Raw genomic sequence first — 257,977 nt, forward strand, 5'->3', positions numbered from 1 at the left:
GAAGGACACCTTGGGATGGAATGGAGGGCGAGACCACAGCGCCGGGGAAAGGGGAAGGGAGACAGCTCAAGCGCGACGTGAGTTTGGAATAGGTACCTTCCAGAACCCAAGACCTCGTTCACACCTTCATCGCTAAACTGTCCCAGGCCGGGTATATACCAGGAGAAAGCAGACATGAGCTTGGCAGTGGCTGTGATGGAGTGGCTGCGGAAAGCAGGGTGAAGGGTAATGTCTGGGCTGGTCTCTGAGGATGAGAAGGGTTGGCTGCACACAGAGAGGGGGAAGGGAATGGTTTTTTGGCAGAGGGAACCGCGGGGGCATCAGGCCTGGAGGTGAGAAGGAGGGAGACCCTCTGGGGAAGTGAAGTGGTCCCGGGAGTCTGTGTGTAGGGAAAGCGGGCTGGGGTGAGGCTGAGGGAGCCACAGGGTCCAGATCACCCAGGGGCTTCTGAGTTTGAGTGTTTTGACCCAAAGCTTTACCCATGACGGAGCTGGAGCAGCTGGCAAGTACAGCGGAGCTGCTGTATGGTTTAGAGATGGGGTAGGGGTGGCGGGAGGAGAGAGGTCCAGGCTGGGAGACAGGGCATTCTGCCGCTGACCAGCTCTGGGACCTGGCAACCTTCTTCCTCTCCCTCAGCCGCAGCTGCCTCCACAGAAAGGAGTTGACTAATGGTGTCCTTCACCTCTGGCTTAACCAGTCTGAGTCCCCAAGCACAGGAAGGGAGTGAGGAGTGGAGACAGCCATGCTCTGGGGAATAGCCCCTGCCCAGGGTGTGGCTGGGGCTCGGCAGCCCTTCTGCAGTTTTGTGCAGATGCTGAATGAAGCCCACCGAGTCTTGAGTTCCTCAGCAAGGGAGCTGGGGGAGACAGGCCCTCAGGGAGGGTCAGGCTCATGGCTGAGCCTCAGAGGCTTATAGGGGAGGGGTCTCTTGTTCAGAGTTCAGCCTCACAGTTTCTCCATCATCTCCACAAAGGGGGTCCTTCTGTCAAGGTGCTGGAGGAAGTCTGGGGCTCTGTCTAGCGACAAAAACCTGAGGAGCCCACAGCAGATTTCTTTCTTTGTGTGTGTGTGTGTGTGTGTGTGTTTGGCATGTGAAATCTTAGTTCCCTGATTAGGGATCAAACCTGTGCCCCCTGCATTGGAAGGTGAAGTCTTAACCCCTGGACGACCAGGGAAGTCTCTACTGCAGGTTTCTTCCCAAGAGATTCCTGAGCCCAGGACGCCGTCAGATGAGCCCTGGGAGTCCTTCTCAGGGGGCTACAGAGTCAGCAGCATCCTTCGTGCTGGAGCCTTTGGGTGGAGTCAGGACGGCAATCCTTAGGAAGCTGAGATGGGGAGACAGGGCCACCAGTCAACAGACATGACTCTCTCACTGGAAAGCATAGCCGAGCCTCTTACCTGAGGGAGGCAGGGCAGGCAGGTCAGGGTTAGGGTTAGGGTCAGGCTTCATTTTATGACAGCAACACTTCCCTCAGGGAAGAGCGTCAGAGGTCAGCAGTCCAGCCTAGTATTTCATAGGAAAGGACATCAAGCCCCGCATTAGGGAGTGACATGTGCTGGGCTAAAGGGCACATTGGAGACTGAGTGACAGAGAAGTAGCTCCTTGGGGGGAGCCCTGAAAGTTCTGGCAACCTCTTTTTTTGTTTTCTTTTTATTTTTTTTTATTGAAGGATAATTGCTTTACAGAATTTCGTTGTTTTCTGTCAAGCCCCAACATGAGTCAGCCACAGGGATACATGCATCCCCTCCCTTTTGAACCTCCCTCCCGTCTCCCTCCCCATCCTGCCCCTCTCGGTTGATACACAGCCCCTGTTTGAGTTTCCCCAGCCACACAGCAAATTCCCGTTGGCTATCTATTTTACATTTGGTAACATAAATTTCCACGTTACTCCTTCCCTACATCTCACCCTCTCGTCCCCTCTCCCTATGTCCATAAGTCTATTCTCTATGTCTGTTTCTCCATTGCTGCCCTGTAAATAAACTCTCCAGTACCATTCTTCTAGATCCCGTATATATGTGCTAGAACACAATTATTTATCTTTCTCTTTCTGACTCACTTCACTCTGTATAACAGGTTCTAGGTTCATCCACCTCATTGGAACTGACTCAAATGCATTCCTTTTTATGGCTGAGTAATATTCCATTGTGTATATGTATATGTACCACAACTTCTTTATCCATTCATCTGTCGATGGACATCTAGGTTGCTTCCATGTTCTAGCTTTTGTAAATAGTGCTTCTTGCAGCCTCTTAATACTGGAGGGCAGAGAGAGTTGTGCTGCAAGTATGAAATACAGACAGAATTGTAGTGCAGGGAAAAAAGGGATATGAAATATATCATTACTGATTATTATTTTAATTACATGTTGACATGACAAGATACCGGAATAAATAAAATATATTATTAAAAAGTAATTTCACCTTTTTTCCCCTTCTTTTCATGTAGTTACAAAAAATTTTTTTTAAATAAATAAGCAGTTGGCATCTGTGGCTCATGTTATATTTGTTACAGACAGCGCTGTACCAGGCTGTGAGTTCTCACACTGCCTGTGCTGGTATCACTGCTGTCACCCTTAGGTCTAGTCCACAGAATGGACTAGGGTAGAGACAGACAAGGGACAGGAATTTTCATGTGCCAAGCACTGGACTAAACTCTTAAATCTTGTTTATCTCCCCAGCAGGGAGAGAGGGGCAGAGCAAGAGGGCTCATTCAGGGTCCGGAGCTAGGGTCAGAGTGAGGTCAAGGTGATGGATACAGTCCTCTCTTCCTTGCATTAATCTTGAGTTTCTTTCTGGACAGGGGGTTGCCACCTCCTACCCTCCCTCTATGTACTTCCTGGTGGACCATCTTCCCAACTTGGCCTCAGCCCTGTCAGCTGTCCCATAGCCTCTCAGGCTTTACCCTTAGCTTCCTGATCCAGACACTCTCCCACCAACAACAGGGTACTTCTCCCCAGAAATTGCACATCTGCCCCATGACCTTCAGAGGCCTCAGCAGTGTGGCAGCTTCCAGAGAAGGACTTCGGAGTCACTCCCCTGGGCCTGATGCCTGAACTGGACCTGGGCTCGACCCAGGCTGTGGTCCCAGAAAGACCCTTACCAGCAAATTCAAAATCCCCAGTTCCAGGAGTGCATTTCTCCAGGATCCAGGCTTTCAGTTCAGTTCAGTCACTCAGTCGTGTCCGTCTCTTCGCGATCCCATGGACTACAGCACGCCAGGCCTTCCTGTCCATCACCAACTCCCAGAGTTTACTCAAACTCATGCCCATTGAGTCAGTAATGCCATACAACCACCTCATCCTCTGTCATCCCCTTCTCCTCCCATCTTCAATCTTTCCTAGCATCAGGGTCTTTTCAAATGAGTCAGCTCTTTGCATCAGGTGGCCAAAGTATTGGAGTTTCAGCTTTAGCATCAGTCCTTCCAATGAATATTCATGACTGATTTCCTTTAGGATGGACTGATTGGATCTCCATGCAGTCCAAGGGACTCTCAAGAGTCTTCTCCAACACCACAGTTCAAAAGCGTCATTCTTCCATGCTCAGCTTTCTTTATAGTCCAACTCTCCCATCCAGGCTTTAGCAGCAACCAGTCCTTGCTCTGGAAAATGACCATAGGAACCACAAGGTGGCGCTGTCCCCATAAACTCCCCAGCAACCCCGGCATCTGCAACTAAAACACATTCCAGCATTTGGAAAAAGAAGTTTTCTCCTGGACCAGTTGTTGAATTTCTTTCTCGGCCTTTAGCTGCCAAAGGTTATTCAGACTCAGGAATGCTGCTATGGAAAATGGTCATCTCTGAGTGGAGTGCAGACCGCCGATCAATGCCAGTTCTCCTCTACAAAGGAATTCAGTACCCAGAGGCCCGGTGCACACTAACACACGCAAGAGGCATGCACGCATGCTGAGCAGTAGCTCATGGGTCCACGTGTGTGTGTGAAGGATGGCCGGAGCCAGAGGATATTCTTTGCAGATTAGTTAGCAGTAGGGTTTATTTTCCTTTTTGTTTTAGCTCCAGGATTTGTATATATATATATACATTTATTTATAATTTATATAATTTAATAAGTTTATAACTTATTTACATATATATAAAAGAACAGAAAACCTACATAAAAGCCAAATATGTAAAATGAAGGGGAACTTTTTTTAAATTATGCCTGCAGTTGTGGGGATAGATGAGTCTCTTCCCAGTGAGTGTTTTTCTGGAGACTTGTTTGAAACCTGTCCATCTAGTCCCACAGCCTTACTTCATAGATGAGAAAACTGAGACTCAGGAAGGAGAGATGACTTACGATCATGCAGCTGTTTTTAAAATCCATGTGCCAAAAGGCAGGTGTTTCCACTGAGAAATAAAAAGTTTCTCTTTTCTCTGACTTCTGCCCAGATTCTCTTCAAACTGTGATGATGACTCAGGCAGGGCAGAATGAGTGTTATGCATGACACCCCCATCCATCTCTGCTTGCTGCAAGCCCTTTCAGCATCCAGGGTTCAACACAGCCCTCACACTATCCCTGAGAGCTGGGGAACATTAAGAGGCTACCCCACGGATCTGGAAACTGGCTAAGGTCCAGAAAGGCCACCTGGCTTGCCCTTAAGTACAGAATGAGTGTGTGTCAAATAAAAAAACAATAAGTAAAAACTAGCCCTCAGGACTCCTGCCACAAGTCTACAAAATAGTCTACAGCTGAGTCTATTCTAGGCTAGGTGGGAAACATTTTTTAAAAAAATAATAAAGGGAAAATGCTAAAAAAAAAAAAAAAGAGAGAGAGAGAAGCTGTTAGATATTGGTTCTCAACTGACGAAAAGAAAAGGTGAAAACAAGTCTCTGTTCCTTAGACACAGGAACTTAAAAACACAGGAACATAGACTTCTTCACTTTTATGTATTCAGAGCCAGGCATCATAACTGGTAAGTCTCTAACTAGTCACTGAATGAATAAATAAATGTGACATAGGTACATAAATAGACCCACTCGGCTCCTGAGACAAGTAATTCAGTTCAGTTCAGTCGCTCAGTTGTGTCCGACTCTTTGCAACCCCATGAATCGCAGCACGCCAGGCCTCCCTGTCCATCACCAACTCCCGGAGTTTACCCAAACCCATGTCCATGTCAAGTAATTAAGATTCTGCAAATGTTAATATCATTTCCCAAATCCACACAGACAGAAACCCTGTCTTGAGAGGAGGAAAGGTCACAGCACACAAGGATTTGTGGTCTTTTTCTCCTGTCACTCTGAACAGTAACCCCCTGGGGAAAGGCAGGCTTCAAACAGTGCTGGGCTCCTGCAGCATTTCTATTGTCCAAATCATACATTCAGCTAATGTCTTCCACCCACCTGCTAAGGATAACAGTGAATTAGGTCCCAAGGTGTATGAAAGTCAGGTAGCATACTTAATCGTCTAATATATCAGGACTTAGATTCAGAGTGGAAACATGTAAAGGAAACTAGCTTTGTGATCTTGAACAAGTGCTGACTCATAGTAAAGGTGTGAACAGGGGAAGCAATACTAGTAATTCAATCTAGTAACCATTTCCTAAACCCTAATCTGCCCACGAACAAGTGCTCAGTAAGTAGAGAAACAGAAAAGAGGAAGGCAAATCATTGGAGCGCTTCCTTCAGATAGATGGGATAAGACAAGCATGGAATAATCACTTACTGTCATGTTTACCCATGTTGTAACACGTGTCAAGACTCTATTTCTTTTCATCGCCAAACAGCATTCCATTGTATGGATATACTGGGGCTTCCCAGGTGGCACAGTGGTCAAGAATCCACCTGCCAATGTAGGAGATGTAGGGTTCAACTTCTGGGTGGGGAAGATACACTGGAGGCAGAAATGGCAACCCACTCCAGTATTCTTGGTGGCAAAATACAAAATCCCCATAGACAGAGGAGCCTGGCAGGCTACAGTCCACGGGATTGAAAAGAGTCACCCACGACTGAGCACATATACCTATGGATACGCTACACTTTGTTTCTCCACTCATCGGTTGATGTGCATTTGGGTTGTTTCTACATTTGTCCTGCTGTGACTAATACTACCACGAACATTCACGTACAAGCTTTTGTGGGGACACATGTTTTCATGTCTCTTGGGTGCGTACATACCTAGGAGTGGAATTGCTGGACAATACGCTAACACTATGTTGAACCACTTGAGAAACTGGGACACTGAAGTGCCGGCACCATGTTATACTCCCACTAGCAGTATGTGAGAGCTCCAATCTCTCCCCATCCTCTCCAACACTTATTATCTGTCTTTTTGATCACAGGAGCCCTGCCTTCTGTGGAACTGGACAAAGAAGAGGGATGGCCAGCCAGCGGGGGGAGACCGCAAAGGGACTGCTCTGTGTCCATGGAGTCAGTGGTGGAGAGGGGCCCAGGGCTGCACTTCTTAGCTCGGCATGGACCTGCCTCACCTGTGTATTGCAGGGGCCTGCTAAGCTCAAGTGACAAGCATCTTCACCTGTGCCTGCAGCAGCCAGTAGGCAGGTGCACAGGGAGGCAGCTGATAGAGGCAGCCAGAGAGACTGTGAAAGACCAGGTTCTGGGAGACTGGAGCTCTCAGGCAGCCGCCAGAGTGGAGCAGATCTTACGTGCGTTGTGTGTCTGCTGTGTGCCGCACCTCCCATTACTGCATTTAATCCTCACAACAGGACAAGGGAAAGGACTTAAGAACTCCATCTTAAGAAGTGGACATTCTGACTTCTTGCTTTAGGGACTCTCAGACTTTTTTTTTTTTAACTTTTTATTTTGTATTAGGGTATAGCCAATTAACAAGATTATAATAGCTTCAGGTGACCAGCGAAGGGACTCAGCCATACATACACATGTCTCTCCCTTACAAGCCTTCTTAGGCAATGTTTTCTAACTGACTCCACCCATCAAACTGTAGTACCACACACACTATATCTCTGTTTACATACTGTATATACTTCTGTGCTTTATATATAAGCATAAAAATTTTTTCTCCCCCCAAGAACCAGTTCTCGCCCTGCAGAGATGACTCTGCCTATGGGGAAGCCTTGCTCTCCTGTACAATGGACTGAATGATGATAAAGAGAGGCACTGCCCCCAAGATGCTCATTGTCCAGTGAGAATGATAAAATTTCAAGTGTTAAGTCACTCCGTCATGTCCGACTCTTTGTGACCATATAGACTGTAGCCTCCAGGCTCCTCTCTCCATGGAATTCTCCAGGCAAGAATTCTGGAGTGGGAGGCCATTCCCTTCTCTAGGGGATCTTCCCAACTCAGGGATCGAACCCAGGTCTCCTGCATTGCAGGCAGATTCTTTACCATCCGAGCCACCAGGAAAGCCACCAAGGGACAAAAACCAAGCATCGCAATAGGAATTTATAATGGAACAGCCGTTTGTATTTGAATTAAGAGCCTGACAGACCAGTGGGTGAGGAGGAGCTATGCACCTGCTCTGGGCCTGCTCTCTCAGGAGCCCCCGAGGGGCCCAAGGCTGCCCTGAGTGCACCCTCCCTGGCCCTCACCACTCCTCTCCCGAGCTGCTGGGTAAGCACAACTTTCTTCCAGGTGACTCCTGGGAAACCGATTCAGCAACCCAGGGGAAAGTCCAGGTGGCCGGGGAAGCATCTCACTCTGGGCGCCGGCCTACTGGGGGCAGGAGGCCGAGGATGGATCTGTGCTCAGAAGCCGCAGGCTGCACGTCGAGGGGGGCCCGTTCACCCACCTTGGGCTTCAGAAGTATAGCCAGGTTGGGCCACAAAGAGGTGGACTTTAGAGCAATGCCATCTGGCCTTCTCGATTCCTCCCTGAAGTAATTTTGTGTCCGCATGGCCGCGGTTTGCTCTTACTCCGATGTGCAGTAGCACCTCAGGACAGCAACTGTGGCCACCTTGCCCAGCCTCAGAGCGCATCACGGCAGTGTGTCTGACGCATGACCTTCCCTCCTCGGCACGTAAAACTTCTTGGGCTCTTCCACCAGAGCACATAGCCAAACTGAGAAAGCACGCTTAGATTTGGGGAGTAGGATCTAAATAGTGTTTTTCTTGCTCTTTCTCTTTCTTTCTTCTGTAAGGATCTGCTTAATTTCCTGTGGGAGAAATATGTTTGGTCTTTGCCGCCAGTGCCTGACGTACAGCTCCAAAAATCTCTCAGAATCTCTGGAGCGCTGGGAGTGTCTTTTGTATGCTACTGAGGTGACTGGAGGCTGAAGGACCCTAGATAGCTTCAGGATGAGAGAAGTCACCAGAAAAACTGGCTTGAGTAGAGGGTTGGAACTTTCACCTGGACTTCCTGATCTTCGGGGAAGGGAGTAGTTCAGATTGAGTTAATCGCCAGTGACCATTGATTCAATCAATCATGCCTCCATAATGCAGCCTCCAGTAAAACCCTTGAAGGACAAAGTTCAGAGAGCTTGCATATAGGTGAGTACCTCAAGGTGGTGGGAGTGAGGCGTGCCTAGATGGAGCAAAGCTGCTTCACACACCTTCCTACATTCCTTGCCATATGCATCTCTCCCATTTGGCTGTTCCTGTGTTGTATCCTTTATAATAAACCAGGAATAGCCAGGAAAACTCTTTTCTGAGATCTATGAGCATTTCTGGCAAATTACCAAATCTGAAGGAGGGAGGCATGGGAACCTCCAATTTACAGCTAGTCAGTCAGAAGTACAGGTGGGACTGGTATCAGAAGTGAGGACAGTCTTGTGGGACTGAGCTTTTAACCTGAGAGTCTGCACTAACCTTGAATGAATAGCATCAGGATTGAACTGAGCTTTAAGAAACCCAGTCAATGTCTAAGAGTTGTGCAACTGGTGGTTGGCATGGGAAAAGCCCACATAGTCAATATCAGAAGTGCTCTGAGTAGGAAACACTCCCACCATTCATTCAGCATTCACGGCATCCTGAGCACTGGGTCCTTTACCTGCACCATCTCGTTAATGTACCTGACAACCCTCCAGATTGTAGGTACAGGTATTGTGCCTCCAAAACAGAAGCGAAAACTGGGACTGAGAGTAACACAAAGTTATCAGTTGATGCCTGTTCGAGTTGAGATTTCAAACCTGGTCTGACTCTGAGGTTAGCACTGTGTTTAAAAGCAGTTCATTAATTCACTTTTCATTTTTTGCATGAGTAGTATATGGACAATTTGCAAATTGTACAGAAATTGTACAGAAACCTTTCAGATACAGAAAGGTTAATAGGGGATATTTCATGCTGATAGATAGACAAGATCATACACATACTGTTTTGTACTTTCCTCTTTTGACCTAGCAGTTTATCTGGGGGATCATGCTAGTCTATACTTTTTTCCCCTTAATAATGGATTGAAGTGAAATTGCAGATGGTGACTGAAGCCATGAAATTAAAAAATGTTTTCTCCTTGAAAGAAAAGTTATGACCAACCTAGACAGCATATTAAAAAGCAGAGACATTACTTTGCCAACAAAGGTCCGTCTAGTCAAAGCTATGGTTTTTCCAGTAGTCGTGTATGGATGTGAGAGTTGGACTATAAAGAAAGCTGAGCGCCAAAGAATTGATGCTTTTGAACTGTGGTGTTGGAGAAGACTCTTGAGAGTCCCTTGGACTGCAAGGAGATCCAACCAGTCCATCCTAAAGGAAATTGGTCCTGAATATTCATTGGAAGGACTGACACTAAAGCTGAAACTCCAATACTTTGGCCACCTGATGCAAAGAACCAACTCATTGGAAAAGACCCTGACGCTAGGAAAGATTGAAGGCAGGAAGAGAAGGGGATGACAGAGGATGAGATGGTTGGATGGCATCACCAACTCAATGGACATGAGTTTGAGTAAACTATGGGAGTTGGTGATGGACAGGGAGGCCTGATGTGCTGCAGTCCATGGGGTTGCAAAGAGTCGGACACAACTGAGTGACTGAAATGAACTGAGGTGAAATTCACAAGATGTTAAGTCAACCACTTTATTTTATTTTAAATTGTCATTTTATTAAAATAACCCATCTCCCTTCACCCAGTCATACACTTTTTAAAAAATTTATTTCATTTATTTTTGATTGCTCTGGGTCTTCGTTTCTGTGTGAGGGCTTTCTCTAGCTGCAGAGAGGGGAGGCCACTCTTTGTTGCAGTGCACGCGTTTCTCACTGAGGTGGCTTCTCTTGTCATGGAGCACAGGCTCTAGGCCCAAGGGCTTCAGTAGTTGTAGCACGTGGGCTCAGTAGCTGTGGCTCTTGGGCTCTAGGGCACAGGCTCTATGGTTGTGGCACACGGACGTAGTTGCTTCACAGCATGTGGGATCTTCCTGAATCAGGTATCAAACCCATGTCCCCTGCATTGTTAGGCAGAGTCTTATCCACTATATCACCAGGAAAAGTCCAAGTCAACCATTTTCAAGTGAACAATTCTGTGGCATTTAGTGCACTCAATGCTGCGCAACCACAGCTTCTATCTAGTTCCAAAGAATTCCCATCACTCCAAAGGTAAACCCCTTACCCATCAAGTAGTTTATGCCTATTCACCTCTTGTTCCAGCCCCTGGTAACCAGAGCCTGTATTCTGTCTTGAACAGATTTGTGGATGGATTTATCTATTCTGGATATTCATATAAGTAGAATCATATAATATGTGAGCTTTGGTGTTTAACTTCTTTCACTTAGCATAATGTTTTGCAGGTTCACCTATGTTGTAGCATGCATCAGTATTTCACCCCTTTTTCAGGCTGATACTATTCCATTGTGTAAATACACCACAATTTGTTTATCCATTCATCCACGGATGACTTTGGGCTGCTTCTGCCTTTCTGCTATGAACATATATGTGCTGAGGCCCTGTTTTCAATTCTAAGATTGGAGTTGCTGGGTCATATGATAATTCTATATTTAACCCTTTGAGAAGCCACCAAACTGTTTTCCACAGTGGCTAAGCCATTTTACAGACTTATCAGCAATTCTTGAGAGCTCCAATCTCTCCACCAATACTTGTTATTTCTTATTCTTTTATTATAGCCATTCTGATGAGTATGAAGTCACTTTGATTTGCATTTCTCCGGGGACTAATGATTCTAGGTGTAAGGTGTAAGCTGTTGAGTGTCTTTTCATGTGTTTGTTAACTGTTTATCTTTTTTGGAGAAATGTCTCTTCAAGTCCTTTGTCCATTAATAAGTGGGGTTGTCTTTTTGCTTTCAAGTTTTAAGAGTTCTTTACCTATTCTACAAGCTAGACCTTTATCAGATACCATTCCTCACTTTCTTTGTGTCTGCTCAAATATTACCTTATCAGAGGTTTCTCCATAGCACATCTAAAATAGCAACTCTCCTTCTTCTTCTTGGTTCTTGGCTTTATTTTATCACCTCCTAAAATAAAAAATATTCTGTGTGTGTGTGTGTGTGTGTGTAGGTTTGAAGGTCTCTCTCTGTCATCTGGGATGAAAACTCAACAAAGACAGATACTTTGCTGTGTTGTCTATCTCTATTCCCAGTTCCTTTTGTTGTTATTCAGTTGCTAAGTCATGTCCAACTCTTTGCGATCCCATGGACTGCAGCCTCCCCTGTCCTTCACTGTCTCCTGGAGTTCGCTCAAACTCATGTCCATTGAGTCAGTGATGCTATCTAACCATCTCATCCTCTGCCACTCCCTTCTCCTTTTGTCTTCAATCTTTCCCAGCCTCAGGGTCTTCTCCAGCTCCTAGAGCAGAGGTTAGCATGTGGAAGCACCCAAGAAATAAAATGGATGAATGAATGAGAAAAGATAGAGCTACCTCATTCTTTTGATAGGTAAAAACAGTATCTCATTGTAGTTTTACCAAATATGATTCTTAAAACATAAGATTTCTGGCCATCTAGCAGTTAAGTTTTAAGAGAATTGTTCAGTCCTGTCTGGCCCCATAAACAATCAGCTGTCTACACCAGGATTTATATAGCCATCAGTTCATGAATTACTCATCAGCAGACTACTGGCAGACTACTCACCAGCCCCCATGTACCCTTACAGACTTGAACCTGCACTGCTTGCCATAACCTGTGGCAAGTACTATATCCTATTCTGTTTCTAATTTGCACACATTTTGTTGTCTACCTGTTTCTGACCTCACCTTACCTCGGCTGTGACATTCAACACTCTTCTTTTCAGCTTGGCTCTTAAATTATCAGTTGTGTTCTGTAAACATCATTCTTTGCCCTTCTGGGTTTCAATGGTCCATTTCCTTGAGCAAATCTTTCATCAATTTCTCCTTTCTTGGTTCTTAATTTGAACCCCATTAAGAATGTTTGCTGATAGCTGTTGGCAGGAAAGAGAATGAAAAATTTGGAAAGCACTTCAGTTTCCCTTTTGACTTTATCTACAGTTATGCTCTCTCTTCTACCTGGGCTGGAGTGCTACCAGCAACACTGCCACCATCTTCTGATCTCTGGTGAAGCTTAGTATCTCCTCCAACAATTATGAATAGACATTCTAAAGGTTTGTTCCCTGGACAGATAGTATTAAGATCACCTAGAAAATTGTTAGAGATGCAAGCCCAGGGCCTCATCCGGGAGTCTAAGACCTACTGCCACTGCCTCCAGGCAATTCTGATGCTTGCTAAGGTTTAAGGACACCAGCCAAAAAGATGATAGGTGCTGCCCAGCAGCAATGGTCAGCCTCGGGGCCAGTAGGGTGAATTTCCAAAATAGTCCAATCATACTGGCATGGGGCTATTGCCTTGCAGAGACATTAAGCAAATAGACCCACTCCAAGTGTTTGCTTTAGATCAAGAAGGAGTCAAGAGTGACCACGACAGAGGGATAAAAGTGAAAAGACAATTTTGCTCCAATCATAGAAAGTCTTTCCCTTGTTAACAATGGGACTTTGAACTTTGATTCTTGCTCACATATCATCAGGGGACTGGATGAAAATCATATTGCAGGAAGGGGTATGCAGACCATGAGCGAGAAAAGAAAAAGTTTAAACTGTAGGCGCCTCAGCTGCAGGACCTAAGCATGGATGGGAGCGTGTTCTGAGTACAGAGCGTGTTTATTATGTGAACTTCTTCTGACCCAGCCATGCTGGCGGCACTGTGCACTGAGGCAGACAAAAGGTTTGCCTGCATAAACAGAGAAGAGCTGTCTGCACAAGACCCTCCACAACCCTTCGCAGTCTGAGCAAAATTGCCATGGACACTCCCCTCACTCAGGCTTCCCCAGAGCCCCGCCTGAAGGCACACAAAGGGAGCTCTGTTCCCAGCTCGCTTTGTAAGAGCTTTGTTGGCTGGACCTGGCAATGACGTGGAAGTGATCATATCTTCATAGTTCATACTCACTGATGCCTGCTAAGTCCTGGGTGCTTCACTGAGTGCCTTAAGGAGCTGTTTCTTGTAAGGCTCTCATCAGTCCCACAGGTCGATGCAGTGCCTGGCCTTTTATAGATGCAAAAAGTGGGGCTCAGAGTCTCCAAGAGGCTTGTCCCAGTCACCTGGCTGGAAAGGATTGCAGAGTTGGGGTTGCTCCTGGGCTCCTCCTCTTTTACAATGACACAGCAGTGCCTCTAGCAAAGGAGAAAGTAGTTTAAAGATGAGAAAACTAGGGTTTAGAAAGAAAAATTAGCTTATCCAAGATTATAAATCTACAAGGGGACTTCCCTGGGGGTCCAGTGACTAAGAATCTGCCTGCCAATGCAAGGGACAAGGGTTTGATCCCTGGTCCGGGAAGATTCCACTTGCCTTGGGGCAACTAAACCTACACTCCACAACTACTGAAGCCTGCGTGCCTAGAGCCGATGCTCCATAACAAGAGGAACCACCGCGATGAGAAGCCCTCACACCACAGCTAGAGAGTAGCTCCCACTTGCCGCAACTAGAGAAAGCCTGCATTCAGCAACAGACACAGCACAGCCTAAATAAATAATTATTTTAAAAAAGAATTAGTATCGAAAATAATAATAATAAATCTAGAAGGTAGCAAATCATGACTGGAACACAGTTCTTTTCCCCACACCACGGTGCCCCCACCTGGAACTTCTTTGTTTGATATTCCTGACCAGGGACAGAGTGTTTCCTGAGAGGTGTGCCTCCCCCTCGAGCTGCCCAAGGTTCCTGACCACACGCTGCCGAGTGGTTCAAAGTCTGGATCCAGGGGTTCCACACATCTGTTTGAATCCCTGGCTTGGACCTTGGGTAAGTTAATTGTATATTTCCACCACCCCCCCATTTTCTTTTAGCTTAGGAATAATTGGCATATATTAAATTCAGAGATTTTAGTGGACAGTTCTACGAGTTTTGACAAAAGGATACTAACTTTGTGTGTCTGCTACCATCACCATCAAAGTATAGAATCCCCTGAAGTTCCCTGTGATCCTTTACAGTCAACACCTCCCTCCACCCCAGCCTTGTTTGCAGGCCCTGTAGCTTTGCTTTTGCTAGAACATCACATAAATGGAATCAGTGTATATAGCCTTTTGAGTCTGGCTTCTTTTTCACTTAGCATAATACATTCGAGATGCATTTGTGTTGTTGTGTATAGAAGTAGTACATTCCTTTTTACTGCTAACCAGCAAATATCTTAATGTAGCAAAAACCAACAGCAGCCACCCACTGGAAACACCATGCTACATTGTTGAGCTCTTTACCTATTAAGTTTTGACTCATTATCTTCAAGGTGGCACAACAATTTTGAAGATGGTGATAGTGGAGGCGACTGGAAACCAGAACTGAATCACAGACACACAAACACATCTCTTGGGGACTTCCCAGATTATCTCAGTGACAGCAGGTGAGGGCTAAAAGTCCTGTGGTTTGGGCATAATGTGCCCATAAGCTAGAGAATCCTGGGATATTCACATCACGGCAGTTAGGGTAACAGCCCAAACCTAAATTCAGCACTATCCAGCTCCAAGCCCAGCCATCTTTCCAGCAGCTTCCAGTCACATCCAGGAGGAAGCAAGTGCTGCTGGCTATTGCACAGGTCAGGGGACAGGCTGATGGCATGAGAGGAGAGATTTTTGGTGAGACTTAACGAAAAATGAATTCTCAGTGAGGACCATTCCAGAAGGTACCCTGAAAGACCCTCTATCTTAAGTACTGAATCAGTATCTCCAAAGGACACTCAGGCATCTGTATTGTTTAGCAAACTTCCTAGGCAATTCTACTATGGAGCCAGCACTGAAAACTGCTCCAGGGAAGAAAAAAGCACACCAATCTGACCCAAAGCAATGCAAAGAACTGGGTAGAAACACATCTATATTCTTCCTGTATGTTTACCTGATAACATCAATTCTTTGCTCTTTCTCTTTTGACACTGGCTCCACCAAAATTCTCTTGGTCTTTTGTCATCCTCCTCTTCAGATACACATGTAAGAATATACAGAGCACATGAATCCACCTGCTAAATAGCAAAGCAAGACAACCAGGCTTAGGGTTCATCCTTCCAGTATCTCAGTCTGAGGGTGACAGCCAGGAATATTGCCCTCTGGGTCTCTTTTGTTCACTGACCCACGGAAACTTGGCACAGTAAATATATGTTTTGGATATTCAGTAGCTGTTACTCATGGAAACCTTGAATCCACATGAACACTCTTTCCAAAGCCAGATGGAGTTTCCATTCAGAAAAATCTTGGCACCAGTCTCTTCATAACAATCATAACTTACAGACAGGAACTGGGAAGCCTCGATGAAATTGGTGACTGGCACTGTGGGTCAGAGTGGCTAGCAAAGAGGAGGATACCCCTGGCTGACCATTCCCTGTTCTGCTGAACCTGGTGGCCCTCTATATCTTAGTCATGGCTCTCCTCTAACGCAAACCTCCTTGATGAAGATTGTCTTGTTGAAATACAAGCAGCCCCACCCTAGACATTTAAGGCAGCTTGGTAGCCGGTAAAAGAAAGTTATGAAACCTAGCTAGAACAAAAAGGGAAATATATGAGAATACCCAAACATCTCAGAGTCTAAGGGCAGCTGGGTTTCAAACTCATGAAAAATTAGAGCCAAGAACCAGAATGATATCGTGGGGTGAGGTTGCCCCTCTCTCCCCATTACCCCCTTTCTCACACTCATAGAATGTCATTTCTCTAAATATGTCTCTCCTTCAATCTCTCTCTCTGGATTTTTTACTGCGTTGGCTTTTATCCTCAAGCAGCTGAACAATGGTGTCTTCAGCCTTAAAATTCAGGTAGAAAACAGATGGGTTTCAGACAGGTGTCCATCATGATACAATCAAAGGGGTGAGAGAGGTGGGTCATCCATACGGATACCACTGGATCGCCCACTTCCCTAGAGATAATTGGACCGTGGTGGACTCCTCTCACCTCCTATGGATGTTCTGAAAAGAATCAAGTTCTCTTTTCTTTTCCTCTGTCTTACTGCCCTGATATTATCTGCTTACTTCTCTGTTTCTTTATATACTATAGACTCCTTGTGGGTGGGGACCCCAGTCCCTAACAGGCCCACAGTCATTGAGGATTTCCTTATTGAGTGCAAATTCACTACATACTGCCTGCTGGACAAGACAGGAGGTGGTTGCAGAGGCCGGTATCCCGGACAATCTCACGGGGACTGCATTCCAGCAAACAGCTACTAAATGCTAAATAAATACTAAATAGTCATGCACATACCTGATCTCTGAGCCAACCCTTCACATTTGTTTCCAAATTATGTTCAGTGTAGTTTATCTATTAATAAGACGGAAGGGAAAGAAAAAGGGAAATGTGGAATAAATCCTTCCTTGGTCTAATTACTTATTCTAAATGGTTGAAGTTTTAAAAATCAGGGTACGATAGTTACCTATCCACACTGTGTGCCTCTAAGTTGTGGAAGTCTGAGGTTTCCTTGTTTGCAAACTCTACCCTGTCTTGATGGTGGCGGTGAGTTGGGGGAGGGTTTGACAGATAAGCCCCATCCAGTCCCCAGGGTCATTACTTGAGTCCAGCTCCCCTTACCCTTGTATCCACTCCAGGAGGAAAGCTTCCAACCATTGGATCAGACAGAAGGGCCTTTTATGAAGAGAAAGGCCTCTCCTACTGGGCCTGGTGTGCACCCTCCCCTCCTCCCATCTCACTTCATAGCAGTAGGGGCCACTGCTGGGCCTTGAGGAAGAGAGCATTCCTGCCAGGAACAGATCTAAGAAGTCTGTTTGGCTCTAAGAGGTTGTATTGCTTTGTTTTGTTTTGGAGGGGTGCAGGATAGGGGTGTGGGGCTGGGGTAGGAGTGCTTGCCTTTGAAGTTTTTGCTCATTTCAGTTTATTCACATGCTAAGTCACTTCAGTTGTGTTCAACTCTTTATGACCCTCATGGACTGTAGCCAGCCAGGCTCCTCTGTCGATGGGATTCTCCAGGCAAGAATACTGGAGTGGGCTGCCATGCCCTCCTCCAGGGGATCTTCTTGACTCAGGGATCGAACTCACATCTCTTATGTCTTCTGCATTGGCAGATGGGCTCTTTACCACTGAGGCACCAATTTATTCACAAACTATTCTAAATATAGTTTGTATATTAAATATTCTGTATATTTTAAATATACAGAAAATAATACAACAGACACACCCATATACCCACATGTTGTTCATCAACCATCTTCATTTGTGTTTGGACACTTCTGCTTCAGAGCTCCGGGTTGCTACATTCTCTTTCTTAAAGAAATAAAATGTTACAAATGTGACTCAAGATGTTCCTCACCTCTTCCCCTACCTTCCATCTCAGAGGCAGCCTGCCCATTTCTGTTATTTTTCCCTTATTTGTAGACTTCATAAACAGTAGATAATTGCTTTGAGATTTTAAAATAAGCACAAAAAGCATTCTGGGCATCTCATTTTGAAAAATGCCACATTTGTCTTTCAAAATGTAACCACATTGTTGCCTAGAAATATTAGTCCATACCTTTAACTGTTGTTTAGCAGCTAAGTCCTGCCTGACTCTTTTGTGACTCCATGGACTGTAGCCCACCAGGCTCCTCTGTCCATGGGATTCTCCAGGCAAGAATACTGCCGTGGGCTGCCATTTTCTTCTCCGTTTTTGTAGAAACCTGTTCACCCATCCTTCTGCTAAAGACACTAAGAAGTGTTTTCAAGCACATGGCTGTGAGCAGACATCTGTGGGGTAGATAGCTACACTTGAAATTGTTGTGTGGGTGCTGACTTTGTATGTAATTTCCAGCAGGTGACAACCTCTCTGCTTCTACTTCTTCAACCACGAAATGAGACCCCAGGAGAGAAAATGTGAGGACTTAGAAAAATTTTGAATGATAATTCAGAAATGCTTCCAACACCCTAAAAGAAAGAAAATAATGTCCTTGATGGATATAGAGCTTAGACCAGGGATATAAAAGAAATTTTGGTGTTTTAGCAAGTTCATTACCCTAAAGAGGATCAATCTGGACAGCTCTGCCTGTTCTGTGTGCCCCTGGGCCTGTCTGTTCACAATGAACATCCAGACTGTGACCCTTTCTCAAGTCAGACCCCAAACCCAGAGGGCTCCCCCCACTCCTGTCCCTAAGCTTCTTGGAGCCCAGAATATGTGCAGGTCTGGTTGGGGCCCGTCTCTGTGGCCACCCACCTGCTCTGCCCCTCCACTCCCCCACCCCCCACCTCCCACTCCACACACACACACCCCCACCTCCCGTGCCCACTAGTTTTCTTGCCTCAGGCTGGTGATAAGATTAGATCACCAGGCTGAGCCCGGGGAGCACTTACCTCTGAGGACTGTAGATTTTCTTACCTTTCCTTTCTTTTTCCCCTTTTATCTCTTTCTTTTTTGCTGCTTTCACTTAATAATGGCACTATTGATACATTCCTACATTTCAGGGTACAAAATTTAGACCTCATATGAGGGGATGCGTAGTCTTTCACCTGTCACTTGGGGGCAGCTCAAATTTTTCTTTTTCTTTTTTTAAAAGTTGAGTCTAAAAGTCAAGAACTCTAGAATTCAGGGCAAAAGACATAAGGTAGAAGACAAGCCTTACTTGGGGAAAATTCTAGTCTCTTAAGTCAGCAACGTGGAGGAATGGAAGACCATGATTTGTGTCGAGGCAGTTCTAGCGAGGTTTGGAAAAGAATTTCCAAACACAGAGTATTGCAGAAAGAAGTGAGTTTATTAAGAACAAAGAGCAGAGATAATGTGGGCACCAGAAGCACAGCAGGCCAGCACCTCTTGACAGGCCAGGGGGCCAGGGAGAGTTCACGGGGCACAGCAGGCCGGCCCAAGGGAGAGCCGACACTTTTCACGGGCAAGCAGCCAACCTTGATAGCCTCAAGACAAAGAAAATTCCTGCTGGACAGTTGGCATTAGGTGATTGGTTAGGGTGCTATAGGTTGGGTACTGGGATGGGCACTTTTTGCCTAATGTGGGGTCAGGAAGCTTGTTGGTGATGATCAAAGAGGGCTTTTGGCAATGGTTACAAAGGGTCTCAGTCAGTTCTGGAGGTGACCTTGGTTCTGGGCTCCACTGCAGTGGCCTCAGAATAGGACTCCACAGTTTGCTCTGTAAATCTGCACCACAACAAGACACCCCAAAGTGTCTCCATTCTGCTTTAGTTTCTTCCTAGTGTATGTGTCTGGAGTGGCAAGGTGGGGCAGATTGTGTTCCAGGCTCTTTGCACAGGATGAGCCACCCTGAGAAAGCTGATGAATAGCTGAGCCAGGGCCGCAGAGCAAGGGATACTGGGGGTGAATGGGCTTTCCCTGGATTTTTAGCAGGGCTTGATCCAAAGGCTCAGAAATTGAAGAGAACATGGCTAGAAGCCACATCTTGGTGATATATAGTGATTTGAAGACACATGCAAAGAAAGACAATCATGAGAAGGAAAGTTAAGAGTGACAGCTTTACAGTCAGTCACATGCGGAGTCTAGTTCCAGACCGACCTCTCACTTGCTGTCTGACTCTGGGAAGAGGGTCTGACTTCTCTGAGTCCCATCCCGGTCTACAGATTTGGGGTGTGCACCATATCTGATGCCAAGAAGGCCCCCATATGCTTTCTTCTTGATTGATGCTCTGCTGTGGACTCAGCTGGATGAACATGCCAAAGAGGCCATGGTCCTTGTAGGGAGGGAAAAATTTCTCCCCTACACTCTTAGAGTCCCCAGATGGGCCTAAGAATTAAACAGACAAAACAGAGTAACAGGAGAAAAACATCCACATTTTATTAAAATTTTACATGTAGAGATTTCCCTGGGGGTCCAGTGGTTAGGACTTGGTGCTTCCATTCCTGGCTGGTGAACTAAGACCCCATAGGCTGCGTGCCCCACCCCAGAAGTATTTTACATGTACCTGGGAAACTTCACGGGAAAATGAAGACCTGAGAAGGTACATAGAACAGAAAGCTTACACACCTTTTAGACAAAGAAATGATAGATTTGTGAAGAAGTGACAAGGCCAAGGGCGCTGGGTTAGGGACAGTGAATTGTGGGGAAGTGACTGGGAGTGATATGGGGCAAATCTAAGATAAGGGTTATTTTAGTAAGTGTGTCTGTACAGATCCATTTTGGCATTGACTTCCTCTCTGGTGATAAGGATGTTCTCTCCCTGGTACATGGAGGGCATCTCTCTCCCAAGAAATTTTATCGCCTATTTTTAGGTAGAAAAGGGCGGGTGCATCTGCTGTTTCTCAAGCATCTTCCATTCAAAATAGTCAATGTGCCAAAGTGGCATATTTTGGGGTGGCATGTCCTGAATTCTCTCCTCTAAACATGTTTTCTAAGTGGTCACCTGCAGAAATGACTTATCTCATGCTCCCAAGTCCTCTCATACTTCCTGACCAAGTTTATAGGAGAGGAGTTTGGCAATGAAGGGTGAAGGCTCTGGAGCCAGATTCTTGTGTTCAAATCCCAGTTCAACCAATTACACATGAGCTACATGACCTTAAGAAAATTTCCTTATTTGCAAGATGGAATAAAAGTAGTAGTGTCAACTTCAGAAATTGTTTGAGAATTAAATGAGTTGATACTTGTTGCTGGCACATAGCAAGTTCTCAGTAGTGTTACTGCTTATATTGATATATCAATAGTAGCTGATAAAATGACAAGTCGATCCATTTCTTGACGACCGAGAATGGAATATAACTGAAGCCCCAGAGACACAAAGGTGAGCAAAGTGGTCCCTGCCTCCTAGGAGCTCCTGGGCCAGTGACCAGACGTATAGACCATGGCAAGTCAGGGCTTCCATGGGGAAGGACTTGGGTGGCGGGGAGAGGAGGGTCCTAGAGGAGAAAAGAGATGGAGTCAGGCCAGGTAACAAGAGGCTCTGAGTCTTGAAATATGGGATGGAGTTAGCCTGGCTGAGGGGAGAAGGGAAAGCTGTCCAGACAGAAAGGGTAACAGGAAGAAACAGGAGGCAGTTTGACAAATAAGATACAGGTAGTTTTCAAAAATTATGTGAGTGCTCTATGTTCTGGGCACTAAGGAGCCTACTGTGAATAGACCAAGTTCTGTTCTCATTACAATAGCTGACCTTTATATCCCACTTCCCTGCTTTATTCTTGTTGCCATCAAGGTACCCTTACTACTTGTCACCTGAATTCAGAATAACAACAGGAGAGCTGTGAGTTTCCGTTTCCCTTGGGGACTTACTGAAGATGACAGCCCATGAGACAGCCCCTCAGAAAGCTCTGTGGAACTGCTCCAAGGGGTCAGGTGGAGGGGGGGGAAGTCAGCATATCCATGGTTCTGGCAAAGGAGATAAGTGCAACCAAGCCCATGTCTCAATAAAACGCAGCTGCTAGTCATGAGGAACACATGTGTTACTTAGTAGTTTTAGTATTTTTCTAAGAATGGGATGATGCAAGAGTTCAGGTTCATAAATCTCCCTCCTGAAAATATCTTAACTATCTGAAAGCCTGTTCTGCCATTTTCCCAGAGCACAGAATGCCTCAGCCGTCATCGCTGCCCTGAACTCCTTTCAGGGTGTGCTGAAGGTCAGCAACTTCAGGGGCTGGTGACTTCATTTCTATAGAACCAGATGGCAAGCAACATTTTTTTTTTTTAATTGTCATACTCCAACCTCCATTTTACATTTGGGCTAACTAGGGAGAAACAAATCTGATAACTTGGCCAGATACTTAAAGTCCTAAGGAGCAGAGCTGGGGTTGACACCAGGGAGCCTGACTGCAGAGTCTGGTCTTAACCACTCTGCCACCCTTAACGAACTTGCTGCCGTTCTCAGGACCTAGGACCCACTGCAGGAGCTACAGGTGGGTCTTCTTGGCTGGAGTAGGAGTCAACCATGGCAGAGAGACTATGACCAGTAGTTTGTGATGGGCCTTGAGTGCCAGCCTGCCAGGTACGGAATAACCTGGAAAAGGCAAGGTGGGGAGGGTTGGACACAGAAAGAACACCTCATGGAAAGTGTGGCAAGAATCTAGGCCAGAGATGACAATGCCGCCCTGGGAGGCCGGGCGGCAAAGGGATGCAGAGAAGGGGTCAGCTTCCGGCAGGGCCGGGCGCGGTGGCCGAGGAGGCCAGCCTGGGGTGGGAGGTCGCCGGCGCCCGAACCGACCAATGGCGGCGGGCTGGGCCGCAGCCCCTCCCTAGGGGCGGGGGCGGGCGGGGCGAGCGCTGCGGGCTCGCCGGGGTACCAGCGCTGCCGCATCCCTGCCGAGCTCCTGGCGCCCGCGTTCCGCCCGCCAAACAGCTCCCGCTCCGCAGCCTCGAGGCAGACCCCGGCGAGGCCTGGCAGGTCCAAACCGGAGCGCAGCTCGGTCCAGTTGGGGTGGGTGAAGGGCGGCGGCGGGGAAGGAGGTGGCTCAGCTCGGTCCCTCCGGGGTGGGTGGAGGAGGACGGGGAGTCGGATTTGGTTCCAGCCCCGGGGGTGGGGGTGTTGACCAGTTCTCTGACCACTCAAGATGGGGGATCGAATGGCGGGGGCAGCAGGACTGCGCTCTGACCTGGTAGAGAACGAAACAGGGCTCAAACCCGGGACCCAGGCGGGGTGAGGCAGCGGGGAGGGCGGGGGTAGGGCCCTGGGGGGAGATGGGTGTAAGCGTAGGGGCGCCTGGGTTCTGTTGCTCGCAGGAGGGAGCAATCCCTGGGGGCCGTAGCAGAGCACGACTTGTGCTGGAGTATGGGGGTGGGGGTACGGATAGGATCCGGGAGCGGGGCTGGAGTGGGGGTGAGGGTGGGCTTCCCGGTTTGGGGATGCTGCGTCCTCCGGAGACTCGGTTTCCTCCTTTCTGGGGGTGGGTGCGGGGAAGCGGGGCACCGGGGGTGGGCCAGGCTGTGAGAGCCGGAGGCGGCGGGGCGGGGCGGGGCGGGGCGGGGCGGGGCGGGGCGGGGCGGGGCGGGGCGGCGGCGCGGGCAGACGGGTGGTCGGCGCGCCTCTGACCGCATTCTGGGACGCGCAGGCGGCGGCGGCGGAGATGCGGCGGCTCGGGGGCACCCTGCTCTGCCTGCTGCTGGCGGCGGCGGTCCCCACGGCCCCCGCGCCGGCTCCGACGGTGACCTCGGCCCCGTTCGAGCCCGGCCCGGCTCTCAACTACCCGCAGGAGGAGGCCACTCTCAACGAGATGTTCCGCGAGGTTGAGGAACTGATGGAGGACACGCAGTACAAACTGCGCAGCGCGGTGGAGGAGGTGGGTGCGCCCGAGGGGCCTGCGCTCCGGGAAGCGCGAGGCGGGTGACAGTGGGGGCTGGCGAAGCAGTGCCCCAACCGCTGGCCAGGGTCCTCGGGTCCTCTAAGGGGCTGGGCACAGCCGGCAGCAGATTTCGAGTTATCTGGAGGCAGTGAGGGGGTGATCCCAAATCCCACCTTGTTCCTGCCAAAAGCTCTGGGTCTGAGGCTGTCCACCCAGAGACACCGGCTGGACCCACTCATGGACAGCTGGGGTCACCACCTGCTTGCAGGCTGCCGGCCATCACCTTACAGTTAACTTCAGGTGTGCAGTTGGCCTCATCCTGTTTTAAGCGGATGCTTGCAAGGCCCCTGACATTCCAGCACTGTGATTTTGCAGAGGAAGCTCCAGGTATCTCAAGTCCTAGCTTGTCTGTTGGGCTTTGAGCTTGTGCCATCTTCCCAAGAGACAATTAGGGTGCCATTCAGTTCAGTCGCTCAGTCATGTCCAACTCTTTATGACCCCATAGACTGCAGCACGCCAGGCTCCCCTGCCCGTCACAATCTCTTGGAGCTTGTTCAAACTCACGTCCATCAGGGGGGTGATACCATCCAGCCATCTCATCCTCTGTCATCCCCTTCTCCATATGGGAACATAAAGCCCTGAGCTGTGCTGGTAATCTGTCTGGGCTTCCCCAAATGCCATGTGGGGCAAAGAAGGAACCTGGGAGTCCCCAGCAGTGTCAGTGGGTGGTGGATGAGAGGAGCAGGGGCAAAGTGAAAGGCCACCCCCCACCGCCTTTCCAAGGGTCCTTTGGAGTCAATCGTGGGCTCAGGGCCCTCCTCTGCCATTCACCGTAGGGTGGCACTGGCCAAATCCCTTAAGATCCTTTACCTCAGTTTTCCATGAGAATTAACTCTGTGATATATGTGGCACCTGGAGTATAATAGATGTGCATATATAGCAGCTGCTAGTTGTCAGATACCAGACATCTTGGGAAAACTTTGCCTGTTTCTTGCTTCTGTTGCCTCCCAGATCCAAAAACTGTGGATGGCATCCTCTGTGATCAGCACGCAAGCATTGCCAGGGTTGCCTGGAGAGAAGGTGCAGGTGGTCCAGCTCTCCCAGCCAGGTGGCCCTGCTGCCTGGGGTGTGTGGGCGTGGCCCCTGTTGGGCCTGACTGTGGCTGCAGCCTGTCTTTGGAGAGAAGCCAGCCATCCCAGGGAAGGAGTCAGTGAGAGATGAGATGTCTAGGCTGGCAGGTCAGGTGCCTCCACGTCCCTGTTTCTCCACACTGCATTTGGGAAAAGCCTCCAAAGATGGCTCTGGTCTACTAGGCGAGGTGGCTTTTTCCTCCCACACCTGCTTAGTCTGGGGATCGTTCCCCTTCCTTCCCACAACAGTCAACCTGGTGGACCCTGGACACTGGTGAAGGACACACTGGGTTGGAAGGTGGTTGCCTGGGTAGCTGTACCTGAACATCTACTGGATAGGCCAGATTCCAAATGTGGACTTTGTTTCCTGTGAAAGCAAGAGAATCCTGACATGGAACAATAAACGGAGCAGGGGTGTCAGACAGGCCCCAGTGAATCTTAACTCTGCACCTTCATTGATTAAACTGAACACACGATCCTTGGTTCCAGAGCAGGTCATCTCCTTCACTGGGTTCTAGGAATTTCCCTCCTGCCCACGGCTTCCCATTGAGACTGATCAGGTCACTCCCTGTTTTTATTCAAGTGTGAACTTGACCACACAGCGTGGTCCTCTGCTGGTAGCTCCTGGTGAGGGGGCCGAGGGAGCAGCAGGGCCTGTTCAGTCTTTTCATTGATCAGAGCAGTTCGGGGCCCAGCAGTCCAGGGTACTGGTGCTCACTCCATGGGAGCTGGCCACGTTGCCTTTGCTTGGGCCCCAACCTTCCTGCTCCAGACGTGGCTCTGCCTGAGTTCTGCAGTCTGCCACCCAGGGAGACATTGGCTGCCACGTCCACCCGACTCAGTGGAGCCAACCTTTCTTATCTCATCCCAGCTCTTCCACGTGTGAGTGATGGGATCCAGGCTCCAAAGGGGAGGAAGTGTCCACCTCTGGGGTAAAGGGGAGAATTAAATGAAAGGATGTGAGTAAAGCATGCGATCTGGTTGTCAAAAATGGGGTTAAGTAGGGACTTCTCTGGTGGTCTAGTGGTTAGGACTCAGCACTTTCACTGCTGTGACCCTGGGTTCAATCCCTGATTGGGGAACTAATATCCCACAAGGCACGCAGTATAGCCAAAAAATAAAATGGGATTAAGTAAAATTGGTGCAATATAAGTTGTCCCCTCATGTTGCTGTTGTAAGGACTATAAGAAATTGTTGGTTCTCAATAAATAATGGCTCTCACTGGCACTAATGGAAAAGAACCTGCTTGCCAGTGGAGGAGACATGAGACCCATGTTCGATCCCTAGGTCAGGAAGATCCCCTGGAGAAGGGTATGGCAACCCACTCCAGTACTCTTGCCTGGAGTATCCCATGGACAGAGGAGCCTGGTGTGGGCTACAGCACATAGGGTGGCAGAGTTGGACGTGACTGAAGTGACTTAACACACAAACACACCCATTATCATCATATTAATAGCACTAGTATGAATAATAACAAAAGAACTACCAGTGTCTGATATATAATAGAATCACAATGAATTATGGCTGTTAGTATTAATTTTTTAAGAGATTGCCAGAAAGCCCCTTAAATCTCATAAACACAAGATAATTGCTATTTACTTACTGTCCCAGTGAAGAACAGAAAAGGATCTGCAGCCAGATGCATTAATTGTTTACATAGTTGCATCATGAATCTGCTTTCAAGTAACTTCCTAACATTTAAAATATTCCAGCTGACTCAAGCTGCTGATTTCTCTTAAGGGAAAAAAGTTAACTCTGGTTGTAGAATCATTATTGAGAGGAAGCAAATCTTCAAATGGCTCAGTCTGGGCTGTTTGTTACTGATAAACATTTTGAGGATAAAGCCACTCCCCACCCCTCCATTACCACTTCTGTAATTGGCATATTTTACAATAGAATGTTCTTATCAACTCGTTATTCCTGGGAAGAATGCCAACACCAAGCCTGAATTTCTCTCTCCAGTTTTTCTTACTCTGTTCCTTTAACAAACACAGAGTTAACAAGTATTTCTCTGATGATGTCTCATTTTGTCTTAACTTTCTCTGTGTAGACTCTGTCCCTCAGGCTGCAGGATTGTAATTTTCTTGGTTCTGATGTCTGCCTCCTGGTGGGTGAAGTTTATATTGGTGCTTGTGCAGGCTTCCTGGTGGGAGGGACTGGTTGTGGGTGCCGTGTTAAATAATATTCACATTCCTCCTCTATGAAACAAGTCCTGTTGCTTCAGGCTTAAGTTTCTCTTGCTAGCAGCAGTAATAGTTGTGGTTGAAATTTCTATTGTAAGCTGTACTTTTAGTTTGTGGTGCCATGAAAGAGCTTTAGCTCATTCTGTTGGAATAACCACTGGTTGAGGGAGAAATGGCTTTATATAAAGACTATCTGCTCAGCCCAGAGCAAATTCTAAATTTGGTACCTTGTCAATTATACGTAAGCCAAACCGGAGGAGTCTGATTCCTATAGGAATTGTAAAAGCACTAATGTTCTATTCTCCTTCTGGAATTAGTCCTCTAGCATCCCCAGACTCCTATTCTTTCCCAGCTGTACCTTTTCTATCACTAAACACCCCAGGATCTCTCCCTTAAAACAAATTTAAAAAGCCTTTTTCTTCGTCTTAAGTCTGCTCTCTTAACTTCATCCGTTTCTCTATTTTATTAGCAAACCCTTCGAACATATGTTATCTACTTTTGCCTTTTCCACCCCTACCCAGACATCCCCTGGCTAACTAGCTTCTTCTAAAACTGCTTTCTTTATTATACCTTTGCAGGGTGGCATATACTGGACCAAGTTCTCGGATTTCATGAGCTTTAATTCTTACATCTGTCCAATAAAGTAGAATCATCACCATTTTACAACAGGAAAGCTGAGGTTTAGAGATGTTGGGTTGACCAAAAAGATCGTTTGGGTCTTTCTGTAAGGTATTACATATTAGCCACCCCAGTATTTGGTAGCTTGCCGAAGGTCACGTGGCTGCTTTGTGGCTGAGCTGGGACTTAGCCCCATGTTCCCTGACTCCAGAACCTGGGTACTTTCTACTTTGCTGCCTTAGGACACTGCTGGGGGCAACTTCTTGCCAAATCTAGTGGCAAGCTCTCAGACGCCTGAGTTTTTCTAGGTTTATTTGGAGGCCCCTCCAAATAGAAGCGGAGAAGGCAGTGGCACCCCACTCCAGTACTCTTGCCTGGAAAATCCCATGGAAGGAGAAGCCTGGCAAGCTGTAGTCCATGGGGTCACTGAGTCGGACACAACTGAGTGACTTCACTTTCACTTTTCACTTTCATGCACTGGAGAAGGAAATGGCAACCCACTCCAATATTCTTGCCTGGAGAATCTCAGGGACGGGGAAGCCTGGTGGGCTGCCGTCTATGGGGTCGCACAGAGTTGGACACGACTGAAGTGACTTAGCAGCAGCAGCAGCCAAATAGAAGGCCCCTCCCCAGATATAACTTCTGACTCTTAGCCTGCTTCTAGCTAGTTCTCTGACTCCATTTTTTTCCTTCTCTCGATTCTGTATTATGTTCCAGTTAGTCTTCAGAACTTGCTGCAGCTCCCCATTGCTTGGTGCAGAGGTTCTTACCTGGGGATGGGTACAGGGGAGGGAATATCTCAGAATCATCTGGAAAACTCATTGTTTTGTGGGGTGCTTCCTCCAGAAATTTTAAGTTGAAGCTACAGATATGTAGATATTTTTTAAAGCATTGGGCATGACTTCTGGTTGAGAACTAGGCTAACACCATCCGCTTTAGAACTTACTCTGGATCCATCTGTCAGTCTGTCTCTACTTCATCATCCATCATTTTATCCATTTGGGGTCCAGCATGGACCCCTAGCCCTAGCCCTATCCCATGACACTCCATTCTCATCCAGGCTGCCACAGTTGTGCCTCCTCTATGCTCCTCTCTATCCGGCTCATATCTGTCCTTTGAGACCAGCCCATTCATGGCTCCCCTCCACCTGGAAGCCTTTTTCCTCTCTTCTTTGAACCTGACTGACTTCTAGAGACCTTTGTAATCATCCTCAAACTAGCTTGTGTGAGGATGCCCTATCTCCCCAGTAAAAGCACAAGCAGGGTCTTATACTAGGAGAAACCACATAATTTGGGGTCAGACCGACCTGAGTTCTAATCTAAGTTTTGCCACTTACTAAGAATATGATGACCTTAGACATTCCTCCACTTTCGTCAACCTCATTTCCTTCATCTGCAAATGAGGCTAATAATACTTCCTCATAGAGTTGCTGTGAATACGCAAGGAAATATGGAAGGGACTGGTGCAATGGCTCAGACATAGCTGATGCCCAAGCATGGAGGCAGTGATCAGGTTTCAGATGTGTCAGGAGTTGTCTCAGGGTCAAACACAGTGCACGGTGGCTGCTGACCAAGTCCTTGTTTGGTTTTCTGGGCCTTTATGGTGACTAGATGTTCTTCACACTTCCAGTTCTAGTACAGTGTCTCTGTGTTCCATTGAGACATGGGAATTCTTTCCCCGTGTATACCCAGCTCAGCAAACGTGGTTGGGAAAGATTGGAAAAGATGGGCCTCTTGTAGTATATAAGGGAATAGAGAACAGTGATTTTTTAAAAATAGTAAAATCCTTTTTGAGGATTCATTTAAAGGAATAAACATAGCTGAGAGTCAAGACTGCACTGTTGGAAAATTGCCAACCACCAGTTACAGCTTCTCTTTGTGTCTCTCATTTTAAATTCCTAGAGAGAGTGTCTGGTTGGCTCAGCTAGTCCATGATGTGGCTTCTGTTTGAGTCCAATCAGCTGTGACTGGTCCAGTTGTCACCTGCCCACTCATCAAGTCTGGGTCTGGAAGTGGGTACAGATTCAATTTGGCTGATGTGTGGCTGATGTCATGGAGGCTCATGATTTGAGGACTGTGGCCTCAGAAACCTGATACCAGCAAAGAACACTTGTGTAAGAAGTGCCAGAAGAAGGGTGTAACACGGAATGAGTCATCTGAACTCCTACAGGGGTCTCTCTTGTACTCAGAGGGTGGATGGGGAAGGACTCATAACTGTGACCCTACCAGTCATGGGGAAGGGGCTGTCCTAGGTTGGTCCCCACCCCCACTTAGCCCTGCAACAAGGATTTGGGAGCAAATAATTTATTTGTGGGGCTTCTCTGGTGGCTCAGCTGTAAAGAATCTGCCTGCAGTACAGGAGCCACAGGAGACACGGATTTGATCCCTGGGTCAGGAAGATCCTCTGAAGGAGGGCATGGCAACCCACTCCAGTATTCTTGCTTGGAGACTCCCCATGAACAGAAGAGCCTGACGGACTACAGTTCGTAGGGTTGCAAAGAGACACACACAACTGAAGCGAATTAGCATGCATGTAATGTATTTGTGATGTGATCCCAGAAACACAGGGAGGAAGTAGGAGAGTGAGATGGAAAAAGAAAAAAGCAGTAAAGGCTGTGCTGATGAGCAGGTGGCTTCTAGGGACAACTAGGGTTCCATCTCTCTGAGGTCCTCGGAGAGAGAGAGACTGTCCCACTGAGCGGAGAGGGCACTGGGGTACTTCCCCTCATCGGCTGTTCTTCACTGATTGAGAGTTGTCCCCCGGGTGTTCACTACCTGACAGTTGGTGCCTGTGCAGGCTGAACACACTTCTGTAGTCAGAGTATGCTCTCAGAGAAGTAGAGTTGGTTGCTGGCATGTAAGGGAATTGGATGTGAGTGACCTCCTGATCAGGACATGGGGAGATGGGAGCAGTGCCAAGAGCATCTCTCAGGGGTCAAGATTGCTCAGTGGGGGCATTCTCAAATCCCAACTCTGCCCTTCCCTGGGAATCTTGGGGAGTTACCTAGTCTTCCTGAGCCTCAGTTGCCCCACTTGTGAAATGGGGACATTAACTCCCACCTCATAGGGAGATTGTGAGATGTAAGATGATAATATATGAAAACATTTAGAACAACGTCTTGTTCTACTCAGTTCTCAGTGGTGCTTATCAGCAGCACCATTGTTATTGCAGAAGAAGAAAAGAGAAATAGTTCTTTTTTCTGCTGGACTCTGATATGTATCAGGAGAAAACAGTATTGCTCATTAAATTCATTGATTTAATTAGATGGAAGCTGAAGAGGCTGCTGCTAAAACGTCATCAGAAGTGAACCTAGCACACTTACCTCCCAGCTACCACAACGAGACCAACACAGAAACCAAGGTGGGAAATAATACCATCCATGTCCACCGAGAAATTCACAAGGTAAGTTGTGGCAGCACTTCCTCCTTTCTTCAGTGCCCAGTCCCATCAGAGGATTAAGGTGTGGCCTGTACTCTCTTAAAGAGAGTCTGGTGTGCAGATGTTCGGGTCATTGTTAGAGGCTATAGAGTTGACCTCTGATCACATCGCAAGGCCTACACACAAGGCCATGAAGATTCTCACAAAAGAGCCTTGCTTTTGTTCAAGTGTCCAGGTAATGACTGAGCTGACACAATAGTGTTTCTGTACCATAGCGGATTAAAGGGTCAATTCTCATGGACCATTGCCTTGACTATAAAGTAGCCTTTGTGTGGCTCTAGTCCCACTGCATACTCACAGCCCCAGTTCCAGAGCACACCCCCCACATAAATGAATGAGCCACCTGCCAAACAGAATCCTTTAGCATTGCTCATCTGAAGACTGGAGAATTCCGGTCTTTGTCTCCAAAAGTGATTATTGTATTCCTGTCAAAACCAATATTCAGTCATCCTTTCTGACAATAATTAGCCAGTAGGTTTGGCTGCTTCTTAAATTTGCTTCTTGTAAATATCAGAATACCCAAGTATGTGTCCTGCCAGTAACGAGTATGATTTTCAACTTTGTGACCTGCACTAACCATGTTTATGAAATAGGGAAAATCAGCATCTATAATATCTTACGGTGTCTTGGGGGCCAAATGACTTAAAGTGTGTGAGAGTTGTTGTAAACTGTAAAGCACTATGCAGCAGCAAATTGTTCTTACTGTTAATATTACTGTTGTTCTTATGGTGAAGTTATGGCATCTGCATGGTATAGTAGTTCTTGAGTGGGTTCCATGGAACTCCTGTCGTGCATGATGCTTTATAAAAGAAGAGCTCAGTGGTGAAACACGTTTGGAAAACATTGTACGTGCTTCTCTTCCTAGGGATACAAAAATGCACCTTTAGTGTATTAAAACCTCAGAGAAGTCCCTGGATCTTTACATACAGGACTGTATAATTTTACAAATATATAGCATTGATTAATCTTGTGAAAATCTGGTATAAAAGGAAGAAGACATCATTTCTTTGCTGGAGAGAGGAATTATTTACATAAAAAATTTTAAAGTATGTTGGTGAAGACATGATCCTTATCCCCTAGAACTGGAGTTAGAACTGGAATTTGATCCACTGTTGCACATTAGGCTAAGAGTTTCCACTTTGTTTTGGCTGCAGACGCCTGTGATATTAGAGCTGGCAGGAACTTTAAAGATGACCTAGAAATGAGAAAACTGTGAATCAGAGAACAGAAATGATTTGTTCCAGATTACATACTAGACGGTCGTTGATGTCTGAGCAAGGGATCAAAGAACACCGATCCCCTAGCTCCTGAGGGTCTCTCTGTTCTTTTATCACCAAAATGAGGGTGAGATGTGGCCTTGGATGGGGTGAGAGTGGCCTGAGTTTCAATCAGGCTTCCAGTCAGGCTTCTAAGGCTCAGCTTTGAGGTGCCCACTCCTGGTTATAGAAGCCAAGCAGACAATAGCTAAAGGAATACAGGGCCAGGCCTCCTGTCAGCATGCTTAAGCACTTCCTTTTTTTTTTTTCTTTCTAACTTTTTATTTGTACTGGAGGATAGCCAGTTAACAATGTTCTGATGGTTTTAGGTGGACAGCAGAGGGACTCATGTATACACATGTATCCATTCCCCCCCAAGTTCCCCTCCCATCAAGGCTGCTGCATAATTAAGCACTTTCTTGAGGAAACAAAACAGTTCCCCAGAATCAGGAAGGGGCTGCTCTAGCTAAAACCTGCTTCCTTCACTACCCAGACCTGTAGTTGTTGAAAAGAAAGTTGACTTGGAGCTTCAAATGAATAAGCCCCAAGAATGATAAAAATAGCTAGTGTTAAGTATTTGCGAGGTGACAGGCTGTGTGCTGCGTGCTTTACACAGACTTCCTCGGTCCTCCCCTTGGCAGCCTCATGCTGTAGACTCTGCTCTGTCTCTTAATCACTCTCTGATGCTGCTGGTGGAGCTCACAGACATAGGGAGGAGTGGGCATTCTTTGCCAGATGCTCCTGCTTCAGAAAATAGAAAACAACAAAACAAAAAACGAACAACTTGTGGGATTTGTCCAGAATCCCTTCTATTTCGCACTCACTGTTCCTGTTCTCCTGTAGATCACAAACAACCGGACTGGACAGATGGTCTTTTCAGAGACAGTCATCACGTCGATGGGAGATGAAGAAGGCAAAAGGAGCCACGTGAGTTCTCGTCTTCCTTGCACTCACATCCCGATGCACACATTCCCTTGCTAAGCCTGCCAAAGGTGACCCAGACTTCAGACCGTGGGCAGAAAGGAGGGAGCTCCCGTGTGCCTCTCCTGCTTTGTATCTGCCTAGATTCCCCAATTCCTGCGTTTCTGGCCAGACAGATACAGTCCAGTAACAGGCTCTGCTTCCGTGCACTTTGCATCAGAAATGGCAGGACATGGCAAATTCAGTTGTCATTTAAACGGCTGCTCTCAGCCTTGAAAGGGGAACACTGAAGTATTGGGTGTATTGGTTGGGGGTTTCTGGTAACAAGACCTGGTGCCTCTAACCTGAAAATCCCCTAAAGCCGCTGGCCAGACCCACACCCTTTCTGTTCCCAGGCCTGGTCTGGCAGTTTGAGAGCAAGATAACGTCAAGTGAAACCCAGTGGCCCAAGAGAAAGGTGTCCTTCTGCTCCAGGCTTCACGCTTGGGCCCCTTATGCTTGCACTTGCTACTTAGTAGCCTGTTGCTTAGTCCAGAGGTGGGCTGCTCTTTAGAGAATTATAGATTCTGAATGCCGAGAGGGGCGTCATTTCACAGAAGGAAGGCCTGGCACAGGTTGGAGGGTGACCGAGGATGTCACTGGTCTCCAGACTTCCAGACCAGAGGTGACTCCACTGCACCTTATCTTCACAAAGAGGTGGCTGGTTTAGAGGCCTGGTGAGGAGCAGACAGGGTGGCTGCCATGTGATACAGTCCGTTGTATGAAGTGCCTCCTCTATGGGGCTGGAGATGGCCAGCCTCTCTGTGCCCAGGAGCCTTATGCAAACTTCCCGCCACATGTTCCTCCCTCTGGGAATGCATCCCCAGCCTTCCGAGGGGATTAGGGATATACCCTTTGTGGCCTTATCATAAGAGAAACAGTGTACCCATAACCACTAGGGAGGTGGTGTTACTGTGGTTGGTAGTCAATAGGTTCTTTTTTTTTTTAATTTATTTACTTATTTTTACTGAAGTATAGTTGATTTTCAATATTGTGTTAGTTTCTGGTATATAGCTAAGTGATTCAGTTATACACACATATATATGTATTCTTTTTCATATTATCTTCCATTAAGGGGTATTATAGGATATTGAATATAGTTCCTTGTATTATACAGTAGGACCTTGTCGTTTGTCTTTTTATATAATAGTTTGTATCTGCTGACCCAAGACTCCTAATTTATCCCTCCCCACCCCCTTTCTCCTTTCTATGACTGTGAATCACTTTCTGTTTTATAAATAAGTTCATTTGTATCATATTTTAGATTCCACATATAAGTGGTAGCATACAGTATTTGTCTTTCTCTTCCTGACTTCCCTTAGTATGAGAATCTCTAGTTGCCTCCATGTTACTGCAAATGGCATTATTTTGTTCTTGTTTTTGGCTGAGGGTGGTATCTTGTAACTTTGATTTGCATTTCTCGAAGAATTAGTGATGTTGAACATGTGCCTCTTGGCCATCTGTATATCTTCTTTGGAGAAATGTCTAGTTAGGTCTTCTGCCATTTTTTGATTGAGTTATTTTTTATTATTATGTGAACTTTTTGTTAATTTTAAAAAGTAAGCTTTTGTTGATCACATCATTTGCAAATATTTTCTTCTAGTCCGTAGGTTGTCTTTTCATTTTATTTATGGTTTCCTGTACTTTGGGCACCTCATGCGAAGCGTTGACTCATTGGAAAAGACCCTAATGCTGGGTAGGATTGGGGGCGGGAGGAGAAGAGGACGACGGAGGATGAGATGGTTGGATGGCATCACCAACTCGATGAACACGGGTTTGGGTAGACTCCGGGAGTTGGTGATGGACAGGGAGGCCTGGCGTGCTGCGGTTCATGGGGTCGCAGAGAGTCGGACACGACTGAGCGACTGAACTGAACTGAACTGAACTTGCTGTGCAAAAGCTTGTAAGTTTAAATCCCATTTATTCATTTTTGCTTTTATTTCTATTACCTTGGGAGACTGAGCTAAGAAAACATTGGTACAGTTTATGTCAGAGACTGTTTTGCCTATATTCATTTGTAGAAATTTAATGGTCATGTCTTATATCTAAGTCTTTAAGCCATCTTGAGTTTATTTTTATGTATGGTGTGAGAGTGTGCTCTGACTTCACTGATTTACATGCAATTGTCCAGCTGCCCAACACCACTTGCTGAAGAGACTGTCTTTCCCCTATTGTTCCCCATTGTATAGTCTTGTCTCCTTTGTTGAAGATTAATTTCAGTAGGTATGCTTTCATTATATTGAGATATGTTCCTTCTATACCACTTTGGTAAGAGTTTTTTATTATGAATGGATGTTGAATTTTATCAAATACTTTTTTGCATCTGTTGAGATGATCATGAGGTTTTTGTCTTTTCTTTTGTTGATATGGTATATCACATAGATTGATTTGTGATGTTGAGCCATCCTTATGACTCTAGGATGAATCCAACTTGATCATGATATAAGATCTTTATATGTGTTTTTGGATTTGGTCTGGTAATATTTTGTTGAGAAGTTTTGCATCATATTCATCAAAGATATTGGCCTGTAATTTTCTTTTTTGGTATTGTCTTTGTCTGATTTTGGTATCAGGGTGTTGGTAGCTTCATAAAATGACTTTAGGGCTGTTCTCTTCTCTTCAGTCTTTTGAAAGAGTTTGAGAAGGATCGGTGTAAGTTCTCTGTATGCTTGATAGAATTCCCCAGTGAAGCCATCTGGTCCTGCACTTCTGTTTGCAGGAAGGTAGTTTTTGGTGTTTTTTTTTTTTTTAATACAGATTCTATTTCACTTCTAGTGCTCAGTCTGCTCAAATTATCTATTTCTTTTCAATTCTGTTCTGTTGGCTATATGTTTCTCGAAACTTGTCTATTTCTTCTAAGTTGTCCAATTTGTTGGCATATAATTGTTCATAGTATTCTCTTATGGTCTTTGTATTTCTGCAATATCAATTGTGATTTCTCATCTTTCACTTCTTATTTTGTTTATTTGGGTTCTTTCTCTTTTCATCTTGGCAGGTCTGGCCAGAGTTGTGTTGATTTTGTTTACCCTTTCAAAGAACTAGCTCTTGGTTTTATTGATTTTTTTTCTATTTTTTAAAAATTTCTCTTTGATTTCCTCTCTATAGTCTTTATTATTTTCTTCCTTCTGCTGACTTGATGGGTTCTTTTTGCTTGTTTTTGACACGGTGCTCAGACATTTACTGCAGGCAGGGGGAGTCCAGTCAGCTTTGTATGATAGTACTGACCCCCCATTCAAGGGACCTGGGAGCTGATGGCAGGGCAAGCCATGTGGTGAAATGAAGAGAGACCTAGTGTCACAGGCTGGAAGCATGAGTTTGTCACTTAATAACTAGGTCACCTCACTTCCCCCCATCTTTTAATGAGGCAGTGATTTTCACCATCTCTCCCAACTCTGAAAGTACAAAAGCCTGTGAAGCAAAGATAGGATTAACTAAGGTCAGGAGAGAGGAGAGGCCAGCTTTTGAATGTGGGAGAAGAGAGAGAAAGAAAATAGAAAAAAAAACAGACAAAGGGATGGTACCAAGAGGGAAAAGCTTTAGAGTATTCCAGATTTAAGTCTCTGTGAGAGAACAGGGGAAACACAACTCTCAGGGATGTGGGTTACAAAAAAAGCTTTTGTGTTCAAGAGAAAAAGGTGTATGATTGTATGATTGCATAGTTTTGTTCTGGGAAGCCTCCCAGAGCCCAGAGGGCAGCAGCACTGCTGTGAGCATCTTTGTAGCTGCTGGAGGCCCTGATGCACATCCCAAGCTCCCTGCTCTGCCTTCCAAGTAAGGCAGTTGTGTCAGGCTTGGAGCATTATGGCAGGGGGAACCAAGCTCTGAGAATGGCAGGTTAGTGAGAGACAAGATCTCAAAGATGCCAAGAGTGTACATGAGTCAGGGAGCAGCTGCCTGCACTTGTGTGCTGCAGCCTCCAGGTTTGTGCCAGTTTTCCAGAGTCTGCACAGCCTGTGTGTCCCTGCTCTGGGCTCAGCTAGGGGGGCCCAGAATTCCCAGGGCTGCTTTTGCAGGTGCACATGTTGATTGTGAGATGGTGGACCTGCAGGTGCTCCCCTGTGCGGTGCATAACTTGAACCCCTGTGTATGATGGTCCTGAGAATTCAGGAGGGTGACAGGAGGAGACACATCCAAGAAACCCAGAAGGTGGAGACTCACTGAGTTTTTCCAGATTCCTGCACAGGCCTTGGGATCTTAACTCAGCAAGTTTTTCTATGATAATAAACTCCAATTTGTTTGACTAGGAGAGTGACCCGGGGCATCTGATGCTTGACTGACTGGTGCCTGCTGAATTGCATGGGGTCTTGAGAGAACAGACTAGAGACTTTACAAGACGCCTGTGAAAGGGAGGTCACGTGGCAAGAACATGGAGAAGGCAATGGCAACCCACTCCAGTACTCTTGCCTGGAGAATCCCAGGGGCGGGGGAGCCTGGCGGGCTGCCGTTTATGGGGTCACACAGAGTCGGACACGATGGAAGCGACTTAGCAGCAGTAGCAGCAGTGGCAAGAACAATGGTGTGTTACCGCAGAGCCTTGCTTGCTGTGAAGTGTCTTGCCAAGAGTCAGAAACAAGGTCTGGTTTCAGATGTCCACGGAATTCTTGCATTCGAATCCTCTTTGTGTCTGAGTGCGAAGCCATAAAGACTAGATTGCCTTCAGAGTCATGCGAACGGCCAAACATCGTCACCACTGTCCCATTCCATAGCTTGGCAATTTAATGGTTTTTACGGTTGACTCTGGAAAACGCGTTATGTGCCGATGAAGCACTGTCTGGGATGGAAGAGGGAGGCTTGCCTCTCAAAAGGACAAAAAATCATAAGTTGTTCAAACCTTAAACTACTATAAATAGGGGCTGAATTCTCAGGATTTAAAACTCCCAGATGAATGCAATTAAACATAACCACCAAACACCCCATATTTTCCTTTCTTCAGATGCTGGGATGTGTATTCATACATATGGTAACCCGAGCAGGCCCATGGAAAGTCACAGACAGTAACACTATATGCCCGTCTAGAAAACCTAGCATAGTACATGCAAGGCATTGGTCTGTTTTTGCTTTCACACTCAAAAGGGGAAAAGGACATGGCAGCTTGTTATTTCACCTGAGTGCACAGGTGACTGTGATATGATCTGATGTCTTTCTGTGAAGCTTTTGTGTGGAGCCCTCCGCCTGTCTCCCTTGATGGGCCACTGGGTGGGCTGACCACGGCTGTGCTACTTTCATGCAATGGGTTAGGAGGGAAGTGGCATGTTGGAAGCCAGAGAGCAGATAAGCCATTATGCACACATACAAGGCTTTTGTTTATAACCGTGTCCTCAAATACGAAGCATCTGGCCCAATTACCCAAGGCACCATTTTGAAGGGACGTGTACTCTCATTAAAATATAGCTCAGAACTACAGAGCTCAGCAGATTGTGCATCTGTTGTCTTTTCCGTTTTCACATTAGAGTATGATATAAAATATCATACATAATACAGTATTTTCTCCAGCTAAACATACCTTATTTGAACCCACTGTTTCAATCACATACAACCAGCTCCAAGATATTTCTTGAAACCTCTGAGGGCCTAGGTAGACAAATTTCACTACCAGATTTGTCCAGATAGTAATGATTTGCGTAATCCCATGATTTCCTTGTCCAAGAGAACGATCAGGATAGACAGCAGACTGTGGAAAATGGCGATGGACTTCTCCACCAGTGTGAACTCAAGTGTCGTCTTCTCTGCTGTGAAGATGCTTTGTTTGTTATTTGTGTTCAAGTCTGGGGGAAGACAGATGGTCAGTGTGGCTGGACTTCAAGATTTGTTTGTTTCCCTTTGAATAGTAAACAGCCTGTTAGTTCAAAGCCCAGAGGGTCTCAGCAGGAGTGTGGGCAGAGAAAGCCCGTTGAATGGCCTCTTTCCCCAGGAGGCCTTGGGTTCTTCCTTGCCCCCAGCTCATTCATTTATCACAGACTAACTGCAGGCGAGGTGTTGGCTTTGTCTGGTCCCTCTGCCATGATTTCTGAGGCTGAAGTTGCCTTTATAGATTTTATGGAATTACAGAAGGTACCATGCCGACCAGTCATTGGGGTTTATTTTAACAGAAATGCATTAGCGGAATGCACAGGTTCCTTTCAGTAGTCCCCAACCTTTTTGACACTAGGGACCTGTTTCATGGAAGACAATGTTTTCCTCGGTCCAGGGTGGGGGAGGATGGTTTTGGAATGATTAAATGCATTGCATTTATTGTGCACTTTATTTCTATTATTATGACATCAGTGTCACCTCAGATCTTCAGGCATTAAATCCCAGAGGTTAGGGATCCCTGCCTTGGAGAACTTTGGTCAATACTCAGAAGTTCAGGAGAGTTCTTTTGGGTGTATGTTGGGGGGCTGGGTGCATTGCCAAGTCCCGGGAGATGTTGCCCTTCTCTGTCTGTCAGTCTGGGGGCAGAGTGAAGTCTGAACAAGGTGTGAAGCTCACCTAGGTTCAAACCTATCCTAACCCTCACACGCTCTGTCCTCTGTGGTTCTGTTTCTTTCTTGATCCAGTGAAGCTAACCATCCTCGGTTCACAACACTGGGTGAGAGTCTTTAAGGAGAGGTTTATAAAGCTCTTTGTGTGAGGCTCATTATTACCGAAAAGTAATTAACACTGGGTTCTAACTGGCTTCTCCCCTGGGTCCCAGGAACCTACTGCAAAAGTGGAATTCCCCTGGAAGCTGAGGATGTGTTTCAGGACTCCATGGGCCTCTTCCCACTGATGTTTGTGGCCTGGGGCTAAGTTCTCTAGAGCCCTGCCTCACTCTCTGAGTCATGCATTTTGCTAGAAGCTTGTGCTCCCTGCTTTGAGCCTGACTCACCCTGCACTTCTTGTTCTCATGAGTCATAAATGACTGGTTTGGGTATTGGAGATACAAACAGAAGGAAAGATGGACCTAATGAATGAGAAGAAGCATAAGTGATGTTCAGGTGCTAACAAGTTCCCGGATGGGGCCAGGTTGGCAGGATGCATCTTGGTTTCTATAGAAAACAACATGCTTGTGGTTCTAAGAGTGATGGCGTAGTCTCTTGTGAATGTGCAGTTCCAGAGTCCCGTAACCAGACACTTGAGTCCTTTTGTGTGTCTAGGTTTCTAATTTGCATTGACTTAGTGATTTCTGGCCAAGCATAAGGCCCTTATGCCTTCATCTAGTAGGAAAAAATTAGAGGGAAAATTGAAGAGCTCTGAATCATTCTGAAAAGTGGATAAGCAGTCCCCAAATAAATAAAGTTGATCCAAGTGAGCAATGTGTAAGGAGTTGCCATTTCTTTTTGAGCTATAACCTGGCTATATTAAATTGTGCTCTCCTCAACCTAAATATCCTTCAAGAAGGAATTTGTGATTCCACATGCAAAAATCAAAATAATGTGAAGTTGATAAACCAGTTTCACATTGGTTTCATATATGTTGGTATAAAAGGATGTCTTCAATGAAATATTAAGTGAAGAAAAAGCGATTGTAAAGCAATATGTTGCTTTACATATATGATTGTATATTTAAGATATACTTGATATACATGCATGCACTCTCAGTGGCTAAGTCATGTCTGACTCTTTGCGACCCCCTGGACTGTAGCCCGCAGGCTCCTCTGTCCATGGAAATGATTTCCCAGGCAGGAATACTGGAGGGGGTTGCCATTTCCTTCTCCAGGGGATCTTCCTGACCAGGGATTGAACCCACATCTCCTTCATTGGCAGGTGGATTCTTTACCTCTGAGCCACCAGAGGAGCTCATATTTTATACATACAGTTTATCTCATTTTTTAGAAAAAAAAGTATACATTAAAACACTTGGCAAAATGTACACAAAATCATTACTAGTAGTTACCTCTGGGAGAAATTAACTTTGCAGAGACTTTTCCTCTATAGAATTCTGTATGTTTTGAATGTTTTAAAAAGAGTTTGTGAACTAGTTACAATTTTGCTGTAGACATCTATCAATATTTTTGAACAATATTGCAAGTTTTTCTTTGTGTAAATCCTAGAAATTAAATTGCTGTGTCAAAGTGTGTACAGTGTAAGATTTTGAGAGGTGTTACCAGATTTTCCTCCAGACGGTTGTATTGTTTTTGCTCTCAGCAGCAATTTCTGAAATAACTTCACCAGTTCTCCCGCACCTGCAGTGGGTGTTATCGTGGGTGACCACCTGTGTCTTCTCTTTGTTTCCATTTCTTTGATTATTAGTAAGGTCAAGGGGAATCGCTACTTGAGAATTGTAAGTTGTAGGCAACATAGAGTCCTCTGCAAATTTATCTCATCCCTTCTCTTTCTCAGGAAGAAGGGTCAGCTTTGCATGGCAGGCTGCTTCTAAGACCAGACACCATCTGGCCCAGTGTGGGATAGATTAGGAAGGTGTGACGTTCTAGCGGGGACTATCTGCGTGTTCCATGTCCATGGGCATGGCTGCCGGGCTGTGAGGCACACCAGGGAGTAGGTGGTGATGATGTGCAGCCTACCGCCGCCACCCCCGTAAACACAAAAAGACAGGCACTCCCTCCTTTCTTCTCTGGCCAGTTCCACAAACACCCCAAACCAAAGCTTAGGTGCCCTCTGAGAGGAGGAGCACTTCAGGGGGTTGGGTAAGACTTGGGCCCAGGAAGAGCCAGCGCAGAGTACAGCTCCACTGCTGTTAGCTGTGTGACTGGTGAGACCCCTTAACTGCTGCAAACCTTAGTTTCCCCATATGTAAAGTGAGTTCATCAAAGTACCTTGTGTATAGTGCTTCATGAGGATAAAATAAAACAGTCCAGATAACAAAACCATACAGCACCTAGAATGTGCAAAAAAGCAGTCAGTAAATGTCAATTCTTTGTGTTTATCATTATTTGATCACCTCCAAACAGTAGCTGTCAGAATTCTGAGTATTAGTTATTCACCTCATCCATTTATTTGCACGTTCACTGAGCACTTCATGTGTGTCTGGCAAATAAATGTAAAAGATGATCCCTGACAGCAGAGAGGACCCAGGAGAGCAGTGGAGCAAAGAAGTAAATGGGTCATTACAACATGGATTCATATGTATTTCCTAAGGCAGAGGTGGACAGAGCATGGTGGGAGCATTGTGTATGTCAGATGAGGTAGATTTTGTTAGGAAACAATCCTTCCTGGTCTCTGGAGTTTCTGCACGTTTTATGAGCAGAAGTACTAGTTGCCTTTTGGTTTCAGACTATCTTTTCAAGGATGTTTGTACAGCAAGTGGTCTCCTTCCCGGCAGAGGGCAGGTTTGCTTGCAGTCCATTACGTAAGATTTGGTGCTCTAAGTTTGACATTTCTCAGCTGTGATGCACACCTACTACACACACTACATCCACCTGGGCCCCTCTATGTTGCCTCCTGGGACTAGGGGCCAAGGGGGAACTGTCACAGACATGAAGCTCATGCTGTTTCTGGGCTGTCAGCAGTAAAGTCCTTTGTCCCTCACCCAGGAATCTCATGTCTCTGCCAGTAGCCATGGTGACCGGCTCACCTACCACCTTGTAAATAAAGTCTCAGCCACTTTACACATCTTGGCAGGCTTCCTGAAAGAGGTGGCAGTTCAGCTGTATTTTGAATGGTGTCTAGGAGTTTTCAGTTGTGGGGAGGAAGGACATTTTTTGCAGAAGCATTCTTTGTTCACGATCAGGGAAGCATGCGGAAACAGAACATGTCTGAGGCACAATGCATAGTTTAGAATGCCAGAGCTGGAGGTGTACTTGCGGGAGCCACAGATGAGGCTGCAGGGAGGCAGGAATTAGATCAGAAAGGGCTTCGAGAGCCCAGCCAAGGAGTTGGAAATTCACGCTGTTAGGAACATACCGGGCGTCTGTATAGGGTATGGAGGTTCTGCGCGATCCCCAGACGAAAGCAAGACGATCCCCAGACGATCCCCAGACGATCCCCGGAAGCAAGCCATGGTTTGGGTGGCATAGGCGTTGGTGGGGACAGGATTTTGCTTAATCCTGCTGAAACTCGAGGGCCAGTCATCTATGCCCTGCAAAAAGTCTGGCTTCAGGGCTTGGAATCTGGAAACTTTTACTTAGAAATAGAATACACTGCTTTTGCTTTGTGCCAGTAGGCACGCCAAATAAATGACAGTGATTGAACTTGAAATCTCATTAGGCTGACGGCTGCAGAACAAGATGATTTCTGTGGCTTCTGAGTAGCCTGGGCATGTCAGGGGTGGAAGAGGTCCTTGGGCAGGTAGCTGACTGGCCCTGGCTCTTAGGGCCTGGAGATCCTTCCAGACCAGCCTGGGGCCTTCTCAGTCTGACTGTAAGATCTGTGGCTCTACCCTTTCTTGATCTTTGGCATAGTTCTGAAAAACTCACAGAGCTTGTGAGTCCATTTTGTTTTATTTTTAAAATAACATCAAAGACCACATTGCCTCATACGGTCAGTGTGACTCAGAAAGTGACCAGATTAACCATCCCCTCTCCAAAGCCACCTATTTCTCTTTTCCCAGGTAAATCCTGGTAACAATTCAGATCAACCGGTCAGTGCTATGATGTGATTGAGTGCTCAGTGACTCAATCAAAATGACAGTAATGGATGATGATGAACATAAGACCTGCTGCTTATGGGACTCTTGCTTAAGATCTCTTGCTTGAGATCTGACCAGCTTCCCTTCGCATAATCCTCATGACAACTTGCAGGGCACATACCTCTTGACCCCATTGAATAGATGAAGTAACTGAGGCTCAGCAAAGATAAATAGCAGAGCTAAGTAGAGAGCCAGTACTAAGAGGGAAAAAAAAACCTACTTAATTGCCAAACCTCTAAACCCATGTTCTTAATAAAATATTTTTTTAATTGTGGTAAAATATATATAGGGGCTTCCCAGATGGTGCAGTGATTAAGAACCAACCTGCCACTGCAGGAGATACAAGAGATGTGGGTTTGATCCCTGGGTCAGAAAGATCCCTGCGAGCAGGAAATGGCAACCTACTCCAGTATGCTTGCCTGAGAAACCCTACGGACAGAGGAGCCTGGCAGGCTACGATCTATGGGGTTGCAAAGAGTCAGATGCGACTGAGCACACATGCACACAGAATATATATAACATAAGATCTACCATCCCAACCATTTTTAAGCATAGTTCAGCAATAAGACGGAGAAGGCAATGGCAACCCACTCCAGTATTCTTGCCTGGAGAATCTCATGGATGGAGGAGCCTGGTAGGCTGTAGTCCATGGGGTCTCTAAGAGTCAGACACGACTGAGAAACTTCACTTTCACTTTTCACTTTCACGCATTGGAGAAGGAAATGGCAACCCACTCCAGTGTTCTTGCCTGGAGAATCCCAGGGATAGGTGGGCTGCCATCTATGGGGTCGCACAGAATCGGACATGACTGAAGTGACTTAGCAACAGCAGCAGCAGTAATAAGAACATGTACATTGCCATGCAGCCTATCTCCAGAACTCATTTCATCTTGCAGAACTAAAACACTGTGCCCAATAAACAATAACTCTGCTTTCTCCCTCCCCCTGGCAACTACTCTTCTATTTTCTGTCTCTATGAATCTGACTATTCTAGATACTTCATATGAATGAAATCATTCTCTATTTGTCCTCTTGTGATTGGCTTATTTCACCTAACATTATGTCCTCAAGGTTCATTCATATTGTAGCATGTGTCAGAATTTCCTTCCTTTTTAAGGCCGAACAGTATTTCACTGTGTGTGTATTTTCATTTATCTGTCAGTGGACACTTGAGTTTCTTCTATTTCTTGGCTGTTGTGAATCATGTGATGAGTGTGGGTATACAAATTTCTCTCTGAGTCCCTGATTTCAATTCTTTTGTGTGTCTCCCCAGAGTGGAATTGCTGGATAACATTATAATTCTATTTTTAGTTTTTTGAGGCACTGTCATACTATTTTCCATAGCAGCTACGCCAGTGTACATTGCCACCAGTGGAGCCTGAGATAGGATGTTGTGTTACCTCTTGGTTTCCATGACTGTAGACACTAGAGAACTCATGGGCCCAGCGTAAGCTGAAGGGCTTACAGAAACCCCTGGGCTCTGTTGTCCTAGGTCAAGACAGTGCTTTCCCAACACTGGTCCCACTAGCAGCCTCTGCAGTATGGCAGCCATAGTCTCAGCGGTGTCTTTGAGGTGTAACTGATACCACTAAGCAAAGATATAACTAAGCACTAACTCACAGCCCCAGCCTGTCACCTACATGCTGAAAACCATTTCCACCTCCGTTCACTCACCAGCTAGGTGTAGCAGGCCCAGGCTGCCTCCTTGGAGATTCATCTCCAGGATCCAAAGATGTGGTTTTCCTGATGGTTAGGAATCTACGCCCCGTCCACACCCTCTTTTGTGAGATCCCCCAGCATGTCTCCTACAAGAATCCCAGAGGCTTTGGGGAACTCCCGCTTTCCTGTCAGGGCACTGCAGACTCCTGGGAGCTCAGGTAGGGGCTCAGGCCTCCATGGAGAGGGTTTTGTGGTGGTGCACAGTTTTTTAAAACTCCCACTGGTGGTTAGGAGGGCTTTCTGGGAGGAGGGCCAGAGGACAGGGCATCTGGAATCAGAGGCAGAGCCTGTGGAAGGGAACTGACTCGGGATGCAGGTTTAGGATGCAGAGGTAGGTATTTAATGCTCTCAGGGAATTCACAGTCATGCCCCAAACCTGATGAGCTAAGCTGGTCTCCCAAATCAGGCATGAATATCTTCTCTTGGTCCCATCCCCAGCAGACTGTAGGAAAAATGATGGATGAGGATTGAGTCATCTAGATGTTTGCCCAGATCTCATCGCTCTGTCTAGACACACTGTCAGTTTCATTTGTCACCTCCATCTCCTGGAAGAGAAAGAATAAACAAGACATTTGGGTATGTTTTATGGGAGCACAGAACAGTGGCATTTGGAGTCTGAAGTGTCATGGGTTGGAATCTCTGCTTATTGGGTAATCTCCCCCACTGCTCTGAGCACTGGTTCCTGCTCCCTGAAAGGAGGAGTTAGTGACTTCCCCAAGGGTGTTTAGAAGGAGAGATAAGGCATGGAAAGAATCTGGCACTCAATAGAAGCCCAATAATGCAAAGTCAAGTGGGCCTTAGGAAGCATCACTATGAACAAAGCTAGTGGAGGTGATGGAATTCCTGCTGAGCTATTTCAAATCCTAAAAGATGATGCTGTGAAAGTGCTGCATTCAATATGCCAGAAAATTTGGAAAACTCAGCAGTGGCCACTGGACTAGAAATGGTCAGTTTTCATTCCAATCCCAAAGAAAGGCAATGCTAAAGAATGTTCAAACTACTGCACGATTGCACTCATCTCACACGCTAGCAAAGTAATGCTCAAAATTCTTCAAGCCAGGCTTCAACAGTGTGTGAACCATGAACTTCCAGATGTTTAAGCTGGATTTAGAAAAGGTAGAGGAACCAGAGATCAAATTGCCAGCATCTGTTGGATCATTGAAAAAGCAAGAGAGTTCCAGAAAAACATCTACTTCTGCTTTATTGTACACCAAAGCCTTTGACTGTGTGGATCACAATAAACTGTGGAAAATTCTGAAAGAGACGGGAATACCAGACCACCTGACCTGCCTCCTGAGAAATCTGTATGCAGGTCAAGAAGCAACAGTTAGAATTGGACATGGAACAACAGACTGGTTCCAAATCGGGAAAGGAGTACGTCAAGGCTATATATTGTCACCCTGCTTATTTAACTTATATGCAGAGTACATCATGCAAAATTCCAGCACAAGCTGGAATCAAGATTGCCGGGAGAAATATCAATAACCTCAGATATGCAGATGACACCACCCTTATGGCAGAAAGTGAAGAAGAACTAAAGAGCCTCTTGATGAAAGTGAGAGAGGAGAGTGAAAAAGTTGGCTTAAAACTCAACATTCAGAAAACTAAGATCATGGCATCTGGTCCCATCACTTCATGTCAAGTAGTAGGGGAAACAATGGAAACAGTGAGAGACTTTATTTTTGGGGCTCCAAAATCACTGCAGATGGTGACTGCAGCCATGAAATTAAAAGACGCTTGTTCCTTGGAAGAAAAGCTATGACCAACCTAGACAGCATATTAACAGGCGGAGACATTACTTTGCCAACAAAGGTCCATCTAGTCAAAGCTATGGTTTTTCCAGTAGTCAAGTATGGACATGACAGTTGGACTATAAAGAAAGTTCAGTGTTGAATAATTGATGCTTTTGAACTGTGTTGTTGGAGAAGACTCTTGAGAGTTCCTTGCACAGTAAGGAGATCCAACCTGTCAATCCTAAAGGAAATCAGTCCTGAATATTCATTGGAAGGACTGATGTTGAAGCTGAAACTCCAATACTTTGGCCACCTGATGCGAAGAACTGACTCATTTGAAAAGACCCTGATGCTGGGAAGGATTGAAGGCAGGAGGGGAAGGGGATGACAGAGGATGAGATGGTTGGATGGCATCACCAACTTGTTGGACATGAGTTTGAGTAAGCTCGAGAAGTTGGTGATGGACAGGGAAGCCTGGCGTGCTGCAGTCCATGGGGTCACAAACAGTCACACACAACTGAGCGACTGAACTGAACTGAATAAATGTAGATTCTCTTTTCTGACCTAATTTCCTGGGCCTCTGTGGTCCAGAAGCAGTGATTTACCGAATATGATGGTGATAAATTAGTACATGTGTTTATTTTGTTGCAAGATTTCTGTGCCTTGAAACCCAGTAACTGAGAAACTTTCTCAGGGACTAGACCAAACAGATGAAAAAGTGATGGTGCATGAAGAAAGACCTTGTGTCAAAGATAAAGTAAAGCAAGATTTCACTGAGTTTCAGAAGTATAAAAGGCAGAATTTACAGGGTCCTTTGAGCTCCTGTAGACCAGAGTTGAAAACATGGGCACATACACTGCCATCCTCCCCACTGCCACACCCATGACAGACATCACTAGTCAATTGTGGTTATTTCCTAATGAGCCCAGAGTTTCAGAACCTGAGATAGCACAGCACTTCAAGTAGCTATTAGCCAACTGGAAAAGCACTCTCCTTGAAATCCATTTCCCTTTCCTTCTGTGAACTAAATCTGTCACTGTACAGATGGGAAAGCAGAGATGGGGTTAGAAGGGGGCACATAATTTTCTTCAAATCATGCAACTGGTGGGGTTGGGACCTCATATCCAGTTGTCTGTGACAAACCTAGACAGCATATTAAAAAGCAGAGACATTACTTTGCCAACAAAGGTCTGTCTAGTCAAAGCTATGGTTTTTCCAGTAGTAGTGTATGGATGTGAGAGTTGGACCATAAAGAAGGCAGAGCACTGAAGAACTGATGCTTTTGAATTGTGGTGTTGGAGAAGACTCTTGAGAGTCCCTTGGACTGCAAGGAGATCAAACCAGTCAATCCTAAAGGAGATCAGTCCTGAATATTCATTGGAAGGACTAATGTTGAAGCTGAAACTCCAATACTTTGGCTACCTGATGCGAACAGCTGACTCATTGGAAAAGACCCTGATGCTGGGAAGGATTGAGGGCAGGAGGAGAAGGGGACGACAGAGGATGAGATGGTTGGATGGCATCACCAACTCAATGGACATGAGTTTGAGCAAGCTCCGGGAGTTGGTGATGGACAGGGAAGCCAGGCGTGCTCCAGTCCATGGGGTCACAGTCAGACACAACTGAGTGACTGAACTGAATGGACCCAGTTTAGTTGGGTTTTTAATACATTGTGGACCTGGAGTTTCCTGTTCAGGAAGCAGGGCCTTTGTGTCATCGTTTTTGTGACATCTGAGATTAGTAACCAGGGAGATGGTCTGCCTAATGCTGAGAAGATGGTGATGACCAATGGGGAGGGGTCTTCTTAGGTTTAGGGAGCAATGTCAGAAGTTGATGAAGTGGTAGCCAGGAGAAGCATCTAGAAGACTGAAACCTGAGAGGGCCTTGTCTGTCGTGTTTACCTCTGTATCAACATGGGGTCAGCGCTTAGTAGTTGAGTGAATACATTTAACAGATGAAAGTTATATGACCAAGGAGTAAGCTGGGCACTGTGAACAGAAGTAGCCATCCGTGAAGATAAGATTCAGCAAAGAGCTACAAATGTGTAGATGAGTTTTTATTTGCTTGAAAAAAAAATGATCCTCTCTGTTTTTCTTGCCTTTGTGCATTCACCTATATTATTGAGCACCTACTATTTTCTGGGCTGGATACCAGGGGTTTTTACATCATTCGTTAATCTTTATAATACCAAGAAATGGGTGTTATTTTACAGATGAGGAAACTGGAGTTAGAGAAATTAAATTCCCTGTAGCCATGGTAGATGGTTGAACAGTAGAATGGGTTTCTATTCCTCTGAAACATTGGCCTTCTCAATAAAAAGATATATTTCTGATAGGGAAAGTCATGGAAGTTTGCAACCATAATTTGGGGTGGTGTTGAAGAGGTTATCATGACGCTTTAAGCATCTAGTTGCATTCCTGTCATTTATATCCAGAGTGATGGAACACCCCACTTCTCCCAAAATGTTCAAAGTGAAAAACCAAAATCGTGAAAGGACTGCTGCATGGCAGTAAACCCAGGGGGTCTTTCCCTTGGGGTCACCAGGAGAGGCTGTCAGGCTAGGGCACCGTGGAATCTCTTAACCACTTCCTTTAGCTCTTGCCATCGGTCGACTGTGAGATTCATGCACCTGAAGGGAAACGTTCTGAACCACTAAGGAGGAGCATTGTAAGTGGGTGGCAGATGCCCGTATCTGAAGTCTGGCCATTGACACGTTTCAGTGATGTGATGTGGAAAATACAGCCACAGTCTGAATTTTCCATGGTCTCATTATTCATGGCCTCCCAGAAAAGGAAGCAGGTACAAAAGGCAGAGAGAGCCCACTGCCTGGTGATTAGTGGTCAGGATGGAAAAACATCTTGCCTCACAGACTGGGGAGGCCTGCTCCCCAGGCCGGTGGGGCCCCGGTGGCTCCAGGTGGCTGGGGCCCGGCAGACTCCATCCCTCTCAGGCCCTGCAAGCAGCAGGCCTTTGGGACAGCTCCTCCAAGTCCGGTAGACTTTCGCTTCTCGCGTTGTTCTGGGATCCTGTTTCTTCCTCATCATGTCTGCTAGACCTTGTTCCCCAGAAAGAATCCACACCCCACAGCAGAAAGGCTGGATCAAAGGCCGGTAGGCATGGTTGGTGCTTGCCTGAGCAGAGCTGCTCCCCTCCCCCGATAGCTCTGCTGGGATTCGGAGGGCGGGAGAAAGGAAGAGAACGAATATTCACTGAGCACAGTACTGTGGACCATTTCCTAGAAGTGATTTTCCTTCACTCTTACCAAACCCACCTTAGACAGTGGGTAGCAGTCCTGCTTGAAAGATAAGGAAGCACAGAACAAATTGCCAAGGTTGTACAGCCAGTAAGTGGCAGAGTTAGGATCTGGAAATAGGTCTGTCTTATTGCAAAGCCTAGCCTGCTTCTAAGTATACTACTTTACAGAAGGGAGGTCACTAATAGTTACTGAAAGTCTGGTCCAGGCCATGTGTGGACATGCTTATCGCTCAAACTTCATAGCAACATAATCGATTTGGTTTTGTCATCATTTTACAAATGAGGTAACTGTAGTCCAGTGACACTGAATGATTTACCCAGCAAGGAGAATTGAGAGGGAAGCTGTAGGACCCACCACTGTAGGCGTATGTATGCATGCTTAGTTGCTCAGTCATGGCTGACTCTTTGTGACCCCATGGACTGTAGCCCGCCAGGCTCCTCTCTCCATGGAATACTCCAGGCAAGAATACTGGAGTGGGTAGCCATTCCCTTCTCCAGGGGATCTTCCTGACCCAGGGATTGAACCCGGGTCTCCTGCATTGCAGGCGGATTCTTCACTGCCTGAACCACCAGGGAAGCCCACTATAGTGGGTCCTTTTTATAGCCTGTGGCTGGGTCTCAGCTTGGAGAGCTGGAGCAGAACTGGTGATGGGGCTGGACTGCTCGGCATGGGCACCCCGGTGGGCAGCCTGGGGCCATCGTGATGATGTCAACCTGTCTAGGTGTGCCTCAACCATTCTCCCTAGACTGTGGCCCACATCGTCCGCTTTGGAGCTGTAGCTTTCTGTGCCCCCTGCCATCGCACGAAGATGAAGCAAAATAAAACATGGCTACTTGTGAACAGAACCAGAGCATATGTTTTTCCATGACTGAAACATAGTAAAGCTTTTTCCAAGCTCGTTAGCACAAATGGTTCGACTTGGAAGGTTTAACAATTCCACAAGTCCCCTTTTAATTCCTCACTGTGGTGAACTTTGTGGGGAGTGTTGGGGGGAGGGAAAGCATAATTGCTGATGGCAGGAAAGAGGCCAAGACCGAGGGATTTGGAAACCCATTCAAGGCCCGGGGTGGATGCCAGTCTGCTTCCCCACCCAGCGGCCTGGCAGTCGGCTGGGAAAGTGGCTTTTTCAGCATGGAGTGGGGGAACCAACTTTGTTTTTGCTTCCTGTTGATTTACATTTTCTTCATCTTTCCCCTTTTTTTTTTCCCTAAAGAAAGTTGAAGGAATTCTTTGAGTCTTTTTTTTGGCCATACCATATGGTATCCTACTCATTAGAAAAGACCCCAATGCTGGGAAAGATTGAAGGCAGGAGGAGACGACAGAGGACAAGATGATTGGATGGCATCTCCGACTCAATGGACATGAGTTTGCGCAAACTCCAGGAGATGGTGAAGGACAGAAAAGCCTGGTGTGCTGCAGTCCATGGGGTCGCAAAGAGTCAGACACAACTGAGCAACTGAACAACAGCAACGCATGGCATGTAGAGTCTAGTTCCTCGACTGAGGACTAAACCCATACTCCCTGCAGTGGAAGCCCGGAGTTTTAACCACTGGACCATCAGGGAAGTCCTGAGATGTATTTTTTTAAAAAGGTGCTAGATGAGACTCTAAAGCAGCAGTTCTTAACCTTGAATATGCATTAGAATCACCTGCTTAATCTGGACAGAACTCATGGAAAAGAAATGCACTTTGATTTTCACCAGCTTTAATAGTCAAGTGGCACTTCCTTCAGTCTTGAAAGTAGACAGCCAACCACAGTATCATTAGCGGTACCCTTGTTCCCAGAAGCAGTCAGGTGTATTTTTGTGCTCTCTTGCCTCTGTTGAAGATGACTTGAAACAATATTTACGCTCATTGTTGCTTAGAAATTAAGGTTATTGTCAGACTGGCCAGTAAATCTTACTGCTCAGTGTGTTAGTAAAGAAGTCCATAAAACACTGTATCTCAAAATATTTTGGTAATGGCATTTCAGTGCAGTCATTTTCCTTTGTCATCTTGTGTGTTTTCCTTTATTCACCTAGTGCATAATTCCGAGAATCTATAGACTTTGTTAAGCTGCCATAAGAGTCCATGGCATGAAAAATGTTAAGTTCCCTCCCTGTTTTTACAGTGACCAGTGCCTGTACTGGGGCCTCTTAGTCGTTCAGATTTAGATGTGGCCTCCCCAGTGGAGAGGAGGTTACTGAAGGAGATCTGTCTGTTGCATTCCCTGGAGTGGGATTCACTCCCACTGTAGATGGGACTTGACCCCCAGACCCCAGCAATGCCAGCCTCCATTCAGGTGATTTGAAGCCTAAAGACTCTATAGACCCATTCACTGGAAACTGATGTTTGAAAAAATTTGGATCACCGGCTTTGCAAGTGCAGGGTTGAAAGTGCAGAGTTCAGGCTAACCTCAGGGTCGGAATGTGCCATGGTACCAGATCTGCCATTTGACACCAGGCGGCCCAGGGGGTAAGCCTGCAGACCCCCATGGCTTAGGACTCCTGGGAGGCGAGTCTTCCTCTGGGAAGGCCCTGGCTGGGGCTTGGTGGCCTGAGTCACCTCCTGATGTGTCTCCTGAGCTCTGTCTCCCTCTGAGTCCTGTTTCACCAGCAGCTCATCTTAAGGACACAGGACATGTCCCATTGGAGATTTTTAACATGTTGAGAGGGCTCCCTCTGCCTCCTGGAGTCTGTTCCTCCCTGGAGAAGACTTGACCTGCTGCCCTGCAGACTCAGCCCTGAGCCGCTGAGATGATCAAAGAAGAGAAGGAAGATGGGCTAGTTTCCAGCACCTCACTTCTCTCCAGCACGTGTGCCTCAGGACCGAACCTCAGAATGCTCTCCTCTGAGAAAATAGATCTTTTTTTTTATCGTGTATGTTATTTTATTATGGAGTCGAGTGACTCAAAGTACTGTCATATTCTTCACTAAAATATAATTTTCCAAAAATGATTATCCAAGCGTCAAGTATTTGCTAATGGATATCAGTGTCCTCTTAAAATATATAGAAACTTCTTGAATTTGGTTAGCAAGCCATAAAGTGGACTAAAGACTACAGTTCTATCAAGGTGAGGTCTTGAGAAACTAGATCTTATGTAGACACCACCCTCTCCATGGCTAAGGGTGTGTCAGGACATGACACTTCCATGACTTTCTTCCTGAGGCAAAGGAAAAACAATTTGAAGGGGCTGGGTTGGGGCAAGTCAGCACATGGACTCATGTGAAAAGAGTAAAAAGAAACCAGTTGAGTAAATACGGAGAAACTCCATCCGTCCCTAGTGAGAGAGGGAGGATCTTAAGTAGAATCCAGTGTGGTGGTGGTGTTCAGTCGCCTAGCTGTGTCTGACCCCTTGTGACTCCATGGACTGCAGCGTGGCAGGTCTCCCTGTATCTCACCATCTTCTGTGACTTGCTCAAACTCATGTCCATTGCATCAGTCCAGCCATCTCATCCTCTGATGCCCTCTTCTCCTTCTGCCCTCAATCTTTCCCAGCATCAGGGACTTTTCCAGTGAGTCAGCTGTTCACATCAGGTGACCAAAATACTGGAGCTTCAGCTTCAGCATCAGTCTTCCCAGTGAGTATTCAGGGTTGATTTCCTTTAAGATTGACTGGTTTCATCTCCTCACCAAAGAATTGATGTCTTTGAACTATGGTGCTGGAGAGGACTCCTGAGAGTCCCTTGGACAGCAAGGAGAATCCAGTGTAGCTTAGCAGTAAAAACATTCTCAAAACCTACTTAGCTTACCTCTTGGAAAGCCTGAGCAGACACTGGTACACTGTCCCTGAAACCCACTCTATTCCTGGTTCATCTCCCACATTATTCTTTCCCCTGAATGAATGAAGGAGGAATCACACAGCCAGTCGTGTGAGCTGTACCAGGCTTAGCTGGGGGCAGGTGAATGTAGATGTCATTTAAGTTTCATCCTAGGAATTGCTTTGTTTGACAGTGAGCTTCCCAGGTGGTGCTAGTGGTAAAGAAACAAAAAATCCCACCTCTTAGTGCCGGAGATGCAGGTTCAATCACTAGGTCAGAAAGATCCCCTGGAGGACGGAATGGCAACCCACTCCAGTATTCTTGCTGGAGAATCCCATGGACAGAGGAGCCTGGTGGGCTACAATCCATGGGGTCAAAAAGAGTTCAACACAACTAAAGCGACTTAGCACACACGCATGCATGAGGTGATTTCCTTAGGGCCTATATGAGGAATTGTGTGAGGTTGGGGACACAGATCTGTGGCCCCCACTGGACCTGACTGGACACCCCACCCCTGCTGCAGCCACATGGGAGCTTCCTCCTTGCCTGTGACTGTGAGGGGCCACGGCCTCTGCTAGTTGCAGACATGTGAAGGCCCAGAACACCTCTGCCTCTGCCCCAGCAGTGATTCTGCTGCCCTCCACGGCTGAACGTTATTGTCTAGGGAAGCTGCCAGCACAGAGGGGACCTCTGATTCTGGTCGCAAGTATCGCAAAAAGTGGCTGAGGCTCAGCAGGACTGGAGGGAAGGAGATGTAGAATCGGCATGAAAATGTGAGCCACACAAGCTATTAGTATTTCAGCCCTGAACCAGGAGAGGAGGACGAGGAAGGTGACGAGATTTCCCCGAGGTGGCTGAGAGGACCACAGAGGCAGCTCTGAGGACCAGTGCTGAGAACCTTGTGGAGGGACTTCCCTTGTGGTCCAGTAGTTAAGAATCCACCTTCCAATGCAGGTTCCATCCCTGGGCAAGGAACTAAGATCCCACTTGTCTCATAGCAACTAAGCTCGAGTACCCCAACTACTGACCCCTCACACCTCAACTTCAGAAGCCTGCGTGCCGCAATGAAGAGTCCATGCAAAGACCACAGCAAAGACCCAGTACAGCAAAAAAAAGATTATGGAAACAAGAACCAAGACGTGTCTTCCCATAAACAGTCTTGTCATGACTCCCTGAAGCTGGCTCCTGGGAGATCTGCCATGATACCAGATCCCTCTGGCTAGGAGGGCCCATCCTCTCCCCCAGGCGGGTTGGTCATGGTTCCCTAAAGGCATCTCTCCCTATGTGTCCTTCCAGGCCCCTGATGAAAGTGGAGTCCAGGAGCGCTTCTGTCTCCTCAGACACAGGCACTGCCCAAGCCTGGAGGACCCGCCATCATGCCCCAGACGTTACTCAGATCCTTTATGTTAAAAGAGAAAAAGCCTAAAACCCTCGCCATGGACTTCCCTGCCTGCACTGCGGGGTCCATGCTGGGATTGGGGGTAGGGGTAGCCTCTACCTCAGAGACCAGCCAGGACCACAGGGAGCACTGTCAGCTGCTCTGGAAACTCATCATCAACATGGACTGATATTTTATGAAAAATCACTTGGATTCATAGTAATCCTACCTCTGCCAGACTCTTGAACAGTGAGAGGAGATATCCAGCCAAGGAAAATGATATCAAACCTATTTGGCCTGGAGACCAAGGAGACCATAGCCTGTCCAAAGCCAGAGAGGGTCAGAGGGGAGATGAAAGAGTTCACGGAATCACAGAGTTTCACGAAATCAGCCATTGAGCGGCAGCAAAGCAGAGGGCTGTGCCCAAGACACTGGGGACACAGCCCACCATGCTTCCTGTCTGCTTCCCAGCAGGGGTGTGAGCCTCATATAGACACCTGCAGTACCCATTGAGCCACAGGATCACCTCCAGGGTGTCAGGAGGGAAAATTGGCAAGGCAGAGGGCAAGTTTGGGATGCGCTGTGCTTGGGTGATCTGTTACCCCAGCCTCAGTGGTGTCAGACAACCATGCCTGTGGAATGCTTGTGGATTAGGGGCTAGGAATTTGGACAGGTACGGTGAGATGGTTCATCTGTGCTCCATAGTCTGAGAGCTCTAACTTGAAGCCAGAGTGAGTTAGTGGCTAAGGCCGGAATCTTCTAGAAGCTCTTCACAGACATGCTTCTGGCTGTTGCCTGGGACATTCGTGGTGCTGCAGCTTCTCCACGTACGTAGCCAGGGCTTCCCCCCAGCATAGAGCATTGGTTCAAAGGGCAAGCATCTGAAGAGGGAACAAGCCCAGAAAAGGCTGTATTGCCTATGACCTAACCATGAAAGTCACACATCGCTGCACCCGATTCGTTAAAAGTGAGCCTAGGTGCTCTTCTAGGGTGGACAGAATGGTTGAGGGGACTGCCTTTCTGTTGTTCCAACTACCTATTTCAAGAAACAGTCCAAAGATGCTTGTAAGTGCTCCGGCGAGTCGAGGCCAGTGACTCAAGAAAGGTCTAAGAGAGCTTTGGAAATTGAGTCATGATGACCCACCTTGGGTTGCCTAGAAACACCAAAGACCAGCCAGCCACCGGTCACCTTGGCTGATGCTGGACGGGGTCATCCTTCAGAGAGCAAAGCCAATTACAGAACCAACCCCCCACCCCAGCTTGAGTCTTGAATCTTGGCTTTTCCACTGTCAGGCTCAGCAAGTCTTATAAATGCTTGCTGGTCTTTGGAACCTGAACGTCTTCCTCTTTCCACCCAGCTTTTGCTGGGGTGGATGCTGAGGGCCAGGGGCACCCAGGAGACAGGCCCTCACTAGCCGCTGGGAAGGGTCAGGAAGGTCTCTGAGGAGGCACATTGTGCTGCTTCTTGAAGATGAATTGGCAGAGTGGGGAGGTGAGGGCATTCTAGAAGCAGGGACCAAAGTTGGGCCTTGAGGAGATAAGGAACCTGGACTGGAAAGCATGTTGGGAACTATGTGCCTTGCAGAGATTGGACTCGGGTCATGGTTGGCAGGGAAGGTGAGAGACTGTGAGTTACAAGATAGAGTGTCCTCAGGGACATGTTCTGGTGGGAACTCACAGCCTGGGTGAATAATCCAGAGTCCAAGACCCTTGAGCCCTGCAGATCCAGACACTGGACATCCTTGGCCCTCTTGCTAACTGAGCTCAGACCTCACTGATGTGTAGTTTTTAGTTTGCAGGGGTGAGGAGCATCTCTTTCCGGTGGCAGGAATGTTGAGGACCCATCCGGTTCCTCCCATCTGGTGTCAGGGTCTTGGGGAGCCAGGTGGGTTGTCTGAGGGTTGCTGGGTGAGTGGAAATTTCAGCCGAGGGGGCAGTCTGCCTTTCCAGGTCTGCCTGGTGCAGACAGGGCAGAGACCTCCCCGTGACGGGACCCTAGGCCCTCCTGTCTCAGGTCACAGGGGGACACACGTATTTTTTATCCCCCTCTGCCCTTGTCACACTTAGTCATCATGTCATCGTCACAGAGGCAGTCTGGCTGCTCCCCGGGCCTGGAGGGCCGCCCGTCTCCTCCGACTTGACATTGATTGAATTAGTCCAGCCTCAGCCTCTCCAGGTCCGTCTGCTGGAGAAGCTTTCAGAACAATTATGAGTAGGCTTCTGATGTTTCTTCTGCACTAACTGTGTCCCGTGTGCCTTGGGTGAAGGTCAGGCCTGATTCAGAGTCTGTTTGTTGTTTTTTTTTTCAGGCCATGCAAACTCAAAGCCTCAGAAACGTGGATAGGGAGAGGGTGAGGGGCTCACTCCACTGCTTCTAACTGTGGCAGGTGACAGCACTCCATTGGTTAAACACAACTCAGGTGAATCAGAAGCTTTTTTGGAATTAGATATGGTTGTAAGTTCTCCAGAGGAAACATGGCTCAGGCTGAAAGAATGTGTTGGGAAATTCCCGGAGTGTGAGCTTGGCTGATTCTGTGGCCTGTCCTGGCTGTAGTTTGGGACACTTGCTCTCCATCCCTGAAGACCTGTGGGTGTGAAGATCTCCCCTGAGATCTTCAGGTCCTGAGTGATACGGGCACCGGGGGCCTCAGCACGCGGCTCTCGGCACCTGGCCTGCTCAGCCCAGCGGGGCCGCATTTTCCTCTTTCACGGGCTGTGTGGTTGGGGAAGAGAGGTTGGCGGAGCAGCCCCAGGAGCCCCAAGGCCTTTGCAGACGCCGGGGCTTAGGATAATGCCAGCTGGCGTTGGCTCCTGGCTCGGGCCTGTGTGTTTCAGCAGGGCGGTCTCTGTTGTGGGCCAGGCCAGAGCCCTGGGTGAGGTCTGCGGCCCCTGCCTGCCCTGAGTCGGCTGAAAGTCTCCAAGGCAGCATCCAGGAGAGGCTGGGGGCTCCGTTGTGCTGGAGACAAATGGCACAGGAGTCTGAGAGGCTCCTGCAGTTGGCCTGGGTCACAGAAGGACGCTGAGGAACGGGGAAATCTGACTCAGAAACCCTGCAGAATGAAGAAGAGACTGCCTGCTGCGCGCTCTCAGCATCACTTCTCACACTACAGGCACCTGCACCAGGCCCAGACTTGGGGAACCTTCCCTCCCTTGGAGGCAGAGCTGGCGGCTCCCTGCCTCCCCCAGAGGCCTCCTGCCCCACACATCTCCCTTCTGCCTCTCTGCCTGGGCCCCTGGGTCTGCTCTTATCTCCCTAGAGCACTGGTTTTGGGTCAGTGGAACTCCTGGGCTTGAGTGCCCCACCCTACCACTTCTTACCCATGAACTCGGCAAGTGACTTCACTGCCTTGGTTTCCTCGTCTGTAAAACTGAGCTTCTCTTGCTCACTTTGGAAGACAGTGCCTGGCACCCAGGGTGAAATTGAATCATGTATTTCCCAGCCCCTTGCATGCCCGCTTGTATCCCTGGTCCCCTTGTAGGTCTGTACACCTGTCCTCACCTATAGCTCCTCCATAGCCCAGGGCTCCAGGTGAAGTGGAAGGTTGTCTCGCGCTGATGGGTTGAGAGCCCTGGCTGCACCTGACATCCTGGATCTTTTCAGTAGGAAGGTATTCACGTAGAATGAGATCCCCTGGCCTGAACTTAAGCTCAAAGCTCACTTAAGCCTTCCCACGGTCACCTTTTGAGCTCCTGCAATGAGTTAAGCTGTGCAAACAGAGCTGAGCCCAGAGGATTGAGTCTTGAGGACTAGACGCTGTTCCAAGTGCGTGCCCATCTTATCTCTTTTCATCTGTCCAGCAACCTCTTGAGGGTCTCCATTTTCCAGATAAGGAAACCAAGGCTCAGTAATTTGCCCAGGATTCACCTGGCTTGTAAGTGAACCTGTATTCAAATCCAGACTTGAGCCCCAAAGCCTGCGTCTCCTGCCTCATGCCGCCCCAGGTACACAGGTGCCACATGGCCTTGAGGGGGTGGAGAACACAGAGTAACCAGCAGTGTGGTGAGTGCAACGACAGGAGAGAGAGGTCTGGGGGTGTGCTCCCAGAGCGCGCAGGGCTTTCTCAGTGTTGGCACTGCAGGGCCTATGTCCTGAGAAGCCCCCCCCCATCCTGGGCACAACAGGACAGTTTGTGCCCACAGTCTGCTTTTCTTTGTGGGACTGTCTGTCTGCTCAGGAGGGCTGGGGGTCAGAGAACAGCCCTGCGACTGGAGGGGACGTTCGTTTATCTCATACTGTGCTGTGTTCACATCCCAGGAGCATTCAGGGCTCGGCATCAGCATCCCACACCCCGAGCCAGGAGAAGAGCATCCATCCAAACCAGCCAGGACTTCCTGGCTGATGGGGGCTCAGCCAGGAGGCCTTGTTCTGGTCGCTGTGGTCAAAATCCTTCAGAACAAGCAGTGTCTCCCCCTGACCCCATCCCCTCTGTCACCTCGCCCAGGGAGATTGGAAGCTAAGCAACAGAGGCTGGATGTGTTTGGAAAGTCTGGAAGAGAGGAGATTTGGCCATAGGCTTGTTGGGGGCCATGGGTGTCAGATTCCTAGGGCTGCCAGAATAAAGAACCACAAGCTGGGTGACCAAGTGACTCAACAGAAATGTGTGGTCTCCCAGCTCAGGAGGCTGGAGGCCTGAAGTCGAGGTGTTGGCCGAGGTGGGTCCTCTGAGGGCCGGGAGGGAGCAGTTTGTCGATGGCCATCTTCTCTTCATTTTTCACAATGTCTTCCTTCCTCCAGTGTCTATCTCTGTGCCAGAATTTCCCCCTTTCATTAAGATACTGAGTATATTGGTCTAGGGCCCACCCTAGTCACCTCATCTTAAGTAATTATATCTGCACTGACCCTGTTTCTAAATACGGTCACATTCTGAGATGTGTCGGCTGAAAAAAAGCACAACCTGCAGGGTGCGAGTTTCGTGTTATTCTGTGAGCATTCTGAGGACGTCAGGCCTGGGAGATGGGACCCTGACGTGACTCTGAGGGACTGTTCTGAAGAGGCCATGGTGGGGCGGGGGGAGCCAGGGTGCATAGGAGTTTTTGTAACAAAGACCAGGTAGTCAGAACATCAAAAGATGACTATTCATGAAAGAAAACCAGACATCTCACGTTAAGGAACTTAGTGCTTTTCTGTGTATGAGAAGATGAACGAGTCTGGGTTCACTGAAGTCATTCCTTTGATGCGCACCTTAGCTACCTGCAGCTAACGTCCTGCTTTTCTCCATCCGGAGTTCCCTCGGGGAGCACAGCTGGGTGTGAAGCTGAGGGCTTGGCACTGGGCAGTCCCTTTGGATTGTCTCCATCCTGAGTTCCCTCAGGGCTCACGGTTTGGGGCCGCTGTCATGTGATGGCCTGACAGCTGAAGCATCCTTTGTTTACTGACAGGACAGGCAGTATCCCAAGTCCAGATACTTGGGATCAGGACTTCAGCATGTGAATTTGGGGGGAATATAGTTCAGTCCATACCTGTGCATTTAGAGGCAACAGGGTGCGATGGAAGGAGCGAGTCTCAGCTTGAGTGTCTGATGGACTTGAGTTTAAATCTTAGCGTGTCCAGTTGCATTGATGACCTTGGGCTCTGAGCCTCAGTTTCCTTCCCTGCGAAGTGGAGTCTGCCCTTTGGTTTATCTGTGTATTTTCAACTGAAGGACAACTCCACTCCTCCGTGCTGGGGGACATGAAGTGACCTCACGGGGCCGTGGGGACAGAGAGAGCCATGGAAGCCCCAGCAGGTGCTGACACGCAGCAGATGCTCTCTGAAAGTTCCCTGCTGCTTTGGGAGACACTCTGAGGGCCAGAGAGTTTCAGCTGGTGGAGGTCCCCCAGGCCCTCATTTCATGTGCCCTGGCTTGTTCCCCTGAAGATGGGCTGCTTCTCAGAGCCTTGGGCTTGAGAGGAGGCTGTGCACAGCCCCTGCAGGGTCCCCAGTGGCCTCCTCCTTCAGGCCTCATGATGCAGGAGAGTCTGGATTCCTGGGGACTGACTGCAGGCAGCATGCCCTGGCCAGCATGAGAAGCGAAGTGCAGCAGCATGAGGGTCAGAGATGCTATGCCCCCTTTGTTCGCCCACACAGAAGCTGAGGAAAGCCTCGCAGGGTTCCTGTGCTATTTTCCTCCTTTGCCTCCCCTGGTAAACTCCGAAATGGAAACTCAAAAGAGGCAGAATGGCTCCTCCGCCATTTTCCACTATTTCATGATAGTGTTGAAGCACCAGGGCCATTTCCTGGCCCAGCATCCTGCCAAATCTCCGGCATGTTCCCCGCCTCCCCGCCGGCATCTGAGCCGAGTGCTGTGAGGCCTCTGGCCAGAGCCTTCTAAATATAGCTCTGTCCTCAGAACAACAAAGCCCTGATCCCCTGAGTGGCATCCGCCCTGACGGCAGGCCTTTGGGCTGTTTGTCAGTCTTCTCCACCAGGATGGGAGGGAGGAATGGGGATAGACAGGGAGTGGCCAGGACCAGAGGAGCCTCCAAAGAAGCTGGTTCTGTGACATGTGAGGCCCAGACTCCTGTGGCCTTGGCCCTGAGTTCCTGCTTCCTGTCTCTGGCGATGTGTGGGGCCCAGGCCTTGTCCCAGGCAGGCTCTGCTAAGCCGGGACTGAGGGACAGGAGACTGGTCAGTGCTGAAGGGAGAGAAGAAGGGTGATCCTCTCAGGAGGAGACAGAAAGATCCTGTCTTTAGGGTCAGGCCCACTGACTTGGACTCACAATGCCACGTCTAGGCTGGGTGACCCTGGGCAGATTCTTCACCTTAAATCTCAGTTTCTACATCTGGGAAGCGTGGATTCTAAGGCCCATGTTGGGGGGATTCAGGAGAAGTGTGCAGGGTGGTGGCAGCAATGGCCCCACGGTGCCTGGGCCTGGTGCTTGGATGCTGTGGGTGGCTGGTGTGGGCTCAGCTTGTCCTCTTGGCCCAGCACCTCATCCCACCTGCTCTGCAGTACTTGGATGACCCTTCATTCTGCATCTTTAATTTCACCTTGTGAGTGTAGCATAGAGCCTCTCTTGCAGACCCAGTGACCTGAGAGGTACCCTGAACCCAGAGCATCCACCACCTGTTAGGTCACAGCCAAGCCGCTCTCCATACTCACGGGCCTCTCACTGCAGAACTCACCTCTTCAGCCATGCTATGTCCAGCTGGGTACTGAGACTCCTTTAAAACCTCTGCTCAAATATTAAGGTACCCATTGAGCACTGGTAAAAGAAGCTAGAATTATTAAAAATAATAAAATCCTGGATTTCTCAACATCAGGCCTGGCTCTGGGAGCACCAACCCATGTCTTCCCCTCCCATCCACTCAATTCTGTTTTAGGCAGGGGGACCTGACCTGTTCCCAGGTCTCTAACACCAAGGAAGGTGGGACCCTGCCCCCTACCACTAAGGGGTCCTCAGGAGAGACCCCCAACTTACAGCCTTATCATATGGAGAGCCTGGTCTTCATACAAAAAGAGGCCACTCTGCCTGAGACGCTTCACTGCTACAAGTGGTCCAGGCAGCTGCCTATTCTTAGTGACACTCTGTGGATAGAGACTGGTCGGGATTAGGTGTGAAATGCCCAAGTGCTGGCAGGGGTCAAGATAGGGAGTTGTTGGTGGAGGCATCAGCCCCTGTTGTTTAGACCTGCCTTTCTGCTGACAGCGAGTCCCCTGGCAAGGGTGCTCCCTGGGGAAATCAGGCACTGGGGGATTAGGATCCCCAGTTTTCTGTTGCTATGGCTACGATGGGGTTAGGATGCCCTGTCTTTTGTTGCTATGGCTACATTCACAGAGCACAAACTCAGCACCACAGTGCTGTGAGATAGGTCACATCTATGAAGTGGCAAAACCAGAATTCTATTTCTGCTTTTGTGGCCTTTAGGGGTTCTTCACAGTTTGAAGTTCAAGGTTTCCAGTATGATCACAATTCTCAAAGAACATTTCTAGAGGCTGCTGGAAATACACACCTACAAGTGAGCTGGCAGATGGTTAACAGAGCACCGAGCTTTCTTGAGGGGCAGTAATGCTGAACTAACCTGCCAGAGCCCCTGGAGGTAGCAGAAACATGTCAGCAAAGGAAATCATCTCTTTCGCGTATTTGGATTTTTCAGAAGTGTTTGGCAAAGTTCCATGCTGAAAAATTTTCCATATGTAGAAAAAAAAATTAATTGCTTCGCTGTGACTTTGCAGGGATTGCTTTGTTCTGCATAGAAGTCAGTTCAGGGAAAGGAAGATATTCCTGAGGATGAACCTGTTCTTTTCTTGATGGAGAGCTGTGAACAGGAAAGGGTCTTAGCTTGTTTTTTTGGGTTTTTTTGCCATGCTGCAAGGGATTGAAAGCACCAAGTCCTAACCACTCTACCACCAGGAAATTCCCAGCTCATTATCTTTTTAATTAAAGATCTGGAAGAGAAAGTATATAGTGAAAATTCCATATAGGATTCTTGGAGAATGAGAAATCAAATTAATGGAATGTGCATATTTTCTTGCTTCGGTTCCCAAATCATTGCTAACAGTCAGCATTTTGTAGACTGGTTTGCTCTGGTAATGTACGAGCGGTTCCATCCACTTGACATACATCCATTGGATGCCCCCACGTGCTGGGCGCTGTGCTGGGTCCAGACACATGTCCTACGTATTGTTATTCTGCTTTACAGAAGTGGGATTACATGCTTCTTCCACTTGCTTGTTTATTTACTGATGGATTGTAAACATCACAGTGCAAAGAACTACCTCATCCCTTTTTCGTGTCTGCCTGGTGCAATTTTCCCACAAAATGGTTGTACAATAATTTAATTAATTCCCTCATATGGGGCATTTCCATTATTTCTGGATTGCAAATATTATACCAATGGAGCCTGAAACATCCCTGTAACTTGGATATTGCACATATGGATGAGTGTTTCTGAGGATAGCCATCCGAGTGGACATACTCAGTCAAAAGATCTATATGCGTTTACATTTTTGATAGATGCTGATGAATTTGCCTGCAAAGAATATCTACTTCAATTTTAATAACCCCCAAATTACCATCTGGCAATGCTCAGTTTCTCAAATCCCTACCCACATTGGGTATTATATTAGTTTCCTATTGCTTGTATCACAACTTATTGTATATTTGTTGTTATTGTTCAATCGTTTTTGTTGTTGTTCAATCGCTCAGTCCTGTCCGACTCTTTGCAACCCCATGGACTACAGCACGCTAGGTTTGCCTATCCTTCACCGTCTCCTGGAGTTTTCTCAAACTCATGTCCATTGAGTTGGTGGTGCCATCCAACCATCTCATCCTCTGTCATCCCCTTCTCCTGCTGCCTTCAGTCTTTCCCAGCACCAGAGTCTTTTCCAATGAATCAGCTCACCTGAGGTGACCAAAGTATTGGAGCTTCAGCATCAGTCCTTCCAATGAATATTCATGATTTCCTTTAGGATTGACTGGTTTGAGCTCTTGCTATCATATCCACTATCGTAAGCTATCATATATCTAGTGGTTTAAAAGCAGCAGGAATTTATTATCTTACAGTTCTGTAAGTCAGAAGTCCCAATGCTGGTCTGAAATCAAAATGTTGGCCAGGTTGTGGTCCTTCTGGAAGGTCGAGAGAGATAACTAATCCACGGTCCGTGGAGCATCCATATTCAAAGCCAGTGAGGTCTGGATGACTGGGTGGGTGGGGTCTTTGCACATGGCTTTGCTCTGACACTGACTCTGCTGCTCCTTGCCATGCAGAAAGCCCCTTACCAATACACTGGATGCCCCTGCATAACCTGGGCTTCTTTCCTTAGGTCAGCTGATTAGCATGCTTCATTCCACCCATGACTTTATCCCCTTGCCATGTAACATGACATGTCCACATCTCCCAGGGAGGAGGGTGTGGGCATTGTGCAGGGGGGCCAGTATTCTGCCTTCTGCAAATGGGATCGGCCTTTCTGTTTCTGTTCTAAGTGAAAACATGGTACCCTGCGCTTTTAAGTCGTGTCTTCCTGGTTATTGGCGAGGTCAAATATCTTTTCTGTGTGAGGAAAACAAACTAGTTTCTCTGGCAGGAAGTTGTCTGTTCTTACCCTTCCTTCCTTTTCTGCTGGGTTGCCTTTTTAAAATTGAATGATAAATCTTTGAGGGCAAGGGCCTTCTCATATTCACATTTGCATCTCAGTGCTTCAAAATGTTGCCTGGTTCAGAGAACAGCCTTGGTGCCTGTGGGCCCTCTACTTTACTCCCCCTCACTCCCACAGCAAGCTCTTGCTATTCTGTTTTGGAAAGTATGTTAGGATGCCTCTGGTTGAACTGGCTGAGTTGGGTCTGTGTCCAGGAAGGCACGGTGGCTGAGTGCTTTACTTATGGACTCTGGGGTCCCACAGACTGAGAGCCCTGCCCCTGGCTCAGCGCCTGATTCAGGAGGCTCTCCACCCTCTCTGAGACTCAGTTTTCTCACCAGTAAGAACAGCAGTGGTGGCATGTGGACCTTTTCGGGTTGCTGCGTTGGGAGCCAGGGACAAGACCGACTCCTTCTGAGAGGCAGACCCTGCTTGCTGGGCTGCTGCGCTTGCCATGGTGATGGAAGCCACGGGCGGAGCTGTGGGTGGGGGGTGGAGGGGTGGGCTGCTGGGCCAAAATGAGGGGGATGCTGGGGAGACACAGAGAAGAGCAGTTTTAGGTCATTCTGCAGGGTGAGGGGCAGTGTGTGCTCTTTCTGTTACTGAACCAAACTTGGGCCTGCTTGTCCACATGCAGTAAAGCCAATCTGCTGACACCAGGTCGTGGTGAAGGAAAGTGCAGCGTTTTGTTGTAAGGCCAAGCAGGGAGTGCCTGTGGCTAGAGCACAAAAGATCCAAACTCCCTGATGGATTTCAGAGAAGGGTTTTTGCTTTTAATTTTTATTGGAGTATAGTTGATTTATGATGTTGTGTTAGTTTCAGGTGTAGGGCAAAGTGAATCTGTTATATATTTACATTCAGCCACTCTTTTTTTTTCCCCCATATAGGCCATTACAGAGTATTGAGTGGAGTTGCCTGTACTCTATAGCAGGTTCTTATTAGTTTGGAATTAACAAATACACATTACTATATATAAAATAGATAACTAATAAGAACCCGCTATAGAGCACAGGAAAGTGTTTTTCAAGACAGGGAGAGGGAGAGAGTTGCACCTGTGTGTGATCAGCTCGTGGACAGTCTTCTGATTGGCTGGTGGCGAGGTAATCAGGAGTCACCATCATCAACCTTCTCGTCCCAGCTCTTCTGGGGTCTGTGTGTTTGTGGTCGGCATACGGGTAACTTCTTCCACCTGGTGGGGTTTTACTGTCTGTCAAACAGCTGAAGGCTATGGCTCTGAATATTGTCTGTAGTCCTGGAGGAGGAGCTAAAGGTCCTAAACATTGTTTAATGGCTAAACTATTATTATTTTGTGTTGCTTGACTGTTTTCCTATGGTTCTGCATTTTCTCACTTCTCTGATTAAATTTGTTCTTTGGAACTCAGGGAAGGCTTTATGAGGCTAAAGTTTTTCTACCAACAAGAGGCAAACAGGAAAGGGGATGGGGGTCTGTCCCAGGGAGGCCCCAGAGGGTCCTGCTCGGTTACACTTCGACAGTTTCTTGAGAAGTGACAGAAGAGATTCAAATCACTTTGCACTTATTCAGAGGTGTCAGAGCCCTGGTCCCTGCTGGAGCCCCTGGTGAGTAGAGCCAGGCACATGCGGATGACTTGTACCATGTCCCCAGGCTGGCCTTCCTCCTCGTCATCCCTCAGAGGGGGTGTGGGGAGGTGGTGTCCAGTGGGACTGATGGTCCTCTTTGCTGGGCAAGCCTTGCTTGGTGAACAAAAGCATGACCTGTGCTCTGGGGTGTGCCAGGCTGGGGATCAGTGCCAGGCCAGGGCTACAGCTGTCCTGTGCAGGAGCCAAACCTACAATTGCCCTGAACTGAATGCCCACCTTCTCAGCCCTGCATTGTTGACTAGGGGACACACCTGTCACTCCCAGGAACAGAGCTTCATCCCCTTAGCTGCCTGGCCAGAGCTTCCCTGCTGATCCCTAGGCTTGCACTCATGCTTTCGTCCTGGGGGTGTCCTTAGAAGACCCTGTTTACAGTCTCCTGTCCATACCCATTAGCCCTAGGTAACTCAGCTCAAAAACACTCAGGCCAGGGCCTGCTCATCTGGGCCTCCCTGGGTCTGGCTCCATGCTTGCTTTCAGCATGGCGCATGCCCAGGCAGAAGGAGAAGGCAGGTCCCTCCCTCCCCTCAACCCTTCCATAAGGCTTGCTGGGGCCCCAGAACACCTGCCTCAGGAGAGTTTCTCTCTGTGGGTCTCAGACGGCTGCATCTGGAGCCCTAAACCCCCTCACAGCCAAGGGCTGGTGGTGGAGGGGAGCCCCCTACCCTGAATACTGTACTATCCTGGGGGGCCCCTTGGCCTCCGAGCCTCAGTTTCCAGCTTGGCAGCGTGGGGCAAGTAACCCCTCCCTGCTGCCTGGTGGTGGAGCCATGAAGGGAGGTCAGGGACATGGAGCCCGCCAGGGCTGGTACCACGAGGGGTTGTCAGTGGTTGATCTGATGCCTCTCACCTCCTCTGCCCTTCTTTCCCTCAGAAGCTGCCACTCCCCAGACCTGAGCCTGACAGCAGGTCTGGAGCTAAAGCAGCCATGCTCCTGCAGTGATGGGTGACTGGCCGGGCCACAGCGGCCTCTGCCGTGGCCTCCTCCCTCTTCTGGGCCTCAGGGTGGAGAGATGCCTTCTCTCCCTTTCTTCACTGTCTCTCCTGCCGAGCAGGGCTGGCACCCTTGAGAAGGCACCTGGGCTGGAGGGCTTGGTGCCAGCCACACCCTCCTCCTTCAACACTGGCAGCTCCTTGCTGGGCAGCCCTGGACCCCAGACCAGGACCCCCAGGAGGGGCCCTGCAGCCGCCCCGCCGCACAGCCTCTGCAGCCCTTTCCTTCACTGTCAGCAGGGGTCTGCTGGGCCTGGACCCCAGCCCCTCCTGTGCAGCCGCCTGAGCCTGGAGCTCATTAGCTCTTCTTATTAAATCCATCTGCTCTGCCTTGAAGAATGGCCCAGAGTCTCCGTGCTCCAGCCCCGGGTGTGTGAGGGGGAGGGCTGGACACAGACTCCGCTGTGTGCGCTGGCCGCAGCACCCTGGAGGGCAGCAGCCTGGGCGTGCTGGGTGGGCAAGGGCCCGTCGGCCTGAGACTGTGGGATAAAGTGGGGCTTGGCCCTTCCAGGGCGAGGGGTCAGCTGGTCTGCCTGTCACTGACGAAGCTGCTCCCGCCCCCCACCCCCCGCCCCCTAGGAGTGCATCATTGACGAGGACTGCGGGCCCAGCAGGTACTGCCAGTTTTCCAGCTTCGAGTACTCTTGCCAGCCGTGCCGGGACCAGCAGACTGTGAGTATGCCCAGAGACCCCGGGGCAGCAGCACCTGAGCCGTGGGGGCCAGGAAAGGGCACCTGGGGGAGGAGGCCAGCAGCCCACGGTTCTCAGCTGGGCTTCCTGAAAGCCTCCTAAAGGGCCCCACCATGTCCACACTTGAAAGAGCCAGTCCATGTGTCCAGTGGGGCTGAATCCTGGGGTGATCAGGAAGCTGTCTGCAGGCATGCTGCCACCCTAGCCACCTAGTGATCTCTAGCCCCATTGCCTGCCTCATAGATACCAGAGATGGGGAGAGAGGTCTGAGGAGGAGGCCCCACCTCGTCCCTTTCCTGGGGAAGACCCATCCCAGTAGACACAGCCAGCAACAGCAGGGCAGCCCTTGGGCAGGGAAGGGGCACCCCCCCCCCCCACATCTTCCTCCCAGTCTGCTCCAAGAGGGTAGAAGGGGGCCCAGGAAGAAGCAAAAGCATGTTCCAGATGGAGGTTCCACCAAGGAGCAGGAAGCCAGAGAAGAGAGACTTTCCCTCTGCCCAACAGATGCTTTGGACCAGGCCATATATAGGCTTTCTTGTCCTTTCTGTTATTAAGGCAATCACACAGTCTGATAGGGCTTCCCAGGTGCCTAGTGGTAAAGAACTCCGCCTGCCAACGCAGGAGACACAGGAGATGTGGGTTCAGTCCCTGGGTCAGGAAGATCCCCTGGAGGAGGACATGGCAACCCACTCCAGTATTCTTGCCTGGAGAATCCCATGGACAGAGGAGCCTGGTGAGCTGCAGTCCATGGGGTCCCAAAGAGTCAGACATGACTGAGCAACTAACACTCCCTCCATGCTTCCCTCATAACAACTTTAGAAAGTCAAGGGCTTGTTGCTGCCCTGCCTGGCCCTACCTGTGCTTGGGCGGCTGCTGGGTGCCACGCTCTCTGGAGCCAAGGCACCCAGGGCCCGCCCATCCAAGGGGCTGCCCAGGCTTGGGCCTTAGTTTAAGCAGGCAGATTCTCGCTGCTGCCTGTGTCTGTGGGCCATAAGCCAAAAAGGAGGCGAGGTCCAAGTCTGTGGGGGAACCCAGACAATGCGACCATCCTTTGTAAAATCTCGAGCTGCGTAGAACTCCTGCAGATGCCCTGTTTCCCTCTACCTACCCAGCTCTCATCTCCATCCCCTTGGCGTCCCTAAAAGGCCCCCAGATCTAGGAGCTTGGTTTCCTCCTGTCTGTAGTGGGAGGAGGATGGGGTTAGCTGACCTGTGCTATCTCCAGGATTGGGAGTAGGGACAGGCTGGGCTCCCCCAGGTCTGTAAGCAGCTGGATCGTATATCTTCCCTCCTCCTGCAGCTCTGCACCCGAGACAGAGAGTGCTGCGGAGACCAGCTGTGTGTGTGGGGTCACTGCAGCAAAGCTTCTACTGCAGGCGGCAACGGGACCATCTGTGACAACCAGAGGGACTGCCAGCCGGGGCTGTGCTGTGCCTTCCAGAGAGGTGCGCGGGCTCCCCTCTGGGCGCTGGACAAGCCCTGTCCCAAGCGCCAACACACTTGGGCTCCTGGGGTCCCATCCATGCTATCACACCTTTTCAGGGACCCCCTCCTGGGCAGGGTCCCCGGTCCTCATTGGTATGTGTCCCAGCCCTACGAGCTCTGCCTGGGGCCAAAGGCCAGCTCTCTGTGTCCCTGTCTCTTTTTTTTGGGGGGGGAGGGGTCTGTGATGCCTAGAAACTGAATTCTTTCAGGATGCATGCGCCTGAGGGAGGGACACCCCCAGATGTGTGAATGAGGGCAGACCCTCACCCTACTCCTCTCACTCCAGGCCTCGCCCACTTGCTCGCCCGTGCCCCCTTTCCCACTGCCCCCCCGCTCCGTGAGGCTGGCTCTGTGCTCCCCCAGCCCCTCCCCCAGCCCAGTCCACCGGTGCCTGCTGCCCCAGCAGTTTTCCTCAGGGACATGACTCGCTGGTAGCATTCCTCTGGGGGCAGTGGTTGCTCCTGTCCTGTCACTTCAATGAGACCCTTCCTTCGCTGGGTCCAGCTTACTTGTCCTACTTTTCTCTCCACTCACTCCTTGGCTCTTTTGGGAATCTCACTGCCTCAACCTTTCTCACCAGCCCAACCTCAGGCCTTTGTTGGTTTTGTACCCACCCCCCCTTTTTTTTATATTTTTCTGTTTCTTTATATATATATATACACACACACACATATACTTTTCATATTTTAATTATACAAATGTATTTTCAATGTAGGAAAACTAGAAGGTACAGGTAACAGTCCTATCTGTATCCTTCCAGATTGTTTTTCTTTGAACACATATATGTGTATTTTGTTGCAGTAATTCCTGCCTGTCCAAAAATACTTCAATGCCCTTTTCTAGTCTTAATTTCTTCAGACCTCTGGCCTCAAATCCCAGCACAAGCCCATCTCTTCCAGGCAGTCCTAACTGCTCAAGCCTTTTCAGCTTGTTCCCCCTGCTGAGCCCATGCGGTTATTCTTGTTTCCTACCATTCCACACCTTCAATCCTAACCTCTCCTTTGGGGGTCACAGTGGAAGGTGGGGGCTGCACCCCATTTCTCTGATCCTTCTCTTGGTGCCTGCCTGCCTGGTGCTGGGCACGCAGACGTGACTCTCGGCCGGTTCTAGGTCTGTTGTTTCCTGTGTGCACGCCCCTGCCCGTGGAGGGTGAACTCTGCCACGACCCTGCCAGCCGGCTTCTGGACCTCATCACCTGGGAGCTGGAGCCCGATGGAGCTTTGGACCGATGCCCATGTGCCAGTGGCCTCCTCTGCCAGCCCCATAGGTGAGGTCCCACCTGCCCTTCCTGTCGGGGGCCGAGAGCAGAGGAGGTGCCACCCAGTGGGGACCCAGGAGCAGAAGTTGGAGGGAGATGTGGATTTAATTTAAGACAGGTTTAGTCTGAGGTGTCCTTGGGTCTCCCAGATGGAGGGCCCAATAGCGATCTCTAGAATGAGGGCTCAAGGTGTGGCCAGGGTACAGATTTGGGCTCATCCAGGAAGGGAGTTGAAGCCTCCTGGGTAGATGCCCTTAAAAAAAGACTGGGTGGGGAGGGCTCCCAGGCCCATCATGATGACGACCAGAGAAGAAGAGGGCAGAGGAGACAGAAGGTGCAGCCAGAGAGGCACTAGGGAACCCGGGACAGCGGCCAGCAGAGTTAGAGGCCGCAGAGGGATGTGAGGCATCAGGCCTGCTGGAGGCTGGTTTCTCAGTGTGCGTCTCACTCAGTGGCCACTGCTCTGCCTTCTTTCCCAGCAGAATCCAGGGTGGCTGGGCAGGCAGATAGAGCTCTAGACCCAGCCCATGAGGCCCAGGGCTCCCCACGGGCACAGCGGGTGAGCTCTCAGGGGCTGCTACTGCCTGGGGGCCTGGGCAGGCAGGGGTCTGTAAGCTGTCAGACCTCAGAGTCCTCAGGGTTGCCCCAGTGGGTCAGTCACAGGAGGACAGACCTGCGCTAGACACGGGAGAGCTGCCGTTTGAGGACACCTGCTCACGGGTGTCCCTCCATCAGCGTGTTCGAAGGCAGGAGGTTAGGGGAAGTTGAGCTGGCGTCGCGCAGAGGGCGGAGCCTTAGTCTGAGGGCTCCCCATCCCTCCCTCCACAGCCACAGCCTGGTGTACGTGTGCAAGCCCACCTTCGTCGGGGGCCGTGACGAGGACGGGGAGAGCCTGGTGCCCAGAGAGGCCCCCGAGGAGTATGAAGATGGAGGCTTTATGGAGGAGGTGCGCCGGGAGCTGGAGAACCTGGAGAGGAGCCTGTCAGTGGAGATGGCTCTTGGGGAGCCCGGGGCTGCCTCTGAGCTGCTGGAGGGAGAAGAGATTTAGACCCAGGCCTGTTGTGTGGGTAGACGTGCAATAGAAGTAGCTAATTTATTTCCCCAGCTGTGTCCCTAGGTGTGGGCTCACCAGGCTTTTTTCCGTGGCCTCTTCTCAGTACATTTTCCTTCTGGCTTGAAACAACCTGAGGGGCTGCACCCTTGTCCAGCACCCCCCGCCCCACTGTGCATCATCACAGCTCTGGTGCCTGGGGAAGACTGGGGTGTGGGAGGCTGAAGCAGAACAGGGCTGCTAAACTGGTCCAAAGTATTGGTGGCTCTGCCTCTGCTGGTTGGCAGATGGCACATTTCATTTTGTATGACATTGCCTTGAGCATTGTTGGGTGGGGGGAGGGGATGGAAGGGGATGCGGAATTTCCCCATGATGGATTTTAGGGGAATGTTGACTCTCAGACACGTGGAGAAGAATGCCCTGCTTTGCAAACGTAAACCTGTGAAAATGCAACCGGTGGATTTGTCATGCTGTTCCCGCCGTGGGCACAGGCACGCGCTGCCCTGAGCTGCTGCAGGTGAGATGTCTTCCGCATTGCCTGCATTCATCCTCTCAGCAGTGTTACTCAGCTCCTACCTCTGTGCCAGGGCAGCAGTCCACGTCCTCTCACCACAGCCTGCTGAAGGGGGGTGTTGGTCTCCCCGTTGGTCAGGATCTCGGAGGCTCAGAGACGTCATCTTGCTTGCCCAAGTCACACAGCTAGTGAAGACCACAGCAGATTGCCCAGGTGTGACTCCACGTCCAGTGCTCTCCCTACTGCTCCCCATCAGCGTCTGTGTGCCAAAAGTCCCCCTATGAGGAGGATGAGATTTTTCTTTTTTTTTTTTTTGAGGCACATCTGGAACTAAAGTCAAACTAGTTCACATATCCCTGTAAGGTTAAACTTCTACTGTTAGAAATACAGCGTTCCCCTCGCTGTGGGAGTGGCTGTCATTCTAGTGGAGACAGACAGGACTAACACTGCCTCCTGTGGCAGTCAGTTACATAAGGAGCTTTGAAGGTACACATGACTGGAGCATAATATATGTTAACTTGCCAGAAACAGTACTTAGGTAATCGTAGGGCTAGGATTATAAAATTTGTAAAATCACTTACCAACAACCGAAGACCATTATCAGCCACATGGAGAAAATCAAACCAAGCAAGGCTCTATGAAATATGGTTGTAATGTCCAAGCTGAGAGCACTGAATTGTATGCTGTTCCATAAATGATATTTTCAGGTGTCAAGGACTGTTTCCATCATGTATGCATACAGAGTTATTAAATGTTAAAGTCACAATTGTATAAGCATGCTTTCTTTGAGTTTTAAATTAATTATGTATAAACACATATGTTGCATTTAGAAACCAAGTATAAATCACTTAAACTACTCTTTTGTAACTCTTGGACTTCTTTTTTCCTTTTGACTTTAAATAAATAGAAAACCCATTCAGCCAGAAAAAATAAAAATGAACTGCATTGTCCAAAAAGGAAAAAAACTCCTCCATAATGCAAAATTTCCAGGCAACTGAAGCATCAAAATATTTTAGAAATGTTAACCATTTTTGGATGGGAATTAGTCTTCAAGAGTGTCAGTGCTTCACTGTCTCTGGAAGAGTAAATGGAATGTGTAAGCTCCTTTTGGGGCTTCCCTGGAAGCTCAGCTGGTAAAGAATCTGCCTGCAATTCAGGAGACCTCGGTTCAATTCCTAGGTCAGGAAGATCCCCTGGAGAAGGGATAGGCTACCCAGTCCAGTATTCTTGGGCTTCCCTGGTGGCTCAGATGCTAAAGAATCTGCCTGCAGTGCAGGAGACCTGGGTTGGATCTCTGGATTGGGAAGATCGCCTGGAGGAGGGCACAGCAACCACTCCAGTATTCTTGCCTGGAGAATCCCCATGGACTGTAGCCCACCAGGCTCCTCTGTCCATTGGGTCACAAAGAGTTGGACAAGGCTGAATGACTAAGCACACAACACAGCACATGCCCCTTTTGAGGGGAGGCTGCTATAATCAGTTGCAGTTCTGGACTGAACACAGATCTTCAAGGACCATAATTCATAATAATAAAGCTACTATATATGAAGGTCAGGGTGATATATGGGTGATAGACACCAGATTAGACAGTATACTCATATTAACTGTCTTCATTAAACCCATGAGTATTTTCTTCATTTAGCAGATGAAATGGAGACTCAAAAAGCTGAAGTGAAAGAGACGTCAAACAATTATCTAGTACAGTATGCCCAGGATATACTGATAATTTAAAGATGCAGTATACAGCCATTCTCTCTTTAGTGTCCAACAATCATCAGGACCACTCTGCATCCTTATTACTCACCAGATACTCAGGCCCAGATGCTGTGATATGCCCTAGGGGTACCAAGTTGATCCAGAGAGGGTCCCTTCCCTGAAGGTATCCCAGCCTAGTGAGGGAGATACACTGAATGCAGCATTGACAGAAAGCAAGCCATCAACCCAACATCTGCAGTGTTACAGGAGCCTGAAGGAGCACATGGCTTGGGAGAAGCAGGGTTGGAACTGGCTTTTGAAGATGATAGTTGCTCAGGAGCGCAGAAGGAATAGGAAAGGGCATTTTTGGGCCACAGGTGGAGGGAGGCAAGGAGGAGGAATAGTATAGAAGGGTAACTGCAAGTAATGCACAGTGGCTGGGAGGTGAGATAAACTGAGCATTTGGAGAAGAGGCTGAAAATTACTTCATCCAAAAATTTATTGAGTACCTACTAAATGTCAGGCCCTATGTAAGGTGTCAGGGAGACAGTGGTACATGAGATAAAACCAGGCTCCTGTCTCCTGGAGCTTATATGCAGGTATATTATCTTGTTCTACTTTGTCATCATAGCCACAAAAATGTAACAACATGAGAGGCTTGACTCAAGTAGCTGGTATATCTCTACTCAAGATTCTAAGTGGAATGTGTAAAGGGTAGGTGGAGTTTGGTACTGGCATCGTCCTGCCTACCCTTCCGGGAAGGGAAGCAGCGTGGAACTAGGGTTTCAAACATGATAGTTTCTCAGGAGGGCAGAAGGAATAGGAAGGGTTAGGCAGGAAGATGTGAGTACCAAACTATCACGTAAGGTAAAGTATTCACAGGGTCTGGGGTTTAGGATACAGATATCTTTTGGGGGCTGTTATTCTACTTACCACTGAATGATAAATGTCTGGGTCCTTGAATTTGTTGAGAAGGAAAGCAGTCCTGCTGTCTGCTATTTCTGACTCCTAAAGTCAACCAACCACGAACAAGACAGATAAAGTGCTGTTAGTCTATGTTGTTTGAAATAAAAAACAAGCAAAAGGCGAACGAAATACAGCTTTATGAATTCCAACCCACCTGCTTTCCAACCTACAGTGGGAAAGCAAGTTTAGAAAATGAAGTGTTTGGTACAAGCTCTGAGTCTGAGCCCCATTTTCTGCACAGGTGAGTGGCTGGCTTGTCCATCCACCCACCCAGTCTTAGACTGAGCTGGAAGAGGAATATAATGGAACAAAAATGATTGCTGCTGATTCTTCCCAGCTTCCTCTTCATATTGTCTTCCTGCTCCCTTTCTTTACTCCTCCAAGTCTTTTCCAGCCTCCCTACCCTGTTTCTTTGTGCTTTTGATGCAGGACAAAGGGGTGTAAAGCTGAAGGATGAGAGCTGAAAAGAGAAACAAGGGGTGTGCTGTGGTGGAAGGGAACAGTGGAATAAAGGGCAGGAAGTACTCCTGGGGTTTGTGCATCCTCACCAGAATCAAGAAAGCCGAATAGATTAGAGATTATGTTTTGATAGCCAGACCGGGTTTCTAAAGGCAGAGAGCTGAGAGCCGAGCTGTGGAGCTAGGCATCTCCTCGTAGGGCTTGCTGAGAGGTGTCGCTGCAGCAGCTCAATCGCCCCACCTAAGATGACAAAGGAGCCATAAGAAATCCTCTTTTGGAAGATCAGTGTTTAGAAAACAGGTTATTTCTCTCTCTGACTTGCTATGAGGCAGCGGCAATAAAACTAACATGGATGCAACTAGAAATAATTGTATTTAAGTGAATGAGTCAGAAAGACAAATACCATATCACTTAGATGTGGGATCTAAAATATGACATAAATGAACCTATCTATGAAACAGAATCATGGACATAGAGAACAGACTGGTGATTGCCAAGGAGGAGGTGAGTAGGGCAGGGATTGGGAGTTTAGGATTAGCAGATGCTAATTGGTATATATAGAATGGATAAACAACAAAGTCCTACTGTATAGCACAACTATTCAATATCCTGTGATAAACCATAATGGAATGTACATGTGTGTCTGTGAGAGACAGTAACCTCACCACCAACAGGAGGCTGCTCTTTGCCCTCTTGCTTACCTTTTCCGCGATCCATAGAGCTAGTGCAGAAGGAGCCAGCGGGGAGTGGGAGTGTTGACCATAGCCTCCTTCCCTTCCTAAGCAGAGAGCATCACATCGAGCAGGCACTGTGTGTGTGTTGAGGGGTGGAGACCTTTGAATCAAATGACAAAAACTTCAAGATCAGATTGTTTGAATGATGCAAAGTGACTTAAAAATTATAGGATTGCACTGAGAGTCCTCTTCCAGTGGGAAACTGTATTCAATAAAACACAGCTAGCACAGATACTGGAAAAACAGAACCATTCTACTATTCGTATCTCAACGTGATACTTAATTCAGTTGGTTACTTCAGCATTATAAAAGGCTGAACATGAAGGATGCTCTCTATACTGGTGGAAGGGACAGGTTGTGAACCAAGGAAGCAGAGATGGAGCATGGTACTCACCTTTAAGGCAAGGTTCTGGGGTCCACTTATGATCCCCCGACGTGGTAAATTCTCAGGCTCTGACCAGTTAGAAGACCAGTGAGGGAAGTAGGTGGTGGTACTATCATGGGGGATGGGCAGAACACCTCCCCCCCAGCACTCTTTTGCCCTCCTAGCTTGGCCCCTAGTCTTTTCTAAACCGTTAAACATGATTTAATGCACTCTTGAATTTGACAAGTATTGTTTCTGAAAGTAAAGTTTCAAAAATTAACACTGTATCTAACCAAATGCTCATAGCGCCCCCTTCCCCACAAAGGACACTGAAGGAGCATCTTCTGATGTCCTGTCCTCTACACCAAGCCTACTTGGCTACAAACTTGATTTGGGTGGTGACCTCCTTTGGAAATCTGATTTTAAAAAAAGCATTTACTAGACCCCTAGAAAACTATACATGCACACAGTTTTGCCTTGGATTTAAGGATTTTTGGCCCTAGAAGGCTTTTGACTGCTAGTGACCAAAATATTGATTTGTTTTGCAAAAATTAGACAGAATTGTTTAGATGGAATACTTTTATTTAGCAAAAAAAAAAACTTACTAATTCAGATTATCATCTATTCCATATTGTCTAGACTATAATTTGCAAGTCACAAGTGCAAGAGTTGGTTAGTTTTGATGCTAAACAAAGGGACAAAATTCAGAACAGCCAACTGAAAAGGAAAAACTAGCAAATGAACCAGAATAAAAGATTTTATTGTATTCCATACATTCACAGGTCACTTCCAAATTTAGCAATAACACTGCAGTGCTCTGATATTGTGCACCCTTCAGCTCGGACCATGCTGGAAATCTGTAGCTGTCTCCTTTCAGCCTAGATACCATTCCTAACAGTGCAGCCTGGCAACCAACAGCTAACTGACTGTGGCAGAATTCACTCCCGTTTTCTCAGAAAGTTAAAGGATCGATACTTTCCATTCCATTACAAAAGAGATTAGCAAACACTGTAGTATAGAGCTCCTTCCCTCACTTTTATCTTGTTATGGACTGCTGTCCCTTACATTTAGTTTGAGAAGTAGATGTTTATCTAGCAAACCTCTGCAGAGACCAGATAAAGAACCAAGGCAGAGTTGTGAAAACAGAGCCAGAATTCACCCCTGACCTTCAGCCCCTGCCACAGATATGCAAGTACTTGGTTCTCACTGAGTGTGCCTGGTTGACACAAACTCATGTGCCCCACAGTAAAACCTCTTCAAAACTTTGGCATAAGCCATGGGGGGCAGGGTCACACTTAATTGCATGTGGCCTGCCACAGCCTTAGAAGATTCAGTAGATGAGTGATCACCAGGTTCCACTGTCCCTTGGCTTAGAGGTGCTCACTTGATTCTCTGAGGAAGGCTGACAAATGAATCTCTTCACCACAAATGACTGCTTCCATTGCCACAAATCAGTTTGAAATCACCATCCCTTTCTACTGAGATTTTTAAAGTGCAACATAGTGTCTTCTATCAGGCACTGAAGAGCAAAAAGCTTTTTCTTTTCTATAATGAAATATACATTTTCTTTACTCTTGGTGTTTGTAATATGCCTGCAATTAGAAGCAGCAAACACGAAACAAAACAAAACACGGATAGAAGGCACAGGATGAGGAGCAGTATGGAAAGTTTACTATTTACTCTTACAGGAACACCAAACCAAACAAGGCCCCAAACCCATTTTGTTAACAAATCGGTCTCTTTTGTTCCAGTCAGTCCTTGAAAGCAGAAACCACCTTTACTAACCCCTGTATCCCAGGTAAGCAGGCCTGTACCAGAACCAAGTAGCCATCATGTTACACCAGAAAATCTAAGCGATCCGAAAGACAAGTCATTACAAATGCTTAATGTTTTCCTCTGAGAATACCATCAAGTCTACTAATGCAAACCCAGAACAGTACTGCCATCCAATTTAGCAGAATGCTACATAGTCTATATGGAATAAAAATCAGCCACAAAAATACCTTAGAAAAGATTTTTTCTCCCCCTGGTGGAGACTAAGATATTATGGAATTCTCAATCATTACATTCAAACTGCAACCAACATTTGTTAATATTATTTTTTAATTCTTTCTTAAACGGGAAAAAAGGGTAAATTTTTGATTCTGAAATATTGACAGGATCCTCCAAAGTTAAATATTAACATCTTTTCATCTCTCTTACGAGAACTTTACTGTAAACATACATTATCACAGAATTAACTATTCAATATGTTACAAAATGTTGTACTGAAAGAAAACAAATCTCTTCTGAACCCAGATTCTTCATCCACAAAAGTTTAATAACTAAAATAACACCACAGAATGAACAAATGTTTTATTGGCATGTTCATTGTTTGTAAACAGCATCTGGCATGAAAAAGTTTTACCAAAACCTTTTTATTGATTTTTATAAATTAGATGGCATTTTCAAAATTGACGTAGAATTTTGTTCACTGAATTGCTGTATTTAGCAAACCTGATGATTCTAATAGACTCTGCAATGAAATCATGGTGACTGTATTAGCCTGTGCGATGACCTGACTTCCTAGTAAGTTTATTCAACATGATGTTAAGACGTTTCCCCAAAGTTAAACTACATGTAACTACGTATCAACTCCAAAAATTAAACTGGGACTTATAAGGTTTTAGAAGATTCAAACTTGAAGTAAATCTTCAAAGATAAATGTACAAAAGGAAAAAAATTGAAGCCACTGAACAGAAAAACCTCATTAACAAAGGCAAATACAATCGTATGGGACCCAGTGCTGAGGAACCTCACTGAGGGTTACATTTACATAGACTGCTATACCTCTCAATGTACACAAATGTACATCATGAATGATATGTAAAAGGAATAACCATGGGAAATAGTTGAACTGCAATTATGATAACTCAATAGGATCAATTTTATTTACATGCTGAATGAACGAGTGAAATGAATTCTCTACATCCATAACTTACATACAATCAGTTATAATTACAACATCGCAGCAATTTGAGCTGCCACCTGCTGGGAGCGGTCTAGGGAAATGTTTTGATGTTCCAGAATAATGTTCTTAATACTTTGCCAAAAATGAAAAAAATAAAAACACAACTTCACGATTCTTTACTGGGTTATGGCTGGTTCTAAGATTTTCTTTCTTCAGCTCCTGTTTTTGCTGCTTTCCACGAGTCAACACACGTTGCATTTACTTCTGAATTGTCAATGAGGTAATGTGTGTATCAGTGAAATAAACAGAAAATTCATTCATTCATGGCCTTTGCACAGCTTTTATTATTAAGCTATGAGCATCCTGTTTGAGGCTGGTTTTACTAGCGGCTATGTGCACATCTGTCCGCAAGAAAAGTTTACTCATTCCCCTTCCCACTTTTCTAGTAGCAGGTTTCACTTTCTGTTTTTTTGCACATCCCTTTTCACTTTACAGTACATTTGACTATAGTGCACAACATGATTCCAAGTCAAAACAGTGGCCCACTGGGCACTGACCTTCTGATTGGTGAAGGGCCATCCAATCAGTGCTGGTGTCACTGGGTTACCCCTAACCATGTCCGACCATCATGGCACTACACAGTAGCAGTGAACCGTCTAATTAAAACCAAAATCCCCCAGGGAAAATGCTACACTAGCAGAGTCAGTCTTGAGTTAGATCTTTATTTGGTGCTCCATCCAGATAAATTTTTAGTGCTTTCTCTTTCCGAGGTGAGTATGTTACACGATGTCCTGTTTTCTGGAGTCGACTGCTTTCTTTTTTCATCAGTTCATTTCTTTGCTCATCTGTCAACTCCATTAATTCTTCTGTTCTATCCCTACATTTAAAATATTAATGACACATTAGACCAGTATAGCCATCTGCCTGTTTTAATTTATGTTTAAAAGCTGTAATGCTCCTCAATGAGAAAATAAAATCTGATTGTCATCACCTAAGTTATATAACTTATACTAAGATGTCCTAGATTTCTAATGTGTTTATTATGTTAACACAGCATTCACTTCTAAAAATGGCATAGAATAATTTCCATGTTACTATTAGTCTAATAATGGCTATCATTTATTGAACATCTATTTATAACAGCCATTAGGCCAGTTTTTTTAAATGCAGTATTTCAAATTCTCATAAAATCCCTCAGGGCTGACATTACTGATGCCATTTTACAGATGAGGACCTAGGTAAATAAATAATGAAGCTAAATTTGAATACATATCTGCCAGGCTCCAATGACTACTCTTTTTCCTCTCTCTATATATAATGACAGATCCGGTAGCCACTAGCCATGTGTGTCTACTGAAGTATGTATGAACCAAATTGAGATGGGTGGCAAGTGTAATAAACACATAATATTTCTAAGACTACAAGAAAAATAATGCAAAATATCTTAGAAATGATTTTAATATTGTTTATATGTAATGATATTTTGGATATAGTGGGTTAGAAATACTTATTAAAAAAATGTTACCTTTCTACATTTTAAAATGTGGCTAACTAGAAATTTTAAAATGCAATATATGGCTTGTAGTATTTCTACTGGTCAGGGCTATTCTATATCGTAACAATCATAAAGCTGCTTATGAAAAATAAGATGTACAACAAAAATGTAGTATCACTAGAAATAACCAAAACATTGTGAGTGTTACCTATAAAATATGACTGCACCATCATCACATATATAAAGAGGCCAGACATTCAGGGCAGAAACTTTGGGATTCCAGTCCAAATCCTGATGAATATCAAGGACAGATATATCGCAGGGAAAAGTTCCTCTACCCTAAGGAAAAAAGAATGAATGAATGTCACCGCTGGTCATGTTTACTTAGCATTAGTACCCAGATTTAAACACTCTCAGGGTCTTACCTTGGCAAACTCAATATCTTCTGAAGGAATTCTACTGATTTCATTAAGCTGTAACAGGAAACATTTTATATGAGTTCACCTAAAAACTAAGTTTGCTGAAACAAGTAATTTTCCTTTCACCTTGTGAACACAGAAATACTTTTGATTTTTTTCCAAAGAAGTAACATATGTTTGATATAAAATTTTTTGAAAGCAGGAAGCAGAATTGCCTCCCCAGTCCATCTGCAAGTACCATGTCTCAAATATCAATTTAGTATTAATATATTCCTTCCAGACCTTTTCTATGTATAAACTATATACACATTTATAAAATATATAAAGCTGTATCTATGAAATATATCTATATGATAACTTTATATAACCTATAAAAAACAGGATACAGAGTAACCTCATTCTCTTCAATAGTTGAAAAATATACCATTTTATTTCCAATTGATGGACACTGAGCATGTTTTTAGGTTTTCCCAGTTACACCTCTACATAATATGTATACTCTGTAAATATTTCCTTGCATATCTCTACAAATTTCTTTTTACTGAATTCTTAGATGTGCAATTGCACATGTGAAATGTTTATAAACAATGCCAAGCTGAACCCTGAAAAATTTATGTCAATTTAATCACTTATCGAAGGTGTATGATATTGCCTGTTTTACCCAAACCATGATGACTCTAGGTCCCCAACCTCCCAACATCTAATGCCTAATAATCTGAGGCAGAGCTGGTATAATAATAATAAAGTGAATAATAAATGTAATGTGCTTGAATTATTCCCAAACCACTTCCTTCCCCCACCCTGCCCGGTTCAAAGAAAAATTACCTTTCATGAAAATAGTCCCTGGTACCAAAAAGGTTGGGGACTGTTGCTCTAGATATTTTTTTTTTTTTTTCTAAATCTTCATCATTATTTAAGAGGTAAAAAATGCTATTATTGTCTTCTATTTTTAATTTTTTTTTTTGCTGCTGTTATTGTTTTAACTAGTATTTCTTGTTCTATGAATTGCCTATTCATGTTCTTTGTGTTCTTTGCTTATTTTAGACTGTCCAGTTTATTTGTATCTGCTTTTAAATTTGGACATGTTTCACATATGTTTTATATGTTTTCCCCTTTCTTTTAGTTTTGTATATGTGTTGCTTTAAAAATTTTTTTTTGAGGGGGTGCTGTGCAGAAGATCTAAACTTTTATATTGTCTATCTTTCCTTTTCTGGCTTTTGGTATTATACTCACAAATACTTTTCCCTCTATGGGATTATAAACATATTTTCAATATATTCATCTAGAACATTTATCATTTTACTATATTTTTAAATATAAATTGAATACATTTAGATTTTTTTGGTGTGAAATATGGAAATACATTTTTTCCCAAAATGCCAACTGTCCTAGTACCACTTATGAATAATTCACCCTTTTTCCAGGGATCCTTAGGAGTCTCACCTTTGCTAACCCTAACCTTCAGCTGGATTCTCTAATTATACTTCATCTGGTTTTTTAAATATATGTAGCAATTTATTCTAGTAACTCTAATCCTAACTACTTAGGGCAAAGTTGATCCAAGTAACAGAAAGTGGGGGCTCACTTTTGGATGGCCAGAAGTCAACATAATTTTTCAAAGCATCAGCAGCCCTAAGAAACAATGACCATGTGGCACAAGGTGAAACTGAAACAGAGAGGATGCCACATCAGTGTTTGGCACTCACTTGGTAGGGTCTCTCTTATGCAACACAGAGAAAAATGTGTTAGTTCATTTGGTTTAAAACGAGTTTACCTTCCGTCGCAACTCATCAACACAACTGCTTTCCAACACAACCTCCTGGAAGGGATCCAACTTCATCTCTGAAGGTCTCCACCGTCTTGACAAAACTGCAAGTTGTGACATGGATTTCATCTTCTCCACCCCTAAGAATATGCAAGAGTAGGCCATCATTCTATTTACCCTAAAGATTCATAATATGCCTTTTCTTATATTGCCTCAAAAACAAAAAGATTTCCTTCAAGTATTATTCTTAAAACGTAGGCATAAAAGAAACCGGTTATCCCAAGGAGTTTTTCAGAATAAAATTCTCTCTCTCTTCCCTCCAGTCTCAGAAGATAATTCATAACCCCACAAGCGCTCCTTCCACCAGGACTCCTAATTTCACTCTCTCGTGAGTCTTGCTGGACACTGCTCTCCCAACTACTCTCATCTTTGGACCTCTAATCTTTGCTCCTCTGTTGGCTCCTACCATTCCACAATCTAAAATCATAATCAAACAGCTTTCACTTTATCTTCTTTTTCACTCAAGCTATCATTAATCCTTCTCTTTTACTCCCAAACTTTACTCCCAAAAACCCAGCTCAACTGTCACCTTTCTCTTTGATGTACAGAAGAGACAATTGCACTGATGTGTTTCTTAGCACCTATCATTTTGGAATTACAGGTTTGTAGTTCTGGTTCTCCTATACACTGTGCATCTTGAGGGCAACCACTGGTCTTTATTCATTGTTGCAGCACCATGGGTCAGAATGTCTGGCAAATTATAGGCCAATGTTTCTTAGATTTAATCACATGACTTAAGTCTTACTCAAGCACTTTGATGCTAAAATATATACTGAAATGATACTGATGCAAGGATCCACCATTCGGTGACATATTCTGGCTCATTCATCTCCGCCAATATATATTCCTTCCTAACAAGGGTGACGTCTATGTCCTTCATCTCTTCTTGGCCTACCCAGACACAGGGATTACTCTATAAGGCCCCAGATACTCAGAGAAGGAGTAACTGATAATTAACACACACTGCTCTTCTCGGTCACTGTTACACGGTTATATGGGTTGTGTCCCCCACCAAAACATGTTGAAGTCCTGAACTTCAGTACCTCAGACTGTGACCGTTTTTGGAATTTACAATAGTAATCAAGCTAAAATGAGGTCAATTGAGGTGGGTACTAATCCAATATGACTAGTGTGCTTATAATATGGGAAACTGGGACACAGATATAACACCTACATGGAGCACACTGTGTGAAGATGAAGGCAGAGACCAGGACATTGTCAAGGCATCTACAAGCCAAGGAACACGAGACTGCCAAGAAACCACCACTAGGAGAGAGGCATGGAGCAGATTCTCCCTCAGAAGGAACCAACCCTGACAACGTCTTGATCTCAGATGGCCAGCCTCCAAAACTGTGAGAAAATAAATTTCTGTTGTTTAGGCCACCCAGGCTATGGTACTTTGTGATAGCCTAGAAAACTAGTATTGTTATTGTTCTCAAAATTTCTGAAAAATTAATAGCACATCCTCAAAGCAAATAAGCCAAAATGAAAAAAGATACTAAAAAATAAACATAGCTAAGAAACTTTTACTTTCAGTAAAACGTACTAAAAATGCAACTTTGAAACTGCAACTTCCCTGAAAAAAGAGACTGAAAAACAAACATGGCCAAGAAATTTTTACTTTCAGTAAAAAGTACTAAAAATACAACTATGAAATTGCAACTTCCCTGAAAGGAGGAATTCATATTCTTAAAATTAGAGAAAAGAAGAAATATTTAAAAGGCAAATTGGGCCCAGAGAAAAGAAAGAAGCAGCTCATTATTTGAGAAAAGCTACAGGGTTATTTCTAGAGAACTTCTGATATTTCTCCACAAAAATATTGATAATACCATCAAGCACTTCAAGGAAAACCTCCCAGTTGCTGGAAATATTAATATCTTCTTCATAAATATGATAATCCAAAAAGACAGTGCCAGGATTCTTCCATGTTTTTTTCCTTAGACGAAACCTACAAATGTGATAAGATATTTTAAACTACTATACTTTGAAATTCTTAACTTAAAAAAAGTAACATGAATCTGACATCAAGGAAAAATGAAATGTTCAAATACAAGTCAAGTGGTTATTCATTAAAATTTTGGGAAAATACAATGAAATGATCTCAAGACATCAAATTGAGTGTCCTGCAGAGGAAGTTCAGACCAATTCCTAATAATTTTGCTTAGTTCTATCATATTAATCTACAGTACAAAATTCTGAATGGTACAGGAATTTAAAATTCTTCATTTTAGAAAATTATACCTATTCATGTCAATTGACCACAGTCTTTCTTCAAACTGCGATGACACTGTAATTTTACTTTACCTGTCAATACTGAGCTCTAAACCACACTGTTCCCTGAGTTGAGGAATTAACTCCTCTTTTGATTGCCGTACAGTCATTCCTTTAGCAAAAACAGCATCTAGCAGAAACTTGCATGGCTAGGAATGTAAAGATAAACAATTACACCCTGAATTACACATGAAAATGAGGATCAACAAAACATTTTATTTGTACTTTATAGTGTGACAATTACTGGACTGGGTTTAGGAGTCTGTCTTCCTAGATTTAAATCTTGGCTCCATTACTTACTAACTCTGTTATCTTGAGCAAGTTTATTTAACATTTCTGTGCCTCAGTTGTCTCATCTGTAAACTGGGGACAATATCTTCCTCAGAGTCATTGTGAAGATTAGATATGATAATACATTCATATTTCTCTTCTTATAATACAATGATCATCACCTTTATAGAGTAAAATGAGGGAAATGAATACTAATTTTTCAAATACATCCATTAATTGTCTCCAAAGAGATACAGAATCCACAAACCCCAAAGTCAAAAGAAAGATAAGTCAAAATGAGTGTAATGATTCACACCTAAGACATATAACTGATGCCTAATAAAATATTTGTTGAACAAATGAAGGCATTTTATGAAAACATTACCCACTTATTTGCTGTTTTTCACATCTGTCTAGGTCTTCACTGAGATATTATAAATGTCTTAAAAATAGTGTCTTTGTCTTAATTCTTCTGGGTATTTACCACCATCTTAAATATCACAGGAACTAAGATATTTTATTACTCCCCTAGAACATAGTCTGTTTAGATTCTTAATCCACTGTTTAAAAGCAATACGTTCATGTCAATGTATGGCAAAACAAATATAATATTGTAAAGTTAAAAAACAGAAAAAAAAAAACAGAAAATAAACTAATTAAAAAAAAAGAAAAATAAATAAATAAATAAAGGGGAAAAAAAGCAATATGTACTTGGGCATGACTTAACTTCTCTGCACCTCTGTTTCTTAACCTATGAAGTGGGAATAATAGTACTTTTATAATAGTTAACTGATGACGATTAAAGGAGTTAATATTTGTAAGCACTCAGAGAACAAAGAGGCACTAAATATAATGCTAATTAAAACATGACTCTCTGAACTAAAAAAGTATTTACTCTACAGGTCAGCTGCCATCCTTCTGTATCATTATACAATCATTCCCAGAAAATAAGCACGAACAAATCCACTTTTGAAAAGCAGAAAATGTATGCCATTCCAGCATTTGTAGCAACACTTTACATCAGGGGGATGACAAAAATGGTCTGATGGCCACAATCTGGTGCCTGTTTTTCTGAGTGACATTTTACTGGAAGGAAGTCACTGCTGTTGGCTTATGTACTGCCTATGTCTGTTTCTGTGCTATAATGGCAGCAAAGAGTAGTTGCAACAGAGATAGTATGGCTTGCACAACTGAAACATTCCCTAAAAAGAAATATTCCTTTTGTGTGCTGTGCTGTGCTTAGTCACTCAGTCGTGTCTGACTATTTGCGACCCCACGGACTGACTGTAGCCCACCAGGCTCCTCCATCCATGGGATTTTCCAGGCAAGAATACTGGAGTGGGTTGCCATTTCCTTCTCCAGGAGATCTTCCCGACCCAGGGATTGAACACGGGTCTCCTGCATTGTAGGCAGACGCTTTACCATCTGAGCCACCAGAGAGATAAAAAGAAGTGTCTAGTAATAAAATCTGTAAACTGCATGTTCTGAGTAACTACCCAAAGTGACCTTACATTGCTTGTAAGTATATCACTTACCTCTTGTTCATTGACTAGAAGCTGGTACACTTTAACTCTGTATTCTCCTTTTTTAAGTGCTCTTCCCAATCTAATTGTAATCTACAAAGTAAATACACTTTTTAAAAGATGTACTGTGTCTCAGTAGAATAAACTACCCATTCTCACCCGAACTGTTTAGGATTCTCCCCCCAATTCTCTAGATTTTGGGCTGTTTGAGAACAGGTATATCTTTTACCTCTGATTCCCCAATGCCTAGAATAGTAACTGACACACAGTTAACATTTAACAAATGTTTGTTAGATGAGTGGAGAAAACAACAACAAAAAACCCCAATAATCACTAAATAATCCTTTTAGGGTATCTATTTCACCTTACTTGGAAGTAGTGGAAGATGTTCTCAAATCTACCATTTAAAACAGACTCTAATTATTCAGAATTATTTTTATCAACCTTATTGTCATCTGAAAACGATGAAAGTGTCTCATTCAGCCGGACGCTCTCAAACTCTTGATTGCTGGCGTACACGCGAAAGACCTTGAAGTGAGAGGACAAAACTCCAACAAAGGGCTCTAAATGTTGTTTGAAAGTGGCCAGAGTAATTCTTTTGTCAACATGCACCATCAACCCTAAGCACACAAACACATACACACACAAAAAAAACAGAAACAAAAATGTAAAAGAAACCTCTTAAGAGTATAAATATAGCAGATTATAGATTGTTAACTACACTATGAGCAGGAAAAAGTACCCCTTTTCAGTTATTTGACTTTTAGCTAATGTACTACATTGAATGGACATGGACACTGAGCATATGCTACATATAATCTGATAGCTTTAAATATTCTGAGATATTTAAGTGTGAGATATTTGCTTATTCATTTTGGTCACTAATTTAAAAACCAAACTTACAGGAATTTTTTTCAAATACATGCATTTCTAGTTCTACACAGCAGTAGTGTAGGCTCTGGCTGCGTCTCAGCCCTGCCTCTTCTGCGTCCTCACTAGCTGTCAAGACACAGAGCAAGTCAGCAGCCTTTGTACCTGCATTTTGTCATTTGAAAAATGGGAGATAATAACAGTACCTATCTCATAGTATCTTACTGTCAATTCAGTGAGGTTAATAAGTTAATCAAGCTTTTAGAATAGTTTCATAATAGTAATTACCTCAAAATCTAATTTCTTAGATTTACTGAAAAATCAGTAAATCTAGTTCTGGGATTTCCACTAAAAATGTCAAGACTAGCATACAAAGATGTCTGTCTTATCATGTGGTCGGTTAGACTGAAACAGAAATATCTACATGTATCAGAAACTCCAACCTCCTCTAAGCTTCAATTTAAGCTCTCTTTGCATTATAATAGGATTATCTTTGATGTGCTTTATTTTTTTCTAATGCTATTATTTTAATCTTTGTCCGTTATTTTATAAGCCACTCATGATGATACTTTTGGAATATACTCATGACAATACTTCTGGAATATATTTCTTACTCTGATCTTCAAATTCTATTAAAGAGCAAAAACATCACGAGCTATCTCTTTCTCTTATAATAAGACAGTGCCGAATGCAAAAGCTGCCCGAGTCTCAGGCTCATGGTCTCTCTGCAGCCCTAAGGCTCTCTATAGGGCAGACCACAAGTTTTCTGTGAAATTTACATGAAAGGTCAAGGATGAAACCTTTATATACTCTTGGTTTCCATTTTCAAGTCATCCCAACTAGGATTGATGAATTTTTCTAAATGGATTTTTCAAATAATGTCTATTTACTATTTTCCAGGTTATAAAATACTGGTTCACTAGAGAAAATGTGAGAAGTATGAATTAGTAGAAAACATACAGTGATGAACTTTATTTACTGTATATACCTATTGAGGCAGTGTATCTTTTACTTTGTTTAAAACTTCTGTTTCTAAGTTTTAAGGAATATCCCTACATAGTAACAATCTAGCTTTTGGCAAACAACCCTCTATTTATTAACCAGAGAGGGGTTAAATTTCTTGAGAAGGGTGTAATGAAAAATCTTCTTGATTAGAAACGAGCAGCCTATGGCTGGATTTCAGTTTTGCCAGTTTGGTCTGATAAATGATTGTAGGTACTTATCCAATCTCTGAGCCTTAGTTTTCTCATGGGATTATTACCCAGTCTCATTGACTGTTGTTCAATAAATGTAGTACATTCTAAGGCTTTACTCAAATAAAAGCTATAACTGCCATTTTTGTTTCTCTCGTAACTCCTAGTAAGGCTGTATCACAGGAAGACATGAATGTTCGTTGGTTATTGATCTAGTCCAATATGGTGATTAGGACCAAGTGTTCTGGAGTTAGATGGCTTGGCTGGAATGAAGTTCTTGTTCCCCTTCACATATTAGATTTGTGACTTCGACTAAACTTCTTTGAACTTTAGTGATCTCTATTATAAAACAAAGATAACAATCTTTGTATCTCATAATGTGTTTTTGGGTCAATACATGTAAAAATGCTTAACACAGCACTGACAAAGTGTCAGCTTAATTGACAAGCTATAATTATTCAGTGGTTTTACAGAACACCATCATATCGATTTTCCTATCTATGCCTTCATACAGAAGAGTTCAGTCTCTTCACAGCTGCAACTTTAAAGTGCTCTCAAAAGCTTTCCTTTTTAATTCTTTTATGTATTTCTTGAAAGAGGTGGCAACCAAAATTGTACAAAGAAGTTTCAGTGCAAATACATGATCATTTTTATTACTCTGGTCTTCCTATTTATACCCTACTGCCTGCAGATTACAACTAGATCACACTGGGACAGTATTTTCAAAGAGGTCTATAAGTACTCCCTGAAACAATTCCTGGATTATAACTAATTGCTTCAAGACCATCATTTTAAGTGTTATTTGGTTATTATCTAAATGAATTGCCTATACAGTGCAGGGCATACCACTCTTCAGGTATCAAATTCTCTGTTTACCCATTCTATCTTGTCATTTCATCATTCTAAAGAATTTGTATTGTTACTTGTCATCCACATTTCCCAAGCACCTACTTTCAGATCCCTGTGGAACTGTGACGAAGCAGTGGTAGTACCGATTCCTGAAACACTTGGCTGCTGGCTATCATCCCCATTCCCTTTCCCCTAAGCCAGTTTGTTAAACATGGAAAGACACTTTGCAGGGTTTTCACCTTTTCCTCTCAAACAAACCTTCTGTATAGCTTATGAACACTTAAATAATTCGTAGAAAATGACTTCTCTTCATCATATGTTTTACCATTTCCATGAATGCTAGTAAATTAGCCCACAATGAATTTCTAAAAAGGTTAAAATGGTCAGCAGGCTCCTTTGCAAAGATTCCATTAACTGTTTTAAGATGGAAATAAGACGCTTCAAACTATAATTCTAAATATCCCTATGGAATCCTTCCTACAGTTGAATGCAGTCAAATTTCCAGCACATCATTCAAAAACAAACTCCTTGAAAGAAATTTCTAACCTTTTTCCAAAAAGAAGCTATTTTTAATTCCTGCAATGCTTTTGAAGGGTTGAGAATGATAAGAAAGCAGTGTAGGTACTAGCTATCTTTCCTTTACTATGATGTGAGGAAAGTAACAGTGGTAGCAGAGAGAAGGTGGAGAAATGAGCACTAGGCTTGCAACTGGAATACTTGAATCCGATCCCAGCAGTGTGACCTACTAACTGTGTGACCTCAGGCAAATTATTTAACCTGTATGAGCCAGTTTCTTCATCTCTGAGATATGTTTAACAATATCAATTTCACACAGCTGCTGAGAACTAAATAAAATGTTAATGAGAGCTGTAAGAAAAAAAAAAACACCATGAAAATTTAAATAAAGTATTACTATAATAGAGTTTCTCTGTCTCCATTTTAATCTACCAATCCACATTTTCCCACTTGACTTTCTGTACGATATAGGTATGGATGTCAAATAATTACGCTGTTTTTGGACCTACTTAAAAACACAAACTTTTGTATTTTTACTACTGATTTCATAATTTCTATCATTTCCTTTTAGAAGATCCAATTTTGAGACTATAAGCATCATAGCATTTAACTAATATAGTGGGTTTTTGTGTACCTTCTCCCCATGAGATGAAGCATAATGCTGCACTTTAATCATCCCTACTTCTAACAAATACATAGGGCCTGTTTACAGCTTATATTCAGGCAATAATAGTTGTGGAGGCATACAAAAGGAGAGATGAAGAATGGGACTCTCTTACAAAGTAACAGGAGCAAGTGCATTCATACTAGAGCTTTAACCTTTAGTAATGGTCCCACTACTTACTAGCCATATATGTATTTTGGGGAAAGGTATTCACCCTCTATGAGTTTCAGCTTTCTCATCAGAGGATATCCATGTCTATTTTATTAATCTCAGAGAAGCTTCAAGTGAGAATAAATAAGTGTTCTGAAAACTAAAATATAAAAATATAAGGGGTAATATTAATATTTGCCTTTCAGACTAATGCAAAGTATTTAGGTTTTCAGCTATTTCCCTTTTATATTTGAAGAAATATTTCGTGTCTTGAACCTGGTTGTCCTGCTAATTCTCTGGCTGGTTTTAGTTTGATATTTTATAAATTCTTTTATTAAAGTCTCATACAATGTTATGTTCTTGTTGTTGTTTGTCCAAGTGCCCAAACTGACAGGTCACTTCCATTCTGAGATTATACAATTCAGAATTTCTAGTTTATACCTTGCCTGAGGCTTCCTTCAAAGAAATGTGGGGGAAAAGGTCCGTTTTCTTTCTCTGACTTTCCCAGTTAGTTATGTACTTTTTAGGGGGTATAGGAATGGTGCACCCTGGAATAGGTGATGGAGGAAATGGAAGGAATGTACAAATTAAAAATTTTTCTAGGCACTGAATATAAAATTTTCTAAAGTGCCTGGCCGTTTTTTATATATTACTTGCTCTTTAAACTATTTCTTTTCCTTTTTTAAATTTTGTACTGTTATTATACTTCTTTCTTTTAAAAATATTCTTAATTTTTCTTTTTTAAAATCATCTCACCAGACTCTGGACATTATTCCATCACAGGTCTAAGAACACTGCTCACTACAACTGCATCAAAAATGAAAGCAAAGGAGAGAGAGGATAATCTTATAATCCAGGATGCTACAGGTAATCTTAGGACAAAGTATCTCTCTTAGCTGATTCTTCTCAACTAAAAATTTAAATGAACTGATAAAAAAGAATTGAGGCTGTTTTAAGAAGCAGCCTTTTTCTTTAAAGTACATACATTTATGTCCTTCCCCAGAACCTTCATCTGCAGCATAGGGCTCTGCTTTGAAATACATGTACTGTATCTCTCCCCTACTCTTGCCACTCTCATCATATTCACTGTCCGTTCCAGAGTCTTCTTCTGCTGTATCCCATGTCTCCTTCTTCCCTTCATTCGCTTTAGTTCTTCTACTACTTGTGATGCTGTGAGAGTCAAGTCCATTAGCCAAAGGGATCTGAGCATTATCTGCATTGCACAAAGTATCACTGCTATGACTTGAGCTAAGAATATCACTGTCCACTGAACTTGTACTCCTGTCATTATTCACATCTGAATCTGATCGCTCTTCAGATTGAAAATTTTCAGGATCAGAAGTCTGCATATGCTGTTCAAGTTCTCTATTATCCACTGAGGCTGAGGAGTCCCTCTCATTGAGAGGCGATTCAATGTTTTCAAAGTCACTTGTCTCGGTACTCTTGCTGCTGTCCCCATTATCACCCTCCTGCTGCTGTTGCAGTGACAAGCTTTTGAGTTTTTCAGTGCTTTCTTCTAGAATAGCTTCCACAGACTTTAGGCTCCCTGCAGGTCCTTTGACTCTTTCACAGTCATCATCCACATTCCCAGAGTCACCTCCAGCTTTCTGGCATGCTGTCCTTTTGGAATAAGATCCTGGAGATTGCTCAGGTAGCAAAACAAATAATCTGATTGTATTTTCATGCCGATCCAGGAGTTTCCATAAATGAGAGTCTGTAAAGGCCATCTGGTAATCCAAAGTCTCAGAACTTTCAACAAACACCTACACAGTAAGTTAAAGAGTTACATTACACTATTAATTTTGGGGACAATTTCATTCACTGTAAGCATAACATCACATCAATATAAGACAGTGCACAATAGATTATAAAATTTGAGATGATAATGTTTCTAAAGGACATATATATTATTTTTGGAGACTAAAATAAACTATGTTCATATCTCTTTGTAACTGGCCATAAACTGTGCTAAGATAGATGGAGCACACGTGTGTTTGTGTGTCTGCCAAATCTCTTGCTTATTGGAACATTCATAAAAACATCTTGGGAATGCAATACCAAAATCCAAGTTCTATAAAAAATCTTATGGACAAATGACTTGATTCTATAGCAAATAAACTGCAAGGAAACAAACATGAAGGGAAAGCTTTAGACTAAAATAAACAAGAGATATTATGGACTTTATTCAGATTCTGATTTGAGCAAATTTTACTGAAAATTTTTTTTTAAGATAATCAGGGAAATCTGAACACTGAATAGATATTGGTTAATATTAAGGCATTTCTGTTAATTTTTTAGGTGTAATAATGTAATTGTGGTTATGTTTTTAAAAGAGTTCTCATCTTTTAGAAATATATACTCATATTGCTTATAGATGAAATATGATGCTGGGGATGTTTCTGAAATAATCTGGGGGAAGTAGTTATAGTTAAATATACATGAATCAAGACTTAATAATTATAGAAGCTGGGTGATAAGTACATAAGGGTTCATTACACTATTTTCTGCACTTCTGCATATGTTTGAAACTTTCTATAATAAAATTTTAAAAAGTGAAATGCATATATATAAATCAGGCAATTATGAATAACATTTTGAATTTTGTATAAATGTTATTCAATAAATGTTATAGATGAGGGCTATAAGCTAACCATTTAAGGAAAAAAATTAAGTTAGATCCTTCCCACTCCTTACCCTAAAACAGTATTAGGGTAGATTAGAGATTTTAATATTATATACAAACACCACACAGAAGTACTGGGAGAAACTAGAGGTGAATAAAAATTACACATCAAAATTATTAAAACAATATTAAAAAAAGGGCTAAATGTGATAAAAGATCAATCTTTCCTAAGATGAAAGAGATTGGAAATGGTGATAAATAAAAGATGGTAATCGAGGAAACTTTGCTACAGTTTATCCAGAGTAAACCAATAGCATTAGGAATAAAAACACATAAAAAATGATATGATGGAAACATAATGATATCAAGAGAGGAAACAAAAAGACCAATACGAACTTTCTCTTTCCTTCTAGAGATAAATGAGTAGGCAAAGGGAATAACATGGGGTGAACCCAAGAAAAGAATTTTCTGTATACTAGGCATGCTTCAGACTTTCACCATGAAGTACTGCTTTATGGGAGAAGCTCAAGAATGAACAAAATTCAGAGGACATAATCATTGTGACCAGAACTAATCATCAAGGTTCCACCAGAGGCAGGACTAATCGGGGGCTTGAAAAATAAATGCAGGGAGACGGGGGAAAACACTACATGCAGGGGTGGCACATGAACAAGGCAACAAGGAGAACCAGCAAGATTGACTTAGAAGACAAAGACCTGACTATAAAGACAGGCAATTACTGGAAGGATGTGAGAATTTAAAAGGTAAATTTCAGACAAATGGTGAATAGTAGTATAGAAAATAGTAATGGAAAAATAAAAGACATACCTTGTTACTTCTAAAAAACCCTTCAGCTTTCAGGGATTTACTGGGCATAGTGAGAAGGCGCAAATCATTGTAGCAGCGTTCCAGCACTATTCTCATTGTTTCAGCAGGTAAATGGATGGCCTAAAATGAAAGTGATAAAATTAAAAAGTACTTTTTCAAAATAATTCTGCTTGACTTGGAAATATGGGAAAATTAGACATTGCTGAGTTCTTCTTAAAAATAACAGAAAGAAAATAAAGAGAAAAATAATCTTACTAGAGATTTACAAATTAAAAAAAACATTATTAGTCCTATGTACTAATTAGGCTGTAAATTAGGAGAACAGAATATCACTTATAAATGTATGCTCTGAAACTATTTTAAAGGTAACAATTAATACAAGTTCTATTTCTCCCAAACTCATGAAGTAAATGAGGTGACTTGATTCCAAAGAAACTGAATAACTGACTTTAAGAACTGAAGTCAAACCACTTAACTTCTTGACTTTTGATCAGGTCTTCTGTATTGTGTTAATACTTCTACCAAATCAATTTTTTTTCTGTGTAAAATGAGATTAAATTAGTAGGTAAATTTTAAAGTTCTTCTAAAATTCCATGTCCTTAATTTTTGGTGTGACTTAAGACATTTCTCATGAAATGAGCAAATAAAAATAATTTACATTTTACAAAACCTCATTTGTTTAGTTAATGATGACTAATTCTGAGGCATCCTAGTTATAAACACTAAATTTCTTGGCATCCTGTTTTCTGACTGTCTTTATACTTTACAGACATATTTTTCCCCAACAAAATTATAAGCTTCTTCAGGGAAGAAAACACATGTGTTTCTTTTGTATTCTACCTAAGTGCTCGTATTCTAGATTAAACTATAAAACAGAGCAGTTAATCATAAACTATGACTTCAAAATATGATTTGTTTCCTCTGATTATTACTGTGCCAAAATTGTTAGAAGTAATTTTTTAACATAGTAATAATTAATAACTAACTTCTATATAATACTTTACATTTCTTTTTCACAAAAATAGCATTTATTTATTTTACTCATGTTCACAACAACCCTGTTAAAATAGGCATTAGAAAATTCCAGATGAGATAAAAGACAATACTACCATAAAATGAATAACTAGAAATGACTGGAAACTGGAAGTTTTTTGACTTGTGATTTATGAACAATTTCCACCACATCAAAGGATCTTAAGTGGGGTTAATTTTGCCTATATTTGTGTGCTCAATGTTCTATAGAGTACAAGACTCCTGAAAGGATTATAACCATTTCTCTGGAGTTAAAAAGTTTTTCTATCCAAGGAAATCTGAATGTTTCATCATCATGTTTTTCCAGTCCAAAAATTCTTACTATTAAGTCACATAATGTGACCGACAGCAGCTTACTCTTCTACTTCTATTCATTTATCACCATCTTTCTGGTTACCCCAACATGAAACTCTTTAGGTCTTCTGTGCTCCTGCCTTGTTCTAATACTTAGCAATTTCAAGTGCTGCCAATTCTATTCATAGATGCATTCTTACAATTTCCACTTTTTTCATTTCTGGTCATATGTCTTCACCTAAATTATTTCAACAACCTATCTATTAATATGTTCCTGACTCCTCCCTCAGTCCATTGGGAACGCTAGTCTGGAATTGCCAGAATTACCACACTACAGCATAGTTCTCATATCATAACACTGCTGTACTTAGAAAAACAACCAACCAACCAACCTACTTCCTACTGCTTACACTAAACAGAGTCTAGACTTTTCTGTTTACATTTAAAAACCTGCCATGAGATAAAGTGAACCTGTGTTTCTAGGCATGTACTTTACAATGATCCAGCCAAACACACATGTCATTGCTACGTGCACTTGCTCCACACTTCTTATCTTCACATTTAGGTCAGTCTGTTTCTTCCATATGAAGCATCCTTCTCTCCCAATTATAGTCGTCTCCAAGCTATACATACATTGGCTTCTTGAGGTAAATATCGGTTCCTACATCTTGTAACTATCACATAGTGCTTTGTACATAGCAGGCATTTAAAAATATTCAATGACCAATTTTAAAACTTACCTTTGAAATAAGCTGTTTGAACTCTGTAACTGTTTGACTTAAGTAAGCTCGAACAGTGATAGGAGCAGCTACAGATTCTGCCTTTAGATCAACAACATGAACTTTCACCATTACTTCTGTCACATTTGAAAAACACAGAAACACAAATGGAGGTTCTTTTTTAAAAAGGCATTTCACATTAGCAATGCATTCTAAATGTGTTTCTAATAGATAGCAAAGATAATGTTTTTCTAATTGTCAAGACGGTAGATGCATAAGTTAACATGCATAATACAATTAACACTTCTTTCACAATTTATCACATTACAAATATATATAAAGAACTAAAAAATAAAGCTAATAAAAAGGTTCTTATAGATCTCTTTAAAAAAGGCAAAAGTCAAAATGTGATTTTTAAAAATACATGCTTTGTTTCCTTATAAAATATTAATAACACCCCTGTCAATTTTTTCAAGCACAGTAAAAATACATATCCAAAGTTCTAAAATACAGAGCAAAACCACAACACTAACGTAAAATAACTAGAGAAAACAAATACTAAAGGGGACATAGCAGCCCTACTTGCTTTTTACAACCTTCACTAAACAATTCAAGACCTAGTTCATAATCAAAGACTTCTTCTCAAAATAATATTCTCTATATCCTATGGAAAATTAAACAGAAAAGCTTTTGGTTTACATGTTTGTTTTCTGACTTAAAAGTTTTCATGTTATAACTTAATGCCATCTTCTCCTCTCCTGTTTTCAGATCATATATAACAACTTTCAGTCACCAGAAAAATAAATGATCTTCAACCACTAGATTTAGTAGATATTCTCTAGCTTTAACTGTTTTAATCTCTTGTATGTAGTACATGTCAATCTTCCATTTCCCCCCATGTAGCTAATCTAAATTTGAATATTATTCTAAAGTGTTGATTATTAAACAATAAAGGAGATTATAAGTGTCATAATACACAACAACATTTAGAGTTCTCTTTTTAAAAAGTGAGTTATTTTGCTGACCAATGTTATACTTTTATCATAATTTCTACAGTCTAGTTCAAAAATAATCTGAAAGAAAATGCTCCAAAGGGACTCTTTGTGGATAGAGCAGAGTCTGACTGAAGAAGCTCTTGAAAGAATACCATACTTAATCTACTTTGGAAAAAGGAGGCTTCAAAAAAAGGAGGGTGTGGAAAATCCACAGAAGAACAGAATTTGAAAGAGTTGTGGAACCATGTCTCCAAGGAGACCCTGAAAGACTCTACTTCAGAGATTTTATGAGAATATTCTTTTTTGGGCCGTGGTCTTCTCTATAAAAAGAAGAGAGGCAGGGGCAGGGGCAGAGGCAGAGGTAGGAAGGGAGGATGATTTAGCACTGGAGAAGAAAAATCCTACTGAAGACTTTTATTTTGTTTTTTGCTTTGTTATTTGTTTTTTAAATTTTGTGTATAGTTTTTTGAAAGTAGTCTAGAATTTAATTCTAGGTTTGTTGCTCACTACTTCAAAACCTATCAAAATTATTATACATTCTGAGAACATGTAAAAAATTTAAAAATAATTTCTATAAACAGAAAACTTTCTTATGAAAATGTTAAGTCCTTTACAATTCAAAATACCATAAAAATGCTTACCTCCAGGTTTATAAGACTGGAAAACTTGATCAGGTCTTCTTGTCTCCAACAGCAGATCAAACATATATGTTGACTTGACTCCACCTAGTAAAAGACCCATTGGAGTATCTTCTTCTCCTTCATATGATCGTTCAAGATAATCATGAAACTCATCATATTTAACAAGACGACAGCAATCCATGGGTATTAACTCTTCTAAATCCATCATCTAAAAGAATACAACACCCAAGGAAAAAGAAAAAAATATATATATTTTAATGTGATATGAACTGTACTAACAAGAGGTCCTAAAAAACAATAAAATCCATATATATTTAAGATTTGCATCAAGGCTCAAAGGCATGACTTAAATGGTACTTTAAAATAACCATATTTCATTATCCCTCAAATTATGCAACCTACGTACTAACATATTTTAAAGACTTAAGAAGTTAACATTCTAAACTTTCAGTTCAGTCGCTGAGTCGTGTCCGACTCTTTGCTACCCCATGAATCGCAACACACCAGGCCTCCCTGTCCATCACCAACTCCCAGAGTTTACCCAAACTCATGTCCATTGAGTCGGTGATGCCATTCAGCCATCTCATCCTCTGACGTCCCCCTCTCCTCCTGCCCCCAATCCTTCCCAGCATCACGGTCTTTTCTAATGAGTCAGCCCTTTGCATCAGGTGGCAAAAGTATTGGAGTTTCAGCTTCAACATCAGTCCTTCCAATGAACACCCAGGATTGATCTCTTTTAGGATGGACTGGTTGGATCTCCTTGCAATCCAAGGGACTCTCAAGAGTCTTCTCCAACACCACAGTTCAAAAGCATCAATTCTTCAGCACTCAGCTTTCTTCATAGTCCAGCTCTCACATTCATACATGACTACTGGAAAAACCATAGCCTTGACTAGAAGGACCTTTGTTGGCAAAGTAATGTCTCTGCTTTTTAATATGCTATCTATGTTGGTCATAACTTTCCTTCCAAGGAGTAAGCGTCTTTTAATTTTGTGGCTGCAATCACCAACTGCAGTGATTTTGGAGCCCCCAAAAATAAAGTCTGACACTGTTTCTACTGTTTCCCCATCTATTTCCCATGAAGTGATGGGACCAGATGCCATGATCTTAGTTTTCTGAATGTTGAGCTTTAAGTCAACTTTTTCACTCTCTTCTCTCACTTTCACTAAGAGGCTTTTTAGTTCTTCTTCACTTTCTGCCACTCTGCATATCTGAGGTTACTGATATTTCTCCCGGCAATCTTTGATTCCAGCTTGTGCTTCTTCCAGCCCAGTGTTTCTCATGATATACTCTGCATATAAGTTAAATAAGCAGGGTGACAATATACAGCCTTGACGTACTCCTTTTCCTATTTGGAACCAGTCTGTTGTTCCATGTCCAGTTCTAACTGTTGCTTCCTGACCTGCATACAGGTTTCTCAAGAGGCAGGTCAGGTGGTCTGGTATTCCCAACTGTTTCAGAATTTCCCACAGTTTATTGTGATCCACACGGTCAAAGGCTTTGGCATAGTCAATAAAGCAGAAATAGATGTTTTTCTGGAACTCTCTTGCTTTTTCGATGATCCAGTGGATGTTGGCAATTGATCTCTGGTTCCTCTGCCTTTTCTAAAACCAGCTTGAACATCTGGAAGTTCACAGTTCATGTATTGCTGGAGCCTGGCTTGGAGAATTTTGAGCATTACTTTACTAGCATGTGAGATGAGTGCAATTGTGCGGTAGTTTGAGCATTCTTTGGCATTGCCTTTCTTTGGGGTTGGAATGAAAACTGACCTTTTCCAGTCCTGTGGCCACTGCTGAATTTTCCAACTTTGCTGGCATATTGAGGGCAGCACTTTCACAGCATCTTCTTTCAGGATTTGAAATAGCTCAACTGGAATTCCATCACCTCCACTAGCTTTGTTCGTAGTGATGCTTTCTAAGGCCCACTTGACTTCACGTTCTAGGATGTCTGGCTCTAGGTGGGTGATAACACCATTGTGATTATATGGGTCATGAAGATCTTTTTTGTACAGTTCTTCTGTGTATTCTTGCCACCTCTTCTTAATATCTTCTGCTTCTGTTAGGTCCATACCATTTCTGTCCTTTATCGAGCCCATCTTTGAACGAAATGTTCCCTTGGTATCTCTAATTTTCTTAAAGAGATCTCTCGTCTTTCCCATTCTGTTGTTTTCCTCTATTTCTCTGCACTGATCGCTGAGGAAGGCTTTCTTATCTCTCCTTGCTATTCTTCTAAACTTTAAATGCACTTAAAATTAATGCATTGTAAGCTATTGCTTTATAACTACTAACCTGGAAACATAAGAGGAAAATAACCGACTAGAACATGCATCTTTTGTTATCTTAATCCAATCTGGAGAAAAACTGGTAATTCATGTATCTAGTAGTGATCTTCCTAAGTACAGGAGGAAGGCATGCCTTGCTGAGCTACCACAAAGCCATTCCTGTCTCACAAGTGCTACCCCACTCTTCTCTGAACCATCCCCTGCAATCTAAGCCTACAGAACACCAACAAATCAGGGATAGGAATTTCTATCAAAAATTTTCCCTCTATTCCATGTCACTTGTAGATGGCATACACTCTATTCAACATCACTTAAGTGGGAACTGAATCTCTCAGAGAAACAGAGTACAACTGCTTAGAGGTATTTAATACTCATCCAAGGTTTGTGCTTACGGGTGGCTCAGATGGTAAAGAATCTGCCTGCAATGTGGGAGACCTGGATTCAATCCCTGGGTTGGGAAGATGCCCTGGAGGAAGGCATGGCAACCCACTCCAGTATTCTTGCCTGGAGAATCCGCATAAACAGAGGAGCCTGATGGGCTACAGTCCTTGGCGTCACAAAGAGTCAGCCACAACTGAGCAACCAAGCACAGTACAGCATGAACCTCCCAGCAACACAGGGTAGGACTGTTTAGAAGTATTTAATACTCATCTAAGGTTTGTGATTATGACTTAAAAGGAAGTGCATAAACCTTGGTTTGTCTCCACTGCCCTCTACTCTTCACTCACTCACATCCCACAAATAGAGTTTTACCTTTCTTATGTAAGATCAATTTCTCTCTTCTGTTTAACTCTTTACCTTTGTGAGCTTTTACTTTCTATTTTTAAGACAAGATTTTTTTTCCCCTACATTAAAAACTGATGGAATATGAGAACCTACTGTATAGCAAATGGAACTATATTCAATGCTCTGTGGTGGAAATCTAAAAAAGAGGGGCTATATCTAATACATATAACTGATTCACTTTACTGTACAATGGAAACTAACACAATATTATAAAGCAACTATACTTCAATAAAAATTAAAACCTGATGAACTGTAAACTACCCTTACCACTATCACTGGATTGACCTTACTCTGTAAACCTGTTAAGACATTTTCTCCATTTTAGTCTAATTTGGTTTCACTATTATTTTGCTTGCAGTCTACCATTATGTTTAAATGATTTTTATTTTAATCAAGTGAACCCAGAGACATTTATCCATTTAGTATTTGTTCATGCCTATACCCACCCAATTGTGACTAGGTAAAAGTAGTAGAAATGCAACTGTGAGCAAAATCAGGGCACTCTTCACCCTTGTAAGTGCTTACAATTTAGTGAGGGACAGTAAATTAATTAAAACAGTCACAATTAGGTATAAATTTTCAATACTGATGAAGTGCTATGAAAGACCAGGTATGTAACAGAAATTCTCAGATTTTGTGTGTCCAAAAATTCCACTTGAGGTACTCATTTAAAATGCATGAATCCCAGGAGCCAAAACATAAGCTCACATTTATTTGCAATAATTAGTTTTTTAGTAGGAATGTGATCCTGGTGCAGGTTGTGCTGGGTTACACACAGCACTCTGAGAATAACTGTCAGTGATCTTATGGATTATTTTTACTTTTTTCATTGGTTCTATTCATAATTATAAATGAAATGATGCAGTATGCAACTTTTTCTCCAGGTTTGAACTATTTATTCTTAGAATAAAATAAAATTTCTATCCTGAGAAAATCATTTAATTTCATTTTATGCCACTCTATTCTCATTCAAGACGATCTAAAAACAATGCCTCCTTTTTCAGCTTCTTGATCATGCACTTCTTCACCTTAGTTTTTACACATACTGTTTCCTCAGTTTCTTGCACAGCTGTCTCCTTCTCATGGTTTAAGTCTCACATTAAATAACCTTAATATACTTCTGAATTACTTCATAGCAGCTAAACAACAAGATATTTACAAATTACATTAAAATATTTAAATATTGTGGTATTTAAATATTTTGTCCATTTTTTCCCCCAGTGGGATTACAAACTCCATGAAGGCAGTGAGCCTATCCTGCTCACTTTGTTACCTCTAACACCTCGTGTTACCTTGTTCATTCTAGTTCTCTTATGCCTCATATGGTAGTCATTCAATAAGTATCTGCTACAGTGGTGCTACTGGTAAAGAACCTGCCTGCCAATGCAGGAGACATAAGAGACACAGGTTTGATCCCTGGGTTGGGAAGATCCCCTGGAGGAGGGCATGGCAACTCACTCCAGTATTCTTTCCTGGAGAATCTCATGGACAGAGGAGCCTGGCAAGCTATAGTCCATAGGGTCACCAAGAGTAGGACATGACTGAAGCGACTTAGCAATAAAAAACAAAAACAATCTGAATATAAAGAATAAACAAATATCTTTGTTTCTAATTCTATTTCTGAGTTCTAGAAAGCTTAACTGGCTTTCAGAGTGAGAAAGTTCTCAAAAGCAATGAACCACATTTCAAAGAAGAGGTATAAACTACGCTCCTTAAGAGATACATTGATAGGATTTAATGAGCTGCTGCAAGTGGAAAAAAAAAAAAAAAGCTATTGCAAGTGCTTATACTACTACTGACTACAATAAAAACTTGGGAAAATGTTAGTACCATTATGTAAGATATCAATAATTAAATGCCAACAGTACAATTAAACAATACCTTATAAGCCATTTCTACGGCTTCCTTTAGTGTCTTATCCTTATGAACCTCCAATTTATTTTCCATCATCACTTGTTTCACAGGATGCAAACAAAATAATTTTATCTAGAAAATGTAAATGTAAAATATCATCATGAACTCAACAAGTCATAAACCAAATTACTTCTTTTGTAGACAGTATTTAAATCAAATTATTATAATTCTTAAAAAATATAATTGAGATCACTCTCCCTCGGGTCTATTTATCTCACTTAATAACTGATACTGTCTCACTATCAAAAATTCAAAATCATTCATTTTAACAACTATATGTTTCTTTATAAGCATGTATCACAATTTATGAAATCACTCTCCTACTGATATACACGGAGAAGGCGATGGCACCCCACTCCAGTACTCTTGCCTGGAAAATCCCATGGACAGAGGAGCCTGGTAGGCTGCAGTCCATGGCGTCGCTAAGAGTCGGACACGACTGAGTGACTTCCCTTTCACTTTTCACGCATTGGAGAAGGAAATGGCAACCCACTCCAGTATTCTTGCCTGGAGAATCCCAGGGACGGCGGAGCCTGATGGGCTGCCGTCTATGGGGTCGCACAGAGTCAGACACGACTGAAGCGACTTAGCAGCAGCAGCAACTGATATACATTTAAGTTGTTTCCAAATTTTCCCTAATTCGGAAAACACTGTGGAGAATGCCGTGGTAGTTGAAATTTTTACTGCACTGTAATTATTTCATTAGATAATATTTTTTAAGAGAATCATATGAAAGAATATAAATTTGCTTTAAGGCTCTTGATAAATCTAACTCAAGTGCTAGACAGAAAGATTTATAAATTTATTCTTGTAGAAGAATGTTACAAAGTTCATCTCATTGTATCCTCACCAACACTATTATCACTACATTACTGGTTTTTTATGCATAAAATAAAATCACTTTACCTCAGTAATATAGTTGGTTACACTGCTTAATGATTATACAACTCAAAGAGTAGGTTATGAGAAATGCAGTTAAGCAAAGTTTAACAGCACTTTTTAATTAAAAGTAAATTAGGAAATCTAACCTTGCATGTATTGCGCTCTATTTCTCGTTGCCTCTTTTCTTGTTCTTCCAATTCTCTCTCTCTCTGCACCAAGTTTTTAATATGTTCTGGATACTCATCTACTTCTAGAAATTCTATTAATAGTAAAAACAAGGTAAAACAGAACCCTCAAACTGAGCTTCCTTTATACAATTTTGTTCTACTATATTTCTAGAGAATACACTTCTACTACAGCTGTTATTAAAATTTACTTCATTTACATCAATCTTTCAACTTGGAACACAAACTTCTTCCAGACAAGGGTGAAGAGGTAGTTAACAATGACACATGGTTAGGTCTCAAAAAAAGCCGAATCTTTACCTATATACCTCTTGGCTCCTGACAACTCTAGCATGTAAATTAAGATTTTTAGAGTGAAAAAGCCTCCCTTAAACTTGAAAATAAAAGCACTTCTGATTTCAAATAGTGCTATCACGAAATTTGGCAACCTTGGGCAGGTTTACTTCTCCAAACCTTGGTTTTTTTCAGCTTATTAATAGCACCTACCACAAAGAGTTATACCTGGGACATAATGAAATATAATAAATATTGTTACTACAAACGGTATTTATTTTATTATTATTCACTAATATGATCATCTTTCCTTTGTTCTCAAAGTAGTCTTTTAGCTCCCTTTTTTAATAAGGGAGGCAACATTCTTTTTTTTAATTATTATTTACTCATTTATTTTTGGCTGCACTGGGTCTTCATTGTTTTGTGTGGGCTTTCTCTAGTTTCGGCAAATGGGCTACTCTTACTTGTGGTGCATGGACTTCTCATTATGGTGGCTTTTCCTGTTGCAAAACATAGGCTCTAGGTACACAGACTTCAATAGTGGCAGCACGTGTGAGAGCTCAGTAGTTGCAATTTGTGAGTGTAGGCTCAGTAGTTGTGGCACACAAGCTTAGTCACTCCTTATGTGGAATCTTTCCAGACCAGGGATCGAACCCATGTCCCCTGCCTTGGCAGGCGGATTCCTATCCACTGTGTCATCAGGGAAGTGCCCAGCTGCCTTCTAATCAAAGAACTTCAAATGTAACTCAAAGTGTTAGAAGTGACAGAATGAGATTATGACACTGTTTAATAAAGCCAATGATTGTTGGGCATTAAAAAGGGAGAACGATTTATATTTAAAAAAATAAATCACTCCTCTTTGGAAGGTAAAAATCCACTGTTTTTAGAAATGAGCTATAATTTAAAAAATATTCCACATTATACATATAGTGCCCCTTGGTGCTTTATCACAAAACAAGAGTTTGGGGGAGCAGACAAAAGAAAGTTGAATTATTGCACTGAAAACATATGGGATATTGAGTGCCCAAAAGATACACGAACTATAATCCTGGTCCTACCTCCAGACAGTTATGACCTTGGACAAGTCACTCTCTGGGTATAGTTTCTTTATGTGTAAAGTAAGAATGAACACTTCTACTTTGAAATCTCTATTCTGAAATGAGTTCTCATTGTAATTTCTTTTTTCTCTTTCCTATAATTACACTGTAAATTATTGAACAGCCCCTATACAGCAGTCCCTGAATCATATCATTGGTGAAAAGATAAATAAGTCCTAGGCCTTGCAACAACTGAATTCACAATCTCATGAGGGTTTATGAAAATGTAAACAAAAACATTAATTAGACTGCTTAAAAGACTTACTCATAGTATGGCAGTTTCTAAACAAAGGAAATATGTTGAAATCAAAGACAATGATTATATTAATTGTGAAAAGAATATGAGCAGACACATCACCTGTCTATATATCTCTATGTATACACACACACACACACACACACACACACACACCCCTGCAAATACTGTTTCTGTCAAGATCAGAGTTAGAAAGAAAACATAGGAACTATAATTTTTTAAAGTAGAAATTACAAAAGGAAAAGAGAAAGGCAAATACACATGCTTTGTATACAGCATTATTTTTAGGATTCTTAATAAAATTAAAATATAATAAAGGATGCATACTTGACTCTTAAAATTTTACTTGTTTTTTAAGCAAATAAGCAAAGATATTGAACTCTAGTATGAAACTAAATGATTAAAATTTTATCTCAATTTTCTATAACAATGCTATGAAGTACTAAAAAAAACCTATAACATCCCCATTTTACATATGTGGAAAGTAGAAAATTTAAATAAATAATTTCCTCTGGGACACGCAAATTGTGAGTTATGACGGCTACACAGATCAGAGACTGTCATCACTGCACCAAACTACATAGAATACAATCTTATTGGAAATAAATATCCAATGTACATAATGCAGAGTAAGTTAAGTTTTCTCTCTTAGTGTGTTACAAAGAAAAGTTCAACTTTTTCTCAAATGCTTTTACCAATTAGTATTACCTCAAAACTATCTTTATAATTAATTCTTCCACACATAAAAAAATTTAATAGTCCTATCATTTAAAAGTAGTTATCCAGGTTTATAAAGCTTGCAAAAAAACCCAAAAAACCTTGTTTAAAACACAGAGAAAAATCAAGTCACTATGTCAACATACTTGCATTTCTTGCTGGGTCCTTCAGTCTATATATCAGCATATACGCATTTGTGGAGCTAGTAGAAACATAAAAATGATTAATGGGGACAAAAAGTCAACTGTAAAGATTCCATTTCCTAGCATCAAATTTTTACGTTAAATAGAAGTTTTTTCATTGTTTCACACAATTAAAAATAATGTGTTCTTGAACAGGTTCAGATTTAAACATTCTAGGAAAAAAGACTACTTTGACACATTCATGAGAAAATCCTCTGTCTTCTCCTGGTAACACAGTAAAATTTTCAAAAAATCTTTGTCCTTGAATGACTGCTACAGTTAAGCCAGTAGTCAGCAAATTTTTTCCAGAAAAGGGCCAGATGGTAAAAGCCATAGGCTTTGTGGGCAACTCTGCTGTTGTGGTGGGAAAAAGATGAACATACAGTATTTAAACCAATGAGCATGGTGGTGTTTCAATAAAACTTTGTTTTCAAAAACAGCAGGCAGACTGAATCTGGCCCATAGGTTACAGCTTGTTGACCCCTGGGTTAAATTTTTTAATGCATAAAATGTTGAAAAGCTGTAACTCTAATTTATGAACAGTAAAACTAGGAAGTTATTTACCTTGCAAAAGCACTGGAGTAATATCCTCTGCTTCCTGATGATCCACCATGTGTTTTCTTAATGTCCTCTTGTGTTATCTAAAAGTTGTTATAGTACTTATAAAAAGTATACATTACTTTTTTGGGTACAATCTAACACCTTTATGTCAACCTCAGAGTTAAATAGACCACACAGATACCATTTCTCAAAATGTAATCATAATCAGTGGCTACTAATGGTCAGTCATTTCTAGTCCTCTTAAATAGGCAGCCCACAGGAAGGCTCAAGCCAAGAAGAAAACTGGGAATCTATCTCTACAACACTCAGCAAGCTCAAAATAAAACAAGGAGATAACAACAATAAACAAAGGAAATTTACTGAAAACAAAAACAAAAGACTGATTAGGTATGTGTCTTAAAATGCTTCACTGGACACTGTGTCCCATTTTTAATAAACCCTTCTACTGATGAGAAACATCTCTTCTCCTGTCTTTCACAATAATAATCTAAAAAAAATTCCTCCTTACCCTGCTGACATGTTGGTCATTGAAGCTGTACCACTGCTCATCACTGAAAGACTTTATGCAAGCATAATAATGACCACCAGCAGCACTCCCTGAATGAACCATAACGGAGAAGAGCTCATAGATCAAGGAATTCTAAGGAAAAAAAAAAGTAACTCAGAGCAGAGGGAAAACACAAAACCGTAATTTGTATATTTCTTATTCTCTACTAAAACACAGTGAGGTAATATGTTAGTTGTCCTATGTATTTATGGCAAATCAACTTTTCTCCAAGATCATTAAAATGGTAATTCACTACGTAATTTTATGTATCACAAGTTTCATTCAACATATTCCTTCACATTTTAATTATGCTATAACCTTTAGAACAATGCATAACTGAGATATAAATTTATATATTTATGTGAAAAGAAGAAAATAGTCTGAAATTTTAGAAGCAGATGCTTAACACGAGACTATTCTGATATGCATATCAAAATCAATACATCTCAACTAACATTTTTAAAAATTCAAATAAGATGATTTTGAATATCTTCTAATGTATTTATGTAGTATCTGTGATACAATAATCTATTGATTTGATGTCTCTCAGGTATGCAAAGCTGGTTCAACATTAGAAAATCAACCAATGTAAACCAGGCTAAAGAAGACAAATTATATGATCATAATCAACTGAACCCAGAATAGCACTTGGCAAAATCCAAACACATCCATGAAAAAGACTCTCAACAAACTAGGAAGAGAGGAACATCCTCAAATTGATAAAGAACATCTACAAAAAACCCATAAAACCTATGAAAGACCCAATATCATACTTAATGATCAGAGACTGAATACTTTCCTACTGAGACTGGGAATAATAAGGCAAGAGTGTCTTCTCTCACCATTCCTATTCAACACGGTGTGGGAAATCCTTTCCAGCCGAACAAGACAAAGAAAAAAAAAAAGATAAGACATAATTGTCTATGTAGAAAAACCAGGCAAGGGGTGGATTTAGCTCTTGAGCCATAGTTTTCCAACTCTTGCTTGAAAGCAATGATCTTTATACTAAGTTATAATGTATCCGCTACATTATTCATCACAGCAATTCACACTCATCTATCTGCCCTGAAAGAAACAGATGATTTTAAAAGGTAAAGAGTAGTGGTAATGGTGATGATCACACGGACCACAGCCTTGTCTATCTCAATGAAACTAAGCCATGCTGTGTGGGGCCACCCAAGAAGGATGGGTCATGGTGGAGAGGTCTGACAGAATGTGGTCCACTGGAGAAGGGCATGGCAAACCACTTCAGTATTCTTGCCTTGAGAACCCCATGAACAGTATGAAAAGGCAAAAAGATAGGACACTGAAAGATGAGCTCTCCAGGTCGGTAGGTGCCCAATATGCTAATGGAGATCAGTGGAGAAATAACTTCAGAAACCATGATGGGATGGAGCCAAAGCAAAAACGATACCCAGCTGTGGAGGTGACTGGTGATAGACACAAAGTCCGATGCTGTAAAGACCAATACTGCATAGGAACCTGGAATGTTAGGTCCATGAATCAAGGCAAATTGGAAGTGGTCAAACAGGAGATGGCAAGAGTGAACGTCGACATTCTAGGAATCAGCGAACTAAGATGGACTGGAATGGGTGAATTGAACTCAGATGACCATTATTATCTACTACTGTGGGCAAGAATCCCTTAGAAGAAATGGAGTAGCCATCATGGTCAACAAAAGAGTCCGAAAGGCAGTACTTGGATGCAATCTCAAAAACGATAGAATGATCTCTGTTCATTTCCAAAGCAAACCATTCACTATCACAGTAATCCAAGTCTATGCCCCGACCAGTAACGCCGAAGAAGCTAAAGTTGAACGGTTCTATGAAGACCTACAAGACCTTCTAGAACTAACACCCAAAAAAGATGTCCTTTTCATTATAGGGGACTGGAATGCAAACGTAGAAGTTGAGAAACACCTGGCGTAACAGGCAAATTTGGCCTTGGAGTACAGAATGAAGCAGGACAAAGGCTAATAGAGTTTTGCCAAGAGAACATACTGGTAATAGCAAACACCCTATTCCAACAACACAAGAGAAGACTCTACACGTGGACATCACCAGATGGTCAACACCGAAATCAGATTGATTATATTCTTTGCAGCCAAAGATGGAGAAGCTCTATACAGTCAGCAAAAACAAGACCGGGAGCAGACTGTGGCTCAGATCATGAACTGCTTATTGCCAAATTCAGACTTAAATTGAAGAAAGCAGGGAAAACCACTAGACCATTCAGGTATGACCTAGATCAAATCCCTTATGAGTATACAGTAGAAGAGACAAATAGATTTAAGGGACTAGATCTGATAGACAGAGTGCCTGATGAACTATGGACAGAGGTTCGTGACATTGTACAGGAGACAGGGATCAAGACAATCCCCATGGAAAAGAAATGCAAAAAAGCAAAATGGCTGTCTGAGGAGTCTTTACAGACACCTGGGAAGAGAAGAGAAGGGAAAAGCAAAGGAGAAAAGGAAAGATATTTCCATCTGAATGCAGAATTCCAAAGAATAGCAAGGAGAGATAAGAAAGCCTTCCTCAGCGATCAGTGCAAAGAAATAGAGGAAAACAACAGATTGGGAAAGACTAGAGATCTCTTCAAGAAAATTAGAGATACCAAAGGAACATTTCATGCAAAGATAGGCTCGATAAAGGACAGAAATGGTATGGACCTGACAGAGGCAGAAGATATTAAGAAGAGGTGGCAAGAATACACAGAAGAACTGTACAAAAAAGATCTTCACGACCCAGATAATCACAATGGTGTGATCACTCACCTAGAGCCAGACATCCTGGAATGTGAAGTTAAGTGGGCCTTAGAAAGCATCACTACGAACAAAGCTAGTGGAGGTGATGGAATTCCAGTTGAGCTATTTCAAATCCTCAAAGGTGATGCTGTGAAAGTGCTGCACTCGATATGCCAGCAAATTTGGAAAACTCAGCAGTGGCCACAGGCCTGGAAAAGGTCAGTTTTCGTTCCAACCCCAAAGAAAGGCAATGCCAAAGAATGCTCAAACTACCGCACAATTGCACTCATCTCACATGCTAGTAAAGTAATGCTCAAAATTCTCCAAGCCAGGCGTCAGCAATACGTGAACCGTGAACTTCCAGATGTTCAAGCTGGTTTTAGAAAAGGCAGAGGAACCAGAGATCAAATTGCCAATATCTGTTGGATCATCGAAAAAGCAAGAGAGTTCCAGAAAAACATCTATTTCTGCTTTATTGACTATGCCAAAGCCTTTGACTGTGTGGATCACAATAAACTGTGGAAAATTCTGAAAAGAGATGGGAATACCAGACCATCTGACCTGTCTCTTGAGAAACCTGTATGCAGGTCAGGAAGCAACAGTTAGAACTGGACATGGAACAACAGACTGGTTCCAAATAGGAAAAGGAGTACGTCAAGGCTGTATATTGTCACCCTGCTTATTTCACTTATATGCAGAGTACATCATGAGAAACGCTGGCTGGAAGAAACACAAGCTGGAATCAAGATTGCCGGGAGAAATATCAATAACCTCAGATATGCGGATGACACCACCCTTATGGCAGAAAGTAAAGAAGAACTAAAGAGCCTCCTGATGAAAGTGAAAGAGGAGAGTGAAAAAGTTGGCTTAAAGCTCAACATTCAGAAAACTAAGATCATGGCATCTGGTCCCATCACTTCATGGGAAATAGATGGGGAAACAGTGGAAACAGTGTCAGACTTTATTTTTGGGGGCTCCAAAATCACTGCTGATGGTGACTGCAGCCATGAAATTAAAAGACGCTTACTCCTTGGAAGGAAGTTTATGGCCAACCTAGATAGCATATTTAAAAGCAGAGACATTACTTTGCCAACAAAAGTCCGTCTAGTCAAGGCTATGGTTTTTCCAGTGGTCATGTATGGATGTGAGAGTTGGACGGTGAAAAAAGCTGAGCGCCGCAAAATTGATGCTTTTGAACTGTGGTGTTGGAGAAGACTCTTGAGAGTCCCTTGGACTGCAAGGAGATCCAATCAATCCATCCTAAAGGAGATCAATCCTGGGTGTTCATTGGAAGGACTGATGTTGAAGCTGAAACTCCAATACTTTGGCCACCTCATGCGAAGAGTTGACTCATTGGAAAAGACCCTAATCCTGGGTAGGATTGGGGGCAGGAGGAGAAGGGGACGACAGAGGATGAGATGGTTGGATGGCATCACCAACTCAATGGACATGGGTTTGGGTAGACTCCGGGAGTTGGTGATGGACAGGGAGGCCTGGCATGCTGCAATTCATGGGGTCGCAAAGAGTCGGACACGACTGAGCGACTGAACTGAACTGAATGGTGATGAGAATAATGTTCTTGGTCTAAAAACAGCATTTATGCAAGTGAAACTCCATTCTTAAATACTGCTTAAAAAAACCAATATTTTATACGACTGTGTAAGACTTTAATTCATGATCAGTTATTCACATCATGCTCAAGACATCTGATCTGTAATTCTACCCACAAAAAAGTAAATTACACAAATGTTGAACAGTTTGAAAAATCTTAAAAAGCACTGACCTAGTAACAAAAAAAAATTCTGTCCTAGATATTATTCGGTCTTGTAGATTTTAAATTATAATCCATGGAATTATATCATTTTTTAAAGTCCCTTAAGGGCTGTCATCGGAGAAGGCAATGGCATCCCACTCCAGTACTCTTGCCTGAAAAATCTCATGGACGGAGGAGTCTGGTAGGCTGCTCTCCATGGGGTTGCTGGGAGTCCGACACGACTGAACAACTTCACTTCCACATTTCACTTTCATGCATTGGAGAAGGAAATGGCAACCCACTCCAGTGTTCTTGCCTGGAGAATCCCAGGGACGGCGGAGCCTGGTGGGCTGCCGTCTATGGGGTCGCACAGAGTCAGACATGACTGAAGCAACTTAGCAGCAGCAGCAGCAGCAGCAGCAGCAAGGGCTGTCATAGGGCAGGGGAGGGAAACTGAGGGGTTCCCTATCTAAAAAAGATTAGCTCTCTTATTGTTTCAGAAAGGATTCCACAGCCAGAATTTTTTAAATTAACAAATCTAGCCTAATGCTTTCAATTTGCTATATGAGAAAACTCTGATATAAGATTGAGAGCCTTACTGTTACTTCAAAGGCCAGTTACAGTTCAGTGTCTCAGAAGTCAATGCTCCCACCTGTAAGCAGTTTTTCCTCAAGTTTAATTTTGATCATATATATGCCTAAAAGCAGTAGCAATTAAGTTTCTTTAAGAGAATTATAATAGCAGCTCAATGATTACTTTATTCTGTCTCTCAACTAAAAACCACAAATTATAAAATACCTTCTCAAGTCCAGGTTTTGGAATCTTTTCAGTTCCGCTATTGTTTTCAAGGCAGATTCCTTCATCAACACCGTCATCATTGGAGAAATCATTGCTCATTTGATCACTGTGACAACTGCCTTCATTTTCTGCTCCACTGTCAGTGCAACTTTCAGTCTGAGGAGATTTCTTAACAAACATAATTATCTTACAATTATAAAGCAAATAAAGGGAAAATATAAACCTTTTAATTTATATGCTGTGAACTTTTTCACAAAATTTAAGACACTATTGCTAATAAAAACACTTATTCTACTTTAAGCAAATTTATTTTCTCTTAAAAAAGTGAGACCTTAAACAAAAAAGTGTATTTTAAAACCATTTCTGTTAACATCCTTATACATTCTCTAGTAACAAATTATTGATTCAGAATTCTACTAAACCTCATTTATGTTTACAGTTGCAAAGTAACAGTACAAAACTACCATTTCTTTCATCAAAAACCATAAAAGCTGAGAACCTAAGCTCCAAAGTGAGCTTCTGTTGTTCTCAAATCCCAAAAGAACACCATTTCCTTTCTTTAACAAAAAGTTCAATTCAGTTTATCACTATGCTAGGTATTATAGACAATTAAAAAGAAAAACAAGCTACTGTCTCTCTCAAGAATTTTAAACTCCAGTTATAGGAGGTAGAAATGCAACAACAGTAAATAATACTTTTCCATACTTTTATGATTTTTAAATCTCTTTCAGACAAATTTAACTTAAAGAATTCTTCTTAGAAATCCTCAAACAACTCCTTCCTCCCTTCTCCTTAAATATTTTAAATACATAGTTTGAGAACTCTTCTCTAAAATGTAGGCCCTTCATATGTTTAAGGCACTGCATAGAAGTTCTTGAATTAACCAAGCAATATGTAGTAAGTACCAACTTTTTGCCAAGAACTTTGTTGTAAGGATTACATCTAACATATAGTCTTTATTCTTCAAGAAACTCTGGTTCAAGGAAAAACGGAAATGAAAACCAACTTTAGAATTCTACATGAAGTTCAAAGAGATCATTCCCAAAACCTCTTTTAACTAAGCCAGAACACCTACTCTTCTCCCAAGAAATGGACCTATAACTTCCTGAAAGTTCCTGTCAAACTTTGTCTCAGTTTTTTTCCCTTGGAAAAGACTTCCTTTTATAAGAACTACATTAGGAATATAAGAAGACCAATCTAATACTGATCTCAGAGTAGGAAATCTCCTTTGAAAGTTTGGTGTACTATGGATAGATTTCCTAGCTTAAGCACAAGTGTTTGAGATACTATTTCAAATTAAACCTTTCAAAATATTACCTGGACACGGGTACCATTCAATGAACGTTTACTCTATCTAAAGTAATCTCTTCTTGGAAAAGCTATAAAAAGCAATTATCATCCTTACTTTACAGACAGGGAAAGTGAAGCTCAGAAAATAATTTGCCTCTTAGTACTTAAGAGCATAAATAAAACTTGAGACTGTTTGAAATTATTTTTGAGCCTCTGGGAAAAGGCGTTTTTAACTACTGTGATGAATTCCAATCAGAAAAAAATGCTTTACGGCAGTTTTGAGAATAAGAAAGATTTATCACTCTGTAATAACATGTTAAGTGACTACATATTCCTAGTAACTAAATCAGAAGAGTTTCCAAGCGAAGAGAGTGGGACATTATGAATTCTTTACTCAATAAGGACAGAAGAACCAGAGAATTTGAGGAGGTCAATGAGTAGAAGAAATTAGTTAGCATTACCTGTGCCCTCACAGTCTCATTCTCAAGCTATATTTAATTTTAAATTTTATATCTTAAAAGTTTTAGTTAAACAAACTAATTAAAAATATCTTTATTATCTAGCTTTATAACCTAGCCAATTTATGAGCTGGTAAACCTTAAGTGGCTTCCCTGGTGGCTCAGCGGTAAAGAATCTGCCTGCCAGTGCAGAAGACATGGGTTCAATCCCTGGGTCAGGAAGATCCCCAGAAGAAGAAATGGCAACCCACTCCAGTATTCTTGCCAGGGAAATCTCATGGACAGAGGGGCCTGGTGGGCTGCAGTCCATGGGGTCACAAAAAGTCAGACATGACTTACTGACTAAACAACAACAACAAAACCTTAAATGAGAACAACCCAGAAAACTTAATGCTTGAAAAAGTCACTAAGACAAAACAAGAAATTTAAGGCCACATTATCCATTTTGCTTGTTCTTTCAATACACTGTATTTGTTCTGTTTATTATGTACCAGAATGCAGCCCATCTCTAGACTGCTATGTTTCAATAACTAAGCAAGTTATGCAACATAAAGGACTTCCTCTGGTTGTTCAGTGGCTAAGATTTCAAGCTCCTCCTGCACGGGGCCTGGGTTCGATCCCTGGTCATGAAACTAGAAATCCCTCAAGCTATAACTAAGATCAAAGATCCCATATGCTGCAACTAAGACCTAGAACAGTCAAATAAATAAACATGCTTTTTAAAAAGAGAGAAAGTTATGAAACATAAGATTATTACTCAAATGAATAATTCTAGATTTAATATCCTTGTCTTTTCAAAGAATATCACATTACTCTGATCAAAACTGAAGTATAATTTTTAAGCATTTACCTCATCCTCAACATCAATAAATGTACTCATATCTAGTTCCTCAGGAAATGTCATCCGATCATTCAATTTAATCCTGTGCATGGTTGTATAATCAAAATCAAACCTTTTCAATTGTAAGGTCAGAAGATAAGGGAAATGCAAAAACCGAAGACCCTAAAAAAAAAAGTGAGGAGAATCTACTGAATATTGAATATTATCTCAGATAATTAAGTATTAATTTCTACATGGCATCTACCTTTCGTGCATCACACTTCTTCTTACAACGTTCACAAAAATATTGATTTGGGCCATCCAGGATCTCTGGCTGAATAAATGCATGCAATGCTTCTTCCTAGTTAGAAAACAAATTGTTGTATAATTATTGTAAAATATTATAATGTTAATGATAAAGTCCTGAATATAAAAAAATTGTAATTACCAAAATACTCATAAACAGAATGGCTAGAAAATTAAGAATTCAAATGCAAAAAAGGGAAAAAAGTATCAACCACAAAATGATTTTATCATTATAAAACAGCAAAAAGTTACTTTATTTCATTCTGTATAAGTGCTACATTTCCTGGTCTTGCACATCAGTCACCTCTGCTTAATTTTCATAGACTTTACATTGTGGTTTTTGGCTAAATAATCTAACAGATCCTCAGTCTTTAGATTAAAAAGTAATTCCACACTTAAAAAAGCAGTTACATACGTCACTGCATTCTTCTTGTAAAAGGAGACTATTTTAAACTGCACAGTTAAAAACACAGTGCTCTGAAGTGTACACTATCTGTACACTTAAAAATCTAATAATTTTCCTTCATCACTATATTTAGGGTCAGTTAGTAATTCACCACTGTACTAATTAGAAAGATTGAAAACCATTGTGCAGCCATCTCACTGCTTGTCAGATACTGCTCCACTTGAAAATGCATGAGAGCTCCTGGATTGTTCACCTAGTGGAACCACGTGGTTCTCTTTTTCGCCATACAGCTTTAAGACAGAAGCAAGAAACCTGTATGAATATTGTTGAAGAATCAGTAGGTATTAAGTTTTTAATTTTTCATCATTGACTTTTTGCAATTAAAAAAGTTTTAGTTAGTACAACATATATGATTGGGGATTCCCTGGTAGCTCGGCTGGCAAAGAATCTGCCTGCAATGCAGAAGATCCCAATTTGATTCCTGGGTCGGGAAGATCTGCTGGAGAAGGGATAAGTTAGATAACCAATGCAGGATTCCTGGGCTTCCCTGGTGGTTCAGTTGGTAAAGAATCTGCCTGCAATGTGGGAGACGTGGGTTCAATCCCTGACTTGGGAAGATCCCCTGAAGAAGGAAACAGCTATCCACTCCAGTATTCTGGCCAGGAGAATACCATGGACTGTATAGCATATAAGGTTGGATTGTACAATTTCATTTGATATCACCTTTATTCCTTACACATGGTCTAAGGACATGGTCTGACAATATTTATATTACATATAAAGAAAAAGAAGTGCAATCACTAAGACAAAATATCTTCAAAAATTTTTTTGCTATAGAACAAGTTGTTCCTCAAAAGGTAAGTGAGCTTGATCTGGCAAAATGGAGTTAGTTGTAAAAACAGCTACCAAGTGAATAAAATTCACACAATGCTTGGTATAGCTCATTTTGGAATAAGATAAAAAAAATTATGAAAAAATACACAAAATCCTTCTAACTTCATCCATCTCCTATTTTGTCCTCAGAACACAAAGAAGCATTAATAGGGTGGTGGAAGGGGACCAAATAGCTGGTTTTTCTCCATATATTCAAGCATTTTACAGGAGGTCACAGAAAAGGACACATTTAGAAAATGATTTTTTTCCCTTCTAGAGCGTATTTTAAGTATGAAAAAGGCAAATTCTTCAAAATGTAAGAGAAAAAGAAGCTTTAAGAGCAATCACATCTATAGCTTAACACAGACTGATAAAAATCAGTTGAGCTTTCCAAATGGAAACTGAATTGGTACAACACTCTATATATTTTTTAAAAAAGGGGGAGAGTGAGAAAATTATGTAACTCAAATTCTACTTCATGAAACTATATGTATGTACTGATTTCTGGCTTACAGTTCACAGCTAGAGCTATAATTTTTAAAATTTAAAATCCAGAGAAAAGTTTGAACAACAGAAAATTCCCTTAAACATTTTACCCAGATTCACCAACTTTTAACCTTGTGCTACCTTTGCTTTATCATTTTCCCATCCATATTCACATTATGTGTTTTTTACAAACCACTTGAGAGCAGGTTCATACACGCTTTTCCTCTTAATCTTCAATGTGATTTTTTAAGAAAAAGGATATTCTTATATAAACAAAAGAGTTAATCAAATTCAGGAAAACTTAATATTGGTAAAGTAATTTGTCAGTGAGTATTCCAATTCTGCCAACTCTAATAATGTCCTTTACAGTATTTCTCCCCACCCAGTACATAATCAAATCCAGGAACAAAGTCTGCATTTGGATGACCGCCTCTTCAGATTCATTTTATCAGAACAGTTCCAAAGCCTTTCTTTCATGACATTAACCATTTTTGAAGAGGTCAGGTTATTTTATAAAATGTTCCACAATTTGGGTTTGTTTGATGTTCCTCACGGTTAGATTCAGTTTATGCCTTCCTTACTAAACTACTACCTAAGTAATAATGTATTCTTCAAAGGGTTTCTTCAAAGGGTATCACAGTCAAAGGGCATGATGTCCTTAACATCCCTACTGGTGACACTAACTTCAATCACCTGGTCAAGGTATTGCCCAGTTTCTTCACTATATGGTTATTCCTTTTTCCTCTTTCCAACTAATAAGCAATTTGTAAGGAGACACTTGGGAGACCATACAAAAGACTATACTGACCCTTAACAAGTTTTCCACCTTGGTTTAGCATCCATTATTGGATTCTTGCTTAACCCAAATTTTAATGTTTGTTTTATAAGTCAATTTGAAGATCTTTTACTTTTAATAGGGAATTTAAGCCCATCCATATCTAACAGGACCAATGTTTTGCTCCATCTCAGTCACTATTGTGTATTTTAATTATTCTATTAATATTTACTGTTTTTTTCTACATGGTGCTTTTTTTTTGTTGTTTTTCTACATTTTCTTTTGGTATTTAGGAAGGTTAGTAATTTTGTTCTAGTGTATTTATACACACTTTTGCTAGTATTCTTAACCCTTCCTCCTCCTTTTCCTTAAGTTTTTAGTGTCTAGACTGCCGATTTTAAATGGTATCCTGGTCTCCCCCCATTTAACCGTCTATGACTTCATTCTACATACTCTTCTCTCTTTTTTCCTTTTTTAAGAGAGGCATTCTTTGTACATTAAGATACAGTATTTCATACTTTCTTTTATCATGTCCTCACCCTTGTTTTATTTAGTCCTTAATTCTACAATATAGTAAATGCTCACAGTCCTTTTGCTGAAGCTTCCCCTGTGGTCTCTTGGGTGGGTGGAGCTCGCCCTCTAACAAACTCAAGAAGGCTTACAGATAAAATAATCAATGAGTCCTCCAGTATTCAAAGTTTGATTTTCTACTGCCACAATAATTGAAGAAAAACATGGCTAGATAGCAAATCCTTGGCTTACAATTTTTACTTCCTTGAAATTGCTATTCTGTTGCTATGACTTGCATGTTGCTCTTCAAAACTATGATGCCAGTCCAATTTATCCTTCAGGTTTAAAAGTCTATTAAAATATGTCTCAGAGTTGATTATTCCAGATCTGTTTTTCCAGGCATGTCGGGGGTTGGGGGGGATCTTTCAGAAAGTTGATTAAACTTCCCCAATTCCCAGAAAGTTTTCCTGTATTATAGTTTGTAAGTTTTGCTCTACTGTGTTCTTATTCTTCACATAGTCCAATTACACTGGATTTCCTTTGCCAGTCTTCCTTTACAATCATTTGCTTTGAGATCCTAATTTTCACTTTATCTCATTTTCTATATTCTTCCTTAGCTTTCATTCCATCCTATTTTCTCCTTAGTATTTTATAACTAGTTCTTCATTTCTAATGTAGTTTCATCTTTTCTTCAATTTCCTTCCTGAGTTTGATCAGCTCACATTGCATTTCTTGTTTTGTTTTTCTAATCCATTTCTCTCCTTAAATTTTTGGATACCAGGTTCTATTCTGCTTGCTTGAGAATACTTAATTTAGTCCAGAGTACTGTGTTACAGTATCCAATTTTGTTGTTATTTTTTTTGAGGTTTCCTTTTTCAGGGCTGTGAGTGTGTCTAGACTTATTCATCAGCTGAAATGCTTTAATACATATATTTTGTTTTCTTTCAACAGCTGTGCTGTGTAAGTTTTTTTTCCCCATAGTCATTTTGTGGATGGCATTCTTTAGTTTGTGAGTACGTTCTGTCAACTTAGTGAAGTGCAATTTTGTGAATGGGTAATGGTGAAGAAGAGGTTGGTGTCCTCTTTCATTTTGCAGAATCGTTCTGTTGTCTTCTCCTCACTGCTATGACTCAGAGGCATCATCCCTTTTTGGTTTATCTCCCCCTCTAGAAGCAAAATTCCTCCAAGACTGTCACTTCCTAATCCTTCTCACTCTAAAACTCCTTCTCTGTAGCTGGTGCTATGAACTACCAAGTCCCAGTCTGAGTTCACTATTTTGGCACACACTGCTGTACTTTCTCATTTAAGGGTATTCCATCTTCATTCAAGTCTTCCAATCCCCACTCCTCTGTTTCATGGAGTCTCTAAAGTGTCCCACTCCATACTCTCCACACATACACACTTGCAACTACCTTCCAGGAAGGTCTCCTGGAACTTGATAATTTTGCTATTTTCAGGTAATTTAACGTTCATATTATTCTGTCTCCTAGTAATTCAGAAGGTACGGGTCAGTTGGGTTTTGTTAATGTTCCTTTTTGCCTATGGTTTAGGGAAGACGTGTGGGATTATGTAGATTCAGACAGCTGAAATTATCCTTAGATTCACAAGCCAGTTAAAGCTATACTAGTAATTTTCTTTAGTTTCCTATTCACTTTTTAAAAAGTTGCCACTAGAATAATTATAAATAAAGATTAGCCAGCCATAAAAATTAGTTTCAATTCATCTGGTCATTCAACAAAGTATGTATGGGCTAATGTGGTTATATACATTTACCTTCACTTTATGCGATGAAACAACAAAATCATGCCAAACTGTATTTTAGATACTAAAAAACAAGTTATGGATCATAAAAATGGAACAAAATATAAATACTGTGCCATTATTAATACACACACAAATAATACACACACAAACACACACACGTGGTAAGCTTAGGCTTACCATGAGCTGTCCTCTTGAGTATGTTAAACTATTCTTAAATCATGTTTCCAAACTAGCTTTGGGTTGACTGATTGTTTTTTATCATTCCAGAGTGAAGATAATAGCTTTATTTTCTAGCACTTACACCTTCTTATATATTATACAAAGTGTAACTGTACACAGTTTTTTAGACCCTAATCTTTAGCATTCAGAACAGAATATAGAGAATTCTTATATCCTTAGTTCTTTAAGAAATATAGAAAATCTAGGTATAGTGCAATCAAAAGATAGAACCAAGAAACAGTATTGCCTATAAATCCTCATTTAACTCTTAACTTACATATAAAATTCTTTCTCCATCGTTCAATGTCTACTTCATATTTTACTTTTCATACTGAACCACAGAAGATAAATTAGAACTACCACTGATAACTATTTTCTAATTGATCTTAATATACTTAGCAATTCTGTGCTACTGATATACAGTTATGTCTTCCTTACCAAGTCAACTATCTTTCCTAGAATATATACTTTATATTTCCCTTTAAAGTAAGAAAAGGATTCTATTTTTACTTAAGCTATCTACTTTTAATCGCAATTTTTGAGATTACTGAAGATTCATATGCAATTATAAAAAATAATACAGAGCCCCCCGTACATGGTGCCATTCCTCCAAATGGTAGGTAACTAGTTTGCAAAACTATAGTATAATATCCCAATCAGGATACTGACATTGATATAACCCACCAATATTATTCCAATTTTCTCAGTTTCAGTGTACTCATTTGTCTGTACATGTGTGTACAGTAAGTTCTATATAATGTTATTACCTATATAGGCTCATGTATCTACCACCATAGTCAAGAGACTGACTAGTTCCTACACCACAAGGATCACTCCTGTTGTCCTATTATAGTAATCACCTACCCATCCTTCTTCTGGGTTCAGCTACTCTATAAGCTCTGGCAATGATTAATTTCTCAATTCTAAAACTATGTTGTATCAAAAATGTTATGTAAATGAAATCATATGTCATCTTTGGAGATTCGCTTTTGTCATGCAGCATAATTCTCCAGAGATTCATTCAAGTTTCTGTGTGTACTGCAGTTTGTTCCTTTTTATTAATGAGTAGTATTCTATGGTTTGTATGCACCCCAGTTAATCCATTTACTTGCTGAAGGCCATCTGGGCTGATTCCAGTTTTGGAATATTAAAAATAAAGGCATTATGAACACCTAATTAGTTTTCATTTCTTTGAGATAAATAATCAAAAGAGTATAACTACTGGAGGTTATGGTCATTTCATGTTTAGCTTCGTAAGAAACTGCCTATAATACTTCACATTCCCACCAAAAACATATGAGTGATCCAGTTTCTCCACACCATTGCCAGTTTTTTGTGCTGCCATTATTTTTTATTTTAGCTATTCTGTTGGTAGTGTGTTATCTTCATTAAGGTTTGAATTTGCATTTCCATTTTATTGCTGTTCAGTTGTTATGTTATGTCCGGCTCTTTGCATTTCCCTAGAGATGCTGACTATCTTTTTCTGTATGTATTTGGTATCTGTATATCTTCTTAGATGCAAATGTTTTTGTCTTTTCCTACTGTCTAAATGGACTGTTTGGGTTTTCTATTACTGTGTTTCAAGATGTCTTTATGTATTCTAAATACTAGTCCTCTGTCAGATATGTGCTTTCCAAATAATTTCTCCCAGTCTGTAGCTTCTCTTATCTTCCTCACTTTGTCTTTCAAAGGGCAAATGTTTTAAAATTATGTTGAGATACAACTTGTCAATTTTTCCCTTTGTGGACTGTACTTTTTGGTATCAAATCTAAGAATTAATTGCTTAATCCTGTATCTACAGAATTTTTTCTTCCATTTTTTTCTAAAAGTTTATAACTTTATATTTTATGTTTAAGTCTATGATCCACTTTGAGCTAATTTTTGTACAAGCTGTGAGGTTTAAGATTTTAGAGATTCATTTTTGTAAATATGAGTATCCAACTGTTTAACATCATTTGTTGAAAAGACCATCCTTCTTGTATTGAATTGCACTGTGCAATTCTAAAAAATCAGTTGTGCTATCTGTGAAGATTTATTTCGGGGTTTTCTATTATGTTCCACTGATCTATTGCTTATTCTTCCAATATCAGAAAGCCTTGATTACTGTAAGTATATAATAAGTCTTGAAATCAACTAGACAGATTTCTCCTACTTCATTCTTTTTCCAAAATTCTTTTAGCTATACTAGCTATTTTATGTTATTTAGAATGAGGTTGAAAAAGTTTGTCAGATTTTGAAAGGAATTCATTAAAATTACACAATTTGGAAGACAACTGACATCTTCAAAATGTGACTCTTTCAGTCAATGAGGAGAGTATGTCTCTCCATTTAAATATTATTTTCAGAATTTATAGTTTCCAACACATAGGTCCAGATCATATTTTGTTAGATTTACACCTAAGAGTTTTTTTTTTCCCCTACAACTGTAAACGGTATTGTATTTTTAATTCCACTTTCCACATGTTCTTTGCTAATATTTTGAAACACAACTGATTTGTGTATGTTTATCTTATATCCGGCTACCTTCTAAAATTACTTATTAGTTTTCCAGGGTTTTGCTTTGTTTTGGTAAATACCTTGGGGTTTTCTATACCAAAAAAAAAGTTATTTAAAAAGGGGGAACAATTTTATTTCTTCTTTTAATTGGTATACCTTTTATTTGTTCTTCTTGCCTTACTGTATTGGCTATGACTTCCAGTACTGAAATGAATAAGAGCAGACATCCTTGCCGAGATAACCTTGATATTTTAGGCAGAAAACATTCAGTCTTTCACCACAAAGTATGATGTTAGCTGTAGGTTTTTGAATATGTTCTTTATAAGTTTAAGAAAAATTATCCTCTATTACCAGTTTTTAGGGTTTCTACCATGAGTGGGTTATTGAACTCTGTCAAGAGCTTTTTCTAAATCAATTAATGTGATCATGCCAATTTTCCTGTCTCTGTTAATACGGTAGATTATAGTCAATGATTTTTAAAATACTGACCAGCCTTGAATCCCTGGAATGAACTCTACTTCGTCATGATATATAATTCTCCTTATACATTGCTTGGCTCTATTTACTAATATTTTGACAAGGATTTTTCCATCTATATGCATTAAGGAAACTGGGTTGGTCATAATTTTGAGGGTTTTTTTTGTTTGTTTAACTGCCTTTGTCTGGTTTGGTATGAGGATAAGAGGAGCTTCATAAAACACATTGGGGAGGGTTCCTTCCTTTCTATTTTTTGAAAGGGGTTGTGAAGAACTGGTGCTCACTGTGCTAAAATATGTGGTACAAGTCTCCAGTGAAAACTTCCCAACAGATTTTCTTAAGAGATTCTAAATTATGAATTTAATATCTTAACAGTTATGGGGCTACTAAAATTATCTAAGTCATATAAGATGAGTACTTTGTGCTTTTCAAGGCACTGGTTCAACTAAGTCACCAAATTATATGTGCAGTATTGTCCCTTATTATCCTTTTGGTATGTACAAGGTTTGTAATAGTAGTAGTTTCAGTCTTAATACTGGAAATTTTTATCTTATCTTTTTTCCCTGTCAGTCCTGCTACAGGTTTATCAGCTGGATTGATCTTTTCAAATAACTGCTTTTATTCTGTTTTCAATTTCACTGATTTCTGCTCTTTTATTATGTCCTTCCTTCTACTGGCTTTGGGTTTCTTTTGCTCTTTTTCCAGGTTAGGTGGAAGCTTACATTATTAATTCATAACATTTTCTCTTTTTTCTTATGGAAGAATTTATACTGAAGGCCAGCATTTAAAGCTATACATTTTCCTCTCCATGGTGGCTCAAACGGTAAGGAATGTGTCAGCAGCATGGGAGACAGGGGTTCTATCCCTGGGTTAGAAAGATTCTCTGGAGTAGGGAATGGCTACCCACTCCAGTATTCTTGCCTGGAGAATTCTATGGATAGAGGAGCCATAGGGTTGAACAACAAACACTTTCCTCTCTATAGTATTGCTTCAGCTGTGTCTCAAAATTTCTGATATGTTACACATCTGCATTTCCATTCAAAATATATATATATTTTTAATTTGCCTTGAGATTTCCTCTTTGACTCATGGATTATTTAGAAGTGCATTGTTTATTTTTCCAATGTTTGGTGATTTTCCAGTTAACTGTTACTGATTTCCAATTTGATTCCAGTGTGGCAGAAAAACATACTCTCTCTGATTTTAATTCTTTTAAACTGAAGTTTGTATTATGGCCCAGGATATGGTCTATCCTCGTATGTAGTCCACAGGCACCTGAGAAGAATGGGTACTTTGCTGTTGTCGAGTGCACGGTTTTATATCTATTAGAGCTTGTTGGCTGATGATATTGTTAAGTTCCATATCTTTGTTAATTTTTTGTCTAGAGATTCTACCTACCAATTATTGATAAGGGCACTGAAGTCTCCAACTGTTAACTGTAGATTTGTCAATTTCTCCTTTCATTTTGGAGAGCTTTTGCTTCACACATTTTGCAGCTCTGTAACTTAGTTGGTACACATTTAGGATTGCTGTCTTCTTGATGGACTGACCTTATCATTAGACAATGCCCTTCTTTGTCTCTAGTAATTCTGCTTTAAAATCTGCTTTATCTCCTTTTAATATAGCCATGCCTCATTTCTCTTGATTAATGTTTACATGATATATAATTTTCAATCCTTTTACTACCAACCTGCCTATGCCAATATACTAAAAACGGTTTTTTGTACCCAGCATATTGTTGGGTCACATTTTTTAATCTAATATGCTGATCTCTTCCTTTTACTTGGTATGTGTGTTAGTCGCTCAGTCATGTCTGACTCTTTGCGACCCCACGGACTGTAGCTTGCCAGGCTCCTCTGTCCACGGAATTCTCCAGGCAAGAAGACTGGAGTGGGTTGCCATACCCTTCTCCAGAGGATCTTCCTGACACAGGGATCAAGTCCAGGTCTCCTGCATTGCGGGCTGATTCGTTACTGTCTGAGCCACCAGGGATGTCCTTTACTTGGTATAGTTAGACCATTTACACGCAACTAAATCTGCTATTTTAATGTTTGGTTTGTTTTCTTTTCTGTGCCTTCTTATGAATAACTTCAAAAAAATTTTTGAATTAAATTTTACTTCGATTTATTGATAGTGCTTCTGAGTGTATCTCTTTTTCAGTGGTTGCTCTACATGTTACATTACATACACAAAAATTTTAGTCTATCGGTCTCATTTTTTTAACTGTTCAAGTGAAGTACAGAAACCTTACCTCTGTCTTTTTACCTCTTCCAATTTTGCAATATGATTGTTTTAAATAGTTCCTTTACATATGTTTAGAATCACACCAGACAGTGTTATAATTTTGGTTCAAGTATCAAAGATAATTTAGAAAACTCAAGAGGAGAAGGAAAGCCTATTGTATTACCCTAAGTTTTGCTTACAGTGTTCTTTCTTCATTCCTAATGTTCCAATATGCCTTCCTTTTACCATTTCCTATTTAGAGAATTTTCTTTAGCCATTTCATTAAGGTAGGTCTGCTAGTAACAATTTTTCTCAGGATTCTCTCATCCAAGAAGGTCTTGATTTCCCCTTCATTCCTGAATAATATTTCCACTGTGTATAAAACTCTAGTTGACAGCTCTTTTCTATCAACACTTGAAAAATGTGCTACTTCCCTTCTGACCTCCGTAGTTTTTGATGACAGATCTGCTTATGAGAAACCAGATTGCTTCTCCCCCATAAAAAAGGTACCTTTTCTCACTCACTGCTTCCAAGATATTTTGTCTTTCCTTTTCAAAAGTCTAATCATAATTGAACTTGATGTAAAGTTCTTTTGGCTTATCTTGTTTATGGTTTGCTCAGCTTCTTGGATCTGCAGCTTTATGCCTTTTGCCAAATTTGGGAAGTCTTCAGTCATTATTTCTTAAGTGTTTTTTCAGCCCTGTCTTTTTCCTCTCCTTCCAGGACTCCAATGACACCAATGTTAGACCTTTTGTTATAGTCCCATCGGTCCCTAAGGATTTTCACCCCTCACTGTACTTCTTCTGTTAATTAAACTGGGCAATTTATACTGTTCTATTGTCAGGTTCACCGACTACACACTGTCTCTTCCATTCTGGTGTTGAGCCTATCCATTAACTTTTTAATTTTGGTTACTGTATTTCTCAGTTCTAAATTCCCATTTCATTTTTCTTTATATCTGCTATTTCTTCCTCAGGACTTTCTATTTTCTCATTTGTTTCAAGTGGGCTTAGGAACTTTCACTGATGTATTGATATTTCTATGATGGTTGCTTTAAAATATTTGTCAGATAATTCTAACATCTGTCACTGCTCCCTTTGTGGCCTCCACTGATACCACAGGTAGGAGGGGGATAGCCTCCCTATCTGGGAGGTGGGAAGTGGTAAAAGTCCTGACTCTCATCTAGGCCTCCTCTAACATTACTCCAGTGGGAAGAGAAAGGAACACCTTTTTACTACTAGGTGGGAGTGTAAGGCTAGGCTCCCCACATGGTCTGTACCAACAATTAACCACAGTAAAAGGAGAATGGCAGTGGGGAGGTTCAGTACTGCCCAGGAGGGAAGAAACTTCTGGCTCCTAGTCAGTCTTCTCTGAAATCACCCCAGCAGGGGGTTGGAGCACCCTGTTACAACGTCGAGGATCCCTACTCAGCCTTGGCTGACATGGGTTAGGGTTGGGGCCACAATCTTTCTGGTAGTGTCTGGCTACAGCACAGCAGTTACTGGCTAAGTTTTCTGCCTTGCCACGCTGTCCTTTCCCCAGTCTTTTGTCTAGAGACAGCAGACTTATTAATCTGTGCTATTTGCTATTTCCAGCCTGCCAGCATCTTCAGCTCCAAATTTGGGATACATTAGGCAAAAAGAAAACCCAGGGAACTCACCCCATGTCATTCCTTGAGTCCTGAGGTCCCTAGTCTTTATGCCTTTTCTCCACCTTTCAGAGTCTTCTTATGTTTATTTTATATATAATGTTCAAGATTTTCAGTTGTTTAAGCGGGAGGAATAGGGCAATGTACATCTACTCCATCATCCTGAAAGCAAAAGTCCCCACTTTTTAAACTGGTTCCCACTATGTTCAACCACACAAATTCCTGGAAAAATGAGGGTAGAGTCCATGGAAGAGAGTTTTCTTTATGTGATGCTTACATATTTGGACAAATTTGGACTACTCTACCAACCAAATGAGTTACGTGACCAAGCCAGCCATATAAAAATGTCCAAATTACCTGTTAAATCAAGGTAGCACTTATGATATAAATGTCTGTAAGCTAAATATCTGGGAACACTCATGATTTCACAAATGCTTATGAATTTAACAATTTTCTATTCAAAACTTTAAAATGATCATTAAACTGTGTTTACTTAGGGAACAAAGGTCTTTCACCTAATCTGATCTTTCCCAAGACACTACAAGGAACCATATAGCCAAATCCAGTTTTAGACTTTTGAACACGTTTTGACATAATAAACTGATATTTAAATGTACATACCCCAAAAGAGAATAAAACTATCCTAATAAAAATGGCCTAGAATAGTACCTACCATTGAATAAGCAACTCAATAAAACTACCTATAAAAAGATAGTGTTTAAAATTTACTATTAAGCGTAACGCTCTCCTCTAGTTAACTAAAGTCAAACATGTGAGGTTATACAATTTAGATCTTCTTAAAATAATACACTCTCAAATATGCTTGGCAATAAGCAGATTCAAGGTTTCTTTGATTATAAAGTTCAGAGAGACTAATTTTATGTAGACAGTTCTAATTACCTAATAAATCAGTGAGAATCAAGTTTTTAAAAATATTAATATAAGCAATCTTTTGGCTTATATTATTTTTTCAGGATTAATGACATGTAAAATAACAGGAAATTAGAAACATATTATTTTAGTATTCTCACTCCCTGCAACATCACAAGAACATAAATGTTAATGTAACAAAGTAGAGATTTCCTTAAATCACCTTAATCTAATGCGGAGCTACACAAAATATCCTAGAATATTTTGTGAATATGTTCCTCAGAATCCTAGTATCCTTTGAAATACTAACAGATGTCCCACAGATAAAAGGTTGGTTAATTTCTCTATTACAGAAACACTGAGGGCATTTAAAATTAAATATGCATTGTCAACTTCCCAAAGAGAATTACAGTTACACAGTTTCCCAATTTTATTTAATCAGAAGGCTTCTTCCAAACATCTATTAAGCCTGTTGGAGACTAGTGCTGAACAAAACTCAATCTGAGAGACAGAATAGCAGCAGAACCCTTTACACTAGTTGGCCAGATAAAATGGAGACTAGAAACTTAATAAATATTACAGTTATAACAACTAAGAAATAATCCAATAAAAAAACCATTAGGATGAAAACTTGTTTTAAAAAACTATATAGGCAATTTTTAGCACTTATTTAAAAATTAGTCTGCTATCAATCATGCTGAAAAATAACCAAAGTTAGATGTTATAATGATAAATTAACTAACTGGCAACTCCATTCTTATTTAATTTTAAATATTACTCTCAAGTTAATTTATTTAAACATGGAGATAAAACAATTCAGAAACTGGGTGTTTCAGATGAAGTTAAGAAACAAACAAACAAAAAACCTCTTATTTTTAACAGAATTTCATCCTTACTGATCTGAAATTAAATACCAAGTGTTAACCACCGTGAATACACATAACTATAGTATTGTGGCTCAGTAAACAGAATATGTAATAAGCAAAACATATAACCATCAATGCTGTGTATGAAGGTAAGTACACGTGTGTATATATGTGTGCATGCAGTCAAGTAAAGTATGTTTGTGTATGTATGTATAAATAGCCAATAAGGCAAATATACCAGAGACCATTAGTAAGAGTAAGAAAATAAATTTTAAGAGTTCAACTTAAATTAAGGCCAAATATTATAATAGTCTGAATAAGATTTTATAATGCTTCTTTTAACTAGATATTTATAATACACATTTATACCAAATTCTTTTTAAAACACATAGCACTAACAAAATACACAATGGCAAGCAGTGATATAACACTAAATTTAGATGTTATATGGTGATTTCTGCAGTTTAAGAAGTGTAGGTTGTAAGTTTGAATTCAGAAAATAAAGGGAAATCACTTACCTCTAACTAAAGTTCTCTGAAGGTAGTATCCTCCTTAGAACCCCTATCTTGGGTAGTCTTACCTGCTGTAATTTCCCTCAAGAGACTCCAGCAAAATCTAGGAAGTTTTAGGTTCCCTTCTGCAAGCCCTATAGCGCATGTGTGTATAAACCTGCTTACATCCTGCTTCATAGCTGTAACTTTCAATTCCCGCTGAATAATCACCACCACCATCATCCATATATCAATGTAGTATAGAATTGGAGAATTCCATTTAGAAATGTGACTTTTTTCACTTCTCCAAAAATATCCTCCAATTCACTTCACTGCTGTGTCTGTAACGTACTGAGGAGAGTGGTAACAATTCAGCAGGCAAATAATGAAAAAGATTTAGCTATTTTTCTATAGCTGAATATTCAAGTATTGTATTTGCTGAATACTCAATTATTAGATTCCAACATAACACAAATAAAACTAACTTCCTCAAAATTCAATAAATATGTAAGAAAAAAACTAAACATATACATGAAAAATCTTGCATAAAAAATATTTTCATAAATAAAGTAGAAAAAACAGTGTACATCACTTGGGACTACTGAACACTTCCCTAGTACATTTCTTTAAAGAAATGCCAAAGTTTTAAAATGAGTTAGGAGATAAATCACTGAAAGATAAATCTTAACGATTTTTCAGTATGTCTCTTCTACCTTAAACTGACAAAATAAAGTAAAAACAAAACAAAAATGAAAAATAAAACTAGCCACTCAAGCCAAGGCCAATCTCATATACCTAGAATGGCAGTTTACAAGGGTATTAATAAGTACTTAACAGAATTTTTCAAATCTGTTCAGGAAGCTGACTGAATGACTATATCGTACACCTGTAACTTACATAATATTATGCAGTAACTATACTTCAATAAAAAGAAAAACATGCACTTAAAAAAAAAAAAAAATAATGGAGCAAAGGGGGCCAAATCTTCCCCTATCTCGGAAAGGCCTTTTACTTTGGATTCCCACTGACTGATCCCATAACTTCTTGCTGTTATTGCCTGGCAGTCATATAAAAATAGGAGAAAAAAGCAAAGGGTATCAATTGTCCTAGAGACTACTAAATCACAGTTGAAACGCTATTTTAGAGGCTAAAGTATGGACTAGTTTTAAGAGCACTGATTTTACCTACAAGCCACCATCGGCTTGACTGCAGCATAAGTAAGATCATCACGATGAAATTTGACTTTTTCAGATATCTTAGCTGTGAAAGTTTCCCCTGACTCATAATAGGTTCAAATAAATGTTTCTAAATTCTAATTTTAAATGTCAATTTAACTCCTTCCATGACTCTCCTTTTGTATAAGCAATTAAATACACAAATATAAGGATAAAATACAATAATAAAATTACCAAAAAGCAATTAAAAACAGAGAACAAAAGGAGAAATGAGAAAATCTTAATCACCCAATTTGATGATATATAAATAAGCTAATTATATATAATTCTGATTCTTCAAATTATCTGTGCTTATAAAATGCCTGGGTCATTTTAAAATTAAATTTTAGAATAGGAATGCTTTTTCAAAAAATACGGTCTGTATTTGTCTTAATAACTAGAGGTTATTCTTCTCACAAAAGTATATGGAACAAAACAGTGCTTTCAAAACAAAAAAGTACTTTCCAAAAAAAAAAAAAAGTAACAACAGAGGTATTTATAGGAAATTCCCTGGCAGTCCAGTGGTTAGGCCTCTGCACTCACACTGCCAAGGGCCCAGGCTCAAGCCCTGATGGGAGAACTAAGACCCCACAAGCCACCTGGCAAGGCCCCCCAAAAATAAACGTTAAAAAGTAGCATTTATAAAATAGACTGTTTACACAGGTTTAAAAAAAAGATAAAGTGAAATAATCTAGTCACTTCTACAAAAGAATAAAAGATTGAGCCATGAGGCAGTACATTTGTATATACTTCTTCTCTTAAACATGCACTATTAGGACTCACTGAAGGGTCAAAAATCTTCTAGATCTTGCTAGTTTAAATGCAGGAATGACTAACAACCCAAGAAGGTGTATCTAGGATGATACTTACCTTAGGATATATTATATCACTGTGCTATTATGTATTCTGTGTATGGATACACAAGCAGTCAGCTGAAAGGTACACACCACACTAGCAAATGCCTGGCTGGACCCATAAGGTCGGATGACCAATGGAATATCAAGATACGTGTCGATTCTCCAGCCCTCATAACCACATTCCAGACATCTCACGTAGTCCTTCAGCTTGCCTTGATACAGTTCATTTATAAGATCAGCCTAAAAATAAGAACATTTGAATTTTTAAAGGGTTCCTTTAAAATTAGTTAATACTTTATGTCTTTCATAATGAGTTTCAAAAGGATATTGATTCTTACTGTTGAAGTTTTAGAAAGCTTTAAGATTTATCTAATCTAAAATTCTATAGGAAAAAAATCAAAGCTTAACAAAGACAAAATAAATTAAGAATGTGCAAAAACGAACTATTTCAATTCTTATATCACTAAAAATCCCACTATTAAAATGTTTTGTTGAAATCAGTTATCAACTAACTTTACTACTAAGCCCTATATTATATTTAATTAGGATGGGAATACATCACAATCCATCATTTTAGGCATATTGATAATCACACAGCTAAATAACTGGCTCTATAGCTTTACATATACATATAACCATTTTCACAATAATATACTCTGACTTCTAAAATCATATCCTCTATCCCAAGGTACAAATAAAACTTTTTTTAGTAATACATATAAAATAATTTGAAGGAAAAATATACTGTACTTTAAATGAATAGAAATTAAAAAAGAAATCTTAAACTCTATCTCCCTCAAGATAGCCTCACCTAAAAAGAATGAATCTCTCACCTACTCCCCAAACTTAGTCAACTAGGAGATACTCTGACCCAAAGGAGACAGGTAACTCCCTAAGTAAGGACCCTCCCTGTGAATGTCTTGCCTCAAGATTTCTGTACCAAAACTTGGGAACTCAGAAGGAATGCCCCAGCTGGTCTTAACAAAATTGTTGACCCACACAGGGATGTTAACAAGGACGAAGGGTACCTTCAAACCTACGAAAAAGAAACATCCCCTGATACCATCTACATAAGGTTACAAAAAGACAATCCTATAGATTATGTAGAGAATCTAGATCACTAAATGAATGTAAATTTTTTTTCAATATTTCTTAAGTAAGAATAGGTTAAGAGGGAAATCACTGTTTGCCTCTTTCATAAATTTATACCTCAAGGATTTAGGATTTATAAGTCTTCAAACTAGGAACTACCATAACTGTCTATGTTAATACTATTTATTTAATGAACCCTTCTTCATTCACCTGCTCCAGCTATATCTGATTGTCTTCTCTGAGAGGGTATTTCTAAGTGTTTCAATCCAGAGTTTTTCAAAGAGTTTTGCTAGCAACCCACAGTAAGAAAATAACTTACACTGCAACCTAGTACACATAACTGTAACAAAAGTGGCATAAAACAATACTTACCCTTACTATGTGATGCTTCTCTTATATTTTTCTATTTTATTCCTTTTTGAAAAAAAAAGTGCTGTGTAGATTCACTAAATTAATTTCATAAATGAATAGACTGCAATCTAGTTTGAAAAACTCTAGTCCAGGCCATCAGAATAGTTCCGATCAGACAGTACATCCTCCCGGCTATCTTTCAGATTCTTCCTCTTTTTATCTCTAATGATCTTTTATCACTACACTTAGCATAAACCCTCCTCTGTAATGAGTCCTGAGCCTCATCCAGTTCAGCCTTAGGCCTCATTCCAGTGATAGATATCTAACGTTCTCCCGCTTTTAATCTGTTCCTCCTTTCACTGGATAAGAATAGGGTCAGATTAACAAGGATCCTAAGTGTGAAAGGGCTTCCCTGGTGGCTCAACTGGTCAAGAATCTGCCTGCAATGCGGGAAACCTGGGTTTGATCCATGGGTTGGAAAGATCCCCTGAAGAAGGGAACGGGTACCCACTCCAGTATTCTGGCCTGGAGAATTCCATGAACAGTATATAGTCCTTAGGGTTGCAAAGAGTTGGACACAACTGAGCATCTCTCACTTTCACTAAGTGTGAAAAGCATGACTATACCTCACTGGTCAAAAAGAAGGTAATGCTGGATGAATATACTTTACAATGTACACTTTATGTGTTACAGGTAAGATATCTAATTTACTTAGCATCTATCTGAAATTACTATTCAAAAATCACCCCCTCCCCCCACACACACATGAATTACATAGTTTTTAGCTAAAAAGAGACCATCTAGATCACAGGGCCCAACTTCCTTAAAGATGAGGAAACTGTCAGTACTTTAACAACTGGACTAATGCCCAAGTTTTAAAACATTCCAATAAAATAAAGTCACTTAAAGGAATTAATAATGTATTAGAAAACACTCCCCTCAACTTGAGAGAGAAATTACCTGTTCTGTTTGTTTCCATTTCTGTTCCAAAGCATCAAACATGACTCTGCACAGTTCTTGTACATCATGCTGCTGCCAAGCTATTTTAAAATAAAATTTAATTAAAAAGAGCTATTAACTTAGTGTAATGAAATATTAGTTTGTTGTTTAAAAGTAAATTGTCAGAAATATGGGAAAGTCTACACAAAATAATGCTAGATTTAAAAAGAACACAAAATATATATTAGAGTCATAAAAAGGCAATCATATGAAAAAGAACCAAGAGAGCTCAACATTTTCAGTAGCATATGCTTTATGGTGCTACAATATTTGCTATTTTTATTATTTTTCACTGTAGAGTCAAGAAATAAGTTAATAAAAATCTAAGCCAACACATTTTTAAAATTTTAGTTTAAGTACATAAAAATAGAGTATAACCAAACTTATTTTACAAGATAGTTTTTAATGGATCAAAAACTTATGACTTGGAGCTTAAATTTTAAAAATTAGCTATTTTTAAACACCAACCAAAAAGCAATGAAAAGGTTTAAAGTAAAGATGTTAACATGTCGTTTATAATACAGTCTCTCAGAATTCCTTTGACTATTGCAAATACTTATAAGAGAGTTAGTACCCTCACTACTATCCCATCCAAAGCTCCTTGTAACATCTGTGGTTTCAATTGCTCTCTTTTTGCTGGTTTGTAACAAAACAAAAAGCCTCTGAAGTTGGTATGGGATACTTGTCACTGGATCTTCTTCAGATTCTTCAAATTCCCACCTATTGGAATGAAATGTTTGAAAATTATTCATAACATATTTTTATTTGTTAAAGCATAATTAACATTAAGACCATAACAAATGTAAATTTTTAACTCTGGGGATTTTATGGAGCTTGGCTATTAACTGAAGCTATTAATATCTAATGAAATATTCTAATTCATAAATTTAGAAAGCAATTGAGGCAACATGAATAAAAGGCAAAGGTTATTTACGAGTAATCGGTGAACCTGAACCTGGTCAAGATTCTTGTCCCAATTATTAACTCACAGAAAATAGAAGTAACAAAATATTAAATGACACTATGGCATTTGACCATCAAAATCCAAACTGTGGAAAACTACGGGACAAATGCCATCAGTTTTTGATACACATATGTATTTCCAAGGAATAAACTGCAATGTGGAAAGAGATCAAAGGGGATCAAAAATAGATTAAATAGGTTAAAAGTCTTGTCAATTTCAATGCACAGATCTTGTTTGGATCCTGATTTGAACTGTTCAAAGAAGAAATTATGAAGCAATCAGGGAAATCTTAGCAGTGACCTAAGATATAATTTACAGATGATATGATTAGGTATGTGCTTCCAAATAATCAGAATGGGGGATTATAGACAAAAAAGACTGATCATGAGTTGATAATATCCAAAGTTGGGTGATGGGTACAGAGGAATTCATTATACCATTTCACTATTTTTTTTAATATGTTGGAAATTTTCCATAATTCATGCCTACATACCTAAAGTGGTAGGTTCTTTCTGGTTGCTATATAACAAGTGAAGAGAATAAACAAACGGAACCCTATCTTTCATGCTAGTACTATCCTGTCTGTAGTCCAGCAAGGTCTAGCCTTTTAAGGGAGCCATCCCTTCTTTAGCTCTACATGATGAACTTACCCATTTTTGCTCTTGAAAGTCCTCCTGTCTAAAGTCCTCTTAATCGTCTCTACCTGGCCAAACCATACCTATCTTCATGACTACCTCAAGTTCCACTTGCTCTGCTAGATAAGCCACTTCTCCAAGTTTCGTTAATCTCTCTTCTCTCTAAACTCTCATGGCATTCTGCCATCCTTAAATGTTATTTAAACTACTTTAAAAAAATACACATATTGCTACTGTGAAGAGATCTGTGAATTACTTAAGAACAAAGACCTTATTTCTAACTTTATCAAGTACCCACATATAAACACTGGGTAACAAATACTTGCTGAATGAAAAACATGTCAACTTTTTCAAGTAAATTCAGATGGTGAGCGTACATATGAATTTAATGGTAATATAATGTTGTTTGTAATATCAAAAGTCCCAAAAGTACTTTAGATACATATTTAAAGTAATTACAAAGGTGTTTCTCAAAAGTAACAAAAAAAGGAGGAAAAAAAATCAGTTTATCTGTACTTTAAAATGTCAAAAAATAAAAGTTATGGATACTGTAAAGAAATATACAAGAGTGTATTAAATGTATTATAATAGGATACTCATAAAAACAAATGTCTGACTTTAGGGTTTATTTAAATATGGATATATACAAACATATATACACAGTCTTTTAAAATATACACACACACATAAAACACAGAACAGTTGCATTATATTTTAATTAAAAACAAAATTTTCAAGTTTAAAAAGGCAACTGTGTTTCTTAAATTGAGATGTGGAGGAAAAAAAGAATATGGTTTACAAATTCAGATTATCTCCAAAAGTAGATAACATACTTCTTCATAAAGGCTTTAAAGCTAAAAGCAAGGGAAGCTTAAATATAATAATTTATCTTAAACATAAATCTTATCAATTTTATCCTGTTGCTGTCTATACATTTCTGATTCTCTCTCCCCACAAATTTTTCATATGTCTGCCTCTCATAAAATCCTTTTCTTATTTACTATTCAAGGTATGTTTTAAGAAGTGAGAAATGCCCCAAACTTAACAAATAAGTGCAAGAAGGTAAATAGATTTAATTAGTTAAAAGTTGTATTTCATTCTTAAATCAATTTTATTGATAGAATTTTTTTGGATACTCACTTATATAATGCATTCCTAAATTCAGGAGTCATAAAAAGTGTTTGCAAAAGGCTATTCAAATAGCAAGTCATTGCTTGGTTTACTAATCCCACATATCCTTAAAAAAAACAAATACACAAACATAGATCAGCATTTATGTAAAAAAATTAACAAAAAGAAAACTTAATAAGAATTTAATACACAGTAAAAATTAACAGGTTATGGTTATAATTGGAAATTATTTCAATCTTTTTCAATAATACCTAAGAAAGACATCTTTGGTCAATATATGCACTATGCAAACTTTATTTCTCAGAGAAAGTCAGGATCTCTGGACATGCTGTTATATGTCCAGAGATATACATAGATATTACATAGCATTTAATAAAATTTTAAGAGAGTTACATTTAATATCGTATTTTGTGACAAAAATAATCTTTGTTCCCCAAATCTAAAAGCTGTGTATTAAAATGGAAAAGTATATACATATTCACTTTAAATATCATATACACCCAAAACATGAAGATAGTACTGAACCAGTTCACCAGGCTCAATAAACCAATTTCTACCAATAATCAATAACATAAGATAAACTCACTGTATACAAACTCAGAGGACTCCCACTGTTGTACACACCCATGAAATATGAAACCCTATAGATCTGCATGCCATGCAGAGTGACGATTAAAGTAAGAAGAGAACTCAGAGATGGAAGAAGGGGAGAATTGAGAGAAAGGGAAAAGGAAAGGAGTAACTTAGATGCATTTAAAATTCAAATGAACTATTTAAGTACTTAACTTTATATACTTAATTAGAAATGGCTACCACTGTTGAGAATATTTTTGGAACTTCTCCTTTGAAGTAGGCTTCAGGCCCAGTTTATGAGGTACACATACACACACACACAAACATATCAGCCTCATCATTTTATTATACCTCATTATTTGAGTAAAATGTGGTAAACACATTGCTTAATAATTAAATTCATTTACTCCCACCTTATACTGAAAGACTTAGTTATCTCAAAAAAACTTAAATCTTTTCTCAATACATGCCAAAGGCATTCACTGAAGCTCTCTGAAATACATTTTTCAATTTTCCAAGAATTAACAAAAATATCTTTTGTTAGTAAGAGAGTGGCAAACTTTGTAGACAAACGATATTGCTAACTAAGGTGATGAAAAAGATCAACAAATGCAGAACGACCTCTGGTTCAGTTGTGGAAAAGAGGAACCGATTCCACACTATCTGCACTTGTACAATTCTAAGAAGAGACCAAGTAGTTGCCTGTCTTTTACTCTGGTTCATGCTTTGATTTCTAATGCCTTCATCTTTAAGAATACTGTGAACACATGTCTATATATTTACTCTACATTGTTACATAATTATAAACTGCTTCAATTCCTAATCAACAGGCGCCACCTGAGTTGTTCTTACAGCATACTGTCCTTAATCCTTACTAGAGCTTTTAATTCACTGCTCTATAATTGTTTATTTATTTGTATATGTTCCCCAACAGTGAGGGGAGGGGTCGAATCTAATTTCTCTCTCTACCCTACTACTTAGCACAGCAGCAGGTACTCATGAGGGAGAAGTGAATGCGACTTACAAGCAACACAAATCTATAAGCTACTTGAACTGATAATGGATTCTTTCCCGCAAACAACAGCACTAGAGCAAGAAGACCCAGTTGTTCTGCACCTGCTCAGCTGCCTGGGATTTCTTCTTTTCCACCTCCTTCCCCAATTCCTCAATAGTCAGGGACAACCATTCTACCGGTAGCCTTAAAAGGCAAGGTACTATCAAGGTACTACTGTCTTTTGTGTACCCTAAGATCAATCATATACCGTTTATTTGTGACCTTGTTTCCCTTCCCTGGGCTTAAACAGTGGCAGGGGGAGGGGTTTAAGGGAAGGAAGGAGTAATAACAATTTTTCCACTGCTCTTTATTTTACCACTAGCAATATCAATTAAATAGAAATGGATGGTCTTTTGTACTTCATTTTCATCATATTCATATTTCACAGAATGACCAGTGTGTCAAATAAAAGTACTATTATTTTCCAAAAGTATGAAGGTTTTAGTGAGATTAAAAAGATAAAATGCTACAGAACTAATAGGAATCTTCTGTCATTATGAATTGTCTAAATCAAAAAATTTCAAATGGGAACTATTATCAAGTGGGCCCTCTATCTGAAATAGTCCTGAGTCAATATCATAAGTATAAGTCAGTAAGGGAAGAAAACATAAGAACATATGCCATTCTGTATAGAACAGTAACAGAGGGCAAACACAGAAAGAAATCCTGAACAGAACCCGTAAGAAATGAAGGAGAACTCTACGAGGCCAAATGAAGTAGAATGAAACTGGCCAACTCAAAGCAGATATAAAGAAAAGAACTGTTAAAGAAACTGGCCAAGGAAAGATATCTCAGATTCAAATGATAAAACACTTGAGTCATGTGGTTTTTAATCACCTGCGAGTCCAATCAGCCTTCAATCCACTCCTTAATTTTTTAAGTGCCCCCCACTTCCAGCCATCTCCTATTAACAGTATTTGGCCACTGGAAGAATTAGTGGGCAAGGAGAGAGAAAAGAGTGAGTCCCCAACCTCACTGAATTATGGAGAGAAGTGCTCCTGCAGCTTTGAGTTGAAATCATGAAAGCATTTTTCAATGAAAATATTTTGTGCATTTCAATAAATTCTTAAGGAAAATGCCAATTCAATAGTCACTAACAATCAGTTTTTGAACACCAATTCGTTTGGATGTATATAGACTGTTTTAATTCAGAAAGGCAGTACTCCAGAACACTGGAGGAAAATGTAAAGTAGGGAAAAGAGTGGAGCAGAACTGTGTGAGGAACGATAGTTGGAAATGAAGACTATGATTACATGGCAATGTATATCTAAGTCCTATAAAAATATTTTTAGTAAATTTCAACTTAGTAATTCAATTTCTAGAAACTTGCCCTAAGGAAATAATCACAGATGAAAATAAAAACTTACAATAATATTCATTATAACATCAGTAATAATTATAGTTTAAATATCTAAATCATATAATGGAACACTACTTTTTAACCATTTAAAAAACATATTAAAATACTACTTAGTAATACTGAAAAATGTTCCTCATATATTATTACATGAAAAATATAGATTAAAACTCTGCTCATAACAATTTCTTCATTTTCTTGAAAGCATTCAGATGAAGGAAAGAGAAGACAAAAATAAGCAAAATCATTAAAGCAGTTTCTGTTAATTGTACTGTCAGAAATTTCCACTTTCTTCATTTACAATATGACAATGAACATGTATTACATTCATATAATCAGAGAACATTTTTTTTTAAGTATACTTTAGTCTCTAGGAATTTACAGGCATCAGAGAGCTATACATTATTCAGTACAAAGTAGGAGTTCTGTAAATACTTCTTGCATAAGGACTGAGTTGGTTGTCAGAATACATAGCAAAAATTTCAAGAATCCCGACTTGTTAAATCTGGAACTTTCTCAAACTATTTCAACTATATTATAAAAATCTAAGGGTATTTATTTAAAACAAAATACAATTTATCCAGCCTACTCAAGAGTAACTAAATCAGCATTTTGGGGAGTAATGCCTCAGAACCTACATTTTTAATAAGTATCCCAAATTTTTAAAGAAATAAAATTTTGAGAATCACTACTATTGACAGTGTAATGAGAAGCAGCTTTCTTATTTCCTATTATCTGAAATAAAAGATACTTTTGAATTCTCTTTTATTCTTGGTAGTTTGCTGCAAAAAGTTCTATTTATATAAATTGATCGTAAATACCAAACCTGACCAGTTTTTACTATTTCCAGAACAAATATGCCATTAATTAAGCCTGTACAAATGCTTAGCTGTGAGGAAGTGATTCTATATTTCAATTACAAAATATAGTAAGTGGAAGACTACAGAACACATTAAAACAAAACCTACAATGTAATTATATAGTTCTCTTTTTATACTAGATGAAAGTGAAAGTGAAAGTCACTCAGTCGTATCCGACTCTTTGCGACCCCATGGACTATACAGTCCATGGAATTCTCCAGGCCAGAATACTGGAGTGGTTAGACTCTCCCTTCCCAACCCAGGGATTGAACCTAGGTCTCCTGCATTGCAGGCAGATTCTTTACCAGCTGAGCCACCAGGGAAGCCCTTATACTAGATATTTGTGTGTTATATTTACAATCATCTCTGTTTTGAAGTTCTAAGAGTAAACACTCTGAAGCCATACCTTGCATGAAATAACATTAACTAGCTGTACAATCAAAAGCAAAATGATATGTAAAATAATTCAGATTACATTTTCAGGCAATTAGCCAGTCTTATATAAATAAAAAATTGCATAAATAAAGCAATTCTGCTAGCTCAAAAAATTGAAAAAAATTCAAAAATTTGTTAGGTTTAAAATAACATATTCAGAGATAAGCTAGCAGGAATTTTTAAATTACATGATTAATGTCAAACATATGACTAGATTAAAGCAGAACATAACACAGTAGTTCTAATAAAATAAGCCTGACCCATTTGTTTCCACATGAAAGTTATCTCTGTAAATCTACTGTAATCCACACAGACAGATATTATACATTCCTTTCCAGAGGAAGTAAACTTCAAAAACTTAATATTAAATTCAAGACAAAAAATTATCAAAAAGAAATGACTTTTTTCAAAATCCAATTTTTTTTTTTACTAAACAGTAGCAGTAACAATAAAGATAACAATGAGATGAGGGAAAGGGAAACCATTCTTGTTCTAACTTTGCTTCTGCTCACTAGTGATCTTGTTTTGGGTCTGAGTTTTCTGATCCATAAAATGAGATTAGGTTTAGATTGCTAAGATTACTCTGGGTTTAATGTCCCATGATTTTATGAAAATACAACAACAATCATAAATCTTACCAGTTTCTGATTTATTCAAAATAGATGAATAGGAGTAGCTTTGGCTGACATAATCACTGGTAGAGCCCACAGAACCTTCTCTTGGAAGTGGACCAATAAATTTATCATGAACACTGTCATCCCCAGCACTGGAATCCTCCTAAAATACAGCATAACCAATATTTACTGAGTGGTAAATACTGCTAAAACAATGAAAAGAGGCATACTAATTCCTGAGGCAATGAAAAAAAGACAAGGCATTACCAGCACCATCAAGACATTTCCTGACTACTTCCTACAGGAAGGTCTGAAACATGCTCAATATAAAACACTTTAGAGAAATGCTTATGTCTCCTTCTAAAGTTCTTGTTTTCTCAAATTTAATTCTTTTTCAATTTTGCTTAAAAGAGAGAGATTTCTTACTAATCAATGAAAAGTACAGTTATGAACTCCTTGATGACAGAGTTTATCACTTATTTTTCTATCATCCTTGCTAAGTAGGCCTGGAAGGGAGGAAATGCTCAATAAGTATTGAATGAAATGGAAAGGTTCCTAGTATTTCCAGTAACAAACTTCCTATCAATGAGGAAAATGTGCAAAGGGAATAAAGGATATAAAATCAGCACAAGCAACTAAGACAGAGTTAAAGAGTAATTACTAAGAATTTTAAAACAAGAATCCCCAAATTAATAGCTAGTTTAGTTTCAATGTTACTCAGACTAATCTAAATCTTCTCATGATGTCATAAACATAAACAGTGAGATTAAAGTAGGTCAGAACACTTTCTGGTATTGCTTTGAAATGGATGCCCTATGTTTAATTACTGTCTACTAACCAGAGAGGCACTCTAATTCACAACAGACTCCTAAATGAAAAGCATCAAACAGAACTTTTCCTGAGGAAAGTTTCATTCAAGAGAAGGGTTCTGAAAAAGTCCATAAACTCTGTGAGCCTTAGTTTACTCAGTCTGTAAAGCAGCAAGTTAAATCAGACCAGGTTTTTTCAGTGAATGCCTCTCAAATTAGGAGTTACTAGATTCAATGATCCCTAAAGCCACTGAACTAGACAGGAAATCCTATTGAAATATGAATTGCAGCAAACACTAACAGAACAGAAATAAATTATATAACTTTACAAACTAGTCATTCTAAAAAGGGGGGGAGGGGCGGGAGTGGGGGCAAAAACAACAGAGTAGCTAATTCTGGGGGTCTTTCTCTACCAAAATACCAGAAAACCTGGCAAAACTGCCAGATTTACAGCAGACAAGCAAATGCTTAACCAAAGAAAAGGCCACCGAAATGCAGTAAGAGATTCTAGACCCATCCATCCTTGTTGTAGTGGTGACTCAGTATGGCAAGAGACTGCACACAAACAAAGGTGCTATGGATACCCAGTGCAACCATGTTAACATACATATTTGCAACAAATCAAGAGAAAACAGAAAAATTATTTATTATACATAAGTTATGTAAAACACATCTCTCCTCTCTCCTTTGGAAAACTGCTTCACAAGTAGTAGGTGACAGTGCACAAAAATTATGAGTACAGGGCTTTCTAAATAGTTTACCAGCAGTATCTGAGGCTGTTCACCATCTTTATCTGTCAAATGCAGAAAGTTCTTCTTTCCTGGCTCAAAATTAGCATCAAGAAGAGACTTATCACTGGTATGATCCAGTGGAGCCTACAGGTATTAAAAAAAAAAAACAAACAACTCAGATAATGAGAAACATTAATGATAATAAAATATGTAAATAGACACGTATCTATAATTATTGGGCTTAAGCAGTATTTTTTAAAAATGAAGATTCTGATAAATTCTGTCAATCTAAACTTGAATTAATTCACCTATTCATGAACTGGGATGGCTAAGCCCAGTGACAGGGTACATACTGACAGGTATCCCATCTGTTCACATTTCCCAATATCTAAAAAAACTGAAGTGCTACACACAAAAAAGAATTATAAGCATTTGTGTTTCGATGGTCTCTAAAATGTATGCAATATAGTATTCAATATAGTATTCATGGGTTTTCATGAAAACTAAAGAATATTTTATATAACTAAAAACATGTTTTGATATAGGAATATAATAAGAATTCCCATATAAGGATTCACTATGTATAAGCAACCCAAATTATATAATCATGTAATATTAAAAAAAGGGCACTTTTAGAAATGAAGGAAAAGCCTGTCCTAATAAATGATACCTACTTCAATTCTACTGCCAGGATTCAGAGGATCCCTGGGAGATAGAAGTGATCACTCCTTTGAAAAATAAACATCTAACATGTTTATTCTTTACCTCTTTTATCTGGTAGGGCAATTTAAATGCTAGCTGTCATTCTGATACCCTCTAGTTAGTAGATTAGGGCTAGAACTCTGTATGCCCCAAGCCCTACTAACCCAACACTCCAGTCTACCGCTGAGAAAAATGAAGGATAGGATGAATGCCCTACTCTTTTGTTTTAAAACTATTTCGTGAACCTGGTAGAGAACGGACTTGTGGACACAATGGGGGAAGGTGAGGGTGGGACAAATTGAGAAAGTAGCATTGATATGTATACCTATCATGTGTTAAATATTAATAGATAGATAGTGGGAAGTTGCTAAATAACACAAGGAGCCCAGCCTGTTAACTCTGTAATGACCTAGAGGGGCGGGATAGCAGGGAGGAGAGGGCAGCTCAGGAGGGAAAGGATATATATATATTAATATAATTATGACTGACTCGCATTGTTGTATGGCAGAATCCAACACAAAACTGTAAAGCAATTACACACCAATTAAAAAAAAACTATTTTGTTCATTAAGAGATGTTTTTAATGTTTCAAAGACATGAGCATTATCTCTTTAGAAGGCTTTATTTTATGGAGATGCCTTTATTTCTTAGAAAATTAACATTATATAAAAGTATAGGTAGGAAGGACAAAAAAATTAACTCTAAAGAGATTCTGCCACTTTGCTATTTGTGTGACTTGGCACAAGTTACTTGACTTCCCCATGACTCCGTTTCCTCACCCTTAATACAAAGCTGTGATAGCACTTACCTCATAGGGTGGTTAAAAGAATTAAAGAAGGTTATATTTGTATAAAGTCTAGTATCAGAACAAAACTAGGCACATAGTAAGTGCAAAGTAAGTGTTAAGTAATAAATTTATCAAAACTCACTTAACTTTGGCTCACATGTAGAAATTCATGAGCAAAGTAGGGACCCAGAGAACCAGGAGCTGAGAGAAGCCACAAGAAAGAAAGAAAAGAAGAAAGAGAGGTGTCTTTTGTTCCCTTATATTCTGACAGGAACCAGATCGCTCAGCATCTCTCAGGCATAAAAGAGGAGATGATATAGCTAGAACACATGGGGAGGGAGGGTTTACCTTTAATAAATATGTGTCTGGGTGTTAAAAGGGTGAGTAGATAAATCAATTAGGTTTTTAGAGAAGCGTACATGTGGCATTGTACAGTAAGGTAAGAGTATACTTGTAGAAATGCCCGGTAGGCAAATTAAAACACAAAAATTAAGTACTTAAAAATAGTCACAGTTGAAGAAAGAAAAACAGTTAATCCTGGCACAGTGCTATTTGAAACTACTGCAAATGTTAATTTAACAAACACTTTTTGAGTGCCTAGGGATAATATCTTTGGAGGATACAAACTAATACTGAGGTCCCAGCCATCAAAATACATTCTATCAAGTGGAAAGACATAAATGAATAACAACTATAATAAAAAAGACTACATAAGTGGCATAGTAGAAGAAAAAGCACAATAAGAGGACAAAGACAAAGATTATTTTTAAACTGGCATGAGGAAACATCAAGTAAAGTTTCTTAAAAGTAAAAGATAAACAGGACTTAGGCAAACATATATGGTAGTATAGGACTCCTTTAAGTTGAAAAAGAGGCAACACTAGAAGTTACATAGTAATATAAAACAGAGTATTCAAAGTTTCAAATTAAATATCATTTCTCATTGTATAACCTGTTGCTGCTAAGTCGCTTCAGTCGTGTCAGACTCTATGCGACCCCACAGACGGCAGCCCATCAGGCTCCGCCGTCCCTGGGATTCTCCAGGCAAGAATACTGGAGTGGGTTGCCATTTCCTTCTCCAATGCATGAAAGTGAAAAGTGAAAGTGAAGCCGCTCAGTCGTGTCCAACTCTTCGCGACCCCATGGACTGCAGCCTACCAGGCTCCTCCGTCCATGGGATTTTCCAGGCAAGAGTACTGGAGTGGGTTGCCATTGCCTTCTCCGGTATAACCTGTTGGGGACTACCAATTTCACTGACCAATTTCACAGGGGAAAAGTTGGCTAATTTAAAACACTAGGTTTTTTTGTAAGTACACATTAAAAAACAATTTTATTTTATATTGGAGTATAACTGATTTACAATGTGTTGGTTTCAGGCATATAGCAAAGTGATTCAGTTATACATATATAGCTATTATTTTTTCAGATTCTTTTCCCACTTAAAAACACTAGTTATATATTAAAAAAAATACATTATGAAATAGAAGGCAAAATATCATCAATTTTAAAGGCAAATCAAGCAATATCCAACACCTCTTATTCTTCTATAGAGCCAATTAAGACCATACCCTCCAAATATGATGAAGATACACATTCAACTTCATTTGCTATTAAAGGTATTCTCCTGGGAAACTGAAGAGCAACAACGGTATAGGATGGGAAGAAGTTAACAAGCAAAAACATGGAGATGGAGAAGTATAAAATTTTATGTTAAGAAAATAAATTAGTCCTATCTGCAAGTTAAGATTAGACTTAAAGGACCAATTGTCTTGAATGCTAACCTAGGGAATATGATTTTTAATCAGTGGGCAGTGAGTAGTCATTAAAGATTTCTAAACTGGAAGATGACAGGAGTACTATGATTTAATATGACTGAAGATAATTCTAACAATCATACACAGGGTGAATTTGGACTGAGAGTCAGGGGGGCAAAAAAAGACTATAAGGAATATTATCCTAAAATACAGATGAGATCCAACTCAACTCAACAGTCTTCTTGCTACTGTTCCATGCAAAATTGATTACTGCCTCTTCTTTGCACTTAGAGCCAACTCATAAATAATACTTAAAACATGTTAACATAATTATTTTTTTATGTACTTGTCTCTACAACTTTACTGTGAGATCTTTGAAGCAGAAGTCATGGTACCACCAACTTTCCTGATCAGGTATTTCATAACTCTATCTGGTACATGCAGATCCAAGTCCTTCTATTCCTTTTTCTTTCTATACATTTTTTTCTTCTTTTCAAAAAATTAAATGATAAAATACATATGATTTTATATCCTGCTTTTCTCACTTAAATATTTAAAATGAGTATAATCCCATTCAGTAAATGTTGGAAATTTTTCCATAGATGACACAATCTTGTGATAATCAACTTACATGAATAAAAAAACTAATGAAATAACATTGTGCAGACTTTAAGATAATCAAATGCTGAATACCAAATGAAGGTAAAGGGATGAGATGCACATACACTCTAGAGTTTTGCTTATGATATCAAGAAGGGTTCCAGGATTTAATATACTCATTAATAATAACAGCGACTATAATATTATTAGCAGCCTAAGAAAAGATGCTTTCAGTTTAGAGTTTTACCATATCAGCAGTATTGATTCCATTCCCCCACACCAAATCAAAGGTTCCATTTATGTAGCCTACTTTGTTGGCCACATCTTCAAAGAGCTTTCTGAGTGGAGTAGAAGCTGGTAAATTTAAAGTGATCCGTTCATTCACTGTCTTTGAGTTAGTAGTATCTTGTATTATACATAAGACTCTTGGTTCTTCAGCAGCATTTTCTATCTGAAATTTTAAAAAACATATTATTTATCTTTAAAGAAAAAATATAATTATTGTTTTCTACTATTAAATGCAAAACAACACAAAATACTATTTTCTTTGTGTGAATATTACTGTTTCATGTCTGAAATACACTCTACTGGATATGTCAAACATATATAAAGCACCATGTATGTTTGTTTTGGGAAAACTGGGACATATATAAGAATCAGCCATTGTTCTTATGGATATTTGCTTTCACCTTTTAAGGCTGCAAATCAATGACCAACAAGCCCATGAAGACAGTTTACCTGAGCAATTTTCAGTTGAAAACAACAAAATCTGATACTTAAAAATGTGTCACTACTATGCTAGCACAGTTATATCTAGCATTTCTGGGTTTCCTGATGAAACAGAAAGGGAACTGTATAGAAATGCAATGAGGATTATCTCAGACCGCAAAATCCATAACTAAATGATATAAGCAATCAGGCATCCTGATCTTTATGTTGTCGTTGTCATACCCGCAGACCGAATGTCCAAAAACCCCATTTACCAGTGTGTTAGGAGCTAACAAGCTTACCCAAACAGACTAGCCAGCAGAGGGGTAAAGGTAAGCCAGGAGAAAATACTTTTCAATTACCAATGTACAAAGAGTTAGGATCACAAATTTTTTTCATTTTTTTTCATCTAGCCCATAAATCTGAGAAGAAAAATTTTGAAAAAGATTTTCTCAAGGAAGCTATGCATTCCCTCAAGCTGTTAAAGGACAATTTTTTTCCTATCTTCCACAGGGATAGTTGGCTACATCAGACACTGTAGTGAAATAAGTTTTTTCCCTCCTCTTGTAATGCCCAACTCAATGAATGGTACCATCATTTACAGACCGGTGAAACCAGACAAGTAAGCATATTCTTCATTTCTTCCTCTTCTTCACCTCGAATAATTACCATATTCTATCATTTCTACCATCTGAATATCTCTTGAACTATTTCTTTCCTCTTTATTTCTGCCTGCAGTAATCAGAATCTTACATTAAGATATGCCAATAGTTTCTCTCACTCTTATCTTCCTTCAACCCAGAATAGCATTTTAATATGCAAATCTGATTATGTAAATCTCTTCCTTTCCCTCAAAGTCTAGTGAGGCAGTCATTTCCTCTCACCATCCCCACAAAAGGCTTTTGCACAAATGTGAACTGTACGAACCGGTACTGTATACAAGAATGTATTTCTTTTCTTCTTAAAAAAAAAAAAAAACCACACACACACACACACAATAACATCAACCTCAGTCTTTTGCCAGAGAAGGCAATGGCAACCCACTCCAGTGTTCTTGCTTGGAGAATCCCAGGGACGGGGGAGCCCGGTGGGCTGCCGTCTGTGGGGTCGCACAGAGTCAGACACGACTGAAGTGACTTAGCAGCAGCAGCAGCAGTCTTTTGCTGCTTCTATGTTATCCATTTTAAAAGAAGAATACTTATTATCACTGACGAGTACTGTAGACAGGACAGCCACAGTTTTTGTTTGGTGAGGTAATATAATGGTAATTAGTTTCTGCCATATATCAACACAATTTGGGATTTGTAAAAGATTACTTAAACTAAGGTTAATCCAGATAGTTTAGAACAGAAGTAAGTTGCCATAAAAGAAGTATATTGTTTAAGATTGGCTAGCACTATATTTCACACAAATCAAGATATTTAACTACCAATAATACCCATTTAAAAACAAAGAAAAATACATTTTTAATCAAATAAACAGGGTAATGAAAAAGTCTTCAGCTGATAACTTAGGATGCTATATTAACACTTGCAATAGACGGTTTTACACATTTTAATGTCAAACTGAGAAATACAAAATGGATCCTTTTTAAACTCTGGTTTACAATAAAGGAAGGAGAAACTCAAAATTTCAACTACAAAAGATCTGCTTTTACAGCTTCAACAGTATACTTCAGAGGTAGACTCAAGTCCTCCAGGTGAAAAGCACTATTGTGGCCAGATTTTAAAGCTTCAGATAAGTTCGAGTTGAGGGTTCAAGGAAGAGAACTCTACCTAAGCATTCAGGAATCAGAAGCACTGGCATAGCAGTATACCTAAGAACGGTGATATGGCACCATCATATGGCCATCAGCAATTCCTGGTTCTTTCCCTAAATAAGTGAGTACAAGGTACAAGCACTCCAGCCTCCTCTCCCACATACAGATGTTGGTAAAATTAGCCCCAATGGAATCTCATCTGAAGGCTAAATGTACTGTAGTAAACATAAAAACTAATTTTATGCATGCCTTTTATTCTTTTTAATAACAACTTTCTTTTCTGTGCACTGCCTGTTAAGAATATTTGTTCCTTTAAAAAAAATAGGAAGAGTACAAAGGCAAAAGTGGAAATTAACTATAATTCATAACACAGGTAACTGTGAACATTTTCGTCTATATTCTTCCAAATATTTTTCCTACACATACACAAACAGATATATACATGCACGCTTTTAAAACACAAATGTTCAGATAGAATATATATGCTGTTTTGAAATGTCTTTCTTTACTTATATACATATAAAGTAATCTTTCCTTGTCAAATTTGTTCTAACTCATCATTTTAACAATTGAATAGCATTTTATTACATGGATTAATAATAATTTGTTCCATCAATTTTATTTTACTGACTCTTAAGCTAGACTTTTTTTACACTCTAGAAATTATTTTGTGATGAATACCTATATAAAATTTTGTGCATTTTTCTGTTTCCTTAAGCTTCTTATAAGAATTTCTGGGTCAATACATATTGCTCTTAAATTCAATTCTAGGATAATTTAAACAAGCTTTGGTCTTCTTTAAAGTTCTAAGGTAGCCACAAGTAAATTCTATTACTTTATACTCAACCTCCTGGCCCATTTTTCAGTCTGAACTTAATCTACGATATGGCTATCATCCATGGATTACATGTGAATTTTTGTTACTACAAATGCCAACACTAATTACACTGAAGTAAAACCTCTTTCCTCCTCTTGCCTCCCAATTTAGGAACTAATAAGAAAAAAAACCTTTTTCCCTATTTTAAGGTTTCATCAATAAGGTCTACCAATCTTAGCTTTCCAAGAGGGATAAAAAAAAAAACTCTACAATATTATACTAAACATACAGATTTCCAAAATATTTAAAATGTAAAAAAAGTATTTCTTAGAATTAGGAAAATAGGAGTGTCTTCTTTTTTTCTTAATTTCTATGGAGTTCTACCCCTGATTGATCCTACTTATGCCCAAAGCAAAAAACACCACCATCTTGAGGTAAATTAAAGATGGCTAAAAATTCTTTGCTATTCTTTTTCTTTTTCCTCTTTCAATGAATCTGGGCTGGCCTTGTAACCAACTAGGACCAACAGAATGTTATAGAAGTGATTCTGTGTGATTTAAAGCAGGAAACGTCTGCTTTTGGATCTCTTGGAATGTTCCTCTTATAAGTCAGCCAAGCAAAAAAAAATCCATTTACCCTGGGACCACCACAGAGAAAACGGCCACTTAGTGGAGCACTGGGGTGCCTGATAAGTGAGAAAAGCCTTCTTGGACATTCCATCCAAAGCTAGTCACCAGCCAAATGCAGCCAAGTAATGATCCCAGATAATGCTATGTGGAGCAGAAAACTGGTTAAGCCTTTGCCCAAATCCCATCCCAAAGAATTGTGAACAAATAAACTAGCTGTTTTAAGCCATGAAGTTCTGGGGTAGACTGTTCCATAGTAATAGATAACAGAAATACATTCAAGCACATGCAAGCGCTAGTTGGGAAAAATATGTGACAGCATTAGTGACGGTGGCTGGTAGTGGGAGGGTGTCCATTTAAATACTACATCCAACATTAAGGTAAAGCATCTGAACACACATCTTAATTTGTGTGGGAAGGGAGCACAATTTTCAAGTTAGTGAAAGTTCTATAATGAATAAGAGACAACAGTTAAGGAAAAAAAACTGCAAAGTTTTAGAAAAGCCTAAAAGCATGTCCCACTTGAGAAAATACTTCATCTATATTTGGTGAGCTATTAGAGAGGCATAAAATTCTCTACAAAGAAAATCTAGTCAATTACAAAAAAGGTACAAAGTATAAAATTAAGACTACATACTTTGTGGGCAACTCACAGTAATATTACATTTGTGAGAAAAACGGGACAGTCAACAGTAGTTATATTAACACTGTAAGCTAAGAGAGTGATCTGTCTTTATGCTCTCTGTAGAAACAGATTTCCTAGCAAAGCCTGAAAAAAGAATCCTTGAAAAAACAAACAAAAATGATAGTCTTATTTACAAAAGGTAAAATATACTGGGATAAAAATATTGAAAATCTATGGTCCATCCAAAGATAGGGTCACTGTTGGAACATCTAGAAGTGGTTGACACAGATGGTCCTTCTGCCTAAGAAGTCTCAGAGTCTGCTAAAGGCACGTGTGCCTCTCAAGTCATCTTATCTCCTATTCTTGGCATTTTGAACAGTTCTAAGTTCAAATCTGTGTTCTCTGAAGTTAATACCATAACTTTTGTTTCATAAAAAAAAAATTCCTAGGTATTTCTTACTAAAAAACACAAAACAAGGTGCATAATTAATGCATATATTTAAAATGGTGTTCACATGCAGAAAAGTTAATATCAAACAAAATTCAAAGCTATCAAGATTAAGATTTTTCTAAGAAAAAAACTAATTTATGAAGAATTTTAAAACATTAAGAAAGGACCTCTTCACCTCTAAATCTGTCAACCCATTTTCTCTCAAGACTTTCTTCTTTTCAATGTTATTATAAATGATAATACTATGGTTATAAACTTAAAAATACATACCTTCACACACACACACAAATCCATTTTATCTACTTCTTGATAAAGAAACTGCCATGAACTAGGAAATGAGGCCTTAGAAAATTATCCTTCTGGGTATCCACAGTTCATGGTTAATATACTGCCACAAACTGGAAAAAACAACTGATGATGTAAATATTTTTGCTGACTGAAATTTATTAAATTTATCAGCCTCATTCAAATTGTCCGTTTCTACCGTAACAAGTAACAATTCCTGGGGTAGTGCTGGGAGTCTTAACTTACACAAGAAAAAGATTATTTTATTTTTAAATCCTCCCTCCATTTTATTCCAACTCCCCACCAAACTCTAATGTATTTTCTAAGTGGTCTCTTGCCACAAATCACCTGGAGAGAATAGAAGAAATTAAATAAAGAACCTTGAGCCTAGAGATAAAGAGGTATGAGGGAAATGACGTATTAAGTAAAGGGCAGAATGGGATACTGCATCAGAGGAATGTTTAAGTTTCTAGTGCATATGGGTTGTTTTTAATTTCTATTTAATTTTTAAGTTAAGATTTCTGGGTCTTAACTCTGTAAATTATTAAATAACTTAATCTCAGCACTATTAATATTTCAGAAAATAAATATATCTGTATAAGATACACAACTACTATACCCAAAATTCAAAACAAAGGGTTCTATAGTTTTTTACATCATTTTCCCACCTCACTTATTTGTTAAAGACAAGGTGCTATCAGACATATATTAATTTAAGGTGATTTATTATTAAAATCAGGTAGAAATAAAATAGGCAAACAACCATAAAACTTAAGACATGCCTTGTTATTAAATAAAAATACTAACATGCTGTTACTTGCTCTGCTGATTACCACACTAAAGCAATTACATCAGCAGTCTACCTGTAAAAATTTCTTCTTCATTTCATCAAAGATATTTTGTCTGCATCTCCAAAACACATCCTATGGTATATAAGAACAAAATAAATTACAAATCATTTCTTTAAATAAAGAAATAAGACAGTGAAATGAGAACAATTAACCTAAAGGCATTTTTGCAACAAAATATGTGTGAATTGAAGTATTATTACACCATCTAAAATTTTATGCATAAATTATATTTGTAATTTTAATCTTAAGCCTCAATTACTCTTGTAAAGTTACTGAAAGCCTATGTTATGGTGATAAATATAATATTAACATGGAAAACAACCACATTTTAACAAAGAGTGGTAGCTTCAGAACTGTGTATAAATCAAATGTTCTAAGTCACATATTTTCCTAGTTTTATTGATATAATGAACATATAACTCTATAATAGTTTTAATGTGTACAACCTAATGATTTGATAAAAGTATATATTCCAAAATGATTAATTACTACAATAAGTTTAGTTAACACATATCATCTCACAACAGTTACAATTTTTTTGTCCATGTGATGAGAACTTTTAAGTCCTATTATCTTAACAATTTTCAACTATACAATACAGTATTTTTAACTACAGTCATCACACTATATATTACATTCAGAACTTATAAGTGGAAGTCTATACCAGGTATCTATAGGATAACCTATAATCAAGACATCATCTCTTGAAAAATCTTGGTTTAACATTCCACACTTTTTCTGTATAAATATTGTTTTTCTCTACCTTCTTTAATTAATAAAAGGAAACCAACATATTGTTTTAAAAGGTGCTTTTTATCATTCACAGGCTTCCCTGGTAGCTCAGTTGGTAAACAGTCTGCCTGCAGTGCAGGAGACCTGGGTTTGATCCCTAAGTTGGGAAGATCCCACTGGAGAAAGAAATGGCAAACCACTCCAGTATCCTTGCCTGGAAAATCCTATGGATTAAAGAGCCTGGTAGGCTGTAGTCCATGGGATCTCAAAGAATCGGGCATTCACAGTAGCTTAGATACTATTCTACATCAATTAAAAAAAAAAAAATTTACATAGTTTTCCTTCACAATAGAAATATGTTTCTACTATAATGGTAGTATATATTTTTTGACAAGCAACTCTAAAATAACTCCTATAACACTTATTAACAATTTGATATACATCCTATTAGATCTTCTCCATTCTATTCATATTAAAAATTATTAACCAAAAGAATCATTCTGAACACCATCATTTAAATTCTGTTCCTTTCCCCTCAACACCCACTCACTCATCTTTCTGGGCCAAAACACTGAGTTTGAAAACTGCAGTGTTCCATTATACAGTCCAATCAAAATTTAACTATTCTGTTAATGGACACTTAGACACTTTCAAATTTCCACTACAGCTTTGTTTATTTGTACAGTTTTCCCTGAAGATTATTTCCTAAAGAGAGAATTAGTATATCAAAGATTACATATTCATTTTTATGAATTTTTGATACCTGGCACCAATAGGCTGATTATTTCTTCCACAAATAAGAACTAAACTACAACTATCTGTCAAACACTGTTTTAGGTGCTGAGAAAAGAGCGGTGAACAAAAGCCTTTGCCTTCAAGGAGTGACACTGCACAAGGGAATTCAGCAATAAACAAATCTAAGGCATCAGGCAACCACCAGCCTCAGAATCTTTGCATTTCTGTACACTGTACATGCGATGCTCTTCCTTTAGATATCCTTACCTTCTTTTCATAAATTATCATTGTGGTGGCTTTATACTTGATCTTAGCCAAAAGGCCAAGAAGTGATGTGTGGTGGTTTAAACAAGCGTCCACAAATTCTTTGACATGCCTCCCAGCAAGATTAGGAGTCTATTCCAGTTCCTTTTAATATGGGCTAGCCTGTGTGACTTTCTATGATACATAACATTGGGTTATGTTTCTAACCCAAGATTGGGTTAGAAAGCTTCTTCCTGGCTTTCCCTCAGATGCTCATCCTTGGAACTTGGCCACTATGCTGTGTAGGAGCCAAGCAGCCATATAAGAAGGTCATGTGTAGATGTTCTAACCACAACCCAACTGAGATGCCATCTGGCAACTAGCATCAAGCACCAGACATGTGAGGAAGCATTCAGATGATTCCAGCCCCCAGACTTTCAGATGCCCCAACTGACACCGAGCAGAGCAGAACAAGCTGTCCCTGTCCAGGTTTGCCCAAATTGCAATCCATGAGCAAAAGTCATTAAGTGTGTGGGTATGCAAAAGATATTCAAAAGAGCCAATTTCTCAAACTCTCTTCTCACCATTCAATTTAAAATTGCAATCCTCTTCATCTCCCTTTCTCGCTTCAGGTTTCTCCACAGCACTTTAGCCACCTGATATATTTGTTTACGTTATTATTTATTGTTAACTCCAAAAAACCTCCACTATGAGCCAAAATGAAATAGCGGATTGTATTTACCTTCTCCCCCTTAAACAACTAAAAAGAAGAGATGAAATATATGAAACAATAGTTTAAAAATATTAAGTAACATAACACAGGACAGTGACCCCTGTGGAAATACAAACAAACAAGGTAAGCTACCTTCCAGGCTACAATGTAGGCAGAAGAACCCAGCTAAAGTTCAGCAATCTCCCTGAGCTGAAAAGAGGTTAGAAATTCAAGTGGGTCAATTCAGCTAGAATTTACAGAGCAGAATACTGAAGAGAAGAAAGATGTGCAAATAGCATGCTCCAGAGATATGTAATGGTCCTCCCTGTGTATTCAGTTGAGTACTCATCAGCATATACATGTGAAGAAACTACTTATGCAAGGGAAAGAACCAAGGAAAGAATCCCTGAGCTCACTTCAGTTCCCACTAGCCAGAGTGAAAAGAAAATCATAATACATAGGCATCAGATAAGAGCAGACAGAAGACTTATTGTCTCAGCAGTGGAACCAAATTAGGCCTAATCTAAAGGTTATTCTGGGGGGCTTCCTTGGTGGCTCAGTGGTAAAGAATGCGCCTGCCAATGCAGGAGACACAGGTTCAATCCCTAGTCCAGGAAGATCCCACATGCTGCAGAGCAACTAAGGCTGTGTGCCACAACTACTGAGCTTGTGTTCTAGAGCCCAGGAACTGCAACTATTGAGCCCACGTGTCCTAGAGTCCGGGATCCGCAACAAGAATGAGAAGGCCACAAATTGCAACGAAGAGTAGCCCCTGCTTGCCACAACTAGACAAAAGCCAGAGCAGCAACAACGTACCAGCACAGCCAAAAATAAATAAAACAATAAAAATAAAATAAAGGCTATTCTGGGTCAATCTCAAAATACTAAAAAGCAAGCCTCAAAAGGCTCAAAATGTTTACAAGTAAATTCACATTGTCACAGAACAAAGCTCAAGATTATCTATGGAAATAATATACCCAGCACTCATCAACATAAAAATCACAGTGTTTGGCAACCAATTTAAAATTAACAGGCATGCATCAAAGTAGGAAATGATGACCCATTCCTAATGAAGAGAAAAATCAATAAAAATCAACCCAGATTAATAAAGATGATATAATTAGTAGACAAGAATATAAAAAGTTTTAAATTATATTCTGTATTTTAAGAAGGCAGAGGGAAGTATGTAAAAGGAAACAAATGAAAGATATATTAAAGATTCAACTCAGGAGGAGACAAGATGGCAGAGTAGAAGGAATTGCACTCACATCCTCTCATGGAAACACCAAAATCACAACTGCTGAATGACCATCGACAAAAAAGACCAGAACCTACAAAAAAAAGATATTCTACATCCAAAGACAAACAAGAAGCCACAATGAGATGGTAAGAGGGATGCTTTCAAAATATAATTAAATCCCATACCGACCAGGTGATGACCCACAAACTGAAGGATAATTATATTTCAGAGGTTCTCCTACAGGAGTGAGTTCTGAGCCTCCCATCAAGCTCCTCAGTCTGGGGGTCTGGCACCGGGAGCATTCCCCAGAGCATTTGGCTTTGAAGGCCAGCAGGGCCTGAGCGCAGGAGCTGCACAGGTCTGGGGGAAACAGAGACTCCACTCTTGGACGGTGCACAGAAGATTTCATGTGCGCTAGAACAGGGCAAAGCAGTGCTTCCCTGGAAGCCTGCACCAGATATGCCTGCACATATTAAAGGGTCTCTTGGGGAGGTGTGGGTTGACTGTGGTTCACTGCGGGAGCGAAAACACTGGTGGCAGAGGCCCCAGGGAATATACATCAGTGTGAACTCTCGTGTAGGTCACCATTTTGGCACCGAGACCTGACCCCATCCAACAGCCTGCAGTCTACAGTGCTGCAACCCCTCAAGCCAAACAACCAACTGGGTGGGAAGATGGCATCACTCATCAGCAGACAGGCTGCCTAAAGTCTGTCCTGAATGCACAGCCACCTCTAAACACACCCCCTAACACAGCCATACCCACCAGAGGGACAAGAACAAGCTCCAGGAAGCTGCAGTAGCGATACTCAAATCAGACAAAATAGACTTTAAAATAAAGACTATTGTGAGAGAAAAAGAAGGACACTATATAATGATCAAGGGATCAATATAAGAAGATATAACAATCATAAATATCTATGCAACCAGCATAAGAGCACCTCAATATATAAGGCAAGCCATAAAAGGAAAAATTGACAGTTAACACGATAATAGTGGGGGGCTTTTTATATCAGTGGACAGATCATACAAACAAAATCAATACGGAAAAACAGGCTTTAAATGACGAGTTAGATCAGATGGACTAATTGATAATTATAGAACATTCCATCCAAAAGCAGCAGAATACACATTCTTCTTAAGTGCACAGGGAACATTCTCCAGGATAGATCATATGCTGGGCCACAAAGCAAATCTTGGTAAATTTAAGAAAACTGACATCATATGAAGCATCTTCTCAGACCACAACACTAATGATTAGAAATAAACTAAAAGAAAAAAAACGAACAAAAAAACAGACACATGGAGGCTAAACAACATGTTACTAAACAATTAATGGGTCACTGAAGAAATCAAACAGGAAATAAAGAAACACCTAGAGACAAATGAAAATGAAAACACAATGATCCAAAAACTATGGAACACAGCAAATGGAGTTTTAAGAGGGAAATTCATAGCAATACAATCCTATATCAGGAAACAAGAAAAATTTCAAATCAACAACCTAACTTTATCCAAGGCAACTAGAGAAAGAACAAACAAAATCAAAAGTTAGTAGAAGGAAAGAAATCATAAAGATGAGAGCAGAAATAAAAGAATTAGAGACAAAGAAAGCAACAGAAAAGAGTAATGAAATTAAAACTTGGTTCTCTGAAAAAATAAATGAAACTGATAAACCTTTCAGTTCAGTTCAGTCGCTCAGTCGTGTTAGACTCTTTGTGACCCCATGAATCGCAGCACGCCAGGCCTCCCTGTTCATCACCAACTCCCGGAATTTACTCAAACTCATGTCCATAGAGTCGGTGATCCCATCCAGCCATCTCATCCTCTGTCATCCCCTTCTCCTCCTGCCCCCAATCCTTCCCAGCATCAGGGTCTTTTCCAATGAGTCAACTCTTCGCATGAGGTGGCCAAAGTATTGGAGTTTCAGCTTCAACATCAGTCCTTCCAATGAACACCCAGGACTGATCTCCTTTAGGATGGACTGGCTGGATCTTCCTGCAATCCAAGGGACTCTCAAGAGTCTTCTCCAACACCACAGTTCAAAAGCATGAATTCTTAGGTGCTCAGCATTCTTCACAGTCCAACTCTCACATCCATACATGACCACTGGAAAAACCACAGCCTTGACTAGATGGACTTTTGTTGGCAAAGTAATGTCTCTGCTTTTTAATATGTTATCTAGGTTGGCCATAACTTTCCTTCCAAGAAGTAAGCATCTTTTAATTTCATGGCTGCAGTCACCATCTGCAGTGATTTTGGAGCCCAAAAAAATAAAGTCTGACAGTTTCCACTGTTTCCCCATCTATTTCCCATGAAGTGATGGGACCAGATGCCATGATCTTAGTTTTCTAAATGTTGAGCTTTAAGCCAACTTTTTCACTCTCCTCTTGCACTTTCATCAAGAGGCTTTTTAGTTCCTCTTCACTTTCTGCCGTAAGGGTGGTGTCATCTGCATATCTGAGGTTATTGATATTTCTCCCAGCAATCGTGATTCCAGCTTGTGCTTCTTCCAGCCCAGCGTTTCTCATAATGTGCTCTGCATATAAGTTAAATAAGCAGGGTGACAATATACATCCTTGACATACTCCTTTTCCTATTTGGAACCAGACTGTTTCATGTCCAGTTCTAAAAGCCAGACTCATTAAGAAAAAAATGGAGAGGGGTCAAATCATTAAAGTTAGAATTGAAAAAGGAGACATTACAACTGACACCACAAAAATACAAATGACAAGCAACTGTAAGCCTATACAACATTTTTGAAATGATCAAATATAGAAATGGAAAACAGATCAGTGATTGCCAGGAATTAAAGAGGGGCTGGGAGTGGGAGAGAAGTGAGTGTAGTTATAAAAGGGAATCATGAGAGATCCTCGTGGGGATGAAAATGTGCTGTATCTTGACTGGAGATGAAAATGTGCTTTACCTTGACTGTATCAATGCAAATATCTTGATTGTTATATTGTACTATAGTTTACTTGATATTTCCATTAGAGGGAACTGGGTAAAGAGTACACAATGTCTCCTTTTTATTTCTCAGAACTACAGGTGAATCTACAATTAACTCTAAATTGAAAGCTTAATTTAAAAATAATACAGCTGCCTATTCTACTACTCTTCCACCTCTCTTTTCCTAGATACTAAAAGAGGATGGCCTGTTTTAAACCTTGGAGTGGAACAGGGGTGTTACTCCTGAGAACGTGTAGCCACAGACTGACCCTCAGGCTGGTTACAATCCAAATTCACACTGCTGCTGCTGCTGCTAAGTCGCTTCAGTTGTGTCCGACTCTGTGCGGCCCCATAGATGGCCGCCTACCAGGCTCCTCCATCACTGGGATTCTCCAAGCAAGAACACTGGAGTGGGTTGCCATTTCCTTCTCCAATGCATGAAAGTGAAAAGTGAAAGTGAAGTCACTCAGTTGTGTCTGACTCTTCGCGACCCCATGGACTGCAGCCTACCAGGCTCCTCTGTCCATGGGATTTTCCAGGCAAGAGTACTGGAGCGGGTTGCCATTGCCTTCTCCGCAATTCACACTATCTGGGCAGTAAAAAAAAAAAAAGAAGAAGAATTACTTTGAAAATGGTTCTAGAATAGCAGTACTCCAAGATAAATGGCAGAAGCAATCACAATTTTCTTCTGGAAGAAGTTACCTGCATTCCAGAGCTCAAATAATTTCCATAAAAATTATTCTCAGGACTTCCCTATCAACCCAGTGGCTAAGACTCTGCTCACAATGCAGAGGGACTAGGTTCGATCCATGGTCAGAGAACTAGATCCCACATGCCACAACCAAAGACCCCACTTGATGCAACAAAGACCAAAGATCTGCACGCCACATTTAACACCCAGTACAACCAAATAAATTAAAGAAAGAAATTTTAAAAGTATTTTCATAATTACAAGACAAATGAACAGCTCCAAAAAAAATTTTAAACCACTAAATATATAACGGAAAAGGAATCATATGAGTGTCAGCAAAGAATAAAACACAGCAATGATATATGAAAAAATTTTCAATATTGAAACTATCAGCAACAGGGGCTTCCCTGGTGGTTCAGTGGTAAAGAAGCCACCTGCCAATGCAGGAGACAGGGGTTCTATCCCTGGTCTGGGAGGATCCCACATGCCACGGAGCAACTAAGCCCGAGTGCCACAACTAGTGAACCTGTGCACTGAGCCCACATGACACAACTCCTGAAGCCCATGCACCCTAGAGCCCAAGAGAAACTGCTGCAATGAGAAGCCTACACACCACAACTAGAGTAACCCTTGCTCACCACAGCTAGAGAAAAGCCCCTGTGGCAATGAAGACCCAGCATAGCCAAAAAATAAAATAAGAAAAAAAGAAAGTTTGAAACTATCAGCAACATATAAAAAGAAACATGTATAACATGTTTCAAGATAACAAAGAACTTTGAATTCATGAGTAGACGTTAGCAATTAGCAGACTTTTCTTAAAATTTATTTTTAATTGAAGGATAATTATTTTACAATGTTGTGTTCCTTTCTGCCATACAACAAAGTAAATCAGTCATAAGTATACATATGTCCCCTCCCTCTGGAACCTCCCTCCCATGCCCTACCCCATCCTACCCCTCTAGGATGTCACAAAGTAGTGGGTTGAGCTCCCTATATAGCTAACTTCCCATTAGCTCTCTATTTCACATATGGTAATACATATTTTTCAATGCTACTCTCTCAATTTGTCCCACCCTCTCCTTTCCCTGCTGTGTCCACAAGTCTGTTCTCTATGTCTGCATCTCTATTCTTGACCTGCAAATAGGTTCATCATTTTTCTAGACTCCATAGATATGTGTTAATATATGATATTTGCTTTCCTCTTTCTGACTTACTTCACTCTGTATAACAGGCTTCAGATTTATCCACCTCATGAGAACTGACTCAAATTTGTTCCTCTTTACAGCTCTTTATAAATGGAGTACTACTCCATTTTTATACATATACCACAACTTCTTTATTTCACTACTGGGCATATACCTGGAGAAAACCATAACTGAAAAAGACAAATGTACCCCAAGGTTCATTGCAGCACTATTTACAATAGTCAAGACATGGAAGCAATGCAGATCCCCATCAACAGACGAATGGATAATTAGCAGACTTATAAAAGCACCAAACAGAATTTCCAGAAAAAAGCTCTGTCTCTGCAGGACTGCGAATAAAAGATCTAATACTTGTATAACCCAAGTCCTGTAAGCAAAGAAGAAAGAGGGTGAGCCTAAAAAAACATTCAAAGAAGTAATGGCTGAAATCATCCCAAATTTGCAAAAGACAGGGAGTTCCCTGTGGTCCAACGGTTAGGATTCTGGCTCTTTCATTGCCTGGGCCTGGATTCAATCCCTGGTTGGGGGAACTAAAATCCCATGAATTGCACAGTATGGCCAAAAAGAAAAAATGCAAAAGACATAAAACTACATAATCAAGAAGCTGAGTGAATCCCAAAGAGAATAAACCCAAAGAAATTCACAGAAAGACACATCTTGGTCAAGCTCTGTGAAAACTAAAGACAAAGAGGAAGATTTTGAAAATAGTGAGAGAGAAACAGCATCTATAAGGGCAAAACAATCAAATGTAACATTGTTTCTCATCAGAAATTACAGAGACACAATATTTTCCAAGTGCTGAAAGAAAAGGACTGTCAGTTCAGAATTCTGTTTCCAGCAAAAATATCCTTCAAGAATGACAGGAAAACCAAAACATTTTCAGATGAAGGAAAACTAAGGGATTTGTTGTTGAGACCTACCCTAGAAGAACTGCTAAAGGAAGTTCTCTAAACAGAAATGATTAGACTATTAAGAAGTCATCTTGTATTTAAAATATATCCTATTCTATGATAATATATGTGCTATTTTATATAAGTAATTAGAGTATTACCTTGATTACCTGCTTGCATGCTCAGTCGCTTCAGTCATGTCTGACTCTGTGCAACCCTATGGAGCCTGCCAGGCTCCTCTGTCCATGGGATTCTCCAGGCAAGATACTAGAGTAGATTGCCATGCCCTCCTGCAGGGGATCTTCCTGACCCAGGGATCAAACCTGAGTCTCTTATGTCTCCTGCACTGGCAGGTGGTTTTTTTTACCACTAGTGCCACCAACACACATGCAAAACTCTAACTACATTAATAATTTAGAACCGACTCAATGTGATGGTTGGCTTGTTTCCATAAAAAGCTAGACATCATGGATGTCAAGTCTCCTGTCATTCCACTATCTATGCTGCAAAATCAAATTTAACTTACATCATTTCAGTTCACAAAAAGTTTTTCAAAAATGCGACTTTCTATGAGTGCTAAAATTGCCTACTGATCTGGTAACTTCACTTCTGCGTATATAACCAAAAGAACTGAAAGCAAAGACTCAGATATTGCACACCCATGTTCATAGCAGCATTATTCACTACGGCCAAAAGGTAGAAGCAACCCAAGAGTCCCATTGGTGGATGAGTGGAAACAAATGCAATACATACAAACAGAGGAATAATATTAAGCTTTAAAAAAGGTATGACATATCCTACAAAATGGACAAACCTTGAGGAAATTATGCTAAGAGAAATAACTTTCATAAAAGGACAACTACAGTATGTTTCCACTTACATGAAGTACCTAGAATAGTCAAATTCATTGAGAGAGAAAGCAGAATGGTGGTTGGCAGAGACTGAGAAGGGGAAGCAGGTAGGTGAATAGAAGTTATTGTTAAATGAGCACAGTTTTGCAAGATGAAAAGATTTCTGTGGATGGATGATGGTAAGTAGCACAATGACTTTAATGTACTTAATATCCCTGAATTGCACACTTAAAAATGTTTGATGGGAAATTTTATGTTATGTATATTTTACCACAATTTTTTAAAATTAAAAGAGAACTTAAGACTAAAATTTGCGGAAGCAGCAAAAACTGTCTGCAAATTGGGTCTCCAACGGTTCTGTATTACAGACACGTAATGTGCATGAAATATATTATGGATATATGTAAATATATATATGAACATAAAATTAATTCCTATTTTTTTCTTTTAAACAAAAAAATTATTTTCACCTATTGATTAAGGATTTTCAAATAATTTGAGTGTATATATACATACATGTAGGGCTTCCCTGGTGGCTCAGTGGTAAATCCTCCTGCAGTGCAGGAGATGTGGGTTTGATCCCTGGATGGGAGATCTCCTAGAGAAGGAAATGACAACCAATTCCAGTACTCTTGCCTGAGAAATCCCATGGACAGAGGAGCCTGGTAGGCTACACTCCATAGGATCACAAAAGAGGTGGACACAACTTGGTGACTAACAACGATATTTAGGTTGGTGAAAAAGCAACTGTGGTTTTGGACCATGAATTTTAAATCATTATAACTAGGTTCAAACACACCTTTATTAATCAAAATAGGAACCATTACAATCAACGAATTTTGCTATCAAGAAATAAGTTTGTTTATTCCTGTAGCTTAAAACCCTGTGCTTTGGGATGTGATGAACTCTTGGAAAGCATTTTCTGCCTCTTGCTGGTTGTGGAAGCATTTTCCCTGCAAAAAGTTGTCGAGATACTTGAAAAAATGGTAGTTGGTTGGTGAGAGGTCAGGTGAATATGGCGGATGAGGCAAAACTTCACAGCCCAATTTGTTCAACTTCTGAAGCACTGGTTGTGTGACATGCAGTCAGGTATTGGGCCCATTCTGTTGACCAATGCCAGCTGCAGGCGTTGGCAGTTTTTGGTGCATCTCAGAGATTTGCTGAGCATACTTCTCAGACATAATGGTTTCACCAGGATTCAGAAAATTATCGTAGATCAGATGGGCAGCAGACCACCAAACAGTGACCACGACCCTTTTTTTGGTGCAAGTTTGGCTTTGGGAAGTGTTCTGGAGCTTCTCAGTTCAACCACTGAGCTGGTCACCACCGGCTGTTGTATAATATCCACTTTTTGTTGCACTTCACAATCCAATTAAGAAATTGTTCATTGCTGTTGCACAGAATAAGATGACAACTCAAACAGCGATTTTTTTTTTAAATTTTCCGTCAGCTCATGAGGTCAGCTTACTTATCAAGTTTTTTCACCTTTCCAATTTGCTTCAAAGGCCTAATGACTGTGCTGAATTCTTCAGCAACTTCTCATGTATATATAGGTATTCTGAAATTTTTAATAGCTATCATTTAAATATACCACATTTCCTATTCTAAGTCCTTTAGGGAATTCTCTAAACAAAATATATTCATTCGGGAAAATAACTTCATAATACATTATAGCCGATGCTTTTGGAAGCACAGTGTGCTCTTAAAACTTCTAAGTAAATTTTTAAAAGTTGAATTGATTTTGTAAACTCTGAAAAGTTTCCAAACTGATTAAAAAAAATTTCCTTACTGCAAGGGCTTTTAACTATTTAAAAGGAAGTTTGATAACATAATCTATTTGACAGTTAAGAAGCAATCAATCAGATGATTCATCACACACGACATGGAACTATAATACATATTTAAAGATGGATGGACCTTTGGACATCAGATCAAGCTCCTTACTTTATAGATGTACAAGAAATTCAGAAACCTTAAGTGACATGCCTAAGGTCCCATACGAACACAGATCTCTTAAGAAATGCACATTTTCTGATGACTTTATAATGTTGAAATATTTGTGTCATTAAAATTATAATAATAGTATTTTTCCTCTCACTTTTATCCTAAACTATTCCCACTTTTGCCATATTGATTTAATTGTTGTTATACTACTGTTAATTGGTAACCCACTAATGTTTAGGTATCTAAACTTAGAAACTAAACAAACTACTCTCTGGAGGATGTACAGTATGTCCTTGACTATTCCTGTTATCTTTATTTTTGATTACAGCTAAGTTTTCTTCTGTGAGTAGGCTGTTTTGATAAGCAGTGACTCAGCTCGTGATACAACTGACTTGTTTACAAGTCTTGAAATGTTCCACTGCATTATTACTAAATCAAAGTAGCTTGTTTATAATATTTGTAATCATGCTTTTTATTTAGAAGCATGGATACTAAATTTTATAATACTCTGAACATGAAATTGTCAACTAAAAAAAAAAGTTAAGGCTATTTAATACTATTTAAAGACTTTATTTCCTATTGGACTAGTCTAGAGTGCAGAGTAATGTGGTGCAGATGCAAAAACTCTAGTCTAGAACCCTAGGTCAAGGTGCCTACTTTCCTTTTAGCTGTGTAATCCTATGCAAGTCACTTATTTCTGACTCGCAGGGTCCACAAAGAGTTTTACCAAAAATCAAAAGACAGAATATGTTGAAAATGCTCTATAAATTATAATAATCAAATATATCATAAAATCATAAAAATATATTTTCCTAGAACTATCAGTTACCATCCTTATAACAGACTTAATATATAATTCTCAACAACAAAAATACTTATATTATTTACAATTTCAGAAGATCTTTTTTGAGTAATAGAAATTTCATCAGACAGGGGAAATCTCCAAAGATCTTTTGTTTTCTGATTGCACAGCCTTCTTACAAACCTATTACTAAGTTTAAAAACCTACTACTGAAAAAGCAGCAAAAAACCCTACTACCGAAAAGTTTATGTTGATTTATAATTTAGAGACAAATCCCTCATTCCCTTCTCCAGTGGATCTTCCCAACCTAGGGAGTGAACCTGGGTCTCCTGCATTGCAAGTAGATTCTCTGTGCCAGCAGGGAAGTCCATAATTTAAGAGACAAATCCCTCATTTCAGAGATGGAAGAAAAATGAAAAGAAAAAAAAAAGAAAGGCCCAGAAAGGATAAGCAATTAATAAGGCAAAGTCAAACCAATGAATTTTCTGATTCCCAAACTATTATCCTCTCCACGAAGCAGCTAACATATGAACCTCTTTCTTAAGGAGTCTATCAAAATTACAGTCATACTTTTAATACGATGACTAGTTTTCTCTATGTAAATTACCAACTCTCTTAAGAATAGGTACTCTTTTTACTCCTCTCTCTCCTAGCAGTACTACCAAAACTTTAAATATGTAATACTCAATTAAAATATGATTTTTTAAAAAATCAGAATTAGTAAAAAACCTCAAGCACAAGAAAAGATACTCTACAGCATTAATCATTATAGAAATGCAAATTCAAACCACAGAGACATCACTACACACTAACTAGAATGGTTAAAAAATTAAACTGAAAAATACTGACATTGCCAAGTACCAACCTGGAGGCAGAGCAATTAAAACGTGCATACATTGCTGAATGGAATGCAAAATGGTACAGCCATTTCAGAAAAGAATTTGGGAGTTTCTTATGAAGTTAAACATGCACTTACCATACAAGGACATCTGTCTACCAAAAGAAAAAGCTGTACACAAATATTTGTAGCAGTTTATTCAGAATCATCCAAAACTGGAAATAACTCAAATGTCAATCAGTTAATAAATGGATAAACAACTGTGGCACAGGACAATAAAAAGGAAGCCTGCTGACACAAGCGATTAACATAGATAAACCCCATAGTTTATGCTAGGAAGAAGTCAGGCCCAAAATGCTACATACTACTTGAATTCCAGTTACATGAGGAAAGGTAAAAAATGAGGGCAGGAAACACATCAGCGGTTGCAAGGCCAGGAGGTGGCAGATGGGGTTGATTATAAGAGGCATGAGAAAACTTTTTTTTTTTTTTAATAAATTTATTTATTTTAGTTGGGGGCTAATTACTTTACAATATTGTAATAGTTTTTGCCATACATTGACATGAATCAGCCATGGGTTTACATGTGTTCCCCTTCCTGGACCCCCCACCCACCTCCCTCCCCATCCCATCCCTCTGGGTCATCCCATTGCCCCGGCCCTGAGCCCTTGTCTCATGCATCGAACATGGAATGGTGTTCTGTTTCACATATGATAATATACATGTTCCAATGCTATTCTCCCAGAACGTCCCACCCTCACCTTCTCCCTCAGAGTCCATAAAATTGTTCTATGCATCTGTGTCTCTTATTCTGTCTCGCATATAGGGTTATCGTTACCATCTTTCAAATTCCATATATATGCATTAGTATACTGTATTGGTGTTTTTCTTTCTGGCTTACTTCACTCTGTATAATGGGCTCCAGTTTCATCCATCTCAGTAGAACCGATTCAAATGTATTTTTTTTAATGGCTGAGTAATATTCCATTGTGTATATGTACCACAGCTTCCTTATCTATTCGTCTGCTGATGGACATCTAGGTTGCTTCCATGTCCTGGCTATTGTAAACAGTGCTGCGATGAACATTGGGGTACACGCGTCTTTCAATTCTGGTTTCCTCGGTGTATATGCCCAGCAGTGGGATTGCTGGGTCATATGGCAGTTCTATTCCCAGTTTTTTAAGGAATCTCCACACTGTTCTCCATAGTGGCTGTACTAGTTTGCATTCCCACCAACAGTGTAAGAGGGTTCCCTTTTCTCCGCACCCTCTCCAGCATTTATTGCTTGTAGACTTTTGGACAGCAGCCATTCTGACTGGTGTGAAATGATACCTCATTGTGGTTTTGATTTGCATTTCTCTAATAATGAGTGATGTTGAGCATCTTTTCATGTGTTTGTTAGCCATCTGTATGTCTTCTTTGGAGAAATGTCTGTTTAGTTCTTTGGCCCATTTTTTGATTGGGTCGTTTATTTTTCTGGAATTCAGCTGCAGAAGTTGCTTGTATATTTTTGAGATTAATTGTTTGTCTGTTGCTTCATTTGCTATTATTTTCTCCCATTCTGAAGGCTGTCTTTTCACCTTGTTTATAGTTTCCTTTGTTGTGCAAAAGCTTTTAATTTTAATTAGGTCCCATTTGTTTATTTTTGCTTTTATTTCCAATATTCTGGGAGGTGGGACATGGAGGATCCTGCTGTGAGAAAACTTTTTTTAAGGTGATGGAGATGTTTTATATCTTGATTGTGATGGTGATTATACAACTGTGTAAGCTTGTCAAAATTCATAAAACTGTACATTCTTTTAAAGGGGCAAATTTTACTGTATATAAATTATACATCAATAAACCTGACTTTTTAAAAAAAGCCTCATTCCAGCTCTTCTACTACCTGAGACATTAAGTTATGGAGCTTTCATAGCCTTCATGCTTCCTTCCCTAAAAATGAAGGATCTGTAATACCTAACTACTATCTCCCTTCCAGTGTTAAGTCCTATTCTGAGTTGTAGAAGAATTTTCTGCATCAATGTCTATTTTTCTTAGAATTCTTTAAATCACATTTGGGTTATGTTAATGGTAAATAATGTAATAATAAACAAATATTTCAAGATGTGAATTTAGAATGTCAAAATTAAAACAAAGATATTTCTTAGATGTCTTTTAGTAAGAGATTTCATTGTTATGTATCTAATTTTTCACCTATTTCCTTTCACTATCACTAAGTGCTATAAACAAAGTAATAAACTACACAACTTGGTGTAAACTTAAAGGCAACAAATAAAAATACCTAAACACCTAAAAGGGCAGACATTTTTAGCTATAAAATGGAAGAAATGTACATGAATTCATAGAGAGTTTTTGTATATTTACAAAAGCAATACGTATCTTTTATCAGATAAGTCATACAAAAATTCTATTTCTAATGCAACCTGGAACTGGGGTTGTAATCAAGAGCTCCTTCTGGTAAAATTTTATTTGGAGCACTGGGGAAACCTTGGGAAGATTTAATTCCCTAATTAAAAATATTCCTTGTTAGTGTTCTTAGCTGCTGCTGCGGCGGCCGCTACCTGTCGACAGTCTAGTATCAGCACCGCTTCTGGCCTGCTAAAGCTGCTGGAAAAGAGCTAGGTTAACAGGGAGTCTTCCATACTATGGTCCTAGAGCTTCCCTTTTCCAGTCCTGTGGCCACTGCTGAGTTTTCCAGATTTCCTGGCATATTGAGTGCAGCACTTTCACAGCATCATCTTTCAGGATTTGAAATAGCTCAACTGTAATTCCATCACCTCCACTAGCTTTGTTCAGTAACACTTTCTAAGGCCCACTTAACTTCACATTCCAGGATGTCTGGCTCTAGGTGAGTGATCACATCATCGTGATTATCTGGGTAGTGAAGATCTTTTTTGTACAGTTTTTCTGTGTATTCTTACCACCTCTTAATATCTTCTGCTTCTGTTAGGTCCATACCATTTCTGTCCTTTATCAAGCCCATCTTTGCACGAAATGTTCCCTTGGTATCTCTAATTTTCTTGAAGAGATCTCTCGTCTTTCCCATTCTGTTGTTTTCCTCTATTTCTTTGCACTGATCGCTGAGGAAGGCTTTCTTATATCTCCCTGCTATTCTTTGGAACTCTGCATTCAGATGGGAATATCTTTCCTTTTCTCCTTTGCTTTTCGCTTCTCTTCTCTTCCCAGCTATTTCTAAGGCCTCCTCAGACAGCCATTTTGCTTTTTTGCATTTCTTTTCCGTGGGATGGTCTTGATCCCTGTCTCCTGCACAATGTCATGAACCTCTGTCCATAGTTCATCAGGCACTCTATCAGATCTAGTCCCTTAAATCTATTTGTCACTTCCACCGTATAATCATAAGGGATTTGATTTAGGTCATACCTGAATGGTCTAGTGGTTTTCCCTACTTTCTTCAATTTAAGTCTGAATTTGGCAATAAGCAGTTCATGATCTGAGCCACAGTCTTGTTTTTGCTGACTGTATAGAGCTTCTCCATCTTTGGCTGCAAAGAATATAATCAATCTGATTTCAGTGTTGACCATCTGGTGATGTCCATGTGTAGAGTCTTCTCTTGTGTTGCTGGAAGAGGGTGTTTGCTATGACCAGTATGTTCTCTTGGCAAAACTCTATTAGCCTTTGCCCTGTTTCATTTTGTACTCCAAGGCACGTCAGGAAGCAACAGTTAGAAATGGACACAGAACAACAGACTGGTTCCAAATAGGAAAAGGAGTACGTCAAGGCTGTATATTGTCACCCTGCTTATTTAACTTATATGCAGAGCACATCATGAGAAACGCTGGACTGGAAGAAACACAAGCTGGAATCAAGATTGCCGGGAGAAATATCAATAACCTCAGATATGCAGATGACACCACCCTTATGGCAGAAAGCAAAGAACTAAAGAGCCTCTTGATAAAAGTGAAAGAGGAGAGTGAAAAAGTTGGCTTAAAGCTCAACATTCAGAAAACTAAGATCATGGCATCTGGTCCCATCACTTCATGGGAAATAGATGGGGAAACAGTGGAAACAGTGTCAGACTTAATTTTTTTGGGCTCCGAAATCACTGCAGATGGTGACTGCAGCCATGAAATTAAAAGACGCTTACTCCTTGGAAGGAAGGTTATGACCAACCTAGATAGCATATTTAAAAGCAGAGACATTACTTTGCCAACAAAAGTCCGTCTAGTTAAGGCTATGGTTTTTCCAGTAGTTATGTAGTACGGATGTGAGAGTTGGACAGTGAAGAAAGCTGAGCGCCGAAGAATTGATGCTTTTGAACTGTAGTGTTGGAGAAGACTCTTGAGAGTCCCTTAGACTGCAAGAAGATCCAACCAGTCCATCCTAAAGGAGATCAGTCCTGGGTGTTCACTGGAAGGACTGATGTTGAAGCTGAAACTCCAATACTTGGGCCACCTCATGCAAAGAGTTGACTCATTGGAAAAGACCCTGATGCTGGGAAGGATTGTGGCAGAAGGAGAAGTGGATGGCAGATGATGAGATGGCTGGATGGCATCACCGACTCGATGGACATGGGTTTGGGTAGATTCTGGGAGTTGGTGACGGACAGGGAGGCCTGGCATGCTGCAGTTCATGGGGTCGCGAAGAGTCGGACACGACTGAGCGATTGAACTGAACTGAGAGCTTCCCTGGTGGCTCAAACAGTAAAGAGTGTGCGTGCAATGCAGGAGACCCGGGTTTGATCCCTGGACAGGGAAGATCCCCTGGACAAGGAAATGGCAACCCACTCCAGTATTCTTGCCTGGAAAATCCCATGGATGGAGTTGCCTGTCGGGCTGCAGTCCTTGGGGTCGCAAGGAGCTGGACATGGCTGAGCGACTTCCACATACATACATACCAAGACAACTGCCTGTAAAGCACTCAAGAAAGCAACCGGCTTCAAACATAGCTCACAAGAACATGCTTTATACTGAAAAAGTGAAGAAACCACATTTTCATAAGCATCATATAGTGGCTGTCGCTGAAAATCGGAAGCACACGTAACTTCTCACTTGCAAACTTCCCTTCCAGCATCGAGTGTGAGAAAATGTTCAGGACTTCAAACCAGATCTACACTACCAAAGTGCAGATACCTTCACATTTTGGAGGCAAATGAGACCTATCTAGTTAGCCTATTTGAAAATGCCTACCTGTGTGTTACCCGTATCGAATATGTAACTACTATGCCAAAGGATATGCTGCCAGCATGACTCATATGTGGAGAATGCACTTAAGAGGCATTACAAAGGCAAATATTTTATTCTTAAAAAAACAAACAACCAAAAAAGTACCTAGTTATATGACTGCAAATGAGGGGGGAAAAAAACAACCAGGTGAGAGAATAGGTATTACAGCAAATTCCACTTTGCCCCATTTTCATTTGTGTGTAAATGTTTAATATTAATGCAGGGACACAAACCATTCATGCAAGTAAACAATGTTTCAATGAACCAGTTTCGATGAATTTGCTTATAACAATTATTAACAATTCTGTTAACTTTTTCTGCCAAAAAAAAAAAAAAAAATCCTGCCCACTCACGTCTACACAATAAAAACCTAAATTCCTTTATGCATACAAAGCCTTTAGAATTTTAAGACACAATCTGCCAGAACTATCTTCTCTCACTCACTCCAGACATGCCATGCATTTACCGCAAATTTTCTGTCACTTTTAAAATGCACTATAGACTTCAGTGTTTGAAACGTTATTTTTCCTAACTAAAAGCTCTTATCTCCTCTTTACTTGGCAGTTATCTTTTGCAACCCAATTTAAGTGTTCTAACAGAACCCTTTAAATAAAGCTGGTGGTTCCCTCCCTTATGGTCCCACTTTATTTCCACATTATGCATTTGTCTCTCTACAAATTTTTGTTTCCCAAACTAGACTAGCATCTAGAACTAGGTCAGAGTTCTTATTTATCTTTGATTCTCTGATCCATGGCAGCTACTAACTCAGTGCTTAACTGAATGAATTCGACAGTATTAGGAGCTACAGAAATTTACATTAAGAAAAACTAAAGTATACTTATGATGAAATAAAAACAGGTAATACCATTTGAAGCAAGAAAGACATTTATAGTCAAACTACAATGCTTTGGTTACACTAGAAAATTTCACTTAGGTAATAAATGAAGGGCATGGTTTTTTCAAAGTTAAACCAAAGGTGCTAGACTCACTGTATACCAGTGGTTCCCAACCTTTTGGGCACCAGGAATCGGCTTCATGATAGACAATTTCTCCACAGAGGGAAGGGTGCATGGGGGAGACTTTGTGTTTCATCTGGCACTCCCCTCCTGCTATGTGGCCCAGTTCCTAACAGGCTGCAGACTGGTACCTGTCCTTGGCCTGGGGTTTGTGGGACCCCTGCTGTACAGAAAGATTTAAGTCCGTATCTTTCTTCTTAATTATGTCACTTAGCCATTAATTTTTCTCTACTGGAAAGCCACTGTATCTCTGCTAATATATGAACAACTCTGCAAGTCTTACAGCAATTACACAGCATTAAATCTACAGCAGTCATGTTGTGTAGCCAACAAAGGTCCGTCTAGTCAAAGCTATGGTTTTTCCAGTAGTCACGTACGGATGTGAGAGTTGGACTATAAAGAAAGCTGAGCACCAAAGAATTGATGCTTTTGAACTGTGGTGCTGGAGAAGACTCTTGAGAGTCCCTTAGACTGCAAGGAGATCCAATCAGTCCATCCTAAAGGAAATCGGTCCTGAATATTCACTGGAAGGACTGATGCTGATGCTGAAACTCCAATATTTTGGCCACCTGATGTGAAGAACTGACTCATCTGAAAACACTGATGCTGGGAAAGATTGAAGGCGGGAAGGGGAGGGGACGACAGAGGATGAGATGGTTGGATGGCATCACCGATTCAATGGACATGAGTTTGAGTAAACTCCGGGAGTTGGTGATGGACAGGGAGGCCTGGCGTGCTGCAGTCCATGGGGTCACAACTGAGCAACTGAATCGATTGAACTGAGTCACTAAGTTGTGTCTCATTCTTCTGTGACCTCATAGACTGTAGCCCCACCAGGCTCCTCTGGCTACAGGACTTATCAGGCAAGAATATTGGAGTGGTAGCCATTTCCTTCTCCAGGAGATCTTTCCGACCCGCGGATTGAAGCTATGTCTTCTGCTTGGCAGGCGGAATCTTTGCCACTGAGCCACCTGGGAAGCCCACAATCAGTAATACAACTGACAAAAAGACAAGTTAATTGGTTCTTCTATTCATGTCAACCAGAGAAGGCAATGGCAACCCACTCCGGTACTCTTGCCTGGAAAATCCCATGGACCGAGGAGCCTGGTTAGCTGCAGCCCATGGGGTCGCTATGACTGGGGCACAACTGAGCGACTTCACTTTCACTTTTCACTTTCATGCATTGGAGAAGGAAATGGCAACCAACTTCAGTGTTCTTGCCTGGAGAATCCCAGGGACGGGGGAGCCTGGTGGGCTGCCATCTAGGGGTCGCACAGAGTCGGACACGACTGAAGCAACTTAGCAGCAACAGCAGCAGCAGCAGCAGTATTCATGTCAACTGGTTATACTCCAGAGTTTTTGAAAGTGAGAATTATGAAACACATTAAGTTCTCCCAGAAACAAACATTCTTAACATGGATCCTGCTTTAAAATAACATTTCACACTGAATCTTATAAACAAATAACTTGTTGATCTAGTAAGTTATTTCAACAAATATCTATATATTCTAAATCAATTTTTCTTAGGATCTTATTAGACTAAAAAGTTTCATTTAATAGCTGTACTTTGTTACGTTTCAATTATTAAAAAGCAGTAAAAACAGGTCTTACTTGATAATATAAAAAACCTATCAAATCTAACAATCATTTAGGATTTATGCTGACAGGTCATATCAGGTCCATGACTTCAAACAACTAAGCATATTTAATAACTAAGACATGACTTCATTTTTATTTAATCAATACATATTCATGTATAGCATATTATGCTGGCCCCTAGACCAATATAAGATGAAGGTAATAACAATAATGAAGGTAGTAACATTTATTGTAACAGATAACACTTATAAGAGTGCTTATTAAGTAGAAGACACTTTATATGTATCAGCTGATTCAATTTTCCCAAAAGCCCAAGTAGTTACTAGTATCTGCATTTAACTTAGGTACTGGGAAGTTAAATAACTTGCCGAAGGTCACAAAACTGGTACTTGAACCCAGGCACTCTGACTGTTGTGTCTTGACTTTGAATTAACTTATAATAAAGAGGTAATTTTTCAAATGTCAAAAGCTACAGCATTATGGCATTTCAGGGTTAGAAAAATGGTATTAGATTGGAAGAGGAGAATCAGGAAAGGTTTCTTATACTAGTAAGAAGGGCTAGATTTTGCTGTTTAGGTAGCATTTTAACAGCTTGCTTTTAAAAAGCATAAAAAATTCAAGACAACTGCATGGCATGGACAAAAAAACATTTTTTTTTTAATTTTTAAAAATAAAATTTAAACCTATTGGGAATTACCTGGCAGTCCAGTGGTTAGGACTCAGCACTTTCACTAACAGGGCCCCGTTTTGATCCCTGGTAGGGGAACTAAGATTCTGCAAGCAGCATGGCATAGCCAAAACAACAACAATAAACAAACAAGAAACACAACAAATTCAAGACACAGATCTCAGCAAGTTTCATACAAAGAGTAATCTCTCAACACTCTGAACAGTAGGTTTCAGCGACAGTCTTATATCAATGAAAATGCTCATATCCATGGCTACTTTATTTTTTTAAAAGTCTTTATCGAATCTGTTACTATATTGCTTCTGTTTTACATTTTGTTTTTTTGGCCATGAGGCATGTGGGAATCTCACCTCCCCAACTGGGGATCGAACCAGCATTCCCTACATTAATGGGAAGGCAAAGTATTTCCCACTGGGCCACCAAGGAATTCCCTCTATGTCTACTTTACATATACTTGGTTCAGTGTAGTTTCATTAAACAAAAGAATAGGGCAATTACTACTGTTCCCAAACCTGAGACAAAGTAAACAGAAGTATGCAGTAGAGAGGAGACATGTTTACTTACACTACAACTATATCCATCCCTTCTTCTATTATACTAACAGAAAACCAGGCTCAGGAAAAATATGCATTAAGAATCTTGATCTAAAAGATCACATCATTTTTGCCAATCATCTGCCATCACTGTTAGTCACAATCATTTTGCCGAAGACTTAAAAAATGTTTTTTCAATGTTGATTTTTATTTATTTGGCTGTGCCAGGTCTTAGTTGCCACATGTAGAGATCTAGCTCCCTGACCAGGGATTGAACCTGGGTCTCCTGTGTTGAGAACTTGGAGTCTTAGCCACTGGACCACCAAGAGAAGTCCTGCTAAGACCTTTTTTTTTTTTTTTTAACAACAGAGAAGGTTTGTAGAAAATTAGATTGTAAGCAGCAATACTTGGATAGAACACTTTAAAATCTGTGCAATAAGCCTCATAAAAGAACATGCCTCTGTATATCATGAGACCTATCATGCTGTCTTAACTAAGTAAGGTCCTCAATACCAATGAATTGGTTTTTAAAGCAGACGTATTCTGGAACCTTAATTTACAATAGGTATTTGAAAATAAATTTAATGCTATGTTTTTCACAACTCCCTATTTTCAACCCAATCTTTTCTTTCAATTTGGGCTAGAGTGGTGATGGTGCACAAGTACTCTGGAAACACATTGTGCTTCTCCCCTTTGTTTTGGCAAAAAATTACAATACCTGCCACTAAGAAACAAAACATTTATGTGACTAATTCAGAGAAAGGAAAATTAAAAAGAGGCAACGATCCTAACAATGTACTTAAGTACTTAAATAGCAGTTTTCATGTAAAAATCAAAGTTCACCCATTTAAAACTCCCTAAAAACCAGATGTTAAAAAAATACTTCATATTATTCACTCTGGGCAAGTGATACACGACAGCATATAGCACATCAGACAATAGACACTAATGTAGCTGAATGTGGCTAAAACAAAATTGGTTTGGGGCAGGAGACAACAAAAACATTAAGAATTTCTGGTTAAAAAGGACAGATTGAATGCAAGCATTTAGCTCTAAAGCTTCCCAAAATAGCTCTGAAACAAAAATAAAGAAAAGTTTTAAAGAGCATAAATCCATAGGAAACCAGAAACATGATTTTAGAAGCTGGAAAGCAGAACAGGTGGTAATGACTCTTACACCAGAGAAGGTTTGAAAAACAAAGACACCTGGTTTATAGTACATACCACATTTACAGTAAAAGACCTCTAAACTCTTTGGAGAAGTGGTTGATCGTAGCGTTGAGGCAGCGCAAATAGAAGACGGGCTGAAGCATTATGCGGTGCCACAAAGTAAAGACGTGCTCAAAAAGCAAGGATGAGCACAGATGCCAATCAGAAAGAGCTTCCCCGGCCAAGAATGCAACAGCTTGAGCAACAAAATTAGTAACAATAATTTGGGGTTATAATCCAAAGAATAAAATAAAATCTGTAAGTCTATACTGACGTAAATAAATAAGTAAATAAATGGGGGAGAAGGAACAGCTTCTGTTCACAAAAGAATTCCAATTAATAAATGTAGAAATGAGGGAAAGAGAAAATCATGTTATAACAGTAGCAAGATCTATACATGGATGCTAAAACTAGAGGGCAGAAGTTTAAGCAGAAACAGGATATCAGCATGGTCTCAAAGTAGTTAGTAATTATTAAAGAGGAAAATAGTAACTTTACAGTGGAGAAACCTAGCAGAATCACCTGAACCCAGTGATCAAAGGTTAATATTACCAGTAGGACACGTCAACATCATGTCACCTCCACCCCACTCCAAATGATGCACTGAGAAGCACATATCACTTCTGTGATATCCTTCTCTTTAACAACCTCTGTCTAATCTTGAGAAAACACCAGACAAACCCAAATTGAGAGCCATTTTGCAAAAATGACTAGTACTGTTTAAAATGTCAAAGTCATGAAAAAGAAGAAAACTCTGAGAAACTGTCACAAGTAAAGGAAACCAAGGAGACACGACAACAAAATTTAATGAGGTATTCTGAATTTGGACCTTGGAATAAAAAGAAACATTAGTGGAAAACTAGTTAAATCTAAATAAATTCTATAGTATAGTTAATAGTATTGTACTAAGGTTAGTTTCTTACTTTTAATAAGTGTTCTATGGTTTATATATGAGATTATCATCAGGAAAAGCTTGGTGATGGGTATATGGGAACTCTGCGTATTCTTTTTTCAAGACTTCTATTAAAAAAAAAAATAAAAAAGGAAAAGAAAAACCTAAAAGGCTCAGGAACTAGCTGTTTCAGATACTCTGGGAGCAAGAGTGAAGTCCAAGCTAGAATAGGAGATCAAAGTCTGCTTAAGAAACAGCCAAAACTTTCAGATCCTCTCTCTTCTACTCTTTGACCCCTTCTTGGCAAGAGACTAAACAATCTCAGGAGAGTATAAAACAAGGTATCTCTGGACAAGAGGACGCCAGGTGCAATTGAATTTGAAGGCTGCCATACTGGCAAGTGGCTTCCCAGGTGGTGCTAGTGGTATAAAACCTGCTTGCCAATGCAGAAGACTTAAGAGACCTGGGTTCGATCCCTGAGTTGGGAAGATCCCCTAGAAGAGGGCATGGCAATCCATTCCAGTATTCTTGCCTGGAGAATTCCATGGACAGGAAGATCCTGGTGGGCTACAGTCCAGGGTCACAGAGTCAGACTCAACTCAGCAGGCATGCATACTGAAAACTGCAGAATTAAATGAAAGTGTACTTCTGTACTTCATGATAAAACCCACATTCCCTTTTCCTACTCAACTCCAAAGTCTGTTCTCTTCAAGGAACAGACCAGAAATCTTTTCTGGGAAATCAATTCAGCACAAGAGAAAAATCTGTCACTGGGAGTCCACAAGAAATTATCCAGACATATCCAACGAACAGGGAAAACCATAATCACGCAGTGGCAGAGCTTCCATTCAGCTTTTTAAGGGCCTTCTTCTAAATAAGCACTGACTTCCAAGAAATATCAGACATCTAAAAGAAGAAGCCCAAAGCCAACAAACAGAAAAAGGAAATTTGGAGAAAAAAGAAAATATTCAGAGAAGAAACGTATCAATAATTCCCTAAGAGAGAAAAGATACTGTACCTATGAAGCAAAAGAATATTATCATTTAAAACTTTTTTAGGAAAAAAAAAAGTACTTGGAAATTATAAACATAATAGCAGAAATAAAACCTTAGTAGAAGAATTAGAAGATAAAGTTGAGAAAAATCTCCCAGAAAGCAGAGGAAAAAGAAAGAAATGGAAAACAGATGTAAAAACAGAAGAAAATTAGAGAAGCCAGTCAGTAGGCCTAACACCTAAACAACAGGAATTCAAGAGAAACAGAGAAAACAAAGGGGAAGAAACAAAGAAATTACTTAAGGAAATTTCCTAGAACTGATAAGATAAATTTCAGATTGAATAAGACTACCCTGAATCCAGCAGAAATGGAGAAAAATAGACCTTTACACCATAATCCAGAAATTTCAGAATTCTAGGAGAAAAGATTCTCCAAGCTTCCAGAGGAAAAATAAGATTCAAAATCTTCTAGGCATCTGATGTCTCAAAAGCAACAGTGAAAAAAAGACAGCATGTAGCAATGTTTTCAAAATTGAGAGAAAAATATTTCTGACCAAGAATTCTCTGCCCACCAAACTATCTATAAAGAGAATAGAAAAAACATTTTAAGGCATGTGAAGTCTCAAAAAAATTACAGCCCATCCTGAAAGCTATTGAAAGTGGTCCTCCAAAATGAGAACACAAAGAAAGATTAAGGCATCAGATACAGAACCAGGAACTCCTAGAGAGACCTGAGGGAAACTAAAGTGATTATAAACGTAAATCTAAGACAACAGCTGCAATTCAAGAAAATTCATCCAAAGAAACTGGTAGGTTTGAACATAATAAGGAGAAGATTTATACACTTGAGAGTTTGGACTAACTCAGGGCTTCTCAACAGTAGCACTATTGACATTTTGGACCATATAATTCTTTGTTTTAGGAGGCCGTCTAATGCAGTTAGGACAATGCTTGGCAGCATAGCTTGCTTCTGCTCACCAGACATCAGAAGCACACTCCTGCCCTTGCTCACCTACCCAACATTGCCAATATCCTTAGTTGAGAAGCACCTGGTGAAATTAATGAGAAGTACACAGAAAACTAAGCAAAAGCAAATTTTTAGAAAATATTAATTCATGGAAAACACAAAATGCTACACAGGAAGGGAAAATAATCACTATAAACTACAAAGCTCAACTATGTATATAGTCACGTTGACATAAACTTTGAAATTTTATGTATCCGAGCAACTTGCAATCTGACAATATTGGGATGATTGGGCAGAAATGAGAAGTGTGTCTCTGTTTGGGGACAGTAGTAAGCCCAAACTTCCATTGTAGGAAGTCAGTAGACAATTTCTTCAACTGAAAAATCACGAAGGAAAACTATAGGAACACTACTTTGAAATACGCAGATAAATATCTGAAGAATAAGTTCAAAGTGGTTGCCTCTAGAGAGCCTGAAATGGAAGGGGAGGGGAATCTGTACAGCAGAGCTATTCAACTCTTTTAAATGCGTGCATGTATAACTTTGATAAAAATTAATTGTAAAAAAACAAATCAATTGAGGCTATATTATGAAGGGCTTTCCTACTAGTTAAGGCCACAGTGACTCAGAAACAAACAGCTATACAACTTTGAGGAATTTACTTACTCTTTAGGCACACTTTCTATCTATCTACAAAATACACAGTGAAAGAGCTGCCTTAAAGAGCTTTATACGTATTAAATGAGAAAAGAGTGTGAACTGTTTAGCAGTGTCTGGCACAAAGTGTTTATAAATTGTATCTAGTATTCGATTTGCAATCAGAGGGTAATAATTATAAATTTTAAAACAGGTAAGTCATAATCTCATGTGTTTTAGAAAGTAATGGCTATTGTGGGGAAGACAGTTACTAAAAAAAAGAGCCAAGAAGCACAGGGACCATTTAAAAGGCCTATATTGGAATGAGACAACAGATAGAAGCAGAGCCATGAAGAGAAAGGTACGGATACAAGAGACATTTTGCAAGTGATGGTCTAACTATATATGAAAAAAGGAAAAAGGAGTAGTTAAAAAAATGTTCTAACTTAAGCAAACAGAAGATGATGACATTAACTGAACAAGAGAATACAAAGAATTATGCTGGGAGGAGGACATAAGAAGAGAGGAAAGAGAAATGGGGCTGATACTACACGTATTTAATCTATAGGTTCGAGAGTACAATCAAGTACAGATATCCACTAAGCAGGTGGAAATCTGAAACTGGAAGAGAGGTCGGGGCTTGAGATATTAAAAACATGTAAATTACAATCAAAAGTTGAAGCCATACAAATTAAAAGAATATTCATTTGACATGCTCCATAACAGATACTGATGGAATTGATTTAAAAAAAAACAAAACAGACAACAGAGATGAAAAACAAGCTGTTTTAATGTTTTGGGAGTCCACGGGGTCGCCAAGAGTCAGACACGACTGAGCGACTTCACTTTCACTTTTCCCTTTCATGCACTGGAGAAGGAAATGGCAACCCACTCCAGTATTCTTGCCTGGAGAATGCTAGGGATGGCGGAGCCTGGTGGGCTGCCGTCTATGGGGTCGCACAGAGTCGGACACGACTGAAGCGACTTAGCAGCAGCAGCAATATCAATGGTCCTGATATATGAGGTCATTGTGAAATTCAAATGAGTTAATACACACAAAGCACATACAACAGTATGTGACATTTAATAAATGCTCAATAAATTTTGGATTATTACTATCATCATTAGTTCCAGATAGAAGTAGTGTTTATTGACTTCCCTGGTTAAGAACCCACCTGCCAATGCAGAAGACATGGATTAATCCCTGGTCTGGGAAGATTTCACATGCTGTGGGGCAATTAAGCCTGTGCTCCACAATAAGAGAAGTAGTAATTATTACATGGAAAAGAGAGGTAGAAAAAAATCCACTGAGATACGGAACCACATATTCTTTTCTTTCACTTTTCCATCCTTTCTACATTTGTATTTTCCTTGGACACCACTTTAAGTATTGCAGTGAAAGTATTATTTTAAAACCACTAGGTACATTGTGATATCCTTAATTATACCATAAGATACTTGAAGAAAAAATAATTTTTTCTACTTTTTCTAAATATTCCCTGTATGGCAGCACACAGCAATGTACAGTGAGCACTCAACAAATATTAATGTCACAAATTCCTTATAAGGAAACAGAAAAAAACAAAGCAATAAATAAAAATTGGAATGATATTAAAAGCAAAAGGTCTCAAAGTCAATATCAATATATAACAGTTCAAAGACATACGGTAGAGTGAAAAGGTGAGGGGAAAAGCTTTATGGTTAACCACACAGAACAGACCACGCTCTCTTTGCTCTCCTCTGGGTACAACAATTAGGAGAAATACTAAAAACACCGGATTATGCCTAAAACAGAGCAAGCTGAGAAACACTTAGAGAACTGAGGATGCTCAGACTTTAGAACAGAGGTTGGTCCTCCTACTCACTTTCCCCATGTTCAACAATGGAAAAAAAAAGCTATCCTTTGGAAAATGATTTAAAATCTCTCTGCTGTCCAGAGCCAACAATCAAAAGATGGCAGTTATAGAGATCTAGACTTCTCTCAGCTCAAAAACTTAAAACAGATCTCTTAAAAAACAAAGATGTTACCCGAGATGTCATGAAGGTATTCAAGCTGAGGTTGGAAAACAGCTTGCCAAGGATATTATGGAAAACATCCAAGCAGGGGAAATTGGTTGAAACTGGTTTCCTTGCAACCCTGTAACCAGATCAATGAATATTACTGAAGATCTGCTTCAGAAAGGACACTATCCTAGACCTATAATTGTTGTTGTTGTTCAGTCATTTAGTTGTGTCTGACACTTTGGGACCCCATGGACTGCAGCACACCAGGCTTCCCTGTCCTTCACAATCTTCTGGAGTTTGCACAAACTCATGTTCATTGAATCAGTGATGCCACCCAACCATCTCATCCTCAGTCGACCCTTTCTCCTGCCCTTGATATTTCCCAACATCAGGGTCTTTGCCAATGAGCTGGCTCTTCTCATCAGGTAGCCAAAGTATTGCAGCTTCAGCATCAGTCCTTCCAATGAATATTCAGGTCTGATTTCCTTTAGGATTGACTGGTTTGATCTCCCTGCTGTACAAGGGACCCTCAAGAGTCTTCTCCAGCACCACAATCCAAAAGCATTAATTCTTCAGTGCTCAGCCTTCTTTATGGTCCAACTCTCACATCCATATATGACTACTGGAAAAACCATTGCTTTGACTATATGGACCTTTGTCAGAAAACTGATGTCTCTGCTTTTTAATACACTGTCTAGGTTTGTCAAACCTAGACAAACCAGACCTAAACAAACCTAGACAAACCTAGACAGGGTATTAATCTATATCTTCACAAACCTAGACAAAACTAAACCTATAGTACATACAAAAAAAAAAGCGCGGGTGAGAGAGACACGTAAAGATCTCTGCTGTCAAGACATCCATAATGAATACTAACAAAATACAGTTTGAGACTATAATAGATGACCAGTGAACCAGTGAAGTTGCTCAGTCGTGTCTGATTCTTTGCAATCCCATGGACTGTAGCCTATCAGGCTCCTCCATCCATGGAATTTTCCAGGCAAGAGTACTGGAGTGGGTTGCCATTTCCTTCTCCAGGGGATCTTCCCAACCCAGGGATCAAACCCAGGTCTCCCGCACTGTAGCCACCAGGGAAGCCCATAATAGGTGATACAAAGCACTATTTACTAATCGACAAATGAATTCTATTCATATGTAAGTCTTCTAAGGAGAAATCTTTAAGGTTAAACAGTCAGAAAATTTTTTTAAGAATAAATGAGATATGAGATACTTAAGGAAAGATGTGTATGAATGTTCTGAATTGGTGGGCAGAAGTAGGAAAGAGGAAGCAGCACAAATAGAAGTGAAAAGCAAGTTAAAGAAAAACCTGTTTGGCTACATTAAAAACTTGCTTTGAAGGAGAAGAGATAAGCTTTCTGAAAGGGCAGATTGAGGCCAGAATCAAACTGTATCAATACTAGGTCTTGAACACCAAGCTAAGTAGCTTCAAATGTTTCCTGTATACAGCATCTGTATCAACTACTTAACTCTACTATAGCCATAGACAATAGTAAAAAATGGGTATGGTTGTGTTCCAATAAAACTTTATTTATGAATACTGAAATCTAAATTTCATATACTTCCATGTATCACAGATTATTATTATTTTGATATTTTTCAACAATTTGAAAATGTAAAAATCATTCTTAACTCATGGGCCAAACAAAACAGGCTACAGGCTGAATTTGGCCCAGGGACTGTAGTTTGCCAAGCCCTGGATGACACTTAGCTGCCTTCTTCAGCAGTCTAAGGTACAGTTTTGTCCTTGAGCTTCCAGGACCAGAATAATATACTATTCGTTCAACAACTGCACACACATGAATGCATATACTTTACCAATATATCTAAATCTAGTAAGGGTCAGAGGTTCCATTTATTTAAAAAAAAAAAAGATAAAGCTCTCCATATAGTTGGTAATAACCCATTTGAGCAGAACCAAGACATTTAAAAATTCTGTAATTTATTTTCACATAATAAATATAGTTAGAGAGTTACAAACCATTCTTACAGAGCCTCTAGGTTACATGGAGGGATGTGTAAAATAAGAGTATAATCAAGGGGATGTGAGTTCTAGTCCCAGCTCTGTCATTTATTTACTCATTACGTGACCCTAAACAAGTCCTTTTCAATCCTCTGGCCTGAATTTCCTCATCTGTAAAAGTGAAGGGGCATAAGTTATAATACTAGATGATCACATCGCTATGTGCTCTCTCAGCTTTAACACTATATAATTCTAACTCTACTTAAAAAGACCAGACAGAGGATGACAAAGATCAGACAAAAGTGATAATTAAAGACACAGAAAAAGAGAACAACATCGACTGAATGAGTGAGCAGATAAGACAAACAGGTACGGAAAAAAGGCCCCAAAGTAGAGTATTACTAAAATCATGGATTTTTTTTTAAGTATCAAATGCAAAAGAAAACTCAAGGAAGAGAAGCAGGCAAGAAGAGGAGTATGGCCATCAAAAAAGAATGAACCACGTAACTAGTGAAAAAAAATGACAGACTTGATATTTGAGAGTACTGTGCATGCTTCCAGGAATCATGAAAGAAGTCAGGGAAAAAGAAAAGACTGAAAATGAGTCTGGGGAATAGAAAATAAAGGCACGTGATCCAGAAGGAGTAAGAAACAAAAAAGTCAGAACTCAGGATGAGTTTGAAGCCTCAGGTAAAGGAATTAGTCTTAAAGGAGAGGCATTTAATCTTTTTAAAAAAAATTTATTAGGGTACAGTTGCTTTACAATGTTGTGCTAATTTCTGTTGTACAAGGAAGTAAATCAGCCTTATGTATACATATATCCCTCCCCTCTTGGATCTCCCTCCCGCCCCCCAATTCCCTTCCCACCCATCAGTGAGGCATTTAACCTCTAAAATCCAAAAGGTAAAAGCAGCACTGCAGGTATGTTTTCTATAAACCAAATTATTAGGGAAATAAATCTAATATTGAGCTTTCATAAAGCAAAGTTCCACCAATATTTTCTAATGGTCAAAAAATTAAGAAAGGACTAACTTTGCTTTTCACGTGAATGAAAACCAGCACTGTGTAGCTCTAAAAGAAAATTCATTTTTATATCTATCTCATAGTATCTATCACTTCCATCCTTGCTTAAGAGTTACTTTTGTAGAAAATTGCTTAGTCCCTACTTGGAGCTCAATGAATACTAGTGTTACCTTTCTTAGTAGCCTTAGAAGTTCCCAAGGCAAGAATTCTGATTAACTCATCTGTTTATTATTTGCTGTGCAGGTGGTGCTTGATGAATAAATACTGACACATAAGAACTGAGTTTTTAAAAACTGTCCTTGCAAAACAATCATCTGATAAAGTTGGGAAAATATTCCTATCACTTATACACAACTCCAATAATACTTTTGCAGTGTCAGAGCTTGCTCAAGTAGCAACCAAAAAAGACAAGAAAAAAAAAAGAATTAAAAAATTGTAAGAACATCACCCAAAACTATCAAGATCCAGTATAGCTAATTTCAACCGACACTTGCAGATGTCTATTTGAGGTATATGAGAAATAAAAATCCAAAGCATTCGCCTGATGATCAGCCAGTTAAAAATACACATTTGGACACCCTGAAGATATTTATAAAGCCAACAGAGATACTATTAATATATTGAAATTCACTGGCCAGTGCTGGATTCTATCATTAATCTTCTCCTGCTATTCAAGAGAAGCCAAGAAGTCAAGACTTCTCTCATATCACTTGCTTTTAAGAATGTAAGAAGTCACCCAAACTGGCATACACAACCCAACTACAAAAAGCAGTTCAACTCTCCATATGGTAATGCTTCACTACCTCTTACCTTTACTTGAAAGTCACATTTACTACTTTTCAACGATCTTCGGTAGGCTCCATTTAGGCAGGCCCATAGTACCACCAAGTAAGAAACAGGAGTTCAAAAAAGTCGTAACAGTTAACTGCCCTCGCACAAAGCTCAAGTTGGGCGTAGATTTCACAAGCCCTGAGAGCTATGCCGCTGTCAAAACCAGAAGCAGCACCGTCACACTGTCGTGCACATCGGCCACTGTTGCAGAATTTTTTCTTTGAAATTACCTCTCCACCTTGGCTCAATATGTTAAATACTTAAGCTACCTTCTCCCCCCAGAGCAGGACGAGATTCCTTCCAGTCGGCTCCGTTTTTTATCCAGCACCACAAATCCAAGGGGAGAGGTCTCCTCTCCCCAGGCCCCCGAGATCCAGCCCGGTTTCCCAACTACTCGCCGCACCCACCATGCACCATCCCCCCACTCCTCACCACACACCTCCTCCTTCCCCCCACGGCCGGGCCAGCCCACGAGCTGGGCCCGCAGCCCGCCCCTCGCCCCCGGCCTTCGCTGCTCGCAGCGGCCGCAGGCCTCGGGCCTAGCCTCCTCCGCCGGCCCCTCACCTCCTTCGGGACCAATTGGTTCTCCTCGCCGGGCACCATCGCTCAGACCCCGGCCGCTCCTCTCCGCCCTGCCGGAGGAGGGGGAGGGTGGCGGCGGCTCTCTAGCTCAGGAGAAAAACGGCAGCGGAAGTCATCCTCTCCACCGCCGGCGCTCGGGTTATCGCGGAGGCCTCAACCTGGGCCGCAGACACCAACGCGCAGACACGGACCCAAGGCTCCGCCGCCGCCGCCGTCGCCTTCGTCGTCGGCCCCTCCCCCCGCCCGCTGCAATCAATGGAAAAATGGCGGCGGCCGCTCTCGCGAGAATTCGGGCCGTCGGGCTCCGAGCCCGGCGCCTGGCGCCCAAGGTGCCCAGACAGCTGTCGCTCGCAGCTAATTACCTCAGCTTTCACTCGGCTTCGAGATGTATAAAATTGATTGAGCGGCCAAAGAAACGCTTTTCGGAGAGGGATTCCAGACTGTCCATCTCGGGACTCCCTCTGCCGGCAGGGAAAGGACCAGGCCTCAGGTCCTCCATGCCTTTCAGGGCTCTTCGGACTCTCCGCCCACCGGGGAGAGACTCGACCCTAAAGCCTCACCTCTGGCCCTACTACCAACACTGCTCGCCCTCCCTGTTAGAAAAGCTCCTGTACTCGTTCCCTCTTCACAGACCTCCGGCCTCTGCTTGGAAGGGAAAGCATCACGGACTGCCTCCCGGCCTCCTCCCTCAGACACGGTCCCAGCCTGACAGGATTGCGTTTTCTTTTCCCCTCTCCCCACCCTCCCGAGGGCCCGGTTCGAGGGACCTCAAGTCTGGTCTCCTGCTTGGGGAGGGGACAAATCCATAGCTCGCGAAAGAGGTATCCCTTTCCCTCCAGTCCCCCTCCATCAGGGCGGCACTCTGCTGGGCCATTTCGGGGAACTTCCTTCTCGAACAGGTTCAAGTCTGGGGCTGAGATAGCTTCAGAGAGTAGGGCTGCAGTTTGGACCTAGGATCCTCTTTAAAAATGTTTTTAAAGTACTTTAATCCCCTCTGGCAGTAAGCATTTTACTGTTTTATAGGCAGCAAATTTTGCGATGGTTCCCCCCCCCCAAATCCTGCTCATTCCTCAAACTTCCACTTACGGAAAACCTGGTGGGATGCCCTTCTTGAAGACTTCTGTGGTACAGCGATCTTACAGCACTCTTAGATAATGTAATTCTGATACGTTCCTAACACCCACAGTATCAACTACCTGTCTCTAAACTGTGTGTGCTCTCCAAACGTTTTTTCGTTTTTTTGATTGCGCTTGTATTACAAAAAAAAGTCTCTATACTTATGTAAGATTAGACACGTCCTGTTATGTATGATGTAAAGCCTTTTTAAAGTATAAAAAGGATAAAGATGAAATAAACACTTAAAGTAGCTAAGTTATTTTCTATATTAATTATCTTTTAAAAATCCGTGTTATTTTCACTGAAGTATTTAGTGAAAGCAATATGATTGACTAGGTTTCAGTGGTTTTAAAAATCTGTAATACCTTATGAAACAGTTATTAAAATATGTGATTCAACATTCAGGTTATTTCTGTACTTCATTTTGACGGCTGTCATAAGCTGAAAAAGATAACTCACAAAGATATGAAGATCCTAATGGAAGAAATACATCTTTGGCTGCTCTTACTAATGTAAGTATCCATTTTTGTCACTTCCATCCACCAACCATGAAAAGTTTTTGTTTGAAATTCAACTAGTAACTTTCTATCTTCCCTGATGTCAGTCAGAAGATGTTGCATTTTAATATATTTTCAAAACTCTTTGGAATGCATTGCTTGGAAGATTTCTTCTAATGGGTTGGAAAATTCTGCCTTCAAGTTTTAATATACATGTATAAGGTTTTTTTTTTTTTTGAATACTGATCTTGTGAGTATTTAAATTTTTGATATTTTGTGTATCATAGATTTTTGCATTAATTTTGACTTTTTAAAATATTGCATGTAGATGTTCATGTTGATTGCTGAGTTTGGGGCATCCTCTTAAATTTTGGGCCCAAAGTGAATGCCTCATTTGCCTCACCATAGCCTCAGCCTTGAATAACACACAATATGTCATTTTACATCAAAATCACACAATGGAAATATTTTCAAATCTCTGATTTCAAAATGTCATGCCCACTACTTAATAAGATGACTTCTGTAGAGCTCATGCTAGAAGCAGATATGTCATCTCTATCATCTTCCCCTTTACGCCTGCTTTATTATCTCTAACTCATGTTTTCTTTCCAGAAATCTTTTTTAGCTACTTTCATTTTTGTGGGTGTTAATTTAATGAAATAACAATATAATTGGTAAATCTACTTAACCCAGCACAACTGAACTGGAGGAAATCACAATATATTAAAACAAAAGAAAATGAAGAAATCTGCAAATTATTCTCCATGTTGTCTCACACTTTTCACTCAGTAGTGAGATGCCAGTGTCAATCTATATGTTAAATATTTGAAAGACTTTTTTGTTTTTAGATAAAAAATAAATATTTTTAGAAGTTTTAGTATTTTCTTTCCACCACCCACCACCTCTGGTTGCACACTCTTCTCTTTAAATGCCATTGGCATGAATGTACTAGAGCCTGATGTCTTGGTATGTATACAATAAACATTTGTGGATAAGTATATGAATGCAGAATTGATTAATAAATAAATGAACAAATAGGTATGGCTACCTTCCTAGTCAATAAAATTATTGCTATTACATGAATATGTGTTTGCTTATTTTACATATAGATTTTATGTCTCCAACCTTGACTTCTCCCACGGGCTCCAAATGCATGCATCCATCTACCTTTTTGATGACTCAAAATGTCTCACATTTAGCTTGACTGAAGTAAAACATTTGATTTCCAAGTCTCCCACCTATCTCCTGCAATATTTACTCTGTCAATTCTCCCCATCTCAATAGCCTACACCATCCTCAGTTCAGTCTATCAAACCAAAATCTTGAGGATCTTCATCTTACATTCAATTCATTACTAAGTGCTGTTACTTCCTCCTCTGAAATAAAATATATCCCAATCCAACCATTTGTTTTTTTAATTGGCTGTGGGGGTCTTCATTGCAGAATGTAAGATCTAGTTCCCCAACCAGGGATTGAATCCAGGCCCCCTACTTCGGGAGCGTGGAGTCTCAGCCACTGGAACACCAGGGAAGTCTCTGACCACTTCTCTTTATATCTACTGCTGCCCATCTCACTCCAATCACCATCTTTTCTAGCCTGAACTGATGCATTTGTCTCCTAACTCCTGGCTCCTGGTTTTTACTCTGCCCTCACTCCCTCAAGAGTTTATACTCCACGCAGCCTCCACAATGGTGATCTTTTAAAAATTTATTAGATGGTTATCTTTCTCTTCCCATCTCGTTCAGCATAAAACCTATATTCCTTGCTATGGTCATTGGTAAAACCCAATGTTATCTAGCCCTGTCTGCCTTGTTCATCTCATCTACCACTCTTTCTCTTTCACCAATGACCTAGCCACTCTGCCTTTATTGAAGCTTTTAAAATACATTGCTTACCTCTGCTATAAATCCTTTGCCTTGTTATTTCCTTTCTCTAAGATGTTCTTGCCCCAAGTCTTTGCTCTTATCTAGTTCTACTTCGTTATCTGGGGCTCTCTCCGTTTCTCAAAGAGGCCATTTTTCTTCAGTGCCTGGCACATAATAGGTGCTTCATAAATTTTTGTTGAATTAATAACATTTTTTACACAAGATTCATGTTTTTAAAAAAGTAGACTGTTTTCTTTATAACACTTTTTGGATTATTTTTCTTTTTCCATTCACTTGAAAATGTTCACAATATAACCCCAGTCAAAACATGACAAAAACATCAGAAAAATCCAGATGGGAGGACACTCTACAGGATATCTGGCTAGTATTCTTCAAGACAGTTAAGCTCTAGAAAAACAATGAAAGACTGAGAAACTGTCATAGACCAGAGGAGACTGGGGAGACATCACAACTAAATGCAATGTGGTACCCTGGATAGGTTTCTGGAAACAAAGACACATTGATGGAAAACCTGGTGAAGTCCAGATGAAATCTGTAGTTTGGTTACTAATGTTCTGATATCAGTTTCTTAGTTTTGACAAATATACAAATGGTAACATAAGATGTTAACCATGGGAAAAGCTGGAAGGGGTATATGTGTACTTTCTGTTCTGTCCTAGCAACTTTTCAGCAAATCTAAAATTATTCCAAGATAAAAAGTGTATTTAAAAATGTTCATGGTAATACTTAAGGTATTTCTCTCCTCTTTTATATTTCAAGACCATTTGTGAGCATTTCTATGTTTTAAATGACTTTTAAAAAGCCCTAAGGTCAAAATCATATGATACAATTTAAGAGCTAGTGATAATGTTCCCTATAACTAGAACTGTTAGTAATACTGTTAAATGTATTTTATAAACGTGAATGGAGGTTTTCACCCTGATTCTGTTTTAATAGGGTAAAAAGATCTTTAGTCAGTGTGATGTGACTTTGGGGCCACACTGATCTGTTTTGAGATTCAAGCTCTGTCACTTTCTCCGTATAAGACCTCCTTGAACCTCTCTGTTCTCAATTAGAAAATGAGAGAATAAAGAAGACTCTTGGCATTTACCAATTTAACATTTGCAGTTTTGACCAGAAAAGTTCATGACATGTAGCACTGTATAATTGAGCCAAAGAGGAAATTTGGATTTTATACATTAGCTAAGGAGAGGAGACAGTATAGCTATATGATTGAAAGAATAAAGTTGAAAATTGTTTACCTAAATTTGAATCCTACTTCTGTTAATATTAACCGATGGCCTTCCTTGGCTAGATCTCTTAAATTCACAAGCTTCAGTTTTCTTATCTGTAAAATAAAGATAATAATAGCTCCACCTTGGGAATTCTTTGGCACTCCAGTGGGTAGGACGTGACCCTTTTACTGCCATGGCCCAGGTTCAATCCCTGGCAGGTGGGCTTCCCTGGTGGCTCAGGGAAGTGGTGAGGAATCTGCCTGCCAGTGTGGGACATGCAGGTTTGATCCCTGATCCAAGTGGATCCTACGTGCCACAATTACTGAGCCTGTGAATCTGTGCTCTGGAGCCCTGGAGTCACAACTACTGAAGCCCATGCACCCTGGAGCCTGTGCTTTGCAACAGGAGAAACGACCACAATGAGAAGCCTGTGCATCACAACTAGAGATAGCCCCTGCTCTTTGCAATTAGAGAAAAGCCTGCAGAGCAGCAAAGACCCAGCACAAGCCATAAACAAATACGTAAAATAAACTTATTATTAAAAAAGAGCAGGAAACGATGCTCAAGAAAGTGTAACCCAGAAAAAACCTAGGAAGGTGTACAAATATTTCTATTAAGCAATAGTATAAAGACATTAGTGGAGCTCTCAACCTACCTTGATCTCAAAGAAAGATTTGTTCAAGGGCTTGAAGTAGCATTTTCCATTGACATAAACTAAAAAAGAATTACTGCCACAGAAGTGCTTGCTTCTTTCTAAGCTGAAGAAGTTTATAAAAGAAAAGGTTTATAGGTCAATGTGTTCAACAGCATAAAAGGAGACTCACATCAATAGAAAACACCCTGACAAATATGTCGAAGGTGGAGACACCAATATCAGAGCTCACAACAACCGAAAACAAATTGCCCATGATACATCCAAGCTTTCTCTAGGGCTCTGCAAATGCTCAGATTTCAAGTTTGAAGAAAAAGGAGGAATCTAATGAAGCTGAAGCGATGGCATTAATCTTTTGAAGTGATTCTGGAGGTGTGCAGGTCACTATGGGGCTCCCTGGGCACACGGCCTTTGTGTCCCCCATTTCTTTGATTATAGGAAACAGCCCTCACTAAGACTCCATGACCTTCCCTGAGTTCCAATGCGCAGATTCAAACAGTTGTTAATTCGAGAAGGAAGGGACTGGGAGACCAAGGAGAAAAAGCCTTGGGGCAGGGTCCTGTTTCCCCATCAAAGGATTCACACAAAAATATCTTTGAGCCATTTAGCAGTTACGGAAACCCCCTCCAGGAGGGGGAAGTTAGCAATTAATAATGGTATGCTTATGGCACCCCACTCCAGTACTCTTGCCTGGAAATTCCCATGGACGGAGGAGCCTGGTGGGCCGCAGTCCATGGGGTCGCACAGAGTAGGACACAACTGAAGCGACTTAGCAGCAGCAGCAGCTGCCCACAAACATGTAGACCCCAGATCAGTTGGACCTGAAGTTTGATGATGCTGACTCCTACTTACCTCACCACAAACCCATCTGAAAAATGTCCATGAACTGATCATGCCCTCTTTGGACAATTAATATAAAACTTCTCACTATCTTCTCCAAGTTGGGACACATGGTTTTGAGGGCATGAGCCCACAGTGTCCCCCTTTGCCTGACAGAGGAATAAAGCTATCCTTTTCTACTTCACTGAGATTTGATTTGGCACTGATGTACACAGAAGCTGAGCTTTAGGCATCAGTTTCATAAGATCTTTGCAACAGAGTAGTATTTATAAATTTGGTGTTTGAATAGATCTCAGTATCCCTTGAGAATCTCAAGGACTCGTTGTTGTAATTTATAGAACTGTGAGGATTAAGAATAATGGATACAAAGGTGAATATTTTATAATATTGTCATGAAACAAAAACAAAACTCAGAGGTACAAAGATGGTCATTAAACATTTAAACCTGTGAATAACAAAATACTAACATAAAGTCAAAAGACAAAATATGAGCTGGAAGAATATTTGCAAGAAGTATGACAAATAGCCAATTTCTCTAATATAAAAGAGTTCTTATAAATCAATAAGGAAAAGGTGAACAATCCAACAGAAGAATGCATAAAGAAGATAAATTGGTAATAAAAAATGAATTACAAATTGCCAATAAACGTCCATAAAGATATTCTACTTTACTCATCATTAAAGAATAGCAAATGTAAAAAACTGCCATCTTTACTCTCAGATTAGCAAGATTTATAGGGAAATAAGAATTCTCTTAAATTTGTAGAATATGAATTAATGTAAACTTCTTTGAAGGAAATATGGCTATATAAATACAAATATATTATACACAAAATGTATACATCTTTTGACTCAGCAATTCTAAGATTTTCCTACAGCACAAATTATTAAAGATATACACATAATAATGTTCATTATGGTATTGTTTGTAATAACTCAAAATGAGAAGCAATATGAAAATCTGCCTGTAAGATATGTAAATTATGGTACACCCATACTGTAAAATATTATGTAGTTGTTAGAGTAGGGTGGAAAATTTAAACTGATCTGGAAAATGCAGCATGGTGTACTGGCCTAGATCCTAAACAGAAAAAGGACATTAGCAAAAATTTAGTGAAATCTGAATGAAGTCTAGTGTTTAGTTAATATTAATTTGCCAATGTTAATTTTTTATTTTTGACAAATGTACCTGGGTTATGTAATATTCTCACACTTCATGTTTAACACTGCATACTTAATGTAAGCTCTTATTATAACTTTCTACAAATCTAAAATGAAAAGTTCATATTTTTAAAAAAGTCGTATAGAATGAAAATCAAGATAAAATAAATGAAAAAAGAAACAAGTTGCAGATAATACATATAGCATTTGTATACTAAAAGATGGGGGCTATGTATGTATATACTATTTAGACATTGAAATTTCTAGTAGCATATGATCCTACCCCACCAAAAAGAAACTTTATACTAGTTATCTCTGAGTGCCTAGAGTAAAGGCTGTCAATGGCAATGTCAGGTTTAGCTGGGATCCTTTATTTTTCACTTTCACATTAAATCACACTATGTTCTTTTAATTCTTTTACCAGGGTGGGGCATGTTTTCCTTATATAATTTTAAAACAACTAAATTAAAAATAAGGTATGGAATTGATTAACATTGTGACTAAAACACTGTAGATGCTCAATGCTTAAAAACTTTTATGATCTTTTATTGTCTGCTTTGGTTCATGAATCCTTTGTTATATCTCTATAACAATCACAAATTGTTACTGATTATTTATCATGGTCCAGGTTTTGTGTTAAATACTTTACACATAGTATTAATATCCCATTACTCCCTACAAGAACGTTCTGAGTTGGGTCCAACTGCCATCCCCATTTTACAAACAATTAAAAAAAGAACCAGAAAGTTAAGTAACTTGCCAATGTCACTAGTCTAATAAATGGTGGAGCCAAGATTCCAACCCAAGAAGTCTGACTCTAGAATCTTTCATTACAGGTAAAGCTTGCTTCTATAGATACTAGAGAGTATATTTTAACACACAGAAATATTTTAAAAGAATATACTTTAACTTTGTTCATGGTTAAGTAGTAAGTATAATTTACCTTCAATGGAACAAAGCAGTGAATCACCAACTTTCTGTTTTTTTGTTTTGGCTGCTCTGGGTCTTCGTTGCTGCACACAGGCAGATTTCTTTAGTTATGGCAACTGGGGGCTAACTGATAGCTGCTTCTCATTGTGTTGGAGTCTCTTGTCATGAAGCATGGTTTCTAGGTGTGTGGGCTTCAGTGGTTTTGGCCTGTGGATTCAGTAGTTGAGGCTCCCTGGATCTAGAGCACAGGCTCAATAGTTGTGAAGCACAGGCCCAGTTGCTCCAAGACTTGTGGGATCTTCCTGGATCAGGGATCAAACCTGTGTCTCCTGCATTGGCAGGTGGATGATTACCACTGAGCCACCAGGGACTCTCAATCTACTCTTAATTTTTAACTAAGTTAGTAATTCAAAGTCTCAAAAACAAGACCAGGAGCAGACTGTGGCTCAGATCATGAACTGCTTATTGCCAAATTCAGACTTAAATTGAAAAAAGTAGGGAAAACCACTAGTCCATTCAGGTATGACCTAGATCAAATCCCTTATGAGTATACAGTGGAAGTGACAAATAAATTTAAGGGACTAGACCTAATAGACAGAGTGCCTGATGAACTATGGACAGAGGTTCGTGACATTGTACAGGAGACAGGGATCAAGAAAATCCCCATGGAAAAGAAATGCAAAAAAGCAAAATGGCTGTCTGAGGAGGCCTTACAGATACCTGGGAAGAGAAGAGAAGCAAAAAGCAAAGGAGAAAAGGAAAGATATTCCCATCTGAATGCAGAGTTCCAAAGAATAGCAAGGAGAGATAAGAAAGCCTTCCTCAGTGATCAGTGCAAAGAAATAGAAGAAAACAACAGATTAGGAAAGACTAGAGATCTCTTCAAGAAAATTAGAGATACCAAAGGAACATTTCATGCAAAGATAGGCTCGATAAAGGACAGAAATGGTATGGACCTGACAGAGGCAGAAGATATTAAGAAGAGGTGGCAAGAATACACAGAAGAACTGTACAAAAAAGATCTTCATGACCCAGATAATCACGATGGTGTGATCACTCACCTAGAGCCAGACATCCTGGAATGTGAAGTCAAGTGGGCCTTAGAAAGCATCACTACGAACAAAGCTAGTGGAGGTGATGGAATTCCAGTTGAGCTATTTCAAATCCTCAAAGGTGGTGCTGTGAAAGTGCTGCACTCGATATGCCAGCAAATCTGGAAAACTCAGCAGTGGCCACAGGACTGGAAAAGGTCAGTTTTCATCCCAATCCCAAAGAAAGGCAATGCCAAAGAATGCTCAAACTACCGCACAATTGCACTCATCTCACACGCTGGTAAAGTAATGCTCAAAATTCTCCAAGCCAGGCGTCAGCAATATGTGAACTGTGAACTTCCAGATGTTCAAGCTGGTTTTAGAAAAGGCAGAGGAACCAGAGATCAAATTGCCAATATCTGCTGGATCATCGAAAAAGCAAGAGAGTTCCAGAAAAACATCTATTTCTGCTTTATTGACTATGCAAAAGCCTTTGACTGTGAGGATCACAATAAACTGTGGAAAATTCTGAAAGAGATGGGAATACCAGACCATCTGACCTGTCTCTTGAGAAACCTGTATGCAGGTCAGGAAGCAACAGTTAGAACTGGACATGGAACAACAGACTGGTTCCAAATAGGAAAGGGAGTACATCAAGGCTGTATATTGTCACCCTGCTTATTTAACTTCTATGCAGAGTACACCATGAGAAACGCTGGGCTGGATGAAGCACAAGCTGGAATCAAGATTGCTGGGAGAAATATCAATAACCTCAGATATGCGGATGACACCACTCTTATGGCAGAAAGTGCAGAAGAACTAAAGAGCCTCCTGATGAAGGTGAAAGAGGAGAGTGAAAAAGTTGGCTTAAAGCTCAACATTCAGAAAACTAAGATCATGGCATCTGGTCCCATCATTTCATGGGAAATAGACGGGGAAATAGTGGAAACAGTGTCAGACTTTATTTTTTGGGGCTCCAGAATCACTGCAGATGGTGACTGCAGCCATGAAATTAAAAGACGCTTACTCCTTGGAAGGAAGTTTATGGCCAACCTAGATAGCATATTTAAAAGCAGAGACATTACTTTGCCATCAAAAGTCTATCTAGTCAAGGCTATGGTTTTTCCAGTGGTCATGTATGAATGTGAGAGTTGGATGGTGAAGAAAGCTGAGCGCCGAAGAATTGATGCTTTTGAACTGTGGTGTTGGAGAAGACTCTTGAGAGTCCCTTGGACTGCAGGGAGATCCAATCAATCCATCCGAAAGGAGATCAGTCCTGGGTGTTCATTGGAAGGACTGATGTTGAAGCTGAAACTCCAATACTTTGGCCACCTCATGCGAAGGGTTGACTCATTGGAAAAGACCCTAATGCTGGGTAGGATTGGGGGCGGGAGGAGAAGGGGACGACAGAGGATGAGATGGTTGGATGGCATAACCAACTCGATGGACATGGGTTTGAGTAGACTCCAGGAGTTGGTGATGGACAGAGAGGCCTGGCGTGCTGCAATTCATGGGGTCGCAAAGAGTCGGACACGACTGAGCGACTGAACTGAACTGAGCCTTTTAAAAGAATTTTTCAACAAATAATTTTTGCTGCTTGATCTTTCACATTTTAAACGTTTAAACTAGTCTTTCAATTATTTAATGATTTTTCACTAGATTGATTCCAGTTTCTAATCTTTATTTTAAAATTTAGCTATTTAATCCTTATAGTTATTTTTTCCTTAAAGATTATCAATCTCTTTCTACAAATACTAAAAGTGAACCTTTTCTTTAAAAAAGTAAGTAGAATTCCCTGGTGGATCCAGTGGTTAGGATTTGGTGCTTTCACCCTAGTTTTTCATCAAGATTTGTCTATTAAGATCTTTCAAAGACCAGTACAACTGAATAAAGGAATATTTTCTTATTGCTTTACATGAGTCCCTCGGTAGGAAAAATTAAAATTGATACTTGGATGTTAGTTGTTCATAGGATTTTCTACATGCACAGATTAGGTCACTTTTTTTTTTAACTTAAAAGCAATTCAGAAACCTCAACTATTACCTCATTTACTTAACTGCAGGCAGAGTGTAAATTTTTAACCTCAATAATCAGCAGACTTTTTGTCAATAATCAACATTTATTGGGTTCCTGCAATGTACATGGCACTACTTTATACAAAGCGGTTTATGAGGAATGCAAAATTCTTAACCAGACTACACGTCTCATTTGATTTAACCACAAAAACTTAAAAATTTATGATGTGTTTGAGCACTACAATCATACAAGTCTCTTTGGGAGATAAAATATAATAAATAAAACCTAGAAAGTAGATCATAAAATAGATTTTTAAAACGTAATGAAAAGAACATAAAATGAGCAAGGGTCATTTATCATAATAAATTAACCCCCACTAAATATCCCTAAGGTGCTTGACATTATGATAGATGCTTAGGAGAGCATACAGTCAGTGTGGTAACTGATTTCCTGCATAATTGAGTAATGAAGATTAAAAATGATGGGGCATGTAAGAGTTTTATGTCTGAAAATGTACTCTGAAATTCAATTCAACAGATATTTATTGAAAATCTTCTGACAAGGCATGTTGCCAGGAGCTGTGCCAGAGATGAACAAGAATGTTCTCTACTCTTGGGCAGTTTTCTTGGGGCTCAGAGCTTGGTGAGCAGTGCATGGGCAGACTTTAACTTCCATTCACCCTTAGCTGGACATCTGTGTGAATTGCATAACTTGCACAATTGTACATGGCAGCCCTGTTCATAATTAAAACAAATATGTTAAAAAAATATAATTATGCATAAAGTCCTGAGTGATTAAGGAAGTAGATTCCCCCAGATCATGCTATTTGAGCTCAGATGATTGATAGGATGAGAAAAAAAGTGAGAAAAAAAAAAGCCCCTTTGTCTACTGTTGGCCCAGACTGGGTCACATGCCTAATACAATGACCAAAGAGAAAGCTGGGTGCTGAGAGCCCAATAGAAACTTCAGGGAGGAATGACGATTTCTTAGACTAGAGTCTCTGATATTGGTCTTGATGTCAAAATTAATCAGAAAAATAAACGACCCAATCAAAAAATGGGGTTTCTCCAAAGAAGACATAGAGATGGCTAACAAACACATGAAAAGATGCTCAACATCACACATTATCAGAGAAATGCAAATCAAAACCACAATGAGGTACCATTTCACGCCAGTCAGAATGGCTGCTATCCAAAAATCTACAAGCAATAAATGCTGGAGAGGGTGTGGAGAAAAGGGAACCCTCTTACACCGCTGGTGGGAATGCAAACTAGTACAGCCACTATGGAGAACAGTGTGGAGATTCCTTAAAAAACTTGAAACAGAACTGCCATATGACCCAGCAATCCCACTGCTGGGCATACACACCGAGGAAACCAGAATTAAAAGAGACAAGTGTACCCCAATGTTCATCGAAGCACTGTTTACAATAGCCAGGACATGGAAGCAACCTAGATGTCCACCAGCAGACGAATGGATAAGGAAGCTGTGGTACATATACACAGTGGAATATTACTCAGCCATTAAAAAGAATACATTTGAGTCAGTTCTAATGAGGTGGATGAAACTGGAGCCTATTATATAGAGTGAAGTAAGCTAGAAAGAAAAACACCAATACAGTATACTAACGCATATATATGGAATTTAGAAAGATGGTAACAATAACCTTGTATGTGAGACAGCAAAAGAGACACAGATGTACAGAACAGTCTTTTGGACTCTGTGGGAGAGGGCAAGGGCGGGATGATATGGGAGAATAGCATTGAAACATGTAAACTATCATATGTGAAATGAATCACCAGTCCGGGTTTGATGCATGATACAGAGTGCTCGGGGCTGGTGAACAGGAATGACCCAGAGGGATGGGATGGGGAGGGAGGTGGGAAGGGAGTTCAGGATGGGGAACACATGTACACCCCTGGCGGATTCATGTCAATGTATGGCAAAACCAATACAATACTGTAAAGTAAAAAAAAAAAAAAAAAAAAACTGAAAAAAAAAAATCTACCATACACAGTAGATAGTGAACACATAATTTCTAATGTATGTAAATCATTAGCCAATGCCTAGAACATAGCACAATTTGCAGCTATAATTATAATGATACAAAACTCAAATCATGTAAAGTTACAAATCCAAATGATTCCAAACTAACGCTATAACACTGTTGGTAGGTATTCCTACTGTCCACTGATATTCCTCATTTTTTCTTTTTCCAGATAGGATCGAACTTTACAACACCCCCCTCCTTGGAGCTATGGATAGCTATGTCACTTGCTTTTGTCACTGACATACAAAAGGAAACCTTTAAGAGACACTCCATGACTTATCACCTTCTCTTCACCCTGTCTTGAATGATGACAACATTGCAGACAACAGAGGCTCTGATAAACTGGTTTCTGAATAAGTACAGTTTAGAGCAGAGCCTATCTGCAGTAACTTACAGCATGAGTAATAAACCTTTTTGTTTTAAACCAAAAAAAAAAAAAGAAACCTCAGGGAGAAGAGATTCTTGGAAAGCAAAACCAATAGGTGGCATTTCTAGCTGGAGAAATGGGTCACAAAGTTCATGGATGATCAAGCCCCATGCTAAGAAGTTAGGCATTTTGGGGTTGTTGGTAAAGACATAAATTTTGTTCTTTAACTTTACCTTATACAATATTAGATGATAGTTTGGGAAATTCCATAATATTTAAGTCTAAAGGTAATATATAGAAATTTTATCTTATAACTGGTTTGTGTATATAATCTCATTTCCTAGAAAGCAACCATAATGAACAATTTGGACTGTAAGCTTCTGGGCCCTCAGAGCAAGCAGTTATTTGCTAGTCTATAAGGCAGTGATCTCCAAATTCCTTTTGACCTGGTGCTTATTTAATAAAGCACTAATACATATTGATATTGATTTATTTATATATTTCAGTTCAGTTCAGTCACTCAGTTGTGTTTGACTCTTTGCAACCCCATTTACTGCAGCCTGCCAGGCCTCCCTGTCCATCACCAACTCCTGGAACTTGCTCAAACTCATGTCGACTGAGTTGGTGATGTCATCCACCATCTCATCCTCTGTCATCTCCTTCTCCTCCTGCCTTCAATCTTTCCCAGCATCAGGGTCTTTTCCAATGAGTCAGTTCTTCGCATCAGGTTGCTGAAGTATTGTGGCTTCAGCTTCAGCGTCAGTCCTCCCAATGAATATTCAGGACTGATTTCCTTTAGGATGGACTGGTTTGATCTCCTTACTGTCCAAGGGACTCTCAAAAGTCTTCTCCTACACCACAGTTTAAAAGCATCAGTTCTTCGGCACTCAGCTTTCCTTACAGTCCAACTCTCACATCCATACATGACTACTGGAAAAACCATGAAGTGAAGTGAAGTGAAGGTCGCTCAGTTATGTCTGACTCTTTGCGACCCCATGGATAGTCCATGGAATTCTCCAGGCCAGAATACTGGAGTGGGTTGCCGTTTCCTTCTCTAACTGGAAAACCAAAGCTTTGACTAGATGGACTTTTGTTGGCAGAGTAATGTCTCTGATTTTTAATATGCTATCTAGGTTTGTCAAAGCTTTTCTTCCAAGGAGCAAGGGTCTTCTAACTTTATGGCTGCAGTCACCATCTGCAGTGATTTTGGAGCCCAAGAAATAAAGTCTCTTACTATTTTCATTGTTTCCCCATCTATTTGCCATGAAGTGATGGGACCAGGTACCATGATCTTAGTTTTTTAAATGTTGAGTTTTAAGCCAACTTTTTCACTCTCCTCTTTCAGTTTCATCAAGAGGCTCTTTAATTTCTCTTTGCTTTCTGCCATAAGGGTGGTGTCATCTGCATATCTGAGGTTATTGATATTTCTCCCCACAATCTTGATTCCAGTTTGTGCTTCATCCAGCCTGGTATTTCCCATGTTGCACTCTGCATATAAGTTAAATAAGCAGGGTGACAATATACAGCCTTGACATACTACTTTCCCAGTTTGGAACCAGTTCATTGTTCCATGTCCAGTTCTAACTGTTGCTTCTTGACATCCTAGTATTATTGACTGATATCCTAAGACATAATAAACAACTTAAGGCAAAGTTGATCACTAAGGATAGTCAATGCAAATCTGTATTTCAAATACCTTTGATGATAACACTGGTCAGACTTCTAGCTTCCTAAGATGTCTGAAGTGTTGTACCAGGAAGAGGAAGTGTTTGATTTGCCATCCTCTTGTGTGGTCATGTTTTCAAGGACCATCACATTAAAACAGGTACTAGAGATAAATTGCCTGGGGTGACTTGAGGCTCTGCTATTGACTAGCAACTTACTTGAACTCTCTGTGACCTTGTATTTTTTTTTTTTTTCAAATTTAAAATGGGAATAAAGTCATCCCTTCCTCCTAGGGTTTTTGTGAGGGTTAAATGGATTAATAAAGCACGCAGGTGTGTAGTAAATGCCAATGTAAGTACTTGATATCGTTGGCATTATATTCCCACTGTCATTTTTTGTAAGAATCCTTTGAAGCCACTTTTCTATTTTGTAAGGGCAGATTAGTTAAAACCCATGACGTAATCTACAAACCTACCTTATTGAACCCTCAGTGACCCTCTCTGTTGCGGAAGCTCCCCTTACCAACCCCTCCAAGTGACCCAGGTACAGTATGTGCAGAGAGACCATCAGAGGTGCGAGTCAAGAGCAAGTTCGGATGTCACCCACACATAGCACGTCAGTAAATCTTAATTTTTCTTAATTTTTGGATAAAAAGTAAATATGTAGGGGTGAGTGTGAGTGTGTGTTCTATTTTTTTCTCACACCGTAGGGCGTTTTCTAGGGTATTCTCTGGAATGTATGCTCTCACCTTGGGGCCAGCTGCGCTGGGGGCTGCGTCTTCAGGAATAGAGGCACCGACCTCGGAGAGCTGAGAGTGGTGCAAGCAAGACCCTAACAATGCTGAGCCCTGGGATGGTGGAAAGCGTCCGGAAGAGCAAGAAAACATAGCAAAAGCCTAGAAGTCAGGTTTGAACTGGGGGCATAATCCTGCTCTAAGGACTCTCTGAGCAAGTCAGTGAGGCCTCAGCATTTCAGCCCGTCTGTATTTCCACAGCTCAGAGCCCATCAGCCACTGTGCACCGAGCACCTTTAGGGGCCCAGCACTGTGCTGCGGGTCCAAAGGTAAGTGGTCACTTCCGCAAGGGGTTTATGGTCTGATTGAGATGACTAACACCAATGTAGAATTTCAATAGGTATGATGTCTATTAATATATGAATACGTGTACACGTTATGTATAAATCCCACAGCACAAAATGCTCTGACTTACAGAAGAAGAAGCTACTCAGCCCCATTTGAGTCTTCAGAGAAAATGCTTCCTGGAGTAAGGAGGTGAAGTCAGAGATAAGTATTGAAAGAACAAATCTTCCTCCATTAATGTTAAAAAACAAAACAAATAAGAAAGTTCTCTGAACTGTTTATTAAAGATGCTATTGCTAATGACATAGGATTTGTCTAAAGCCACTACAGACACTAGAGTCTAAATCCCAGGAGCATGTTTCCCTGAAGATGTTGTACTGCTTGTGATAATACCACAAGCCTTTGTGGTTCTCATTTGTCAAATGAATTAATGAATGATTAGAGAAACTGTCTGTGAAATATTAGGTAGGATGCATCATGTTTTCTCCTCAAATCGTAAAATGAGTACTATGGGACCCCAGACATCATTTCAGTTCAGTTCAGTCACTCAGTCATGTCAGACTCTTTGCGATCCCATGAACTGCAGCATACCAGGCCTCCCTGTTCACCACCAACTCCCAGAGTTCACCCAAGCTCATATCCATTGAGTCAGTGATGTCATCCAACCATCTCATCATCTGTCATCCCCTTCTCCTCCTGCCTTCAATCTTTCCCAGCATCAAGGTCTTTTCAAATGAGTCAGCTCTTTGCATCAGGTGGCCAAAGTATTAGAGTTTCAGCTTCAACATCAGTCCTTCCAATGAACACCCAGGACTGATCTCCTTTAGGATGGACTGGTCAGATCTCCTTGCAGTCCAAGGGACTCTCAAGAGTCTTCTCCAACACCACAGTTCAAAAGCATCAATTCTTTGGTTCTCAGCTTTCTTTATAATCCAACTCTCACATCCATACGTGACTACTGGAAAAACCATAACTTTGACTAGACATACCTTTGTTGGCAAAGTAATGTCTCTGCTTTTTAATATGCTATCTATGTTGGTCATAACTTTCCTTCCAAGGAGTAAGAGTTTTTTAATTCCATGGCTGCAGTCACCATCTGCAGTGGTTTTGGAGTCCAGAAAAATAAAGTCAGCCACTGTTTCCACAGTTTCCCCATCTATTTGCCATGATGTGATGGGACCGGATGCCATGATCTTAGTTTTCTGAATGTTGAGCTTTAAGTCAACTTTTTCACTCTTCTCTTTTACTTTCATCAAGAGTCTCTTTAGTTCTTCATTTTCTGCCATAAGGGTGGTGTCATCTGCATATCTGAGGTTATTGATATTTCTCCCGGCAATCTTGATTCCAGCTTGTGCTTCTTCCAGCCCAGCGTTTCTCATGAGGTACTCTACATATAAGTTAAATAAGCAGGGTGACAATATACAGCCTTGACGTACTCCTTTCCCTATTTGGAATCAGCCTGTTGTTCCATGTCCTGTTCTCACTGTTGCTTCCTGACCTGCATACAGGTTTCTCAAGAGGCAGGTCAGGTGGTCTGGTACTCCCATCTCTTTCAGAATTTTCCACAGTTTATTGTGATCCTCACAGTCAAAGGTTTTGGCATAGTCAATAAAGCAGAAATAGATGTTCTTCTGGAACTCTCTTGCTTTTTCGATGATCCAGTGGATGTTCGTCATTTGATCTCTGGTTCCTCTGCCTTTTCTGAAATCAGCTTGAACATCTGGAAGTTCATGGTTCACGTATTGCTGAAGCCTGACTTATAGAATGGGACCCCAGACATAACTAGTCCAAATTCCACAGCTGAAAAACCAAGGGCCAGATAGGTAAAGTAATTTGTTCAAGGCCTCCAGAAGCAGGTCTAGAATTGGAATGCGAACTCTTATTTCCTAACTCTTAGCTCAGTGCTTTCTTCACAATCTGATGGCACTTTCCCAGAATTAGCAGATGGTCACAATCATCTTTCACTATTCATACCTTCTCAAGATCCAGGAAAGATTCTGATTCCAGAAGGCTGAAGGAAATGAAGACAGCTAGACGTTTTTCTTTCCAGCTGCTGTGTCTGTGCCTGGCTTCCCCCAAACCAGTGGTTTCAATGGCTATAAGTCCTTCTTTCAGGAATGAAGAAGAGGGAAAGTAGCATGAAGTCTGTAGGCACAATTTAAATTATGTAATATAAATGCATACTCTAACTTCATCCATTATTTCCCAAACAAACCAGCTGGGCTGAGTAATCTGTTCTGTGTAGCGCCGTTTTCTACAGGAGTATGACCTGAACATCTCAGAGTTCCCTATTTGTTCTTAAGGGCATATTTGAATATACATATTCTCAATATAATATGAATAGATTTTCATACATATATATGAAGATATAGGATATGAATGTGTAATCTATGATTATGTTTTATATATAATATACATATATATATAATTTGACCTTGCCATTGTACCCTTTAGCTTCTGCATAAATGTTACTCTCTTGAAGTAATCCAGCCACCTTTTCTAAATAAGGACATCATGAAACTTGTTTCCCCACCCCCTTTTAAACTTTGCAAGCCTTAATTGTTGTCTAATATATCTCAGAGAGAAGGCAATGGCACCCCACTCCAGCACTCTCACCTGGAAAATCCCATGGATGGAGGAGCCTGGTAGGCTGCAGTCCATGGGGTCGCTAAGAGTCGGACACGACTGAGTGACTTCACTTTCACTTTTCACTTTCGTGCATTGGAGAAGGAAATGGCAACCCACTCCAGTGTTCTTGCCTGGAGAATCCCAGGGACGGGGGAGCCTGGTGGGCTGCCGTCTATGGGGTCACACAGAGTCGGACACGACTGAAGCGGCTTAGCAGCAGCAATATATCTCAAAACAGCTCAGTTTTCTTCATCTCCATTGCCACAGGCTATCATCTCTGTGAGAATTAGTGAAATAGCTTGTTAATTCTACTCCCTTCCTGAAATATCTTTCCCACCCAATTGTTAGAATAATCTTTTTGAAAAAGAATCATGCTACTTTTTTTTGCTTATATTCTTTTCATACTTCCCACAGCCCGTAAGGTAAAGACCAGAGTCCTTAGTGTAACTAACGGGCCCCTCATGATCTGGCCCCTGCTTACCAGCTTCCTCTTGGGCACTTTGCTCCTAGATCTTTGCATTTCAGCCACATTCTTTCAATTTCTGAGAGAATTCAGCTTTTCCCTTCCCCCACTGTCTTTGCACATGTTGTTTCAACTTCCTTGAATGCTTTCTGCTCCTGCACTTTTCCCCACCCCACACACTTTCTTTGCCCAGTTATTTTCTGCTTACCCTTCAGAGTCCAGCTCCATCAGCATACCCTCAGGAAAGACTTTCTCCCTCTTAGGTGCTGTGTCATATTCTCTCTTAGCAATTCATTTTCATTTTTGGTATTTACCATAACTATAATTAAATAATTATGTTTAGTCATTTAATGTTTATTAACCCCAATAAAATATAAGTTCTATAAGAGGTATTTTACCCATCACTGTCACAGTATTGGCAGGAATAAATATTTGTTGAATGGATAAATAAGAATAATTTTAAAAATCAAAGGTGTGTGTTACAAAAGGGAAAATTCAATCATGAGTTCACATGTTAAGTGAACATAATATAATACTGAGAAACAGAATTAGACATCACCCTAAATTAAAACACATGGACATAGGACCTCATACTAACACACATGTTCTGTATTTCTCACACACACACACACACACACACACACACAAAAGTGAAAAGAAAAGATTTGTAGGCCCAACGAGAGAGATTTTTTTAGGAAGGAAGCAGAAAATATCTTAGATCAGGTGGTTGAGTAGTTGAAGACCTGGTCACCAACCAACTGAAGGAGACACAGCCTCATCCTAGCCAAGTACGCTGGGGCGCCTCTCTCCTGGAGGGTCCTCCACACTGCCTCTCACAGACAAGAAGAGAGCAACACTGGAAAGGCAGAGAGGCAGATAAACCTCCCTGGGACATACCGGGTTTCTGGGACCAGGGATGCCTGAGGTCCTCTGTAGATTAAGCACAGTGCGGTCCAGAGCAGCATCGTGCTGGGGAGGGGGTGGCCAAGGACATCAGGCAGAAGCAACATGTGGGGTCTTTTGTTGTGTATCAATGCCCAGGGTTAGAGCTAGGGGAGATTATAAACTTCTCTCCCTCAGCCACCACTATATATAAGCTATCACTAGGTATTTATTGATTGTCTGTAGGATATTAGAGTTACAACAGTAGAAAAGTATATAGATAATTATTAGGAATTCACATTTAAGGAAAATACCAACTGTCTATCTTTTTGTGGTACTTGAAGTTGTTTTTCTGAACCTGTGGTAGAAGTGGGGTCATCTGGTTGGGCAGATTTGTAACTTAACTTTTAGTTAACACTGAATGCTCATCCTGATTGTGCTAAGATCTGTACTACTATGCAAATGAAAAGATTGATTATAGTGAATATTCATGACCAGAGACAGGTAGTCATAGGAATATGGTGTATGACTTGAGAATTTATTGCTTGCAAATTAAAAATTAGTTAAAGGAGGTGCTCAACAGCTGATTTACAACAGAACATCCCCTCTGTGCACCATCTTATTCATTTCTGCCAGTGTGCAATGAAGCTGGTGGGAAATGGGGAGCCCTCTCTAGTGGGTCAATGAAGGAAGATGAAAAGAGATGAAGAAAAGAGGACTAGTTATTGGGGAAACCACAAGATGCCCTTTGGGGTCTCGAAAAATGATTGGGAAGAATCTGAGTGGAGCTGGATTTTGGAGGGAATAAGTGCAAGAAAAGAAGGGGGAGGGTTGGATCAAGAAATGTATTGCTCTGGATAATGTGAGGTTTTGTTTGTTTCATTTTTCATTTTTTCTTTAAACTGATGTAATCTGAAAAAGACAAGCTAGCTAAGTTGATTTTCCCCAGGGAGTCTAGATAAGCACATAGGTACCCTATGCATGTTTATTGATGAAATGAATAGAACAGTAGAAACAGTTTCTGTCTAGGATGTTGAAGAATATGTTCTAGATAATAATTCCTATTAACTGAACTATGTATTACCCATTATGTTACCTGCTTCACATTTAATCCTTGTGACTACCTGCAGGTGAATGTTTTTGAGTTCATGGTTTTATAGGAAGGATGCTGAGGCTTAGAGAGGTCAAGCCACTTGTCTAAGTCACATCCAGTAGGTGGCCAAGCCAAGAGTCAAACCAAGAAAAGCCTGATTCCACAGCCTATGTTCCACTCTATTTCTTAGCACAACGATTGGTACTTAATAATAGTATTCATGGAATATTATGTATTATATGTGCTTTTTGTGTATTACCTGAATCCTTACAATGTTATAAGGAAGAGTCTATCATTATCTTCATTCTATAGATGAAGAAACAGAGCCACAAAGAGATGAAATAGTTTACCCAAGATGTCACAGAAGCTTTAAGTGGTCACTTTCCCTGGTCTCTTACCTTTCTAAGCTTGTGGGAGAATCATTTTCCTATCCTCTTGCAGTTAGATAGCTTTGTGACTAGAAAGGGTCAATATGCTAAGAATAGAATTGATACATGTCATTTCTCTGCTGTGGGTCACTTGTCTGCTGAAGCATTTAACTGCTGGCATGAGACCCTTCCCAGGTGGTATGGGCATCCCAGATGGCTCAGTGGTAAAGAATCTACCTGTCAATGCTGGAGAGGTGCATTTGATCCCTGGGTCAGGAAGATCCCCTGTAGAGGGAAATGACAACCCACTCTAGTATTCTTGCCTGGAAAATTCCACGGACCTTAGAGCCTTGTCAGCTACAGTTCATGGGGTCATAGAAGAATTGGACATGACTTAGCAACTAAACAACAACATGAGACTCTTCAGTGATCAAAAGCTGAAGTGCATACGCAGCTACGATACACTAGAATCTCCATCATTCTGGATCTCTGAGTGATCATGTGAATATAGCTCTCTCTACCTCACAATGGAAATGTAGTATGAATGAGAAATAAATCTTCATGATTTACACCACTGAAACTTTGGTTTTGATCTGTTACAATTGCTACAGACTGAGATTGGTAGCTTATCTGCCTCCCCAATTCGTATATTGAAACTTAATCCCCCGTGTGATGTTATGCGAAGGTAGGGTCCTTAGGAAGTGATTAGGTCATGAGGGCAAAACCCTTATGAGTAGATTATTGCCTTTACAGAGGAGGGCTCTGTACTCCAATGAGCTCTCTCGTTCCTCCTGCCATGTGAGGACTTAGCAAGAAGACAGCTGTTTGTGAACTAGGAAGCAGTCTCCCATCTGACACTGAATTTGCCAGTGTTTTGAGCTTCGACTTCCCAGCTTTCAGAACTGAGACACAGTTTTTGTTTATAAGCCACCCAGTCTATGGCATTTTTGTTATAACATCCCAAAGAGGCTCAAACATGGTAACAAACCTAACTTAACCTGACTAATACACAGGATCAGAATTCTAGCAGGTAATGGAGTGGAGCTTTAATACCAGATAGTCTGTTTTAAAGCCTTTGCCTTAAATCACTACCCTATAAGTGATCAGTAAATGTTAATTGACTAAATGAATGAATAAATCATAAGAGGCCTTTGTTATTCACTCATGCTTAGTGAACAGGATCCAGCTTTGGTGGTGGTTGAATGCTTTCAATGTTTCTGAGAATACCATCTCATTTTCATCTTGAAACATTGGCCAGTCTTGATATTTATAGTGAGATGAATATATCTAATCACCACAACATTCATCTTGACTTTGTCTTTTGAAAGCTTTTAGCTAAATTAGAGCTCACAGGGCTCATTAAAATCGAAACATTTGGTTGTTTCAATTTAGTAATTTTTGACTCTGTATTTAAAATAATAGTACTCCTATCAATCAAATGAAACTTTAATCACAATTGGAATCTTCAATAACTAACAAAAGGCACAATCAGTTTGATAATAAAATATAGTTCCCCACAGAAGATACCCATAGCTGCTTTCAAATTATTTTTGAAATAGTAAATAATAAAAAAAGAATAAATTTAACAACATTTCAGAAAATAAAATGTAGGGCAAAAGTGATTCACATTTCAATCACCTGTTACTATGCTACTACTGTCCTCATTTTTACATTATCCTTATAGTTTTTAATGTCATTCTAATCATAGTGTCTTTTTTATTTTAATTTTTTACTTAATATTGCATCACAAAAATTTTTAAAAATTTCCTAAAACAAGAGTTCATAATTATGTAGTTAAAGTACCATAATTTAATTCACTGGTCTCCTATTTTTGAACATCTATTTAGATTCCCTGCTCTTTTTTTAACTTGTTAAAAACAGACTGATACAAATAGACTTACCATATAGTTTATTAAAGAAAACTCATGACGTTACTACATGACATTGAGGAAGAGTCAAATTTATTTATTTATCAATTATTATTATTTTCCAGTTTATTGGACAAGTGAAAATGCCTGATTTGATCTAACTGCCTTCAACATTGACAAGTCTTGGAAGGAGATACAGAGCCAGGATCAGATCCAGTTTTCCTGACACCTGATTGCATACTGTGTTCTCATGTCTTCAGGGTGATAGTGTGAGTTAGAGTCAAAGTGTATATTAGTCAGCTTGGGTTGCCATAACAAAAATACCATAGACTGGGTGGCTTAAACAACAGAAATGTATTTTTTCATAGTTCTAGAGGCTGAAATCATGGTCAGATGCTGGTGAGAACTCTCTTCCTGGCATGCAGACAGCTGCCTTCTTGCTATGTCCTATGTGGTGAAGAGAGAGAAGGGTGGGGAAGTCTCTCTCTTTTCTTAGAAGGCCATAGTCCTTCGGAATTTGACCCCAGTCTTATTACATCATTTAACCTTAACTACTTTTCAAGGGGCTCCCCATGTGGTGCTAGTGGTAAAGAACCCACCTGCCAATGCAGGAGATGCTGGAGACAAGGATTTGATCCCTGGGTTGGGAAGATCCCATAGAGGAGGGCATGGCAGCCCACTCCAGTATTCTGGCCTGGAGAATCCCATGGATGAAGAAGCCTGGCAGGCTATGGTTGCAAAGAGTCAGGCACAGCTGAAGTGACTTCACATGCGTGCACCTTTTCAAGACTCTACCCGAGTATAGTCACACTGGGGGTAAGGGCTTCAGAATATTAATTTGGGTAAAGAGAAAGTGAAAGTGTTAGTTGCTCATTTGTGTCTGACCCTTTGAGACCCTGTGGACTTAGCCCACCAGGCTCCTCTGTCCATGGAATTCTCCAGGCAAGAATACTGGAGTGGGTAGCCATTCCCTTCTCCAGGGGATCTTCCTGATCCAGGGATGGAGCCCAGGTCTCCTATTGTAGGTGAATTCTTTACTGTCTGAGCCATCAGGAAGCCCATTAATTTGGGGGGTTGGGAGGGGTTACCCAATTCAGTTCATAGCAGAGTGTCACTAAGGAGACATAGTTTAATGGCCAAAGAGAATGAGACACGATTCATGTTTCACAGGTTTCTAAAATTTAATAGCTTGTTTTTCTGGAGGACTCCACTCACATTTTCTTCTTTCTACTGACAGTTGCTCAGCTATCTAGTTTCCCTCTGGGCCTTAGTACAGGGAGTACAGATCCCTGGGCCCATCTTAATAACTGAAGTGAGCCCTCTTATTGGAATAATTTTTTTAATTAATTTATTTTAATTGGAGGCTAATTACTTTACAATATTGTGGTGGTTTTTGCCTTTTGCCCCTTTTTTCCCTGATCATTTTCCCATTACTCTTTGTGCTTTTATGTTAGCCCATTTATATTTCTTTTTCAAGAAGATATAAAGCAGAAATTAAAGAAATAGACCATGATTTCCTTCACTAGCTTCCTTTTTTTACATACTATCATTTTATAGAGGTAGTATTTATATTTTTTTCACTGGAACATATTGTACTTAATAACAAGGAAACAGGGACTAAACAATGTTTCCTTTCTACAGGGGTTTAATATTTTTCCCACATAATATTGATTACTCTGCATCTGAGGCTTTTATCTTTTTTATCATTTAAATAATCTTAAAGACTGATTATTTTTATCAAAGTTAAGACATCCTTCGAGTAAGAAACCAATATGCATGTAATCAATCTGCCAAAAAAGAGTGTTGAACTAGGTTAAGTTGTAGGGTCCTGAGAATACCAGATTATAATGACAGTATCTTCTTAACCATGACCGTAATGGTTAAAATTTAATGCAACATTAATGGTGAAGTATGGCTCTTCTAATGGTCCCTGCTCCTGCCCTGTGAAAGCTAAGGTTGGATTTATGCTATCAACAGGAATCTGTATGCATGGAAATACGCAGCTGAGCTTTTAAATATCCCCAGCATATAAAAAGGCCATTTGCTCTGCTTTATGTTTTCATGTATTTATTAGTTTGCAATAATAACCATGACCTCCAGAGGCTGAACATTTCCTGGGAGCTAATGATCTGTCAGCATTAGAGGCCCATAGCTTCATGCTGAGGCTATTAATCAGCCTACCAGCCTTTAACTTTCAGGTAACACCGTCTTTCCATCAGTCACTGTGATTCAAGTCCAGCAAGCCAGAGTATGAGGTTTGGAAAGCCAACACTGGGGGCTGGCTTTGCTAAACACCACAACACACCGTTCTCGTACCCATGCAAACCGGTGTCAGGAACGTCACACCACAGAGGCCAAGGACTCTATGATTGCTACTCTTCAAAAGCCTTGAGCCTGTCTCACCAAAGGTCAGAATATGGGACTGATCATTGTTAACTCCCTTTTCAAGCCACTGGTCAAGCGGTATTAAACATACTTCAAACCGTTTTCTTATAATTGAACTGTATTATGTAAATATTTCAAACATTTAAAAAACTACGAGTAAGACTTCTCTGGCAGTCCAGTGGTTGGGAGGGAGGTGGGAGGGGGGTCCAGGAAGGGGAACACATGTAAACCCATGGCTGATTCATGTCAATGTATGGCAAGAACTACTACAATATTGTAAAGTAATTAGCCCCCAACTAAAATAAATAAATTAAAAAAAAAAAAAAAAAAAGACTCCACGCTTCCAATGCAAGGGGCACAGGTTTGCACAGGTTTGATCCCTGGTTGGGGAACTAAGATCCTGCATGCCATACAGCATGGCCCAAAATAAAAAAAAATTAAAATAAAATAAATAGATAAAAACTATGATGTATTGTGTAAACAGAAAAATCACAAATGAGCCAAATATTCCATTTTTTAAAATATTAAGTATTTTAATTTATTTATTTCTTTATTTTTGGCTGTGCTGGATCTTCGTTGCTGCATGGGCTTTTCTTTAGTTGTGGTGTGCAGGCTTGTCAGTGCAGTGGCTTCTCTTGTTATGGAGTACAGGCTCTAGGGCACGCAGACTTCAGTAGTTGAGGCTCCTGGGCTCTAGAACACAGGCTCAATAGTTGTGGCACATGTGCTTAGTGTGGCTAAACAACAGCAACAGGCTTAGTTGCTCTGCACCATGTGGGATCTTCCTGGATCAGGGATTGAACCTGTGTCTCCTGCATTGGCAGGAGGATTCTTTACCACTGACCCACCAGGGAAGACCTCCATCGTTTTTCTTACAACTCTGTTATGATGAATTGAACTCTAGGCTGGGTTATCTGTTGGTAGAACAACACGCTTCTACATCTCTCTTTCTGGAAAGGCTCAGAACACTGAAGCTGAGAAAACCAGAGGACTTTTCCTCTTGAGGCTGCTCCTCCTAATTCCAGCTCAACCCTCACTGCATCTTTAGAGAGTTCATCCTTCATGACCTCTCTGTAGCTTGTTGATCACTTCTTCCTTCTGGATACTGCTGTTCTTTCATTCAACAAGAATTCACTGGGCACCTACAAGACACCAAGCACTAGTCCTTCCACTTGGCTTCTGGGCCATCTTTCTTTCTTAGTTCTCATACTTCTCTCTACCTTCCCTGTTTCCTCTCTCTTCATCCTTGGTGTTGTCCAGGGTTCTTGTTTGTCCTTCTTCTTCCTTCTTGATTTCTTTGGGCAGTGTTTTGAGATACACTTATATCACAAAACTCACCCATTTTAAGTGTACAGTTTGATGAGCTTGGATAAATGTACACAGTTGTACAACCACTATCACAGTAAAGTTTAGGAACAGTTTCATCATTCCCCAAAGTTCTTTCCTGCTCCATCTCTAGCTCTAAAGTTACCAATGTGCTTCTTGTTGCTATTATTTTGTATTTTCTAGAATTTCATAGAAATGGAATTATTGAATATGTTCTCTTTTGGGTCTGATTTCTTTCATTTAGCATGATGTTTTTGAGATTTATTCATGTTACTGAGTGTATCAGTAGTTTGTTCCTTTTTATTGCTCAGTAGTATCCCATTGTATGGACTTACAACTTTCTGTTTTATCCATAGGTCTTAAACTTTTAACCCATGCTGTTCTCCAGTCTCCCAGTTTGTAAAGTGGGCACAATACTGGCAATTTACTTAGAACAGAGTCTGGCACCTATTAAGCTCTGTCAGCTCATTTTATTATATTTATCTACTCACCAGTGGTACAAATGTTTTATCATAAGGGGCTCAAACCAAAAACTTTCAGAGCAGAGTCTGACTTCCTGTTTGTCAGTATAGTACCGATGGTGGGGCTCTCTAACGCTTTTTGTTGGGCCTGGAGGTAGAAGGGGAGGCCAGGGAGGATCTGGGGAGTGTGGGGTAACATTGGGAGAGGGGAGGACTGCAGGTTGGGGGAGGAAGGATAGGGCAGGAATGAGTGCAAGAGCAGGACAGCAGGGTGAGTAGGGGAAGGGGGGTCAGGCTGCTCAGACTCGGGGACGGGGCTTGGGATGGGCATGGCAGGAGGCCTTTGGTCCTGGGTCCTTTGGCTCAGCCCCTTCCCCTTACCCATTGCGTGTCCCCTGGGTGAAGTCAGAGCTCCAAGATCCTTCCTCAACTAGCGTGTTCCTTTATCCCTAGAAAGGCTGGTTCGGGTAAGTGAGAAGGGCATGGGCACAGGCTGTCAGACCCAACTTTGCCCCTCTAACCCTTTCCCCTGGTTTTAGGGCTAGTGAGCCCAGGCCGTTGGCTGGCCCCCATGAGCAGAAAATCTAAGACAACCAAATCCTGTGCTACGATTCCCTGCTCTCTGGCCAAGGAAGAGGTGGTAGACCAGCATTCTGTCACCGCTTTTTGATACACAGCAAAGAAGTGAAATATCTTTTAAGTGTGGTGGGTGTTCAGTTTTTTAAAAACACCTTTATTAAAATATCAAGAGGAAGAGATAGGGTTGCATCCACTCCTAGGCCACTTTAAATACACAGAAAGTATTTAGATTTCAAAACCATCCTCCAGTGGAAAGGGCACTGAGTCAGGAGTCAAGGCAGTCCACACTCTCAGAATCAGGGTCCCTTTGTTACCTCAAACACGTCAGATAACTTTCTGGGCTTCCTCCATTGTGTCAACGGTAGAATGGATGATTTCCAAGACTTTTCAGTTCTGTGATTTTATAAAAGGCAGTCTAGTAGTGCTGAACAGCCTCAGTTTGTGTACCCTTAATCACATGTGATGGCTGCAAACCTCCCACTCCTTTGGCAGCAGTTACTGCGGCAAAAAGATTTAGAGGTGTTTGGGCCAGTGTGATGGCAAGACTTGCTCTCTGTTCAGGAGCTCTCATTGGCAGGGACTGGAGAAGCCCATGTTTCTTTCCTGACCTCAGAGTCAGGGAGAATGGATCCTAGATCGTAGTATCCCAGGATCTAAGAAGAGGAAAAAGGAGGAGGCTGTGTTTTGAGAAGCAGGGAGGGCTCTCAGACTGGGAAGAAAGGACAGAGTGTGCAAGAGCCAGGCTGGTGTCGTGAGGGTGTCACTAGGACTAGTGATGCAAGTATATGACCTACTTCCATGGTTCCAGGGAACAGACAACTATTCTGACAACTATCAACAACTATTCCGAGGCCAGGTCAAATATGTCTTTGTGAGGGTCCCCTACTCCCAACCAGGGTTCTAACATGAATGACTAATACAAGCCCACCTCATCAGAAAGCCCTGTGTACTTGTGATTTGCCTGAAAGATAGGTGACAAGGGTCAAACAATAATATGTGGACTCTTTCAAGGCTGGATCTTATTCATTTGTTTCTCCAAAAGTCCCTAGCACACACATAGCAGTGTCTCATTTGTATTTTTAAATTGAGTTCTAGAATCATCAAATAAAAAACATGGTGAACTCTCCCCCACCTGCCTCACAACCACCCCTCTCCAAAACAAACAAACAAAAAAACCCCAAATAAACAAAACCCAAAATGAAAAACCAAACCAAGCTTTGGTAGTTACAACAGAAGCCCTTCTCCTCTTCATATGATCCTTGCTGTCTTTAGATCTAACACAGACAAAGATTGTCATTCCATATTTAGACCATTCCTGCAATACTGAGTTCCATTCTGGGCAACACTTTTGAAGAGGGACTTTATTGAGAGCTGTGGCACGTCCAAGAGAGGATGAGCAAGATGATTAGATGCTTGTAAATCATGTCCTAGGAGGAGCACTTGGGCATATGCAAACTGCAGGGGCATCGCACTCAGTGGGGAAGTGACAGCTGCCTTCAAACGAAGTGAAAAGCTGCCCGGAGGAGTAGGACTTGTTTCATATTTCTCAAGGGGGGAGAAACTGTAGGGGGCTAATTTGGGCTAGCATAACTGAGAACCTTTAATGATTCGAGCAGTCCAGAAATGGAATGAGCTGCTCCAGGAGGTCCTGATTTACAACCAGGGGAGGTGTTTACTTAGACACTGGAGTCCGTGTATGGGGGTTATTATAGGAGAATGGAGGCAGAGGGTGGAAAATTAGGAGAAAACGACTTTTAAGGTGACTTCTAGACACTTGATTCTATGTGTTAACTTCTGGTTAAGAATATCTAATTTCAATTGATTCACTAAAGATCTTTTCATGTTTCCAAGGCATGGGAGTTGGGGACTGGGAAGTATGAACAATTGGAGTTCAGGTAGGGAGACTAAAGAACTATGAATGGGAGGATAATAGGGTGAAAAAGAACCCAAGAAAGAGATTGCCTTAACCCTCTTCACAGGGTCTTGTTTATTTTCTTCTGGAATCAGTTGTTTATGGAGTGGTGCCATGTGACTTAGTGAGTATGTCAATTCTTAGCCTGTTCTCTCTCCTCTTCCTACCAGGTCCTTTCTGTAAACCACACTCTATTTATATGTTGCCAACCCCATGTCAGGGAGGCCTGGCGTGCTATAGTGAATGGGGTCGCAGAGTTGGACATGACTGGGAGACTGAACAACAACAACCTCATGAGTTGGAGGGGAAGATTTAAAGATGAGATGATGAGCAGTTTGAATTAACCAGGGGAATCTAGACCTGTGTTCTATTTTTATTACTTCTCTATTATTGTGTAGGTCAAGGGGGAGAGGTTTGATTCGCATAACTGCTGCGCTTCTCTTGACTTGTCTTCTAGTTGGATTTGTCAGCCTTATTTGATTTGGTATTGATTGGAGCCCAGCTTCATAGCATGGGGTTTATTTTCACATAATACAATGTGCTAAAGACAGAGTTATTCTGCATGCAACCACTGCCTGATGGTCCAGACATTTCTCCTCCTCGATTTACATTACAGCTGCATCTGGTGCATCGCATAGCATCCTTTCTCATTTATTGCTCTAGGATGTGAAATATTTTGAAAGCAGAAACACACTATACCAGTGTAAATTGCTATTATGAATAATATGCAGTTCTTTGGGGAAGTTTATGTAGATAACTTTCAATACCTTAGCAGCAGAACATGGCTTTGTTGGTTTTATGATAAGTTTTGGTGACTTGAAATGTCACTGTTAAGTTTTGGTGACCTGAAATGTCTATAGTTTTAAAATGACTTTTCTCCTATATGCAGATGAAGTTTCATCGTTGATCCTTTGCTTTTGTTTTTTCAGTGAAATTTTTTTAAAAAATTTTATTTTGGAGTATAGCTGATTAACAATGTTGTGATAGTTTCAGGTGGACAACAAAGGGACTCAGCAATACTTATACAGGTAACCATTCTCCCACAAACTCCCCTCCCATCCAGGCTGCCATATAACACTGAGCAGAGTTCCATGTGCTATGCAATAAGATGGTTATCCCTTTTAAATATAGCAGTATGTGGATGTCGATTTCAAACTCCCTAACTGTCCCTTCTCCCCATCATTCCCCTCTGGCAATAGTAAGTTCATTCTCTAAGTCTGTGTCTTTTGTTTCTGTTTTGTAAATACATTTTATCCTTTTAAAAAAATCAAAACATCACATACTACTTGATAAACTTTATCAAAACAGAAACAAATATTCCCTTCTTTAAACTTCACTAGGTTGGCATGTTAACAACAGAAACCTTTTCCCTTCTTTTCTCTGCACTTTGGAGAGCACATGCTTAGGAAACTAACCATTTCTACCTAAAGTACATCAACTCACTACCCCTTCTGGCTTTATCACCTTACTGTGTTGCTAGATGTATCCAATACTGCTAATGTGTGTACTCAGTCGCTCAGTCGTGTCTGACACTTTGTGAGCCCATGGACTGTAGCCTGTCGGGATTCTCTGTCCTCGTAATTTTCCAAGCAAGAAAATTGCAGTGGGTTGCCATTTCCTTCCGCAAAAGATCTTCCCGATCCAAGGATCAAACTCGCATTTCTTACACCTCCTGCATTGGCAGGAGGGTTTTTTACCACTGTGCCACCTAATACTGGGCTTTCCCAGGTGGCTCAGCAGTAAAGAATCCACCTGCCAATGTAGGAGACATGGTTTCAATGCCTGGGTCGAGGATATCCCTTGGAGAAGGAAATGGCAACCCACTCCAGTATTCTTGTCTGGAAAATCCCATGGACAGAGGAGCCTGGAGGGCTACAGTTCATGGGGTTGCAAAAGTCAGACACAACTGAGCATGCATGCATGCACCTAATACTACTTATACTGCAATCAAATTACTGTAATGTGTGTTATATATAATATCACTAAGAGAATACTAATTATTTACTTTTAGATATAATTATATTTGACCTTGAAACAGGAAGGAAGAAGCCAAGGCACAACCTTTAAAAGAAGGACATAGCCTAAGGACAGGACTTAAATTGATTTAGAACCAGCTAGGTTCTAAGACGATGGATGGAACCAATTAGGTTCCAAGATGATGGGTGATTTGACTTCAACTAGACCTTGATCCTCAGTTTATGCTCTCAGTTTAACACATCAGCAAGTTAAATCATACACCCAGGTGTGCCATGACAGTTCCAAGGCCGATCATGAAAGACTAAAAATGGGCTGTGGCCCAATTCCTGGAAATCTCTGCCCCACCCAACCCCCCAAAATAGTTGGAATAATTCTCCCACTCATTAGCTTGTGAAATTACCTAGCCCATAAACGTTAACAACACTACATTTTGAGGCCCCACTCACCCTCTGAGATGGCCCACATTCTCTCTGTGGAGTGTGTTTCTCTCTAAATAAATCCTCTTCTTATCTATCACTTTGTCTCCCACTGAATTCTTTCTGTGATGAGCCATCAATAACCTGGGCTTCATTAGGTCCTGAAAATAGGTGTGTGATCTCAGTTGGAAGACCACGGGTCTTGGCCGTGTTTGAGACCCAGCCACTTGGGTTCAAGTCCCAATCTGAGATGAACAGATTCAGTCTTACCACCTATTATGTATTTGCTCATTTAGTGCTGACTTTTTTCTTTTCGAGAACCTATGTCTCCCCTTCCCTAACAAACGTCATTGAGGTATGACCATAGATAATACCTAGTGTAGGTCTGTGTACATACAGCGACCACTTAAATTGTTTATTACACAAATGAATGGAGTTACTGTTGTCTGTCTTATTTTAAGTATCATCAGTTGTAACCAGATGAGCACCAGTGTGAAAACTGGTGACTATCAAGGAAAATTCAGAACAAGTCATCATTACAGAAAAGATACAGCTAGAAAATCAAATAAGACATGGAAGATGCCCATGAATCATCAAAATATGTTTCAGCTGTGTAAGGAAAAATGAATATATGATGCTACATTCAGGAAACCTGAAGATTTTGAAAAATGTCTTTAATATTTCCTATGCCTTGTCTTGTAAAAAGAGTAAAACTCCTAGAAATAAACATTCTAAATATGACAAAAAAGATCTAGGCAACATCAAACTAACAAAAGATTATATTTATCAGGATCCAGCCTTTTCTCTCATCTTTATCCTTATCTCTTGTTGACAAGAAAACAAAGAAGAGGAAAACACATTCTGGAAGTCTTAGCCAAGACTCATTGTTAGGCATAAGTTGTAAAAGCTTTCATAGAAACCTCATCTCTACCCCTAAAAGTGAAATCAAGACAAAACCAAAAGACCTGTGTAAATGTTTATCTGTTTGTCTTTCCAAAAGAACATAGTTACCACCAGGCAGCCAGTACTTTTAGAGATAGAAGATCTTAAAATTGCCTCATACTGTTTTGATAATGGGATCCTAGCAGATTCCAAAAAGCAGAAAAGGCACACAAGGAAATCATTGTTCTGTATTTGTATTAGGAGTTGCCATCTCTGAAATAAACAGCTGTCCTCATAGCATAGAGCTTCCTTTGTCATCCAATCCATTTGTGCTGGAATTGAAAACATGTAACTCAGAAGATGAATTTTGGGTGGAGAGCCTGAAAGATAAGAGGGCTTTTCAAGTTCTAAAAAAACAGGCAGCAGTTTTGATCACAGTCAAGAGATTTTTCTAACTCAAAAGACTTAAGCATTTCTTTTTGGACTTGCCCCAGGAGTCACTGGAGTTACTTGTCTTTAACAACTCAGCATGTCAGAGACAGCAACAGAGAAGGGAATCAACATTTTGTGATTCTACAGAAACTGGGCAGAGATCTTTACATGGAAAAACAGTTCAAATTAGAGCCACCTCACCCAGAGGAACTTAAAATCCTCCAAGAGAATCAGAAGTCTTGTAGGCATCCAACATCCAAGAGAAGGACAATCATAACAAAGATTTTCTTTTTTAAAATTAATTAATTAATTAATTTTAATTGGAGGCTAATTACTTTACAATATTGTGGTGGTTTTTGCCATACATTGACACGAATCAGCCACGGGTGTACATGTGTCCCCCCATCCTGAATCTCCCTCCCATTTCCCTCCCTACCCCATCCCTCTGGGTTGTCCCAGAGCACCAGCTCTGAGTGCCCTGCTTCATGCATCGAACTTGCACTGGTCATCTATTTTACATATGGTAATATAAGTGTTTCAGTGCTATCCTCTCAAATCATCTCACTCTCACCTTCTCCCACATAGTCCAAAAGTATTCTTTACGTCTGTGTCTCTTTTGCTCTCTTGCATATAGGGTCATCATTACTGTCTTTCTAAATTCTATATATATGCATTAATATACTGTATTGCTGTTTCTTTTTCTGATTTACTTCACTCTGTATAATAGATTTCAGTTTCATCACCTCATTAGAACTGACTCAAATGCAGAACAAAGATTTTCTTTAGTTCCTCAGCCATAGTTATCTCCTTGCTCTTTAGAAAGAAAGTAGGTTTAGATGGACAGACACTGGATTTGTTTGACTAGAAGAAGCAAGTCTTGGCTAAAAGGATCTGGGAGTGTATTTTGTAACATGCTAGATGCTAGCGATGGAGTTCATAAGACTCCTAAAAAAATTTTTGGAGACTGTGAGCCTTAAAGAAGACAGTAATGAGGACTGAGGTATAGTGACCGAAGTCCTCAGTGATTATAGCCAGTTGGGAAAAAATGTTTGCAACAAGTTGCAAGAAACAGATGAGATAAAATACATTCAGACAAAATTGAATTCATTCTTTTTTCTTGAAAAGCAAGCACTTTTATTCCTGATGATCCTTTAGTGAGAATAGAAATCGAGATAAAGAGAAATGTTTAAACCCAGAAATTACCTAGGAATCTGAGCTAATCCTGGTGGGCTTCCCTGGGGGCTCCGATGGTAAAGAATCTGCCTGCAATGCAGGAGATCTGGGTTTGATCCCTGGGTCAGGGAGATCCCCTGGAGAAGGAAATGGCTACACACTCCAGTATTCTTGCCTGGAGAATCCCATGGACAGAGGAATCTGACAGGCTACAATCTATGGGGTCGCAGAGTCGGGCACAACTGAGTGACTAACACTTTCATGAGCTAATCCAAAATGCAAAGCAGTTTTTCAGCTTTTATGCTTATGATATTTTTGTACTGTGAAAATAAAAAATTCTTATGATATACACACATGCACATACATATATACATAATTTTGAATTTTAGCATTTTTTGTTGTTGTTCTAAACTGAAGAAAATCGGTTGTAGAAACAGGGAAACAGCAATTTCTTAGGATATTAGCTCTGACTTATCAGCAAATTTAGATAAGGCAATGTCAACTGAATTCCATTTTGAATAAGATTAGAAAATAGTAATGTTACTTGCCTGTTTTCCCAGGAAAGAAGTTTCCTTTTTTTAAAATGAAATAATCCCCAGTGTGACTGTTAATTTCTCAGAGACAATTAAATGAATAGTAAAAAGTTATTCATTGATGGCTTACAAAGAGAGATTTTGGCAAATGTAAAAATGGCTATATTTTATTTTTTCCAAAAGTTTCAGTGTCTTGTAGACACACTGGGTTTAGGTTTCCTTACAATGTGAGAAATAGTTATTTAATCAAAATCTAGAGTTTGACCCTTAGCTGTTGAATTAAATACTGTGTTTATTTGAAAGCATTATGCAGTTTAGAAATATGAGCGCTTTTAGACAAATAGATGGTTGCATAAATTGATGATTACATTACCTAGGCTTTTTTTTTTTTGCTGTTGTTTAAGCAGTAAAATTTATGTTACTCCAAATGGTTCTTTAAAGATTTAAAACTCACTGTTTGGGAATGTGGTATCTTAAATATTATATGTATATTATTCATGTGTTATAATAAACAATATTTTACAGCTACTTTGACAACTGTGAGAGTAGGTATATCATTGTATATAGTCTTAACTGTTATGGGGAAGTTATTATTTTTTTTAAATGTTGTTTTTATGTTTTCCATAACATGTAATACTTTTCTGTTTACATTCATAAACACTAAGACAGTTAAGAGGGGTGCACAAATGTTCTTTTTGTGAGCTCACTGGAAAATTGACTAAAGCACTTTCCATTTGTAGAATGTATTACTTGTCAGATGTTTTTGGCTCTTAATGCAGTTTAGAAGCGACTCTCTGATTATGCTAAGCACTCATTTCTAAAAATTTGATAATGACTTTAGTTGTCACACTTCCTTTGAAGTGAAGGTTCTGAAAGAGATTAAGTTATGGATCTTTCCTTTTCTTTTCTTCTACAGTCATTTCAAGGCAGCACTTACTATGCCTGGATTTCCACTTGTTCACACAGGCTTTGAGTCCTTTGGCCTATATGAAAAGTGAAAAGCTACAATCAGCGAAGAACACTTTTGGTGGGAGTACTTGGCTGTGTGTGCATGTGCTATAAGCACCGATCAGTGGCACCCGTGGGCTCTTTCTATGCTGCATGGATGATTGGCCAGTGGGTTAGCCAGAAGCAAGAGGGATGCTGCACCCTCAGAGGCCCCTCTTGCACATACCAGGTAAGTCTTATCCCTCCTGTTTATTTTGCTGGCAGAAGCTTGCCAAATAGCATTTGAGGAGGAGGTGGTCTTTTCCTTCTGAGAAACCGTATCATCCCCTACAAATTGCCCCCTGGATTGACATAGCCACTGAACCAAACTAGAAAATAGTAGAGAAGGATGGGGCAAAAAAGATATGAAGCTAATAGGCATAAGAATGTACCATGTGTCTGAATAAAAGTAAGGTCTCCTGGGGATTGCTTTTTTCTTTTCTTTTGAGAAGAAAAGTTGAGTCTTAGTGTTTCAGGAAAGAAGATAGGGTGTGAGATAATGATCACATCCCAGGTCTCAAGTGAGTCTCTGGGATGGCAGCCAAATGTGGGTTCTTGGCTTTTTGCAGGACAGAATTCAAGAGTGAGCATAGCAAAGAGAAAGAAGGTTTATTCAGGGAGATACATACTCCATAGACAGAGTGCGGGCCATCTTGGAAGTTGAGAGAGGCACCAGGGTATGGGGTTGTCAGTTTTTATAGGGGTGGGTAATTTCATAGGCTAATGAGTGAGAGCAGTATTCCAGCTATTTTGAAGAAGGGGTGGGGATTTCCAGGGATTGGGCCACTGCCCACTTTTTGACCATTTATAGTCGGCCCTGGACTGTCATGGCACCTCTGGGTATGTCGTTTAGCTTGCTCATGTGTTACAGTGAGCGTATACTGAGGCTCAAGGTTTAGTGGAAGCCAAATGATCCACCATCTTGTACCCAGTTGGTTCTAATCAATTTATATCCTGTCCTTGGGCTATGTCATTCTTTTAAAGGTTGTCTGCCCCCTTCCTGTCTCACTGGGAAGTGGTCTTATTTTTATTTAGTTTGGACAAAGGAAAGTTTCAGTGCAGAATGGCCTGCAGATCCTGAGTTTCATCAGACAGTTTAGGAAGGTCATAGCTGCAGCCCTTAATGATCTAGGACTAATTGGGGGAGAAGCAGAGTTGGGGGAGATGTGGAGAGAGGGTGTGGATGTCAAAAGAATCACCCCTTGCTCAATTCTGTGGCTACCCAGAGGACCCCTTCTGTGTGAGATGGCCCTCCTCCTTGTTGGGGAGATGGCAGTGCCACAAGAAACTCCACTTATATTGCCTTTTAGCAGAGTATTTCTTTCAGTTCAGTTCAGTCACTCAGTCATGGGTGACTCTTTGTGACCCCATGGACTGGAGCATGCCAGACCTCCCTGTCCATCACCAATTCCCCGAGCTTGCTCAAACTCATGTCTATTGAGTCGGTGATGCCATTCAACCATCTCATCCTCTGTCATCCCCTTCTCCTGCCTTCAATCTTTCCCAGCATCAGAGTCTTTTCCAATGAGTCAGTTCTTCGTATCAGGTGGCCAAAGTATTGGAGTTTCAGCTTCAGTATCAGTCCTTGCAATGAATATTCAGGACTGGTTTCCTTTATGATTGACTGATTGGATCTCCTTGCAGTCCAAGGGACTTTCAAGAGTCTTCTCCAACATCACAGTTCAAAAGCATCAATTCTTTGGCACTCAGCTTTCTTTATAGTCCAACTCTCACATCCATCCACAACTACTGGAAAAACCATAGCTTTGACTAGATGGACTTTTGTAGGCAAAATAATGTCTCTCCTTTTTAATACGCTGTCTAGGCTGGTCATAGCTTTTCTTCCAAGGAGCAAACATCTTTTAATTTCATGGCTGCAGTCACCATCTGCAGTGATTTTGGAGCCCAAGAAAATAAAGTCTGTCACTATTTCCATTGATTCACCATCTTTGCCACGTAGTGATGGGACCACATGCCATGATCTTCATTTTTTGAATGTTGTTTTAAGTCAGCTTTTTCACTCTCCTCTTTCACTTTCATCAAGAGTCTCTTTAATTCCTCTTCACTCTCTGCCATAAGGGTGGTGTCATCTGCATATCTGAGGTTATTGATATTTCTCCCAGTAATCTTGATTCCAGCTGATGCTTCATCCAGCCCAGCATTTCTCATGATGTACTCTGCATATAAGTTAAATAAGCAGGGTGACAATATACAGCCTTGATGTACTCCCTTCCCAATTTGGAAACAGTCCATTGTTCCATGTCCAGTTCTAACTGTTGCTTCTTGAGCTGCATACAGATTTCTCTGGATCTGTATTTCGTTGGATCTCACGTAATGGAAGTCATGTACGCACATAATAAAAAATCAAATGATATTAAAAGGTATGCTGGGAAAGTAATTCTTCCTATCACTTTTTTTGGCTGCACCACACAGCATGTGGAATTTTTGTTCCCTGACCAGGGATCAAACCTGTGCCTCTTGCATTGGAAGTTCAGAGTCTTAACTATTGGACCACCAGGGAAATCTCTCTCTCTTTCCTTTTTTTTTTTGGCAGAGAAAAGTATATTGCAGGGCCAAGCAAGGAAAACAAGTGACAAGTGCTCAAAAACCTGACTCCCTAATGGTTTTATTTTATAGGCAAAAGTTTGGGTGAGGGCTGCAGAATGTGTGATTTTCTTCTGATTGGTTGATGGTGAGATAACAGGGTGGTACTCAGAAATCCTCTGCTCAGCCTGAAGTCATCCTCTACCTGGGGGCCTTAGTTCTGCAGAAATCAAAGGTATTGTTATATATATTCCTTGAAGTGGAGCCAGGAGTCTGCTCTGAGGCTACATTATAGTTTCTTGACTGTTCTCACCCTGTTTCTGTATCTCCTCCCTTCCCTTATTAGCAGCTGTTTGAATCTGCCCTTTGATACTCAGGGAAGGTCAAGGAGGCTGAATGAAACCTATTGCCTACAAGCAAGAAATGGGGGACACTTGTACCCAGGAGGGCCCCATGGGGGTGCTGCTCGACTTCAGTACTACACTTTTTTTGCCACTTACTGTCTCCTCCATTTCAATCTCCCTCCTCTGCCTCTCCTCTTCTTTTTCTGACTTCTAAATGTTTGAGTGTCTCCAAGCTCAGTTTTGACCTCTCCTCTGCTCTTATTCACTAAGATGTCTCATTCAGTCCCATGGCTTTAAATACCATCTGTAGGCTGATCATTCTGAAATGTACATTTCTATCTTCAGATTCTCTCCTGAATTCCGGACTTGTATTTCCAACTGCCTACATAACATTTTTCCTTTGGGTCTCTAAAAGAAATCTCAAATTCAACATGTTGAAAACCCAGCTCTTGATTTCTTCTTGTCAAACTGCTCCATCACAGTCTTCTGTATTCTTGCCCAAGCAAAAAAATAGTCATTTTTGATTCTTACTTTCTCACCTTCCACATTTAATCTATCAGAACAAATCCTTAATTCATTCTCTTTTCTCCAAGCCACCATCATCTCTCAATGAACAACTACAAAATTTCCTTACTTTCACATTGTCCTGCCTATATTTTCTGTATAGAAGCCAAAGTGATTACTTAGCAACTTAAATTAGGTAAGAATACTCCCTTGATTGGGCTTCGCAGGTGGCTCTAGTGGTAAAGAACCCGCCTGCCAATGCAGGAGAATTAAGAGGGTTCGATTCCTGGGTCGGGAAGATCCCCTGGAGGAGGGCATGGCAACCCACTCCAGTATTCTTGCATGGAGAATCCCATGGAGGGGAGCCTGGAGGGCTACAGTCCATAGAGTCACAAAGACTTGAACATGACTGAAGTGACTTAGCATGCATGCATGCTTGCACTCCCTTGATTAAAATCTTCTACCTATCTTGGGAAGTGTTAGCTTCCTTTGATATTTCATTACCTAAATTTCTTAACCTTACTTTTAAAGTCCTATGTTGTCTACTTCTCTGATATCTTTTTGTTTCCATTTCTCCTTTGCCCATTCTGTTCCAGCTGCACTAGCCTGCTTTGGATTCTTCCAGCTCAGTAAGCCAATTTTTTCCCTTGAGTTTTCATGTGGTCTTAGAAAGCCTAAATGGCATCTCTTCACAGAAGTTTCCCTGATCATCCTAAAGATGCCTATCATATCACCTTATTTTAATTGTCTGCATAATATTTTTATCTACCAGATAATTTTATGTTGATTGGCATTATCTGTCCCAACTAGAAAGTGATCGGAAACCTTGTTTTGTTCATTCTTGGGTCTCCTGCATAATTTGACATAATACTCATGAGTCATCCACAAGACACTGGATATGTAAGTGTGAGGTACAGTAGAAGAGGTTAGTGATGTCATCAGCTGAAATTTTATGTAATACTTCCCTAATGCTACTGATTTATCTTGCAAGTATTTCTCTGTTCCAGTGCTTTTCCTCCATCATCAAAAAGATGGAAAAGGCACAAACATGTCATCGTCTCTTTCCAAGATTAGTTGTACAGTTTCTTAGCGCATCCCCCTGTGTACCATCTGTCCCCTCCAATCCATTCTCCACCTCAATTTCCAAGACCTAAGTCTAATGTGTTACTCTCCTGCTTGAAACTCTTCTGAGGCTCCCAGTTATCTGCAAGGTAGTAATTTGCCTAAAGCAAAATATGAGGGCAACTCCTCTCTCCTGGCACCATGTTTTATGCCCCAGGAACACCCAGGTGCTTGTAGGTCCCTGTATACACCTTGCTTTTCTTCATCTCTCTGGCTTTGCTGTTGCTTTCCACTCCACCTTGGAATATCTGACACTTAGAAGCTGTGTGACCTTGCGACATTACTTATCATTCTGAACCTTAGTTTCCTAATAATCATAATCTTTGACTGGGGCAGCATGAAGATCAGTTGGTATAAAATATAGACAATAAAGTACACATATGGTATATAGTATATGCTCAAAAGAAAAAAAAAATCCTAAGATCATGCATCCAATCCCATCACTTCATGGCAAATAGAAGAGGAAAAAGTGGAAACAGTGACAGATTTTAATTTCTTGGGCTCCAAAATCACTTCAGATGTTGACTGCAGCCATGAAACTAAGAGACACTCCTTGGAAGGAAAGCTATGACAAACCTAGACAGCGTATTAAAAAGCAGAGACACTTTGCCACAAAGTTCTGTGTAGTCAAAGCTATGGTTTTTCTAGTAGTCTTGTATGGATGTGAGAGTTAGACCACAAAGAAGGCTGAGCACTGAAGAATTTGAAGAATGCTTTCAAATTGTGGTGGTGGAAAAGACTCTTGATAGTCCATTGGACTGCAAGGAGATCAAATCAGTTAATCCTAAAGGCAACCAACCCTGATCACTCATTGGAAGGGCTGTTGCTGAAGCTTAAGCTCCAATACTTTGGCCACCTGATGGGAAGAGCTGACTCATTGGAAAAGACCCTGAGGCTGGGAAAGATTGAGGGCAGGAGGAGACAGGTGGCTGGGGTGAAGGAGGGGCGGGAACAGAGAATGAGATGGTTAGGTGGCATCACTGAATCAGTGGACATGAATTTGAGCAAATTCTGGGAGATAGAGGGCTGAGGTGCCTGTTGTGCTGCAGTCCATGGGGCCGCAGAGTTGGACACAACACAGTGACTGAGCAACAACAACAACAAACTGTACTTATTTTTATTAACCCAGTTAATATTAACAACATTACACAATAATATTGTAAAGCTGACATAGGATTTCTGATAGTTTCTTGACTGCTTGCCTTTCAGAAAGTAACCAGATCTGGTTAAAAAGTCAAACTACCAGCTGATTCTCTGAGCCTCTGATTTAGCCCTTTTCCTGCCTGGAAACATTGTCATTCACATAACTTTCACTCCAATGATTCTCAGATCTACAGACACAAGATAAGCACTCACTTCTCATTGGGCCCTGGGAGTCTCTCCCTGGCTGTACACCCAGGGGAAAGGTCAGGTGAGATGGCACGGTTTTCCCATGTCTTGGAATTGGAAATCAAGACTTTGAAGTTTTGCTCCAATCTTTCCCGAGGACTTGCTAAACATCCAGGCTTCAGGGACTTGTAGAAGCCTCCCAGAGCTGGCCTCTTGGCGAGGGAATGCTCATAACCCTGTTAGGTAAATGGATGCTGCTGAGTTCAAGGCACTTTGGCACCAGTTATCTTGTTATCACTGCAAATTGGTTTAGGCATCCACCTAGCATCTTGTAGACTTTGAGACATGAAGGATAATGACATGTTCTGAATTTCCAGGGTGTGGTGGGAATGGTGAGGTGGTTTAGCCTGGAGTGTTCCACAGGAACATAAAGCAGGAAGGCCGTGCCTAATGACAACCTTCGACAGGATTGGAATGTGACACAGGTGAGCCAGGCCTCCTGGTGATTTTTATCTACTTTCAAGATTTACCTGCTCCGAGTTTTGTGAAGTTTAGTTGTCTTTTAGGTGGATACATTAATTCACTTAGAGACTTTAAAAATTAAGCCAATTTGCTAAATACTGTGTTATGTGCTATGGGAAATTCTAAGATGAATCATGGTCCCTGCCTGCTAGGAACTCATAGTCTATGGGAGATATGAGACCTATAGATCAGTAACTGAAATAGACAGTGGAAAATGATAATGATTCAAGATAAATATAAATAAACTGTAAAGTAAATTCAGAGGAGGGAGAGTTATTCATTAACCAGTGAACCATCTGGAGTAAATTTTTAGAGCAAGAATTATTTGCACTCAACTTAAAGGATTAGAGATGCAGAGGGCATGCCAGGTGGCAGAAAAGCCTGGGTGTGTATAGGACTGCCACAAGTTTTGTTCAGTGCCCAAAAGAGATTGGATAGATAGAAACTAGATTGTAGGGGTCCTTATGGTCTGTGTAGGAAGTTTGGATCTTGTTCTTTAGGCGGTGAGCATTGCAACAGTGAGTTTAATCCCTGGGTCAGGAAGATCCCCTGGAGGAGGAACTGGCAAGTCACTCCAGTTTTCTTGCCTGGAAAACCCCATGGACAGAAGAGCCTGGGGGCCTACAGTCCATAGGGTTGCACAGAGTTGGACATAACGAAGCAACTTAGCATGCATGCATTCAAGTTTTCTATAACAGTACCATAAACTAGGTGGCTTAAACAACAGAAATGTATTGAATCATAATTCTAGAGGCTGGAAGTCCAAGATCAAGGTGTTGGCATTGTTCGTTCCTTCTGAGTGGGTGAGAAAGAATCTGTTACATGCCTCTTCTTTAGCTTCTGGTGATTTGCTGGCAGTCTTACCACTTCTTGGGTTGTAGATACAATCAGATGCTGTGTTCCCTGTGTGGGTGCTGTGTTCAAATTCTCCCTTTTTATCAGGATATTGGTCATATTAGATTATGGGCCCACTCTGTTCCAGTATGACTTCATCTTAACTAATTTTACCTGCAACAACCCCATTTCCAAATGAGGTCACATATCATTCCTATGACTTCACATATGACTTCATCTTAACTAATTATATCTGCAACAACCCTATTTCCAAATATTGTCACCCAGTTCTACTGGGGGTTAGTACTGCAAAATACGAATTCTGTGGGGACATAATTCCACATGCAACAAAGAAGCTGACCTTTGGGAAACCATTTCAGCACAGACCAGATTATACATAAGACAGGGGAATCAGAAAGTGGAACTCTGAGGTGGAAGGGAAACAGAAGGGCATGGGACAAACTGAAGCAGAGGGACCACAGGGGCAGAGGAAATGTTTGTATTGAGGACAAAGCAAAAGGGATGTCTGAGCAGTAGCATGTGTCCGTGCCCAAGTTCAGAGGGTGGACTTTTCTGTACCCTCCTGCCTGGCCCCACACTCTGTATTGTTTTTGCCTGAGCTGTTTGGCAAGTTGGTTTATCTGTCCAGTTTGCTCATGAAAAGAATTGTCACAGAGAGAAAGAAAGCAAGCAGATCAAGCAGCCCTGATTTGTGTTATACTATAGGAATATAATGAGGAAAAGAGGAAGGAAGTCCTTCTTTGGATGTAACCAGAGCATATGTACTCAGAGAATTTCAGAATTGCTTTTAAAACTCCCTTTTTTTCCCCTCCAAAGAAGATGTGTAGCTTAGAATGAAGAACATTTCCTTTGAGAGAAAGCTTTAAAGATAGTAATAATCTTAATTAAATAGTCTCTCATATTCAGAAGGGAACAAAATTATAAATGTACATGCAGTTTTCTCAACTGTATGTTCTTTTTAGTGATGTTAATATTTCCCTAGAGATAACAGTAAAGTTTCTTCCTAATTAGGTAGTATTTTATTAAAGTGAATGAAATTTCATGCTAGTTTGAACACCATTTTCAAGAATTAAATAGTAATCATAGTCTCAGATAAAGGCAGTTTTGCTTTCTTCTATGGAAATTATTTGTGCTGGTCAAAAGCTAGTTTTAGGGGCCTCCCTGGAAGCTCAGTGGTAAAGAATCCACCTGCCAATCCAGGAGACGCAGGTTCAATTCCCGGTCCAGGAAGATCCCACATGCCCCAGAGCAACTAAGCCCGTTCTGGTGTTTAGTTGCACTAAGCCTATGAGCCACAACTATTGAGCCTGTGCTCTAGAGCCCGGGAACTGCCACTACCGAGCGCATGTGCTGCAGTTACAGAAGCCTGTGCGTCCTAGAGCCTGTGCTCCCCAACGAGAGAAGCCACCACAATGAGAGGCCTGCTCGCTGCAACTAGAGAGTAGGCCCCAATTCTCAAAACCAGAGAAAAGCCCGCGTAGCAACGAAGATTCAGCACAGCCAAAACTAAATAAATGAATAAATAAAATTATTTAAAAAAGCAATAACTAGTTTTAGCATGAAGGAAACAATGAGTTTATTTGTCAAATGAAGGTGATTCAAATCCTCCAAGATTTTGCTAAGCATGACTATATTATTGATGATTCTACTTATGCCAAAATAGCTATTTTAAGTAAAAAATTGGAATAATTTAAACTTTGCAGGAATCTAACTTTTGCAATTGACTGATTGTTTTAATCAGATAAGTCAAAATCATTTACAGATTCAGCCTTAATTAACCTCTAAGGGTGTAGTATGGAGCTGGGGCATGAGGACTCAGACTGTAAGCAGAAAGACGAGTTCAAACCTGATTCTGTGATTAAAGAAAAAAGAGCCCCAAAATTATGTAAAATTGGAAATAATGGAGATTAAAGTAACTGTGCATATAAACCCCCAAAAGTAATAAACGGAAGTGAAAAATATGAATGTACCAACTACCATACAAGATGCTGGAAAGTAATTAAAAAGCTATAACAGAAGAAGACAACAGGACCAGACAGATTTACAACCAAGATTTTTTTTTTCTTCATTTTTAAGGTATATATAGTGCAAATGTTTTTTTTTTCAAACATAGTATTCAAATTTAATACAATTAGAAATAAAGATACAGATGATTTCTAAACATTATAGCCATTTCTTACCTTTAAAAACCTTCTATGTAAGATATTTACATCCACGAATGAAGCAATTAATTCACATACCCAAAATTATATCAGGGTGACTGTAAAAACATTTACTATTTGTGAAGTGAAGTTACTCAGTTGTGTCCGACTGTTTGCGATCCCATGGACTGTAGCCTACCAAGTTCCTCCATCCATGGGATTTTCCATGCAAGAGTACTGGAGTGGGTTGCCATTTCCTTCTCCAGGGGCAAATGTTTTATAAACTAGTTTAGGTCATAGACAATAATCACATATGAATGTAGATGCAAAATTTCTAAAATATTAGCAAATGGAATGTATTAATATATCTAAGTGTAGTAAGGAGAAGGAAATGGCAACCCACTCCGGTGTTCTTGCCTGGAGAATCCCAGGGACGGGGGTGCCTGGTGGGCTGCCTTCTATGGGGTCGCACAGAGTCGGACACGACTGAAGTGACTTAGCAGCAGCAGCAGCAGCAAGTGTAGTAAAATCAGTACAGTCTATTCAAAGAATGCAAATATCATTCAGTACTGGAAATCTATCAGCATAGTCCATTAATCAACAAATTAAAGAAAAAAGTTAATATATCAATTGAAAAGACATTTGAAAATTTAGCGACTATTCCTAAAACAAAACAAAACAAAAAACTCTCAATAAAATAAAGATCATTTACCAGAAATGAACACCAAGTATTATCCTAAATGGTAAAACAGTAAAGTTATTTCAGTTCAAACCAAAAACTAGACAGAAATGCCTACTCTCACCATTACTGTTTAACATTGACTTGGAGGTTCTTGCAAATATAATAATAAATAAAATGGTAAAAACAGTGGGAAAGTGGAGAAGAATAATCTCTTTTTCTGAACATATAATTCTATACATGAAAAATCCAGGAAGCTGTAATGAAAAACTGTTTAGAATTAATAAGATAATTTGGCTAGGCTTCTAGCTGCAAGATAAATATATAAAAATCAGCAATTTTAATCAATTATAAAAATAAACAGCTACAAATGGGATTGTAAAAAAATAATTAGTAACAACAAAATTATAAAATAAAAATAAATTTAACAAGAAAGGTATAGGACTTATATGAAGCAAATTATTCATTAGAAGTTGTGTGTCTTATGTAGCCAAGACATGGAAGGAACTTAAGTGTCCTTTGACAGAGGAATGGATAAAGAAGATAAGGTACACGTATACAATAGACTATTACTCAGCCATTAAAAAGAATGAAATAATGCCATTTGCAACAACATGTGTGGACCTAGAGATTGTCATACTGAGTGAAGTAAGCCTGACAGAGAAGGAGAAATACTGTATGACATCCCTTATATGTGGAATCTAAAAAGAAATGATAGAAACAAACTTACTTACAAAACAAAAAGAGACTCACAGACTTAGAGAATGAAGTCTCTTATGGTTGCCTAAGGGGTGAGGCAAGAATGGAGGAACCGATAGGGAGTTTGGACGGACATGTACACACTGCTATATTTAAAATGGATAACCAGCAAGGAACTTCTGTATAGCACGTGGAACTCTGTTCAATGTTATGTAGCAGCCTGGATGAGAGGGGAGTTTGAGGGAGAATGGATACATGTAAATGTATGACTGAGTCCCTTTGCTGTTCACCTGAAACTATCACAACATGCTTTGTTAATATGCTATACTCCAATACAAAATAAAAAGTTAAAAAAAAAGTTGTGTGTCTTATAGAGGGACATAAAATAAGATATAAACAAATACAAATATCATGTTTTTGAAAGGGAAGACAATTAAAAGGCTAATTCTTCCAAAATTAATATATGAATTTAATGCATTTTTTAAATGTAATTAGGATTTCAGTGGCTTTGGAGTGAAGAGGATTCAACAAAATGATATTAAAGTTTATATAGAAAAATAAATGCCCAAAGATGACCCAGAAAAATATGATAAAAGGACTACTGAGAAAGGATTTACAAGATGATAGAATATACTATAAATTAAATTCTTTATTGGCATAGGAATAGATAGCTAGATCAGTAAAATAGAATAAATACTCTAGAAATAGAACCTGGAATGTATAAGCAGCTTCTATATTAGAAAGTTGATAGTTTAGTTCCCTGGGAAAAGGCTTCGTTCTATAATGAATGATCTTGGCAAAGCTGGCTATCTATTTGAAAGAAAAACTTGGACCCCTATCTTATGTATATTTTAAAACAAGGATAGATGTAAAAAACAAATATAAAAAATTAAACTATAATATCTTGCAAGATACTCTGGGAGGTTACATTCTTAGATTTTCTGAGAATTGGATGAAGGAAGATATTTTAAACCAGAAGCTTCACCATATTTAACTATAGAAAATTCACACTCTCATATGGCAAAGATATCATGGGAAAAGTAAATAGATGACAAATTTGGAAAGAATAATTATAATGCAAGTGATAGGTAGAAAATTTGTAATGAAAATACACTAAGAACTCTTTAACAATGGAAGCTGAAGATGAACTATCCAATAAAAAATGGCCTAGTCATATAAATAGGCATTTTTGTGGAAGAACAAATTCGATTGCCAGTAAACATATGAAAAGGCGCTCAAATTCATTAGAAGTTGGAGAAATGCAAATTAAAGTAACAATGAGGTTATTCATTACCTTTACCTGATTGTTAGAAACAGTAGTGCCAGCTACTGGTGGTGAGATACAGAGAAAAAGGTACCGGCACACTTTGCCAAGGGATATATGAATTATATCAGTCGGTTTGTAAAGAGGTCTTCTAAAAATAAAAAAACATATCTTTTCTTCAATCTAGCGATCCCTCTTAAAGACTTTCTCTTATACAAATGAACTTATTCTGATTTGGAAGGGTTTCTGTAAGACACTGTGCTTTTTTGTTCTCTCTCTTTGTCTTTTTTGGAGGGGGGTGGCTGCAAAATCTTTATTGTTCTCCTTTGGTCCAAGGCTTGGGAGAGGGCTCCAGGGTGGTTAAAAAGCGGCCAAGTGGCACAGAGAAGAGCTTCAAGTAGAAGCCCTGATGCCAGAAGAGTTCCTCAAAGGCTGCTGGACTTTGGAGGCTCCTGGTCACACTTGAGGTGAGCCTTTCGAAAACATACTCGCCCAGCTCAGCCTAGGTTGGTCAGATGGTTGCCTATCTTCTTGATGAGTTTCACCTGCTCATCTAGGAAGTGGCTCTCCAGGAAGTCACAGAGATGTGGGATCTGCCCGGGCAGAACCCAGGGCATGCAGATCCAAAAGGGCCTGGTAAGGTTAAAGTTCTTCTCCCTGAGAACGCGGCTTCCATAGCATCCTGGGTTTTCCCGCTCACCTTGCCGATGGCTTCTGCATGTCCTAGAAAATGACGTGGCAGCCATGCTGGTTTTGCATTTCCAAGAGAGGCTCGGCATCCTTGAGGTTCTCCTCCATCAATTCATGGAAAAAGTGATACACGCCATCCAGAGCCACATTGTCATGGAAATAGAAGCCCAGAGAGAGGTAGGTGTAGAAGGTCAGCAGGTGCATATTGACCCAGGTGGCTGACGGCAGCCTTCATTTTGGTGGAATAATTCTCGGGAATCTGGGAGCTCATGGTTGACTGGTAATGAGTTGAACTCAAAAAAATGGTGTTTGCTGGTCCTGGAGGCCAAGGAGAGCTGAGTGGTTGGTTCCCAAAGTTGAGACTGGAAGAAAGTTTGGAGGGTGGCTGGAGGCTGGAGGCTGGGGCGTTGCTGGGTCTGTTCTAGTCAAACACTGCTGAAGCAAGAGACAGAGCCAGGGACCACTCAGCAGACTGTACACTGTAGGCTAACATAAAGTGAGAAAAACAAGATGCCAGAAATGTCAGTCAGTCAGTTCAGTCACTCATTTGTGTCCGACTCTTTGTGACCCCATGGACTGCAGCACGCCAGGCTTCTCTGTCCATCACCAACTCCCAGAGCTTACTCAAACTCATGTCCATCAAGTTGGTGATGCCATCCAACCATCTCATCCTCTGTCATCCCCTTCTCCTTCTGCCTTCAATCTTTCCCAGCATCAGAGTCTTTTCCAATGAGTCAGTTCTTTGCATGAGGTGGCCAAAGTATTGGAGTTTCAGCTTCAGTATAAGTCCTTCCAATGAATATTCAGGATTGGTTTCCTTTAGGTCTGACTGGTTGGATCTCCTTGCAGTCCAAGGGACTCTCGAGAGTCTTCTCCAACACCACAGTTCAAAAGCATCAATTCTTTGGTGGTGCTCAGCTTTCTTTATGGTCCAACTCTCACATCTATACATGACTACTGGAAAAACCATAGCTTTGACTATTTGGGCCTTTGTTGGCAAAGTAATGTCTCTGCTTTTTAGTATGCTGTCTAGGTTGGTCATAACTTTTCTTCCAAGGAGCAAGCATCTTTTAATTTCATGGCTGCAGTCACCATCCGCAGTGATTTTTGAGCCCAAGAAAATAAAGTCTGTCATTGTTTCCCCATCAAAGGAAACTCAAACTCATGTCCATCAATTTGGTGATGCCATCCAACCATCTCATCCTTTGTCATCCCCTTCTCTTCTTGCCTTCAATCTTTCTTAGCATCAGGGTCTCTTCCAATGAGTCAGTTCTTCGCATCAGGTGCTTCTTCACATCAGTCAGTTCTTTGCATCATTGTTTCCCCGTCAAAGTCTTCCATTGTTTCCCCATCTATTTGCCATGAAGTGATGGGACCAGATGCCATAATCTTAGCTTTTTGAATGTTGAGTTTTAAGCCAGCTTTTTCACTCTCCTCTTTCACTTTCATCAAGATGCTCTTTAGTTCTTCTTCACTTTCTTCCATTAGGGTGGTGTCATCTGTGTATCTGAGGTTACTGATGTTTCTCACAGCAGTCTTGATTCCAGCTTGTCCTTCATCCAGCCTGGCATTTCACATGATATACTCTGCATATAAGTTTAATAAACAGGGTGACAATATACAACCTTGATGTACTCCTATACCAATTTGGAACCAGTCTGTTGTTCCATGTCCAGTTCTAACTGTTGCTTCTTGACCTGCATACAGATTTCCCAGGAGTCAGGTAAGGTGGTCTGATATGCCCATCTCTTCAAGAATTTTCCATAGTTTGTTGTGATCCACAGTCAAAGGTTATGGCATAGTCAGTGAAGCAGAAGTAGATGTTTTTCTGGAACTCTCTTGCTTTTTCAATGATCCAGTGGATGTTGGCAATTTCATCTCTGGTTCCTCTGCCTTTTCTAAATCCAGCTTAAACATCTGGAAGTTCATGGTTCACGTATTGTTGAAGCCTGGCTTGGAGAATTTTGAGCATTATTTTGCTAGTGTGTGAGATGAGTGCAATCATGCGGTAGTTTGAGCATTCTTTGGCATTGCCTTTCTTTGGGATTGGAATGAAAACTGACTTTTTCCAGCCCTGGCCACTGCTGAGTTTTCCAAATTTGCCGGCATATTGAGTGCAGCACTTTCACAGCATCATCTTTTAGGATTTGAAATAGCTCAACTGGAACTATATCGCCTCCACTAGCTTTGTTCATAGTGATGCTTGCTAAGGCCCACTTGACTTCGCACTCCAGGATGTCTGGCTCTAGGTGAGTGATCACACCATCACAGTTATCTGGGTCATGAAGATCTTCTTTGTATAGTTTTTCTGTGTATTCTTGCCACCTCTTCTTAATATCTTCTGCTTCTTTTAGGTCCATACCATTTCTGTCCTTTATTGGGGCCGTCTTTGCATGAAATGTTCCTTGTTATCTCTAGCCAGAAATGTGGATAATACAAATCCAATTTCTATAAGAGAAACAATGAAAAGTTTCCCCCAATGGAAATATGAATATGTGACATTATATAAATATGGGGAAATATATGGACAGATTCATGCTGGGTTATTGACATGAATTTTCTGTGATATTGGGTAGAGGGAGTAGTTAGTAAGCCAACTATTGCATCAAGAATTTTCTATGGAATATATTTACTTTTTTTCCAATTAAATTTTTGTTTTTCTGAAATTATTTGTATGAAGGTCAATTTTTTTCCATCCAGATTTTTTGACAAAGACTCAACTAATTACCTTTTTTTTTCCTACTGGGTTTGGCTGGTTATAACTTGTTACCGTGAGTTTTCTTTTTGGTCATTGCTTTCTGTTTGTTTGGTTGGTTTGGGGTGTTTTATTTAGCGGGGGGCCACATAGCATGTCTTGTGGGATTCGTTCCCCAACCAGGGATGGAAACTGGTTCCTGAGTCCTAACCACTGGACCACCAGGGAATTTCCAAGGCCATTACTTTCCACAAGTACAATCCCCATGGGTCAAATGATCAGATTAAAACTTTGTGAAGAAGATTCTACTTTTTCACATAAAATTTTGAGTTCATATTTTATTGTTTTCAATGATATCTAGAAGAAGTGATTCTTTTTTCATGGGTAGGGGGGTTATGGCACTCAGCATGTGGGATCTTCCCTGACCAGGGACTGAACCTTTGCCCCCTGTGTTGGGAGCACAGAATCTTAATCACTGGACCACCGAGATGTGATTCTTTTAGTCATTTAAAAATCAATAATATATTTTCTTGTTTGAAGTTTTTGCAATTGCAGTGTTTGTTTTGGATAGATAATTTCTGCAAGTAATATTCGTTATGAATTGGATGTTAGTGATTTTATATTTCATCATATCTAAATACACAATAGGATGAAAATATTTTTGAGGTCAAAAGTTGGGGTCAAAATGCTCTTCTCTGTGCCTGATGTAAACTAAATACTTGGTAATTACTAATCATTATGATTACTTGAAAGTGTCAATCAGTCCTACTCTATTTAGCCACTCTATTCTCTACAAGACTTTGTGGTGGAGGTAAGAGAGACAACAGTTTGTGTAATGCTGGGACCAGGGGTTAAGAAGGTAATCTTACCAAGTGAGACAGGTCAAGCCTAAGATCCAGTGGGGAAGGGTAGTGCCAAACTGGTTGAGGCCTTTTCAGGCTAAAGGGGCACTTGCTACTCAGCTCTAGCTAACTGTGGGTCATGTGTTGCCAATAACCTTAGATTTTTTTTTAACAATCTGAAAGTCCACATTTTCAGGTGAAATGTGATATTTAAGCATTGGTAGATTATCTGAATTTTATAGAACCCAGTGTGTGGGTCACATTATGCAGTTTCAGCAGAACATGCATGTTGTGTACCACTTAAAAAAATAATTATGTATTTATTTGGCTGCAGTGGGTCTTAGTTGCATCATGTGGAATCTTTTGTTGCTGTGCACTGGCTCTCTAGTTGGGGCCTGTGGGCTCGATAGCTGTGGCTCACAGGCTTAGTTGCTCTGCAGCATGTGGGATCTTAGGTCTCCTAAGCAGGATTTGAACCTGTGTCCCCTGCATTGCAGGGTGGATTCTTAACCACTGGATCACCAGGGGAGTCCCTGCATAAAGCTTTTTGACTTCAGTGTGGCTCAGCCCAGGGCTGTCCTCGTGTTCCCAGTGTTGGAAAAATGAGACCTATTGGCAAACGTCATCCTCTGTTGGAAAAGTCCCTCCTGCCAAGGAAATTCAGCTGTAACCTCAGGGTCAGATAAGGCAAGTGTGTCCTTGGTCCAGGTCTGAAGGATGGAGATGAAGTGAAGTGTACTGGGGAGGAATTTGTCTAGTCGCATCCCATTGTTTCAGGGCAACCCTTGAAATAATAGCATGGGATGTCGGCTGTTTGGCAGCAGGTGGCAGCATTAGAACAGAGATTGGCCATGTTAGAACCCATGATAGTCTCAGTTCCTTCCTATTTGTATATGAAGAAAGGAAGAAATAGATTACCCCAGATCAGTTTTAGAGGAAGCAAGTTATTTGCCACATGTTTTCAATTAAAAAAAAAAAGATTTAAGCCCCTACTAAGTACCAGTTCCTGTTCTGTGCATTTTCTCAACAGTCATCTTGTTTAAACCTCACAAGCTGTCCTGCAGGCAACTATTAATATTTCTCGCATCTCAAAGATGGGAAATTGAGTTTTAGAAAATTAAAGGATCTGTTCAAAGTTGTACTGTTTCTAAGAGGCAAAGTTGGGTCTGGAACTACTAGGACTTTGACTCTTTTCATGGAATCACACCTGTCCCTACCAACCTTATAGTCATGTTGCTGTCTCAATTCTGTTGATATTTTGCCTGATGGATGTTCTTAAGAACCTCAGGCTGTATTTGGGACAGAGAAAGCCAGCATGGCAGAAGGACATTTTCTCCAGAAGCCAGCCAGGTGGTTGTGCCCCAGAGCTGTTGCTTGAGAGAAGATGGATGTTATTATGGAAAAACACCAGATTTACAATCTGGAGGATGGATATAGAAATTTGATGTGTTTCTTCGTTTTTTGTGTAACAATTCCTGTGACAAGAACAGATTACCTTTTCCCTTTCTTATTATCTAAAGCATTGACATAGAAAATAAACTATCTAAGAAACTGAATATTTCTTGTGACAAATACGAGGGGCTGGCTATCATTCCAGCCATTTGGTGATTAAAGCTAGAGGATGTCTGCAGTACAGACCTACCCCTGGCTATTTCGTATGGTATCAGATTGTTTGATTAAAGTTGATTCATCTCCTGATTTTGTATAAATGGCTTAAATTTGTTGAACAGTTTGCTAAATAATTTAGATCAGCTAACAAAGTTCAGAATTTTTTACGGCTAAGGCAGTGTTGGGTAGAGAACAGATTCTACGCTGTTCCTTTCTTCCTGTATGACTTCGTGCAAGTAACTCATTCTTCACTGATAAAGCAGGGGATGGATTGAATGACCTCATAGATGTCTTCCTGCTCTGCTAGTTTATGACTTTCTGAAGTCCCCAAGGATTTGTGTGGGAACAGAACTAAGTCCGCTTTCTTGCAAAGGAGCTCCAGAGGTGGGAACAGGATTAGATAAGCCCTTCCACCTTCAGAGGAATGATCCCAAGTCACTGGCTAGTTAGGAACCAATGAAAAGGAATAGTATTATATGGTATTTAAAGAGCACAAGCTTGAAATCAGACGTCCTGATCCAAATCCTGATCCACTGGTGACTAGCTAGGTGTTTAATCTTGGATAAAATCTGAATCTTGATTTTCTTAGCAGACAGCTGAAGATTTCCTATGAATTTTTAAAAACAATTTTTATTGGAGTATAGTTGATTTACAATGTGTTACTTTCTGCTATACAGCAAAGTAAATCCATTATACATATACATATATCCACTCTTTTTTAGATTCTTTACCCATGTAGGTCATTATAGAATGTTGAGTAGAGTGCCCTGTGCTATTCAGTAGGTCCTTACTAGTTATCTGTTTTATATATATTAGTGTGTATATATCAATCCCAATCTCCCAATTTATCCCTTCCCCCTTTCCTTCCTTGTAGCTTTAAGTTTGGGGGCTTCCCAGGTGGATTAGTGGTAAAGAACCTGCCTGCCAATGCAGGAGATGTAAAAGACATGGGTTCGATTCCTGGGTTGGGAAGATCCCCTGGAGGAGGGCATGGCAACCTACTCCAGGATTCTTGACTGGAGAATCCCATGGACAGAGAAGCCTGGTGGACTATAGTCCATAGGGTCGCAAAGAGTGACACAACTGAAGCAACTTAACACACACTCAGCTTAAAGTTTGTTTTCTCTATTTGTGACTCTATTTCTGATCTGTAAAAAAGTTCATTTGTACCATTATTTTTAGATTCTACATTTAAGTGATATTTGTCTTTGTCTGACTTACTTCACTCAATATGACAATCTCTAAGTCCAACCTGTTGCTGAAAATGACATTATTTTGCTCTTTTTTATGACTAATATTCCGTTGTATATATGTACTATATCTTTTAATCCATTCCTCTGTCAATGGACATTTAGGTTGTTTCCACATCTTAATTATTATAAGTAGTGCTGCAGTGAACATTGGGGTGTATGTATCTTTTTCGATTAAGGTTTTCTCTGAGTATATGCCCTGGAGTGGGATTGCTGGGTCATATGGTAGTTGAAGTTTTCCAAAGGACCCTCCATACTGTTCTCCATAGTGGTTGTACCAACTTACATTCCCGCCTACAGTGTAGGAGAGTTCCCTTTTCTCCACATTTCCAGCGTTTGTTGTTTATAGACTTTTTGATGATGCTCGTTCTGGTCAGTGTGAGGTGATACCTCATTGTAGTTTTAATTTACATTTCTATAATAGTTAGTGATGTTGAGCATCTTTTCACGTGCATTTTGGCCACCTGAATGTCTTCTTTGGAGAAATGTCTATTTAGATCTTCCACCTATTTTTTGTTTGAGTTGTTTACTTTTTTTTTTTATATTTAGCTGCATTAACTGTTTGTATTGCTGTTGGTTTTAAATAAGTTGGAATTTATAATGTGACATGGCAGTCATTCAATAAATGGTAACATTTTTCATTACTAGTTGTTTTGGGTTAAATTATATCACCTGAATATTCATATGTTGAAATGCTAGCTCTCGGGACTTCAGAATGTGACCTTATTTGGAGATAAAGTCTTTTCAGAAGTAATCAAGTTAAAATTGAGGTCAGTAAGATGGACCCTAATCCAATAGGATTGGTATCCTTATAAAAACGGAGAATTTAGTTACAGAGACATACATTGAGGATGGGTGATATAAATAGACACATCTATGCCTAGGAGAGAGTTGTGGAACTGATCCTTCCCTCACAGACCTCGGAAGAAACCACCCTGCTGACACCTTGATCTTGGGCTTCCAGCCTCTAGAAACAAGAGCCAATAAATTACTGCTGTTTCTGCCTTTCAATCTGTGGTGTTTGTTAAGCAGCCCTAGTACACTAATATAGTTATTTTCACTCAAATTGCCATTCCATTGCCATCTTCCCCCATTCTGAATGAACCTTGCATCACATCTATACAAGAACAAATATTTTTGTTGTGGCTTTATGTTCATGGCCTCAGCTGTTCCGAAGTGGTCAGCCAGTCTTCAGGATGACATTGAAATAGTTCACATTTATTGGTACTTTTTAAGTACTTTATATGCATTCCATCATCACATCAACCTTCACAACTCTCTGAGAAAGATATTATTTCCACCATTTTCACACTGGAAGTGGAGTCATAGATACATTAAGTAAATTATCCCAAGGTCATACATCAGAGTCATAGAGCCAAGGTTTGGATAGACCAGGACACTCTGACCCCAGAGTCCTTGCCCTTAAAACTTAAGTGCATGTTAACCGCCATGCGGTGAAGCCTGGAGATGACAAGGCTTAAAATAAGTCTGAACGGCCACCTTTCATCAGCAGGACCCCTGGAAGCAGAACAGAACAGAGAGCTCTGTGTCCTCAGCATCAGCCTCTGAGGCTCTCTCTCATCATATCATTGGAACATGCTAGATACAGTCGTGCCCACTGCCAGGAAATCATCAAATCTGCTTAGGGACTCTGTTGACCAGAGCCCACGGCTGTAGCTTTCATTTTAGGCCCAGACTGCTCATCTTTCAGGCCTCCCAAAGTTGCCATTGATGAACTTTTTGGACTTTTGCCCAAGGATCTTTTGTAGAAAACCGCTATGGAGAGGCAGAATGCCATAGTGGTTAAGAGTGCAGGTTCTGGTATCAAATGCCTGAGTTTGGACCCTGGCCCTGTTAATTATAGCCTGGGTAAGCTTAGGTGATTCATTTAGCCTTAAATCTTCACCTGTTAAAATGGGGATGACAATAGTACTTATCTCACAGGGTTGTTGTCGGGAGGATTATTGATACATAAGCACATCTTAGACCAACACATGCTGACCAACACACTTAATACATCTTGGCTATTATTCACAGATTCAATGGAATGGGATGGAGGACTATAATGGTAACTGCCTCACAGTGCATCTATTTCAGAAGGAGGATTGGTTATACCCAGTCTATCATAATACATTTATAAAATTTCAATATCTTGCCATCCATATTGCAATAAAAATACAGAGCTTCCTGTGTATATAAATTCTTTCAGGAATTTTGCAATTTGGTAGAAAATGTCCATGACACATAAGAAATATTTGTTTCATGAGTGAATGACATTTGAGGCCCTGGAATTGCAGGAGGGAGGGGAACACAGAGAGATGCCTGGGTAGCTGTGATATGAGTTAGAGTCAGATGAGGTGAATTCTTATCCACCCAAGACAGCAGGTAGAGAAGTGGACATCTCAAGAATCTCAGTGACTGTTGCTGGTGAAGATGCTGAGGCTAAGGCTGGGTTGAGCTGGAGGAAGCAGGGCTGGGAGGAGCAGTGAAAAGAGGGAGGAGCCGTGGCCACTGGGTTCCTTCCAAGTGGGAACTGCAGAGAAATCCACGGACCAGGACATAAGCCTGTTAGACAGACAGAAAGACTGTTCTGTGGAAACTGGAGATGGCTCTGGCTCTGGGCTCCCTTAGGGAGGCCCTGTCACCCTCAGGATCTCTGGAGACAGCTCTGGGGCAACAGAAGCACTTCAGACCCTGATGGCCATGTGAGTCAAGCCTGCCTCCTGTGTGCTGAGGGCAGGTCTTCACTGCTGGCAACTAGAAGGGGTCAGACACCCAGGCTGAAAGTGCCAAAAACTGGCCTCCAGCTTACAATTTGTAAGACATGGAAACTATAGCTGATCCCAGTGAGCACGGGCCCTCCCACTCAGCCTGAAACTTGAATTGTGAACCTTTTGCCTCCTAGAACTTGTAAAGTGAAGTTGATTGATGGCTTTCTAGAAGAAATGGAAGGATTCGCATTGTGTTTGTCAGTTGTGTCAAGTGTAAGTTTTTATAACCTTTTTTGGAGAGTAATGTTGCAATATTGTCAAAATTTAAAGAATGTTCATTTCAGTGTTGTTTGTAGCAGTGAAAAAGGGAAATGCTGTAAATGCCATTAACAGAGGACTGGTTAAATAATCATATCTCTGTACTATGGAATAATATGCATTAATCAAAGATGATGATGTAAATACTTATGCACAGATGTGGAAAGATGATCATATTATATTAAATAAAAAAATGTTTCAGAAGAGTGAATCAGTGTTATCTAGAATGTGTAAAAAAAGAGAATTATATGCATAAAATATATACGTTGAGCAATACATGGAACACCTTTGAAAGGACACAAGCCAAATGAACAGTGGCTAATTCTAGAAAGAGGGCTTTGTGGAAGATAGGAAGGAGAGGAAAAGAACAGAGAATTTCACTTTATCCTTGATTTCTGTACTCTGTGCTTGTATTGTTTTATTTTACAATGAGTATTTATTGCATGCTATTTTTAAAACAATGTAAAAAGGAATCTCAAAATAAAACCAAAGTCTGTTATATTAGTATCTGGGGTTTTACATATTCTTGGCTGTCTTCAGGTTTGAAACAAGTTGCTTGTTTTGATTAAATGATATTATGTGGCTTTTTGATGACTCCAGGATCCTATGCAGAGGCTGCAGTGGGGTTGGAATCATCAGGAGGCTACCAAGGCAGTCCTAGGGGACTGCCTGGGGTATTGTGGGCAGGAAAGAGGCTTCCTCTAGGGTTTGAAGGCGATTCATTGGGCACCATGCAGGCCATGAAATGGGCATTTGTTGGGCTGTAGGCATTATGCTTAGCACCATGTTGGACGTCTCACTGGGTGCTGCTCAGAGCATTTCAAGGGGAGTTCAGCAGAGCATGGCATAGAACCCTTGAAGAGTTATTCCATTTGGATAGCTGAGGTCCTCTCAAATGTTGCTCAGGCTGTAGCACATTATACCTCGTTTTTATTGTTTATTCACTAAGTCCTGTCTGACCCTTCTGTGACCCTATGGACTGTAGCCCACCAGGCTCTTCTGTCCATGGGATTTCCCAGGCAAGCCTACTGGAGTGCGTCGCCATTTCCTTCTCCAGGGGATCTTCTTGACTCAGGGCTCGAACCTGCATCACTTGCATTGCAGGCAAATTCTTTACCACTGAGCCACAGGACAATTACTGCAAGGAGCACTTGACTAGATTACATGAAGCTTTAGATGGAATCCTTTTATTTATTTTTAGCTGTGCTGGTCTTCATTGCTGCACATGTGCTTGCTCTAGTTGGGGCTACTCTTCATTGCAGTGCACGGGCTTCTCATTGTGGTGGCTTCTCTTGTTGCAGAGCATGGGCTCTAAGGTGAGCAACCTCAGTAGTTGTGGTGCAGGGGCATTGTTGTTCTACAGCATGTAGGATCTTCCTAGACCAGGGATCAAACCTGTGTCCCCTGCATTGGCAGGTGGATTCTTACCCCCTGGACCACCAGGGAAGTCCCTAGATGGAATCGTTTGTGTGCCCCCGTGTTGGACACCCTATAGCACTCTTATTGGAATGTGACTTTCAGTGTCACAGTTGGCACCATGCAGAACTCTGAACTGATCCTTAGGAAGAGCACCTTCCTGAGCATTTTCATGACCCCGATCATGGATAGAACTGGGTAGCTGCAGAGTTTGATTCTTTCATCCAGCACCTCTCAATAGTCCTTTGAGAAACAGAGCCCGTGGTGTGGAGGAATCTCAGCTACAAGTCCACCAAGGAAACATGTCTCTTCCACCAGGGATCCCTGAGCTAACTGTAGCAGTGAGGAAGGCAGGCCAGAGACTGGGGAAGGGCGGGGAACCTTCACATTCCCCACCTTCTCTGGTTCTTGGAAAGGTTGCAAGGGTTTGAAAGGGTCAGTTTGCCCTGTGAAACTCCAGATCAACAGAAGCCACTGTCAATAGTACAAAGACTTCTGAGGCTAATGTGAAGTGAAGGCAAACATTCCCAAAGTGGCTGAAAGGGCAGTGAAGCTCTGAGAGTGGTCCTGTGTAAAATTCATATAACATACAATGAACGAGTCTCCATTTTAAAGTGTAAGTTCAGTGGCACTTAGTAATTCACTAGTTGTACCACCAGGCACTCTGCTGCTTAGTAGTGACCACTGCCTGGGGGTGTGTCTGAAGCCCCCACTTTCATGGTTGGCCTTAGTGCCCATCATTTCCTACATAAAAGACAGTAAAGCCAAATCAAATATCTCAAGTAACCCTTCCCCACCCAGGCTCTTTATGAGAGTTTCTATACCCTCAACACCAAGAACAAGGCCAGCTGAGTTGGGAGGTTAGGTGACTGGCTGGGTCACCAGCTAAGAAATGATTCCATAGATTTCAGATTCACAGAGACTCAGTTTTTCCTAAGTAACCTAGAAATGACCATATTTCACAGACCTGTAGGGTCACTTGAGAATGATCAAATAGAATATTGTGTCTTTTGAATTCAGGGCACCCAATGCGGGGGTGGACTTTACCCCTTGCAACACCAAAATGCTTTGGGGTCATTTTGGATCATCTTGGGTAGCTTCATCTATCATGATTGAGAAACACGGATGTCTGTGCTTGGGAACTCTTAACTAAGGAGAGACTCAAACCTTTTTCCACATCTTTTAATTTGAATTGAGAAGAAAATGTTGGTCCATCATGGAATGTTGGCCCATATTCTACTTGACTCAGGTAGCTGACTGTGCCCCAGATATGCTAAGTGGGTTTTCATTTCCTTAGTCTTGTCTCCTTGAATTCTCTTTCTCAGTAGCTTTTTAAAATGGAGGTAAAATTCACATAACATACAATGAATGTGTCTCCATTTTAAAGTGTAAATTCAGTGGCACTTGGTAATTCACTAGTTGTACCATCATCATCTCCATCTAGTTCCAAGACATTTTCATCATCCCCAAGGAAACCCTGTATTCATTAAGCAATTACCCACCATTCCCTTCTCCCCCAGCACCTGGCAACCACTGGGTTTCTCTGTCAATAGATTTACTTGTTCTGGATGTTTATATAAAAGGAGTCATACAATATGTGACATTTTGTACCTGGCTTCTTTTTCTTAGTGCAATAATTGAGGTTCATCTACATTGTCCTAATAACTTTCTTAGGGACAATGCGTGGTATGAAAAGAATTTAGTGTTAGGGTTCAGACAGACCTGGGCTTTAGTTTTGGCTCAGTCATTTCATAGCTGCATGTCCTGGGAAAGCTATTTACTCTTTCTGAGCTTCTGTCCTTCTCACTCATGAAATGAGAATAATAATCCCTACCTGAATTACAGTTGTGAGGATCGAGAGAAAATACGTATGAAATGACCTGGTCATATATCTGGCACACTCCCTAATTATTAGAAGAAAAGAAATTACGTGTGAGTGTGTGTGGTGCCTGACATGCTAATTTTTTCCACTGCCCCCTCGTTTATGCTCCCCCTTACATGGCAGCAGCTCTTTTCTCATATTCTTTACAACCTCCCTTCCTTTTATCTAAATAATTTACTTTGACTTGAGCATTCACTTCCTTGTTCCTTTGTCAAGTAGATTCTTTTTTTTTTTCTGCCTGTGTGTGTATTTTATCCCCTCAACCAGACTGCATGTTTTCTTGAGGTCAGAAGCAGTTTTCCTCTTCTAGCGAACACATGGTCTAGATTTTCTAGACCAAGCCCATCTTTAAATATTCTGTTATGTAGACCCCATAAATACTGGGATATCATGGAAAATCCAGTTTGGCATCCAAGCCATGTGTCCCAGATTGCTCTGGTATGTAGAATTGGCACAATCTTCTTCAGCCTCTGTTTGTACAATACAATCCCTTTTTAAAAAACTGAGATATAATTGCTATATAACTTTATAGTCGTTTCAGGTGGTGATCCCTCTCAATGTTTGGTGAAAGCGTCAGTTGCTCAGAAATACCACATCGGTCCGCCATTGCCCACATAGAAATGGAATGGGTGGCAGGTGAGCCTCCATCCTAATTATCTGGCTGTAATTGAAAGGTGCAAGCTGGCATTCTCCGAAGGAGCGTCTTCAAAGGCACTTGCTGCAGAAGCTAAAGTCCAAATTAAAATTGATTCACATCCTCATAGAAGCATCAGCTTTTAGAAAGTAGGTTCTGAAATGGCATGCATTACCAGAGAATGAGGTCAGGGGTGGGCAGGAAAAATGTCTTTTCAGAGTTTCAGCATAAGTTAGACCCAGAGCTGAATTTATATGTTGGGTTTTTATTATGTATAAAATGTAAAACATCCACAGTGTCCATTTAATGTTGTTGACTCGTTTTTTTTAAATAGGAAGTTGGTACTAGAGAAGGAATCAAAACAGAAGCCAAGAATAAGAAGCATTTATGAAGGTGACAAATTTCTGGAGCAGCTTTTTAAAATTTTTTCTTTTTGGTCACAGAGTTCTTTGAGGATGTGATATAGGGGAGGTGGTACAGCAGGTCCTGTAACTGGCTAGCTGAGGTATCACTGTCTGAATATATGTTTGATCCCTCTCACTGGAGTGCATCTGCCCTTGAGGGCAAGAACAATGTCTTATTCATCTTTGTGGCCTTACTGTTGAGCACAGATGGCTCCCATTTTAGTAGGAGTCTTAACTTGCTGACCTTCGTTGGGTTTCAAGGGAGCCCATAAATTTTCCCAAAATGATATGCAGAACTTTGTGTGTCTGCTGTTATCCTCCTTTTGACTCTTATTTCAGAGCCAGTAGCAGTAGCTACCAAGCAGGTGACCCGTTGTTAATTTCTCCATCCTTACCATGCATGAACTTTGATCCTCATAAAGCTTCTTCATCCTGGGAAGGATCAGATCATTCCTATCTTGAGAAACCTGCCATGGGGTTTTTCTAACTCCTCCAGAATGAAAACCCAACTTCTTTACACAACGCTAAAGGCCTTGTGGGTCATTATACAGTTCAGCTTCATGTTCTGTTCCACCTGCTATGAACTCTGCTCTTTATTAACACTGAGCCCTTTATTGTTCCCTAAGTAAAGCTTGCATTTTCAAGTTTCCCAGCCTTTCTCATTCTGCAACCCCCTCCTGGAATGCCACTTCCCTTATTATCTATTAAATCCTTCTTATCCTGAAAGAACGAGGTCAAATACCTCCTCTGTGAAACTCTCCCCAATTCAATAAGTCAGAATTAATGAGTACTTCTTTTTTTTTTTTTTCCCCGACTGTGCCACATGGCTTGTGGGATCTCAGTTCCCTATCCAGGGATTGAACCCAGGGCCATGACAGCGAAGTGTCAAATCCTAACCATGAGACCACCGGAGAACCCCTCCATGAGTACTTTTTGAACCTATATTTAGCACTTAGTCTATCCTACCTTATCAGTGTGTTATTTCCCATGTTATATTCCTCAAAAGACCCTGATTTTTTGGAGGCAGAGGTGCATCAAATTTATCTCTGGAGTCCCTGCTGGGGAAATGGCTCACTAGAGATTCAATCTGTGCATTTTTTCCTCTTCTTCAGTGGAAGGGTTGCAGAAGGCCACATGTGACTCTCTGAGCCGCCATTCGTTAGCAGGGTGGCAGTGGAATCCTTTGGAGGGTCTCCCTGAGAAAGGCAAAGCCCCCTGAAATCATTCAGGGTAGATTTTGTTAGAAGAGTAGGTGTAACATGATTGAGGGAAAAGGTCTTAACACAGGCCTGTGTGTGAGGATTTGAAATAATACCTGCTGAGCTCTGGAAGACGGGTCCCAGGAAGGAAGAGAGTTAATTCTGGGACTAAGAGGTGGGAAAACACAGAACCCATCCCAGAGCAGCTCATTCCTAATCAGGGCTGCAAACAGAAAGACATGCTATGTAAGGATGGTGTCTACATTGAGTTGAAGCAGGAGAAGACCCACCTCCACCTCTGAGCTCCAGTCAGGCTTCAGGAGAGTGCCCTGTGCCTGGAGGCATAGCACTTTGCCCTACTGGAGGCCCTCCTTTGCTGAGCTTCCGGGCTCTCCATGCCAAGAAGCTAGAGCATTCCTTCATTATGGCTTCCACATCCATGCAGAACTGGGAAATGGGAAAAGGTTTGCCTGAGGGTCCTGAGGGTTCAGCTGGGCCCTTTAGGTTAGCTTCTGGTGGAGAGGACACACCCTAAAACACACGGCTGCTACTGGAGCTGAGGACTTGAAGCTACCTCTGCGGGTGGAAGGGAACTCCTCAGCAGGAACTTCTGCTCATCCACTAGTGCCCCTCCCTGAAGTTGGAACAGTGAGGTCAGCCTGAGTGGTCTGCACTTCTCTTTTAACTCTAAAGACTGCTAGGAACACTACAGGAAAATATGGTCTTGGAATTTATGCTGTCATTGTCAGAGTGCAACCTGAGGCATTATAGTTGGACCCCAAACAGGATGAGAGAATCTCTTGCTACATCTGTATCTCTAGCATTTGGGGCTTTGTCCACAGTGATGCTCACAGAATTAGATAAAATCCAAATGCTTCTTAGCTGGCTGTGAATATTGATTTTGCTATGCAAACGTTTCAACCTCTTCTCCACAATACTAAATGCCACCGTTTTGGCCCCTCTCCAAGGTCTCTGTCTCTAAGCTCTTAATTAAAAAAAAGAAGGAGTAATTATTAAAGTTATTAAAATATGGAATATTGCAAAGGAGTGGATTAAAAGTCTTCATGCTAATCCAAACAAATCATGCTAATGTTACTTTGATTCTAGCAAACCCAAACCCACAGAGGAAGATAAAAGCTAAGGCTTGTTTTTTAAGCGGAGATTTTAGCCTACTTGCTAAGCCAGGATTCATCACACATTCATTGGGAACTGCAAAGGAGAAACGGGAGGAGGTGAAATGAAGAAAGATGTGAACATGATAGAAAAGATGACATGGGTTAGGAGGAGAGCTGTGCCAAGACAGTCAACCAAGCCAAGACAGTAGCTGTGATACATCAAGCTCTTCCCTTGGCTGGGAGCTATGGGTACAAGCAGTGCCTTCCCCCAACCCATGACTTCAGCAACTGCATTTTGAAGATGATTGCTCAAACCCTCGGTCCATCCTAGACATGTCTGCAGGTTTATTAGCTACTAGGCATGGTCACTTATCATAAAGAAGGGTGCACACTTCAGCCAGCATGGTCCCCAGAGCTCCAGCAGAGTTGGACATATTGTTGTCTGGGAACCTACCTTGGCTTGGAAGGTCCCCACATACCTCTCAGATTCAACATAGCTGAAAACTTAAATGCCCCCATGCCCATACTATTTCTACTAGGACTCGGTCTCAATCGATAGAGCCACCACTCACTCGGTCCTCCAGGTTGATCATAGAGAGCCCTCTTTGGTGCTCCGCCTCGTCCCTCTTTTGGTTGCTAACCAATGCCTTTTGGTTGCTAAGAACTGATGATGCAACCTCAGAAATATCCCCTACCTTCTTTTTTGAATTTTTATTTTTATTTATTTGGCTGTGTCGTTTCTTAGCTGTGGCATGAGGGCTTAGTTGCTCCATGGCATATGGGATCTTAGTTTCCCAATCAGGGGTTGAAACCCTGTCCCCTGCATTGGAAGGCAGATTCTTAACCACTGGACCACCAGGAAAGTCCACTCTCCTACCTTTCTTCCTCCTTACCTTCAGCACTGCTGCTCTAGTTTGAATCCTTGTGATCTTTTCCTGTCCTGCTTCTCCAATCTCTTCTCCTCCCACTTTCCTGCCCTACCATGTTTCAGCCAACCCCAGCTTCTTGCCGTTCCTCTCTCCATGCCTTTGCACACACATATCATTCCTTTCCCTCCCTTGACCACCTGCAAACTCTTTCCTATCCTTCAAGACCAAGCCTAGAGGTCACCTTCTCTGACTGTCCAGTGCTGGTTCTCACAGAGCTTTGGCACTATGCCATCAGATTCCTGGCCCATGGCACTGCCACAGTGGACAGTCTGTCTCCCTTGGGGGCCAGGGACTCTGCATTCCATGGTGACTGATCCCAGAAGCCTTGCAGAGTGCTTGCTTGCACACAGTAGCACTCAGCTTGCCTTTATTATTTTTATTTATTTGGCTGTGCTGAATTTTAGTTGTGGCATGTAAGGTCTTTTAGTTGCAGCATTCAAACTCTTATTAGTTTCAGCATGTGTGATTTAGTTCCCTGACCAGGGATTGAACCTGGTTCCCCTGCATTGGGAGCTCAAAGTCTTAGCCACTGGACCACAAGGGAAGTCACAGTGTAACTTTATTGACAGAATATTGATCCTGGAGAGTGATGTCTGAGGAGGCAAGAATCATAGATCTGAAGAGAAGGAGAGGATAAAGAAGTTGCATTTGAGGATGTCAGCTTGTTAGAACTTGACTGTATTACGTGAAAACATCTCAGTGGTGTTAAAAATCATTACCATAGTTAGAATTTGAAAAACTTGAAATAAACATTTCAGTTTAGAAGAACTATCACTTACTGAACACTGTTCAGACAATGTATCCTACCTATTTTATATTTAAACCTAACAACTCTACATGTTAGGTATATATACCCCTGTTTTATAGATGAAGGAATCGAGGCTCAGAGAGGTTAAGTAATTCATCCATGGTCACACAAATATACAGGGAGTGGAATAAGAATCTTCTAAGATCTGGAACACAGATATGATTCTAAAACCTCATCTCTTTGTACAAACCTTTACTTACTGTGGAAATATACTACCTCTTCAAGATCTGTGTATGAATCCATCACATCTTCAGCTTTTGCTCATCAGAAATATTATAGGATGAACAATACTTGATAAAATGGACTGAGGTTTGTGTCAATCTGCCCCCTTTCCTTCCCTTCTCTTCTGGTTGGTACCAAGATAGGAAAAAAAAGAAGACCCAAAAGGAGTGGGCCAAATACAGTCAGAAAGAGAAGCAAAATGCCCAAGTAATCCACAAATGACTAGCAGTGTCTCCTTTTGTATCTTCAATATGCTTTCCAAAGACATTATTCTATTTATTTCTGGTAACAATGCTGGGGATATATACTATGGCTCTCATTTTCTAGGTGAGAAACTGAGGCTTGGGAAAATTAAGGGGTTAGAACTAAGTTGGAACAACTGCTAAAAGGCAGAGCCAGAACTGAAACTCGGTGTTCGTTTTCCCAAATCCACTTTTGTTCCCCGCACCAGCTGTGCCCATACCCCAGCTCACAGCTCAGCACATGGCAACCAATTATATTTGAATACAGGAACGGTAATAAGAATAATCCATTTTTTATTGAGCTTGCAATGTGATAGTCTACAAAGTGCTTTGCATAAATTACCTTTTTAAAAAAAATTTGAAGTACAATTGACTTACAATATTATGTTAGTTTCAGGTGTACAGCATAGTGATTCAATATTTTATACATTACAAAATGATCACAAGTCTAGTTACCATCTCACCATACAAAATTATTACAATATTACTGACTAGATTCCCTATGCTGCATATTATATTCCCATGACTTATTTATTTTGTAATTGGAAGTTTGTGTCTCTCAATCTCCCTCTCCTATTTCACTCATCCATCCATCTTCCTCTCCTCTGGCAATTGCCAGTTTGTCCTCGGTGAGTCTGTTTCTGTTTTGTTATGTTTCTTTGTTTGCTTTGTTTTTTAGATTCCACGTGTAAGTGAAATCACATGGTACTTATCTTTCTCTGATTTATTTCACTGAAGTTTAGAATGCATTCTAACAATCTTGCATTTTTACTCCCTTCCCTCATGTTTAATATTTTTGACATTTTTTATACCTTTTTGTTTTGTGTATCGCTTAACTACTTATTGTGGGTGTAGATGACTTTGCTACTTTTGTCTTTTAACCTTTGTACTAGTTTCACAAGTGGTTGATCTACTATCTTTACTATACGTTTGCCTTTACTAATGAGATCTTTCCTTTTGTAATTTTTATATTTCTAGTTGTGGTCTTTTTCTGCTTAGTGAAGTCTCTTTAACGTTTTTTGTAAAGTTCATTTTGAGGTGCTGAATTCTTAGTTTTTGCTTATCTGTAAAATTCTTTATCTTCAGCCTTGCCAGGTAGAGTATTCTTGGTTGTAGGGTTTCTCCTTTAATCTCTTTAAATAC

General features: G+C 40.7%; 2 protein-coding genes, 1 long non-coding RNA gene and 1 other non-coding gene across 28 annotated transcripts; 2 read left to right on the forward strand and 2 right to left on the reverse strand.

The window, feature by feature from the left end:
• The first annotated feature begins 22,454 nt into the window (after nucleotides 1-22,454).
• On the forward strand, nucleotides 22,455-73,947 carry DKK3 (dickkopf Wnt signaling pathway inhibitor 3). Of its 5 annotated transcripts, none has more exons than XM_081545248.1 (8): nucleotides 22,455-22,613; nucleotides 23,241-23,468; nucleotides 30,667-30,804; nucleotides 32,940-33,023; nucleotides 68,673-68,765; nucleotides 70,083-70,227; nucleotides 71,378-71,534; nucleotides 72,354-73,947. In XM_081545248.1, the coding sequence occupies exons 2-8, from the start codon at nucleotides 23,256-23,258 to the stop codon at nucleotides 72,571-72,573; spliced, it is 1,050 nt and encodes a 349-aa protein (XP_081401374.1). In that variant the 5' UTR covers nucleotides 22,455-22,613; nucleotides 23,241-23,255; the 3' UTR covers nucleotides 72,574-73,947. The 5 variants fall into 5 exon arrangements, with proteins under 5 accessions (XP_081401374.1, XP_081401370.1, XP_081401372.1 ...); XM_081545244.1 differs by having other exon boundaries at nucleotides 22,455-22,609; nucleotides 72,330-73,947; XM_081545246.1 differs by having other exon boundaries at nucleotides 22,455-22,609.
• On the reverse strand, nucleotides 73,386-77,047 carry LOC145527367 (uncharacterized). Its single transcript, XR_014069716.1, has 3 exons — nucleotides 76,912-77,047; nucleotides 75,719-75,793; nucleotides 73,386-74,979 (listed from the first exon to the last, which is right to left on the reverse strand). It is a non-coding gene; the product is annotated as an uncharacterized LOC145527367 (long non-coding RNA).
• A 2,601-nt stretch (nucleotides 77,048-79,648) lies between these two features.
• USP47 (ubiquitin specific peptidase 47) lies at nucleotides 79,649-189,226 on the reverse strand. Of its 21 annotated transcripts, none has more exons than XM_081545226.1 (29): nucleotides 188,981-189,226; nucleotides 155,045-155,104; nucleotides 149,158-149,361; nucleotides 145,098-145,211; nucleotides 143,552-143,690; nucleotides 138,644-138,740; nucleotides 136,479-136,624; nucleotides 135,866-135,945; nucleotides 133,553-133,702; nucleotides 117,247-117,342; nucleotides 117,012-117,164; nucleotides 114,414-114,569; nucleotides 109,078-109,209; nucleotides 108,573-108,649; nucleotides 107,973-108,028; nucleotides 105,445-105,557; nucleotides 104,384-104,488; nucleotides 99,436-99,643; nucleotides 97,821-97,936; nucleotides 95,755-95,874; nucleotides 93,289-94,066; nucleotides 88,506-88,681; nucleotides 88,074-88,154; nucleotides 86,302-86,417; nucleotides 85,827-85,945; nucleotides 83,947-84,077; nucleotides 82,179-82,226; nucleotides 81,962-82,092; nucleotides 79,649-81,135 (listed from the first exon to the last, which is right to left on the reverse strand). In XM_081545226.1, exons 1-29 carry the CDS (start codon nucleotides 189,017-189,019, stop codon nucleotides 80,961-80,963), a joined length of 4,116 nt encoding a protein of 1,371 aa, XP_081401352.1. In that variant the 5' UTR covers nucleotides 189,020-189,226; the 3' UTR covers nucleotides 79,649-80,960. The 21 variants fall into 21 exon arrangements, 19 of the variants coding, with proteins under 19 accessions (XP_081401352.1, XP_081401351.1, XP_081401349.1 ...); XM_081545225.1 differs by having other exon boundaries at nucleotides 97,821-97,933; nucleotides 114,414-114,581; XM_081545223.1 differs by having other exon boundaries at nucleotides 114,414-114,581.
• Nucleotides 189,227-201,312: 12,086 nt separating this feature from the next.
• Nucleotides 201,313-201,388, forward strand: LOC145528064 (small nucleolar RNA SNORD52). The gene has a single exon (XR_014070136.1). It is a non-coding gene; the product is annotated as a small nucleolar RNA SNORD52 (small nucleolar RNA).
• The last annotated feature ends 56,589 nt before the right edge of the window (nucleotides 201,389-257,977 follow it).

Source organism: Giraffa tippelskirchi, chromosome 11 (genome assembly GCF_054371585.1).
Source record: "Giraffa tippelskirchi isolate mGirTip1 chromosome 11, T2T-mGirTip1v1.2.pri, whole genome shotgun sequence".
NCBI classification, from domain to species: Eukaryota; Metazoa; Chordata; class Mammalia; order Artiodactyla; family Giraffidae; genus Giraffa; species Giraffa tippelskirchi.

Excerpts from the sequence above, each read along its gene's own strand:
- USP47 (XM_081545223.1), bottom strand. The coding sequence starts at position 189,019 with ATGGTGCCCGGCGAGGAGAACCAATTGGTCCCGAAGGAG. Across the intron at positions 138,741-143,551 it reads TTTGAATAAATCAGAAACTG|GATATGTGGGATTAGTAAAC; the intron begins GTAAGATTTATG and ends GTTTTTTTTAAG. Across the intron at positions 81,136-81,961 it reads GGTGCAGTCATATTTTATAG|GGATAGAACAGAAGAATTAA; the intron begins GTAACACTCACA and ends TTTTAAATGTAG.
- DKK3 (XM_081545244.1), top strand. The coding sequence starts at position 23,256 with ATGCGGCGGCTCGGGGGCACCCTGCTCTGCCTGCTGCTGGCGGCGGCG. Across the intron at positions 30,805-32,939 it reads TCCACCGAGAAATTCACAAG|ATCACAAACAACCGGACTGG; the intron begins GTAAGTTGTGGC and ends GTTCTCCTGTAG. Across the intron at positions 68,766-70,082 it reads CGTGCCGGGACCAGCAGACT|CTCTGCACCCGAGACAGAGA; the intron begins GTGAGTATGCCC and ends CTCCTCCTGCAG.